General features: G+C 37.6%; 1 long non-coding RNA gene and 1 other non-coding gene across 2 annotated transcripts; both read right to left on the bottom strand.

The window, feature by feature from the left end:
* Positions 1-46,662: 46,662 nt before the first annotated feature.
* LOC139705379 (uncharacterized) lies at positions 46,663-174,437 on the bottom strand. Its single transcript, XR_011707249.1, has 3 exons — positions 174,209-174,437; positions 58,452-58,508; positions 46,663-46,746 (listed from the first exon to the last, which is right to left on the bottom strand). It is a non-coding gene; the product is annotated as an uncharacterized lncRNA (long non-coding RNA).
* Positions 174,438-256,497: 82,060 nt separating this feature from the next.
* On the bottom strand, positions 256,498-256,657 carry LOC114087510 (U1 spliceosomal RNA). The gene has a single exon (XR_003581843.2). It is a non-coding gene; the product is annotated as a U1 spliceosomal RNA (small nuclear RNA).
* Between the last annotated feature and the right edge of the window lie 22,107 nt (positions 256,658-278,764).

The following is a 278,764-nucleotide window of genomic DNA, read 5'->3' as shown; positions in this document are numbered from 1 at the left end:
TTTTTTGGAGGGTCGGGGTGGGAGGTCCATGTGCTGGTAATTCTTCATCTACCCCAGCCTATCAGATCCCCTTCTTTCCCTTCTAATCTACACCACAGGACACTGGTTCCCAGGTATCAGCTTGCTACCTTGCCCTTTGGTTTCCATCAAGAGATGAGAAGATGGAAGAAGAGGAAGATGAGACTGTTTCTTTTCCCCACTGATTTCCTGTTCTGGAACTATGGTCTGGCAATGGCTTTATCCCTTCACAACTGCAGCCCCTCCTTCAGAGCTTAAGCTCTCTCTGGGCTCTGGCAATACTGTTTCTTCCAACTGTCCCTTTAAACCTGGGGAGGATAGTGGCTTCCAAGATCACCAGTCTCTGAAGTTGTCATTGCATCAGTTCACTGTCACTCATTATGGTGCCCTTGACTGTGTCTGTACCTCTGTGCACAGTCGCTGATCTGTAGAGCTATGATTCCAGTTGCCCATAAGATGTCCCCAGAGCCCCACAAACTCAGTGTATCTAAACCCCAATCATTATGGTTGAATGCAAAATTGTTCTCTCTGCCTCTTCAGGTATGGTACCTTCACCCCTTAGTTTTACCTAAGTTAGTTATCCTTCCCCGTAGCCATCGTTTCTATTCAGATTCTTTCAGTTTCACTTAAATTTTGTCTTCCAACCTTCTCTCTTATTCTCCATTTCTAATTCTCTGTCCACACGGAAGGATCAGAGCATCTTTCACCTGGACCTTTGAAGTAGGCTCTTATCTAGTCTTCCTGTCTCTAGCCTCTCTAATCTTCAATTATTTCTCATACTTCTGCCATACTTAATCTCTAATATACTTCCTTGCTTGAAAAATTCTGCCAGCTCCCCAGAGCCACACATCTGGGTAAGACATTTCCTGCTGATACAGACTACCCGACTTCTATAGCCCCCATGTTCCAAATCTACTTGGGCTTGTCTGCTTCAGTGCCCTGGGCCTGCAGGAGGGCCCGGACTTCCCTGATTTTCCTCAGGCAATTTTTCCTGAATTGTTCTCATCTCCCTTCTCCCAGACCCGCATCTCTTTTTTGTTGTTGTTATTCAAGGCCCTACTGAAGCCGCTTCCTCTGTGCAGTTTTCTCTGACCTTCCCAATGAAATGAATCACTCAGTCCTTTCCACTCCCATGCTCCTTTGCTCTTTCCACCTACTGTGTCATTCCATCAGTTATGTAAGTGCTCTTTTTCCTTCTAGCCTGAGAGCTCTTTGAATCCAGGAAATGTTTTGAATCCTTGGTATTTAGCACACAGTTTGGCAGAGAAGAATTATCAGGGCATATTTATTTCAGTATTTCTCTTTATCCATGGGGGATACATTATAAGATGCCCAGTGGATGCTTGAGCACATAGATAGTACCAATTCCTGTATCTACTGTCTCCTTTTCTGCATACACATACCTATAATGAAGTTTAATTTATAAACCTGGCACAGTAAGAGATTAGCAACAACAATGAGTAATAAAATAGAAGAACTATAATATTATACTGTAGTAAGAGTTATGCGAATGTAGTCTCTCTCAAAATACATTGTGCTGTACTCACATGTCTAGTGATGATGTGAGATGATAGAGTACCTGCGTGAGGAGATGAAGTGAAATGAGTGACACAAGCACTGTGACAGTGTTAGGCTACTGTGTTGGGGTTAACTGAACACAGGCACTGTGATAGGGAAAAAGTCAATTTGATAATCCAGATGGCTACTCAGTGACTAATGAGAGGGTAGCCTATACAGCACAGATATGCAAGACCCACGATGATTTGCCTCCTAGGCAGGGTGGACTGAGATTGTAACACAGAGAACAATTTAAAATGTATGAATTGTTTCTTTCGGTAACTTTCTGTTTAACATTTCTACTTGCCCAGGGATGATTGAAATATAAAAACCATAGAAAAGGGGGAATGACTAATACATTAGAAATAGATAACCCTCACTCTCAAGCTTGCTCTCTAACAAAAATATCTTCTATGTTCTCAACTCTTCTTTTGGCCACACGCCTGCCCACTCTGGGTAGCTGGTGCTGTGATATGTTATCCACAGAACATATTGATGCCTGAAGGTTGGGTTCCTAATGTCTGTTACAACAGCTAATTTATCCAATAGCTGTTAGGTATAAAAGCATTCAAATTAAACAAACTGAAATAATCTTCCTGACTTGTTTTATTTTTTCCTTTTAGGAGTTAAGATAGGGGGATTTGTGAGGACACTGTTTATTGGCCCCAGAGACTGGCAAGCAAAAACCATCTCTGAGAGGACATCAGTGGGTAGGAACCTAAAACCCAAGCTTCATCTATGTGCAATCAAAAGGTGCAGAAGCCCTGGGGCCACTGGCCAATGTAGTGTCCCTTTCTCATCTGCCCATCTCCATCTGCTGGTGCTATTATCCCCCTTCAAGACTAACCAGGGGATGGCTGTAGGGTGGCTCATCTGTGAAGGGGAGAGAGAAGAGAGGAGTTAATACCTTTGTGATCAATATCTGCCTGGAGAGGGCCTTGCTCATCATACCCTGGCCAGAAGCATTACTGAAATATTTTGCTTTTGTTCCCAAATGGATTGGGAGTTGAACCAGACCAGGCCTCTGCTCCCCGAATTTCCAAAATTTAAAATACTCTGAGGTTGGAATCTGGCTTCAAAAGCAGGATTTCTTTTTCTGAGGATGATCAGATCAACTTATTTTCTACCTTCAACTCCAACCCTTCTCCTCGCACAACAAATAACAACCAACCAACTAACCAACAAACAAAATGAAACAAAGAAAGATGAGATGGCACCAAAGGAAAGGATTTGTTCTCTGGCCATCTGTGTGGGATTGACCCTGACCTGAAGTCACCTGTATACTCACTGCCCCGCTGCCAGTGTCACATGACCGCTGTGAAGAACAAGGTAATAGTTGAGGGCTGAGCCTGTGCAGGGATGAGGCGAATGAATGGCAAAGTGGAAATGAAGAGGGATGAGCGTGGTGTGCTTCTCATTTCTCTTAGTTGGTAAAAACTTTAAGCTGATTTTGATTTTCTGAAATGAAATTTGGTACCAAATTGCGAAGACATAGCATATACTTTAATGTGTTTCGAGCACAAAGTAGATTTACAGCCGCTGAGATAGTTTGTCAAATTCCTGACAACTTCCCAAACTCAAACGATGCAGTGTGCTGTTTCTGTCAGTGGGGGAATAGCTACCCCTCACCCTTTCTTCTTCCCAAGGGAGACTCCAGAGAGATTTCAAAACAAGAGGAGAAAGCAATGAAATTACATCCCAGACACACCATAAGTGGCGGCCATCTCATTCTACTGTCAGCTCTCAAGGCTGCTGGATTCCTGGGGATGAGACTGGGTAATGACCATGAAGTTAGATGTCACCAGTGTCCTGTGCTCTTCAAAATGGATTCTCCTCAGGCGCTGAGGAAATTCCAGAATGGGTTAAAGTGCAGAGCCTAGAAATTGTTAGAAGTGCAAAAGCATCAATCTTATTTTCATTGCAATATTAGATCTGAGTATCAGACAACCACAATGTGATCTAATCTATTCCTCAGACAAAGGACATCAAAAGACTGAGAAATAGCCCGATTTCTTCATCTTCTTTTAGATGGGGGATAAAGTTGCTGTGGGGTTAATGTGGGTATTGTTCAATTTTTCCTGTCATTTTAAGTAAAAATGCATTTTTTTTCATATGAGGCTGCATCAATTTGAGCATAAATATCCTTTTATTTTCATATTGCAAGCTAATTGCATAAATTTTGACTTTTAGGTTAAATCTTAATACATTGTATACAAAGGGTTTTTTTGTGATGGTAATCTGAGTATGTTGCTCTAAATGAATATTTGCTTCACCTTAAAAAAAAATTAGCCCTCATTCTTTCATTTATTTCTGCTGAATTAATAGCCTAGGATATGTCCACAAGATGGCAGTGTCACTGCATAGCTAAAGAATATTTGAACTTCTGGTAAGAAAAGCGGGCTAGTTTGCTTAAGCTATCCTGCAAAATCCAGAAGGTGGCAGATTTTAGCTATTTATGAAAAGACAAGTACAGTTAGAACAATGTCTCCTTTTTTTTAAAAAAAATATTTTTATTTATCTTTCCAGAAGGAGATTATGAGCTGAATAAAATTATCTGTGATATTTAAAATATTTGAAAATGTTTCACATTCTTAGAGCATGTAATACAAGCTGAAGGGCTAGCTAAGCGAACAGTGACACAAAATCAAGGTGAAATTGACCAGTAAATTGAGAACTCCATTACAGGAACAATTTCCCCGAGTTTGAGTCATAGTGTTTGAGTGATAACCTAAACCTGTCTAAACTTTGTGAAACATTTGAGGCAAAGATAGAAGGAGATAGCGAGGGATACTGGAGGTGGGGGGGGTGTGGGTGTCGCTGCTGTGTGGGCACTGATGTTTATATTTTTCCCACCAACTTCTCCGGTCTCTCAGAGGACTTTTGGCAGACCTGTGCTGTAGAGTTCAGTTCTTTTCAAGGTTACTGATTACCTGAAGGGATCCTGGTTTAAAAAATGAAAAATGACAGCTTGAATACAATAGTCCAATTTAGAGGGATCACGTACCCTGTGCAGCTTTGCTAAGCTATGGGGAGCATTTGCAAGAATATAAGACCACATCCATTTTGTGAAAGATGCTGCCGCAGTTTCAATTCCTCACCTCCAACCTTGGGTTAGTGTGTGCAAGCTTATTCTAAGGGAATACCTGGCTCTCAGTTGATTTTGGCCGCAGGCAGTGTGGATGGGGTTTGCCTTCTTTCCTCCTGCAAGAAATACTCATTCTTATGAGGGTGCCGGGGTGGCAGAATGACAGGACAGCCGGATGGCAGCCTGGAAGTCATTCTTCTGAGTGACAGCACTACGTGACTCTTGGCACTCCAATATGTCAGAGAATTGGTGCACAGACCGGCATCATTTATCTCATTTAAATATTCCAAAGAGAGTAGCCTCTGTATTCCAGTTAGATTCATTTTCTTCTTCCCTGTTCTGAAGTGACCTGGCAGCCTCTCTCAAATGGACGGGGTGGGAGCCAGAAAGGGAAAAGGATGGGAAGGAAAAAAATGGTAAGGAAATGCAGCAGGTGAGTGATATACAAGGTGAGAACAGAATTCAATATCCAGGACGAGGACACATATGTCTTGGACCCCAGATATATAGCTCAGAACTGATGGAGAAATGGGCAGGAAGAGAGATAATCTTTATCTCTGTTCCCAAGCCTTTAGAAATAGCTAAGGCTAAATCACCCTTAGAAGAAAGCAGGAAATGAAGACTGCTCTAAGTCACCCATGAGATTTCAGAGTGCAGGCCCCTGGCTGAGCTCATTTTTCCTTCTTCTTCTTTTTCTTTTCTTTTTTTCCCTCGGAGTCACACCCTGAGTTCAGGGTCAGCTGGTATATGGGAAACCTCAGTAAAAAGTATTGGGGTCTAGGCTAAGCGTTTGGATTTCGGCTTTAATTTAGGAAATATTGCTGGATTTTACTTGAACTTATCATCTGAAATCTTTGCAAAAGGCAAAAGGGGGAGGGAGGAATTGTGGCATTTGCCACAGCCTAATTTGTTTCTTGGAAAATCGTGTGAGAATGTTCATTGTCTTTTCTGACATTTCAAATGCCCACTCCTATATGTGAGAGTTTATTTACTTTGGGGCTACCTGTTTTTTTTTTTTTCTTTTTAAATTTTAAGTTAGTTATAACTGTGACTGGCTTTTAATAGTTTGCAATAATAATTTCAGGATGATGAAATCTAAAACTCGGAGCTTGAAAGAAAGTGACCCATTCTATAAAACATGATGTTCTGTGTTCTGTATTCAGTTACTGCATATTCCTCCATATGGTATTTGAAACTTCTTCCCCCACAAAGAGTCTGTGATCAAAGAAGTGGGAAAAAAAAAGGAACTCAAAAAGTTCTTTGGTAGTCACTAATTTGTGAAGTGTGAGGTCTTTTATCTGCAGTGGTCCTAGTAATACTCTGTGTCTCATCTAGCCAAATCAATCTATTGAAACTGATGTTCTGTGAGTTTCCTTGAATTGTCTGGAAAATACCTCACTTGCTCCATCAGTTGGTTTAGTTAGCCTGTGGTATTCACTAGCAAAATGCGGATATAAGGAATCCAATTGGGGTTATTTAGTTATCTTTGCAAATGCTCATTCCAAACTCTGCAATTGTCAGCAGAGAGGAAAATCCCAGTGAATTCCTTTCAGAGTTATGAATCTACAAAGAACCCACTTTTCTAACTGCTTTCATTCCTGGAGGATTCAGAACTTTCCCAGTGGCACTGAAGAACTTCAACTCATTAGCTGGTTCAGAGCTAGGGATTTCATCTTTGTGTGAGTATAGGCTGAAAGTACAGGGTACCTACACCAGTTACCTGTGCCATTGCTTGAGGACCCAGAAAAAAAGGGGCATCCTTCTCTATGTTGGAATTTGCCTTATGAGGTTGTGTTTTACTTCTTTCTCTAGGTAGTTCTGAGATGGGATTGAAAAGGATACATCAACAGATAGGGACCAGTTCACCACTTTCAAATGGGAAGAAAGGGGGTTCTAAATCATCTCTCTTTTCTCTTCACTTTCCCTCTTGATCATATGGGCAGAATGTTGTTTTCACTCCCTCACTGGGGGTACCTCATGGTTAAGGTAAATTTGGGAAGCATTTTGATGTGAACAATTTGTTATACCCACCATGAGGGATGGCTGTTTTATAATGAAGGACTAGAAAAGAGAAAGGGGGTGTTAATGTCACTATTGAGGCTCATTTTCTACACCATTTCCCTTCCAGTCTGTGGTAGATGTGTTGTTTTTCTGCCTCTCGAAGTTAGGTGTAGTCATATGATTTGCTTTGACCCAGGAAATACAAATGGAAGCAAGTACATGTCACTTTCTGGCATTGACTCAGGAGACTGAGGCAGGAGGATCTTCTTGGTACTTTAGCAAGGCCCTAAGTAACATATCAAGACCCCTTCTCAGAATTAAAAATTAAAAAGGGGTTGGGGATGTAACTCAGTGGTAAAGTGTTCCTGGGTTCAATCCCCAGAACCAAAAACCAACAAAAACCAACAAAACCTGATATGAATGGATCGACCCTCTTCTCCTGCCTAGGTCACTCTGGAGAAATTTTGTAGATGAAACTTTTGTCAACTTGAGTCTCTGAAGTGATCTCACTATGCAAAGCCTCCTCCCTCCCTTTCACATTGTGCATGCAGCTCCATGTTGAACATTTAGAAGAGATGAAGAATAAAATTTTGTTGTACCAAGCTACTGAGGTTTGGGGGTTATTTGATACTACTGCAAAACCAAGACTCTTCTGTTTTGCACATGGGAGTTGCATCTGATTTATTTGCTATAGGCAGCACAGTGCTTGCTTTACAGGGCCCTCCATCATGGGGTCTTCATTATTTCTTATTCTTACTTCTTTGTCTTTGAATAATGAAATGCTCTCAGTTCCTCTGACAAGGAGAGCTTTTATTGGCCTGTTCATACATGCTGTGTCTGCCTGGCACACCTTATTCTCCATCTTGTCCTACTGTCTCCTACTGATCACGTAGATGCTGGCTGAGACATGGCTATCACAGGAACATCTTCCTTGACTATTTGATCATCCTTTCTTTATGCTTTCAATCACCTTTATCAGGTAATTTAAATGCTGCATTGTAATTGCCTTTTCTGGTATCTCTTTCTCTCTCCTTGTGTGTATAAGATTTTCCTGTATTTTCACCTGGTGACTCTAGCGCACAACTAATAATAAACGCCACAGTTAGACATGAGTGATAGAACAGGGCACTAGGTGGATTGAATGGAATATGGATTTTTTTCATCTGTACCAAGCCTCTTTGTTCCTCTGGGTTTCTTTTCTGTATATTGGTCACAATGAGAGAGTATTGGTGGGAGAAAAACAGCAACCAGGACATCATTGATTCATGGCCTGATGCAGGTAGGTCACATCTTTGATCTTCCACCTGCAAATCTCTGCTCTGGGTCCTTTACTTAGGAGCTGAAGTGTTTCCTCTGCTGCGCCAGTTCCCCATTCCTCCAGGTTATGGCTTTCTTCCTGCATCCTGAATACTGATCCTTTACCCACAAGGGCCTCCTCCTATTGATTGTGTGTGTGTGTGTGTGTGTGTGTGTGTTTAGCATAGGTGATAGGGAGATAAGAGTGGATAGTAAAAGGGACCTGGAGTAGAAATACCTAACCTCTGTTCCTGAAATGGTACTGACCATTTAGGCCATATGAAACCTTAGGGATGGAAGGTATTTGCAACTAGTACCTCTGTTCTCTGAGCTTGACCTTCTGCCAACCAAGGAAGTTGTGCAGTGTATGAGGCCTATAGGATCCCACATGTCTTTCTTGTTTAAAAGACACTTCTTTGAGGTATGATGGATGTGTAAAAAGCTGTACATGTTTAATATATATAACTTGATGAGCCTGGGGATAAGCATACATTGATGAAAACTTATTCCTTATTCTTAATCTCTTTACCTATAGATGAGGAGTCAAGGATTAACTTCTTACGCTACCTTGACTTATTTGTAATAACATTGATGCCATTACTATTAAAAGAGTTAACGTTTTATAGATTGCTTATTATGACTTATGAACTTAGCTAGGGGCTTTAGGAATGCAATGTCATTTAATGCTTACAACGTATTGACATGAAGTCTGTGCTATTGCTCTTGGTATATGAGAAAGTGAGTCTCAGCATGGTAAAACAGCTTTCCAGGGTCACAAAACCAGTAATAGAGAAGAGACTTCAATCAATCAAAGTTCTTAGGTTCCCACCCTAGGCTATTGCTCCTTAAATTCTATATCCAAGAGAATAAATAGCTTCACAATACAAAACAAGTGACTAAGTGGCCGTGGCAGTGCATGCCTGTAATCCCAGCAACTCTGGAGGCTGAGGTAGGAGGATTGCAAAGTTGAGGCCAGTCTCAGCAACTTAGTGAGGCCCTTTAGTGAGATCTTGTCTCAAATAAAAAGGACTAGGCCTCAAGTGTAGTGGTAAAGCACACCTGTATTTAATCCCCAGTACGACCACACACACACACGCACAAAACAAAACCCCAAACAAGTGACTATATAATTTCAGATCAACTTAAATGGCCACCTCCACAACACAGTGCAAGAAAGATTACTTGTTTTGCCTGTTCTTAAAACCAGCCCTTGGCATTCCTTAAACCTGGAAGACAATCCCTGCCTTCAGAATTTTCCTCTTGGTATCATTTTGGGAGAAGAAAATTTCCCAGAAGATGATGATTCTAGCTGGCACAGAAGCAGCAAAGGGTCTTTAAATAGCATTGTGGTTCTTTGACATTATCATTCTGGGATGCTGAGACATAATGAAGTAAGGCAGGCATTGGGAGCCAAGGCCATTATGAATAAAATTCAGATTTTAAATTGCTACTTGTGGCAAAGTATTGCTTAGGTCTGGTTGAACCAGGTTGAATCTCTACAGTGATTATATTTACAGGTAATTACTTGGTCCCCTACTCCTTTTGCCTGTGTGGACACTGTAAGCTTTTTGAGTTAGTAGGCAGTAGGGCAATACATAAAAATGAAATATTGTTATTGCTCTCATTAAGAGAGACCCTGATTCTTTTAAGTCGGCTCTAACAAGAGCTTTTGGAAAAACAAGAGAAATTTTAGAATATCTGACTAATTTAGATTGAGCAATTAATGAAGTGACATAGCTAACAGTGCTGTTAGTATCACTCATTAGGGTGGCTGTGTGGGAGGCAGCCTTCGTCTTGGGAAGGAGGCCATTAGAATCAAGTGCACCGCGTATCTGCAAGTCAGCCCTAGCAATCAGGCTCCTGTCTTTGAGGCATACAGAGCTTGAAAAATCTACTTTTGGTGGTGTGTGGTGCTGTGCTGCTTTTTATTCTAGCAGAGGATGAAGTGGCTAGAGAAATAATGCCATTTTTAACAGTTCACGTTCAGAGCCAAGCTATGCTAAGAGGGCTGGTGCATGCCCTCTAGTCCTGTCTACATTGCTACCCTGGGCACAGGGTCTTGTGGTTTCAAGAGATCATTGCTGGACCTCCTCACCTGAGTGCTCTTGGCTGGGCCACTTGCTGGGTTTACTTGGTGGCAGCAATCACTGAACTTGGATACTCCCCTGATAGCTGAAGGACCAGTTAATATTAGACTAGAGTGACTATGTAAAGCTGACCAGGTCACAGAGTTGCTTTGATTGTACTTGACTATTTGATGCATGATAGGTTGCCTAAAGACAAGGGAAACAACCATTTCGATTTTTTTTTCTATCATAGTGGCAGGGAAAGGTAGCTGATGTGGTGGTAGTGCCACTAGAGTTGTTTTAGATAGGAGCCATCATTGATTGCATGAGCTCTGAAGCCAAGGGTTTGGGGCATCTTGGGCAGCAACTCAGGGGTGTGAAATGGCTCTAGGAGGAGAGCATTTTATTAGGGCTGGGAATGGGGGATGAGCCAATATCATCTAAAGAGAGCTGCTGGGTTGTCTAAGGACAGTGTCTGATGTTGTACAACAACCAATGTGTCTGAGTTGATCCAATTGTGGAATAAAGACTCTGAGTTCAAGGCCTGAACATGAGCCAGGTGAGGTCAAAAAATCTGATCATACATAATAAGGCTGCAGCTACCGTGACCAGCAGAAAAAGACTCTAGCTTCTAGGGAAGAGGGCTGGTGAAGCAAAGAGGGCTATGAAGTCCCCCTTAGCCCACTGTAGAGAGCAAGTGTCCCCAGACCTAGGCTGGGAAGTTGGTGTGGACTAGATTTGACAGAGGAAATTAATGAGGAAGGTCTGCATTATTGTCTGGGGTTTGACGGAACTGGTTTGAATTTGAGCTTTGCTACTCACTTGCCATTGACATTGGGCAAGTGATGTTTTTTGTGAATGTCAGAGTTCTTATCCATAAAATGGACCTAAGATTGTCCTTGTTGGGAAGATTGGAGATCACATAAGCATTATGGCTAGGGCCAACATGGGAAGTCCATTGTAGGACTGTACAATGGGGCTCCTGAACAACCAGAGCTCACTGTAAGAATTTCATATCTTGAGACTGTTGGATTTAAAAGAAATCTGTTGGCAGTGCAATGTGGGAACCCAGCAAGGGGTTCTCTTCAGAACTCAGGTCTGCAACCTATGCTCTTATCTGAAGCCATTCAGAGATGAAAATGTAGAGGTCATTGCTCTGCCTCTCAGCTTGGCCAATACAGGCACAGTAGCAGGAAAACTGGACCAGAAGGTAGATTCCAGAACTGTGAGCTGGAGAAAAGAAAGGTGGGCAGACAGGAGGACTGCTGCCCAGTTACTAGGAACAATCTTTCCATGCCCCCCAAAGCCTGTACCTTTCACTGGTGTCAGGGATTTTATATCCATCAAAATGCCCAGCAAATAGCTGCAAAATGAAGATGCCCAAAGTAACAACTGGATCTTTCACATTTCTAATGTCTTCAGGCAATGTGTCATAGCTAGGCATTCACATTTTTGAAATATAAAGGATTTATATAGAGGCAACTGGCCACATGTTCCAATTCCAGATACAAACTTTGTATTCCAGTTTCTACATAGTATCATCTGGGGTTCGACAGAACTGGTTTGAAATTGAGCCTTGCTACTCATCTGCTATTGACATTGGGTAAATGATTTTTTTTTTGTGAATGTCAGATTTCTTATCCATAAAATGTGCATAAGATTGTCTTGTTGGACAGATTGGAGATCACATAAGAAAAATGCCTGCCACAGACTTGCTGCTTAATAAATAGAGATGTCATATACATGCATGCCTCAAAAGCCTCATCAAAGAGCATTGGATTCCAGAAGCTTGGGAGGCTGAGGCAGGAGAATTGTAAGTTCAAGACCAGCCTCAGCAATTTAGCAAGGCCCTCAGCAATTTAATGAAACTCTGTCTCAAAATAAGAAATAAAAAAAGTCTGGGGATGCAGCTTGGTGTTTGAGTGCTTCTGGGTTCAATCCCTGGTACAAAAGTAAATAAATAAACAACAATGTTGGACTAAATCTGTAGTGAATTAAGGATATCACAAACAGTGATCAAAGGATTGCCTTCATTTTGGACTTTTTTGGGGTACTCAGGATTGAACTCAGGGGCACTTGACTACTGAGCCACCTCCCCAGCCCTATTTTGTGTTTTATTTAGAGACAGGATCTTACTGAGTTGCTTAGTGCCTCACTTTTGCTGAGGCTGGCTTTGAAGATGATATTGGCTCATCCCCCATTCCCAACCCTAATAAAATGCTCTCCTCCTAGAGCCAGTTCACACCCCTGAGTTGCTTGGGATTACAGGCATGCATCACCAAGCCCAGCTCATTTTTGACTTTTGCTATTGATCAAAAATTGCATAGCAATTCTGTTACATGTCTGCATTTATTTTTGAACATATTACATATATTAAATATCTTGCATTTATTTAACATATCTTGAATATGTATTGAATATATGCAGTAGTGATTCTCACCTCTCAGCTAGTCCTTTTACCCTCAGTTGGGGTCTCTGGTGTAAGGAGAACAGTGTAGGGATGGAACGAGAGAGTTCAAGTATCACTGACATGTACTGCATATGCTGGAAACACCAAGAGATACTATATCCCCAATTGTTTTCTTGTTAAGGAAAAAGTTCAGTAAATTGCATTTTGTTCAAGTTTATACTGACACAGAAGCCCGAAGGAGCCTATTCCAAAGGAAAGACACAACTTTCTTTGGTTCAATAACAGAAAGACTACCAGATATCCTTTACTATCCAGCTTAGAAAATCTTACAAAGGTTAATTTTCTAGTAATTGAGACTTTTATAATAGGAGAAAGATAACTGTAAGCCAATGGCTGCTCTGTGGAGAATAACTGCTTCTGATCACCACACCCTCTTACACTAAAGTGGGGCTCTTGTTTTGGGGGTGCAAGAAGCCTGGGAGGGGAGAAAGGCAGTGAGGGAATTCAGCTGACAACAAGAGCCAAGCAGTTAGCTCTGCCTGAATCAGTTGTCTTGGTCCTGGGGTTTCTCTGTAACAGGGATGATCTGTGCCTGAGAGGCACCCAGTTGGAACAAGAAGGAATAGAACTTGACAGGTAACCGTTAGTCAAATTCTCTCTTCTGAGTAACAACGCACATAGGTATGAAGAGTGAAGGCCATAAAGTTGAGTAGAAAAGTGGAAAGAGGTTTGATATCAATTACCTGCGGTAAGGAGCCCTGTGCATTTTGTCCAGCAGAACACCCAAGATGCACCTCTTCCTGATGGTCAGTTCTTGCTAAACTTACAAAGGGCTCAAAGTTCAATATAATTCTGTAGGAAAACTGAGGTTTTCTTTATTGAATTGGCATTAATTGCTTTTTAAATGTAAATTTTCAGCTGCAAGCCTTTTTTAAATTAAAAAAAAAAACTTCCAAGTATATCAGGGTAAATCAAAGACTAATTGGTGACCAAATTATAGGGTTTAAAGCTCACTCTCTCTCTTTATACCATAAATGAGTAAAAATAATTAGCAAATGTGAATATATGCTTTTTCTTTCATTAATATGAATCACATGGTGATAGTCAATTTTTAGCAAAATAAAAATTTCAAATTTGGACCCAGGGCTGCAATTCCATTATGTGGCAATTTATATTCAGCCAGTGCTTGGTGTTCATCTTTTGGTGTCAGACCGAGTCTGGTCTGATTCTTGGGATGGTAGCGTTAGAGGACAAGGTGAAAATGGAAGCCTTTTTGGGCTCTGTGGATAGGATTAAATGAAACCCTCTATAAATGAGTTTCTGGCATATCCAACAGGTTTCCAGTTTCCAGGGAGGCCTGCAGAAAGGTAGGGGGCTTGATCAGAGGTCCACAGGATATCTGGGTGGAACCTGGTGTGAGAAGCCGTCTGGATGCTATTTCCCTGCTTGGTGACAGTTTCAGCCCACTTCCTATCAGCCATAGCTATTTATATTCAGAGGCACAGATTCTGCAGCTGTAAAGAAAGTGCCTCTGAAATCAGAGTTTCTTCTCTCTTTTGCTGAAGGAAAATTTACAAAGTTGTTTTTGAAGATAATCCTCAAGAACAGGCAGAGTTTTTTCTCTAGGAGAGGCTCCACCGTGCCCTCCTCTCTTTCAGATATTACAGCCACGCATTGATTAACAGCAGTACATATTCTAAGAAATTCATTGCCAGGTGATTTCCGCATGGTGTGAACATCACAGGGTGGACTGATACAAAAGAAGATGATATGGGCCAGTCCCTCCATGAGGCCTCTTATCACAATCAAGAGTTGCAATAAACAAAGTCTGTGATGTTGCTGCTGACAACATGGCAAACTGCGTTACAGTAAACTTTTTCTTAACAAGTCAGAGTACATCTGAAAGAATGATAATTAGTATAGTATACTAGATACACAAATCAATAATAATTGTTTATTATCATAATAAGCATTATGTACTATGCACAATTTTATTTGCTACACTTGTACAAATGGAAACACAGGTTTGTTTGCACCAGTATCACCACAAACACCTGAGCAATGCTTTGTGCTGTGACCTTTCAACATCTATGACATTATTAGGTGATAGGAACCCCCCAACTTTTCACCACCATTATGATCTCATGGGAGCACCGTTGTACATGCAGTCTGTTGTCAACTAAGACAATGAAATGTCATTATGAGGCCCATGATTTTATTTCCTCTCCTCTCATTCTAAAACACCACATCCCTTTTACAATGAAACTATGATTTGGTTCCTCTTGACCTTACAGGAAAGGTGCTGAGCTCTTGGCTGAACAGAATCTACAGTGTTCGAGTTAGAATTATTCTGCAAGTCAAGTTATTAACTCTGGCTGGGAGAAGAGATCAGGGGGGTAAAATTAGCAGCATTGACTTTTAAGAGAGTTACATAGGTACAGAGGTGTCAGAAAAGGCCTTGTAACATGATGCAAAATCACCCATCAGGAGTGAAGAGAATTGGAATCTAGGCCAGGCTCTCAGGGGCTGGGGCAAGGGGGCAAGTTGGCAAGTCAACTTGCCTTTCTGGCTTTGGTCTTCTTTGTGAGGAGAAGGTGCTGTTCCTGATGACCTCTGGGGTCCCTTTCAGCCATGAAATTCTATGATTACTGCAAGGATCATTTTCCCTCTTCCTGTGAAACAGTTACAGCTCTGGGGTTGGAAAATGATCTAACGGTATTGCGACATGAATGAAAATGTGTATTTCTGACAGTTTTGCTGAGAACAGCCCAGTTTCTATCATAGAAAATCAACTCCTCCCCACACGCAAATGCAAACAGGGGCGGGGTGGTGTTCAAAATGAAGAATAATACCACCATTCTGTATTTTTACCTTTCATGATAAAACAGTAGTTTTAAGCATCGTAAAAATGTACTAGTTTGATAAATAGCACATTTAAAACCCGATTTAGCAAAAGGTTTTTACCTTTGTAATTTTAAAACTGTCACTTGAACTAAAAATATAGGCTAGCAAGTTGGCCTTTCATATTTAATATTTTCTTTTTTCCCCCCATTTTTTTTTTTACTTGCAGTTTGTGCTGTTCAGCTTTGATTAAAGAAGTGGCAGAAATGGATGAAGAGTGGCCAGGACATGGCCAGGACATGGCTAATTCATTATTGGGAAGATGGTGGATGTGAGATCTGAAATTTCTCACCAGCACCCCTTCTTGGTTTGACACATTGCCATCCACTTTATCTTTACAGAGTCGCCAAAATTACTGAAGGGTTGTTCTCTTGCTTGCACATAATCCCAAGGTATTCATGTTTGTTAAAAAAAAGTTTGGGATAGCCCTAGATTAATTGGTAATTATAGCAGGTCAGAAAGAATCTGGAACAAAAATAATAACCCTGGGTGTCCTGGGGTGTGAAATATTAAAACCTGGTAATTGAGATTAACAGAATGTTTACAGTATACTTTCTATTTTTTAGGTAAGAACCAAACAGTGACCTCGGGCAAGTTACTGTGTTTCTCTGAACTTTAATGACCAGATCAAATGAAAGAAATGGAAGTAGATGCAAGCAAATATTCCTGTGTGTTCTAAAAATCTGTATTTGTACCCTTTTCTTCTTTTTTTTTCAGGGTTTGTTCATGAAGGGCATTTTATAAATATTTGTTGGATTCCACCGAGTTAGCATCTGTTCAAAGAGACAGCAGAGCACAGAGGAAAGAACTCAGCCCTGGGCCTCGTTGGTGTGGGGACCTTGGGTAAATCACTCAAAGAGTTTCTTGGTTTGTAAATGGGGATTATAAGCCTCACCCCTATGATTCTTTTAAGGCTCAAATGAGATAAATGAAATAAAGCTCTCAAAAGACTTAAAAGACCGTATAAGTGGAAGGTATTAGTATAAAAAACCCTATTAAAGAATATCGATGGAAGCATCTCTATGCACACATGCCCTTCATTATTGAACTGTTTAGTAAGTTATTAGTTGTCATTAGCTTCTGATTCTGGACTGTTGTTCTATCATAAGAGTGTAATGGATATGTTCACAGCAAAAATGGGCCTGAATGCCTGAATGCTTGAGCTTATCTCCCAGAAATGTCTGCCTTCAAGTTCCGATGATTAGTGTCCTGTATTGGGGCATCTCAGGGTCATCAATGTGTTCATTCTGAGGTGAACATGTTTTTTGTAATTTCCTTCACAGATATTGAGTAAAACTCTGGGGGGAACATCTGCAGTGACCAAGGGGTGTTGAGATCAAAGGCAGGAGGCTTGCCTCTCTCCACCAGTCTACTTTGTGCACAGTCTATGAGAGGAGCATTGGGCCCTTCAGCTCATTTAATTTTTATCACCATCCCTATGAGCTGGATTTTATTATCCCATTTTAAATTGGAGGAAATCGACTCTAAAGTGTTAATTAAATAAAGTAACTGAGTTACTAAATGGTGGAGTTGGGATAAAGATCTTTCTCATTCTAAAGGCTATTTTTAGGACTTTCTGAGAAGCTTGCTATCTCCTTTGACAGATTCCTTTTCCCTCTCCATCATTTGATAGCTTCAAATGTTAAAACAAATCATATCTCAAAGTATTCTATGGAATCAGTATCAGGGGTATCACCTATACTCTTTAGACCAACTGAGTCAGATCTTGAACTTCAGCAATACCCCTGTGATCCATGGGCACATAAAAGTTTGAGGTTTACTCTCTAGAGCTCACAGAAAAATTCTTCCTTTTCATGATGGCTTTCTAAACACCTCTCCTGTGTGTTCTAGAAACACCATTGCCTGGGACACCTTTAGTTCCTTCCGTTCAAACACTTCTTAGAGACCCGAAAACTTCTGTGAAGTTTCCTTGACTAACTGAAGAGAAATAATACCTTCTTCCACCCCACCCCTCACACTTACACATTTCATTTCCCATCCTCTGCATTATAAAGAATGCCTGGATGCTTATGAGGCAATGAATTGTGAATCTTACTCTGTACAATTGCTTACCAGTCAGTCAATCAAAAGTCAGATGGAGAAACTCCATCTAGGTTTTCAAGTAGCAGAGTGACATAGAGAAAATGGTGAAATAACCTGAAATTGGGAGATTTATCTTGTGGTGTTCTGCACTGTGGTTAAAGAGGGTAAGAGAAGGAAGGCTTTGAAAGTCATTACAAATTATAGAAAATAGACTTTTTGGAAAGCCTTTATTGAGTTTCATTTGATGCATTGACTCTTAGGTTTAATGTGATATAAATTTATTTCCCTTATGAGTGAACCAAGTTTTGTCAAAATTAGTCAACTCCTCTGAGAGTTATTACGAATGAACACATAAACATGCAATTTATAGAACAATTAAGTTGAAACATGGTGCTCACTTTGTCCAGATAATAAGTGCATTTATAACAGCATTTGTGCCATTATTACTATGCTTATTAGCCATGCCAATCTTTTCTTTCAAGGGAAGGGTATAAATTTGCTTAATTTGCCCTTTTAGATGCATCCGTAATTGGTCATGTACAGCTCTTTCTCCTTTCTAAATGCTTACCATGGAATGAAAGACACTCTTTCTCTCAAGGAATTACCAAGTCCCCTCACCCAGAAAGTTCCTTCCAGCCACCAACACCAAAGACAGAAGACAGCAGCTATTTCAGAGGAGAAGGTCCCATTCTGCGACCTGCCCTCTGCCTTCTGATCTGTAACATGGCTTCTCATTGCTTCTTCTATCTTTTGACCACTTGTCTTAGCTAACAGGGAATTATTCTTTGACTCGTCCCATTGCTGATGATATGCAGTAAAGAACCTCAAAATCTCATGCCTCATAGAAATAATGAAAAGTCAATTATGGAAAGAAATTTCAGAACCACTTGGTTTGGGTGATTGGTTTAAATACCTCCAAATGTATGCAGACTAAACACCTTCTACAGCAACAAAAACACTGAAACCTGGGTGGCAAAAACAAACCAAAAACTCAACTAACATCTGCGGAGAGTCAAAGTCAAGGACTCCTGCTTTAATCTCTGACACGAATCCTTTGTAGTGCTGAATCATTCTATTAATTTCTTGTCACATTTTTTCCCTCCTTGAAGTGGCTTGGAATTGTTAGTCTCTTTGACTGTTCACCAAAGGAGATCTCTCCAGTATAATCCTGGAAGGGATTATCAAGTAAGCCTTTGGCATTTGAGGGACCAGGCACAGACTAAGAGAATTTCTCTTTCTGTTATTTTACTTAGAGACCCTTTGACTTTTCACTGGATAAGGAAATAGATTTTATGGCTAGTAAGGGAAAAGATTGCAAGGATAATACTTGATAATATTAGCAACATAGGTAATGTACCTATAGACTTCAGACAATAAAGAAACCTGAATTCAAAAGAAATCAGGAATTTTAATCATGTCTCTGGCCTCTAGGACATGTGAAACAAAAGCTTCAGGTTACCTTCTAATCAAGCACATGAATTAATGACTGTTGGAAAAGTCTTGCCCCGAGTGCTGTGGCTTCCCATGTGCTCCTGCCTGTTGTTGGTGTGTGTTATTTTCCTTCTTGCTCTAGGTATAGACAAGATAAGTGGCTAAATCACCTTCATTTTATTTATTTATTTTTGTGTAGCTTGTGTCAGTCTATCAATTCCTTACTTGCTGGATGATTAATGTGTAGGGAGATTCCTAATCTAATAGGGACAGAAGCTTTGCTGCCTCAGAAGCCACCTCCAGAGTTACCAGGTCTGAGAGTGAAGTTCTGCTTCAGCAGAACCTTGTTCCCAGAAAAATGGGAGAAGGTGCTGTGTTTGGGAGGCTCATTCATATTCATGACTGGGCAGATGGATATGCCATTCCTGTTGCAAGAATATCCACTATTTCTCGTACAATGGATTATCTTTTGTTTACACTGACTTAGATTGTGACTTTTGCTCTGAAAAAACCTTAAAAATCAGGGGAAAGATCAATCTACATGATCCAGAAGTTTCTCTGAAAATTGTTCTGCTACCTATGTCAAAACCAATCGTGTTGCTGTCAGAAAGTGAAGGAGCAGTATCACATTGTTATGTGGGGATCCCTCAAATGACTGCAGTGGAGATAGATAGGATTGGGCCCAAACCTCAATGAATAGGGGGTGGTACCTACAAGGAGGGACTCTGGAGTCTACAGATGGATAGTGAACTGGGTCATCAGCACAAAAGGAGGTGCAGAAAGGGATTGTATTGAAGTTTTCAATTGCTGATTCATCAACTGCCTTCAGTATCCCTGGTACCATGGTAGGTGAGGCCTTGGATTAGAGAAGTGCTGCTGGGCTGTGAAATGAGCCTTAGGATCCAAACTTCCCGAGAAACCATCCTGCTCTATTATTTTTCAGCACTGCCGCTTTGAATAGGAAAATGCTTCCTACTTAGCATCTTTTTTTTTCTTTCAGTCTCTAAAATTAGCATCAATTGTTATTTTCAAGATTTAGTGAGATCATATTATTTTCATTGCATTGTACATAAAAACTTTTAATCAGCGTTAGCTCTTTTACCTTTCCTCTATTTAGGGGTCATGGGGGCTGCTGAGAGAAGTAAGATGGGTTTGGGAACTTAAGAGGTTTGCATTCCAAAGGGGAAGAAAGACCGGCACATGACCAATTGTAGTACGGGTTGGAATGAAATAAGTGTGTTAATAAGACAAAGGTATAAAAGGATGTAGGAAAAGCTATGATTAATTCTATTGGGGAGTGGACTGGAAAGGTTTTTTTGGGGCAGGCAACAATAGAGCTGGTCCTGAAGGATTCAAGGCAGTTGTTCTTGATCCTGTGGATGAGAAAAACCCAGGAATATGCAGTCAGAGCCATCTACTTGAACAGGGTTAGTAGAGAGTGGAGGAACTGAGAATATTAAAAAACAGATGTGTAGAGACTCAGGAAGAAAAGCAAGGAAACTATGTCAGGGTAACTCTCAAGGGAAGGGCAAAGTCTAATTACCCAAATTGAAATCTGGCCTCCGTAGCAGACCTAAGACTTCTCTTGAACCCATAAAGACCTACTGTAGAAGCAGAGGCATTCTTGAAATAATTAGCTTTATATTTCAGCTCTTGTTTGGGAATTCTTGGTTTGTATCAGCCTTTTCCCAGGAAGCCAGAGAGGTATTTTGAGAATGGTTAGAAAATTGCCTGGATAGTAGCAGGGCAGGAAAATGTGAAATCAATAAATAATCAGGCTGAATTTTAATTGAATATATTACTAAGGCCGTGCTGACATGTACGTTTGAAAACTACTCACTAGAGAAAATCAGCGCTTTCCCTTTGCGATACTTTGGTTTCAGGAGATGAGACAAACAATGGCTTTTACCTCCTTTCCTTAGCAGATCTCATATTCTCTGTTTTCTTGCCTGAATAGGAGGCCAGTGTCAAAACAAGTTCCTATCTTTCTTCTTTTCTGCATAAAGGAGTAAGTATTTATTTTGAAAAATCTTATTTAAGCCTTAAATTCATATAGAAACAAAGAACAGAGATGAAGGAGGTATCATTTGATGTTATACCAACCAGTCCTTTGAGACAGAGCTATGGTTACTTTTGCAGAGGGGATTTGGCTCAGTAAACTCTTTGCTGTCACTGATTTTTGTGAAGTCTCAAGAGCCTGAGGTCATAAGATATGTATCCTAGATATGGGTCTGTTTTCATTTCATTTTTTTTTTTTTTGTAAACATTTTTTTTCTGTGTGTACTCCTGTGTAAGTATTTGGTAGCTTTTTCTGGAATTTTGAGCAAGTGTCTGGAGTGCAGGGGAGCTAACAAGAACTGCTTTGGCACAAACTGAGGCTCAGGAAGCAACCCCCATCCTCAGGGACCAGGATGGGAGGGTGGAAGGAACCAAAGTGAGAAAGGCCGGGGACTTGCCTTGAATATTTTCCTTCCAGGCATCTCATTCTGTATTCACTTTCATTCACGGTGTTTGTGGTGGGAAGGCTCCTGTCACCTTAACCTCTGCACAGACACTGTTGCTCAGTTGAAGAAACACACTGCCTCTGAACGAATTTGTTTCTACATGGGTTTAATTAGGCACCTACCAGGTGCCCAATTCTGTGCTTGATGCTGCCAGGATCATGTAGAAGATTTATGAGGCACAGCCTTTGACTTTAGAGGGAGCCAGCCTGCTATAGAAAGCTGGGAAATAAACTTTAGTGTATATGAGTCTCCTGCAGAGATTGTCAAACAGGAACATTTGATTCTGATTTCAGAGTTCCAGCACGAGACCCTTGAATCTGCATTTTAAGAGAGAAACCAGGTGAATATGGCTTAGGTGGCCCATGACTCAGAGTTTAAAAGACACTAAAGCAGTCTGGAGTTAACATTATTATTAGTGGGAAAGACTTGTTATTCTGAGACTCACTCTGTACTTACTTACGGAGTGATTTGGAGCAAGATATTTATATGTCTCAACCTTTGTTTATTCATTTATAAAATTATAACAATAATGTCTACCTTATAGGATTTTTTAAAGAATTAAATGAGACAAAAACTAGTACAGTTTCTGAAACATTCTAGAAATGCAATAAACAAGTTTCCTTAGCTTCCCCTTCAGTGATCTCATTGGGAAGATAACACAGGCTACTTAAGCTTTCAAGTTTTTTTTTTTTATTTGCCAAAATGATAATGATGTTTATAATCTATGTCACACACCTGACTCTTTGTATTGTCTAAATTGCTTTGTTAGTTTTCTGTTTATGTTTTTAACTGAAGGCTTTGGCAATGTGTAATTGGCTTACCCAACCCAGGAACTCTGAGATGTCACCTCAGGCCACCTGAAATTATAATTGCATGAAATGTAAGACAGAATTTGGATTTGGGGATGAAAGTCTTAAACCAAAGTTGGGAGAGGAAAAACTGCCCTGAAATCTTTAGAGGAGGTTTTTGGAAAGATTGAGAATGAACACTGGGTAAAAAGTAAATATAGGAGAAGACTAAAGACATAAACTCCATTTCAATGCATAGTTAGGGCAAAGACCTATTAATGAGAAATAAAACCACAGCTAAGAGGACTGCCTCCTTGGCACAGTTCAGGCTAGCTCCCACTGATTCTAGATCTAGATCTAGTCCTTAGCCTTACGGGTACTAGAGAGAAATCTGCTGGCTACCAGAATAAGCTATGAACAGTAGGCTCTGGGAACTACAAAAAGCTGTCATGCTCCAAGGGAGAGTTCATAACTTGGGGACAAAAGAGGTAGGACTCCAGGTGGTACAGATGGGGCTGGCTGTGGTATCAGAGAGGTAGAGAGAAGTAAGAGTTTCAAGAACTATCAAGGTTATGCTAATGACATTGAGTCAGAGATACATGCTGGGTGATCCTGACCATGAGAATGAATGAGAAGACTGGAGGTAATCCTCTTAGATCAAGAATAATGCCTAAAGCCAGGAGACCCAGTCAAGAGTGACTTGAATTTTCACTCTAGCTCTGGATTCTAACCCCTACTCCCTCTAAACACCAACCTCCACAGGGCATGCATGGCAAATGGGGCCTCTATTTATATGAATGTCCTAGATTCATAAGGGTGGGACTTTCAGTTAATCCAGAGCAATAGCTATTTGAATATTTCTTCATACAGCCTTTACTTAATAAATATTTTAAAAATAGAGAATCACAGAGTGTTAGTGAGGGAAGGGGCCTGGGGATCATCTAGCCCAATCTCCTTATTTTCCTTAAAAGGAAGCCAATTCCGAAAAAGTGTGTGACCTTGTAAAGGTCACAGAGCTGCTCAGTAGCAGAGCTGTGCCCGTAACCCAGACCTTCCATGCTGCTCAAGTCCTAGGCCCCGCTTTCTTGTGATGATTTATACTTGTCTGGATTTCCATTTATCTCCCTGGGAGTGCGGATTGATGTGCCTGCTCAGGCTGGACAGACCATTGCTCTGCACTTAAAATACAACAGATTTCCTTTGCTTTTGCTCTTCACATGCTAACCACGGAGTAGAAGATGGAACTGCCACTCACTGCTCACACCGATGACAATTTCATTAACTCTGTGTTGTTGGGCTTTAGCAATCCACTCATCTGATAATTGTGCTAAGCTCATTCTGGTGAAAAGTACATGAGGATTTTTGAGCAGTTCATAATGAGGAAGTCATTGTTCAAGTTTCAGCAAAATTAGCATTAGGTATTCATGAATACTTAAAAGCAGAGCAGAAACTAATGCAGTGGCCCTGGATGACGGTCTCCTGTTTACAGACTTACCTTTTGGAGGACACCTGAGACAGTCGTTTGGTTAGAGCTGTTTTTGAAGCAGCCTGGTTGTAAAAGATAAACATCTTTCACTTAGTGAGCTGCCATCATGAAATGTGGGCTGGAGGCAGCATTGACCACACAACTATGGGCAGGGTGGCACTATAGTAGACAATGGCCAAAGAGATTTCTCTTTGTTTTCCTCACCTTTCCTGCTCCACAATAACTATTTCTAGCTCTACATGGAGCTTGCTGTATAAAGAAAATTTTAACAGCATGAAAATGTTTTCATTCTATCAAGTTAGAGGAATACGTTTTTGGCATCATGGCCAGTAGATAAGGGGATGAAGTCAGGATTTTTCGGTTTAGATGGAAACCCCGGGGCAATGCAAATCTTTGTGCCAATAATCCAGTGTTGCATGTCACTTCGGTCTTAGCCATTTGAGCACATTAAAGCTATTTTCTTATTTAGTTTTCTTAGACTCAGACGGATGTCTAGATAACATCTCATTTCGAATAGATCAAACAGCCCTGATATGTATGGTATAATTTCTCCCTGTCTGTCCATAATGTCCACCCCTGTTGTAGTGTTAATTGATCTGCCAATAGTCAGTCACATCTCCCACCTGTGAAAATATGTGAAATGAAGGCTCTCGCCTAAGATGAACCATCTACATCCTTCTAATTTTCTTTTGGGTCTATTTTCTAGCCTTCAGTTTTAAGAAAGATAATAATAATAATCCCAGGAACAGATATGCTTTTTCTAACTTATTTAAAGTGCATTTGTATTTGTCAAGATATAAGCAACTGACCAACAAGGTTTATTTCTTGCTGACACTACAAAGATTGTCCCGGGCATCTGATCTCTCATCCTCACTCTGGGCAACAGTAGAGTATGGCCAGATCTTACAGAAGAGAGAAGGAGAAAGTGGCAAATTCATGCCATAGCTCCGCCAGCTTCCATTCAGAGGAGATACAGATTCCCTCTACTAACATTTTATTAGCTGAAGAAAGCCACATGGGCACATGAAATATTGATGATAATGAAAATAGAATCTGTTCATATATGTGCCTACAGAGAGAATAGGCGACAACATTTGTTTAGCAGCAATAACGACTATTAATAATTTTATTTCTGAATGTTCATAGTAGCTCTTTCCTGAGCATAGCTAGAGGGAATTACAGGTTTATTCTATGTCTTCTAAAACAATAATTTCCAAAGTTTTAGACTTCACAGGCTTTTTTTTTTAATTTGGAGGATATGTGGTTCTCATATGGTTGCATGTCATTTATTTTGTTAACTATCTGTCATCATCTTGTTAAAGAAAATTTAGAAATTATAGAATTGTGAAAATTCAGGAAGTGTGGGAAGTGTAGACCCTCAAACAAAGGTTAGTTCTTCAGTTCTATCTATGTTTATGCACAACTCCCAACATTGCTATTACTTTTTCTATGGCTTACTGGTAACTCTTGAGAACTTCTGAGAAGTTACAATGCTGGCTGACAATTAACATGAATCACATGTATAAGGTGATTCATCTATACACAGGAGTTGAAATAGTAAATAAAGAAATGAAGTGTATGATTGGATGCAAAGTTTTACTAATTTTGAAAATAGAAGCTAGCTTGGCAGGTTGAGAGATTAAAAATGAATTACTGTCTCAGAAAGCGAGTTGGAGAAGGACTGATTGAACAGGTCAAGTTATAATCCAGTAGGAAAGGAGGGGCAAGTGTCAACCTGGGATGTTGGAAGCCTCAGTTAAAAGCCTAGTTTGGGGACTTTTCAAAACTGTGTGTGGAGGAGACAACTTGGGAAGTAGCAGAAAAGTGAGGATTTGGAGGGATTAATGGCATATGCCTCTAATTCTTTCACTTAGTGAGCTGCCATCATGAAATGTGGCTGGAGGCGGCATTGACCACACATCCATGGGCAGGGTAGCGCTATAGTAGTACTGTGATATCCAAATGCTTGGACAAGTCACTTAACCTTTAGATGCCTGTGGTCCTTTGGAGCTTCTAAATCTGTAGATATTGACTTTTAGAGCATGGTGTCTGTAGGTAGAAAAGAAGTTTAGGATCATAGTGTTCTCTTGAATCCTGAACATGCCTATTCTGTGGGTTGGTGAAGGAGCCTGTAGAAAGATGGGTGTTTTACTTTGGGACAAAACAGAATTGGGTTATCTATTCAGTGTGAAAATATAGAAAGGAAAGGAGTTGAAAGTTGACTTATGGTGTCTTTTTTCAAACCAGAGATGTGATATTTGCACACGTCAGGAGAAAAATCATAGGTGTACCAAAGTTATCTGCTTCATCCCAAGAGAGGAAAAAGGAATCTATCAGGGTATCTAGTGTCATCCATTTTTGTAGTCTCCTCCCATCTCCCAAGAAAAATACTAACCAGTAAGGGACCATGATGAGAGCCCCCTTTGCCCCTGAAGATCTCTAAGTTTTTCAGAAAATATCATTTCAATCATTAGAATACATTGAAGTATGTTCATTAAAATCCAGCTCTATAGTGGAACAGAACTTAATTCTGGGAAATGTGTGTTGAATTAAAAAACTATTCTTTTGAAAAAATTACCTGTCACTCACAGACATAATGCATTTTATATAAAGGGATACTGTCATACAGAAATGCAAATTTATAATTATGAAAATGTATTGCAGAACATGTGGAGAAAACAGGTGTGAAAACATCTTTACCTTAAAAAAAAATGCAACAACAGTTTGTCCTTTATTTAGTATGGATTTTATTAGCCCTTCTGTTAAGTTACCAGGGTGACCCAGACTTTCTGGTACAGAGAGAAACCTGCACATGCAGGTGAAGCAGAAGTTTGCAAATACTACTTGAATGTACTAGTAGGAGCTCTGGACTTTGGTTTGGTTCTCTTTCCTGTGGGCTTTGAGACAGTTAGAGTCCCTAGAGGTCTCACTTTCTCATGCATATACTTGTAGGTTTAGATTGAATATAAATCGTGATTTAGATGACCTCTAAGTTCTGTTCTGCTTCTGTGATTTTATTAGTTTATAATTCTCCAAATGGAAATATAAAACAGTCCCTGACAAAACTGTACGAATTTCCAGAAGATTCAAGTAAACAATGGTTAGACTTTGTGGTAATCCTAAACGCTTTCACAATAGCCTGTACCTTTTCTGGCTTTTCTTTCCCATTCTGTTACCCTTTTTTTCCCTCTTTGGTTTAAATAAAAACTCCTTTTTAAAATTAAGCTTTCCTGTGTTGTCTGATTCATTCAGTGATGTTATAACCACAGCTTGAGATATGACATTTCCTTTCATTCTGGTGAAATTGTGATGTCACAAAACACGAATTGATGCATCCAACTGAATTAGGCAGAAGGAGCAAGATAATTACAAATAAGAACATTCCTATTTATACACATGTGTCTAGGTAATCAGCAGTGATGAGAAAGGAAATAGAAACAAGACACTGGGTAAAACTTTGCCAGGCTGTGGCTCTCAGCAAATGCATTTTTAGATACAGCATCCTGATTTAAAGATTGTAGTGAATGCTGGAACCTATCTGCGGAAAGAAGCAATAAGCATCACTTGTGTAGACTTATCACCGGGACTTTGGCTTTTGATCTCCAAATTCATTAACCTCAGAGGTACTAATGCTCCTTAATTTTGCTGTTATCTTTAGTTGCAAATCATAATGCTGATAGACAGCTTATCTCCAGAATCCATGAGATTCTGATCAGAGAATTCTGATTCATGGATGGTGGAACTATACCTCACAAAGAAAAAAAAAAGAACACATTTCCTTTCATATAGACTGTATTTTTTTTCCACAGAATGATAGACTGACATTAAGTAACGCATACCATTATTCCAGAAAATGTTAACAGTATTGCCACTTCTTAGAAAAGAGACAAAAGTGACATGGGTGTTTTTTTTTTTTTTTTTTGTTGTTTTGTTTTGTTTTTGATATGAACTCTTGATGACAATGCCAAGCATCCAATGTCCAGCATGGTCACTTACCAGATTAAAACATGAGCAGTCTGACATGTTGGTGAAGATCCCTTCAATTTTCACCATAGCAGAGATGATTGCTCCTTCAACTGATTGTTTGATGTGGCAATTTCTGGAGTTTTAGACAAGGATAAGCAATCTGAAGCTAGGATGAAGAAGATATATAGAATTGTGCTTTATGGTGCTTTATAGTCCTGCCACTGGGGAGACAGAGAAGGTTTTATTTAATTGATGTGCCAAATTAGTCATGCCCACGTCTACTGCTGTTTCTAGAATTCAACTATTCCTCTTAACTTCACTATTTCCTAATATAGCACAACTTTCCCTCTACTTTTGAGGAATGAGACATTGAATTAATATTTAATATCTCCTCTTTTCTTCTTTGTTCTTTACCTCTGATTATTTGACAATTACTAGCAATTTTGCCTTTCAAAATAATATTGGTATCTGCTATTTGATCTCTATGGCCAGCAAGTCATCCTGATACACAGAGACTGTGGCCGTCACCCCTGCAGTCTCCCTGCCTCCAGAATTTTCCTGATCCATCCCATTTGGCATATCACTGACAGGTTAATTTTGCTAAAGGATCATTTTATGTCATTTTTTTTGCTTAAAAATCTTCAATGGTTTTCAATTTTCTGCAGAATGAAGTTTCAAACTGTTGAAGCTGGCATTAGAAGTGCTCTAAAGTTTTCCACTTAGTCTTTCAATAGTTACCATACCAACACTAGACTCCAACCAGTCTGGAAACTAGAAAGTAAAAATTTTCTAAACATATACTCTAGTTTCTCATTCCATTGGCTCTTAAAAAATTTCTTAGATTTGTAAAACCATAACATGGTGAAAAACGTGATGTAGTCTTCAATGGGTGCTATGTTCATGTACCGTCTCATATTGCCGAAGTTCATATGATGAAATTCTAACCCTCTATTTGATGGCATTAGAAGGTGGGGTCTTTAGGAGGGGATTAGGTCATGGGGGTAGAAACTTCATGAATGACACTTGTGCCCTTAAAAGAAGAGACACAGAAAGATGGTCTGTCTCTCTTTGCTCTCTGTCATGCGAAGGTAAAAGGAGAAAGCAGCCATTGACAAATCAGGAAGCAGTCCTCGTGAGAAACCCACATGTTGGCACTTTGATTGGATATCCCAGTCTCCATAAGTGTAAGGAAAACATTTCTGTTGTTTGAGGTACCCATGATAGGAAGGTTTTTTTACAGCATCCTATAGTTCAGCCTCTCTCTATTGCAATAGTCTTGACCCTAACTTCAATAGTTTTATGCCATGTCTTCCTTAATATTTATAGCAAGCATCCAGTGAAATATTCTGTTTTTTTACCAGTATAAGAAATTTTTGTTTTATTACAGAGGCTAGAGAGTGTGGAATAAATAGCCTGAACTCGTCAATGGAGTAGTGACTGTGGAGATTGGGGCATTAGAGGTTCCTCTGGGTGACTTTCAGAGGGCTGTATGCAAATTTAGAAGACAGATGAGATCCTACAACAGAGAAAGAACTTCAGTTTAAAACTAAGAAAATCTGCAATAATAACAGTCACACTCTATCAATATTGATTTGTTCCTTGGAGAAATGTACCATACTAATGTAAGATATTAACAATAGGGGAGGGGTGTATTTGGGAATGGTTAGTACTGTTTTTGTAAATCAAAAACTTTTCTAGAATTTGAAAAATTATTAAGATATATAAGAGTAAGATAAGTAGGTGAGCCAGGATGTGAAATACAGAGTTGGTAAGATACAATTATAAATGAAGTGGTGCGAGAGGAGGGGAAATAAATTGTATAGCTGTTACATGTCAGAAAAATAACTACAAGGATTTCTTTAATACTATTTAGTCCAACTATTGATATGGAATGTGATTATGGACTTAGCCCAAGGAAAAAATTCTGAGTTTATACTTCCCCGTCTGAGAGAGCTGAGGATCCAGCAAGTGTGCAGGTTTCGGCCTGCTCCAGGGACTCAGCTTTGGGGGAATAAGGGTGGAGGGAGTCTACCAAAAGGCCTTGGTGACCTAGTCACTCCCTCTCAGCAGATGTGCTGCCATCTAAGGGGTTAATTATGCCTTAAAAAGGGATCCCCGAGTGGAGTGTGTGTCTGTTTGGGAGTTTTGAAGACTTACTGGATGAGTCTGAGGCTTCTTTGCAATTTCCTGAGTATCCAGTACCCAAGTCTGCCTGAAGCTTTCCTTCAGTTTGACTCAACTGTAGAGAGTTTTCTTCCTGGCCAAAGCCCCAAGAAGGCCATTATAAATCCTTTCTCTTCCCCTTTGAGATGGAAATCTTCTGCATACCCTGACTGTCTTCCTTAAGGATCTAGGAGTTCCTACTCGGAAATCCAACCAAGAAGAAGAGTGTCCCTATCTTTCAGTCTCTATGGGAAGGTAGGAACCTAACTTTGGTTAGCAATTAGCCAAACATGTTGACCTAATGACAAGACCAACCTTTCTGCTAATGTTATAACAAATGTCCAGTGAATTTTTTTGATTTGTATCAGGGAAGATCCTGAATGAGGCTAAGAGAGTGTGAAATAGCTTGACCTCATCAGTGGAGTATTGAGCATTGTGGAGTTGGGGACATTAGAGGTTCGCTGGGATGACTTTCAGAAGACCACATGTAAATTTAGAAAAAGTCATTTAAAATACTGAAACTCTTTAGAGTTTTGCTATCTTACTGTTGAATACATAGTGTTTATTTTAAACATGTATTTCTGTAACACATTTGGATAAGCATATTTATGGTCTCCTACTGAGCTATCTGATGAAATTGTTCTAGAACTCTGAATGGAAGTTCCAGTGAAAAGATGCAGGACATTCAGGTATAACTGAGTCTTTCAATTCATAGACATTTCTGATACTTCATTTCTAAACTTAGTAGTCAAGGGACAACCCAGCCGTAACTGTAATATGATTATTTCCTGTGTATTTCCTATAGCAATAATTTATGTCAAGGGGCACAAACTGACCCATGGGCCAAATCTTCCCCTGCTTATTTTGTTAAAAAAGTTTTATTGGCTCTCAGTCATGCTTATTCATTTACATATTATTTATGACTGTTTCACACCACTGGGGGAGAGGTGAACATTTGCAACAGAGATAGTATGGTATCAAAACTTTAAATATTTACTATATGGTATTTTATAGAAAAAATGTGCTATGATGACTTCTGATTGATATTGTCAGTCAGCCAAATTAGCATTAATACAATGTCTTCTTTCCAAGGGAAAAATGCACTTACTTATAAATCTATATAAGCCAATAAATATGCAGGCAGCAGCATACTATAGTAGTTAATAGTGTGGACTACAGAACCAGAGAAACTGCTGGTTTTAAACTTGACTTTACCATTCACTAGTTGGATGACAAATCACCTCACTAGTAATCTCTCTGTGCCTCAGTTTCTAGCAGCACAATTCACAATAGCTAAACTGTGGAGCCAACCTAGATGCCCTTCAGTGGATGAATGGATAAAAAGATGTGGCATGTATACACAATGGAATTTTACTCAGCATTAAAAGAGAATAAAATCATGGCATTTGCAGGTAAATAGACGGCGTTAGAGAAGATAATGCTAAATGAAGTTAGCCAATCCCCAAAACACAAATGCCAAATGTTTTCTCTGATATAAGGAGGCTGACTTATAGTAGGGTAGGGAGGGGGAGCCTGAGAGGAATAGATAAATTCTAGATAGGGAATAAGGGTGGGAGGGAAAGGGAGGGGGCAGGGGATTAGCAAGGATGGTGGAATGTGATGGATATCATTATCCAAAGTACATGTATGAAGACTAGAACTAGGTGTCAACATACTTTATATTCAAACAGAGATATGAAAAACTGTGGTATATATGTGTAATAAGAATTGTAATGCAAAAAGTATATGTATAAAGATATGAATTTGCGTGAACATACTTTATATACAAAAATATGAAAAATTGTGCTCTATATGTGTAATAAGAATTGTAATACATTCCACTGTCTTGTATTTAAAAAAAAATAAAATCAGTAAAATAAAAATGGAGTTAGACTGTTGAGTCCTTAGCATGATTAAATGAATTAGTAACACTGATGCTCAGAACACTGGCATTTAGTTGGCATCATACATTATTAACATTAGTTACTATTATTGATAGTTACTGTGATAAGATCTCTCTTTCATGAGGAGGGCAAGAACTAACTTGGTAATTATTTCATGAGCAACCCTGTTATCTGCAAGAACAAATGCTCAAAATATTGTGTTGGTAGATGCTTGCTTCTTGTCCATTTTTTTTTCATAACTGTCCTATGCCTTGGTGTTTTACTATTATGTGTACCATTTTAGCACAAACTTTCTCAATTTATTGATAAGTCATATCAGATACTATTTATAGAAAAGCTTGAAACATCTAAAGGAATGAATTACTAATGGTAGAATTTCATGCATAATAGTTAGCGATGGGGAATGACCCCATCCTTCTCTCAAGAATTACAATATATTCCTGAACTTTACATAGCTGTTCCAGTTCACCTGAGGCATTCTCAACCACTGCCTCTTCCTTTCGTCCAGTCTACTAACTCTCCTGGACTTGGAGTATAAAGGAGCTTTGAATTCAAGTTGAATTTCTGTGTTTTCAGCTGTAAAAGATGGATAAAGCTATTCTGCCTGTCTCATAGGAGTGTCTTATTGTCCATTATGAGTGACATCCAGTCTTTCCTGCAGCTGGGAGGCCCCATATGTCATGCTTCTGGTGATCTCTGATCTCAAATCTTATCTTCTTGTTTGGTTCCACATCCTCTTTTTTTACAGTGTCTCCTCAGTGCTAATCACATATGCAATAGAGTTTTGACCTCAGAGATTTTGCTTTTCCCCCAAATGTTTCCTTCTTTTGGGTCCCTGCTTAGTTGTAGATTCCCCCTGAAGGACTTCCTTTGACATTTATTTAAATCATTACCATTCATCATATCATAACCTCTTACCCTGCTTTGTTTTTCATCGCAGTGCTTGTCATTACTCTTCTTTATATTTATTTATTAAATATCTGCCTTTTCTCTAGAATTTTAAACACCATGGGATGAGATTTTGTCTAGTTTAGTCACTGTCCTGTATTCCTAGCCCTAAGAACTGACTGGCACATGGCAGGTATTCAATAGAAATGCTTTGAATAAATAAAAGGACATGAAGGTTTGCATATTAAGTTGTTTTGAAAACATCACAAAGTTGGGAGGCAATTTAAAAAATGAGACTGAAGCACTTCTACTTTTCTAGTTCTTGTCTCTGCATCTGCTAAAATGTCCCTCTAGCTTTCCCCACTAACCTCTTGGCCAGGCCCCCTTCTTTGGCGTGTGGCTTCCTTTCATCAACTCGTTCACCAGTTCACCAGCTTTCTATCTGATTTCCAATCTCATCTGAAATCTCATTGTATCCTGCTCCTTAATCTCCAGTGCCTCTCAATACTCTGTAACTCTATCACCCAGAGCACATCCATGCATCAGACAGCAGAGGTTTCCGGAGGTAGGGGACAGTGACACAATTCAGCAATGGATAAAAGATTTAAAAAGTCACAGAATTTTGTGAGCTAGTATTAATTTAGAAATTATCAAATAAACTCAAACTGCATGAATTCTGTAATGGGTTTGGAGAGCAGAGTCTCTGGCAAACATTAGAAAATATCGAACATAATGTGAAATGAGGTACTCCCTTCGGATAATTCTTCCAAATCATTTCTGACAAATATATTAAGACAAGGTTGGGAAGGAAACTCTACTGGGAAGAGATCCACATCCTCTTTTTTTCTGATTTTCCCTGATTAATGGTCCTTTCCCCCCTCCCTTTTTTGTTTGGAGAATTTGAGGCAGGAATAACTTCTATCACTCAGATTCTGGTCTCAGGGATTGTGTTGAGCCCCTTAATTTGAATTTTTCTGATCTTAAATTAAGACATTCAAAAGGATACTTTCATTGGAATTTAGGAAAATGAAGAGTCATGACAACGACACCACTAAAGTAACAGAGTAGAAACAAATTAATTGGACAAGTCTAAAGGACAGGTGGATAGACCAGTTGAGGCTTTTGCAGTCTGGTAAGAAGAACATAATAAGGCCAACTTCTTGCTTCCTATCACTGTGATTTTCAAGCATTTTGGGACAATAAATGCCATTATCTTACTTGGGGGGACAAGGGCCACTCTTCTATTTGGGAAGACAAATGCCACTATATAAATTTGCAGGTAGAGTATATGAGGAAGGAAGAATTTACATTAAGTGGAGAGAGAATCAAAAGCATGGTATTGGTCTGTGAACCATGAATGGTTGATTTTTAGATAACTAGGAACACCTCTTGAATTGTCTCCTGTGTCAGGTTCTAAAGAATGAGGTAGTCATCAGAAGTGAGTATACCTGGAGGGTCTGGAAGACCTGAAGACTCAACTCCTCTTTGAACTGGGCTTGGAAGAGTGATAATAAAATTCCAAGGCACGGGAGTGGCAGGTTGAGCGAGGTGAAGGGGTATTATAATTCAGTGCAGGGAGTATTGGGAGAACACATAGCATGAGAACACTGGAAACATTGGAAAATGTCAATGCTGTAACCTAGGAGCCAGGTGACCATGCCAAGAAGGGCAGAGACCACCACAGTGCTCCTTAGACCACACAGGTAAGCAGCCCATCTTGAAAGATCTTCAACAACTGGCTAGGAAAGATTTACTAGAGTTGTATATCCTCCTCCTCTGTCCCAGTGATAGGGGCAGACTTATTGCTTTGCTTTTATTCCCAGGACTCATTTACTTCTCCAGGTTTGTATTGGAGAAATGAGTGTTAGACAAAAAAGCTACTGAATTCATGAACAAGGTTGGAATTCTGTATCTTCAATCAGTCCTTGGCTTTGTCCAGTACCTTTTGGCTTCTGACACAAGGGCTGTCCCTAGCCCCAAGATTTGTTCCTTTGTGTCAAACCACTGCACTACTAATTCATATTATCCTTTTTGAATGCCAGGGAGTAGAACTCATTACAATCCCAATGCTATTTGCTCAAGTTTACACAGTAAGATACTGACCTCAACTTGTTCTGGTCTGACTACAAAACCCAAGACTTTAACCTCTACCCAATAGAGATCTTTGTGTGGCTATCAATAAAAACACTTAGTATAGGGTTTGGTCCATTGAAATGTTTAAGGAGATTCTTATTATGAAAATAAGATTTGCCCTCATGCTGAGAACCTTAAAAGCAGATTTTCAATAGCTTTCTAGAGAACAACCAAGTATGGAAGCTAAGAAATTGTCTTAGGTCAAGCAGATACTGTGTGGCCTGAATTCATTTTCTACAGTTAAAAGCAGATATTCTTCCAGGTCAGTAAGTCTAGAAACTAGAGATATTGGCAAAGCTGGCAGTGTGGGAAATAGATTTGAATTCAGTCAAGTTAAAAAAATATAATCTCTATCTTAATCTCTTAAACCCCCAGGATTTCTCCCAGCATCCTCCTACCACCCTTTGCCCTCCCATAAGCTCTTCATGACAGCTGGCTGCTCTCTCCTCCCAGCCTTCCTTTCTGCTAAGTCATCTTGTGTCCTCTATGACCACAAGCCTAAGGCCAGAGTCAGAGGGCAAGCATCATCTCTCCCACTCCAGGTTTTTGGGTAGAGTTTTTGCCATCAGCAGTCTCCTCTTGAATAACCAAGGTCAAAACTTACATAGGACGTGCTGGATTTTCAGAATCTGAATATACTTAGCCCCTTTCCCCGTGAGATAAACTGTGGAAGTTGTAAGGAAACTTGTTTTACCTCAGTGTCTCAGGGATATTGCAAAGTCAATAGAGCTGTAAAGACAATTACTTCCAAACAGTAGAGCTTCCTGAGTCCCTGTCTGTTGGGGTGGATGCGGGGAAGGGTGGCACTCAGGTAGGGCTGGATGCTGGGTCAGCTTCTGCCCTTCTCCATTCTTCCCGCTCTATCTAGAGGATTGTTCTGAATAAGCAAAAAGAGATGATTACATTCCCTCCCCTTGGACAGTACTAGTGGTTCCCCAGCCCCTCCAATTTTAGATTCCCTGGGTGTGCTCAGAGCAATTATAAGTAAAGAAAACACCCAGTGCTCCTGCACTAATGAATTACACAGTGCTCACCTAATTAATAAGGTAGCAGTGCCCTGTTGAATTAAAATTATAAGGTATCAGCCATTTCAACAATCCTTTCTTAAAAATTAGCAAGTGGAACTGAACCCAGGGAACACACAAGGGAGACACAACACACAACCGAGGGCAGGCGCACCAAGTCCTGACAGGGTGATGGAGGGCTTGGGTTAATGTTTCCAGCAGTGGCCTGAGAATCAATGACTCTGAGCCTTTCCAAAGATCACAGTCGTTTGGACAATCTGGAGCAAACCATTTAGGCATACTAAGTCTGGAGGAATCAATTTCGCCATTCCTGAAATAGTCCTATTAAATGCTGATAATTTTCCTTTTGGGGGTACTGAGAAAGACTCATGGCATGCCATGATACATCGAGTAGAAGAGAGATAGATAATTACGAGAAATGAGACTGTCTCCTTAAAATGCTTCCTCTCACCAGTTTTGGTGATTTTGAAAGGCAGCAAAAGGCAACGTGGCACACACTTATTGTTTTGTTGAGATGTGTTGGAAATAAGAATGAGATCATAGATTTCTTTTTTTCTTAAAGCATCCCATGGAAGTGTACCATTCCATAAAGGAGATTGTGAAGATAGTTGCAGAGATTTTGAAGATTGCTAATCCAGTTAATAATTTGGCAAAATCTACTGAGAGGATGCATGCCATGGAAGGCACAAACATTGACCTATTCAGAAGTCTAATTCTATTTCAATCTCTGCAAATGAAGGAAAAATGAGGTTCCGCTATTTTCAAAGTATGATGCAATTATTAAATAGCTACCAGATGGGGAAAGGCAATAAATGCATTTTTTAATCATTCTTACAGGTTACTTCCCTCACTTATTTTCTCTTTCAACTTCCCCTGCTGATCCACATCTGCTTTCCGATCCTTAGTCTCTTATCTGTGATTCCCCTTGGGAGTTATACTTCGTAGTTTATGTTGGATCTTAAGGATCTCTCATGGCGCACTGTCACCACAAGGAACCACTAACACATACTTTATTCATAACTGGACTTCCCAGGAGTGATCTAGAACACCAGATCACACACCCCACGCTAGGGATAGTACATGACAAAATTGATATTTGCTGAAATTGGGATTCCCAGAATCTTTGACCAGCTACATGCTTCCATCAGAGATTCAAAGATGACAGGTATGCTAACTGCAAAAAAATCATAGTTTGGTGAGTTAGGGCGGGATCAGTCAGAACCAACAAGGACTTCCTTCACCTGGCATTGGCAGGCCTACATTATAGGTAGGAAATAGGGTATTTGTCAAGTTTCAAAATATAGCAAGGACAGGCCCTAAGGAAAGCACATTAAGAAAATGATGGGAACTTGGAAGGAGATTGTCACACCAGGCCTGGAACAGAACTGGCCTAAGAGTTGAATTGTGTCTGGGAAAATTTAATATGCTGAAGTCCTAACTCCCAGTATCTACAAATTTGACCTTACTTGGAAATAGGGTTGTTGTAAATGTAATTAACTGAGCTGAGGTCATTAGGATGAACTCCAGTCCAATATAACTAATATCCTTATAAAAAGTGGAAATTTGGACTCAGATCTGCACATGGGGAGAATGCCAGGTGAATAGAAAGGCAGAGATCCAGGAGATACATATACCATCCAAGGAGCTCTAAAGACTGCCAGCAAACTAGCAGAAGCTAGAGGGGAAGCAGGGAGCAGATTCTTCCTCACAGCCCTTAGGACAAACCAACTCTGCCAGCACCTTGATCTCAGATGTTTAGCTTCCAGAACTGTGAAATAAGAAATTCCTGTTGTTGAGGCCACCTGGTCTTGGCACTTCGTCCCAATAGACCTAGAAACTGAAGATGGGTTACCTGCGCCAAGCTTCTGTAACTGGGACAATAAAGACCTCCTACTCCAGAGCTGTTTTGAGGGATAAAGTCAATTACTCGGTACAGTTCATAACAAATATTTGAAGCTTAATACATGTTGGCTGTTGTGATTGCATAATTACTATGCCTATCATTATATGTGTTTGAAGATTCCCTCCTATTCCCTCTTCTGTGGTTCTCAACACAGTCAGATTATTAAGTCCTAAAGTTGGTTGAAAACTAACTCCCTCAACTGTGCAGAATGATTCATAGGTTTATAAACCTAAGTTTTAATTTCAGAGCTGATTTAAGGAGAGCCGAGCCTGCCTTTGTACCACTGTAGAATGGCAGGCTTGTAATGCAGTGTAATACACATCCACTGGGAGATGGCATGAGAGTCGCCTCCCATAACTTAATCTTTAAAGCTACTTATGGAAGGCTTTTGTTGAAACAGACAGGGTTTCTGCAATTAAATTACCATACGTTAAAAAGGTTTCATTATGGTGTGATTCTATTATTAAAATCGGCAGCAAATAAGCAGTGTGGGCTGCTGGCTGCAAGCTGGCATTACTGAGACCAGCGTTCATTTTAATAGGTGAGGGAATATCAGCCTTCAAGAAGCTCTAAAATAACACGATCTCAAGAATATGCAATTGGTAAGTTGTTCTCCATTATTCATTTGAAGAGAAGGATATCCACTGAGAAGATCTATCTTGTTAATTCATGTGGCAGGCTATTGGCTGCTAGAAACTCCACTCTGATGTGGGAGAAGAGAGGCAGAAGTTGGGTCGTTCAAAGCTTTGGGATTAGCGAGGCTTTGATGTCCTCACGCTGGAATGATGGCTAGTCCAGATCTGTCGTCTCTATCAGCCTCTATCAGCCAGCCTCCCTATCTCAAATAAGGTGTTTATCTTCCAAAAAATTGCTCAGACTCCTGTGAAACCTAGCGAACCCAGACAAATGGAATGCCTTCTCGGGGGCTTGTCATAATTCTCAGCGTGCAACCTCTTATGGTTGCCAGGAGCTGTTTTTATGGACTTGGGGTTGCCAATTTGAGATTGGCTTAGAGATAAATACCCACCCAATTTTGAAGTATGATTTTCTGAAATCAGTGGCCTGACTTGACCAAATTGAGGTTTCTTTGAGTTTCTATTTTGAGGTTTTTGTCTACTACAACCCACACGAGAAAAAAAAAAAACCTCCCCAAACTTTTCAAATCTGGTTTATTTTGCACTTGCTATTTGAAGAAGTAGCTGTTGGGAATAATAACTGAAATAAAATTATATCAGACAAATGGTTGTTTCCAACCAATGTGCCGGAGGAAATAATCAATAGCTCTAGTGTTGGAAAATCAAATATGTTGACATTAATATTACTATGTTCTCTTCTTCTCACTAACATTTTAGATTGTGCCTCTAAAGCATTTATTGTTCAAGGTTAGCAATCTTATTTCAGATGTGTCTTAGTAATTCAGCATTTGTATTTTATAAGCTGCTAATTGTTGTGTTTGCATATGGTATATAATTTCATTTAGCATTTATGTTTGTTTGCATATGCATGTATTTCTTCTCAGTAATAGGAGGTCAGTGTATTTTAATGTATTAATCTGTTTCTATTTGCATATGTATATTTTTCTGTGCTCACTAATAGGCTGTCACTGCATTTTTATATATTTATAAATTTTATGGTGATGTTTGCTATTAGTTAAAATGTACACATTTTATTTTCTAAGTGAAATTTATTTTTATGTGTTTAATACATGAAAAAATTATTCATGAAACAACCAACCAAAAAGCTCTAGCAAATATTCCACTGAGCTACTTATATACTAGCCCACAGCCATTGGCAATGCTAGAATACTAGTCTCCACTATGAGATCCTTGCTTATCATGACTTGGTTACAGTCATTGTGGTCATAGGTTTTAGCATTTTCTTTAATCATGGCAATATTGACTTATATCCTTCTCACTATGCTTGGTGCAGTCTATGTCTGTGATATGTTTTTTTTTATTGGAAAAGATTCATAAACACAGATATTTTTGATCCAGTGGTGAGAGACTTTCAATTTAAATGAAAAATGTGTTTTATAGTTCAAGCACAGAAAATCTGGTTATAAAGTAAAATCTTGTGCTCTCTCCCCCTTTCCCAGTGCACTGCCCTGCCCCCTCCAACATCCTAGGTAGGTGGTTTTCCAGAGGTAAACACACCCTACCATTGCCCCACAACTTGAGGCAGGGACACTATCTGTAGTGGTGTTGACACCTGAGCAAAAGAACGGCTCCCTGATGGCACTGATGAAGACAAGACCTGAGACTCACACACCAACCAGTTCTGTTTCTATTAATAATTCCTCTGGCTCTTCTAGGTTCTTCTGGTAGTTGTCTGTATGACTCTGAATACAATGCTTCTTTATTCCAGCTCCTTGACTTTCTGATTTTATGCAGGTGTTTATTGCCATCCCCTGTGAAAGATGAGGAATATCACATACTTAACACCAGTCTGTGTCTTTCTGCCTTTTCGCTTCTACCAATTTCTTATTATTTTTAGATCTTCTAACGGCTGCCTATATGATTTCAAAAAATAACGTAGCCATCTATTTCTTGATATGTCAGATGTGAACAATGTCTATTGATTCCTTATTACATAAGATGATATTTGTGGTTTCTTTTCCCAACTTCTATCAGGGAGGCCATTGTTTTTACATTATGTAGTTATAACATTTAAGCTTTATGGGGTTGAAATTAGGAGTAGGGTTGTTTTATTTATTTATTTTTTTAAGTTCAGTGGATTTCTTTGAACTGGACTTTTAATCTCAGCACTGGGAATTTTTCTCCTGTTTTTATTTTCTAGAAATTATTTTTTATCTTTCATTTTTTTCTAGTTTTTTTTTTCCTTTGGAACTTTGGAGTGAAGCTTTTCACCTTTTTGTCATGTTCTGTGTTTTGGGAGATGGCCCTACTTTTTATCTTCCATTTCTTCCACTGTATTTTTCATAGTGAGGATTGATGATTTAATTTTAAGCTTTATCTTATTTTTTTTTGTAGCATCCTATTCTAATTTATGATGGGATTATTTTTTTCCAAACCTCTCTGAATTTGCTAGTTATATTTAAAGTTTATCTTGCATTTCCTAAATCATTTTTATATCCTTGGGGATATTTTTTCCATCTGGTTTATCTTTGTGCTTTTCTACATCTGGAGGCCCTCACTTGCCAGTATTGATGTCTTAGGTCCCAGGTAGTGTCATGTGCTTCCTCTGTCATTGTGTGGGTCTGCTTCCCCCAAGAGCTTGTTCTTTTAAAAGGGTAACTGAAAATTCAGTGTCTATGAGCCAGGCATGTCTGCCTGCACCTTCTCTAATGACCTGTTCAGCTCCTTCAGAGAGATGATCTCCTGTCCTACCTTACCCTGAACCCATGACTGGTAGCATCTTGGAGACAGGTGTGCTATACAGACTTTACTCTGCACAATGTAGCACAATTTTTTGGCACACAGTACTCAAAGTTAAGTCACCTCAAGGTTCTCTGGGAAAGATAGTTGCTCCCACTTCATTTAAGCTTCGTCCTGACTCTTCCTTTGTTCAGGCTGGACTTCAACATACTTCTATTTATTCCCATTTTTCAGAAATTAAGCAATGTCTCCTAACTAATGAAGACTGACCTTCTGTTTACAATGTACTTTGGGATTTATTTTCCTTTTGGGCAACAGTCCTGTTATTTCATTGTGATTCTTTTTGAGAAGGTGGGGGTAAAGGGGGATGAGGATAGTAGTGTGTGCTCAGGGTATCCTCAGAAATCCCCTGTGAGATAGATATACTGTCTGACCAGCTCAGGATGCACCTTTTGGGAATACAGGCTTTTCTATGGTTTTTTCTTTTTTTCCTTCAGAGGGGAGTAGCGTTGAAGCCCAGGTCTACTGAGAGGAATATACAGGTAAATGGATGGAGTTGGAGAATGTTATGCTAAGTGAAGTAAACCAATCCCAAAAACCAAAGGCTGAATGTTCTCTTTGATAAGTGGATACTGATCCATAATGGGGACAGGGGAGGCATGGGGAAAATGGAGGAACTTTGATTGGGCAAAGAGGAGGAAGGGTAGGGAAGGTACATGGGGGCAGGTAAGATGGTGGAATGAGATGGACATCATTGCCCTAGGTACATGTATACTGCATATGTTGTGGACACTATATCGTGTACAACCATAGAAATGTAAAGTTGTGTTGCAATTGTGTACAATGAATTAAAATGCATTCTGCTGTAATGTATACTAATTAAAATGAATAAGTTAATTTAAAAATAACAAACGTACTCTTTTGTTATGGAAGATTGAGAATACATAACACTCAAGAGAATAGTATGATGAGCCGAGTATAGTGGCATATGCTTATATTCTCAACAACTCAGGAGGCTAAGGCCAGCCTCATCAACTTAAGGAGGCTTTAAGAAATATAGTGAGACCTGTCTCAAAAATATAAAAAGGGCTGGGAATGTAACTTGGTAGTAAAATGCTCCTTGCTTCAATAACCAGTACCTACCCCCCAAAATAATAGTATGATGAATATCCATGTGGTCATTACCCAACTTCGACAAGGACCTCATGAGCAATCTCATATCTTCTTCAACTTTACTCATGTTTCCTTCATGGAATTACTTTGAAGAAAATCCTAGACATCAAACTGAAATAAAAACTAGCAGTACGGGAAGAGATTTTCAAGCCAGACTATGATGCTGTTTTTGTCATTGTTGTGTCTGCTTTTAGGTGAATGAGCTCAGCAGGCTGTTGAGGTCTGAACTGCTCCCGTGGCCTAGGTAGATCACACCAGTAATGTGGATAGCTGAGAATTGGTTTTTCCCATTTATAATTTTTTCTATGAAAGGTTAAGTTACTCAATTAACACTTATAAATACCAAGAAATGGTTAAGTAGGATATACTAGCTTTAAAAAGATTAGTGAAGCTGCTTCTTATTCTGTGGATGCAGAACGTTATTTGACTCTCATACTTTTCCCTTCTGGGTTTCTGAACTTTCTGTGGGAGGAGGATGGGAAAGCTCAGTCAGTGCTAGCTGAAGGTGTCTGAAGCAAGTGTGTTGGGATTCCAGTGAAAAACTAGGTGTGGCCCTATGTTTTGGTCAGCTTTTTCACTGCTGTGACTAAAAGACTCCACCACCACAATAGTTTATTTAGGAATAGTTTGTTTAGGGGCTCACAGTTTCAGAGATCTCAATCTACAGACAGCAGGCTCCATTCCTTGGGGCTCAAGGTGAGGCTGAACATCATGATGGAAGAGTATGGCAGAGGGAAGCAGCTCACATGATGATCAGAAAGTAGAGAGAGATTTCCTCTTGACAGATACAAATATATACTCCAAAGCCACATCCCTGATTTCCAGCTCCTCCAGGCACACCCTACCACTTCAGTTACCACTCAGTTAATCCCTATCAGGGGATTAATTCGCAGATTGGGTTAAGACTCTTTAAAATTCAATCATTTCTCCTCCAAACCTTCTTGCATCGTCTCACATGTGAGCTTTTGGGGGACACCACATCTAACCATAACATCCTGATAGACAATGTTCCTGAAGGCAACTGGCATTCCTACACCCTTCTTCTCTGGTCTAGAAAATATTTTATATCTAAAATTAAAAAGAGATCCATCCCACTGATATATATAGTGTCACACGTGTCTCCATGTTATCATATTTTCTGATAGCTTCAGCTTTCATGTCTATATTAATTACTCCCACAGAGCTCTCTTTTCAGGTCGTATTTGTTATCCAAATTGCAGGCTTTTGTCTAGGTATTGATAGCACCTACAACAGTACCTAGGACATAATAGTATGCAGATATTGATCCTGATAGATTTTTAGAGTCATTTCCAAATTGATATTATATCAAAATTGAAAGTGCATTTCACACTCCAAGCCATCCAACTTTGGCTTAACAGGTTGTTAGTAGCGCCCCTCTGCTCCTCAGCTGAGCGGAGAGGCTAACTGTGGACCCTTTCCTATCATTTCCTCAACAATCCCTTTTTGGGCCAAGACCTATGTTCACTTCTTTGGCCTTTTCTCTCATATGTGTGTTTTAATGTTTATTAACTTCATCACTGTCTAGATTATTTTCTCCAGTTTTTCTTCTTACATTCTCTCCAGGGATCAAGTATCTCAAAAATCCATGTTGAACCTCACTCCTCTTTCACACTTCCAGCCAATACCCTCAGAGATTCTTGGCTGCCTGTAGAAGGCAGTGTAAGTGTCTTTGCCATTGCAGGTCCTTCACCCAGGCTTCAGGCCATTTATTTCAACTTAATCACTGTCTGCTTTATCTTTGTTGTTTGCCATTCCACTGGAAAGAAGCCCCATAAGGGCAAATACATGTTCTACCATGTCAACTGATGTATCTATTCAGAATATCCAATGAGTGTTTGGGATATAGGAAGTATTGGATAAAAATATATTGAATAAATGAATGTTCCTTACTTCTTTCTGAAAATTTACACTGAGTCAGTGGGAATTATCTACAGTTTTCTCAATTACAAGACAGTATTTTCTACCCCCTCCTTTTGGCTTCTACTCTTCTCTCTCCTTGAAATAGTTCCCTTTTTCTGTGGCTTCCTTGAAGACCCATCTCAAAGTCTTTGTCCAGTGTCCTGCCTTTCCTGATTCTGGTCTAGAACAACCTTAACATCTGGGGGAGTGGGTGGGTCTCTGGACTTCATTTGGATGTTCTCAGAGCATTTACTACATCCTCTTGGGTTGTAGATATCTAGGTATTATCTTGACTTCCTATTACAAATTGCAAACTCCTGGAGAGAGGGAAGTGTGCCTTTCATATATTGGAAGCTGGATTCCTACATTTTTCTATCTTCCACAATTGTGGATACCTCCTGAGGATGTTTGAATCACTCTTTCTTGGTGTTTACTGGTAAATGAGAAGTTGAAATCTATAAATATTTCACCCTTTTCTTCTACACTTACTCTCCAAATCCCAGATATGTTCTTTATAATGTCAATCATTAGCTGGCCATCGAGTTTTCTTCTATTTTCTGTACATGATATATTTATGATGTGGTGAAACTTATCACTAGCGTCGGGATTTGCTGACCCAACACGATGTGTTTTTTTTTTTTTTTTTTGACTCAAACTCCTATAATTGACCCTGGGGTTTCTGTTCACTCATTATTAATCTGGATAGATACACTATACTGAAACCTAGTTCCAGCTCTGAGAAAAACACTGGAGCAGTTTCTGAATTGCATGTGCTTAATTTGAAATTGGATTAGTTTCTCTAACGTGTAAAATATGGGAATTAAGCAGCCAGCTCTGCCACTTGCTGGCACCATAGCCTTGGTCAAATTACTTACCCTCTTTCTGATTCAGCTTCCTCACCTATGAAGTGGGGGTAATAATACCTAATTTACAAGTATCGTGTGAGGGTTAGATGATTTAATGTAAATAAATTAATTAGAATAGTGTCTGTCATGTTAGAGGTAAGTGGACAATAAATGTTTGTGGCTATTATTGAGGGAAAGCCATTGGAATGAAGCTTATTTAGGGCCTTATTTAGTCCTTAACAATGACTTCATACCTCAGAGTTAGCTATGGCAGGAACCACCATGATCTTTGTCATTGGAGCCTTTCTCCCTTCACTGGCTTGGGAAAATCTTGAACATCTAACGTGGTCCAGCAGAACTTTATGATCTGGTCTTCATTTATATTTCTGACCAGCCATGTTGAATTCTCCAGCACCATAGTTTCTCTCATCTTAAGCTTTCATGCAAGCTATGAATACGTATTACATTTATCCAACCTTAACATCGTTTCTTCAAGAATATCTTTTCTGCTAATTACTTCTCTACCCTCTAATATTAGATGTATTTCCCATGAATTGCTGAAGCCCAGGAAGATATTAAAAAATGTTTAAAAATCAATGTAGCATGGACATAATCAATAAGATCTTTTGATAGCTATAGCAGTAACGTCTTGGTAACCTCTGGTGTCCTTCCTTTAGTTACTGGGTGGTGAGGCACTCTTGAGGTACAGAGAGGTGGAGGGAGCCAGACTGACGCGGAGCGCTCCCCTGTGAACTCCGAGCAGCTGTATGTGCCGGGTAGTATGGACTTAGTATACTGAATTAACAGGTGGCACAGTGGCAGTTTTTATCAGCTGAGATCCATCATCCTTCTATTGGGAAAGCACTTACCATAATTCTAATGGTCTATTTCCTTATACATATTTCCTGCCAAACATTAAGTTCTAATCATCACATCCTTTTAAAAATGGTCTTAGATTAAGTTCCCCTGAAAGTAGAGTCTAAGTCAAGAACTCAGACAGTGCAAGGAGTTTCTTGGAGAATTGATCTTAGGACACAGGAGTGAAGGAGTAGAGTGAGTGAGGGGGAAATGAAGAAAATCCCATATAGAGCTGGTTTTTCTAAGGCATTACTATAGGGAAGAGGGACTTAATTCTGATTCATCTCCTTGGTAGTGAGCAAAATTTCTCCCTGAATTGTCTTCTCTAGGAGAGGAGGTTGGGGTATGTCCCTTGGATTGAGGATTTCTGATGGAAATATGAACTCTCCTGCATTTTCAGAGTGTGTATTTGTGTGTATGTGTGTGCGTATGGGAAACCTTGAGCACAGAGGGGCTTGGCAGCATCAGAAAAGGTCCTGGGGCAGGAGGCAGAACAATGACCCACACATACATGAGGTGGGTTCACACTATGTACAACTGTCCACTAAGCTACCACTGAAGTCCCTTAGGAGGAAACTGACATGGGGCACAAGAGGTACCTTTATATGATACACTGGCACTGAGAACCTCAGCTTTCATTTAAAAAAATTAAAAATATCTTGCTAAGTTACATATTTTTCATGTTTGTCCCTAATTCTTTCTCAATAGCTTTCCTTTTATAGACTCAAAGATTTAGCAAATAAATATTGAGCACATAGGATATTTTAATGATAGGTTTTTTGATACAGAAATCGAAGACCCAGTCCCAGCCCTTCACAGAGCGTCAAAACTTTCAGGGCCTGACCCAATTTTCCTTAAGTGGCTTCCAAGCATTTTGCATTATGTTGAAGTTTGAAATTTTGACTTCGTAGAACAATGGGTGGGGATGGATGGAATCCAGGAGTTCTTCATTCTAGTTCTTGATCCTGGTCTTTCTTCCTCATTCAACCCCTAGCTTCCTCACATCTTAAATGGAAACCATGCCTCCTATATTTTCTTGCTTAAATCCTGTGTTGGATGGATAAAGGGAAGTAATGCTCACATGAACAGCACATTAAATAAGCTCAAAGTAGCACTGTCAACACATGCTGTTTGCAAATGTAAATCAACAGATGAGATGAGAAAACAACTGAAATGTATCGCCGCAAATCTCTCCCTGTTCTGGTTTTGAGATTTCAAGGGTAAGATTTATGAAGTGCACGTTGATCTAAGAAACAGGGATGTCCAGTTCAGTTTCACTGTGATACAAACCAGTCCCTTGCACCAGTGCCTTACCCAGGAGAAGAGAAGGGAGAGAGGGGACTCTTTATTGAGCACCTGTTGTATACTGGCATGAGTGAGTCACTCAATGTGAGTGATTTCAAGGCAAAGCTATATGCGGATGCATCTTGCCTTTGGTTCCTGACTCCCCTTAGGATCCCTTGGAGCTTCTGTGGGCTTCTTTTCCATTTGTCCTTTCTCACCCCTCAGGACTCTCTTGCTCTTCTCTCAACTGTGCTCAGGGGATGCAAGATTTCTCACCTCCTTTTCATTTCTATACCTTCTGCATCTCATGCCATAGCACCCAGTCTAAGGTATCTTAAAAGTGCCATCCCTGTTTAAAAATTAATAAAAATACTGATACTATGAGACATTCTGTTTTAGTTCCAATAGCAGTTCCAAGGCTAAGATTTCTGGGTACTTTAGCATTCAGTGAGAGAAAATTTTGGAGGACAAAGTGGACATTTTGGCACTTCTCAGGTGACACTGCTTGTAATACCTTTCTACAGGACTTACACTACTTACATCATGATGTCAGGCAACCTATGGCATCTTTTGACCCTATGGGGAAAGCAGAAACTTCCTTCATCATTATCAATTCTCATGTGTCTGACTGCAATAAGAAAATGACCTTTTCAGGTGTTAAAATGGGACATTAGCAAAAGTAAGAAGGGTACAGGAGAGAAAAGGTCAGCTGAAACCAACAACATTTTACTTATGAGTTCCCTGGATTAGTAGAGAAGGTCTCAATAATAGTACCCCCACCACACACACCACCCAACTCTGCTATTGGTTCTGAGTTTCCAGCCTACTAAGAGTCTTTGGTAAAAGGATGATAAGTGATAATTCTAACCTCAGATATTGGCAGTGCTTTGCAGTCTTAGATTCATTCATGTTGTTTGCAATAATGTTTTCTGTTTTTAAGAGGTTTGTAAAGCTGCATAATCCATTTCGGCTATTGTGATACACATTGCAATTGTCGTAATTATCATCACTGAAGTGCTATTTATCCTTATGTATAACACAGGTTCCCACCTTTCTTAAAAACCATTGTGAAGAGGTTGAGGCAACTGCAAACATGCTTCCTTTACTTTTTAAGATCGGGTGAAAACATTTTGCTGTTGAAAAGGTTCATTTTTAACACCTGAAACTATATTCAAGCAATTTGGTTTGGGTTTTAACAACAGTGTCAAACCATAAATTCGGCAGAATTTATATCCTTTTGTTTTCTAGAACTCTTTCAGTGGCTCAAACTCTGAGTTGAATTTCATAATTAATCTTTTTTCCCTAGACAAGGGCACATTTCTTAACACTGTGTTTTATGGTTTTATAATTGAGCATTTCTGACGAGGAACAGAACCTTAGGCAAAACACTGACAGCTCTTCTGAAATCTTTTATTTGACTTTCATATAAGGAAGCAGGTTCAGAATCTGTAAAGTCATAAAATCTGACACATTATTAGGTACAGAGTAGTTAACTAAACCTGTGATTGATTGATCCAAAATGATTAGAAAAGAAACTGTAATCAGGCTGGTTGAAATCTGCAGAACTCCCGTGGATTTGTAGACTTAGGATGGGAGAATCTCTTTACCATGGAAATTTATTTCAATAAACCTTAATACAGGCAACTGTGGCACATTTTTTCTTTTCTTCTTTCTAGCTTTAATTTTGTTTGGGCTTTATGGATATCAGTTGAGAACAATGTCCAGGTAAATATCTTTTCATTCCTTCCTAACTTGCCACGGGGACTATACCTTCACTTTCGAATTGCAACCATTAATTCCAGGTGTTTTTCACTTTGACCCATGCTCACTGCTTGGTTGTGTGTGTGTGTGTGTGTGTGTGTGTGTGTGAGAGAGAGAGAGAGAGAGAGAGAGAGAGAGAGAGAGAGAGAGAGGTGTGTGTGTGTGGATGTGGGTGACTGTGTAGGTGTGGTGCTGGGGATTGAACCCAGGGCCTCATACATGCTAGGCAAGAGCTCTAACACCCAGCTACATCATCAGCTCACCACCTGGTCTTAAAACAAATAGAATTCAACCTCTTATGGCAATTAAACTTGGAAAAGCAATAAAGCAGATTTTGAAAATAAAGCAGCATTTCCTAACATGTTTTCTTGAACACTTGCTTCCTTATATGTGTGGTAAATGCTATATCCGGTGCTACTCTGTGTGGCCTGTGATCTGATGCCAGTCCTCAAACTGTTTCCTGTCTGTGATGTGATATATACAAAACCTGAGGATAGGTGTTAGAGACTTGAATAGAAATTTAACATAATAATTTTACATCTGTTAAATCTTAAAATAAAAAATTGAGGACTTTGTTGTATTTTGTGTGCATGTGTTGTTTTTATTTCAGTTTTCTACTAAATTTTATTTATTTATTTATTTGGTACCAGGGATTAAACCCAGAGGCACTTAAACAAAATGACCCACATCCCAAGCCATATATATATATATATATATATATATATATATATATATACACACACACACACACAGGGTATCACTGAATTGCTTTAAACAGGGTTGCTTAGGGCCTTGCTGAGTTGCTGAGGCTGGCTTTGAACTTGCAATCCTCCTGCATCAGCCTCCTGAGCCACTAGGATTACAGGTGTGTGCCACTATGCCAGGCATGTTTATTATATTTTACTGAAACAATGCTCCTGGATGAATTGGGGGAAAAAATCCAATAGTGATCCTGCCTCATAGGTAGAAAAGTACTGATGTATTACTATTGTTCTTTAGAGATTCATAATACATGATATATAATAAACCAGAGACTCTAAGAACTTGCATAGGGAAGAGACCTATTTAACTGTGTGGTTTCAATTCCACCTAGGCCTCAGAAGTCTTTTTTTTTCCTTTTGGGTTAGCTCTATTAATAGTCTATGCAATTAATGATAATAAAATTAATATCATTTTAGGAAATTATGATAAGCAATATTTATATCACACTTTATGTTTCAAAATCATAACATACTATCTTATTAAAAAACCTATTCAAAATGGAGTCAGTAGGTAAACCAGGCATCTAACTTGATGCCATATTGCACATTAGAAATGTATGTTTTAACTATTAGGATATAAACAGCAGAATTACCTACTTATGTATCATTAAGGTGTTTTAGAGAGTTGATCCATTAAGGATGAGCTATTTTCATTTCAGATAAGGAATCAGAAATAAAAGTGATGTGAGGAGATGATTTTGATTATTTATTCATGTCAAAAATAGAAGTACCCTGAGGCCTCTTTCCATATATGTTGGAGCCACTGATCATGCTGTGAATTCTCATGATTCTCATGACTGTAGTTTCAGCTGTCCACAATTTGGGTAATATTTGGAAAACCTCAAAGTAGACTTTGGAGATTTGTTCTATACAAACAGGCCAAGCCACTGACATCCTGCATTAAATGCATATAAGAAATCCCTTTTGGACTCCAAGTGGGAAGTGCACTTTCTTAATAGGGGACTGTACTTTCTTCCTTGAATTCCACAGATTTGAACACAGTCAAACTGAAACTGCTGCAGAAAAACAAAACAAACAAACAAACAAAACAAAACAGAAAAAACAAACAAACCAACCAAACAAACAAAAAACAAACAGAAAATATAGTATATAGTTAGAATTTCATTTGTTGCACTTAAAAGTAAGATGCATGGGATAGCAGTGGATGTGGTATTTCCTGGGGGCCATAGTTTGGCAATTCACTCAAAAAGATGGCATTTCCTTGAGAAATTTTCTTGGTTCCTGGGTTTTAATGTAACCTTTCAGTGTTGGAAACTTTACAAATGAGCATGTGTTTGGATGCTGATCAGTGATATCAAAGCTCCCGACAACCCTGATGATTAAACTCAGATTGCTAAAAGCATAACAGTGAAGAGTACTTATTCTAGATGCAGTTTTCCTATCTTCAAATTAACTTCTTTTTTTTAATACTGAAAATTGATCCCATTGAGCTACATTCAGCATTGCATCCCTCTGATTTTTATTTTTTATTTTGAGAGAATCTAACTAAATTGCTGAGGGTCTTGCAAAGTTGCTGAGGCTGGCCTTGAACTTGAGATCCTCTTGCCTTAGCCTCCTGAGTCTCTGGGATTATAGGCATGTGCCACCATGACAGAATTAAATCTTAACTTCTCCATTAACTGTATAACATTGCATAAGTGACTTAGCCTCAGTACTATGGCAAAGATTGAATTAAATAATATATATAAAGTACTTAGAATGTTGTCTGGTGTGCAGTAACCAACCAATGATGGTTAGCTATTTAATTTACTTTGGTAGTTGCAATGTTAAATGAACTATACATTAATATTGGCTTGATTAGTTTTTCTCACCTGTGGACAGGCTACACAGGAAGCCAAATTATTAGCACCTGCCTGGCAATCATGGTGTTGGAAGAGGTACTTCTATCTTTATGCTTCATAGCACCAGTCTATGACTACATGATGCATCCTGTCAGGTTCATGCACGCAGCTGGCGAACAACCCCACAGTGGGTTATGGGCCAGAATTGCTGGCCCAAGAGATATTCTGCCTCTTTATGGTGATTCTGCATGCTTCTGTGTTAAAGTGTAATAATAAAAAAATTGTCCCCCTCTGTGTGCTGAGTTTACAGCATAGGTCTTAGAAGGCTACCTTATTTTCATGCTTACAGAGGTCATATTACAGTTGTTCCCAACTACACACATACCTCATATGAAATATGCATATATTCAGACTCAAAGAATATCTGTGAATTGAGTAGTGAAGATGAATAATTCTATTAGGAACCAACTGGTACTTACAGGAATCAGTCACTCAGTGTGAAGATTTGCAGAAACAGTCACAATTTCAGAAATGACATGAATTTTATTGACTATAATTATACTCTGAAGTTGCTTATCGAGTTGAAACCTTAGGATTTATCTAAAATATTAAGTATCTGCTTTATCGGTTTGGCCAAATTTCTTCAAGCTGATAGATTGAGCTTAAAGAAAATCATGCACACTGGGCATTATGTAGTACGTCTATAATCCCAGCCGCTCAGGAGACTGAGGCAGGAGGATCGTGAGTTCAAAGCCAGTCTCAGCAACTTTGTGGGGGCACTAAGCAACTCAGTGAGACCCTGTCTTTAAATAAAATATAATAAAGGGCTGAGGATGTGGCTCAGTGGTTGAGTGTCCCTTAGTTCAATCCCCAGTTTCAAAAAAAAGAAAAAAATCATGCCCATTTTACAAGGAATATCAGGATATTCCTGAAAATTTTTATTCTTTTGCCACATTGCAGCCAAAATTTGAGCCTTGTAGGCTTATGATGATATACCATCTTCTCTGAAGTTGCCCGAGTTAGATGCTGGGAGCCCTCAGCAATGACAGGAACCTATGGTGAGATTAGAGCTGTGCATGACATTTCTTACCCATGGTTCAGTCAGTTATGTACCAGTATTTTAATGATCTTGCTAAACACTGAAATATGGTTCCAGCTAAGTCTGCTCTTTTAATGGAGAAAGTGGTTCAAGCAGATTTTGGACTGCTTTTGTTTTACTGTTAAGAGTCAATGTCCACAGTTGGCTGCAATTTAGCAGAGAAAAATCAGGACATCCATTTGTGGATGGATAATGTTAAAACCGATTATTAAGAAGGGTGGATATTCTTATTCTTTATTATCTCCATTTAACACAGCAGATAGATTTTGTGCATCATTCATTTCCCCTGACTTTTAAGATCAGAGTATATAAAAATAAACTTTTAATTAGCAATCTAGTGAAAAAATAGACTCATATTCAGATCTTGCATTATGTATTTTTCCCTCACTTCTAAAGCCTTTTAAAAATAATCTCCATCATTTTAACTTGGCAATGAACCTCCAGCATCACACTCAAAATTAACTTATAGTTTTCATTAAGTGCAGTCTAGACTGTGTCTTTTCTCATTTCTAAAGCATAAGCAATTTGATTTGCTGCTTATCCCAAACTTTTTCCTAAAGACAAAAAGTGGAAGTTATGTACAACTGCTTTCAAACCTCCAATGAAGTAAGTACAGTGTTCAATAACTTCATCAAAGAAGGTCTAAATTTTATGGTGCAAATGGCAGGCTTCACAGGTCAGTGAGCTTTTTCAAATGGTACACAGGCTGCCTATATCAAATTTGTAGAAAAGAATTGATTTTGGTGGTTGGAATAAGGCCATTTTCATCTAGCTGCAAGCTTTCCAGAAATAATAGTGCTATATTAGAAGATAAATTATATATAGATTACTGTTTTTAAGTATTATTCAGAATGTTAACAACTAATATAATGGGCCTTCTATTGCAATCCTAAATAGCAAGTGTCAACCTGCTTTTTAAAGTTCCCCAGTAGCTCTCAGCAGTCATGTGGGTTCCAGGGAAAGCTGTGCTGTCTGGCTCACAGAAACATCATGTTTTATTCTTGCTCTTTGTTTTCTTCCTTGTAGGTATGCTGCACCTCTGTTATTGGCAGGACCTTTGATACCTGGCAAGTTGCACCACTGGGAGGTAGGAAGAAGTGTGTCTGCAAAATGCAAGTTCTTAGTGTGTTTTCCTTCCGTGTGAGCTATTAACTGGCAGAAAGATTGGTAGGTGCACAATGCATCCTCCTGAGCCTCCTCTAATTCACCATGTGCTCTTGTGATCTTTTACTCATGAACCACTTCTCAGAATGGGAGCTTTTCTAATTTTGCAGCCTTACCATTTCAAGAGGTCAGAAGGGCTGTGTGCAGCACACATGGGCAGCATATTTTTAAAGAGACCCTTTGCAGCTAGCTATATGTTTGCTGTAGTTAGGAACCGAATATATGATGTATACTGTTTCCATAAAAGTATAGAGTTGTGCAGAGAAATTCTCTCCCAGTTCCTTTAGTTTCCCTTCTGCACTGCTGTTGCCTTCCAGTATTTCTCTGTTTGTTCATACGTTTGTATTCTTAAGGAAGGCGGGAATTCCTATCATCTTTTCTCCCATTCCAGTGTCTAGCATAGCATCTGGAACATAGTAGATGGTTGGGTTTGTTAAGTCACTGCCATCCTACTTGGGGCCTAAAGACTAAAATCTGTTGAAATCCCACAAAATCTCAAATACAGAGTATTTGTATTTTGCTAATGTGAACATTGAATTAGAACCGAATCTATATGATGCTCAAGTGAAAGGAACTCAGAAATAGTGTTTATTTTCTTAAGAAAGTAAAGAAAAATGGTGCTGGGGATGCCAAGAAGAAAGACAGGCACACTTCTACCATGGACATGTCTCTGACTGCTGTTTCCCATTTGAAAGGTGGAAGTTGGATCTCAAGGATCCTTTTAATTGTAAAAGTTCAGGGCATCTTTGGCATAGATCATTATTTTATTTTGTTTTATTCTTTATGTTTTAAAGATCTTATGTTCTCATTGCAGTTCAGAATGCATGAAAAATATATAGATTCAATTCAGAAGGGCTTTTTTCTTTTTTAAAGAATTTAACCTTTATTTTATTTATTTGTTTTTAAATGGTGCTGAGAATTGAACCCGATATCTCACATGTGCAAGGCAAGTGCTCTAGCACTGAGCCACAACCCCAGCCCTTAGAAGGGTTTTTTTTCTAGCCACAAAGCTTATGATAGACCCTTAACTACAACCAGGACACTAAAGAGAATGTTTCCAAACCTCATTTGGGGTTTTCAATGCCTGAGTGATACTTGCAGCTGGCATATCAAATTATATATCTCATGTAACTTTAATATCTGAAGAGTATACTTTAAAATGTAAATGAAAAAGGATAATTAATTTTAATACAATCATCTCAAACTACCTTGCCTCCCACTATTAGAATGACCTCTCTAGATTTATAATGGTTTATTTCACTATTAAATAAAAACTATCTCTGCTTTAAAATATCTGGGCCTGTTATGCCCATTCAGGCGGTTGTTCAAATGTCCACTGTCAAGGACAGCATAACCAGATGGGTTGGTTTCAATTTAACCTGCACTCTAGTCTCAGTGGTTATTTTACCACTTAGAATAATAGCAGTTCTCAGATATTTAATATATTTCTCGGAGCTGAGGTGTTCAGGGTCATTCCAGACATGACAGTCCCTTATGAAAAAAAGAGGGGAGGGATCGGATTCTCTCTTCGCACCAGTCATACATAAAGGGCCTCCTTCCCATTGCTCACTCTCTCATGTTTGACTTCTGGTCCTTGGTCCTCCTCCCTGGGGGAGCATGCGTTCCTCTGCGAGTTCTTTGTCATGAAAACTCAGAGCTGAAAGGGACCTCAGAGTTCATCTGTACATTTCATAGATGAGAAGCCAAGGGCTGGAGAGGTCATGCAACCCACTTGAGGTCACACAGTTAATTAGGAGAGGGCTGGACCTGGACTCTGGGTCTTTTGACCTCTACTCCAGAGACTTTTCTATCAGGTGTGGAGAGGGGCAGTGGCAATGTAGGCATTAGAGACTCCATGTGGCATTTTAAAATAGCAAGACTTTCTTTTCAATTTTTTTCCTCTCTTGTTTTACAAAGATTTCTTTTCTTTTTCTTTGCTTTTTTTTTTTGTTAATTTCCCAGTCCTCCCATTTTCTTATATGGAAGATTAATCTGACATCTTCTGCAGAGAATTGACTGTTTCCCACAAAACAAAGAGTGGAAAGAAAGTAGTACAAGCATTGGAGGGTCTCAAGGGTCCTTAGTGCTCCAAGCTTCCGACAGCTCAGTAAACATCCCTGCCCTGATTGTCCAGGGAGTGGAAGAAGCAGGAGGAAGTTGCCTTTAGAGCACTAGGGACTGTAGGAGAAGCAGTGTTGCAGCGAGTGAGTGGCTAGTGTTCTTGGCGCTGTGATAGGTCTGTTTTTCCAGAAAGTACAAAAAAGCAAAATCATCATTCCTAAAGCTCAGAAGAGCCTGGCAGCCAACAACACTCATTCCTAAGGCTCTAAACAAATGCCAAAAGGCACTGTGTGTCACATCAGAGATCCCAGGAGACAAGCCAAGCATGTGTTTATGTTGCACACAGGTCTACAGGGAGGGTGCCTTCAGTCTCATGAAGGAAAGTTCTAGCTCTGATATCAATGAATATGTACCTGCTCGAAGGAGGCAGGAGGTATAAAGGGTGATACCAGGAGGACTTCAGCCTAGGTGTTGAGAGCCTGGTGCAGGAAGTTTCCAAAGATTAGAACAGACACACAGAGAGTCCTAAGTTACCCTTGCCTTTAACCTTGCCTCCTTTCCCTTTCTCCTGTTTCCTTTATGCTACCTTCCATACTCCTGAGCCTTAACTATCCTACAAACTTCAAAGCTGGCAAAAACATCTTTGGAGAACACTCTTCTGTCACTTTAGGAAGTGGGACTGTACCAATGGCTGAGCAACATTGCCATTTTGAGTTTCAGAGCAGTTAAAGATAAAAACTGCTACCTGAGCCAGACCACAAAGACATCTCCCCCTCTCATCTCCTTACCCTGTACAACAACAACTCGGCTTCTCTTCCACTCAGACAGCTCTCTGGTCTACAGAGGCTTTTGGATGCATGTTGGCTGAAGAAAGCCATTAATCTCTATTTGAGTCATTTAAACAATTTTCTTTTGACAGAGGGAGTAGTGGTCATAAATAAAAGGTTTTTATCTTTGACTTCTAGGATAGGCCTGGGAACGGCACATCTCCAGACACTAAATGGAGTATTGTGATAAGACTGAGTGGGAAAATGAGGAAGATATGAGGCTTGATTCAGGGTCAGGAGAAGATGCATGTGGAACTGGATTTGAATGGCTTGCAGAAAGTCAGGTCTTAAACCAATGTCAGCTAGCCTTGAGGTCAAGGACATGGTCCGCCCTACTGCCATGGCTGCCTAACACTTCTGACACCGGCCACCTTTCAGACCTGATCAATCAGCTACAGATTGGGAGTTCTCCATAAAATCCCTTAGGTTTGATAATTTGCTGTAGCAACTAGAAACCTCAAGAAATTTATAGTTACAGTTTTATTATAACAAAAGAATACAAATCAGAACCAGTCAAATGAACAGACACATAGGGCAGTATTTGGATTGGGAGGGTTCCAAACAGGAAGGTTCCATGTTCTTAGGGACATGTTACCTTACTGGCACAGATGTGTGACAATAGGAAACCCAGGAAATATTTCCAAGTCAGGAAACTTATCCTTGCTTCAGTATGTAGAGCTCTCACCAAGGCTTCATTTGGTAGGCATGATTTTGATTGAATTGTTGCTCACATGATTAAACTCAACCTCCGGTCCTTCTTTCCTACCTAGAGGTCAGGTTGATTTCACATGGCCCAAATCTCTAGGTCTAATCACAAGGTTGGTTTTTTAGCATGGCCAGGCTTCTCCCTAAACCTATCCACTGACTGGCCCCACTCTGCGTCATCCCTTTGTTATAAACTATCATGTGAGGTGTGAGAGACCCCTGGAATTAACAAAGTCACCCCTATTGCTGGGCAGTTCCAAGAGTCTGGAGGTTACTTCTAAAAAGCTGGACAAAGGCCAAATCTGTGTGGGTGTGGTTTGTTCTTCTCTAAGCATTTGGCAGTATGGGTTGAGATGTAAACCCTGTGTGAAGTCAGGCTGTGACAGGGCGTGACACTGGGAGGGAACCTGGCCACCTGCCATGATCTGGACCTGCATGTGTTGAACTGTGTGTCACCTAGAGCCCTGTGAGAGCTGTTACCTGAGTAGGAGTGAAGCTTTGAGTGCATTTGGTCAGCTTTGACACCCAAACAAGTTACTAATGGCTGTGAATCCATAGCCTTAAGTTTCTCTTTGCTGTTAACTCAAACCAGAATAATAAATGCTGGTGTCAGAGTAATAAATGCTGCTAAAACAAACTCATATTACTCAGTCCTTTCCAGTGCAGTCATGTGTGTGGTGGTGGCGGGGAGAGAGAGAGGGAGAGATTTTGAGTTGGAAAAATTGTCAGGTTACCTTCAAATAATTAGTATTTGCATTTTAATATTCTCGGAGGTCTACATTTGCTCACCAATACAATCTGACTTAGAGGACAGTCAGTAATCTTGTGCGGTTCTTCCATAAAAGCTGAAACAGTCAGTTTGTCTTTGAGGCTAATGCACAGCAAGAGGCTAAGCTGATTTGTGTTTTCTTAAATTCTCCAGGTGATAGGGACTGGGTAGCTTATTGGCCTTCAAAGGGCTTCTCTTCATGAGAAGCGAGTGCAAGGAATTAATATGCTACCCAGAATAGGGATAGACCAAGCGGAGGCTTCTCTAAGATCACCTGGAGCCAAGACAGGAGGCAGATGAGTAGCACAGAGGATAATGGGGTGAAAGTAGGGAAGGATTAATTCTGGGCATTTTGTATTCCTCTGTTACGTCTCAGGACTTTGAATCAGGGAGACTATAATACTAGATTACTAGTCCTTTGCTACAAGAAAACTGTTTTCAAACCATCTCCAGGGTGGGTTAATGCAAGGAATGTCATGCATGGATTCAGAAGACATGGTTTGAATGAGACTAACTTACTTATAGGCCGTGTTGTCCTTGGTGAGTCCACTGAACTTTCCACCTCTGTTTTCTCATCTGTAGAACGGGAATGAAAATGTCAATCTTAAAGGATTATTATTAGAATTTATAAAAAAGATGCATATAAAAATACCTGGCACACTGTATTTGACATATTGGGTGTTCAGCAGGCATGTCTTTCCCTAGCCTTTACCGTTTCTTTCCACCAAAGTGCTTCGTGATCTAAAACTTCTTGCTACTCAAAGGCTTTGGAGCGGCCACTTTGACACAGAATTCTGCATTGTCTAAGAGTCTTATTTGCCCTGCAAACCCAAATTCTCCTTAATTGCTTCCTTCCTACGGTTGCTCTGTGTAAGTTCTGTATAACTCAGTTTGAAGTTTAACCCTATTTGCCCTTTGTCAAGGGGACTGTGCTTGGGGGGTAAGCTGTTTCTGAAGAATTGTGCAATTTAGAAAAATTAAGTTTCAGGCCAGCCATGTGGCTCTGACAGCTTATACTGCTCAGTACTTAGCAATAATGGAGAAAATGCCAGTAAAAATGACAAAACGGCAGAGCCCTGACCCACCAGGTAATTGTATATTGAGTATGTCTTGGCTCAAACTAGGGATGATTTTGCTTAAATGAACTAAGGGCAAAACTGCCTGTTGTAAGTCATATAAAACAAGATCAGTGCCCTGGGTAATTAAAGATGCAAACCAGCAGCACAAGATTTTTGAAAATGGAAGGTGAATATTGCTAGCTTTAAAGAGGTGGGGAGAGGGTGTAAGGGCAGTCCATTTTCTATTTAATGAGTTGATTTAGGTATGTATACAGACACCAAAAAGAGACAGGCAGTCATTCAAATCCATCTCTATTTTTTTTCCTCGCATGTTAGAAGAAAGATTAGAGATATTGGTTGTCCAGATCCCATAACTGCTCTTATCATCCTGCAGATGCACAGAGAGGGGCAAATAAAGGAAAGAGTTTGAAGGAGATAAGTACAAAGCCACAGAGTGAATTTGTGCAGGAATGAGGATTAAAGCCGTTAAGTGCTTTAGTCACTTGATCCTGCTAATCTTTGTTCTCTAATGTGAAAAATTCATGGGCTTTAGGAAGAGACTACTGTAGGTTCTTATATGGAACAGGACTGACTGTCATTGTGTAATCCCCACATATTTGTACCCTATCTTTTCAGTGATCAGAAATAGGCGACTGGGGAAGGCAGGCAGAGAGATTAGCTCTCTATTTCTCAGCACATTGTGTTTTTGTGTTGCAGCATCTTTAATTACTGAAAAGTAATTCACTGAATAGCACCCTGGTGGCTTGAAAGAGTTAATGCAGTTTCCAGAAGTGTCTAACCTCCTCCTAGGGAGTAGCTTAAGTACAGAGAAAATCTGGCTCAATAAATACTAAACAACAAGAATCTACTGATAAGGGTCAAACTCCACAAAACAAAATTGAACCAATGGCCCATTTAATCCAGTACCTTCTCAATAAATCCTTTTTCACCATAAGGCACTATTTACCTGGTATTTTCCATGAATTGATGGCCATTCTTTCTCGATCCTTTGAGGTCAGGTCAATATCCATTTATATCCTACTCATTTCATCCACCATCTATCTGAACATTCATCCATCCATCAGTCTTATTGAGCACCTACTGTGCAAGGTTCTGTGATAAATAAGACAGTCTTTTTTTTTTTCTGTGAAGAACTCACTGGAAGAGGGAGATGGAATGAGATGGACATATATAACCTACTCTGAGAGGCCTGGAGAAATCTTCAGAAGCCCTCATGAAACATGATCCTCCAGATTGGGAACACTGCTCTCTTTGTGTGCTCCCACTTGGCTCTGCAGTTACCTAATCACATTGTGTTGTAATTTTCTTTTTATTGTCAATCTCCCCCTATATGCTGTGGACTTCTTGAGGGCAAGGTCTCGGTTTCATTCATCTTTTTGTTCCCAGTGTCTAGACCAGCCCCTGGCATTGAGAAGCTAATGGTAAATGTCTGTGGATGGATGAATGGGTGGGGATATATTATTTTGGCTGTGAACTTAGCTGTACAAGGCATAGTTTTGATCTATGCATATAACTCCGTGGTGCCTGGATAGTTTTAAAAGGTAATAGCTGGGGATGGCCATAGAATCTCAAGCTTTCCTATTTATGACTCAGGCAAAATGTGAAATTTGTGTGTATGGTATACAACTTCTTTCAGAATGAGAAATATAAGCTCACAGATACGCTATATATATATTGGCATCCTGGATTCCTCCCTTTACGTTATAAACTACATTAAATCCATCCCTATTTCATATTTATTTTGCCACCTTAATAGAGTTAAAATCTGTGTACTTTTCTTCATCCTCACTGTTACTACTTTAGTCCAAGCCACCATCGTTTTTCACTTGGTTTACAGCTCTGTTTCAGTCTTGCTAGATTCCAGTCTTCCTCCTTCTCCCAAATCTATTTTTCATATTGAAGCCAGGATATCTCCTTAAAGTGCATCTGGTTATGCATTCCCCTTACTTAGGACTCTCTGATGGCTCCTTCTTGCTCACAGCATTAAGTCTTAATGCATTAGCACAGGGTACAAAGTCTGCCATGTTCACATCTCTAGCGCCATCTTCCAAGGATTCTCTCTTGAATACCCTTCTCTGATACCCAGAATGCACCATACACTGTCTTGCCTCCTAACCTTCTGTTCTAGCTCCTTTCCTCTCTATATATACTCGACTAAGTTCCTCCAGCTAAAACATCTCTTCATTCAAAATTCCTTCCTGGAATGTCCACTCCTTCCTCCCCATTCCTAAAGCATACTCCACTGTGAGGAGGGTGTAGTTAAGTCTAAGCGGTTCTGTGAGGTAACTGGTGAGTCTAAAACTCAAATCCATGACAGGGTACCTGCAAAGCTGTCTTTCCTAGCACCTGTGAAGATGGCAGGGATCCCGAACTGGGAGTTGGAAAACCTAGTTAGAGATTATCCCAAGTTAGTTGACCTTGGGCCAGCTGTTGAACCTCTCTGAGCCTCAGTCTCTTCATCTGTAAAATGTGATAGCACATTCTCATATGTGTCAGGATAGTTGGGAGTTCAAAAAAATTGTGCATGAGAGAGTAATCTGAAAGCCACAAGTACTCTGCAAATGTGAGGAACCATCATTATCCCACAGTAATGTTATATGACCACAGGCTGAGTTTTTTTCCACCAAAAGTTATAGTCAATATGGTTCTAGAAGTGTCTGCTTTCAAGCACATAAAAAGGACTGCGCAGAAATATGGAGCAAATCCACAAGCCCATGATACACAGCTGCAAATGTTGGAGGCTCCCGGCTGTGACACAGAGCTAGCTGGCCATGAAAAGTAGTATCTTTTTAAGATGTAGCCTGGGATCTTCTCTTTTGCAGAATTGAATTGTTCAATTATATTACAGTAATCTGACTATGTGATCATTACTTTTAGTGACATTTGCCAAAGTTGGCTTTGTACTGTCTACAGGATGAATTGAATTTTGACAGCTACAATGAAATTTAACTTTCACTCCTTCATTACTATAATTTTTATTTATTTATTTCTTTTTGTGAAGCGTAAGGTTGCATTGCAATTTTATTCTCTTTCTGCCAGATAACATGAAACCTACCAATTCTGATGCTTTTCTCCTCTTAGAGCATTTTTGAATTATAAGAATATATTTTCTACATAGAACATTATATACTACCTATTGCAGAAAATCTATGTCATTCCTCCTCACCAGCTCACTCCCACAACACATACTCGGTTACACTGTAATGTGTTTGTACCAAAGAAAATTACTGACCTCATGATCTGAGCAACAAAATGTTCTCAAAATATATTGCCTCATCTGTTAGGTTTGATTAAACCATTTATCAGCAAAAAATAAAAATTGCTTTCCTTTGCTGAGAACATTTGGAGATTCAGGAGTACTTTGCTGGGCTGTTGTTATCTTTGTGGGGCTATTGATAGAACTGCATACTATCATTAGTTTGTAATAATATGGATGTGGGTTTAAATTAAGAGGAAGATTGTCTTATTTCTGATATTTGCACTGCTTTTCATAACTGGGCTTGATTCTGACTATATTAGACTATCTAGGAGCATTTAGTTGTTCTCTCTCTCTCTCTCTCTCTCTCTCTGTGTGTGTGTGTGTGTGTGTGTGTGTGTATTTCTTTTAGGTTCCATTTAGGAAGTCATATAATTACTCCTCCATCCATGATATATGTGCATTGAATTTTTTTTGACTCATGGGGATGAATTTATGGTATGTGCTATCTCACCTTGGTGACATATCTGGCTGAAATTAGGAATGTGGCCAGACATTAAGCAGCTGAGTTTTTCCTCATGTAATGCTCATTGATCCCCAGGGCCACTGAATTGCTATCTTCATCTTTTACCTTCATTCCCTACTCAATGGAGTCCGTGACTCCAATGAATGTGAATTAAATGGTTGCACAGTTTGACCTGCCCCGACTCTGAAGGGTTATGTGACTTCTCAGATGTGGTCAATTTTGATAAGTTTCCAGATGAAGTTACATTTGGCATGGGATGATTTTGAGAAAATTGTTATTCCATTCTCATTATACTTGCACTGCCAGAAAAATATATGAGACCCTTGCCATACTTATGTAGTCACAAATTGAATAAGCGTTGATTCTTTTTGAAGTTTCTGGAGAGGATTTTATAAAAGAGATTGGTAACATACATTATTCCCCTAATATTTATTGAGCAGCTATCCTGTGCTGGGCGCTGTGGTGTTTCCTGGAGTTGAGATCAGGAGCATAACCCCTTAAGGAGTTTAACAACTAAGTACTGCCAGAATTGCAAATAAACACTTACTAATTATAACTGCTTGTGTTGGTGAGCTTTTTGTCATTGTGAGAAAAATACCTGAAAACATCAACTTAAAAGGAGAAAAGGCTTATTTTGACTCACAGCTTCAGCAGTTTCAGCCTAAGGTCACTGGGCCCCATTATTTTGGGCCTGTGGCCAGGCAGAACATCATGGTGGAGAGCACATGGTGAGGCCAAGATGCTAACCTCATGGTGGCCAGGCAGCTAAGAGAAAGAGAGAGAAGAAGGGGCCAGGGGTCCCAATACACCCTTTCAGGGCACAGCCTCAATGACCTCCTTCACCCCATGCAACCCTATCTTAAAGTTTCCACTGTTTCTCAGTTGTACCCTCAACTTGGGACTGCCCTCAACTGGGGACTGAGCCTTCAACACAGGAGATTTGGGGGGGATGTTCAAATCACAATACTGCTGTAACTGAGTGTTTAAAGTATAGGAAGAGAACGGGTGTAGGAGAATCACAGTTTGCCTGGGGTGGAGGGAAAGTTTTCCTTGCGGGAATATAATTGGAATGGAGACTTCCAGGATGATGAGAAATTTAAAGCAAATTAATTATTTAAATAAATAGATAAATAAGAAAAAGAGTGCTCCAGAAGAAATACAATGTGCCCAGGTCTGGAAGTGAAATAGAGTGTGGTTGTTTAGTGGTGCTGGGTATTGAAGTTTGTGTGTGTGTGCGTGGGGGGGTGGGTTTTGCTGGAGGGACACTGTGCATGAGGTGGGACAGCAGGCCGGGTCAGCTAGATTATGAAGGGCTTTGGATGCCAAGCAAAGGAATTTAGCTTTTGTGCACTATTGGAGATTTTCATCAAGGTAGAGATTGTAACAAATGGCATTTGGAGGGTAGCAATTACATGTCTCCAACAGCCTAGCTGCAACCTCCCGAGTGACTATAAAAGCTCCATGTGCCCTTGAGAATATGTCAAATATAAGTGGAAAAGAGCTGAGATTACTGCTCAGGCAGTTATGAAGTGCTGAACGCATCTGAGAAGGGGCATACTGGATCAGATTTACATGTTCATTTTACTAATGAGAAAAAAGGCTCAGAGAGGTTAAGTGACTCCCCCACCCCCTAGGTTCAATCTCTAGTGATGTTTGAGGTTGACTAAATGCACTAGTGCTCTTTTCATCTCACTAAAAGGCTGCAAAGAAGACTAAAAGGGACAGGGCAGATAAGGATTTATAGCAGACAGAGAAGTGACAAGCTGAGTGCTGGGTGATTTCACAGGATGGAACGGGAGCAGTTGGGCAGATCTGGAGGGAAAATAAAGAACCCTTGAAGTACTAGAGAAAAACTTAAGGCAGAAATCTGGTAGGAGTCTTAAGACTCCTGGTTTTAAAGTCCTAAACTTTCTGGTTTAAAAGCTGTTGCCTAAGGGGAAGTTTTCTAGAGTGTTATAGAACAGTTCAAAGGAACTGGTCTTAGGACGGTAGCATTAAGCCTTAATGGACACTCACAGCTAATTTCTCCATCGTCTATCATGTTGAGTTTGATCTGAATGATCTAGTTGGGCAAGTGGGAACTCAGAGCCCTTATGGCAGAATTCAGTGGAACACAGTTCCCACTGGTCCTCTTAACCGTGGCATTTGTTTTTAGATATGCCAGAAGGTCCAAGGGCACTGACTCTGAGAATGGGGATGCTTTGGAAGGGTGCCGCAGTTCAGTGATTTTATTCCTACCCTGCACATTCCTTTGCCAGGGATCACTCATAAGTACTACTGCTTTAAAACACACAGGGGACATGGCCATCAAGAGGCAGCATTTCACAGACCAAACCACCTGGCCAAGGACAGCAACTCATTGCCCTGTGGATTTTACCTTAGACCTATCACACATGGGCTCCTCCATTCAGAGCTAGTCTTGACTCTCCGTAGTTCTCTGATATGATATCCATGAACCTATTATTCATTTGTTTAATGTTTTGACAAAGCTCGTCCTTTACCACCTTCTTATATCCTTGTCTAACACAGCTTGGCACATTCTGGAAACTTCTTTTTGTTCCTTAATACCCTGGAAGCCTCTAGTGAGCAAGAACTGGTGCATTGGTGATATGGCATATTACTCAATTTATGCCCCAAATAGTAAAACATTTCTCTCAAAGTTTCCTGAGACTTTCCCAGTGTTCTGCATATCAAGGCTATGGACACTAACATATGCTGGAAGCTCATCAAAGTGTTGCTTTGTTTTGGTGTTTGTACTAATATTTTCCTTCAACCAATTCCATTTTTTTTCCTGGTTTGCTAGGAGATTATGGAGATATGACATGATACTTGATTAAACTGCTTGGAGTACCTTAAATTGGTCTAAGGATAAATGAGACGATCCAAGTAGAAATGCTTTGTTTCATGTCTGCCACATGCCACATGCTACATGTCACAGAATAGTGACTCATTGGCAAGTTTCTTCATCATGACAAAAACGAAAGTCAAAACAAACCCCAAAGGCCTCCCCTGAATCATTAATGTTTACTTTTAAAATTTTGAAAGTGGAGAATATTTTCTCTCTCTCTTTCCCCTTGTTTACCTTTCTGGAAAACAATCTGGCTGTTGGCTGTTGAGTTCTGATTAAAGGTGAGGCATGCTTCCATATGCAGGGATGAGATATTAAAGAAAAAGATAACGCTTGAAACCACACTTTTAACATTCAATTTCAGTGCTGTCCAGAGTAACTATAAGACTGGGGAAAGGTGAGTAATAGATTTGACAGCTATACTCTAAAATGGACCTTATTAGTGAAATATAAATTATAACCAGGCATTTCCTATCAGCACCCTGTGCAGTTAATGATAAGCAGTCAATGAGATTTATATACCCTTAGCATTTTTATAATGAGTCTGTTGCTTTGATGACAGTTTACTGTCAAACATTATGCTTAGAAATTTATAGCATTTGATTCAAATGAATAGACAGTTTAGCTTCATTGCAATCTGTTCTGATTTTCCCTTTTCATAAGGCTCACACTTTCACTTTTTTCTCTCTTTACTTTTATTTATTTATTTTTCTTTCCTAGGCTAAGCTCTTAAGCCCTACTCTGGAAATGAAGTTTTGAAGTGGGTGCACATTGACCTGCAGAAAGTATGTGATAACTCCAAGGGAAGGAGTTCAATGGATTCCAAGAGTAGGTATGAGGAGTCTAAAGAGGAAAGATGTTCCACAAAAGTATCAAAAATTTACAGACGCACTGGGATGGTGTCTGGAGGGAAGTTATGAAATATAAAAGAGATTGGGTAGGATAACAGACAAATGGTGGTTCCATTCCAAGTTTTCTAATGAATCTCCCAGTTATCCCACTCCCTGCTCTAAACCCCAAAGACTTAAAATCAGCATACTACAGCAATGCAAGCATCAATGTTTATAGCAGCTCAATTCACAATAGCCAAGTATTGATCCAACCTAGGTGCCCTTCAACAAATGAATGGACAAAGAAAATTTGGTATATATACACAATGGGATTATTACTCAGCCATAAAGAAAAATGCAATTATGGCATTTGCCAGTAATTGGATGGAACTAGAGAATATCCTGCTAAGTGGAATGAGCCAATCTCGAAAACCCAAAGGCTGAATTGTTCTCTTTGATATGTAGATGCCAACCTAAACAGGGAGGGAAGGGAGAAGAAGAATAGAAGTTCATTAGATTAAACAAAAGGGAATGAAGGGAAGGGAGGGGGAAATGGGAATAGGAAAGACATTAGGATGAATCGGACATAATTTTCCTATGCTCATATATGAATACACGATCAATGTAACTCTGCGTTATGTACAAACATAAGAATGGGAACCTAATTGGAATGGGTTGTTCTCCATGTATGCATAATATGTCAAAACACACTGTACTATCATGTATATCTAAAAACAACAATTTTTTTTTTTAAAAGAGATTGGGTGGGAAGCAAGTCCTTTAACTTTGGGAGGAGCTACCCTTACATATTTGCATAGAGAACACAACATCTCATTCTCTTCTGGAAAGAGCCCCATGTGGGTTTCCACAATTGCCTACAGTCCTGAGGACAAGCTCTCCATTAGACAAGTGCCCAATAAAAGCTGCTGACAGATTGGCTGCAGCTGGAGAGGGCATGCAGAGGTGATTCCAAGGATCACTCAACAGAGCCCTGCTGCCCCTGTAGGGCTGTTTTGCTGCACAGTTCAAGTGCACGCAGCTGTTGGATCTGAAGGCTGCCTCTGCACAGCTGGGAGTGTGGCTTCCCTTCCCATATCAGGTGCTTGATTTTCAGGAAATAAGACTCTTGTTCAGAAAAATGTGGTGTCTCAGGTAGGCAGGCTTTGAAGGTAGGTGTTTTCCAAAGGTGGTAGTATTAGAGTGGTATTTATGCAACTTTATAAGTAATGCAAAGGGGCTAAAAGCATTCATATCTCATATCACTTATGCTCTCTGTTCCATTTCAGAACCTAACACCTGCCCTCCTTACCCAGGGCATGTCCACTGGCTCAGAAGGGAGAGCTGGATGGGCACCTGCATTTGAAGTCCAAGATGGCTGCCATCTGTTCCCCACCTGTTCTTGTTCTGATTTTGTCTCTATCACAATTCTAAAATGTTGGCCCTGCCAATATTTTTCTGAGTCTGGTCCTTTGGATTCAGTGCGGATAATCATCTTATTTTTATTTTTACTTATTTTTTGTGTACGGAGGATCGAACTCAGGGGCACTCGACCACTGAGCCACATCCCCAGCCCTATTTAGTATTTTATTTAGTGACAGGGTTTCACTGAGTTGCTTAGCATCTCACTTTGCCCAGGCTGGCTTTGAACTCACAATTCTCCTATCTCAGCTTCTCCAGTGGCTGGGATTACAGGTGTGTGCCACTACGCCTGGCAATCATCTTCTTTTTTGAGTCTCAAAATTTCCTGAAGAGCCCAGAGTCAACTTTCCCTTGGCTTCTTGTATGCTGTGCTGCTTATGATCAGAATTCCACTTGGATTAGGAGTCCAAACCTTGTCAATGACTGTTTCATTGTTTGTGAACTCCAGGGCCCCAGCAAGAACCTAGATGGACGCTTGGCTGTATGCCGCTTTAAAGATGACTTCTATTATGACAATAACTTTCCTATCAATTTAGGCCCAAATAAATGGCAGGCTCTGTGCTAATTATTTTACATATTACTTTCTAGTGCTTACTAGAGGCAATATTAAAATCCATATTTTGTTTATCCACATTGGTGAAAGCATGGATAAAAATCCAAAGTTCAGGATTATTTTTGGAATAGTAGAATCATAAGTGGAAAGTGAAATAATTCAGAGAAATAAAGAACTCTGATTTCTTATGCCACCATCCATCTCGGCCTCTTGTTTGGAGGTCTCAGCTGGCAAATTTATCTTCCTTTTTCATGAGGATACTATTTCATGTGATTATTCTTGCCTCCAAGCTGATTGATGACAAGTGTTAAATTTAAATAATGCCACAGTCAGGAAAGAAGTGGAGAGAAATCTGTGGAATTCTCTGAAGCCTGAGTCAGGCATACATAGCACAGATTAGATACGAAACCTGGGAGGGCTATCCTGCAGGAGCTACTATGTGGGTAGTTTTGGTGTATTCACAGGAAAAATTCCAATGTTGCTTCTGTTAGGAACAAAGACACTGACAGTGGAGGTCTCTAGCATACACTTAAATTATAGCACTGTGGTGAGAGCAGGGATTGAGGGGGAGTGGTTGTCACGGAGAATTATGAAAGCAAGTGAGTGCCATGGTGACAACATTGGTAGACATTAAAGGGTCTTAAAAGGGTCACGGACAGAAGGTAACATTTCTGCTGTGTGCCCCAGAAGTCATGTAGCTGGAGGCACACAGCCCCAGTGACTGCGGGATGCTGAGTAGAGGGCTCAGAACCAGCCAATGAGAGGCACATGCTTTGCCATTCAGAGCTTAGATGCAGGAGAGATGTGTGATCAAGTGGTTATTGCTCAGTCTGGGCTGGAAAATCCTTTCTAGCCAAGGACCAATATTTCTTTAATATAGCACAATATGTGCTTGAGGCTGTGTGTCAGTCTTTGGGGCTTTTGAAATACAATATTAGCAAAGTCACTGACATTTTATTCATAGAAGATGAAAAATAATGCATTGGTTATCAAATGCCTTTTCATAAGCATCATATTCATGTATTTCATATAGTCTTTCTCCAAGATTTAAAAAAGCAACTTGTCCTTAGAAACCAAGAGAGGGCATGTGGAATGGTTCTAAATGAAGATATTAATATTCACATTATAGCTAAACCTTGCTAATTTGCTCTAATGACTGGAAACCTATTGCAAATTACCAAATTAGTGAGTAAGCCAGCAACCAGGATTTCAGAAAACCCAAAGATGGCATCAGAAAATGAACCTTTCCCTTTAATTTCATCAGCACAATTGAATTTTAACCACCGAGAGTATTTGTAGTCTATATTTTGCCTATCTTGCAAATCTATGTGCATTTTAAAGAGTAGTGGTGAGGCTACTAAAATAAAATTCATTTTAATATATGGTTGTGATTAAGAAACATACATAGAGCAAAACAAAAACTTGGAAAAAAGACACTGAAGATTTGTCCAGAGGATTTTAATTTTTATTATGTTTTTATAATCATTGCCAGACATAACTGTGTTCATTTCTTCCTTTAGTTATCAACCAGAATATTGAAAATGCTTAATGAAATATTGCACAAAAGACTCATAAGCATTGGTGAATTCTCCCAACTGACCAGGCACCTTATTAGTGAAAGAAGTAATTTTCTAAAGCATGATTACATGAAAATGGACTGAGTGGGAGTTAGGTCAGAATCATAGCTTTGTTGGCAGTGACAGCTTAGATCTATAACCTATGACAGTGGAGGGGGTCCTGACTGGGTGGGGCCTGAGACCAGCCATGACATCACTAAGGGGTTGTGTTGTCTCATTCTTCATAAGCCGTTACTTTTATATCTAATTTTGCATTTTCAAATTTATATTCTTTTTTAATTGTATACATTTCTGCCCTTATAAAACTTGAGTCCACCCTGGATGTTGGAGCCAATTGTTTGGAGCTTTTGTTAGGAGAGTTAGTGGAGTGAGAAGAGAATGGACTGAGGGTAGAATCTAAAGACATAGATGTATAAAGAAGAAGAATACTCTTAAAATGGAAAAGAAATGAGCTTCAGGATCAGAGAGTTCTTGGAACGCAGAATCCTGTCTTTGTCTTCTTTTTCCTTCTTTCCTAGGCAGGGTTGCTCTGTCTTCTAGGAGGGGAGAGGATTTCTTCTTTCCCCACCTTCAGAGAACATCAGCGTTTCAGCTTCCTGGATGGAGATAGGATATGGGTTGAGAATTATCACACCGTGGTGATGAGAGCCCATGAATTTCAAAGGCAGCCCTGGATGAGAAGGGAAATGTGCATCCCAGTGTAGAGATGGAGCATGGGAATTTTGTCATCACAGGTAACATATTTCTATAACATATCTTGCCAACTAGGATTTAGCACATATTTCTCTAAGGTAATGTAGAAATGGGAAAGAGGCACGAATAACAATTATTTTTAAAGCACTTAATTTGAAGAAATTACGTGTCCATGGCTAATTTTAACTTTACCTACACTTTTAACTGCTTGGTACTTGACAATCGTATTGAGCCTCTATGTTCTTTGAAGAAGTAAGAAACATGAAAAATATTTTTCAAGGAAAATGTGTTGTTCTTTGTGTTAAAACTGAAATATAAAAGGAAGTAGAGCACCTCCCTCCCATTGTTTAAGAGGAACGCTAGGAGCTGTTTATTTATTTATTTATTTATTTATTTATTTATTTATTTATGTTAAAGCTTCAAGTACTCTGGAGTGTTGAGTTTGTCTGGCAGTACCTTATGTTTTCCCCTCCACTTTTGCGTCTTTGATAACTTTCTGGAGTTGTTTCCTTGGAGACTTGGTGGTAATGATCATAACAGGTACACTTGGTCTCTATCATTCTCTTACAAGGATGCTGTAGATGTGACTGGGTAAAAACTTCTTGTAATGAAATCCCATTCCAATTACTGCAGTGCAGAACTTAAAGTATCAGCAGAATACACTGGGAACACTTCAGCATCTTTTCTGTTTTTTGTTTTTCGTTTTCCACCCAGCTCAGATATTATTACTTTTTAAACTTTTGTCCGCAGGAATCCATCAATGTCCCTTTTCAAACCCTCTAAAACACTCTCCAAAGAGGATTCTCAGATAGGTAATTTTATCTTATCTGAGTTTTTGCGGAATTTTAGTTCAAATGTTATTGTATTTTTAAGAGCCCTCTAGATACCTATGAAAGATAGTCAAGTTGAGTTACAACACACGTGATCCAATGCACTCATTATCTGAAGGTATTCTTTAGGAAGAACAATCAGAGTAATCGCTCCTTTATTCAAAAGAGAGGCCACCTAAGCTCTTCTTAACACTTCCAAATGTTTGAAAACCAATGCCCTTAGCTGGTTATAATGACATTTTCACAGAAGATATTGAGTGTGTCTATAATATGTACTAACAAATAGAAGTGGTGAAATTCCCTGATGGAGCTGAGCACAGAATGTCAGTTCTGGGAATCCCTCTGGACCATGACAATTCGATTTTATTAATGCCTTAATTCTGTTAAGATGGTAAAAGGAGGGTTACCTTTGCCTTTCTTTTCTTTATTGAATTAAAATGTCCTGCTATGAAGCAACACTTGCAGAACAGTTACATATTTCAGGAAAGAAGTGACTAAAAGATGTTTCCAGAAAGGTTTGCTGAGACTGACCAGGTGCACTTTGTCATTTCATTATCCTCTGTACTCAGATGTGGAGGGGTTAGGTTCTTCCACCTCCTCCCTCTGTTTCTTCTTCTTTCCCTACCCCATTTCTAGGTGTGTTTTCAGGAAGAAGGCAATCTTGGCACTTCAATACTGTGTCGCCTCGTGGCAGTTATATTCCTTTGAAAGCCTTCTTTATTTGGCTTTTGTCTTTAACTTCCCTTTCTTAGGCTTTCCTATAAAGGAATGAAAGAATATTCCTAAAAACGTGGAAGGATAATTAACTTATCCTTATGATTTTTCTTGATCATCAAATTTCTTAACTCAAAATAATAACCCCAATAAAGGCAAATTTGAGCCAAGATAATGACAATCATTTTCTACATTTTGTCTTTTACACTGTGGACTTGATGATTAATGCTGTTACCCAGTGACTTCATGATGTAGAATTCCAGTGTATGCATTATGATTAAGAGAAATTCACCTAGTTGCTTATATGAATGCCATCTGCTTCTCAGCTAATTTGCCTACATAAAACCTGGAGAAACATTTAAAGCCATTTAAAATCAACCCATTCATGAATCAAAATGCATTGTTTGATCACCTACTATAAAGAAGATATGATGTTATCATTTTTAAGGGCACAGAGATTTGCTAAGTATTGGCCTGCTGCAAGCAGTTTATAACTGACATAATTATTAAAGACAAATACTCACATGAGGTAGTAAGAGGATGTCAAGTCTGACAGTACAAACTGCCAGAGGATGGCGAGCTCACTGTGGGCTGCTGCAGTCAGACAAGGCTTCCTGGGTTGTGCTTGATAAATGAGGTATGAATGAACTATAATAACTCTGAGGCACAGGTATGGGTAGGGCCTTCTATAAAGGAGTGATGAGAGAAAGAGAACTCTGCAGGCAGAGATATTGGCACAATTAAAACTACATCAGCAGAACATTGAGAAGGGTGTTGGACATGGGTGGGAAGGGCAGGGAAGAGGTTGGTCAACCTGGGGTGGTGGAAAATCACAGAAGAAAGGGGACACAGTATTGAAGTGCCAGTGAAAACAATCACACTAGGATTTTCAGCTGTGGTTTTAGCAAGTCAGAATAAATATGTTCTTGTACAAGTGGGAATTAACCCTGATGTCTTAGTAATTGATTCAAGTCTCAGTATCAAAGACTAGATGACTAAACAGTACTAGCTAATAGATTTTATTTTGTTCACCACGCTTTTGATGAGTGCAAATAAACATATTTTCTGTTTGAAATGTGTCTATGCATCAGCCATTGTTAATGGTTTTCAGTAGGATCTCTTTGTGTGTTTGTGGGGGGGGCATGGCTTTATAGATGAGCCCATATATGTACCTGTGCACCTGTAGTCTGTGTGTATACATGTATATGTATTTTAAAGGGGGTTGCTAAAAATCTTGGTGTATGGTATACAGCCCTTGATTTGCCATACCAGGGGAAGGATTTTTATTGATATGCATTTCTTCTTATTGTTCACAGATATTTTTGTTGATGAAAATGAATGAACCAGTGTGTTCATTTCTTACAAATATGCATGGTCTTTGATGACAACTGTAGGCTATAATAATTAACATATTCAAAGATTGCTTATGAAAACTATGAAGGTTTTCTTTTTTCTTTTTTTTTTTTTTTGGTTTTGTGGATAAACTCAGTGATCAGGTATCACTGAAAATCACTAGTTTTTCTAAGGCCAATACCAGGACCACACATTCCAGCAGTTCTGCAGTAATTGTTTCAAAAGGATTCTTAATTCATAGGTAGAACAACTACATCTCATTTTGCCTTTCACAATATACTACTGAATAAAACTATTTAAAAGTCATTTGTCTGGTGAGTTACTGAACATTTCATAACAAATCATCTTTTCTAGGAAATAATTCACTGTGAGACATGTTGATGACAGGTTCGGATTTTAGAAAATGGTAATTTATAGTATCAGCTCAGTTGTCTTGATGACCTTCACTAGACTGTACTAGTATTTTACTTATTCTTCCCTCTTCTTTGCCTTTCAACATACTGGAGGATAATTCATATCCTTGCTAACCTTTACAAATGCTTTCCCCAAAGGTTTTCCTTCATCAATATCAGTGAAAACTAACCCATTGTCATCTTCTTTTAAAAAGTAATTAGCCATGAGTAATTGCTCCATCCTGACATCTTTCCAACTGAATTGATTTTCTTTTTCTTTTATTTGAAGGTAGATCTATTAATTGTGGCTGTGTTAGAATGCGATCACCCTTTTATTTTCCCATTTCTTACTTTCTGCTTTTCTGTGAAGCCTCTGGATTACACTAAGCTTGTAGAGTTTAATGCCACATGAACATTTCCCTGGTTTTATTATACATTCTATTCCAAAGTAGAAGAATGGATTTTTCTATCCAGCTTTATTAGATTCGATTTTGGAATATTTTACTTAATGGGTTATTTTCATGGCCGTCTCTATGCAACATTTATATGGGAAATGTGTGTTACTTGATTAAAAATATCCCATGGGACATTTTCCCCCAGGATTTTTTTTTTTGACATTACCATTTGGCTGTGCAAAAGTTAAAAAAAAAAAAGAAAAAAACCTTTTTACTGGGCATGAGGTGGTCACCCTATAACAAACTCCAGACACTTGAATACAGTCTAATTGGAGAAGGGCCATAACAAAGGATGAAGGGAAAATAAACAGACCATGCCTGTATAATTCCTATTTCTAATGCCCAGATGGGATTTTGTCTATGTGCTCTATTAAGGAGCTACCCTGAAAAATTATTCAAAAAGCTTTGGCTGCTACAGGCTCTGAGGGTTTGGCTATGCCTTTGCTTGCTGGTCTCCATTAGTCACTGACTTGCTTCTGGGCACAATTCGAGGGATTAATTTTCTATCTACAAATCCCTGTGAGGTTAGGTCCCAGAAATCTTGGCAATAGTGTTTCTACTCACTCTAAAGGCAACTAAGATTCACGAGGGAAACTCCTTGATAGAATTATATATGATGAGAAGCCAGTGCTCCGTGCTTAAATAGGTAACCTTAATGTTGTGTGACTAGAATTTGGCAGTAAACAGGTATTTTATGTTCTGCCAAGATTTTACTATCAGATACACTCTCCTGTTAGCTATTTAATGAGACAAGGTCTTTTTTTCCCCCTTTTGCTATATTGTAACATTGCTTAGATTTATGTCTGATTCAAAAGCAGCTGTTCCCAGTTGCTTCCTGGTACTTAAAGTCTGAACTATGTCTAGTGTTAGCAATTTGAAAAGCCTTTATAGCTTGGATACTGATCTCATATGGTGCTGGTGGCTTGGTGAATACTCACGTAAGCAAACAGAAATGGAATTAGTACACAGTTCATTAGCAGAGTGTTGAAAGCCTGGGATAGACTCTGAATTTGAAACCGACTCAGCCACAAAACCACTTTCTTTCTTGGCAAAGGTAATCTCTCTCTGCTTCAATTTCCTGATTTAGAATATAGGGATTATACAATTTTCTAAACCTTGGCTTCTATGGTGAATGATAAAATTTAGTCATTGGAAGGGGCATTGCAAATAGAAATTACTCCAGAATGTGAAAAAAAAAAAATGAACACTAATTTAAACCACACCCACACACCCACCCACCCACCCACACACACACACACACACATGCTCGTCTCAATTAGCCACACTGATTTGCTTCTGGGCACAATTCAAGGAATCAATTTTTGTAAAAATTGTATTAATTTTTATATAGAAAGAAGGTCTACCTCTGTAGTGATTTGAAAATCTCAATTATAAAAATGCAACTCAATTTGGCCCTTTGTTATTTTAGTCATCTAGTTAAGTATGGTCCTCTTTTGTTGTACTAGCAAACTTTAAGAAATTGCAACAAAATGTGGATATAAGAAACCAATAAGCAACACAGGAAAAAAAAACAAGTTGGCAAACTGTACATTTTTTTGGATGTCTGTAGGCCAATAGCTTTTAACTTAGTACCTTCAGGTACAGAATAAAGAAAGAGAGGAGAAATAATGCTAAGTCTGATACTTTGCTTCTAGATCTAAAATATCATTCCCTAGCAAACTTGGTCCTAGGAGAAGGTCACCATCACCTAGCCTATGGTGAAACCTAGAGTTTGTCAAACTGCCCATATGTATTTACTGTGAATTGGTGGCACATGTCAGGGCAGGCACTGTGCTAGATAACCAAGCAGATGGGGTTCTTGTTCTCATGGATCTTGCATTCCTCAAGACAAACAAAGACCGTCAATGAAAACCAGATAATAACACAATGATCTAAAGCCTACCAAAGGTGCAAGTGAAGTACTGAGGTGGATAAGAGTGTGGGCACCGACTTCAGCTGGATGATGCAGGAAGTCTCTTCAGAGAAGTAGGCATCTAAGCTCCGGCTTAAAAAATGAGGAGGAGTCTTTATGTGAAAGTTACCAAAGAGGTGCTTCAGGCAGAGGGACTAGCAGGTGGAAAACTCTCAGGTGGGAACAAAGAGAGAGCCTGAGGCTCATGTGTGGACACAAAGAGAAAAGCAGGGAACAGTCCTGATGTGGAGGATTCTAGACTCCATCCCAAGACACTAGGAAGCTTCTGCAGCAATCAAGTTGAGGACTGACAGGATCTAATTTACCCTTCCAATTTGATGCTGTGTGGAAGATGTACTGAGGGTTCCCCCTTCGACTGAGCTTTTGGATGTGCTCATTTCTATCTTTTTTCTCTGCCACCTCTAGATCCCCGCTTTGGTCTCATCTTACCTTTTCTACTGCAATATTCCCTTGATGGGTCTCCTCATACTACCCTTTCTCTTTCAAATCCATTCTCCACACAGCTGCAGTTATGTTTGCACAATGCAAACCTGATATTCTTTCATTCCTATGTAGAGGCCTGAAGTGGCTTCCCATAGCTGGTGGGATAAATTCCACATCCTTCTCTTACTAAAGCTTGCACTGGCTTGGCCCCTGCCTGCCTCCCCAGTCTTGGCGAAGCTGGTTCTCTCTGCCTCTCTGGACTCTTCAAAGAATATTCCTTCCTATTTCCTCAATGTGTTGGTTGTTTCTCCATGCCTCAATGCCTTTTTGCATTCATTTTCCCATCACCCTGATAATCTATTCCCTATCCTCACAGCTCCCAGACTCTAGCTTGGTGGTTCTCAAATTTAATGTGCACCAGAATCAATCTTTCCATTTCTAATATGAGACAGTGATAAATATCTTTTGGGGGACATAATTTCCAAAATGTAGGAATAAAAAATAAATGTTTCTTAAACTCCATATTTTCTCCTTTTGCTCCACCAGGAAGTCTAGAATTTGGATTTTGTCATTGGGCAGTGGTGGTCCCAACTAAGCATATAATCCTGGAGACCTGGGCTCAAAGTAGAGAAATGACTGTGTGACATGTAAAAGACTGGTGCTGGGCTTAGTACTACTTATGCCTCTTACTAGTACCATTTCTTCATGCTTCAGAGAATGGGGATACTTACCAAGCCTAATTCATAGGGTTGTGAAGGTGAAAGAGTTAATACATATAAGTTCTATGAACAGTGCCTGGCATAGCACTTAGAGATGTTCACTTTCATTATATTTTTCTATTTTTGGTATGCAACTCATTCAAAGAATTTAAATGGCTGCAGACAGTGGGTTTAATTTTAATCTAATAAGTGGAGTAGAACATGGAGAGATTTGGGATTCTCCAGAAGGACAAAAATTACTGGATGTCAGGATGACTAAGGTCAGATCTGGGCATCTGACCTGTCTGTATGTACAACCCAGACAATTAGTTGTCCTAGATGAAGGCATCTGTCAATCATACAAACATAACTTAGAAAGGAGCATCCCCATTTGATCAATTCTAGTTGATAGAATTTATAAATACCAATGTGGAAGGGAAAAAGGACATAGAAATTACAAAAGAGGGAAAGACCAAATTGCTATGGATGGGGTCTTGAAACAGAAGGTAAAAATAAAAACCCTCCTTAAATACTCAAGAAAGCTGCTCTCAAATTCTTGGTGCAGTAATTGTGAAATTATTTTGTTAATTTTTGGTCCAAGACACACACACATTCATATTCTCTCTCTCTCTCTCTCTCTCTCTCTCTCTCTCTCTCTGTGTCTCTCTCCCTCCTTCCTTTCCTCCCTCTCTCTCTCTCCCCCTCCCTCTCTCTGTCTCTCTTTGGCACTGGAGATTGAATGCAGGGCCTTGTGTATTCTAGGCAAACACTCTACCACTGACCTATATCTCCAGACATTTTGGTTCAATTCTCAATGAATATTAGTATTTTATCCAATCTCCTATAGAGGCTTAAGGGTAATAAAAAATGCATCATAAAATTTTCACTTTTCAAAATTTTTATTTTTGTTTCTGGTAAGTTATTAATGCTTTGTTAAATATCCTATAAAGCTGTTAAGTACTAATTATTTGTTAAAGTTTTAAAGTTATAATTTTGGCTATAACAATGACTACTTCCCTGATTAGCTTTGGGGTTGCATTGCAAAGGGTTCAATTGGTAAACTTCATGAGGAAGTGACAAAGGATGATTAAAAAGAAATCTAAGGCTACTGCAGAGTGTGATTTGTTATCTTGTTTTGACAAGTGCAGTTTAACTTTAATTGTACGTGATAACAATCTGTAAGGGGAGTGGAAATGTACTGGGATTCGTTCTGTAAAGGTGATCCAAAACATCTCAAGACTGCATGCTGTTCTTAAGTCTGCTGAGAAATGAGGTGTGACATTGCCAAGTTTCCATGTGAAAATGATTATGTTTGTAGATTGAAAGAGAATGAACCTAAATTATTCTATTGTATATTCTGGTTGACTGACACACAGATCTGCCGAATTGAGGACGTGTGCTGCCAATAATTGAGTGTCTTCTAGTTTTCAATTTTCAGAAAACTACTTGATAATTCAAGGTATTCCCCCTCCCCAGCAAGAATCATTCACATGCCCTGTGTTCATTTATATTCTTCTGTTGTGGTTTGGTTGTAATCCAGGGTTTTCTGACTGATTAGCTATTCACAGCTTGTTTCAAACCAGTGCAAACTACAGCATTCTCTCGGTTTTTGTTTCTTTTTCATGTGCAATATTATAAGCTTTCCTAACTTCTCCTGGAAATGTGGTTATTATTGCATAAAAAAGTTTAGTTAATCCTTAAAAAAATGAAACTATCACCTCACAACAAGCCTACCATTGATGCCAAAGAAATTATCTGTCTCTCATCTAGTTCAGAAAAAAAAAAAAAGAAAAACTCAAAAAAGTGAAAACTAAATTCTTCATTAACTGTTTGATACCAAAATCATTTTAAATGTCTCTAATAGATTTATTTAATCTCAGGGCCTTTTTGTGTTTCTTGTCTTTAAACGAAATTGTGTGTGTGTATACACACATATACACCTATACATACATACATACATATACACACACATTTTTTCAAACTAAATCAGCTTAATTATTTTTACAATAACAAAATTTGCATATAAATTATTTATTAGAAAGAAGGATAACCCCAGAAAGCAATTGTATAGTTTTCTCCTTTTCCCTGTATTCTATTACTTTAAATTCAGTTGATACAATCTCTCTTTAAACTTCCCCAGGATTACTTTGCATTACTCCTTATTTGTTCCTTGAAAAGCTTCTGCAGATGAAAGGTTATTTACCATAGCCCTTGCACTCGCTAAAACTTAATAGGAAAAATACTTGTAAGCAGCACAGTGGTATCTGTCAGAGAGGCAATAATTTGGTTTCAAAAAGCTGTCTGATCCTTTTTCTTTTCCCCAGACTCTGCTACCTGATATGAAATTGCATATCAGTGACTTAAAGAGATTAAAAACAAACGCCTATGAGAACCCTTAACTCAGAGGTCCTCAGTCTTCTACTTTCTGAGGGGTTTCCTCTAGAAGTGGGGACCCCCATACACCACTAGTGGGGTTCTGGGGTAGGTCAGCAACTCTACAATTCTGGAAGGCAGAGCTTTGAACAGCTTCTCAGGTCATTTTGATACAACCTCATGGTGAGAAGAGGGTGTGGTTTCTCCTTCTATATTTGAAAATCATTATCCTGTTTTAGGTGGAGAAAATCATGTTGGCAAAAGCATTAAATTTAAATGTTTGAAGTGCATTTTTTTAAAGTTATTGAGTTCAAATAGCTTATTCCTGATAGCTACCCTTGTTGTCAAGGATGTGAACTAAGATTTTGGATTACAACAAGATGATTGGGAAGGGACTCTTTGCTTTATCAATCTTAAATAAGTAGTTCCTGATCCACATACTATGAAGATCATTGTTCAGAGAAAATGGGTACATAAAAGGCACCTCCAAGGAGTCTAACGAGACTCTGGTAGTTTTTGATGGTTTATAGGTACGTCCTGTACTTGGCCTGTGTGGTTTATGAATTGCTACCTTGGGGCCCTTTTGTTTCTAGATTTCCTAAGGCATCGAAGGTATAGAATGAGAATTTTCTAGTTTCTCTTTTTTTCTTAATTTTTGATTATTTGTGGCTCCATTGTTTCATACCTGTTCTCTCCACCCTGTCCAGGTATTCATGGCCTTCAATATTTTATAGCCTCCATATATGACCTCCAGCTTACCAGCCTGGCTTCCCCTGGCTTCCTGACATGCACATTGTTTTTTCGGCCAAATGCTCATCAATTGTGTGCTGAGGTTTTTGCTCTATTTCATGTATCCAGGCCCTTCCCTGTGTTCCTTTCCTTCCAAAATGGGCTTCAAGTATGCGCCATGTCAGTATATCCTGGGAGACTTCCCAATTCAGGCATCATCCCTCATCAAGGTGCCTTAGATGAAAACATGGAGGGTATCTTTGATTCCTTCTTTTTTTCATTTCTCCACCATTCATCAGTGACTCATGTCAATTCTACTAGCAAATATTTTTCTCATGTTCCAAAAATTTCTCACCATCTCCCCAGTGACCAACTTCATCCAAGGCATCACCTGGCCTGGATGGCCAGAGAAGCCAGCTCCTCTCTGTCTCTCTGCTTCCATCTGTGACACACATGGAACATCCTCCTTTCAGCAGCTATGATAACAATCCTGGTTTAACACCTTACAGAGGCTTCCAGTGGCTCTGGGCGATCTGATCCTGGGTACCTCTTTGGCTCCACCTCCTGCTCCTATTTCCTTGCTCCTTTTATTACTGTGCCTGGATCTTCTTTTATAGACCCTGAACAATTGGAGCTTATACTCAAGATTTAATATTTGTGGTTCCATTGTGTGGGAATCTACTTAGCCCCAAATCTCTGCTTTGAAAAATTCAGAAGTTGTAATGTCACCTCTGCAGAAAGGACTTCCTTAATCACCATGCCCAGCCACTCTGTATCCATCAGTCTGTCTTGTGTTGCTGAACTTCTTATTTACTTATTATTTATTTATTGTCTGGTTTCCTCCACATACGGAAGGATATTGTTTTGCTTTGTTAACCGCTCACTGGATCCCCAGTGCCTGCTCAAGGCTGGCCTATAGCTATTGATTGCTTGAAGGAAAGAATCTGGAATGCTCCCTCCTTCACGAATGCTCACAGCTTCTGGCACCAAGCCTAGATTTGTTCATTTTCTTTCCCTGTTAGATTTGAAGCTTTTCAAGGGCCTGAACTCTGCTCAACATTTTATCCCTCAGAAGACTTTTCATGAGGTAAACACTGGGTAAATATTTGCTGAATTCATTTATATTCTTCATTAAAGAAAATTGAGTGACAAACTTAAGTAGCACTCTATAGTATCCGAGGGATTTAGAAACAGCAACAGGCTCAAACAGTGACAACACAGTGTATTCATTCTCAGCTGTGGATTCTCACATCTGCTCTAGTTCTGGACTTCCCTATTCAAGAGTCTACTCTACACAACCTGCCAACAGTTGATTGGCTCAAAAGGAAATGAAGTAGGACTGGCAAGTAGATGAGCATAAGAAAAAACTCCTGTCCTCAAAGGTTTTAATTAGTACTTCCTCTGTGTCATGGATTCCTGACCGTACCTAGGAATGGGCATGGACTAGAGGTGCTAGGAAGCAAGATGGCAGCCTAGAAGCAGGTGAAGAAGAAGTGGGAGGAAAAGAAGATCCTGTGATGCTCAAAATTCAGCTTTCCAGTCAGTGAAAGGAGGACTTAGAGGAAGCTTGCTGCACGTCTGTAGTGGTATTGGTTACTGTGCTCCATATAGCAGATAAAGAAAAGACACTCTAAACCCTCTGTAATGTGTAAATTGCTTTTAGTCATTTTCCCCAGGAAAGCAAGCCAGTGTCATCCTGGAAGCTGTTAGGCTGCCAATCCTATTGTCAGGCAACCAGGACATTTGAATTCAGATTTGCTGAAATTCCATTTGTGGGTTTTCCACTACAAATCCCAAATATAGAAAGAGACCTCTGGCTAGAAAGCAAGTGAGCTTCACACATCAAATCTCTTTTCAAATATGTTTTAAACAGCTCTGCTCAAAGAATCCTGGAAACAAGTCACAAATTGAGGTATTCCACAAGGCTGGGGACAGGTGAGAGGGAGAGCAGGCAGTTATTTCAGAGGGAGTAAGAGTTGTGTGCTGTCATGGTAGAGTCTTTCTTTCATTTTTTTTTATCCATTCAACATATCTTTGTTGGAAGGCAGAATATCACAATGTGAAGAATTTATGCTTGGAGTCAGAAGGCTGGGTTCAAATCCTGTGGGTTACTTATTGTGATGACTAGTTTTATGTGTCACCTTGTCTAGGTCAAGTTATTCAATTTAACACCAGCTAGGTGTTATTGTGACGGCATTTGATGGATGTGGTTCACATCCACATTCAGCTGACTTTAAGTAAAGGAGATTATCCTCAATAATCTGGGTGGGCTGCTTCTAGGCATTTGAAAGGCCAAAAGAGCAAAACTGAGGTTTCCCTGAGGAAAAATAATTCCTTCATGGGCTGCAGCTGCCTGAGTGTTTCTTCCGCTATGAGTTTGCCCTAAAAATTTCAGTTTTGTCCACAATGTGAGCCGATTCCTTACACTCTCTTTCCCTCTCTCTCTGATTTTGTTTTATTTCTCTGATAGAATATTGGCTGATTAATAAATCTGTGAATTGAGGTGACCTTGGGAAAAATACCTCACCCTTCTTATGCCTCAGTTTCTTCATCTGGAAAATATGGATATCAATAATATCCATCAGTATCACAAACTGTGGTAAGGATGAAGTGAGTTAATGAATGTTTGGTCCTCGGGTGGGGAATGGCACATAGTAAGTGTTTTTCCTCATTATTAATCACCTATATATTGCTTATTGTATCTGCTGGAGAGAAATAAGAATAAAGATGAGATGCCTGACATTAAGCAGAATGCCATTTCTCAGAGGACTGTAAAGCATAATCACAAATAAATTTACCTAGAATGTGACCCTGGTACATTCTCATAATTAAGAAAAGGTTGGCCTCTAATGCTAATTAATGCTCATGAGAATAGATAATATTTCTCTGCTATCGGTACTGACAATTCCATTGTTCATTTTTTTTAAACATTCATCCTTTATTCATTTGCTATTTTACTTAACATTCATTGGGTGCCTGTTAGATATGCACAGTTAGATGCTGAGGACATAATATAAAATTAGAAGAGGTTCTTGTCACCTTGTAATATGTATTCTAGTAGAAACTGCAAATTACGCAAATTACAATAAAAGTGCAATATATTATCAAGTAGGGATATATTCTATGAAGAAAGATAAGGCCTGGCAAGAATTGTCAAGGACAGTCAGTGACGCTTGGGCTGAGACCTGAATCATAAGAAGCAGTAGCTTTACAAATACCTTGGAGAGGATCAGTGACTGTAGGTGGAGAGAATGTGAAGAGTCAGAACTCTTAGATCAGGATAAGCTTGACACATTGGAAGGAAAGGAAGAATCCCACCATTGCTGTAGAGTGAACAATGGGAAAAGCATCAAGAAATGGATAGGAAAGGAAGTGGAGTGCATATATTATAGGTCCTTCTAGGCCATGAGGAGAAGAAGGACAAGGAGGAAAAGGAGGAGGAGGAGGAGGAGGAGGAGGAGGAGGAGGAGGTGGAGGAGGAGGAGGAGGAGGGTGATAGGAATAAAGTCATCCCCTAGTGTTTGCACAGAATTGGTTCCAGAAATCCCCACAGATATCAAAATCTGAGAATGCTCAATCCCTTATATAAAGTGGTGTAGTATTTACAAATAACTTATACATATCAAATTGTCTCTACAGTATTTATAATGCCTAATATAATGTAAATGCTATGTAAATAGTTGTTATGGTTCAGGGAATGATGACAAAGCAAAAATGTCTGCACTTGTTTAGAACAGATACTATTATTTTCCTGAACATTTGGATCCATGGTTGGTTGAGTCCATGAATGCAGAATCTACACGTATGGAGGGCCAATTGTATTCTAATGCATTTTGTGTAAGAAATGCAGATGTTAATTGTAGATGCTGGATAGGTAAAGCATGTTCTGTGGTGGTGAGGGGCATTGGAGAGAAATGAAGATGGGGAAATTGCATCAGAGGCTACTGGAGAAGTACAGGTGAATGGGTGGAGTAAACACTGGCTTTCAGGTGCCTGAGATGGGGATATGAGAAGTGGATGAGAGTCACAATAGATTTGGGAGAGAGAGCTTTTGGATAAGGCCAAAATTAAGATGCAAGTGTTACTTTGACCTTGTTAAGCTTCTTAGTGTCCAAAGGCCTGAGTTCCTCAGCTGCCAGATATCCTCTCTACCTGCCTGTGAAGGCTTCCCAGCCTGGTAATTCCTGCATGGATTGGACCAGCTGATTACCACCCCTGAACCTCAACCCAACAGGCTCCACATCCCTGCCTGTGAAATCATTCAGCAAACATGTTACATCTTCTCGTGGGAGCCAAGGGGTCACTGTGCCTACTTGTTGCTACAAAAACCTGTCCTCCAAGTGGCCCTTCATGACCTGCATCTACCCTGGACTGTGGGTACATTTCACTAATATTCTGCCAATTTCCAAAGCTGGGAGGTGTGTTTGGCCATCTCATGCTATTTAAGACAACAGATCACTACCAATGAGGTGAACGAGAGACGTTCAGAATAACGTGTCCAAAACAGCATGGCCTAGCCACAAGCAAGGGCTTCCTGTCATTGTTAGTTATTTGTTCTTTGATAACAAACTGTTTTTTTTTTTTATAGGGCTGGAAGGTCCATACTATGAGTGATTAGATGAACACAGAAACTGAAAGCTAGGATTTTATGCAGCTAGAGATCAAAACACAGAGAGGGAATTTGTACAAAGGGGCGGGGGGAGAAAAAGGAGTTAGGGGCAGGGTGACTGCCCTGCAGGAAAAGGCAAAGGAGGGTTTTCTTTCACCAGCTTCTAGGCTATGGACCTGATATTCCCCTGAGGCACCAATATGCTGTGGATGGCTTGATCACAACAAAGGGCCTAATCCTCGCGATAGAAAAAGCCCAAATGAACAAAATATCCATGACACACCTGTGGCACAGCAAAAGGATTAATTCAGCCTAACTTAAACCCAGGGCCCTTCAGTGATGCAATTGCCACTATCAAGGCAATGCCACTAATGCTAGCAATGCTGAGCTGAGGCTCCCTGGAGGATCAAGAGTGCTGTTTTTCACCAGTGTCATTGATTGAGAAGGGGAGAAGTAGAGGAGGAGTGGTTTTGATGAAGGAAATTAAGAAGAGGATTTAGAGAGATAAAAACTGGCATTGTGAAACAAGGTGAGAAGGAATAAGTGGTCTTGAGAATTGATGGTGGAGAAATCACTTCCAGTTGAGGGAACAAAGACAGGCTCACATTATGGGAGGCGTGTGGACTGAGCCTCCAAGAGCTGAGAAGATTTTCATGACTAGTCGTGTTGGGATTATACGTGCTAACAGAAGAAAATGGTAAACAAGGCAGCATGGAGAGAATACCAGAATGCCAAGTGATTTGGCTAGACTGATTAGAAATAGGAACTAAGACTGTAAATGTATACTGGGATCATCCTAATCAAAGATCTTGGACATTAACTAGGTCCACATTGAGAGTTTATATTTTATTATAAAGGCATTAATTGTGTTGGACTTTACCAGAAGTGATTAGGGTTGTGTTTAAAAGATGAGTCTGCCAGCTCTGTACTGTCCATCTTAGAAAGGAGCTTGTGGGAGATGTGAGAACAAGTAGGAATCATCACAATTGTCTGTCATCAGAAATGATGGGTGTATCCCCAGGATGGAAATAGGAGTGGATTGAAAGACGTTGCAGGAAGAAAATAAAAATAAAAGCCCTTTGGATGGGTTTTGTTGGGTGAAGGAGAGAGAAAAGTTGCCTGTGGTTCAAGGTGGTGACATCTGGACAACGAGGAGATTGTGCAGACCCCAGTCAGTACGGAGAAGAGTTAAGTCTGAGTCAAAGAGGATGATTTTAATTCCGACATGTTGAGTTTGAGATGCTGTTGGGACTCTTCAAATGAGGTGGTTGGAAATAGTGACTACCCCATTGGAGAGAGATTGGGTTCCAGCCCTCTACTTACTGAGGGCAGCTAAGGAGGGGCAGAAGTGGTCCTGGAGAAGCAGGCTCAGGATGCTGTCCTCATATTACTTCCTTTTATTTAGTTTACTCCCTGCCATTCCAGAAAGTTACTGAGCACATTCTTCCATCAGAGCCCTGTGCTTGCTCTTCCTGGCTTAGGTCTTCCTTCCTCCAGAATGGATGCCTCTCACTTTATTCAGATATTTGCTCAAATGTTCCCTCATCCAGAGGCTTCCACTGATTACCGTATGTAGACAGGAAAGGGTTCCTCCTTCCTCCCTCTACCATTTTTATATCCTAACTCTGCTTTGAATATTATGTGATTATCTGTGTATGTCACTCCCCCCTTTAGGACATAAGCTCTGTGAGAGCAAGGACTTTGTTTTACTTACTGTTCTATGCATGTGTCTGGCACATAGTACACACAGTGCTGCTGTGTCTTAGATGCAGAGGGGAAGAAGGCAAAAAAAGGGAGAGAAGAAAATGGTGGGAATGAGGCCAGAGGCTTGGGCAGCATGATTTTTCCTGCCCATCTGTTCTCCTCTCTTCTGCAGGTGGCACCTTGGTTTCCCTCTGGGTAAGTACCCTGCCCACTGTCAGCATGGGGTTTAAATGATCATTAAGTCTGCTTCTGGCAACATGTGGCCTGTGATTCAGATATGACTAAAGTGTTGAGTTCAAGGTGAATGGTACAGCCATACACAACTGATCCACTTCCACCTGCTGACACCAGGCTGAAGGCAGCATAGCATAGTGATGAGGAATCCAGATCTGAGTCCAGATCTTCATGTTACCTCCGTAACATGAAGACTTGGGCAAGTTACCTCTTTCCTCTGTGTCTTGGTATATATAATATAGGATTTTTGTAAAGATCAGGGGAGTTAACACAGAGTAAACTCTTAGACCAGCATCAATCACAGAGTAAGAGCTATGCCATTTATTTTCATCTCATGAAGAAAAAGAAGTGTACTATTCAGTTGAATCGGAGGGCCAAGATATTATGGTTTTGGAGCTGTTGGGGGCCATCTTATCACCATGTGAAACCTGAAAATAAAGCCAGGTAGAGGAGAATTGGACGGAAAGATGGAGAAATACTGACTCTCAATAGTATCTCTTGATTTGCTGAAGTGAATTGGAGTTAGCTTATCAGTCAATTGTAATGAAAGGTTCATAATCGGTACCACAGCTAGTCATGTTTCCTTTCAATTCCTTGTGTCTGCCTTGCTTCCTTGCTTCCTTGATTCTGTGACTAAGTCTAATTTTCTTCTGTCAATATCTCACAATCCTGAAGCACTACCCAATCAACCTGGTTCTTTTCATCTTTTCTTTTGGTAATTGTTTTTGTTGTTCCCTGGACTCCTGTTTGCTCCCTACTCTGGTATTCTGGGCAGAAGAGACCTTGGGGCTTCCTTTTATACTCATTCTCAGAGCCCAGAGCGAGGTCACCCTCTTGCCTTTTGTCCTCAGCCTCACTCTCGTCCTCTTCTGTTTTGTTGCTTTTCACACAGAAAAAAAAAAACACACCTCCTCTCACATTATTTTCCCATCTCCTCACTTTACTTCAGAATGAGAAAGAAGGAAAAATGGAAAAGGAAGAAACAGGTGCCAACCACATCTCCAGCAGAGCCTTGCTGTCTCTAAATCCAGGTTCATATCCCTTCACTCACTCATTTCTTCCCCCAAACTCCCTGCCCTTCCAACTTCATCCCCCAATACCTCTGGGTGAGTGAGAGCTATTGGTGGCTATTTATCTTAGCTCTGATTGTTGAAGTTGTCTCCCATAATTGTATCCACTCACTTCCTAGCGCTGAGTTTTAAACCCCACAGATGCTCCATCTGGGCTTCTCAGATTAACTATACCTTCCTCTTCTCTGTATTCTTGAATGAACACACACAACCCTTGGAGTTGTGCAAGAGGAATCACTTCAGTAAAGCAAGAGAGGAGGCAAGGAATGAGGGTGTGGAACACTCTGGATGGAAAATAATGGAGAATTTCAACCAGACCTGGACTTGCAGGAGGACTGCCATTCCTGTGGGTGGTTCCATCCTCCACAGCTTGGCCCTGTGGCTAGACCAGCCTCTCATCTGTCCATTTCTGCCTCCACTTCCAGCCAAGCTTTTTCTGGCTCCACAGGCACACTAATCTCTCTTTCACCTCTCACCTTCACAGATGTTTTGCTCTATGTCCAGAAAACTCTGATTTCAGGTCTTTGTGCTGAGAGACTTCACTTGCCTCAGGCCTTGGTTAGCTCCTCTTGCCATTTGTGCTTGTAGCTCCCTCAACCTTCTCATCACAGCACACATCACACCTGATTACTATTATCCGTGTAACTGTCTTTCTCCACTGCTGGATCATGGGCTCCAGAAGGATGGGGAACACATCTACTATGCACTAATCACTGCAGTAGCCCCAGGACCTAGCACATTTCTTGGCTGTATTAGGTACTCAAAAAATGTTTGTTGAATGAATAAAGTTTGGAGTGAATCTTAAAATCCTCTCAGGGCAAGAAACAATAATTAGAGCTCTTTTCTCTTCCAGTGGAATTATAACTGCTAAAACTATGCTTAATTTCTATCACGCCACGTAAAACCTAGAAGAGTGAAACAAGTCCACTGATATATTTACGCATAGCCTGTCCGAACAGGAGCAATTAACATAGAGTCACCCCAAGTTAACACCCTCAGTAGAGATTCCTGCTTTGTGAAATAAAAGAACAGGTTGGTAATCCAGTTAAAACTAATATGTTATTTTTTCTCAACATAATAAAAGTTTCTTTTCCTCAAAAGGGAAACTACATTATCCAGAAAGTTACTCCAAATCTTGGCATCGCATTATGAGCAGGTGCAGACTCCTCTATTGGGCCTGAACAGACCCAGTGACCTGAGGCACCTGCATCTACAACCCATTACCTCTCTCTTGAGCTACCTAGTCTCAGCACATTCACTTTCTGTTGGAAAAGACTCTGCATTCTCTCTCCCTGACCTCTGCAGTCTTATTGGGAGGAGGCAGTAGGGGCAGAACTGAAAGTCTGTGTATCTAGAGGGGACAGGGAAGAAAGGTCCTTCATCATGACAGGTTGCACTGTATAAAAGTGATTTGTGTGTGCAGGCTAGCTTTCTTTCTAGTGTCTTTCTGACACTTGGGAGTTTACTTCATCATAGTTACTCATCTACCTTAGCCAAGAAATTACAAATGAAGCAGAAAGAAAATATGAGTAAGTGAGAGAGTTTCAGAGTTTGACAGGCAGAGGTAAAGTTAAAGCAACAATAACTGGTGCTTGTATAATAGTTTTCAGAATTGACATTTGAGGCTTATGGGGCTTTAGTTAATGAGGTATTTGAGCAGAGAAACAATAGTGTTCAAGTTAAGTTCAACTGAAGACTCAAAATACCTTTATACATTTTGGTTTTTATCTTGTTTTCTAGGGACAGAGTAAGAGAAATCTCTTCTTGGTGGCAGTGTCTATGACAACAAACTCATTTCATTTTCTTTAATGCACACGATAGACAACACTGAAGAACTTTTGATATCTTTTCTACATACATAATTAAGAAACTGAAGATTGCCTCCCACTCTTGAAATGATTTGAATCCACAGCAAGTTATCCCTGGATTGAAGGGCAAGAATGTGGGTGGGAATTGGACTCCATCAACTAAGTATTAAGACTAGAAAATAATCCTGTTGCCTTAATTGTTACTAATCAATTATCCTTTTTTTCATGTGGCTCAGTGATCTCTTTGATAATAGAAGTGATGAATTCAGGGGAATAAATTCCGAGAGAGGCAAGGGAGGAAGAGACTCTAAACTCACAAATATTTTGCAGTACTCGCCATATGTAGGGCATGACCTGGGCCACCGGAGGGAAGCAGAAGCATACAGAAGGCAATTCCTCCTCTCTCTGCAGGCTCCACACACCACACAGGTAGCTGTGCAACTATAACTCAAGGCAGGGTCTTGCCCTTATTGACTATCTTAAAGTTAATCTCAGTCTATGGATACCCAATCCCAGCAGGAAAATCTCAGGGGAAACCAATTTAGGAAAAGCCCATCTGGTGAGCCCATGCCTTTTACTGTTCAAGGGATAAGAGGTTAACTATTTTCAAGTTCCAAGAGCCAAAGTGTTTCTTTGTGACACTCTGGTTGCTGCATATAGAATTGTCTATATGACTTTTTCCTCTAACAAATTTCTCTAATCAAGATATTTTAGAATTCCTGGCTTTTTAAAATTTCTATTTTTTGTTCTGAGTTAATGGTTAAAAATATCCTTAATAATTTGGGTATTTTCTAGAACTTCTCTTTGGTCTGCATAGATGCTGCCTTTATAGATTTTATAGCAATAACTCCTGATTCCAAATGGTCACTGAAATTGGGTTGGTAGCTTTATAAAAATAGATATTTGTAAGCCAGTCCAGGTCTACCCAATAGAATCTGCAGGAGACTCAGGTATATGGGTATGTATGTGTTTGAAAAGTTTCTCAGACCATTTTGATAACTGGCTGGCTCAGGACTATGTTACACTACATTACAGAGTTTTTTTGATTGTAGTGTTTTAAAAAATAGAAATGTATGTGAAATAGTGTTCCTTTGGATCTGGTTAGATTATCCTGTGTTGAATAGAGGTTCATCACACTTCAACAGCAACATGATGTTAGGTGATTTGCTTCATCTGCAAAATGGAGTTCATTTTATTAATTAATGGAAAGGTTGGCTGTAGGAATCAATTGTTAAAAATGCATGGTAATCTATATATATATATATATATATATATATATATATATATATATATATATCCCATTCTAAATGTTTTTATTAAATATCAATCTCTTTTAGATGTAAAATACTCAGAATTTTCTGTAAATAATTTTTAAGGATAGGGACTATATTATCCATCATTTCTCATCTTATTGACATTTAGGATAGCACATAGCACATATTGACCTCTCAATAAAACAATTAGATTGATCTATTTAAAAATCCCCATATCTATTAAAAATATTCCACACTGTATGAGTACATATTGGACAGTGAAGGAAGTTAAAGAAAACAACTCAGTAGTTTGGTAACATGCTTCAGGTGTAGCTTTGGAAGGGGGCGTGGGTATGTGTACCCACTTAGCATGTCTGACTTTGTAAGGCAGAAATCTCAGCACACAGTAATCAGCCAGCAAAGTAAGGAGGCGAGATGCTACGGTATTAGAGAAAGCAATGAAGAGACAAACACTTAGGGAGCGTTTGTTTCAGTGCAAGGTCACTGTTCATTAATACTTGTACAGATAGCTTATTAACCACCCAGAAAATTCACTTCAAGTTTTCAAGCTACATAATACTCAAAATCACTACCTGAATACAGATTAGGAGATGTGGGATGGCTGCACAGGGAGCTAAAACAGGGTTGTAAACCACAAACTTCATTGGTTCCAAAAGTAGAGATTATCTCATGTATGACTTACCCTACCCTGCTCACCCTTGGCCCCAAGTATGTAATATTTCTCTTTCCAGTTCATTTTATCAAATTTTTGTAAGGATTTGGCCCTCTGAATAGCTGTATACGTACACCAGAAGGGCAAATTAGATGATGATCGTTGTCACTGTACAGTGGGAAATTTTGCCTCAGGTTCCCCATGAACAGTAACAACTGGGGGGTGGCAGGCCTTGCAGATCTCCTTTATGAGGCATCTGTCAATCTCTGTAGAACCCGGAGTGGCACCTTCTTGCACACTGTAGCGCTACATCAAATGAATGAATGAAAAGTTGTTTTAGGGTTTTTACTCAGTACAATTTAGTAACAATAACCAAATTTGCTTTACCTGGGAGCCTCCTTCTTAGTAATAGCTTTGTAAAAATTTCTATTTTCCAGTCCCATCTGATATACAGTGGAATTTAAGTTGTAGTAACCATAGCACATTCAAAGTTGAGGTGCTTGTATGTTTCTCCCATCAAAGGACTTTTCCTCAAAAGGTGCCATTTTAGTGCAAGGAGATGCTTGAGTGTTCACAAGGGAGAGGGGCGGGACCATTGTTTGACTTACTGTCTTCTGGTATTTTGCCTGCCTGCGTACTCTGAGACACCTCATTCCATCTGATCATTGAGAAAGCAAGACGCTGTCCACTGATGTGTGACTGCCCCTCCTGTGCTTTGGGTTGTGTTGGCAGTATCTGTTGGAATCAAGGACATGATCGATTCTGATCATTGTTCCTCTGACTCTACCCTGTGGCCTCTGTCCTTGCCCAGGTATCTCTTAGTCCATGACTTTCCCCACAGTCTATTATTCCCTGCTGGATCATGTGTGTTTCTGTATTCCTGGGTTGTGAGGAATCAGGGGTACTATCCCCCTCCCAGCCATTCCCACTTCTACCCCCATCCCAGAAGACATGTTGCTCTGAGCAACCCAAGGCTTCCTTAAGGAAACTTGAAAACTTACAGAGAATTGAAGAGCAACACCTATAAGGGATCATTCTATTAGACTCCTCAGAAGTTCAACTCTAAAATTAAGGATGATAGAAAATGAAGATATTCCTGATTCTTCTTTCTTATTTCTTCTTTTCTCCCCCATCTGTCCCCCAACTCAGCTCTTTCCCTTGACTTTTGGATGGGCTCATGGCTCCCTTTCAGTCTCTTCTCTCTTTCCTTGGAAGGTCCTCCTCTATCCTTTCACTTACTATAGGAATGGTGAAAGAGCCATAGGGAAGAAATCTGGCTTCCTGTTTTAGTTTGCCTGGACTCTTATAACTAAATACAGTAGCACCCTATTATTCATGGTGATATGTTCCAAGACCTCTAGAGGATGTCGGAGACTGCAGAGTACCAAATTCTACATAACTTTATATCCTGCAACATTGCCAAATAGTACCAGAGTAAATCTGCCCTTTCATCTTTTATGCCCCAGTGGCTCCTTTGAATCACTACTTTTGTGCCTTGGAGGTCATTATCGAGTAAAATAATGGTTATCAAACATGGCACTGTGATACCACAACTGTCAATCTGACTAGTGGGCAGGTAGTATATACAGCATGGATACACTGGACAAAAGGATGATTCAAGTCTTTGGTGGGACGGCTTGGAATGGTGCAAGGTTTTATCACACTGCTCAGGATGGTGTGTACCTTAACACAAATTATTCAATTTTTTAATATTTTGGGATCATAGTTGACTGCTAGTAACTGAAATCATAAAAAGTGAATAAGGATAAGGATAAGAAGAACAATTGTGTCACTAACTGAATAGATTTTACAATAGAATTTTATTGTCTTATAGTTCTGGTGGTCAGAAGTCTGAAATCAAGGTGTTGGTAGGGTTGGGTCCTTCTGAGGGTTGTGAGGGAGAATTTGTCCTAGGCTGTTCTTTATATCCTTTAGATGGCCATCTTTTCCTGTATTTTACATTGTCTTCCCTTTCCATGTGGCTATGTTCAAATTTCTTTTTCTTATAAGAACACAGGTCAAAGTGCATTAGGGTACACTTTAGTGACCTCATTTTGTTACCACTCAGTTATCAGTGATGAGTTCTGTTCCCTCAAATGTTGAAGTTTGAACATTAGAGAAGCATGCTGAGGCAAGCATGTAAAGCAAGTTTTATTTAAAACAGTACAGGCCCGGCAGCCTGCCGGCATGGTAGACATGTCACCCCAATTGGAGGAGGGGCAGAGCAGAGCCGCGGCCCGCTGCCCATGCCTGCAAGGTAGGCAGACCTGCGACCCACTGGCAGAACAGGCCCAGCGGCCTGCCGGCGTGGAAGACACATCACCTCAATTGGAGGAGGGGCAGAGCTGCCGCCCGTGCCTGCAAGGTAGACAACCCTGCGACCAACTGGGAGAACAGGCTCAGCGGCCCGCAGGCATGGTAGACACATCACCCCAATTGGAGGAAGGGCCCAGCTGGCGCCTGCAAGGTAGGCAGACTGCGCATCTCAGAGAAGGGGCCCAGTGGCCTGCCAGCCTAGTTGAAATATCACCCCAATTGGAGGAGGGGCACAGCCGCCGCCCGCGCCTGCAAGGAAGGCAGACCACGCCACCTGGAGAAGGGGCCCAGCGGCCTGCCGGCGTGATAGACAGATCACCCCAATTGGAGGAGGACCACAGCCGCCGCCCGCCCCTGCAAGGGAGACTTTGCAACTATACAAGAGCAATATAAATATATAGGGGGAAAAATTCAATAACACAACAGTTCACCAAGCAGAAAGAAACGCGAGCAGTATGAAAAGACAAGGAAAGAAAGGACCACAAGCAATGCAGGTCAACTCAACCTTAGAAGAGGTAATAGCTGCAGCAGATGGAATGTCAGATAAAGAATTCAGGATTTACATGCTTCAGATGATCTGGAGTCTCAAGGAAGACATTAGACAGCAAAATCAGACAATGAAAGAACACTTCAACAATGAAGTACATAAACAAATCCAAGAAGCAAAAGATCAACTATACAGGGAGATAGAGGTTATAAAAAACAAACAAACGGAAATCCTAGAAATGCACGAAGCGATAAACCAACGTAAAAACTCAAATGAGAATACTACCAGAAGAGTAGAACACTTAGAAGATAGAACAAAAGACAATGAAGACAAGTATTTCAACTTGAAAAGAACATAGACAGCTCAGTGAGACTCTTAAGAAACCATGAGCAGAACATCCAAGAAATATGGGATAACATAAAGAGACCAAACTTAGGAGTCATTGGGATACAGGAAGGTATAGAGGTCCAAACCAAAGGAATGAGCAATCTGTTCAACAAAATAATACGAGAAAACTTCCCAGACTTGAAGAATGACAAAGAATCCCAAATCCTAGAAGCCTACAGGACGCCGAACGTGCAAAATATTAAGAGATCCACACCTAGACACATTATAATGAAGATGTCCAACATACAGAATAAGGAGAGAATTTTAAAAGCTTCAAGAGAAAGGAAGCAGATTACATTTAGGGTTAAACCAATCAGGATAACAGCTGATCTTTCAACACAGACTCTGAAAGCTAGAAGATCCTGGAATAACATATTTCAAACACTGAAAGAAAATGGGTTCCAACCAAGAATTGTGTATCCAGCAAAATTAAGCTTCAGGATGGAAGATGAAATTAAAACCATCCACGATAAACAAAAGCTAAAAGAATTTGCAGCTAGAAAACCATCTCTTCAAAACATCCTCGCCAAAACATTACAGGAAGAGGAAATGGAAAATAACAATGAAAACCAACAGTGGGAGGTAGTACAGTAAAGGGAAAAAATAATCAAAGAGGAAAAACTAACCATGTTAAATAACATAAATAAACAAATATGGCTGGAAGAACAATCCATATCTCAATAATAACCCTAAATGTTAATGGCTTAAACTCACCAATTAAGAGACACAGGCTAGTAGAGTGGATCAAAAAAAAAAAAAAAAGATCCAACAATATGCTGCCTACAGGAGACGCATTTGATAGGAAAAGACATACATAGACTGAAGGTGAAAGGTTGGGGAAAATCATATCACTCATATGGACTTCGGAAACAAGCAGGAGTGTCCATACACATATCAAATAAAATAGATTTCAAGCCAAAGTTAATCAAAAGGGATAAAGAGGGACACTACATACTGCTCAAGGAAACCATACACCAACAAGACATAACACTCATAAATATATACGCTCCAAACAATGGTGCAGCTATGTTCATCAAACAAACTCTTCTCAAGTTCAAGAGTCTAATAGACCACCATACAATAATCATGGGAGACTTCAACACACCTCTCTCACCACTGGACAGATCTTCCAAACAAAAGTTGAATAAAGAAACTATAGAACTCAATAATACAATTAATAACCTAGACTTAATTGACATATATAGAATATACCACCCAACATCAAGCAGTTACACTTTTTTCTCAGCAGCACATAGATCCTTCTCAAAAATAGATCATATATTATGTCACAGGGCAACTCTTAGACATTATAAAGGAGTAGAGATAATACCATGCATCTTATCTGATCATAATGGAATGAAACTGGAAATCAACGATAAAAGAAGGAAGGAAAAATCATGCATCACTTGGAGAATGAACAATAGGTTACTGAATGATCAATGGGTTATAGAAGACATCAAGGAGGAAATTTAAAAATTCTTAGAGATAAATGAAAACACAGACACAACATATTGGAATCTATGGGACACAATGAAAGCAGTTCTAAGAGGTAAATTCATTGCCTGGAGTTCATTCCTTATAAAAAGGAAAAACCAACAAATAAATGATCTCACATTTCATCTCAAAATCCTAGAAAAAGAAGAGCAAAAACAACAGCAAAAGAAGTAGAAGGCAAGAAATATTTAAAAACAGAGCTGTAATTAATGAAATCGAAACAAAAGAAACAATTGAAAAAATTGACAAAACTAAAAGTTGGTTCATTGAAAAAATAAATAAGATCGACAGACCCTTAGCCATGCTAACGAAGAGAAGAAGAGAGAGAACTCAAATTACTAGCATACGGGATGAAAAAGGCAATATCACAACAGACACTTCAGAAATACAGAAGATAATTAGAAATTATTTTGAATCCTTATACTCCAATAAAATAGAAGATAGTGAAGGCATCGATAAATTTCTTAAGTCATATGATCTACCCAGATTGAGTCAGGAGGATATAGACAACCTAAACAGACCAATATCAATTGTGGAAATAAAAGAAGCCATCAAAAGACTACCAACTAAGAAAATCCCAGGACCGGATGGGTATACAGCAGAGTTTTACAAAACCTTTAAAGAAGAACTAATACCAATACTTTTCAAGCTATTCCAGGAAATAGAAAAAGAGGGAGAACTTCCAAATTCATTCTACGAGGCCAACATCACCCTGATTCCTAAACCAGACAAAGATACTTCAAAGAAAGAAAACTACAGACCAATATCTCTAATGAATCTAGATGCAAAAATCCTCAATAAAATTCTGGCGAATCGGATACAAAAACATATCAAAAAAATTGTGCACCATGATCAAGTAGGATTCATCCCTGGGATGCAAGGCTGGTTCAATATATGGAAATCAATAAATGTTATTCACCACATCAATAGACTTAAAGATAAGAACCATATGATCATCTTGATAGATGCAGAAAAATCATTCGACAAAATACAGCATCCCTTTATGTTCAAAACTCTAGAAAAACTAGGGATAACAGAAACATACATCAATATTGTAAAAGCTATCTATGCTAAGCCTCAGGCTAGCATCATTCTGAACAGAGAAAATTGAAGGCATTCCCTCTAAAATCTGGAACAAGACAGGGATGCCCTCTCTCACCACTTCTGTTCACATAGTTCTCGAAACACTGGCCAGAGCAATTAGACAGACGAAAGAAATTAAAGGCATAAAAATAGGAAAAGAAGAACTTAAATTATCACTATTTGTAGATGACATGATTCTATACATATCAGACCCCAAAGGGTCTACAAGGAAACTATTAGAGCTAATAAATGAATTCAGCAAAGTGGCAGGATATAAAATCAACACGCATAAATCAAAGGCATTCCTGTATAACAGCAACAAATCCTCTGAAATGGAAATGAGGACAACCACTCAATTCACAATATCCTCAAAAAAAAAAAATACTTGGGAATCAACCTAACAAAAGAGGTGAAAGACTTATACAATGAAAACTACAGAACCCTAAAGAGAGAAATAGAAGATCTTAGAAGATGGAAAAATATACCCTGTTCATGGATAGGCAGAACTAACATCATCAAAATGGCGATATTACCAAAAGTTCTCTATAGGTTTAATGCAATGCCAATCAAAATCCCAATGGCATTTCTTGTAGAAATAGATAAAGCAATCATGAAATTCATATGGAAAAATAAAAGACACAGAATAGCAAAAATAACTCTAAGCAGGAAGTGTGAATCAGGCGGTATAGCGATACCAGACTTCAAACTATACTACAGAGCAATAGTAACAAAAACAGCATGGTACTGGTACCAAATGGGTGGACCAATGGTACAGAATAGAGGACACAGAAACCAATCCACAATATTACAACTATCTTATATTTGATAAAGGGGCTAAAAGCATGCAATGGAGGAAGGATAGCATCTTCAACAAATGGTGCTGGGAAAACTGGAAATCCATATGCAACAAAATGAAACTGAATCCCTTTCTCTCGCCATGCACGAAAGTTAACTTAAAATATATCAAGGAGCTTGATATCAAATCAGAGACATGGCGTCTGATAGAAGAAAAAGTTGGCTACGATCTACATACTGTGGGGTCGGGCTCCAAATTCCTCAATAGGACACCCATAGCAAAAGAGTTAATAACTAGAATCTACAAATGGAACTTACTCAAACTAAAAAGTTTTTTTTTTTTTCTCAGCAAAAGAAACAATAAGAGAGTTAAATAGGGAGCCTACATCCTGGGAACAAATCTTTACTCCTCACACTTCAGAGAGAGCCCTAATATCCAGAGTATACAAAGAACTCAAAAAATTAAACAATAAGATAACAAATAACCCAATCAACAAATGGGCCAAGGACCTGAACAGACGCTTCTCAGAGGAGGACATACAATCAATCAACAAGTACATGAAAAAATGCTCACCATCTCTAGCAGTCAGAAAAATGCAAATCAAAACCACCCTAAGATACCATCTCACTCCAGTAAGATTGGCAGCCATTATGAAGTCAAAACAACAACAAGTGCTGGCAAGGATATGGGGAAAAGGGTACACTTGTACATTGCTGGTGGGACTGCAAATTGGTGCGGCCAATTTGGAAAGCAGTATGGAGATTTCTTGGAAAGCTGGGAATGGAACCACCATTTGACCCAGCTATTCCCCTTCTTGGTCTATTCCCTAAAGACCTAAAAAGAGCACACTACAGGGACACTGCTACATCGATGTTCATAGCAGCACAATTCACAATAGCAAGACTGTGGAACCAACCTAGATGCCCTTCAATAGACGAATGCATAAAAAAAATGTGGCATTTATACACAATGGAGTATTACTCTGCATTAAAAAATGACAAAATCATAGAATTTGCAGGGAAATGGATGGCATTAGAGCAGATTATGCTAAGTGAAGCTAGCCAATCCCTAAAAAACAAATGCCAAATGTCTTCTTTGATATAAGGAGAGTAACTAAGAACAGAGTAGGGAGGAAGAGCATGAGAAGAAGATTAACATTAAACAGGGATGAGAGGTGGGAGGGAAAGGGAGAGAGAAGGGAAATTGCATGGAAATGGAAGGAGACCCTCAGGGTTATACAAAATTACATACAAGAGGAAGTGAGGGGAAAGGGAAAAAAAATAAAAACAAGGGGGAGAAATGAATTACAGTAGATGGGGTAGAGAGAGAAGAGGGGAGGGGAGGGGAGGGGAGGGGAGGGGGGACAGTGGAGGATAGGAAAGGCAGCAGAATACAACAGACACTAGTATGGCAATATGTAAATCAGTGGATGTGTAACCGATGTGATTCTGCAATCCGTATATGGGGTAAAAATGGGAGTTCATAATCCACTTGAATCAAAATGTGAAATATGATATATCAAGAACTATGTAATGTTTGGAACAACCAACAATAAAAATAAAAAAAAATAAAAAGGAGTAGACTTTTTAAATAAATATAATAAGCATAGACTTCTCCTGGGATGAAGAAGGGGGACATGGCTGCTATCCTGGTATCCCAAGAAGCGAGGTGTTCTGCCTTTTTTATGTGTCCTAGGCTTCCTTTATTCTCCTGCCTTTTCCCCCCTTATCTTTCTCTTTCTTGTGTATGTGACTAGGCCCAGGAATGTTCAGGAATGCTCGGTGGGATGGCCCAAAAGTGGGAAACAGGTGGGCTGAAGGGGGAAGGGCAGGATGGAGTAGCCAAGGACACATTAACAACCTTATAGCTCCCTGTAGGAAGGGGCAATTCCTGGGACAGGTTACCTTGGCAACAGGTTGGAGCAGGGGCAGGTTCTTGATAAGAGTGGAGGAAGGGCTCTGAAGGAATTAACATTTCAATCCCTCAGGGCACAGTCTTCAACTTGTCCACTCACTCAAAATTGGCCTGACTCGATTTACCTATCTATACTGACTGTGGGTCTAATTCAGGCTTTAATTTTAACTTGATTACCCCTGTAAAGGCCCAATCTCCAAGAAAGGCCACATTCTGAGGTTCTAGAAGTAAGGACTTCAGTGTACAAACTTTTTCAGAGGTATATACACAATTCAATCTAAAGCAATTACCAAGAAGGGACAATATACCAGTAAGTATTTGAAATATTCCTGCTATCTCATAATGTTATATTTGCACATTAGGATGGAGTGAGAGTGCTGTCAATACTCTTTGGATGATTGACTTTGATGACTTTAAATGGAATTGGAAGTTTTCATCATTTTCTTACATTGCCTCTCTGGGGACATTCTAAGGAAATAACTCTATTGGTGAAGTTTTAGACTAGGATGTGATTGGAAGTGGCAGACCCTAGGCTCTATGAGATTCCATATCTTTTAAGAAGTGAGAAAAGGGGGCCAAGAGATGGATATGATGCTACATTTTCCCCCAGGAAGCCCTTGGCATCAGATGAGACCCTGCTGTATCTTGATATGAGAACTACAAGGAGAGTGTTTGAGCCAAAGAGGAGGCAGGAGTGAGAAGAGTTTATTGCAGAGATTTAGGCAAGTAATTTCTTTTGTGGGAGTCTGACGGTGATGATAATGAGAATGGTTGCTCCATTTACTGAGCAATCATGTGCCAGACAATTCAAGTACTTATTCATTTGCAATTCTGCAGAGGCAGTGTCTTATAGTGGTTGAGAACAAGGACTGGGAACTCCAGAATTGGCCCTGTCTGACTTTGAATCCTAGTTCTGACATTGATTCACTGGATTATTTTGAATAAAATTTATTTGTTCTATCTTGTTTTAGTTTTCTCATCTGCAAAATGGACTTGATAATAATAGTATCTATCTTCTAGGGTTATTGTAATAATAAAATGAATTCATGTATGGAAAGAGCTAGAAGAGAAAGAGTCACAAAATAAGCACCATACAAGTATTACTTACTAGTATTAAAAGTTTGAGATACTAGGTGTTGGGGAATCAAAGTTAACTGAGATATATACTTTGCCCTGAAGAAATTCACAATTCATAGAAGAAAATAAGTAACTGAATACATATTGTCCCTGACATATTAAGCATAATGAATAGGATGTGGTGGGATTTCATAAGAAGGCATTGCATTTACCTAACTCATGCTATGGACCTCAGAGAGGGCTTTTTGGAGGAGGTGGGGTCAGGTTTGGATTTTAAATGATAAATAAATCACTTAGGCCAGTGTTTTTCAAACTATAGCATGTGCCAGAATTACACATAGAACACATTAAAATATGTTACAATCTAATTTGTCTATGAGGGAAGGGGAATGTGCATTTGCATTTCTTTCCATACTGCTGTGGACTGCTCTAGATGAAGTGGCACTGACCTACGTGAAGAAGAGAACTAGGGTAGGGTTGTTCTGAGTAGGGAGTACAGGTAAGGATCTGCAAGGGGTCCAATATTGCTGATCTGTATAGAGTGAGGAGTGTTAGAAGGAAAGAGAAAACCACAGTCATGTACACAAGGCCATCAAAGGCCTTATTCTGTCTTGGGAGCCTAGACTTGGTGCTGGAGTCATGAGAGTGTTGGAGATTATGTAGGAGAGTAGCAGTATCAGATTTTCAACCTAGAAATAACACCCTACCAGTAGAAGGGAGAATGAACTTCAAGGGGAAAATTCAGAAAGTAGAAAGATTAGTCATTCTTACTGTAACTCAGTTAAGAAAGTATGAAGTCCCGTATTAGTCATTTTATGTTGTTTTAACAAAAAACCTGGGACTAGTAACTTTATAAAGAAAAAGTTTATTTAACTCATTGTTTTGGAGGTTGAAAGTCCACAATTGGGAGATCTATCTGTTCATCCTTGAATGAAAACCTCCCTGGCTATGCCACAACATGGTAGAAAAGGTAAAGGAGAAATAGTCACAGGCAGAAAGGATCAAGTGTGTGGGATGTCCTGGCTTTATAACAACCTTACCACCTTAGCACTAACTCACCTGAGAGACCACCCTTAATGCCTCCCAAGGACCATGCCCCTATGATGTAATTATTTTCTTTTATAAACCACTTTTTAAAGGTTCCACCACCTGAACACCATCATACAAGGACCAAGCTTCCAGCAACATAACATTTTGGGACACACACTCCAACCATTTCCAAACCACAGCAAGACCCAAACTAGGAGAAGAGGGGACAGAGACTAGACATATTAGGGAGACAGTTTGACCGCATTTTGAGGTCCAATTAGATATAAAAACTCAGTGATAAGGGGGAGTTAGTAATGGTTCCTGTGATTTGGATATGAGTTATTGGAATAGGGAAAGGGTAGTAGTAGAAGAAGAGAAGTTGATACATTCACTTTGGGGGTGTGTTAGGTTTGAAGTGCCCGACAGATATTTAAAAGGAGATGACTTATAGGATGAGCCATTATTCTTTATACACAGTGTGTTTAGTTTTCAACTAACAATGTAAGCAGGCATCACGTACACCCATTTGACAGTCAAGGAACTGAAATCCGCAGAGATTAAGTGGCATACTGAAGAAGCTCAAGGTCAATATTTGATATATATGATTCCAAATCCAAGCACCCCAAATGGTTCTAGTCACTTTCTCACAGATTGCTAAAGCAGCCAAGGGGCCACTGCCCTTCACTCAGAACATGAATTCTCTGCATTGGTCCTGATGTGTAACCTTGTACTTCATACCCTGAACATGAGCCACAGGCTATTAATGTTTAAAATAACATTAGTTCCTAGGATGGCTATCTGTCAGACCTGGGTTAGGGCTTACCTTTCAGCAAGGTTTTAAATACATTTGAAATGACCTTAATATCAAGTCAGAACTCACCAGAACATTGGAGAACTCTCTGCTTCGAGGGTTTATAATATGGCCAGAATTGGTAGATTTCTTTAAAAATTAAAACTTGTTAATGTTTTCTGCTTATAAATATAAGAATCTATATATTGAATGCTAAAAATGATTTAATACCAACTTTGGGTGTTTTTAGTTACAGAAGGGTAAACAGAACTCTAGTGTCTTCTGACCCAAACACAGTTTCAATTAAATAATCTACACATTGTATGGTAAAAACAATATAATTTCAATTTTGGATATTTTAAGATATACAAGAGTGAAGAGAAATCTAATAGCTTCTAACTCAAACACAGTTTCAAGCTAAAACAAGAAATTTTGTGGGCTATTAGTTCTTAATGGAAATTAGTGCCTTAGCTATCTTTTTATAAGTGTATAAATGCACTAAACCGGCAAGAGACAGAGATTTAAACCACAGCACAGTTATCTTCAGTCTGCATGCAGAACAGCTGTCTGTAATGAACACTCCACACATGGATCCTATAGAATGCTGAAAGCCATTGGGTATTCATCAATGAAACCTGAGGTCCTTGCCCTCTGCGGTGGGATACAAAACAGGGCCAGGAATCTGAGTCTAGTTTTGGCTGGAGCACTAACTAGGAGATTGGCATTAAGATCTGGATGTTTCTTTCTAATAAGAAATAGGAAAGAAGTGAGATTCAAAATAGACTGTTACAATGTTTTCTGCTTGAGGAAGTGAGGCGGTGAAATGCCTTCCCTGTAGACACAGATGTCCGTGGGTGAATTAAAAGACAGGAAAATGGAGAGTGGGAATGCCATCTTATCTGCAGCTTTAAGTGAGCAAAACCATAAATATAGGTTATTTGCTTCTAATGTAGGAGTTGAGGATTTTTTTTTTAGCAATACTGTGACAAAGTTTGAAATTTTTTTCATTTAGAAATTCTTATTTCAATTGTACAAAGTTATGTAGTACAGGGTGACCATTTGGTTTTGTTTAAAAGAATCTGAATTCTGTAGGCACAAAGACGACCTTAAAATTCCACCAACTGCTATTTCTGTGACCAGGAGCATTTTTTTAAAAACCTTTTCTAGATCTGCATTTTTTCAACTTATGAAATTCCAATAATACACCTACTTCAAAGTATTATTGTGTGCATTACATGTTTTTAAAGTGCTTAGCCTAACACCTGGTCCGGGACACACACACACATTCGGTGCCAGTGTTTACTATCATTCTTTCTATTTGAGCATATCTAGTAAAAGGCAGCTGGCCTGTCCTTCCAAGATACCTTGGTTCCTTTTGTTCTGCCTTCTTCTAGAAAATCACTGGTTGCCCCTGGGCTAGAGCCAGGAAATTCACTTCATGAACATTCTTCTCCACTCAGCCAACATCCTCTGATAAAAGCACAGTTCTTTTTCTTTCTCCCTTCTTTTCTAGTTGTATCTTGTGCCAGCTGGAGTGACAATGAACTTAGTCCAACCGGGCCATTTACCCTGCAACGTTGCCATTCTTTTGTCTAGCTCCATAAATCCTCCAACAGAAGAAGTGTGCATAGAAGCAATGCTTAACTGAGCTGTGCCACATCACTGCTAGGCTGTCATTCCTTTATAATCTTTTTGACCACTCCTTGCTCACCTTCTTGTCATTTATCTTTTTGTTTCTTATCTTTACAGAGTGCTCTCTTTTCTAGTCACCAGGACAACTTTGTCTTGCTGAAAGCTTTCACGATCTGTCTCTATCGTCTTAGCTGCAGATGTTGAACTCTTCATTAGCTGGTTTAAAAATTTTGTTGCTTATTCTGCACATTTCCATTACTGCACTAAGGTTGGTATGCTTGATTCTGCACTAAAAGTTGTAGATTGACAAATATTGAATATCTTTAAAAGTTAAATTGTTAAATAAATCAGAGGCTTCTACAGTGACCATTCTGGGGAAAAGGTACCTTTCTCATCACTGTGATTGATATTCTCACTGGCCACACCTGTAGTGTGTCACACAATGTGTTGTTTATGGCTTAAGGAAATGTTTAGGTACTGATTCAATGTTATTTTTTGTTCTTCCCTCTTTCAGGGTCAGAACCATATTATAAGGAATCCTAAAGCTTAGGCAATATATGGGACCTCTTTAAGAAAAAGAATTCAAAATAAATAAATAAATACTAAGTTAATATTTATCTAAAATGAAAAGAGAAATGTCAGCGAGTTCCAATTTTTTAAATTGGGCAAAATCACAAGCATTGATTTAGAAAAATAACATATCTCTTTATTAACTTATTCCTTGGTAATGTTTTTATTTACATTTTTGCTTACATGTCCCTTAACTGCCTCTTTATGGGAAAAAAAATCATGTAACTTTCTACATTTGTTTAGAGGAAAACTAAATTCATCCTTTCCCCTAGCACAATTGATGAAAATTTGTATCTTATCAACAGTTTAGAAAATTTCTTTTTGCCATACTTTTTGTTATTGGCAGTGTCGTGATAAGGCACAGTAGAATGCATAAAACATGTGGATCCACTCACAGAAATATTTACAGTTTATAGCACTGTTATAGGTTTTTCCCTATAAACTTAGGGATGCTGATAAATTTTATTTGGTACAATTCTCATTAAAAGAAAAAAATATATAAGATGCTTTGTAATGGCGTAGTCTGCATTCAATAAAATATCCCTGAGAAGAGAGAACTTACATTTTGACTAGGTATTAAACATACTCTCTGCTTACAATTTTATGTATCTGATGCTTGGAAGACTTTTTCAAAGAGTAGCTCTGCCTCCATACATTTCAATCTGTTTCTCACTCACTATTAAAATTCTTTATTGAGCCAGGCACTGTAGGCCACATTCATATGGTGACATTATCTGGTATATGAGACCTTTATACAATGAGGCTGGGGAGTTGACACAAAGGGCAGAAGGAATTTTCCTAAAAGTCATTCCTATATGAGGATGGTATATATAACAACTATACATGCAAATGATTTCATATTATTTAAATATATTCTGCAAAGTCCAAACAAATAAATCCTAAACTTGACTTAATCTTGGGTGGATGTGAAATTACCCACAGCCACCACAATGCTACTACCAATGAGGACACATGTAAGAGAAGGGAGTCAGAGTGAAGAGAGACAGGTCTTAACTGATTGCAGTTACAATAGCTTCTGAAATTTTCTAATAATTACAAATCATTGCTAGAGAGCCTCTTTTCTTGGTGACATGTTATTCATTCATCTTTTCAGAGTACATTATGATCATGTGATACATGTGTACGATGCATAACAATCTAATCAGAGTAATAAGAATTTTCATCTCTTCAAACAGTGATCATATTATGGGTTAGGAATTTTATATTCTTCTTCTGTAGTCATTTTGAAATATATCATAGATTGCTTGAACTTGGGTCCTCTTAAGGTCTTGGGAAGACCTAAGCAATTGAGGAGCCCTGAAGCTTAAGTTTTATTAATCTATGGTAAATACACATCTGTGCTGCCTCCCTACTTACCTGTTTGCCTCCTTACGTTCCTCTAACTCTTCATTTTTTCCTTCCTTTTTACTTTTCCCCCTCCTTCTTTTGTTCCATTGCAGAATAATTAAAAGCATAGTGATTAAAAGTGATTGCATGGATTTACATCTGTGTTTATCACCTTACCATGTGTGTCTTTGAGTGAGTTGCTTAACCTCTCTGAATTTGAATTACCTCTTACTGGTTCCATGAGTTACAAGCATTAAGATAATATGTGTAAATCATTTAACTGACACATATTGAGTGCCAAAGAAATGTTTGTTGCACCACATAGATACAAAAGAGAAGTCACTCTCCTTGGGGATGTAAGGTAAACATAAATAAAAAATTATTTTATAACTCTTCATAATTGGTAAATGCTCTCATATCAGGTAGTCCATGTTCCAGAAAGATAAAGTTGTGCAGATGTCAAATAAATGATTGAAGTTGCCCGATACTTTAGTAATTCAATACTAAAAAGTCATTGAATTAGGTGCTTAAAATGCTTGCATTGTATGGAATATGAATTGTATCTCAATAAAATTGTCACATATATATATGGGTGATATAGCCTTGGGCTAAATGTATAGAGGGTATACACAAAAGAACTTGGTGTCAAATCAAACACTGAAATCTAGGAGAAGAGGAAGAGAAGGAGATATATGTGTGAGGGATTAATACAAAGAAAGGAAGGGTATGGATGCTGGAAAATGTCTACTCACTTATACTAAAATAGCAATTTTCAAGCTATACCTTCTGGGAACACAATAAACTAGACCTTGGATTTAATCCACCAGAATTGACACGTGGATATCATTGTACTCTTCTCCTCTTCTCACAAAATTAAGTATAGAGATAAAATTTTCTCAACTTAGTTTTATCTCAGTCTAAAATTTTAAACAAATATTTAGGATCTGAATGGTGCTGTTTTGGTAAAAATGCTAGCATATAATGTAACCAAGGAATGCTCAGCAAATGAATATTCAACAGAAAATTCTGCAAGTAACTGTGGCAGACAACATTAGTTGGCTTGCACAATTGCCTTGATTTCCTTTGTTGTTACCCTCTATACTTCAGACAATAGAAGCTTAAATGTTCAAATTATCAACCTTTCTTGATAAAGTTTTATAAGTAGATTTGAGCTGAAGATTTTCTAGAAAAGATTTTGCTTTTCTGATGGGGCTCTACAGGGCTGGTAACATACTTTCTTCCCTTCATACTGTCTTGAATACAGATAGATTGCCTGTAATTTTCAGACCAAGAAGGAAGACCAAGAGAACTATGGAGACTCTGGCCCTGTCATCACAGATCCACAGAAACAGTGCTGTCAGCTGCAGGATTAGCACACACAAAAAAAATCAAATCTCTTGTTACTTATGTCCAGGAGCAGTGGAAGTATATAGTTTTGAAGAGATAACTTTTTATGCCACTTAAGAGTTTTCATTGAGGTACTAAACGGGAAGTCAGGGACTTTGAGTCTTTCTATCCAAATTATCTATGTGACCTTGGCTAAGTTACTTAACCTCCATTTTCTCATTTATAAGAAGTCCATTATACCAACCTATCTTATAGGATCATTGTGAGTTCTAGTAAATAAGTCTAAAGTGCTTCATAAATGCTTAATGATGATAATGATCATGCGAGCAGAACCACTTTTGTAGGACACAGAAATGATCTCCCCTGAAGGAAGTATCAACAAAATGTAGACAGGAAATAGTATTTCTTACAGGGAGAGAGTATGCATATTCCTAAGGAAAGGTGATCATTTAAGCTCTGCATATCTAATTGAAGACTAAATGGAGAAGATGATGGTGTCGTGATTGGGTTTATTCAGAATGTAATTGAAGATTCATCTGTTGAAGATGAGACTCATTTTATTCTCTCCTCAAATTGTATAGCACAGGAAGTCATGACCAGGGGAATGTTAGCTTATTCATTTCTGTAAAACAGCTCACCTTTTAGCCTCTTTTTCTAAATTTTGCTTACTTTTTTTTTATAAGATAGAGAAAAAGAATTGAGATATAAGTAGCTAGAGGTAGGACAAATGCATAAAAACCCCTATAATTTCAGAAAGTCTTCAAATTATGTTCTAAGTCAGCTTTAAAAAGTTATTATGGCTGCTGAGTGGCTGTTTTATTTTCAGTGTGAATTCTTGGGCATAGGACTATGATCATCCATCAGGAGCTTTGCCATGGAAATTCTGCAGAACACTGTTGAACCTTGTCCTCCTGCTGTGACGAGACTTGGATTAATTCGGGTAAAGATTTCAAATTTTCTAATTTCCTTTTGACCGGTTCACTTTTTCTTATTGTTAGATGTTTTCTTCTTCCCTTAAGTTTTCTTCTTTTTAATATTTTAAATCAAAGTTATATGTTTATTTGAATCCTCGGAATTGTTCTGCCCATACATGCATTTCAATATCTTTTTGGGCTGGATAGCTCAGTTGAATAGACGTGTGCCTAATGAAGCTGAGTATATGGTTTCGATCCTACTTAATGAACTAGCTAAATTTTCACAGAGAAAAATGCCCCTCATTACACAAAAGCTATGGTTTCAGTGTGCTCATATGTTCTGTTGATTCCCAAGTATGGGAGAGTTCCCTTCCATCGTGAGGAGACAACTGGAGGCAACCTATTCCATAGGAGGAAGGATTAGTACCTGCACACCACAGCTAGTTAATTAGAGAGTGAGTGTGAAAAGTTGAGTACTAGCAAGTCTTAGTAGCTTTGTATGAGACAGTCTCTTCATTTTTGACTTATTAGGCAAACTGGATTGATCTGAATCAATAGTTCTCTGGGACTCAAATTAATCCATGTCTCTAAAGAGAAAAATGCTTTCATGAGTTCATGTTTGAAAGAAGTTGCCTTCTGGTGTTTGCTCCCCCAACCCCACTTTGTTTGTTTGTTTTTCTTTTCTCCTTTAAACCTAGGCAAAGTTTTAAGGGACCTGGTAACCCTATTGTTGGAGTTCAATTCATTTCAGCTGGTTATCTCTACTTTTCTCTGGATTTAGGAAAGCATCTTTCTATTTTCTTTTAATTGACAATTGATGACTCTCCTTGAATTACTGGTGACTATTGGCTTTCTGGTCCATCAGAGTAGATCAGCTGGGAGTGGATGCAGACTCTCTTCATGGTCTCAGACATTCCGAAGGCAGACTCACAAAGTATATCATAGGCAGTTGTTTTCCAGTGCCAAAGGGTAACTTTCACTCACTTCAAATTGTTAAATACTAGCATTAAAGATGATTAGAATTTTATACAAGATATAGATTTATTATTCATATATCTTCAATGCACAGCTAGTTCTTTAGGTATATAAAGAAGCTTTAACTATCCAGATTGTTTTCCTTTTCTTCCTTAAAACGCAAATGAACAGACACATATGCACACATACCCACTCATACACACACTCATTCCTTTTCTTCTAACGTTTATTTTTTCCTTTAGGCTAGTTTATGATATGTAATTGGGAGCCAGTGTTGAAAAATAGTCAATATGTGACTTGTTATTTTTTCACCAAAATAGTTTTCTTATTTTTATGATTTCTTTAAAAAGTTAATGGTGGGGCTGGGGTTGTGGCTTAGCGGTTAAGTGCTTGCCTTGCACATGCGAGGTGCTGGGTTCAATCCTCAGCACCAAATAAAAATAAAAAAATAAAATAAAGGTATTATGTCCAACTACAAGTAAAAAAATTATTTAAAAAAAGTAATGGTAATGCACATTAGTACATTTCATCTTAACAATTCAGTGTACTTCTGTAAACTATTTAAACTTACTCTCTAATGAGTTTCTTATTCTAATGAATCTGATTTTTGTAACTCATTATGCGTCTTGAATGACATATTTAATACTTATCCTTTAAAAAGTCATTGGCAAGAATTGTAAGTATAAGCATTAAAGGACTTTCCTCACCTATTAGGAAAAAAACCTAAAAGGTTGGGGAAGAAATACATCAATTACAACAAAAAGAGAGCTGATAATGTCCTTTTGTAAGAAACACTTTTAAAAGATAATGAACATGAAAAATTAATTAGATTTCAAGTTGGAAGTGTCTTTCTCTACTTGATGAACTTGATAGTGCTGCTATTGCTACCTTAATGTATAAAAGGAAAAATGTCAAAATTAATAAGATAGTCAAGAATAAAGAGAGTGGAATGGTTATCTTTGAGGGGGCTGAGTACTCACTAGAAATAATAGCTAATTGGTATTAAGCTAACTTAGGAAAAGAATCATGCAACATTGTTTAAGACATCTTTGACTGGCATGGTTTCTAAAAACATTCCAGTTTGCAGAAATTTAAATGCATTATAATGGAAATTGGATATCTCTGGACTGAAAAATTAGTGTTTATGTCTGGCTACTAACTTGTAAACACATTGTTGAAAGATTTTTATTTGTCAAGAGGATGTGAGCCAGACATTTAGTGTTCTCATGCCTTTCATATTCCAATTCGTTCTTTCATAAAATTAAAAATAATTTTTGGAGTTCAAAAAAGATTTTCCAGGGGCAGATGTGTGAAGGGAACTAAACAAGAGTTTTTATTTTAACCTCCCACGCTCCCCTCCTCAGTGATTATTTGTAAACCATTTATCTCAGTGGTGATAAATAAAAACTGGAAACCTGTCATCTTTCAGTGTAATTAAAAAGTTTAAGAAAAATGTTTGATACCTAACTCAGAAGAACCTGGGCCAAATGGTCTCTCGATGCCCCTTCCTGCTTTCAGATAATTTTTTTTCAATAAATATTTAGCTTCCAGGTTGAGTACCCAAATGATCCAAGTGATGGCTATAGCTTTCAATAGCCCTACACTAGTATAGATTCATAATCTCTCTCTCTCTCTTTTTTTTATAGGGAGGGACCGGGGACTGAATCCAAGGGTACTTAACCACTGAGCCACATTCCCAACCCTATTTTGTATTTTATTCAGAGAATTGCTTAATGCCTTGCCTTTGTTGAGGCTGGCTTTGAACTCTCAGCCTCCTGAGCCACTGGAATTACAGGTGTGTGCCACCACACCTGGCTCATAATCTCTTATTATATGTCAAAACACCAATGAGTTGGTTGTATATTTATGATGTTTTCTGGACTGTGTTCTGGACAAAGGAGTTCATCTATATAAAAAGGGTACTGTGTCAAAACTAATTTTCAAATTGCTATGAAAGAGTGTTTAGAGAAGACAGCTTTGGTCTAGATGCAACAGACTTCCCTAGAACGAAGTGAAATGTTTGGTTGGATAGTAGGGTAATGACATCAGTGTCCTTCTGAATTCAGAGGATGCATTTTGTCTTATATAATCTAAAATATTAAAATTAGGTTTTTCCAAAAATTACTCAAACAAAACTGTTCTGTCTCAAAGGTGTACTTAATGCAGATGATCCATGAGAGCATGGTTTAAGTACTATTACTACTGACCCTCTCAGCCTGTGAACACTGCTCTTCAGTTTGTCAGTCAGGATGATGGTGACTGTATTTGTTCTTACTTTATTGCCAAACCAAGCAGAATCTGTGACTTATGCACTCTGGAGTTTCTCCTTGATTAAAATATAGATATATATATTTAGGCTGGTTTGATTCTACTTTTAGATACTGGCTTACTATTTATTTTTTTCTCATAAACTAAAGCATGCTTATATTTGTTCTACTAAAAGAACAGGATGCTCTATAAGGAAACATAATAACATAGTGTAAATAATTCAACCTTTATTCTTTTCCCATGTAACACAACCAAAGTTAGTGTTTGTAGCTGTCGAGTGGCTTTGTCCCACACACAGACATGTGGCCTGCCATCTGCCATCTATAATATAAACTTCCTAAGTTGCCTCTGGTCATCAGGCAGGAAGGAACAAAAATAGTCATCAAGGATCATGCCAGGTTGAGTTGAACCTTTCTTCTGTTTGCCTTCTGTTGAAAAAAACTTGTCAAGTGGTCACATATAGCTATAAGAGAGGCTTGGAAACATGGTTTAACCATGAGTGTGGCTAGAAGGAAGAAAGGATTTGGGGGCAGCAGGAATAGCATCCATTGCTTCTCAAAAACCACGATTAAGTCCAAAGTAAAAAAGCAAGAAATTGCCCTAAATTCTTCTACCTAAAAATAATACATGAACATTTTTCTGTACATCTTTTCCTGGACAGATACCGAGAAAATTGAAAATGGTTAAATAGATAAGTGAAAACTAATATTGAAATAATGCAATGATTCCATGCCTAGAAATTCCTTCAGTTTTATCTCAGTTAAATTTTATTTAAGCTCATTTAAATTTCAGAAGAAAAAGAAGCTGAGGTGATATTTAGGGGATCAATGCTGCTTCATTAATAGGAGTCAGTGATTCTTATGCCATCCCACTAATGGCATAAAGACTTTTATGAGATCATTGTCAGAAGAATTTTTAATTACATATTTCAACACAAATAATTGGATAGGAAATCTGCTAGAAAAGATGCTGTGATTAGAACTCTTCTTTTCTCTTTTCCTCCTTCCTTGTCCCTTCTCATTTTTGTTTCAAATTATTTTTCCTTGTCAGCGTTGTAGCGTTACATTTTATTCTGCAAACATAATTCCCTCTGCTGATCATTATGAGTTCTCTATTTAAATGGAAGTGTTGCTCGGTGCTAGTCCTTTTACCATGACTTTTCCATTACTAAGTTTACTTTTTAATTTATCACTTGGTTGGTTGGATTTTATTGTCCTGTAGTTTAGAAATTTTTATTTACTTTACTTTTTTTAGTAAGGGGATTGTAAGTTCTTCATCTCCGAGTTCTTTCGTATTTTGAGAATGTCAGCCTTTTGTCTTGGTACAGCACTTGACTTGCTGTACAGTTCAGGTTATGCATTCTTAGTATGTTATAGCCATTTTCCTGTTGTCTTCTGGAATGGATTATTGCTGTGGTAAAGCATGAAGCCAACCTTATTCTCCCCTCTGGGTACCATTTCTGCTCAGATACCTGAATGGGTACTTTTTTTTCCTCTTTAATTTGAAGTTCTATAATTTCAATTAGATGTGTCTTGCTTTTCATATTAATAGCCAATTAGTGTGTCTAGGTTCTATTCTAAGCACTTTATATATATTTAACCCCTAGTGCCATTTTATTGAGGTTGCAAGTAGTATGATTTGTGTTTATTTGATGAGTGAAGTGATTCACATAGAAGCAGCAGATCTTGGTGGTAAGTGGCAAGGCCAGGATTTAGATCCAAGTCTTATGACTCCAAAGTGTAGCCATAATTTCTGCATACTTCTGTATCTGTAGTATTATACAGTATCATTCTGATGACCTGTATAATGTTTTCAGATCAATCAGTGGTGTCTAGCATTTTTTTCTTCACCTAGAAATTTGCTTCTTTATTTATTACCATGAAATTTCCCTGAATTTTATATTTGAATCTTTTTCCAAATTTATACATGCTTAGTTCTCAGTATTAGGAATTGTCAAACGATAGCCCACAGACCAAATCTGTCCCACTACCATTTTTTCTTTTTGTATTGTGGATTAAATCTAGGGGCACTTAACCACTGAATCACATCTCCAGCCCTTTAAGTTGTTAAGGCTGACCTTGAACTCATGATTTTCCTGCCTCAGCCCCTAGAGCTGGGGGATTACAGGCATGCACTATTGTGCCTGGCCACCACCAGTTTTTATAACTGAAGTTTTGCCAGGTGCAGTGGCATACACTTATAATCCCAGAGCTCCAGAGGCTGAGACAGGAGGATTTCGAGTTCAAAGCCAGCCCAAGCAATGGCGAGGTGCTAAGCAACTCAGTGAGACCCTGTCTCAAAATAAAATACAAAAAATAGGGCTGGGGGATGCGATTCAGTGGTCAAGTGCCTTGAGTTCAATCCCTGATACCAAAAAAAAAAAAAAAAGAAGTTATAAGTGAAGTTTTATTGGAACATAGCCATACTAATTCATTTACATGTTGTCTATGGTTGCTTTCTGGTCACATGAGCAAAAGATGAGTATTGTGACAGAGACTCTGTGGCTTGCAAAGCTTAAAATATTCATAATCAGGTCCTTTACAGAAAATTGAAGACCCCCTGCTTTAAATGAATCATTCAAGTGTTAATCATATGCATTTTATTTTTGCCTCCTTCTAGTTTATCATGTTTTCTTCCATTTCATTCTGTCATGGCCATTTATCACTTAATTCAAACACTTATTTTGCATACATCGTGTTCTTATTAATTTTTAAATGATGCATGTCTTAACTCCTTCTGTGTTCAGTACTTTAATTTTTTTCCCTCCATCCTGCCAATCTGGGTTCTTTGTCTTTGTGTGCGATGGTCAATTTTTCTTTTAGCATTTTCTTCTTTTCCCTTTTTCTTTTTCTTTCATTTGATTATGGTGTGTTTATATAGTTCCCATGTCGTTCTTTTCTCTCCCACTCATTTTGACTCTAACCACATGTTTTATTTCTCCACAATCTCCTTCCCAGAATCACTTAGTCTCTCTTTTCAGTTACAATTTGATGTCTGAGTGCTGCTTTCCACATATTGTCTGCAGTCCAAGGACATGGGAGTTGAACAATGGAGAGCTCTCTCAAGACTAAATGCCTCCCTGAGTGAGCCCTGCATATTTTCCCCTTAGGTTTCATTAAATGTTTTGTACACAGCCACTCTCTGCCCAGATCAGGATGCAGCACACCCTGTGGGCTTCGGCAGTGTCTCCTACTTAGCACACCTGCTCTGGGATTCTGCTCTCTTTGACATGGCTGAGTTTAGAGTGGGATGCTGTATCTTCCACTGGCGCCTGCTCTCCATCAAGGAGCTTCTCCACCTAGAGGACATTCGTAGGACTCTTCTGAATGTTACCGACTCACTTGTCTTCAGAACAGCTTGGAGATGTGAGATTTAAGAGCCCATTATCTAATTTTTCAGGTAAGGCACCACAAACAATGCTTTCATGATCAAGCAGTGCTCTGAAATCTAACCATGAATTTTCATTATAACTGCAAGCAAATGGCTCTGACCTGTAATTTTGAATTCTCTCTTTGGTTTGCAAACAATTTCCTCTAGAGTGCATTGCTTTCTACTTCACAGCAATCGTGGATATAAACATGGATCTAAGAAAGATGAAGCAAAACAAAAGACCCTCTTTGAAATGTATATCTCATGTAGCCTTTAAGACAACTGCTTACCCTATTCCAACCCTTCAGGTCCTGGAGGAAATAAAGGAATGACTGCCTATCAAAAATTAACAAACACTGAAAAGTTTTGACAAGTTGACTATAATTACCACAGCTGTTCACTTCATTTTTTTTTTCCTTTAAATTGCTGTTAAGTAGTAATTATGAACTACCTGTTTTAGGAACGACACTTTTATGTGGCTGTTCTTTCTCTGCTCTATCCTGGAAAGAAGTGACTCTGTTAATAAATTCCACTGCCATCTCTCCCACTTGGGAACTAATGGCTGTCCAATTTGTTAGTATCAACAAGGAAACGAGTGAAACAAGAGCATGACCATTACCTTGCTCATTCCTAAAATTCTTACACATAACTATTTCCCAGGAGAAAGCTGGACAATGGAAGTGCTATTGTAAACAAAATCAATTTTCATTACCCAGTGCAGATGGGGGTCCTCTGATTAGTTATTCAAAGATGGCAGACATGTGGCCATTGTAATCTCCTTGTGTACACCCCTCAGCAATCCTGGTGTTCACTTCTGCCCATTCAGCCCAGAGACAGCTTTGGCATATCTCATGTGGTGCCCCAGAGAGCTACTGCCAGTCCCTAAGTGTCAGCACATGAGTTAAAGCTGATTTGATATCCTTGATCAGTTTAAATGACTAATTTTAAAAATCAGATTAGATGAAGTTAACAGGAAAGCCTCTTCTCTCTCTTAATTCTTAAAATCTTGTAGAATCTTGGAATGTCTAGTGTTCATCATTTTAAGAACACATTTTGATTGCTTCAGAAAAATCACAGTGCAATTGCTCCTAGAAAAGCAGAATCTGTATCTTTGAAGGTTCTCAGTCCAATGAGAGAGATGGCTGTGCATTTGAACATGCCATCAAGGCTGCATCCAAGGCATGTAGGATATCATCGAGGAGCCATCAATTCTGCCTGGGAGGTTTGGGATGGAGAAATCATACAGCTCCGGGTTCCCATGCTGGGTCCTGAAGCAGGTGTCAGTATTACCATTTGAATTGTGATTTAAAGATAACTGGAATATCTATTGTCTTCTCTTCTTAATACTACTAATTAAAATTCATCATCAAAACTAATAGCAAGAGAGCAGTTGAAGATAATTGTCTTTTGGGACTTGCTGCATCTATGAAATCTCAGAATCCTCCAGAGAACCTGCCTGAGCTACTGACACCTGTTGTCCTCACTCAGCAAAGCACAGATGCAGGGACCACTGTCTCAGCTCTGTCTAGTGGGTTTTTCATGTCTGCTTTCCAGTGGTTGACCAATGAAAGCAAGCAGAGACTTCATCAGGATAGCTCAGGGCCTTTCAAAAATGTTTGAGGACAATCTAAGATAAGAAATGTATTTTAACTTTCACAATATATGTAGAAATATATATAATATATATACAAGTAATTTAAAAATTAATGAAACTAATTATCCTATGTGTGATACATTCTTATCATTTCTATTTTTTAAAAATTTTTTAGTTGTAAATGGACCTTTATTTAATTTATTCATATGTGGGGCTGAGAATTGAATCCAGTGCTCTGCACATGCTAGGCAAGAGTCTCTACCACTGAGCCACAACCCCAGCCCTTAATAATTTTTTAAAAAAGTTTATTAGTTATGACCAAAAATAATTGATATTTTTAACCTGCTATTAGATGATCCAAAATTTGAATAACATTCATCTAGGAGATGTATGTTCATAGATAAAACTATTTATATTGTAACCAAAAATCAAGACTATGTAGGAAAGTAAATCCAGTGGAAAATATAAACCACAAGGCACCTTTCTAAACAAAAATAGAATTAATTTGGGAATTGTCATCTGGCATACCAGAAATTTTTGTGCTGCTCCTGAACAAGGACATCTTAAATTTGGTCATGTTTTTCTTTGTGTTTTTATCAAGTTCAGTGTCACATTTGGATATCCTAGCATGCATTTTGTGTAATTTCACCTCTGACTTCATTTTCTTTTCTTTTTTTTTTTTTGCTGGAGTTATGAGGTTGCTTTTTAAAAAATCCTATTGTATTATTTGTATTTTTTAAGGTGCAGTCACAGCTTTTGGATAAAGACACAAACAAATACATAAAGGAGATATTGCTGTTGCTGCTATCAGTGCAGATAAGTGAGCACTGAAAACCTCTGTATTCTGTATTGTGCTTTGAATTGCTTTGTCTGAATTACGCAGAATGCTCCTTGTTTCAGTGTGCTTGTACCATCATTCCATTGTGACTAGCTCAGGCTCATGCACTTGAAATTCTTTAGTTATAGTGTGAACAGAAAGACACAGAGCTTGGAAATACTTGCACCTGTCTCCCTTGCTAATGTTGCCGAGAGAAGGAGCTCCATGTTTCAACAGGTTCCTATAGAACACTATGTTCCAATTACTTTCTATTGTAATTCCCATGTTGTTAGGGTGGAGAGTTTCACAAGAACAAAAAAATCTCTGATGGAAATTTGATGCTTTTGTGCATGGAAAAAAAAAAAAACCCAGCATGCTAATTACTTCAGTGATGACATGTCAAGTGTATCCCTGAAAAGGGAATTTTGTGTTTTGGAACATGGACAATGCTGTGACTACCCAATGGAAGGGCAGATATTTGCCTACACGTAATTACCTATGGTAATTGTGTCCCAAGTGAAAACAGGCTTTATGAAGCCTAGTGGAATAATTACCAAAGCGAGAGAAAGCATGTTAACATCAAAATAGTGTCTCAGAATAATTGCAGGCAGGAACAGACACCAGCCTGTCTGGGAGTCTATAAGGCTTCTGTATTTCACCCGTGTTGGTTGTCAAACATGCCACGGATGTTTTCCAAATGAGCAGGTGCATGAAACCAAAACATTATATAGGCTAAGTTGGGTTTTACATTGCATGATTCTCATCATGTGTGTGCACATCTGTACCAGTTTCAAATTTCTAAGCAGACTTTGTGCTGTTTAAAATGTGAGCATGACAGACAATTTAACAACAAACACTGAATTCTGATGTTCAACACTGTGTTGATTGATGACTTAAGAATCTTTCAAAAATACATAAGGAAGTGATTCACAGATTTCCCAGCAGATTATTGACTTCTGGACCAAAACAGACAAATGTGATGCTTCATTAAGAATCAAAGGAAACCTGGTAAATTTATCTGTGCACCCTCTCATGCCACTGTTACTACTGTTATTATTGTGAATTTTCCTTGCAAAAAGTAGGAGGTAAAGTCTAATGAGCAGGAACAGAGGTGAGGGTTTACTGCTCTGAATTCTCTTTCTGCTCCTCTGTTAAAAGCCTCCTAGTCCTCTGTTAAGGTTTGCTGATCCTTTTTTAAAATAATTTAATTTTTAGTTGTAGATGGACACAATTCCTTATTTATTTATTTTTATGTGGTGCTGAGGATTTAACCCAGTGTCTAGTATCTCACACATTCGAGTCAAACACTCTACCACTGATCCACAATCCCAGCCCGAGGTTTGCTGATCTTGAAGCAGATTTCTCAGATTCTTTCTGTGTCTAGAAAGAAGTTACTAGAAAAAACTTAACATATTTGTTGACTACCTTCTTTGTGCTAGCCACTGTACTAATTCTTGGGATATAGCAACGAACAAACTAACCCTATCATGTCCTTCATTCAGCTTCAGAATCCAAGAGGGGTTGGCCATTAAATATGGACTTACAAAGGGGATTTGTGCTTCAAGAATTTATCATCCAGACTTTGTTCTCATCAACTCACAAGACAATGAAATGCACTGTTTCTGTTTTGTAAGTCGATATATTCTAGGGGGCTCGATTTCTGGTGAGTGGCATTTCAATTTCAAGACTTAAAGAAATGTTTTTAAGCAATGCTCGAATAGTCTTCCTGAAGAATCTGCAGGGAGCCCCCTCTAATGTATGCCACATATAAATTCATATTTTCTTTCCAAATTCCTTAGGAACTTTAGTCAGATTGGGTTTTTTCGATATCTGAAAAGAAAATGAGGGTTGGTTAATTAGAATTCCACATAAAACCCCCAAAGAGACCATGATGACAGTATTGTCTGCTTTTTGTTTCAGCCCAATGGCTGATGGTCAAATAAAGTTTCTTCTAAAAAGTTTCTCATATGTCCTGGATGGCTGGATGCCTTGCTTTTTTTTTTTTCCTGGAGAATACAACACTGTAGGAAGAGGAATAGACATTAAAATACCTGAGAAATGTCTGGCTGGATTATTGCATATAAAGGGGAAAGAAGGAGCATACATGTTTTTACAAAAGAATCATTTTCCTTTTAGCTAAGGATACAAAATGAGCTGATTTAATTTTAATGAGTTTTAATCTGTCATTGTCCATTCTTACACTTATATTTTCCAAATCAGCATTGCATTGTCTGTGTGTGAGCCTGGAATACTTTTCATATAGTTTTGGAGAGTTATTTTTCTGAAGGTCTCTTTTGTTTTGGAAACAGCCCTTTGCACTCTTTCACACATACAGTTACTTTTTAGGATATTCAATACAGCTTATGACTTTAACACCTACAGTTTTTAACCAGGAAGCTCAGGGTCTCAAAATAATATTTTCTAATTGGGCTGAAATTATGCAGCAATTTTGTGAATTATAGTACATTTTGTATATTAAGGACAGTTTCTTATATACATAGATACTTTAAAAATATGTGGTGCTATATAGAAATTAGTAGGATTTAAAACTCTTAATATTTTAATCCAATGTTAATTTTTTTGTGGTTCTCTGACTGCCAAACTTGTAAGACAGCCATTATATAATATCTTCTTTGTCTTTATGTTGCATATTTTTACCCATAGAGCTTATAAAATATGTTTTTATATAGTGTGTGTATTATGGACTTATAGTGAAAGAAAAAAAAATATATATATATATCTCACACATACCCAGGTGTTTATATAAAGTTTCTTTTTTATTATGCTTATTAAGAAAAAATAGTAATAGTGTTATAATAAGGAAGTTCAGTCTCATGAAATCTCAGATCCTCCTAAAATTGAAGCTCTAAGAAAAGTATTTTTTTCATGTGACCAACAATGTTGATAGTATTGACTAAGGAGGAACAATATATCAGTACTTGTTCTGAAGAATCTGGGCAATGTTTGATTTAGAGGTAGATGACAATAGTTTATTATAGAAATCAGAAGAGAGCAAATAAAGCCTTTTATTTATAGATGTTTAAGGCAGTTTTCATCATTTAAAAAACAATTATAGAGGAATAAAAATATTGTTGTGGGCAGGTCAAACTCTTGCATATTGATGGATGCTAGGTTTCTTTTTGGATTTTGTCATATAAAACTGTATACTTAAAATGGACAATAAAGTCAGAAGAAGTAGAAAGAGAAGGCAGCATGGAATGATGGAGCAGGACTATGAACTTTAAATTCTATCTTGAACTCTACTATCCAATAATTTTGTGAATAGAAGCCCCTTGGGCCTTTCTCCTCTGTAAATTTAAGAACAAATAAGTCCAAAGATAGCTTTCTTCAGGTTGTTTTATGCTCAATTCCCTTGCCCAGGGTCCCTCTGGCTATAGTTTCCCCTTTGATGGGGCACTAGAGGGCCGTTGAAGGTAGCATATTTAGAGGCAAGACTGTCTGTATTTCCAGGCTTTTTGGAAGTCCACCTAGATTTAGTTTGTCTATTCTTGGTCTTGGGAAGTAAGGCTCATTTTGTCCAAAAAGCAAACATATACAAAGATTTTTATCTAAGGTATGGAGTGACAATTAGGTCTTGCATAGGAGGCTTTGGAGCCTTTCTCAGCAGAAGTTAAATAATGCCAGGATAAGTACTTTCCATTACAGGTAAAATTGCCTAGTCCTGTTTCCCTGGACCACAGATAGTGGTGACGGCCCTGAAAACTTGCAATTTGGGGTCAAGGTTGGGACTGGTCTGAAAAAATATGTTTTGCCCTAGAAAGTCTGTGTAGAGTGACAGAGTGCCCCGGAGTGTATGTGTGTGTGTGTGTGTGTGTGTGTCTGTGTGTGTGTGTGTGTGTGTGAGAGAGAGAGAGAGAGAGAGAGAGAGAGAGGTGTGGATGTGTAAGAATGTGGGTGTGGGTGGGAAATTAGGGATTTTGTTGATTGTGGTCTCCTCTGAGAGCAAAATCTTGATTTACTTTTGAAAGTTATGGTTTTAGGAATTACTATAGGACGCAACTTGAAACTCATAAAAGAATTGAAATGGAAAAGATGTACAATAAAGGGATGAATTAATAAGTCAATGGTAGGATAAAGGAACAAAAAACCCCAGAAGTCTCCCAACTTCACCTTATAGATAAAGCCATCTCTGACCACATGAATATTTCTCAGAGATTGGTTGTACAATGCAGTTGCCTCTGAAATCAAAGACTATGTTAAATAAGTGCTAAAGAATGACTAAAGCAATATGGCTACTAGAACTTCAATAAATAAAAATGTGGTGAGTCTTTGAGATAAAATTTATTTTCTGCCTTATTTAGAAAACCAGCTTTCTCTGTTTTGTAGAAAAATGGGAATTAAACAATACAAAAATCTTTATACTTTTCTTCCTATTAATGAGCAGACTCCTCATCAGGACGGACTGCTGGTCCCCAAAGAGGATGCAGAACAGAAAATGCTTGCTGAATTTATTGTATGTAGATTAGAAAATAGTCACTCCAGGGATATGCATAATAACAGCCAAGTTCAAATTTGTTCTTGTTCTCTCTTGTTTTGCACCTGCTCCTCCCTGAGCAGGGACCCGGGGCCACAAGAGGAATTCTTTTGGGATCAGATGCAGAGTGAGAATCTGATGCTAGAAAAGGATCAAATTCTTAATGAGCCTTATCAAACTTATTTACAAGAAACATGAGCTGTGGATCTTGGGGACCTGGTGAAGAACTCCAAGTTGGCTCAAGGATGCATTTGTTCTGAGAAGTAACTCGCAGAATTCAGAGCATATTTTATTTCCAGAAAGTGTAGTGTGGGGTGATTAATGACCATATAAGTGGGCTCTTTATAGCATATGTGGTGTCAAAATTACCAGTTGGTGGGGGAACACCGTGCCTCTGGCTGCCCTGCCTTCTTTTGACCTAGAAGTTATTTTCATCCCTTAGTGGGGTTCTTAGTATCTAACTGCGAATATTTCCCTAATCTTTACTTATCTCTCTCATTATTAATTACTTCACCAAATCAAAATAACTGCTTTAATTGGCCAAGCTCTGCGTCAAGCCTCAGTGTTTTTAGGTTTATGGCAAACCTTACAAGGAGTGTGGGACTAACTAAAACAGTTCACTAAGCAACCTCTGAAAATATAATCCCTATAGCCCCCCTAGCCTGCTTAATGAGTGGAACACCCCCAGGTTTTCCTCAATGTGATTTAAAATTGTCCTGAATTCTCCAGGTACTTAATTCAATCCTTTCATTATTTTTCTTTTAACGTTAAAATTTTAGGATACTGCAAGCAAGCAAGAAAGAATAGTATAACAACTATCCACATGTCTTTTGCCTGCACCAAGCAATTGTTAACATTAATCAATATTTTTTACCATACTTTTGTTTACTTTTCCATCTATATAGAACTACATGTATTTTTGATGAACTACTTGAAAATAAATTACAGACATTAAGGTATTTCACTCATAAATATTTAGCACTGATCTCCTAAGAATAAAGATACTTCGTTATTAATCACCATTAGTAAGAATCATATGCCATTACTTAATATATAGCCAATTTTCCAACTTCCCTAGCTCTCTAAAATTGTCATTAATAGCCATCTTTTAAAATTCCAGGATCCAATCAAATTTCAGGTTGTGCATTTAGTGTTCTTTAATTTACAAAATTTCTCATCGCTTTTCTTTGTTTTCTATGTCAAAGTCTTTTCTCAAGAATCTGGGCCAGTTAACTTGAAGAATATTGTTAATTTGGGATTTGTCTGATTGTTTATTCATGATTAGAATCAAGTGTGACCTCTGTTTCACAGGAGCATTGCAAAGATGACTGGTATATAACTTATCATTTCTAACATTCCTCAGAAGAGCTTATTTCCAACCTAAGTCTTTGAGCTTCACTGCATGACTTGCTGAGGCCAGACGGGTGTTAGCAGGTATGTCATGAGCTGTTGGGCTTGTCCTTTTGAGCTTCTGCCATTTACATGAGAAAAAAATTCTTAGATCTCAGAAAATTGAATGATATATAGACCTGTCCTGAAATCAAACCCCAGCTTGTAGCCAAGTCTTGCCTAGATCAGCAGAACCCCCAGCCAGTCTGCAGATGTGTAAGCAAAAAGTAAGGATTTATTTGTCATATGCCACTGAGATTTTATGGTTAATTAAATATTAGACAAAAAGTAGTAAGTGAGACAAAGATCTTGTCTATTTCTTTTTTTTAAAAAAAATTGTGGTTAAAAACATATAACATGTGATCTACATTATTGTTGTTGTTGTTTAGTATGTGCTGGGGATCAAACACAGAGCTTCATCCTTGCTAACCCAGCACTCTATCCCTGGGCTATATCCCTAGCCACACCCTCTTAAACTTTGAAGTACACAGCACAGTATTGTTAATTATGCTCACATTGTTGTACAGCAGAACTCAAGAACTTTTTCATAGTGTGTAACTGACTCCTGATACCCATTGTACAGCAACTTGGTATTTTTCCCTTTCTCCTGGATTTTGGCAGTCACACTGTACCTTCTCCTTCCATGAACTTGACTACTTTAGATACTTTATGTAAGTGGGATCATGCAGTATTTGTCCTCCTGTGACTGGCTTATTTCACGTAGCAAAATGTCCTCAAGGTTCATCCATGTTGTGGCAGATGACAGAATTTCCTTCTTATTTTAAGACTAATATTACATTGTTTGTATGTATATACCATGTTTTCTTTATCCATTCATCCATCTGTGAGCATTTGGATTATTTTGACCTGTTGGCTATCATGAATAAGGCTTCAAGAAATATGGAATGCAGATCCTGTTTTCAGTTCTCGTGGATTAAAAACTTGACTTTGGATTGTTCTATTTTTTATTTTTTGAGAAATATGTTCTGGTTTCCACAATGGTTGTACTAATTTCATTCCCACCAATAGTTTGTGTAGGTTCCTTTTCTCCACATCCTCACCAGGACTTATCATTTGCCTTTTGATAAGAGATGTTCTAATAGGAGTAAAATGTTATTCATTGTGATTTTGAGTTGCATTTCCCTGGTGATTAATAATATTAAACTTCTTTTCATATACTCATTGGTCATTTGTGTATCTTCTTTGGAGGATTGCCTATTGAAATCCTTTGCTTATTTTCAAGTCAGCTTGTTTTTTGCTGTTGAGTTGGATGAGTTCTTTATTTATTTTGAATATTGATTCTGTATCAGATATATGGCTGGCAGATATTTTTCTCCCAATCCGTAGATTGCTTTTGCACCTGTTCATTGTTTTCTTTTTTGTGTACAGAAACGTTTTGGTTTATTGTAATTCCACATGTCTATTTTTAAATTTTATTCCTGTGCTTTTGGTATCACATATACGGAATCACTACCCACTCCAATGTCATGAAGCCGTTCCCCCTCTATTTTCTTCTAGGGGTTTTATAATTTCAGGTCTTGTATGAAAGTCTTTAATCTATTTTGTGTTGATTTTGTGTATTGTGTAAAATAAGGATTCACTTTTATGGTTTTGCAGGAGGATATTCAGTTTTCCCAACACCATGAGTTGAAGAGACTATCATGTTCACATTGTGTGTAATTGGCACCCTTGTTGAAGATAAGCTGAACACATATAGATTTATTTCTGAGTTTTCTTTTTTGTTTCATTGCTGTATGTCTGTCTTTATGCTAGTACCATACTGTACCATCAATTACTGTATCTTTGTAGTATGTTTTAAAGTTAGGAAGTATTATGATTTGGATATGAAGTGTCCCCCAAAAGTTCCTGTATTAATGTAGGGGATGTTCAGAGATGAAATGATTCAATTTTGAGTGCTATAACCTAATTAGTCCATTCTAGTTTCAATGGGTTGACTGAGTGTAACTGCGGGCAGGTGGGGCATGATTGGAGGAAGTAGGTCACTGGGAGTGTGCCTGGGAAGGGGACATCTTCCTTGTGGACCCTTAACTCTCTCTCTGCTTCTTGATCCCACCATGAGCTAAGCAGCCTTCCTCTACCACGCCCTTCAGTCCTGACATGCTGGCTCACCTTAGGCCCAGAGCAATGGAGTTGAAAACTTTTCCTCTAAAATCAGGAATAAGGCAGTTCATTCTGCTTTCCCCCAAGAAAGAAAGATTATACTACACATGCACACAAACATACACACACACACACATCCACCCACACACTCTAGAGAAGAGAAAGAACCTCTGTCAAGAACATGAAATTACCTGGGATTAGAGTCTCCATTTTATTTCTTGTTATAAGATGGAGAAGGAGATCTGTGTAGCTGTCCTAATTCTTTTAGAATGATTTTGAGTATTTTTGCTCTCTCTCTGACCTAAAATCTTATTTTGGTCTACTTAACAAAAGGAGGAGTTAATGCTTAAAGACAACATAAGAAGTTCAAGAATAGAGTATTGGATAATATGGTATATACATAGATTTGAATACTACCCAGACATTAAAAAGAATGCTGTAGATAAGCATTTAATAATACAGAAGAATGTCTGTATTATATTAAATTGGGTTATTTAAGAATATATATTGTATAAGAAGAAATTTATGTGCACATACAATGAAGCTTTATTATAAAAGATTAAGTCATCTTTTAATCTATTAATCAGGATCATATGTAGTCAAAATTATGAGTAGAAGTACTTTAATTCATCCATAAATAATAATACACATAATTTTATATATATGCAAGCTACTCAGTAATTCATTCTTACACAATCTGAAATTTGAGAGCCTTTGGATTAAAAGAAAGGATTATATGTGGATATTTGGGAATATGAACCATTCTTTCTTTAAAATGACTACCAGATATCTAGAAATCAATTGGAGATAGTTGGATCAAGAATTGTAAAATGTTCCTGCTTATCTTCAAGCCCTTTTCCTCTCTTTGAATTATTAAGCCTCTAAACATTAATTCAATTAAATAGAACACTTTGCTGTTCCGAGAATTTAATGAAGTAGGGAGATTTATCTTATGGAAGGCAATAAATAGGTTCTAAAATCCGTGCACAAGTTAAATGCTTAAATGCATGAATGATTCAATTCATAGTATACTGTTGTGTGTGTGTGCACTAAGCTTTATAAAGAAATGTACTAAAATTATCATAATTAATCATTATTAAGGAGTAGTCTGTTTGGAGTCATTTTTATGTACTTTGTAGATTTTTAATAGTATTTTCTACATTGGAATGCTTATTACTATGATAATTATTTTGTTATATATATGAATGTATGTGTATATTATATATTTTTTAAAGACTTTGATTCTTCCTTAAAAAAAACAAAAACAAAAGAAACACTAAAGTGAATCTAGGCAATAAAAGGCCTTTGGATAAAAACAAATTTCTCCTTGGTCCCCTAAAGAAGATTCATGAAAAACATATGTTTTAATCAGATTTTTTTATTGCTATGACTAAAGGATCTGATCAGAACAATTTTAGAGGAGGAAAAGTTTATTTGGGGACTCATGGTGTCAGAGGTCTCAATCCATAGACAGCAGGCTTCATTCCTTGAGGCTCGAAGTGAGGCAGTACATCATGGCAGAAGAGTGTGGTGGAGGGAAGCTGCTCTGATAATGATTAGGCATCAGAGAGAGAGAGACTGCACTCACCAGATACAAAATATATACCTCAAAGCCACTCTCTTAATGTTCACCTCCTCCAGCTACACCTTACCTACCTAAATCACCACCCAGTTAATCCCATCAGGGGATTAGTTCACTGATTAGATTAAGACTATCACAATCAGATCATTTCTCCCTCTGAACCTTCTTACATTGTCTCATGTGTGAGCTTTTAGGGGACACCTCACATTCAAACCATAACAACATGTACTATAGCCTGGCTGCTTTGAGTAAAGGCAGGATAATCCTAGATGAAGACCCTATTCCGGGTCCTCAGTGATAACTCTCCTCACTTGGGGCAGTACTTGAAGACAGATTATGGGAAAACGGGCAAAAGGAATAAACTACTCCAAATTAAATACTATTTCTCCCCAAACTGCCTTGCACAATTGTACTAATAATTCCAAAAATGGTTTTGTTTTATCCTCTCCAGACTGAATATATTACCTTCATTATTATAGAATTGGAACCCTCTGAACTTATATCAGAGTTCCATGAGTGTCAAAATGCAATATAATTTTTTTTTGTAAATTTTTTTAAACATAATTTTCTGATATTTCCAAAATTAAGTTTTCCCACCAAGTTAATTTTAAACTGGTGGTTTTTAAATGAAGACCCCATTTCTGGTCCAAATAGTAGCTTTTCTCTTCACTTTGAAGATTCCACTTCTTTTTCTACTCTGGTCTTATAATTAAAATTTTTTAACATATATTCAAAACATACACATGAGTATAAAATAATATGATAGATTAATAAAATAACAGTTTAAAAACAGTGTTGAAATTTCTATTTGTAAGTGGTAAATAAATCATAATTTAGATTCAATTAGAACATGGATTAGATTAAGAATTATTGATTAAAAACAATTGATAATACTTCTTGTGCACCATTTTGTACCTGATCTTATGTTAGATGCTTTTCCTCTTACTTAATCCTCTTGTTAATTCTGTGTAGTAGGTAACTTTCCTTATCTCCTTTTCATAGATGAAAAAACTTAGGTTTAGAGAGCATCTTGGTTTGGTCTTGATGCCATAAAAATACCTTAGGTAATTTATAAATGACAGACATTTATTATTCATAATTCTGAGGCTTCAAAGTTCAAGATCAAGTCAATAATAGGTTTGGCATCTGGTAAAGTCCTCCTCTGCTTCAAATATGGTTCTTTTCACTTTGTTCGTACGTGGCAGACATGGAAGTCAGCTCTCTTCCATCTCTTTTCAGGGGCATTAATTCCATTCAAGAACATAGGGACTCGTGACCTTATTATCTGCTAAAGGGAGGTAATAAGGGTTAAAGTTCCAATATGTGAATTTGGGATGGGACACCAATATGAGACCAAAGCAGAAAGTGTAAGCAACTTGGCCAAGGCCATTCAGCTGATGAATATTATGGCCTAGATTCTGAACTTCATAATTTTTATGTTAATTCTGGAGATGGAATCTTCCATAATTTTTTTAATAGAACAAAGATGCGAGGAGACCCCAGCTATTGGCATTTGGGGATTTATTTTAATGAAGAGGTCAAACACCAAGAGATGCTAAATATGAAATTAAGAAAATGCTAGGATGGCTGCAGAAGAGACAAGGCCCAGAAAATGAAGCCAAAGATCCAGAAGGATAAATAGGAAAGCAACAAGTCAGTGGTTTAAGGCTGGACAGAGTATGAAGGGGAGGTCATGGAATGTTTAGGAAACAGGGGAGGTGAGGGAACAGCCATTGTGTTATTTAAAGAGGAAAATCAGGAGGAGCCATGTGAAACCTGAACTTGTGGTTAGGAGAGAATTTATTCATAGAAATAAAGGTTTAAATCTCATGCTTGATGTCAATCTAGTTTACAGTTTTAGGTAATGTAAACCAAGGGTGATAAATTCAAAACAGATGGCAAGAAACAAGGTTTACAGACAGCAAATCACCAATGTCTGTGGAATTGACATCCTGCAGGGACAGCTCTCACTTCCAGGGGGCTTCGTGACCCTCGAAGGTGATTTACATGTGACAGTCATGGGCAGAAAGCACCTGCTAACAAAGTTTCCAGTAAGAATCTGTTGACTCATTTGGCATGATTTTCTGATTATATTTTGGGAGAAGCACAATAACCTCCTGATAGGAACATTGTGGCAAGGACTTAAAACACAGATGTAGTGTGATAGTCTAATGGCAAACCCCTTTCCTCAAATTTTCTACCCAAATGTTTGCTTCTGCTTTAGAAACCTATTTAAAAGTGTTTGGGCAAGCACCGTTGAGTGGACTGCGTTGGTACCCACTGTTTGACTGAAATAGGTATTGGATGGAAATCAGATTTGAAATTTTCTCTTCCCCTTACCACTCCCATCAAAATGTTAAGGCAACTGTTCGTGCTACCAGATTTAAAGATGGTTTTGATGGTGGCACACAGCATGATGACACTTGGATAGACAAAAGACAGAACTCTGTGTTACTTACAGCTCCCAAGGAGAGAAAGCTGCAGGGTTTGCACATGGGAACAGGGCATCAGTACATTGGAAATGTAGAAGGTGGTTTGTGTCTGGCAAAGAGGGTTGGGGTAGCAAGTTAAACAGGCTTCCTGGAGACTGGCTAATTTCAACAATTCCTTTTTGCAGTGCAGATGCTGTCTCTAGTTATTTGCTAACTGGCCTGAGGAGATAGGGGTGTTGCCTAGGACCTGTGAGAGTGGAGATGTGACAAGCCAAGTGGTGGGAGTTAGGGTTTACAAATAACTTGCAAGGAGGATCGAGAGTTCTTTTCTGTGATTTCAACAATGAGTCAAGAGAGCATTTGTGAAATATTAAATGACACTGTTAGGACTGCCGAAGTATCAGAGCTTGAACCTGAAGGAACCTGTTTCTGCCTTTGAATTCTACATATGTGTGGAGGTGTTAAGACCCCTTATAATAAGGAAGATATTTATATTCTCTTAAGGGATTCCAAACTTTCCTCAACTGCTCTATTTTCATCAGGAACCCCTTATTCTTCCAAAATCATCTTTGCATTGTTCACCTATCCCTCATCCTGTAACCTCTTGCCTCCTCTTCCCTAATTTATTTCTGCCTTCCATTCCTACAACTGCCATCTTAGTGCAGTGCAGTGCTATATTAGCACATAATTATTTTAATAGCCTCTTTAAGCCTCTTTTCCCTCCTATAGTCAGCAAATTAAGGCCTGCAAGCCAAATCAAAGCTATTGTCTGTGTTTATAAATAAATAAATATTTATTTATTTAGGTACTGGGGCTTAAACCCAGGGGCACTTTTAAAAGCCTCTGAGACAAGTTCTCGCTGAATTTATTAAGGCCTCACTAAATTGCTGAGGCTGGCTTGCTGACTTTGAACTCGTGATCCTCCTGCCTCAGTCTCCCAAGCTGCTGGGATTACAGGTGTGCACCACCTCACCCAGCCTATAAATAAAATTTTATTTGAACATGGTCACGCCCTTGTTTATGCATTGTCTATGGCTGTGATCGCACTACAAGGGTTAAAGGGAATAGTTGCAATAGAGTCTGTGGCCTGCAAAACCTGAAGTATATACTGTCCCTACAGAAAAAGTTTGTCAACAGCAGTGTTTTATATATGATACAAAATATCTGTTCAAAACCCAGATTATGTCAATCTAGGAGGTAATGGATGGAAGGAAAGAAATGAGAGTCATTGAGTACTTCTTATAGCTCTGGACTGGACACTGCACATAAATAAAACCCAGGTCTATAGGAATAAGCAGTGCAGTTTCTTATGTTGGTTTTTGAAACCGAATATAAGATAATTTTACTCATAATTTCTTTTAACAAAATCTTGTTCTCTTAGATGTAAAATATTTAATCTCAGTCAGTTCAATTTTACTATCTCTTCTTTTCTTGAGGTTTTATTTGTCCTCTGGATGAGAATCAGTATGCAGTACCAAGATTATGTGTAGGCTGTGCTGCATCTCATCAATATCATCAACTTCACTCCCTCTAGGTCATTTTCACTTACCCAGGAGGTCTTGCTACCTTGGGTCTTGTTCCTATTCTGAAGGCCCCTTTTGGCATGCTTGTCTTTGTATCTTTTCTGTCGTTCTGGGGTTTACAGAAAATGTACTCTATCTCCTATTGGGGATTTAACGTGTGGGAGGCCTCATCTGCTTCACAGTCCCTATAGGTACATGCAGCATTCTACTGCTTCTTGGTTACACTGAGCCAGGGAATATAGTGAAACCACAGAGATATACAGTCTACCCTTCTTGTGAACCTATACTTGTTACTAAGATATGTTCTAACTACATCTTCTATTTTTTATTTATTTATTTTTCAGGTAAAGGATGCTACATGAACTGTTAACTCTTAATTTTCTCTTCCAGGTAAGTTTTTTCAAAACGTTCTGCCATAGTACACAGCTCAGAGGTGATTATTTGTGCTATAGCATAGTTAGTAAGTAATTTATTTTCATTATAGAAGCAGTGGAAGGAAAGGGAAAAGATTAAATGCAGAAATGATCAATTTCCACCTTTGACCTCATCATTTAAAATCAAAAAGTGTGTTTCCTTATTCTGAACTGTGTAAGGCATTTGGATTAATTTATAGATTTATTTGATTGATTTGTCAGGAAAAAAAATGGCCATATGCCACAGGCTGGATACTGGATTGGAAGGTAAGGTTCAATCCAAGGGACACATCATTTAATTTTAAAATCAAACTTTGTATTGCAGATATCAGCAAAACATTTTTCACATCTAACCTGTGTAAGGATTGTACTAAATGCTATGGAGATACAAACATATTTGAGACAAGGTACATGCAATTGATTAAAAAATATAGTAAGTGTTTACTAATCACATAAATAGAAACTACTGATAGATTTACTTAATATAGTATTTAACAGGCCAGTAGAGTGAGAGCTTTCTATTTTCTGTGAAAGAGCTGGTGGGAATTAGCCTCTGCTGATATGACATCTACTACTTCATTCCCATGCCTGATCAGCCATAAACAATTTCATTTCATCTAAAATACTATTTGAACAGTGATCTGAGATGGTAAAAAATGTAAAGAATATTTTTAACTTGTAGTGAGTTTTACTTTGATTAGTTATTAAGCTAAGACAATTTCCCATAAGTTGTTTTAGAGATGAGAAAATTAGTTATGGGTGAGCTTAGTCCATTAATTATTTTATGTACCTGCAGACCTCTAGGGAATTCCGTGGCTTCACAACATGGCCCTAGAGTGTTAAATTTTTGCATTTGATTCTCTGCATTTGCTGAAGATGAGTAAAATTGGATGACTCCCTGTTGACTATGCATCTGAGGCAGCTACTGTGTGTTATTTCCCTAGAGAGAAAGAATTCTATAACATCCTGATTTTAGTCAAATTATGCCTCTTTCTCCCCAAAGATTTTCACATGCAAGTGGATTAGATAAACTGTAGGAGTTCATAGTGAGAAACCTCTGGGAACAGATAAATATCCCTATATTGCTTTAAAGATTATTTTTAATTATGGAATATTTCAACCATTGAGAAAATCATAGAAAATAATATAATAAAAACCATTGACCCCGAACCTATATTTAATAGACATTAACATTATGTCATATTATTTTGCATCAGATTTCTTAGTCTTTCTGTCCTTTTAAAGAAATAAAATAATTATTCATCCAGTTAATGCTTCTCCTTTGCGTCACATCCTCCTCTCTGTCTCCAGAAATAGTTTCTATTCTGAAGTTGGTTGACCCATGTCACTTCCACGAATGCTTAAACTTTTGCTTGCTGTGTAGACATCAAGAAATGACTACCACTAAATAGGGAAGAGAGGGGGGAGGGAAAAAGAGGGAGAAGGGGAGTTGCATGGAACATGGAAGGAGAACCTCATTGTTATATGGAATACATATATGATGTTGTAATGAGAAAAAGAAAAAAAAGTGTGTCACATTAGATTGGATAGAGAGAAAGGATGGGAGAGGAGGGGAGGAGTAGGGAGGATAGGAAGGGCAGCAGAATAGAATAGACAATATGATTGATGTATGTACATTCCATGTATGTATTATATGTCAAATTACATTCTTCTGTCATGTATGACTAAAAAATAAATAAAAATTTAAAAAAAGAAATGAAAAAATAATGTTATTTATGGTTTATAAATGACATCAAAATTTGTCTGTATGTTACATTTCACAGTCAGCATTGTTTTTGAGACTGAAGCATTTTGATGCATGTAAATCTAATATACTCACTTTAACTATTATATAATATTTGAATCAATCATGGTCTATTTCAACTCTTTTTGTTAGTTCTCATCACTGGGATTTCTTTTGTACATGCACGTGTTTCTTTGGAGTGAACACATAAAAGGGGATTTGCTGTGTCTTGATTTAGCATAGCCTCCACTGCTGAAAGTCAGCTAATCTGTGATGGCACAAAGAAGTTTTTGCACACATAAGAATCCAAAGAATGTGTGCATGTCAATGGGTATATGTCAACTTGACTAGGTCACAGGATTCCCAGATAGCTAGTAAACATTATTTTGGGTGTGTCCCTGAGGATGAATCTGAAAGATATTAACATTTGATTAGGTGAACTAAATAAAGCAGATGGCCCTCCCACTGTGGGTGGGCCTCATCCAAGCCTGAACAGAACAAAAAGATGGAGGAAGGGAGGATTTGCTGATTCTCTGCCTGACTGCTTGAGTTGGGGCATGTCTTCTCTTTTCCTCTGAGCTTCTGATTTCCATGCCTTCATACTGGGGCTGGAATTTATACCATTGGCTCTCCAGCTCTCAGGCATTCAAATTATACCACTGGCTTTCCTAACTCTCCGGCTTGTAAATGGCAGATCATGAGACTTCTAAACTTCCTCATAGCCACATGAGCCAATACTTTCCAATATCCCCCTCTTTATCTCTTTCTCATTCTCTTCTAAAATATATACTCTATGCCTTTGTTTTTCTGGAGAATCATGAGTAATACAGGGTGGTTCTACACAGTGAGGTTTTAACCATGCTCCCATCTTCATCAGTGCTTTTCACAGTCTGGGTGCAGCTAAGAAGTGGAAAGACAACATGAAGGAGACAAATTCACCCTTCTAAAAACTCTAGGTTAGAATTGGTATTAACCACATCTAGGCTTTCCAGAGGGATAACTGATTCATTATTTATGCTTGCTCTTTGGGCAATTATCCTTGCTTTGGGAACCCTCCAGAGTAGAGGTTGTCTTTAACCCCTCACTTTCAGGTCAACTTTCATACGCTGGCCTGAATTATTATGGATGACAAAACTGCCCTAGGTTTCTTCCTACGGTCTAAGGCAGAGTCTGTGTCATCACAAGTAAATTGTGCTGTTCCTGGATTAATACTTAAAACCAGATGGAGAATCATACCAAAACTTAAGAAAAAAAAATCAACCTTGTTTCTTAAAATGCACCCTGATGGTTTATGGGCTTTATTCAAGCTACTTAGATCAGGATCATAGGTGCATAGGCATGGCTAAGGTTAATACTGCAGGTTGGCCTTATCCCACTACCTAGAGTCCTGTTGATATTACCTTAATTAAACATTGTATGAGACAAATTGACAGATTTGGTCTCAGCCTCCATTGGTATGATTTATCATAGAGACTGATTAGTTGGGATAGTCCTAGAAAAATTTACCAGAAGAAGAGATGATGTGAAAAAGAGAGTAAGTATTATTGGAAGATAGTTCTCTATCAACCTCTGATATTTCTGCCCAACTTGCAATCAGAGGTAGTAATAACCATCCTTCTGGCCTATCTCTGTCATGCCCACCTTTCCTGATGATCATGGCTATCTTTCAGGAGAAAAGTGCAGTCATGCTTAGTGTCTATTATACAATAATCTGATTCCCTAAACTCAGGGTTCCACTCCTATAATTCAATCAACTATGTCTGCTGGTATTAACTTGTCCTCCCCAAATCTCCCTGTGGAAACTGGAGCTTAGGGAACTGGAACAAGAAAATGCTGATACTCTGGACACTGTTATTGCTGTGAGTAATAAAGACCTTTGCCTCTGACCCAGGAGTTTTATGTCTTCTGTCAGCATTCATGATAATGTAGCAGGCTAACTTGTTAGCTTTCAAGTAGGGTAAAATGTCAGATCCTTCAAAGTTCTTGCCACTGATAAAATAAAGATAACACAACTTGGGTGATCTTGGGAAAAGAGGCTAACCACTTCTGTTACTTTATATATTTCATGAGTACAGGGATTTGGGCTATACTGTTAGGGCTTTGAGAGTCTAAAAAGACATTCCATATTGTAATCCATAGTTGAAGACATGGAAGGCATTTTAAATACAGTCTCTAACTTAGCTAGTGATTTAAGGAAAATCTGCATTTGGTATGGCCTCTATTTCAACAGACAGCAAATCAAAACAGTTCTGACCATTGGGATTGTCTGAGACGTATTAAGGCAGTATGAATCTGCATTTCATTGTTTACCAAAGAACCAGAGAGATCAGAAACTGAGCAAAGGGCACTGACTCAAGGCACTTAACTCAGGACTCCTTGTTTGTTGTGAATATCAAATCAGTTGTCTTTTTCATTGGGTGAAGATGTTAACACTGGCAAACTTGGTTGTTAACAATACTTTTCCATGTGGGATTCTATAAGGCTTGACTAGAGGGTAGAGGGCAGGGAGAGTCCCAAGCAAAATGAGGCCGGGGAGATCTGTTTATTACAGGGTCCTGAGGCAAGGCTGTGACTGAGGCATTGGCTCTTTGCTCCTAAATAGTTCTCTAACTGAGATGCCATTCCTCATATACATGACAGGAGGTGATGGGTCAAACTTTGGGAGGACTTGATTGACAGGGCAGAGGCCCAAGCCAGGAGGGAAGACAAGGGGGAGGACAATGAAAGACACTAGGGAGGAAAGCTGCAGCTCAGGCAGAGGCAGCCCAGAGTGGAAGGAGCTTGCTCTCGCCCTCCTTTCCCTAATCTCTACATTCAAGCTATGTTCCTCAGGGCCTGTGGGTCACCTTTGCTCATTTACTGCTCCTTTTCTGGAACACTGAGCAGCACTGGCTTGACTGGGTAAACAGATACCTTTTCTATCTCTAAGGCCAATGAAGGAGGAGACTCCTGTCCTTCCTGGTCACGCAGATAGAGGGTTTTACAAGGGCATGTCCAGCTGTCTTTCAAGCCAGAACACTGCATGCATATTTTTTAACATTGTTAAGAAGGTGCTCAATCCTCACAAACTCTGTGAAGCTCTTAAATATTCTTGAAATGCTGCTGCTACTTTTTCATGCAGCATTTTATCCTCCTATGAAGTGCATTTTCCTCTGCATTTTTCAGGCCTACAATTCTCTAACTTAAAAAAAAATAAAATAAAAAAGTAAGTTCAGCTACCAAGGGAATTTGCTTTTCTCATTAAGACCCTGAACCACAGGAGTGTCTGATTAAATTAACCACAAGGTCCAGAGCGCGAGCAGTGCTCTGTTTAATCTTCAATTTTCTTATCCATACAGGAGTGATGCAAACACTTTTCTCCCTCCCCATTATTCTGGGTTCCCTTGGCACAGGGACACTTCCTTGTTGCTGGCTCTGAAAAGACCTGTGTCTCACAGACAGTAGTCAGGGTAGATCAGTGTTATATATATTTGAGGATATTTGTTGCCTATAAAATAAGTTAGGAGAGGGAGGAACAATATATCCCAGGTAGAAGAGCATATTTCCTATTTTCACAATCACATTTTCTCAGAAATAAAGTGTATCCAAATATTCAATACTTGAAAAAGGACCATCATCTCTGCTTTTTCTCTTCCCTTCCCACCTGATAGGTGTTTTCCCTTACCTATTTTATCTTTTCATTTTAGTTCTGCACTTCACCTTGTCCTCCCCTCTTATCTGCTTCTCTCTGAATTTATTAATCAGGTCATCCATCTTTACTGTGTAGGCAGAGCCGTCACCACAAATCCTGCAGCTTCTCAGAATGACTATAAAGTAAACCTCTTTCAGAAGCCCCAGAATGGTGACTGGTTGCATAAAGTAGATTATGCCTGTCTGGAGTTCTCTGGAAAATTGTTGTATTCCACTTATTACCTGTCTTCAAAATGAAAATATCAAGATAGTTTATCTTTGAAATGCCCCCTCTCCAGACTATGAGGTGGAAAACGTAATAGTATCATGAATTCAGTTTAAAACAACAATCTATTTATTCAAGATACTTCCTCTTCGATGCTGTTCATCAGAAATGCTCTTAATGAAGCTGTACCTTTTAGTATTTTTTTTTATGAACTAATTTACTGAGGCCCAAAGTAATTTAATGAGCCAAAAGAATGCTTGATGTTGGAGAGACAGGGAGGAAAGAAGAAAGGGGAAGGAGTGAGGGAGACAGAGAGACAATGACTTTTTAATGAAGTTATAATCTCTAAGTCTGCTTGAAGATGAAAGCATTTCAGAAATGTGACTTGCTCTTTTGTTTCTGTCTTTGTGTTTTACAAATGTGTACCACCTGAGAGACTGAGTCATCCATTTCTTTGAGGATACCACTTCATGCCCTGTATGACTAAGACTTAAAGACAGAGAGATTTAAGGCCAATCTCTTATTTTTTTCTTCTCAGATGAGTAGTCAGAATTGCAAGAAAAGTCAAGTGCATTTCTTACCACTGGCGCTGGTGTATAGCAGTGGTTCTTATCTGAGGAAGATTTCCCCTCAGTTCCTCCGGGGGATACTTTGCAATGTCTAGCGACATCTTGGGATGTCACAACTGTGTGTAGGGGACTGCCACTGGCATCTTCTGGGCACAGAAAGAGATACCACTAATACCTCTCTCTAATAAACTTGGTGTTTTTTTTTTTTTTCTGTTTCTGGTCACAATTTTTGAACAACTAGAAAAGATTGGAACCAAAAAAATTCCATCAAAATTCAGTCTCTTTGGGCATTTTTAAGCAAAAATAAAAAATAATATAGGCAATAACCATCTCTTCCCATTGTCTCCTGACCTTGTAGAATGAGAATCCTCAGGAGAAGAGCCTGGCTATTTATATTTTCTCCAAATTCTACAAGAGATTTTATTTTAGTAAGCCCCGTGTTTTGAATTTAGTGCTACTCAGTGACTACTTGTCATTGCTGATGATTATTTTTGTGATTGCCCAACTCATCTGCTCTTGGGTCAAATTGAACCCCAACCCATATTGACATTTGTTAGAATTTTAAAATATTTATTTTCCCAGTTGTTATAAGTAGATATTTTAGATATGACTGTGAAAAAATCTGAAAAAGTATAAAGCTGTTTCTACAGAAATACAGCACAAGTTTTCATAATAGAATTTTAAAATTTTGATATTCAAAGATAAAATTAGGGTGTGTAAAATGTACTTAATAAATAGAAATAAAAGCAAGATACTGATATATGTTTTTTACTATTTGTCACTTCAATATACATATAATTTTTGATAATTTGAGCTTTAGAACTCAACCTTTTGTTTAGAGGGTCTTTTGAAAACTTAGTCTGGAGACAAAACTCTCTACCCTAATTCATGAATCCTACAACAAAGACTGGAGGCTTTGAGCCCCAGGACTCATCAAGACCATGAATCTCATTCAGTGTCTAAATTTTTCTCATTCAGTGTTTAAATTTTTTGAAAAAAAAAAAAATCTGTTGCTAATACTTAAAACTCTAGTGATTTCACTTAAAAACTTGGAATTCTGATTTATGTTTAACTTGCATATCCCCAGTGCAGCAGTTTCAGCTTAGTAACCTTGTCTAAATCCTGAAGCCATGTAAATTTGTCAACATGCTCTGCAACCATGGCTTTCCAAGTTTGGCCCAAAGCCAATGGAGTTAGGAGTTAGCATTGTTTCAGAATTTGTTAGAAATGTAAATTCTAGGTTGTCACCCTGGACTTATTGAATCAGAAACTCTAGAAATTTGGCTTAGCAAACTGATTTCTTAAACCTCCTCTGTGATTTGGGGACACACACTAAATCTTGAGAACCACCGCTGTACAACGTCACAGTCAAATGGTCAATGGCCTCCTTTCTGAGCTTGTCTAGTGTCAGTAAACTCCATCTCGTGTCTAATTGTTTTAGAGTTTGCTTTTGGTTAGAGCCACATTTTATTTTTCTTTTCCCTTTCATCATTGATGGCTTTTCTTTCTCAACTCTTTTTGCACTTGAGATAACTAAGAAAAACAATATCCTTGTGATTCTTAGGTTTTCACCTAATAGCAGCCATTTGTGAAGAGAGTCCTCCTGCCCCCAAACACTTTTGCCCTTTTTTGAGGCCATCCTTAACTGCTCTTTGTTGAGTTTATCCTTAAAAAACTCTCCATTTCTCCTCTTTCAAAACTAGGCAGTTATAAGCAGCCCTGGAAAGAATGCAAATTTGTGCTTTTATTTTGACATTTCTTCTGACATTGATTAGATGATTTCTGATCTGTTTATTGTTTTGTGCAAGAGTGTGAAAACTTCTAGAGATTATTCTCCATTGGTGTTTCCTTGCTGAGGGAAAATTCATCATGTAAGAACTAGCTGTTACACTATGAAACCAAGATTCTTGTGAGATTTGTAAATTAAATTTTCTTTCCAACTTTTGTTTAATATATTCAGTGTCACCTTGTAAGGCAACTGAGATAATTTTGTGTACCCTATCAATTTGTTTCTTCTTTGACATCTGTGTTTGTTTATATAGCTTTCAGAAGTGGAGAATTCTGTCACCAATTAATGTTGATGGCTTTGAGTTAGAGAGAAGAGAGTATGCTTACAAATGAAAGTTTTTGTTTCTAAGTTGTGTTTTATCGTAGCTGAGTGTTTTCCAAGAAATAGTCACTGACTTTATTGAATACTTCAGCTGGATGATGGAATCACAGGCTTTCAGAGTGCTAGTGCTTGAATATAATTTTATTTGTAAAAAAAATTCCTCTGCTTTTGAAGAGTGGGGCAATTGAAATACATTAAAGGAATATCTTCAAGTAATTGACTAAGAGTATGTTTTCTTGTGAAGGTGAACCACTGAGGTAAGGACATTTTAAAAGAAATTGTCCATCAAAGTAGGAGTTGCTGATTTCTGATTTTCCCAATTGGTTGAAGAATCACCTATGGAGTGTGTTCAAAATATTTTAGTAGCTATGTGATAGGGATAAGAAGAATGAATGAGGCCTGGGGCTGTAGATCAGTGGCAGAGTGCTTGCCTAGAATGCATGAGGCACTGGGTTTGATCCTCAGCACCATATAAAAATAAACAAATAAAATAAAGGCATGTGTCCATCTACGACTACAAAAAAAAAATTAATAAAAAAAAGAAAAATGAATGTATTTTTCTCATAGTTGTAGATGGACAGCATGCCTTTATTTTTTTTTTATTTTTGTATGTGGAGCTAAGGATTGAACCCAATGCCTCACACATGCTAAGCAAGTGCTCTGCCACTGAGCCCCAGCCCCAGCCCAAGAATGAATGTATTTTATACCTCTTTCCAGGTGGTTTTTAATATGTAGCTGGGTTTGGGAGCCTTTGTGAAAATCACATATTGTTTCCTCTATGAAGATTCAGAAGAGTAAAATTTTCAGCCTATGGAATCTGGAAATAATATTAGGTTTCTCCAAAGCATCTGCTACCTTTTGAATTTATAAATCTTATAACTATTTTTGGACATTATAAATTTTATAACTATTTTTCCTTTTTGATTTGACTATTATTAATCTCAGATACAGTATTCATCCCATTGACTTTTGCATAGAATTGGATTTGCTAGACTATATTTTAAGCTTTTTTTTTTAAAGCCCTCTGGCTTTACTTTTGCATTTCTCTCATCTTTTTCTTTTTCTTTTCTTTTTTTTTAACTCTGATGTCTGTTTTCATTTAATTTTGATATTATAGTATTGTTTTATTTTTTAGTACCAAGGATTGAACCCAGGGCTGCTTAACTACTGAGCCACATACCCAGCCACCACCACCCCCGACTCCACTATCTTTTATTTATTTGAGACAGGGTCTTGCTAAATTGCTGAGGCAGTCCTTGAACTTGCCATTCTCCTGCCTCAGCCACCCCGGCCACTGGGATTATAGGCATGTGCAAGCATGCTGGGCTAATGATCTTGTAGTATTTTACATAATAAATCTCTTTTGGTCTTAAGAATGATATAAACAAATATAATTATTATAGCCAAAAGACTATCAATCATTAGTAGGCTATTTTAGGGAATATTACTTAGTAATCTTGAAGTGACTGCTACTTTACTTTTTTCCATATATAGAATTATTATTCTATAACAGTAAACTAAGGAAAGAGAACCATGTTTGCAGGGTGTCTTGAATTATGTTTTATATTGCCCTTTATGGGTTTTACACTGTACATTACAGTTTAAAGACTCTGAAAAGACCTGCAGTAAAGACAGTTAAAAAACTTTAACCCAACATTTCCCAAACTTTTTAAAACTAAGCAATCCCTCTCTCCTCCCAGAACATATTGAACATTTCCAGAACAATATTTTATTTGGAAAATCGTATATTATTACTATGTTTGCAAATGTTGAACATCAATATCAATGAAAACACTAAGTTGAATGAACAGAAATTATTGGTCACCTTTGGTAGAAACAAACTGAGTCAAGTGAGTAAACTTCTAGAAAAGTGTGTCAGTCCGTTAGCACTTGTGAAGAAACATACACAGTAAGGAGAAGAAAATGATTACAGCATATTTATGATCTTGCTGTTGTTGAAGGAAAAGCACCCAAAGTCCCAATCTGAAGCACAAGCAAGTTAAGCTGAGACACTAACTTATCTCTACTATGGGCTCATCTTCTGGGTGCTCACGCAATATCACAAGATGTTATGTAAATGAGGTAAATGGCTATGTTCTCCTATGTCCAGCAGACATTTCTCAGGGAGAAATCTGAGTGTGTTTCTGTGTTGGACAGAGGTTAAATCCTTGGGGAAAATTTAATTTAATATGAAAGAGTTGAACTCTCTCTGAGGTCATGAGAGTTCTAGGTTTTGCAGCAGCTTATTATTCCTGACCATTTTGGTTAGAGTGTGAATAAATTGTTTCCTACCTATATTCCCAGGAAAAACAGAAAAAAAAAATATTCTAGGGAAATTCTGCTCTAGTGAAGGAAATTTTTCATGTGACATCTTATTAGTCACTTAGTCATTTCCAATCAGAGTCTCCTTTAAATCATATTAAACATTACCTTACCTCTAAATAAATAAAAGGTTGAAAGGACTGGGGAAAGCCCAATATAATACAATTCATTTTGCAAACAGCTAATGTATAAAGCTATAATCCAAATTAGTCATGAAAATAAACATTGAATCCAGTGCCTAAGCCATTCAGGGTAGACTTATCAAGAGATAGACATGAAATTGGATCATCCAGTACCATCTGTTCACAGGAAACTATTCATTGTAAGAAGGTACCTTACTCTATTGTGTGGAGATGCCATACTTCATATTGATGGGAAAGTGTCCAGTCAATGCAAATTCTGTGACCCAGAGAAGTAAGTGGGCTGAAACAGTTTGGGTAATCATTCGCAAGGTAATTTAAACTCCTGACATCTCGAGAAGGCCAAGTTCATGATTTCTTTCATCATTAAGTTAATCATTTGATCCCATTCTCCTCTCCTGGGAAGATTTATTAACTGGGAATCTTCTCTGTCAGTCTCTCTTTTCTAATCAAGAAAATCCACCTTGTTTGATATCTCTTTGTCGGCTTAGTTCGGTTTAAATTAAATTTCTGGTTAAAACCCTATCCAAGTGGTATTCTTCTATATAAAAGAAAAATCGTTCACTAAAAATAGGTTTTCTAAGAAACATTGGTTACCCTATTATCCTACTGAAGCTATTAGTAGTAATATGTAAGACTTGCCTATATATATATGATTTTTATATGCAACTGGCCTACATATAGTAGCTAAGGAAAGAGGAAAATTGAAGACTTTAATTTACAGATTAAAAATTTGTCCATGGTGTTAGGTCTTAGCAGTGTGATATTATTCTTCCCTATCTGTTGCATAATTAGAAAAGAAGCAGGAGCTGTGAAGATAAGGAATGTGAGGTAAGGTTGGTGTCATGGAGAGAGCAATGGCTTGGCAATCTGAAGAACCAATTTCTAATGCTAATAGTAAGAAACAACATTACTTTGATGTCTTCAACAGTCTCAGGCTTGCTATATCTCAAGTCATTTAATCTTCATAATGTCCTTTCAAATGGTATTAGTATCCCTAATTTGTAGGAAACCGAGGCCTAGAAAGGTTCAGTAACTTTGTTAAAACCACACAGTAGTAAGTGATGGGACTATAATTCAGATTCAGAATGCTGCTTTGACTCAAACTCTCTGCTCTTATTGTTCTTATTTCCTTTCTTTGCAGATTCCTGAATTTAAGAAATGAACTAAAATAACCCTTTAGTAGAATGATGGTTCCATTAATCAGAGTAAGCTAAGTTGTAATGGAAGTGACAGGCACTCCTAAATAGCAATATTTCAAATAACAAAGACATTTATTTATACCCTACAGTTGCAACATGGATCAGCTGAGATTTTTCACTCCATGTCTCCATAGTCCTTCTCAGGAACTCAGATGGATGGGCTAAATGTCTCTTCCAACTCAATGGGAGCTAGTAGGAAGAACAAGTATTGTGGTCCATAGTGTGGACTCACTATGGACCAGGTGATAGGTTGCATGTCACTTCTATTCCCAGCCCTATGAGGACTACCAGTCACTTGGCCTACCCATCACAGGGAAAGCAAGAGCACAATTTTACCAAGAGCCTCTCCTTACCAAGGAGAGAAGAAGAAGGTGGGTGAAACAATTGAATGGTAACCCAGTGGTAGTGCTGGGTGGGGGTGGTGGGGGTTGATTTCCTTTATTCAGTATGATGTCAACTTTCCTCTTTACTGTTTTCAGTTTCCTCTCCATCCGTTATTGGACTTTCAGCTTAAACTCTATGTAACTTGGTTTCCCAGCATGGATTATCCTATTCTCTTCCCTGCCTCTAGCTAGTTGAGTGTTGATAGATTAATTCCTTGACCTCTCCAGGCCTAACTTTATCAATCATAAAATAAGGAGTTGGATTAGGAAAACTTCAAGAGACCTGCCAAATGAAACATTATGTGACTTAATGAGAAGGCAAAATAATCCTTCTCCTTTGATTATCTTGTACTGGCCAGGCAGGTAACATAGGCTATGTGGCTGGGGAGACATAATCCAGTAATGGAGAGATAAGCAGCTGAGGGACACTGGTGCTGAGCTAGGAGAGATATTAAGGATGAACTGCTGAGGACGAATTTAGGCTCCAATCCAATAATTCAAAGGCAGGTAAGAAATGGTGAGGAAACGATCAAATCTAGGATCCCCTGATTTTAATTTTTTAAAATTTATTGGTCATTTAGTGATTACTTGAGGTAAACCAATATGTGTGTGTATGAAATTATAAATAGAAAAATAATTATGTATGTGAAATTTATCTACATACACCTACACATACATACATACACACACACAAGGGAAAACATTTAATTACTAACTTGGAAGTTCAAGTTCCAAGACTCTTTTTAAAGATATCAGTGAAATACATCTAGGGCTTATGTTTTATACTCTACACAGTATGATTTTGATTGTTACATATAAATGTCTTTTTACCAAGTGGCAAGGTAATCAAACTACAGAATACGTTTTTCCAAAGCTTAATAACTTCCTATCAGTCGAATTAAAAAACAGTAGAAATAAGTGATAGCAATTGTCTTGGTACGACATGTGTCCAAGAATTCAAACTATTCTCATTGCTCTAATCTTCATTTTTAACTCCTATATCCTTCAGAAAGCACACTGATTCATGCATTTGGGTATACGGATTTAGCAAGGCAAGGAAAGGCCAGACAAAATGTACAGGTCTGACGTGCCACAGTCAGGGAGAGCTCTTAAGATAAAGGCAAGATTATCGGTAATAAAAGCATAGTGGAATACAGACTTTACATCTTGTAAAATGCCTATTGACATAAGTAAAGTTTCCACTTGCAAATGTATGAAGAATATGGCAGAAAGTAAAGCTCACCTGAAGAAATCAAAGGTAAGAAATGGAGAGTGATTCCTGATCAGCTTGCTAACAGCCATACCTAGGTCCAGATCCATGCTAAGACATGAAGCTATTTTATACTTCTGGAATTTTCCATTACATGAGGCAATAATTTTCGTATTGTTTAGGATGTAATTCACTGTATTTCTTCCATTTGCATTGGAAAAATGGCTGACTTGTGCATGGGATGTGGATTACAAGATTGAGGTTCAGAGACATCTTGATAGGAGGCAGCTTGAGCAAGGCATCTAGGTAGAAAATTCTAGAATTTTTTCAAGCTAGAGTGTGCATCAAATGGAAAAATGGGAGGTGGATCTGGAGAGGGAGGGAGTGCTTTGAATTTCCTAAGGAATGTGAATTTTATTCTATAGAAAATGAAGAACAGCAGAAAGTTTTGAGCAGGGCAGTGAAATGTATGAGATGTGCTTTCTGATGTTTCCTGGTACATGAAGCAGGATTTAGAAAGGGAAGATATAGTTTATTTTAAAAGAGAAAACATGCTAATCAATAATCAGTCACTTTGTAGTGAATAGGAAATCTGATTATATAGGGGATGGGATAGGCAGGAGGAGAAAGCGAGGAATGATTTTGAGATTTTAAGTTTTTCTACTGCTAGTGAAATGGTAGGCACTCATTTAATGCATGTGAAAGGCTGGTTAGATAGAGCAAGGGAAGAGTTCTATAGGCAGAATATTAAACATACAGGAAGGGAATATGTTGATGCTGAAAGAATACGATGAATCCCTTAATATTGACAGTGTAAAAGAAGGCATAGTCCTAATCAGTCCCTAGGATTCAAACTCAAATGACTGTCTGCATGCCTGAAATCTAATTGGTGAAAGACAATTCTCTTTTCTAAAAAACTGATAAGTTTATTTTTATTTACTTGGGCAGTGCTGGGTATCAAACCCAGGGCCTTGCCATACCAGGAAAGTGGTCTACCACTGAGCTGCATCCCTAAGCCTGATAAGTTTATTTTGAAAGAAACTCCTTCTAGCCCTGTGAAAAGGTCAGCCAGGCAACCTGCAGGGGCAAGCCCAGGCAGCAGGAGATAGTTCTCAGGGCTGATGGCTATTATTCCACCATCACACAAAATTTCAGCAGGCTGTTTGTCTTTTTTTCCCCCTGTCCAGTCTCCATCTTTCCACATGATGCCTCTTCATTTCCTAGGCATACACATTGCCTTCTGTTTCTACAGGTTTTCTAAAGTACAACCCAGTCCCTCCTACCCCTAAACCCTCAGTCCCATATGTTCCACTGTACCATTATGACTAAATCTGCCTTCCTTAGGAGCTACTGATTTTTCAAAATTACTATTTTTTTCTCCTCCAATTTTTTTGTACTTTACTTGCAGACATAAAGGGGGGGGGGAATTTAAAGAGGGACTGATTGTAGCCTGGTATTGGGAGGAAAAAAAAAAAAAATATATATATATATATATATATATATATATATATATATATATAAAATATCCATTTGGTAAGGCTGCAGCACATAATTATTTAATCAAACACTAATCTAGGTGTTACCATGGGATATTTTGTAGATGTGGTTACCATTTACAATCAGCTTGCTTTAAGTAAAGGAGATTACCATAGATAATGTGGGTAGGCCTCGTGTAATCAGTTGGAAGTCCTTAAGAGCAAAAACTCAGGTTTCCTAGAAGAGGAAGAAATCCTGCTTCAAGATTGTAAACTCAGCTCCTGATGAAGAGTTTCCAGGCTGCCGGCATGCTCAACAGATTTAGAGCTTGCCAGTTCCCACGTGCATAAGCTAATCACTTCATATCAATCTACCTACCTACCTAACAATCAATCATCTGTTTTTCTACCTGTTTATCTATGTATATATCTATCATCTATCTCTTATTGGCTCTGTGTTTCTAGAGACTCCTGACTGACCTAAGCTCTTTCAAGTTTACCATTGGTAGTGTGATTGGCTGACTCCTAAATTTAAGCTAAGATTAAGCACCATTTATGAAAAAGTAATAAACATTTTCAAGAGAAACTTAAGTTTGCCTTCATGTGAAGCTCCAAGGGTGATGCTCCATATTCCCATCTATTTATACTATTTTTTATAACTAAAAGTAGGGCATCTATTGATGGAGTTACCGTAGATCTAATCAAGAGCTGAAAGTGTCAGAAGCCATTGGTTATCACTTAAATATAAGGAGAAACTTTCTAGGCCAAAACCAAAACATTGTGAAACTTGGAACTATGGATTGGGATGAGATCTCAGTTATCACTCAGCCCATCTTTCTTATTTCAAAGATAATAAAATAGAGGTCTAGGGAAAACTAAGCATGCTATGCAAAGCTATATTCACTGGGAGAATAACCTATCTTCTTGAACTTATTTTTTTACTGGAAGATATTTCAGTATTTTTCTTTATTGCTAAATGTTTTTGTTTGTTTGTTTCAGCCTGTACAATATTCCATCATATGCATGGGCCAGAATAGTTTAACTGAATATCTATTTGGTGCATTTAAGTTACATTCATGCTTTCATTTTTGTAAACTCTATGCTAAATATTCTTATACAAAAGTATCTGTACAAATGATTATCATTCTTGAGGATCATTTTGAAGAAAAGAGGTTTCTGGATCAAAAGATTCAGATTATGAAGGTTTTCATTGCAGTTGCCAAATTGTCCTCTTGGGGGAGTCTCACCAACGTCCAGAATTTGCTGATGGATGAATGTACCTATCCTTCCCACTTTCACATACCTGGATATTTTCATAAACAAACACAATATGAATGGAACCTTGTTTTAATTACTAGCGAAATTGAACTCCCCACCCCACATTTTATTTGTCAATTATTTTTTTCTTTATGCAATTTTAATATGCTCTCCCCACCTTTTAATTGTAGTTTATATTTTATTGGTTTGTAGAAGTTTTTACAAAACATAAAACAGAGTACACAGACTTTCTCAGTAAACTGTTTTACAATTATTGATATTGTCATTGTTTGTTTTGTTGTGGTTGTTGATATTCTGGAGTCTGCTACTAGGTGCTGTCTCCTCCTTAAGAGGAAACTACAAAGTTGACTCTGCCTGGGGTCCCATAACACATGTTAGGATGATCAGAAGGTAAAATGTCTCTATATTTCTTTGGGAAAAAATGCACCAAAGCAAATCCCAATTATGCTGTTGATTTTTAAATCTTTTATCTGCATCCTTTAGCCAGACTCTATTCTCCCTGGAATAAAGTAAATTGTGGTTTCTGCTTCAGGCAAATGTTTAATGGCATGCAAACCACTCCACCTCTTTAGTTTTCTCTCTAACTAGGTACTGGGATTCTTTCGTTTCTTGGAAATTATGTGAAATTGACCTCAGAGAATACATAAATTGCAAAGTGCCTCCTTTTTTTATATAACATTTTACATTATTCCTATTTTTCTCCCTCTAGAAAGTGTGAAATTATGTATCTTAAAATGGAATCTGTGTAGCAGTTTTTTATCTTTTTAAATATTTAGCAGTACACACTGTTTACTTTTTATGTTTCATTCTTGAATATTGTGTTTTATAGAAGACTATCAGAGAGTTTTCTTTTTCATTTTTTATAGTAGGACTCAAACTCTTGTGGGCTTGTGGCTGAATTTAGATTCTTCCCCTAGGGCAGGAGTAATGTTTATGATTGGCCATTTTATCATGTGGCTTTCACTAAGGGAAGGTGGGAGATGACTCAGATATTTGGAACAGTCATTGAAAGTGACAACTGAAAATTACGTATCAGACCCTTTTGTAGGTTTGGTCATGGAAAGTATTATTCCTCAAATGAATGAATATATGTAACTTGCTTAACATAGCTCCTGATATATGGTCAGAATGTCACAAAGATGGTAGTTATCTTTTGTATCAGGGTTCTCCAAAGAAACAGAACCATTAGGATTCTGTACATGTATGTGTACACATGAGATTTAAGGAACTGGGAATTGAATGCAGCAGTTATGGAGGGACATGTTTGAAATTTGTCAGGTGGGCCAGCAGTCTAGATTCTCAGATAAGAATTCATGTGGCAGTATTGAGTCTGAAATCTCTAGAGTATGACTCAGGTTTGAAACAGGTAGGATTTCTATATTTCTGTCCCATGGAAGATTCCTTTTACCCTAGCAAATCTCAGGTTTTGCTCTCCATGCCTTCAGTTGATTAGGTGAAACCATTCAATTTATAAAGGGACAGTTTTTTTTTTACCTAAAATCAACTGACTTTAGAGGTTAGTTACATATACAAAATATCTTCACAGCAATATTTAGCATAAAGTTGAATCAAATACCCAGCATCATAGCCCAACTAAGTTTATTCTTATAATTAGTCACCACACCTTCCTTTTACACTCCTTCTTTCCTGCATGTAAAAGGGAACAGGTCTTGTGGGATGTGTGGGCACACACGTATAATCCCAGTGGCTTGGGAGGCTGAGCCAGGAGGATTGCAAGTTCAAAGCCAGCCTCAGAAACTTAGTGAGGACCTAAGCAATTTAGTGAGACCTGATCTCAAAATAAATAGATTAGATAGATAGATAGATAGATAGATAGATAGATACTGGGCTGGGGATGTTGCTCAATGGTTATGCATCCCTAGACTCAATCCTTGATACCAAAATGGAAAAAAAGAATTCTTCCTCAGCTCAGTTTTATGAACTCACTGAATCCATTTAGTAAACACAGCAAGAAGCAAAAGCAGAAATTTCACAAGCAGGATACAGTGATACAGTACAGTGGGTTTTTTTTTTTGTTTGTTTGTTTGTCTTTTTTTTTCTCCTGTGCTGGGAATTGAACTTAGGGTCTGATGCATGCTAGGCAAGCACTCTACTATCGAGCTACACCCATATCCCTACAGTGCAGTTTTGAATAAGAGAAAGAAAAGAAGGTTTTGTGATCATTTGGAAAGTAAGGAAGACAGAAGGAGAGATGAAAACACCACAAAGATATAGCTTCTGTCTTCCTAGGTCGGCCTAATTCTGCTGGCTATGACTTCACAGTTGTAATGACAGTGATAGGTTGGAGGACAACAGAGAAGGGATGAGTTCCCTGAACATAGTTCCCTGCTACAAAGTGGGGGTCTTATAGGCTGGGTGACGTAAGGCCCATGGTGATTCTCTGGGAGTATCCTCCATAGGTCCCAAGAAATGCCCAGATCCTTCTTCAGGGTAGCACTGTAGACCTTGACCAGGGTCCTTGCTGAGTTCAAATTGAGAATGGGCATTGGAGAAGCAGTCTCTAGGAGCAGGAAGAGAATGGGTTTGAATGAAGCAGAAGAGTTCCTCGTGTGTTGGTGGTAAAGTTGCTTAACCTTTCAGCTGCACTAAGTATTTAGACATGTAGGAGGATAATAATATCAACCCCCAACCTATTAAATAGGGCAAATGAGTTAAAAACTATGATAAGATTTTAAATCTACGTCAATCAGCAAATTCAAAGCACAGCACTATAATTAGAAACTCATGATTACCCGTAAAATATCCTTGTGGGCAAAATTAACGCATATTGAAAAATTTTGGCACTTATAATAATCTCAGATATAGCCTAGTTCAAATGAGTTGATTTCTTTATTCTGAGCCCGGTGGGCAAACTATGTATAAGGTAGACTCACTTTAGAGATGAAATTTTCTGCTGTTTGGTGCCAATCTTTGTAAGTTCATGGCCAACAACTACAATTAGAAAATTTAAATCAGTGACTTGGAGAGGTCTCCAAGGTGCCACTTGTTTAATGGAGAACATGAAAGACTGCTCTTCTAGGGGATTGATGTGGCTAGTGGCTTTATTAGATTATGTCACTTTCCTATATACTTTTGTAAGGCCAGTTTACATATCATAAGCTTATTAATGTATAGTCAAGTTCACTGTTGTATTAGATTAGAAGGAATACATCCAATAGCTGCTTTTCAAGAAGGGTTCTCTTAGGATTTAAATCTGGGTAGGCAATGTATTTGCTAAAAACTTGACTTACAGTCTTTTGAAATATCTCTTTTTTAATGCTTATTCATTTTGAGCAACACAAAACAAATGCACAGTAATTCCCTTCTTTTAAATGGGATTTTTCAGTTCAAGAATCCAGAACCTCTCCCATATTGGAGTGTACAAACAGTGGTACAAATGACTTAAATGCTGCCTGGGTTATTTACGTAAGAGGCAATGATATAGCATGGTTATAATGAGGATAATGAATTTTGGAACCTGGGAAGTTAGCTACATAAGTCAGATATGGAAGACAGAATGCTGAATCTTTGCATTGTTAGTATGGTATTTGTTTAATGTGATTTTTTAGAAAAAGGTATCAGAAAAGCTTTCCCTATAAGCAGCCATACAACCTCCAGGAGGCAGTTAAGAGAAATGTAATGGGAGTATTTGATGTAGTATAGGTTACGTCTTTGGCAATGATCCAATTTTTTTCCAGTCTTTACTCACTAGGGAGTAAAATTATTGCCTCATAAAACAAGAGAAATGTCCAGTTATTTCTTAAGTAGTATCCTATTAAGTTTGCCACTGTCACCAGTTCCTTCCACAACATTAAAATCTTTGCAGCCTTGTGACAAGGAGGATGTTACATACCCACGTTTAGTGATCCAAAGACAATTATTTTGAAAAACATATATTTCCTTGAAAGACCCAATTTTGAAAGAACTAATACTCAGAATGATGTTCCAATGAATCACCAGATTCAGAACAGCATTTTTCTTTTAAAACCTTTTGCCTATGTCAAAAATATCAGCCAAAGTATAAAAAAGTGAGCCTTAATGTTGAAGAAAATTTATGATTGAGTCAGTTTGATTACAGAAATGCATTACAATGTTTCACCATAAAATTACTGAATTAAAGTTCAATTTATTTGGAAAATCTAGATAGATTTCCCCAATTTCCTTCTGAACATTGCCATTGTGTAGAATATTCCTTTAGGCCATCATGAGAGTTATAGTTCCCTTTCTACTTGGTTGGCAGATAAAATTCTGTTATTATGCACAACAAAGTCTGGTGAATTGAGTGAATTCAATGAGTTGAATTTATTTGAGGGGATGTGATGGTTTCTACAGAAGAGAAGGTCAAAGGTCATTTAGACCTGGTTCCCTTTTGTTTTGGTTATTTATTGTCAAGAACTGTCTAGGAATTTAGTTTGAACTTGACCAAAGATGGTGTAAGATTCCCAAAGACATAATCTAGTCCCCTTGGCTCCTAGGTCAAGTCTCTAATAACCAAACCCTTTGCATTCATTTCTAATTGTTTCTTAACTGGGATTCTTGAATTCAGCTACATTGGCTCTGGAATTTGTATAACCACATTGGTGCTCTTGTTGGCCAAGCTGTACAGATAGAGTTTGGTTAAAGTGCAAGCAACAGTCTTTTAGGTGGGTTCCTCCAAGTGCTGATCCTGAGAGCAAGACTGTGAGAAAGTGAAACAGGGAAAAGAGAAAAGCAGTTAAATATTTGTTAAAAAGTAAGTTAATTCTGAAGGCAAATGGGACTCAGTTTATTGAGGATCCCTAAGAAACCAAGAATAGTCTGAAAATTGTCCCCTGGAAGTACAGAACTGTTCCTTATTAGTGGGAGATTTCCCCACAAGGGAGCTAACTAACCCATAGTACTGAGTTGCAGCTGTGATCCACTAAGGAAATTTCCATCAGTCCAGAGAAAGGCCTCTCCCTGGAAAGCAGCAACAAGAAAGGGTATTTCCAGATAAAAGGACATAAGGGAAGTTTCCTTGAGTGTGCCTGCACAGCTGGCCAGTAGTCTCTTCCCAGGAATAGATCGGCTTCTACTTTGAGACTGAGGTAATGGAAAAGAAGATATTTCTTTTGTTATTTTTGAAAACCTTTTTATGGAATTAATTTTGCATTTCTTGGAAGCAACACAAATCATTCAAATAATGTTAAGAGGCAGCTATGCTTGGGATTGTGTGCCAATGAGTGGCTACAATATGGAAATAAATGGATACTTTGGTATTATTAATACATTCAAGACATTACTTTGTCATAGAAAAGGCCACTATGTAAATGTTTCTCTAAAAATCCAGGAAATTTCTCTCAAACAAATGCTTTTGCTTTCACAAAAGAAACCAACAGTTCTAAACAAAGGAATCAGAGTCAATAGAGGAGAATAAGATTTTAATCATTCTGCTTGAATCAGATATGTAATCATTCAGCCTGTGATGAATATTCATTAATAATCGATCAATAAGCTATTTTCCTATCTCTTAAACTAGAATTGGAACACAAAAATGAAGAAAAGCACACATTTTCTAGCTCTTCAGAAGAATAATGACCACTGCCAAGATGCTCAACTATCTTCAAAAATAATATATTTCTGCAGAATAGTTTCATATACTCTTTCTTTAAGGATTTCCCCACCCTCCATCACCAGTATCTGGGATCTCAAAGAAAACCAGAATGAGGCACTATGCAAAAAAAAAAAATTATATATATATATATATCTTTCCCCTTAACATTGGTTACATGAAGCAAAATAATATTATAGCATTGGCATGGCCCTACAGTGGAGTACCTGAGGACTTCTTTCATGGAGTCCATGAAGAAGATCCAGACTTACTTCTGGATTCTCCTAAAGAATATAATGCCTACATTTCCATGCTTGTGTGTGTGTGTATGCATGAGCAGAGCTTTAGATTTGTGTGTGCCAATCTGAGCATCTCAGTTTTTTTTTTCCAGTTAGTTCTTCTTCTCTAGCACATCTTACAAACTGAATGTGGTGATGGAATGTAGTCCTTTTGATTTTTGATAGTTGTAAATAGGTAATCTAAATAATTTGATTCACATAAAGTTTGGGGCTTTTTAATTTTGTAATTTAAATATTTGGTTGGGCTGTTAGCATAACTTAAATAAATCAGGTAGCTAATATACTTCCCTGTTTTCTCTATGCTGCACAGATGTAATATTAGAGAGAGAGGATTGCTCAGGCATTCAAACAGATTTTCTTCTTTTATTTTTTTTCTTCTTGTTAATTCAGGCCACTTAAAGGAATATATGTACATGCATATATATGCATACATATAATTATATATTGAACTTAATTTTTTTTTTGTAGAATCTCTCTCAAATGTAATCAATATTCTAGGGTACTCAAATCTTAAGAGGTTTATCCTTTGTTTCTTTTGAGATTCTATAGTAAATATTTACTACTTTTCTCCTTTACTTTTCCTTATGTTTCTCTCAGAAAAACTTTAAAAATCATCTTTTTTGTTATTTTGATATTTATTCATTTATACACGTATGAGGTGTTCTATGTACTTTAGTTTTTGTTAAATAAAAAACAATCTTTTCTTTCAACTTGTGAAAATGAAAACAGGGAATTCCTTGGCAGCAATATTGCCCAAATAGTCTTTATATAACTGCTTTTCTACTTGTTTTCAGTATTATCAGGACTGGTATCCACAGGGCTTAGTAAATTTTGAACTTTATAATTTAAATCCAATCTTTTTACTCAGGACCAATTTCTCTGTTGTTTGGATTACTGGTTTTGGAAGCTGGGAGAGAAAAATGTACTTAAAATTAGGACTCTTTCAGCTGGGAGTGTTGGTTTTATATATGCTCTCTCTCAGCCTTCCCTAATGATTTTTTAGCAGAAGGGTTTGAAAGCAGGTGAAAAGACTGAAGTGGCTTTTACTTGTGTGGTTTTGGGGAAAGAGCCTTCCAAACCCAAATCACTTTCCTTTTTTCCTCAAAATGTGAATTTGGTGCTGATGAAAGGGGTCATGCAGATAACTGTCAGCTTGGTGAAGTGTTTTCTGGGAAATGAATACATGGCATATGGATAAAAAAAAATATCCCTCTTACCTTGTGATATACCTCTGATTTTAACGATTCCCACTTCATAGACCAAAGGAATAGTTTTCTATGAGTGACTGTAGTTTCTTGAATACCTCAGCCAGAACTCTGAGAAAACAGGGGCAGCACTTCAAAAGCTGGTTGAAAGGGGTTGCTGAACTTAGGGAACTGGACACCCTTGGGCTTTTATGTATGTGAATAAAGGATTTCCATTAAAATACATGCTAAGCATATATAAAAATACGAGTGTGTGTGTGTGTGTGTGTATTCTTGCTATTTTTAAAAATTAACTTTGAATAAGTAGTCGAATATCTTTAAGAACTTTGACTTAAAGCATTTTCATGTTCATAGCACAGTCTGAAAATCTTGTTGACTTTAAACTAGAAAGAAGATGACAAAATAGTTAAGAGTTCTTACCGTCCCACTATGAACGTGCTTGTGGATAAGTCGATCAGAGTATCCAGAATCAAGGTCCCTAAGGTTTCCAATGGTGTTGCCAATCCCCGTATATTTATATTTCTTTCTGTGTGTTCTTTTGCTTTCTTTACTGACAAAGGAACTTTAACTCCCAAACTGTTCATTATCTTCTTCTGTTGGGATTTGTATGACACCTAATTATTGTTTCTGTAAACAAAGGGACATTCACCTCTGGGACATGAAATCTCTGGGACATATTTTCAACATATTGTATTCCATGTCTGAGTCTGTGGCTGTTCCTCTTTGAAAGATATTTGTTGCTGTAGGGGTGGGTCTAAATCACTGAAGGGAATGAGAGATGGCCAAAGTTGTGGCTTGGAATATAAAGAAACATTTAAAACAGTGATTTCCTGTTTAAAATGATTTCTGGCTAGTAGTTTCTCCAAAATTCTCATTAAAATTGCTATCCTGACATTTGGAAAGGCGAAATCCACAGTCCCATTAAGAACTAAGACTCACATTTGCCAAAACCTTGGGGGAAAATTCTATTAATGGCCAAACTAATACAATGCTATTGAAAATCATATGGCTGAAGTGGTTAAGAATATAGAAAGACTTATTCCCAAACCTGGTCCTGTCCTTGTCTTTGTGTGACTTGGTGGTTTATCTGACCTTTTGGTGTCTGGATTTGCTTGCCTTTAAAATGGAGGTCATGGTAGACTCTCCTTAACAAGGTTGTTGGGAGGTTTAAATGGATGAATACCTGCACTTGAACTCTTTTGAACAATGTTCAGAGCCCTCAAAGTGCAGAAGATGTTACTATTATTATTCCATGGCCTGACTGTACCTTGTCTGCATGACATTAGGTGGAAATATTTTTTATCCTCACTCACTCTCTGGTCATTCAGTCAAGAAGGACTTACTGACAAGAACACTGAGAAGCCATTTGTGTACCACATTGTGTTTTGAAGCAGTCACTGATGTTACCTTCTCCCAAATGTGTACAACTCAGCAAAGCACTTTTTTGGCATAAGACAAAATGCAGCTCTCTTGACAGCATTGATTTCTCCTGGCTTAGGCTCAACGGGATTCTTATGAATGTCTTTATTCCTATTATCGCTTCATTACACAGACATGCTTTATAATATCATAATCAAGCTGTGATGAAGTCTTCATTTTACCTGTGGGGAACTAAAGTTCAGAATGCGAAGTGAACTAGTAGCGCGATTGAGAAAGGAACTGAATAGAGTTCAGAGGTCCCTTCAATATGGTGACCTTCAACAAATGTCTATCTTTACACTTTCTCTCTTCCTGTTATTTTTGGTGACTTTCAATATAATTGAGTTGAACATCTGTTAGAGGAGTCTGTAATGCATCCATCAAACATCAACCAATCCATCTATTTATCAACTATCATCTCACTATACTGTTGTTGCAGTTTTTAAAGGAATGCAATAAAGGAAAATATCTACTTATGCAAGAGATGTAAGTTATGAAGAAAAGAGACAACTCATTAAGAAATTCAAATTCTACTTCTGTGTTTTGACTGTTTTGAGCTTGACTTGGGTCCAAACACCTGTGCTCTTATTTGTATCTCCTTAACATTAATATGCACATACGTTTTTATTTATTCCCTTGATATAAAATACATGCTGTCAATAAGGTGCAGCTTAGTAAAAAGGTTAACATTAAGGTAGAAATAGTTCTGATGCTCAGGTTTTTCATATACATAAATTTATTCTTATGATCTTTTATTGATCTGTCCTATCTTATTTACGAGTGAATTTCTAATAAAGGTTTTTCTTTTTTGTTATTTTGGCTTGCTTCCCGAAACCATTATCTCAATAGAATAAAGTTTGTTTTAGACAACAGATTTGTTAGTTCTCTCATGCATGTGAGCCCCCAAAAAAGTCTAGGTCACAATTTGTGTAAAAATTAGACTAAACCAGACATCAGCAAAGGTAAAGTATTGAATAAGTCGGCTGTGCCTAGTCATCGATGGTTAACTCAGCACTGTCCCTGCCCCTCTTCTGGGCTGGCTTCTGATTGCAGGGGTTGAAAGCCTGTGAACTGTGTTTTTTCACGATCCCTTGTCAAAAGGATTCTAGCTTAGATTTGCCCATAAGAGGCATCAATGCAGGAGTTCAAAAAGTGAGAAAGAGGCGGAAAACATCCTACCACTCTTAAGTTAGTAGAGGGAGGGTGGCAGGATTCAGAAAATGCCTCTGGGCATTTCCCTGTGAAGTACTTACCTGATTGCTGCAGGCAGCTGCTATTCTTGCTAGCAGTTTCTCAAGTGCCAGGCAGTTTCCTGACTCTGAAGCCTATCAACAAGTCTGAGAACTAGAAGCAGATTTCCCAGACCCCACTCTTTCATCCTTTTTATCACACACTTTCCTGTATTAAATCTTGACTTGCTTGAGAAACTTAAATTACCTTTGTCTTTGCTGACTTTACTCTCACTGCTACACTAATATTAACCAAGATTAATTCACTTTGAACTTTGTCAAGACAGCTCAACTGTCTGGCTTCTCATTCTTTAAAAAAAAAAAAAAAAAAAAAAAAAAAAAAAAAATATATATATATATATATATATATATATAATGGGCCTATCTATCTATCTATTTATTTATTTATATGAAGTGCTGAGATTCAACCCAGTGCCCCACATATGCTAGGCAAGTGCTCTACCACTGAGCTACAACTCCAGCCCCTCTGGCTTCTCATTCATAGAATGCAAACTTATAATTGTAGATGTTCTATGGAGTATTGATTCTCACCAGAATGTGCTCTAGAAAGATGTTTCCTGGGAAGTAAGACATAGGGAATAGTTTTATACTGGTGAATAACTATCTAGATATGCTTCTGTAAGAGTCATTTGTCCTATTCAGTCTCAAAAAAAAAATACTGATGCCACATTTAAAGGTTTTATTTTACATCAAAAATCTAAAGTGTTGGACTGTCTTTAGAAGTCAGAAGATCTGACAATGCTGATCTTGTATTCTTCCACACCAGCAGTTGGCTGGAGCCAAGCCATAGCTCCAGCATTTTCATCCTGTCCTCCCGCCTTCTCAGGCTGTGTCATCTGTCATGTACCACCAAACAGGTGCATTTCCATTTTTACGGTAAAGAAAAATTGTTTTGAATGCATGCTTCTATCAAAAGAGTTAAAACTAAAGAGGAAGAAGTAAGGCAATGTATTTTGTTAAGAATAAGAAAGGAAACTGTTCTGTGCAGAATTATTTCTACAAACTTATTTGGCAATTGCTCATTCCCTTCACTCATTTATTTCATTTGTCTGTCTCCTGGAAGTGAGGATATGAGGTCTGGTCTCATCTCTACTGCTGGTTTTTCATCTTATTTGGGTCACAAAGCCTTTGAAGAATATCATAAAAAATACTGGACATTTCCCCAGCAAAAAAACAAAACAAAACAAAAAAAAAACTGCAAGAACACAAACATATAGTATTCTGATCACAGGTTTCTTTGAAGTCTTGCATGTAACTAAGTTTAATAAGATCCTTGGCTCTAGAGTAGCGCTTCTTGCTAAAAGGCAGATCCAGATTCAATAAGTCTGACAAGTGCCTGAGATTCTGCATTTCTAATAAGCTCTCAGGTGATGTCCATATTGAGGGTCTGGGGTCCATACTTTGAATAGCACTGTTCCAGTGATTCTTAAATTTTTTGTGAACATTAAAATATTATGGATACATCTAAAAAAAGAAGAAGAAGAAGGCCAATGCCCAGGCAGTAGTATTTTTAAATATCTCCCACCTGAGGTGTTTGGGAACATCTGCTGTACATCAGTGGTCATTTACTGTAATAAGCAGAGACAGGTGGAAAATGCTGTTAGAAGGGCCTAGGTATCAGGTGCATGTTCAATTGTTGATAAGTGGTGCCAACTAAGGAGGCAGAATATTGCCAATAACTAACTACTTTATTTCTCTCAAGACTGACTAATTATGTTTTGTGCAGTGAAAAGAGTAGCAGTAACTCAATGCCCAAGAGAAATTTCGTAATGACCTGCCATCCTTGGAATCACACTGATTGCATAGCACTCTTGAGTTCATCTACTGGCCATTTCCACAAGCATGCCAGGAACTGGGGAAAGAGAAGAGAGTTGGATAGAAATGAATTTCCTGGTCATTGTTTATCATTTTCTCATAATGTAGCCTTGTCCCAAGTCACAAAAGTTGCCATGGTAGTATTCTTGTCAAATGAAAACTGAGTTTGAAACAATGCCTATGGCCAGTTGTTGGGGTGGATGTTTTCTTTCTTAGGCAGTCCATTATAGTTTAGGAAAAAAATATTATGACTCTAACACAAAAGACATGTGTCCGTGACACTGCTTGATCTGGCTTCAAAGACAGAATTGAAAGCTGAACTTCAATTGGTGTCGGATCAGTGGAAAGAACTTCTTCACAAATGATATCATAGCCTGGGTCATTAATGTTCCTCTACCTTCACCTTACATGGCAAACTCCATGTGCATGCCCCTAATTAGTGAAGCTTGAACAGAGGAGACTTCTGATGCCGAATGTGTGGAAATTTTCCAAAGAAGCATTTCCATTTTAAAGAGATCTTAAAACATTACCTGAATCACTTCCCCCTTTAAAAATTCTATTCCTGCAGGGGAAAAGGTAATTATATGCATTTAGATATGGTTGACTTTTGTTAAAAAAAATCCTTAGTTGACACTGCCTAATCATAAGGAATTATTTCATAATTATGAAATAATAATAGTCCTAAAACTCTAAGGTTCAAAGAAACCCTTCAGTAAAATTTATCTCCTGATGCTTATATATACTTATACTAAATGAGGTCTTAAAATAAATTTTGCAATGATTTTTTTCCTGTTAATTTCACAATTAAACTTCTCGATAATGCACCATCAAGTCATTAGTCAGCCATCGTCTTTTGTTCTGTAACTTCTGAACATCTGGTAAAAATGGACATGACATTTAAAACACATCTCAAAAATCTTTTCGAATATTGCTCTTTTCCATCTGACTCACACTTCAGAGAGGAGGAAGCCGGAGATGGAATCCCTCTGAACAATAACAAACTGGACTTCTGGGTGACAAGTTGGTGAGGCCTGGAGGAGCCAGCAGCTGCCAACCATCCCCTTTCCCTGTGAGGTCATCATCTCTAATACACACCATTTTCTTCACACAATAGGCTTGCACCTGTCATTCAGCTGGGAATGACAAAGAAAATATTTTTTCTGCTTCTATCCATTCTGTTTTCTTATGATTTTCTCTTTTATTCAGCCCCAGAGAACAGATGTTCTGCATCCACTAAGGTCGGTTTTACATTGTTTTGGCTTTCAAGGAGTGTTTTAAACATTCCTGCTGATGATTTAGCATAAATTGTTCTTGTAATTAGCGTGGTTAATGAACTCCCCACCTATCTTTTAGTAGGCAATTATGAAGCTGGTGTATATTATTAGCAGGTACTGTATAAAGATGAGAGGAGGGCTGGTGATTATGGATTCTGTCCTCATGTCTCTAAGACCAAATCCCAAACGGTTTAATCATCATCAATGTCAACCTTTGCCATATCTTCATTCTACATGCCATATATTATAATGCTGCATTTACATTCCATCTTGACTTTGATATTTGCTCCTTCAGAATAGAGGTGCCCTGATTAGACAAGGCGACTGGCAGTTGAAAAAGATGTTTTTAAAATATGCATGTACCATGAACAATTTCCTACTAGAAGTTCTCCTTATCTTTTACTAAGTTTACCAAAGACTTTTCTGTTTTATTTTGTTAGAAATGGCTATGACTAGACAAGACAGTGTAAGGCAAAAAAATGACAATTACCAACATCTCCTTTTTGTATGTGGTCCATTTGTTTTCGGGCAGGGAAAAGGAGACAAGAAAGAAGGGGTCTCTTCATGAAGAATATGAAATTACTGAGTATTTTGAATGTATAAACACACTGTGTGTGTATTTACTTACAATTATTGTCATCCTCTTTCTACACTTCTTTGGTCATTTTATGTCAACTAATGGTTAATAATATTGGGCAGCCATAGATATCAGGATTTTTTTTTTTCTGAGCCAACCATTCAACCATTGATTTTCAAATATTTATTATTTATCTACTATTTGTAAGTCACTGTAATAGGAGAGTTGGGGGGATAAAGAAAGTTTCAAGGCATATAAATTAACAGAATTGTTAACTAAGCTCAAACTAGAAGCATTTTTGCATAGCGTTTACAAAAGAGTAGGTACCTTTTCTAGGCACAGGCATTTGATCTCTAGTGGGATTGATAGGGAAAACAAAAAAAATGTATTCAGTTTCTGCTCTTCTAGTTTATCATAATTATAATTAGGAAAATTAGATCACATTATATAAAAAACTTAAGAGCCAGACTTAAGAATATAATTAAGATATAACACTAATACGAGAATAGTTTAAAGGCATTGGGTGATTTCTTGACTAATGATGCTACACATTTAATATTATGGGTTCCAGGGAGGAAGTACTTACTGCATGCTGGAATGCTCTTGGAAAATTTTAGTAAAAAAAATAATTACTGGTCCTTATGCCTCACCTTATCTTAACTCCATATAATATAATGCTAAGAATATTAACATATACATATTCTGGTTCAGCATTCTGAATATAAGACATCATAGTTTTTTTGATTGTCAAAAAAGGGGACATTAGGTATTAGAATCTTCTCAAATACCAAATTTAATTATTTTAAGAGGCCAATGATATTGGAAAACTGTTCATATTAAAGTTAGAAAATTGGGTGTGTTATACAGGGTTCCTGATTGCAAACAATAGAAACTGACCCTGTTCAATTTACCAAAAAAGAAATAAAGTCCTCAAGCCAAAACAGAACAAATAGAAGCCAAGGGAACCTGGGCTACCAAGGAGCTGGGAACTTAGATCTCTGAGCTTGGAGCCATTTCTGCTAAGCACTCATCGCTTCTATTCCAGGCATCTTGATTGTTCTGCCACTGCTGTGGGAACTTTGTGAGACCCCCTTTCCTTGCATTCTTTCTTCAAGTTTTAGGGACTAGGAAAGAAACTTGTGATTGATTGATTCTGTGTTGTGGGCATGCACCTACCAAAGAGCTGACAGGAGATCAACACTCTTCTGCTTCCTTGACAATTAGTGCATGAAGAAGTTGATAACTTCCATTGGCAACAATGAGAGGCAATGGCTGATGAGAATTTGTATAGGTTCTCCAAAGGGTATGGTTATTTATGGTGCATTTATAAGTATAAAATTTCTTTTGACTCCACTATGTTTGACAAAGTTGGAGAATTGACGCCTTCTCCCAAGGGACACACAAAAGCAAATTCCCCCCCACCCCCCACCCCATTTAGAGATGGCCTTTAAATGCTGGTGAGCAAAACGTGACAAGTCTGCTGCATGTGGATTGGAACATGTCCCTTGTTGCCCTGCTGTGTGGCTTGTGGGAACCACTTTTCTGAGCCTCATTCTCTATATTAAAATGGATAAGTCATGATATTATGAAGATTCAATGAAGTGATAAGTGTAGAAATGATTTGAAAACTAGAAAGTGCTACAAAAATGTAGAAATAGTGGTTAACCAAGACAGATAGTTCTCTAATCTAATCTTAGGAATCCATAAACTTACATTCACAGACCTGAAAATGGTATCTCAAACTGACCATTTCAGAACCATATTATGTGGTTCGCTCTCAGCTGTCTCTGAACATGAGATACTAGAGCAATTCTCCCAGGTTTGTGGATTCTATTAATTGATTTTGTAGGCTGAGTGAAAGAATGGATTATCCCTTCACCTTTGCCAATTATTAAATAGAAGGCAGTTGGAGAAGTGTCACCACTATCTCAGTGCAGCCCGTGGGGTAAATATTTGAAACTGGATTCAGAATGTAAATAAATTGAGTCATTTCAGGACGTGCTGACCTATTTCAACCACTGCTCCCGGAAGATGGAATCTCCACAGGAGCATCCTCGGAACACTTCTCTTGGTGTATTCTCCTGAGATTATACTAGTTATCTCCATGAAAATTCTTCACTGTGCCTTTTGTTCTCCGAGTCATATTTTTATTTGGCATGGGTGATGGGAAGAAAATGGGAACATACTATGTTACCACTTTTATTTATTCTTTGGACTGACATGGTTATTTTCTTTTGCAGTAGGTTTATATTTTGTACTATAGGAGTCTTTTTATGAAGGAGATGCCTTATATGAGGGTCTGCCAGAGCAGATCTACTTTAAATGACAGCTTCAGAATGGCCTTTTCTGTGTCAAGCAACTTGGCACAAAGCTGGCTATTGAATGACATAGTCATATCCATCAGCTTCCCAAGGACGAGATGAGTGGCCTTCAGTCCACTAATGCCTACTTAATTTTTTTTATATTGTCTCCTTATAGTGGCCACGTGATTGTTCTCTTTGGAGGGTCCTCACATATGATGAAATACAACCCATTACTGTCTATCCAAGGCTGGCGATGCTTCTCCAGTGACTTTTGTCCCTAATACAAAGATGAAGAGACAGTGAGCTCCCCCTTTGTAGAGACCTGAAAAGCTCTGGGAACTGGCAGTTTCCCAATTTTGATTTTTATTCTAATTACATAGTGAAAACAATTCACAGAATTTAGTGTCTAATTTGAGATATTTTAATCTTAGTTTCATCCATTAATTTGTCAAGACCATATTGAGAGAGAAATTTGAAAGTAAGTTCTCCCTGTCAGGAAAACCATTTCAAAGCCTCAAAGAAAAATCTATCTTAATCATATATTCAATTTTCCCAAAGCACCTGAACAAAGAAGACCCATAACACATGCATGAGTCTGAACAATCATTCTTTTTCTGATAACAACAAGTCAAACTGGGTGCAATCTCAATCCCCAGAGCCAATTAGTAATTTCCATATCCCACAGCAACTATTTATGCAATGCTAATAAATTCAAACCATGAAGTCTCAGTTTACCCATCTATAAGATGAAAATTGGGGACTACTTAATCTTTAAAATTCCTCTCAGATTTTTTATTTCCTCTGCATTTTCCTTTCAAATTGTTTTGTTGAAGATAATACTAGGGAGTAAAAACAATGCTATCATTATTATTTATGTAGAATAGTTTTGCTAACCTTAATATCATAAGTTACTACTCAAAGTATAGAGTTCCTTATTCTATGACTTTTAAATTAAAACTTACAGACCTTAGCTCATGCATAGAGTGAAACACAATAAACTGGAATAATGTGCATATACATTGGGTAAAATAATCAAACTTCTCTGGAATTCTGAAGTCTTTATCTTTACTTTCCCTCTCCTCCCCAAAACCATACATGTACATTCTGTGTATCAATACTATCTAAGGCAAATGTATGTAGTATGTATATGTAGTAGATGCTCTGTATATACTGAGAGAGGGAAATGTTGAGTGAATATTCAAACCACATATTTCCATACTAGCAGATGGTCTTTGATAGTCAAATAAGAGCCAACAGAGCAATGCAGCTCTTGTGATAACAAAGCATTATCAACTGTATCATATATAGCCTTTTTATTCATGGATAAAATATATGACATTGTGACAGCATAGTTCTTCTCTGCCATTACCATTGGTCTTCACTAGCACCATCAAAGGGTATATTTTAAAATTGGAAAGACATGAATTGTGTGAGCTTGATATCTGCATTTTTATAACTTCTGCCCCTTCTTCCACCACTGTCAAAACCTATTTAAGTCTCTATGCTCTTACTTTTCAAAGCAGCAGCTTGTGATGTGATGTAGGAGCTGAGGTGTGAGAGATGGTCTGTATTAGCGGATAAGCTTGCGTTCTTACATAGAAACGGGTCATGTATTGGTAGGAAATCCTGCTTGCTGTGGAATCCAAGCAGAGTTGGAGGGCAGAGGACAAAAATCAAAACAGAAGCTTCTGTTGTTTTTCTTTTCCTCCTGTCATTTTAGAAAATTTCTTTTATCACTTTGATCATGCTACTTTGTGGAGTTGTTTGGGCAAATCCCCACCGTTAGACAGGCCCACTGACTTCCACCTAATAGGGTCATATTTATGTGGCTGGAAGGGCTGCTGACTGGCTTCATTCCCCAGGAAGTAACTCTTGGCTAGTTCTGGCAGGGACATTATAAGCTCACAGGCTTTATCAAATCTGTGAAACCAAGTGTGATTTACAGCTAGAGTTGGGGCAAAGAAACATACAGCAGTTGGATTCTAAAATCAGAAACTTCTTCCCTGACGAGGTAGAGGGAATGTGAGTCAGAAGCCAACAAATAAGACCGATTTCAGCTTATCTTGAAAATTTCCAGACTTATTCATAAATTTGACAGGAGTGCTATCAGAGAGAAACACTTTGAAATGATAAAAAGTAAACACTCAACGTGAGACCCAGAGATGTGGATATCTTTCAGATGGCTGAGCTTGGAGTAGAGAGCCACAGTGACAATAGAATATGATGCTGCATCCTCTCTTTTTATGTTCTATTAAACTGCCTCTGGAAATATGGATGGGGTGGGAATTATTCAGTCAGAAATGTACTTTGAAATTTTAAAATGAAAATAGGGAAGAAGGGAGGATGGACTAGGCAGTAATGAGGATTTCCCCCCTATTTTTATACATAGAAAAGTGTCAGGAGAACAAATTGACATGAGTTCTATTTTGATTACTTTTCTGAGTAGTAAATGATGAAATAGGAGGGATTGCTTTTCTCTTTGGCAATTGATGATAAGGGAGTGTCACCTGCTCTAGCAACAAAATCAAGTAGGGATGGGTGGAAGATAGCAAAATTTTGCGTGATTATCCTATTTGATAGTTTGACAGTATTATGTAGAAATTGTTTAAATCACCTTGGGAGAGAATTTTTAAATCTCCAGAGGAAATGATAGGTTCATCTTAATTTTAAGCAACTCTAAGCTTTATTATTTTTCACTCTCCAGGAGTCCCATAGTTTTGAAAAAATACGTCTACCAAAAAAAGCATTAAGAATTCATTCATATATATGTATACACACACGTATAAATATCATTATTTGTTGATAGAGCTCCTACCCAGCTTGTAACAAGATAACCAGCACTGCCATGCTGAATTAAAATAATCCCAGCCTAAAGCAAAGCAATGTGTACCTGCTAACCTGTGCTGTCTTATCAAGAGTAAATATGAGTGTGCATATGTTTGTATGTTTGTGTGATTTTGAAATGCCAACTATAACTGGCAGAGCATCTTCAATGCCTTCAAGAATATCTAAGTGACTTAAAATCCATGCTATAAACCATTGAATAAGAATAAGGAATATGTATTTCAAAGTAGTCCTAAGCCAAATATTTAAAAAAATATTGAGTGTATAACTATGGCATAAAACAATTTTGCAGAGTTCTATGGGAGAAAACCTTCTTTCTTTCTTTTTTTTTTTTTTTTTAGTGAGGGATAGTCCCTGTCATGAAGGAGGCAGGGCAAAGACAAATGTAGTCTTTCAGCAGGAATGCATAGACAGTTCAGACAAAAATAAGAACAAAGTGGGTCATTCTGTATAGAACAATAAAAAAGATATTCTGTACCCCATGATCAAATATTGGTTGGTTATGAAGTGTTAAATGAAACACTTGATACAAGGAGAGGTGGGCTTAGTTGTTATTGCTGAAGCTCATGTCTACTCAATGGTCTGCATGTGGTCTCTCTGGTATCAAGAGAATGTGAGGGTGTTGGGGTGGGGTGGACCTAGGCGTGGCACCAGACTTTGTTGCTACATTTGGCCTGACAGCCAACACATCTCCAAAACTGACTTTCCTCCCATGGCATGGTTTTGAGGGTGAGATGGCAAAGCTTTTTTCTTACTGACATTTTAATTTTCACTTCTCCCAAGGAATCCTGCCATATTTTTAAGTAGGTGCAACACATAGTACTTAATTTATGCATTTAAGTAAGCAGATCTGACAAAACAATAAAAACTGCATAAGGTTTATGTGGGCAAATTGCCACTTCTTGAACTTTGGAATTTGCATGCACAGTAAGTTGGGAGTTTGCTAATTAAGTCTATGCACATGCCCAGAAATAGACTAAAAAATATTGTTTCTGTCACTGAGAATGTGTTTACAATACGCCAAACGAAATGCACCTTCAGATGATATATCCAGGTCAAAAACAACTATGTATCATAATATTTTTAGCTTCTTGGTCTCACCTTTCTTCATTATTTGGCACAATTGTCCTGAGAACATTCTCTTTTGGTGGTTGTCAGCTGTGTAGGATAACAAAGTAGAATACTTGCTCTAACCCATGCTATCCCCTTTGGGGAAAACTGGCAAACAGCATACTCCTTGCAGATAAACATTAGATGCTTGCCCCTTTGGATAAAAATGGAATCACAGAACCTTGGAGAAGGAAATATAATATTTGGGGGTAAGCTACTAAAACAAAAACACACAAATGCAGGGATTTAGTCATGGAGAAAATTATTTCAGAACGGGAAAAAGCCACAGCTCAGGACAATCATTTGGAAACCCAGGTTCCTTCAGTCTTGTGGCTCCATCATTCTCTGGGCTATTTTCCATATCTGTATAGTTGATGCTGGGTCACTGTTAAGTCCAGATGCCATCCAGTGGAAAAGGCAGAGAGAGGCAAGGACAGACAGTTTCACTTTTAAGGCAGTGCAGCAGTTGGCCACACTGTGTTCACTCCCATCGGACAGAACTCAGTCAATTGGTGGAGAGGTCCAATAGCATAGGCTGCCAGAAATCCAAAAATATGATTCTACCTCTCACTCTGACTAACTGGCAAATCCACAGAAATGGGTATTATGGACTTAATAAAAGACTGATAAAATTTTATCTGTAATTTAAGAAATATGAAACAGCTTTCTCTTGATCTATGAATTGGGTGAATTAATGTGACTTTCACATAGCTTAGTTATAGTTCATAGGTTCGTTTTAGTGTCCATTTATTTTGAAAAAAAAATAAGAGGCACACTATAAAGTTTGTCCTTGTAACTAATGAATCTGAATTATCTTAATGACTGTAAAAGAGAATGCATTGATTAGTTCAATGAATGCTATGTATTGAACACCTCCTGTGAGCCTATCATTGTGATTACCACAAAGGAAGATACATGGCTGAGCAATTTCATAGGTCTCAAAAGTCAATGTAGGCAAAGTTGTTTGGTCCAGATGTTCCAAGACATTATAAAATTGGGGGATTTTATATCCCAGTGAAGGACTTTCACTCCAATCCTGTGTTAGTCAGCTTTTTGTCACTGTAACAAAATAAATGAGAAAAGAAAAACAAAAGAGGAAAGATTTATTTTGGCCATGGTTTCAGAAGTTACAGTTCATGGTTGGCCGGTTCCACTGGTTTGGGTCTGAGATGGGACAGAATATTATGGCAGAAGGACATGGCAGAAGAAAACTGCTCAGCTCATGGCATGGGAAAGAAAAGTGGGAGATAGAGAGAAGGAGGGAGAGAAAAAGGTGCTGGGGACAAGATGTAGTCTCTAAGAGCATGTCCCCAAGGATACAATACCTACAACTAGGTCCCATCTCTTATAGTTTCTACCACTTCCAAATAACGTCACCAAATCATGAACCCATCAATGGATTAATCCACTGTTGAGGCCAGAGCCCTCACATCCAATCATTTCCCAAGAGCCCCTCTGAACACTGCTGTTTTGGGGACCAGTCCTTAAGCACATGAACCTTTGGGGACTACTCCAGATCTAAACCATAACATATTCTTTTGTATTACCATGAGATGTGGCATTACTAAATTTTCCATTTTTGAGATATGCTGAGAGCCACGGCTGAGTCTGTATGGCCCCTGGCATTTTGCCAACAGTATTGATTGACAGGCGCCTCTGCCTGTCCGCCTCTGCCGCAACTTTTGAGTTCTCGCACTATTTTGGAGTTCTCGTGGGGATTTCCGGGGATTCCCCGAGAGTTCCCATTGGTTGGGGAAGTGCAGGAGGAGGGATTTCCGGGAGAGATAGTTCCGGCTGGGGGTTCCGGGACAAGCCTCGTGGCGCATTCGGGAGGATTCCCCGGGAGCTGTGTGAAGTGTTTTGCTGCAGTTTAAAAATAAAGTTTGTTCCTGCTTCAGTGGCTCGTGATTTGTGCCCAGCCAGACTGCGGCAGATATATATATATATATATATATATATATATATATATATATATATATAGAGAGAGAGAGAGAGAGAGAGAGAGAGAGAGAGAGAGAATGAAAAATTGATAGAGACCTCCCAGTTCCCTAGTTAGTCTAAGAATGTTTGGTGATCACTTGTGATGCATCTTCTAAGGGTTTAGTGAAACAGTGGGGAGAAGATAGTTCCTGTCTTCATGAAGCTTATGTTCTATATCAATGATTCCCAATAGTTGAGCCCTGGTCCATTTATACTTGTTACATTCCTCATTCAGCAGCTGTTACAACTGTAAATATGGAGGCTTCCAAACTTTTTGGCATTAAATTGAAGGCCTCATCTCAAACCCTGTTCAAAAGCATGCTAATTCAGTGTGAAAAAGAAGCAGAGACTCTAACTATAGGAAACAATCTGGGGTCCATGAAATGATTCTGATTCAGAGATTTTAAAGTGGATCTCAGAGTCTTTTTTTCTCCAGAAACTTCCTGTATGATTTTAATGAACAGTCAATTTGGAGAACTACACTTTTTGCACACAATCTGTTTCTGTTCCAACATTTTTAAAACCCATTTCTTGTCATGTATGCTTAGTGGTTGGTCTACTAGTTTATGTTTTTGTTTTAAAGCAGTTTTATTTAACACAAGCATAAAATGCATTTTTCTTCAAAATGATTCTATAAGATAAAAGTTATAGTCTTCTAATCCAACAGAGCAATTACATTTTTTTGAGTGCACTATATATATCTACTAGGTTTTATTGAAGATAACTTGAGGTCTTGCCTGGTGGATTGTGACTATGAGAACTGTTACTAGATCTCCCTTCCATGTTTCTCAGTCTGACTCTATCCATAGGTTTAACTCTCAAGTGAATTTCAATATTTAGAGCATTTGATCTTTATATTAAATAGGTAGAGTCTTTAGTTATCTACCACAACCTAGACTTGATTTTGAGTTTGTTTAAAAGTACTTTTAACTTTCCACTATATGCAAAATACAGTCCAAAACATGCATTTTTGCATATTCTTTTAAAAAGAGGGACTCAAATTAATCTCATCACTATGTTTAACATGCACCTGAAAGAAAGAGCACCATGCATTCATCAATCATGTGAAGCCCTTCTTATAGCCAGAGAGCTGATCAATTTTAAGACATTCACTTGTTTCTCTGTGCACGGAGAGTATGAACTTTTCATTGCATTTTAATTCATGTTTTTCCCCTTTTATTGTCACATTACCTGTCAAATATGAACTTTGTATCCAAAGGTTCTTTTTCCTTATATAGCAATGTGAATGTTTTGTTAGCTATTTTCCTTTCCTTTCACATTCTTTCCCTCATCCCAAAATTGTATAAAAATGGCATTTTGTCTTCCTTTGTTTTAGAAAGGATTCAGTGTTACACTGAGGGAAAATGAGTCTTCTTCCTGAAGACTGTTTTAGAAACCATTGAAAATATATAGAATCTATTTGCTTGACTTTAAATCACCCAAATTTGAACATCATTCTGATGTTAAAGCTGTCCCCAAGGTCTGATGACATTTGATCTGCCTAACAGCGATGGTGCTCAGTTGAGGTTGTACTTTCTATATGGTTTCAAAGTTAGAAGCTCAGAAAATCCATTAAAGCCAGAGTTAGAACAGAAATAAAGGTGATGACATAGCCATTTGAGGTGACAAAGGTGCCCTTCTTCAGAGGGTTTCAAGAAAGTGCATAATGAGGACAATTTTGGTGCCATGCCTCTGTGGTACTCCCAGCTGCCTAACTCAGATCTCCGGAGCAGCCCCAGGATGAAATACATGGTGACCTGATTAAAACCTCACAACGCTCCCTCTGACCCTCCTCCGTCCCGAGTCTCAACACCTCTCTTTAATGCTGCCCTCATTTCGTGGGTCTGATTGAGCCCTGCTAATAGAAGGACTAAGTTTCATGATGCCATTCCGAAAGGATGCTGAGCGGCATCAAGAACTAATTTCTCCGCAGAGCAGAACACAGAATGAGAAAAAAGTATTCCTTGCCATTGCCACATAATGAAGAGGGATTGTAGCTACTTGTAGCCTCACAGAAAAAGTTACCTGTTAACTTCTATTAGAAGTCATTAAGCTCTTTCCCCTTGGCTCCCAGCCTCCTTGACAGCTTTAGCTGAGCAAGATCTCCAGCCATTCCCATAAACCAACGTGCTCCATCAGGCCCGGAGTTTAGACTGTTCTATGCTAAGCACAGGGAAATTGTCTATTCTATTTCTTATTCCAGACAGCCAGTATCATCTGTCTTTGGGGGTTACTGTTGGTAGTCTTGTCACTCAGACTCAGCAACAGGCATGAAGGCTCCTTTGATTATCTTTCTTTTCCTTAACAGACACTATTCTGTTACCTCATTTGCCTGCTAAAAACCCATAGAGGTTTCTGTCTTGTTAAATGTAATTTTGTTGCAATTACTGTCAAATATTGAATTAAAAGTGGTTAGCTCATTAACAGCTCCCCCCAACAATCGATTAAAAAGTTTTATTTTTCATATGAAGATGGCTGGCATTTACATATGAACTCCTTTCTCATCTTTAGAATCTAATCATAGTCACTTGGAAATGCTCATTTTTAACTTGGTCCTTCCTGGGGCATGGAAGGGGCACACAGTGGGAACAGATGGCCATAGCGTGAAAACCACCGCTGAGGCAGAGGCTGGGTCTGGAAGAACCAGCTGAAGGCGTGGGGTACAATATCAAAGGCAGGTGCTGTCTCTAGCTACAGAGGAGACCATCAGGATGTAACAGGGTGCAGCTTCCTGATGTGGCGATCAGAACTGGGCTCTGAGGAATACAGGAGCAGATGACACTTGAAAGTACAAGGCAGGTGGGCAGTGGCACTGAGCACAACACAAATCAGAAAAAGACTAGTTAATGCTGGAGGCCTGGGGTGAGCCTTCAGGTAGAAAATGGCCAAATTACAGCAGGACTGTCTTGGAAGGAGATGGAGCAGTAAACTAGGCAAAAGCATCATATATAATAACAAAATAACAATAAAAACATGGTCTTCTAATCCATGCTCACCATGGCATCCAGAACAATCTTTTAAAAATGTTAAGTGGATCATACTATTGTGTTGTTCCAACTTTTCAGTGACTTCCTAAACCAGTGCTTATTAATCTTAAATACACAAAGGGATTGCCCAGAGATCTTGTCAAAATGCAGCTTCTGGGGCAAGATCTGAATTTTTTGCATTACAGTGAGCTTCCGGGCAATGTCCAGACCACATTTTGAGTAGCATGAATTTTTGAGTCTGATCAAAACTATTTGGCTTCACCTCACCTGGTTCCCAGCTTTGCCTGTCCACATTCCAGCTACTCTCATCTCTTTCCCACCTCATAAATCTTGTGATTTCTGCTTGTTGTACCCAGAGGCATTCTCACATCCTGTCTCTTTCTCTGGTGCAAATATCACCTCCTCAGAGTGGCTTCTCTGACTACCTTATTCAGAGTCTCTTGTTCCTGATTATTTTTTTTATTAAAGTACTTTTAATAAAGTATTATTTCAACTTCTATCATAGCTATCCTTTACTCAATCAATACCCATTTATTCCATTTTTTAAAATATATGTCCGTGATTAGATATAAACTTTAAAGTATATGTCCCTGGTTAGGAAGACAGCAACTATTGTTGATATATTTTCCACTCTACCATTTATTAAATCTTACCTATGAACTAGACACTGTTCCACATACTTTATACTTATCCTGTTTATTCCTAGCATCAATTGTGAAAGTTACATCTTTTAGCACTAGTTTATAGGCAGATTAATAGACATCCTTTAAAAGCATCAGTGAATCCAAGCATTAGAGCAAAATAGAGATACAGAAAATGAATCTTGCATGTGTTACCTCTGACTCTTTGCCTAAGTTTTATCCCCTGAAGGCAGATGTTCCAACTGTGATTATCACTACCATCTACATGTTCCCTGTAGGTACACTGCCCAAATAACGATAACCCTTTCTGTTCTTGATCCTTCCTTGTACATCGGAGCTAGGCTTATATCAAAGCCAATTGCTAAATACTAAGGCAGAACAAAAAGAAATTCAGAAAAAAAATTAACTAGAGTGATTGCCATTACCAAAACTACCACCCATTGCTGGCCATTGTGTTTCAACTATGGGCCACATGCTTCAAAAATAAGACCAGTCAAAATGACTAAGAAGAAATTTCGAATCCCAGGGCTAAGATTACATACCTTGGCTAGACATGTGTTCCACTGAAGGACCTCTACCATTGGTAAACAGGGGCAGGAATCCTCTGGCCAGGCTTATTTTCCCCCTTTCTGTAAATAAGATTTCTGGTGAGAGTACATTTTGACGGTATTTGGCATCTGAGGTCCGTGCACAGCTTTTCCATGCAAGACAGGGCATTTGTCCCTGTAGCTTTATCAGGGAGGGCAGGCCAGAGTTGAGACCAAAGCGTTCAGTTTCCATTGCCCTGGATGATCCTGAAAGGGGGCATATGAGGTCACTTACATAATTCTGTGTAGAAGTAAACATTTCATTTCTTATTGCGTAAGGAAGAAAGGAAAAGGAGGAGAGTCAGAGTTCTGACTCTGGAGCCTCTTCAAATGCTGGCTTAGCTGCTGGCCCTCCTGGAAGGCAGAAGTGCACTGGGGCCTGCCATGTGCTTGTTATTTTTGATGGATTGCAGTCTAGCTGCAGGGCAGGAAGCTCAAACCCCCAGGGTCACGTTGTTGTAGCTTGCAAAGATGTTGAGGCTGAAACATTTTATTGTAGCTAGGCCCGATGAGAGTTTCAGGTACTGTCTTCAGGATCCCTTACTCTTCCTTCTTTGTGTTTCCCCTAGATATAAAAGAATCACTCCAAATTGCATTCCTCTCCCACACCCTTCCACATATACACTCAAGCTGAATATGAAAATTGGTCTGTAATTGTTGGATATAAGCTTGACTAGCTTTGAATTAACAGCTAAAGCTGTATTCATTAATCTGAACAGGGAAGAGCAAGCAGACTGTCACAACACGGCTCAGTTCAGTAGTCATGCAGAGCAGGTGAGAGAACAGGGAGGCACTTTGAAAGTGCAGCAGCCGATCTCCATCAGTCCCATCAACCAGTGATGAAGAGGGGAAGGCAGCCAGCCACAATATTGCCACGAGATGGATGGCATCCCTCAAAGTCCACCATCCCAGGGGCATCCCAGTGATGATCGATGGTTATCCACAGCAATTAAACTTCAGGGCTTTAAAATGTCAATCTGGAATGGAATGCTCTCTCATAAATGTGTTGTTTAACATTTATCAAACAAGTGGACAGAGTGGAGCTGGGGAGATGTGGAGACATTCTTTGGGGAAAGAAGAAAAGTTAGAGCTTGGGGAATGGGAAAACCATGTCAATAAAATGTGATTCACTTCTACGTGTTCTCTTCATCATTGAAATAAACTGGAGCAGAACCTTTTTGCAGAGACTCCAAAATGCTGCTTAAGTGTTGAGATTCAGTGGGGTATGGTGAAAAGAATGGATAATACAGGTTTGGGAGGAGCAGTTTTAAGCCATTGCTTTTCTACTTAGGATGATGTACCTTGGAGAAATCAGAACCCTACCTTCCTAAATAGGAAAGGCAGGTGGGAATGATGAGTTTAACCTCCAGTGTGTGTTAGGACCTCCTGGGAGCTTTAAAACATACCAATGGCTGGCACTCACCTATACATATTCTGATCCAGTAAGTTCAAAATAGGATCAGGCATGCATATAGTTGTAACATATATAGTCAAGATTGAAAGCCAGCAAATGAGATAATTTCTAAGTGTCTTCCACTCTAAATTTTCATGTTTTTTTTTCTTATGGAGATATTCCTAAAATAGAAGACACTGAATTAATAAGAAAAACTTTCCACCAGAACACATGGTATTGATGGATGATGATACAATGGTCAATATTTTTTTCTGCCACCATTTTGTATTTATTTAATTCTACATTGGAATAACTTTTGCAATTTTTATCAAATTCAGAGTTGGTCAGGTTTACTGGGACAAAGCATAGTGAGGACCATGACTCTGAAGTGTCACATGGATATCACCCTCTAAGAATGGTAGTTGGAGAATAGTTCTTTGAACAAAAAATTGCTGATAGAATTATCAATCCTCCATGCTCTATTTCTGCATTCGCTCCTGTTTATCTCTCTGTTCTGATTAGTTAGGTGGTGGCTTAATATTTTCAAATATTAACGGATGATTTGAAGTTTCTTCTGTGTTTCCTTCCTCACCCTCCTTCCTATATTCAAGCAGGCAATTGGCTTCGTAATTGGCACTTTGGGGCAAGGATAGAAAAAAAGAAAAAGGCATACACAAGTTTGAGTCCCTTAAACCTGGTTCCTTTAAGGAGAATGAAAGTGAGTGAAGAATAGAATGAAGAGAAATTAAGGGCAAATGAGAACACAGACTTTGGTGGGCCCAGGTGATGGGAGTTTGGGCTTGCTTTATACAAAGAGTGATGGGGAGTGACAGGGAAGGAGCACAATCTAAAAGAGATGTGTGAAACCTAAGGGAAACAATGATTAAATGCCTTTTCTAGACAGAGAACCCCACTGTAGAAAATCCCAGAGAAGGACGGCTATAAGGCCTAAGAACACATGGCATAGGTAGCTTGTCAGATATTCCCATGTACCTAAGCAACAGCAAGAATCTTCAAACCCAGAGGAGTCTCTGGGGCAAGATTGTCTCAATAGCAATTGTGCAAGTTGATGGCAGAAGCCCCAGGCCAGGATATGCTTATAAAGATGAGTGACATAAGACTGGATTGTCCATACCTTTCCCTGATACGAGGTAAACTCCAAGGAACAAATGAACTGCAATTGCATGGTGGAATATAAATTAAATCATCCATTAAATATCATTGAGATATGATATTACGATATTATTTCATTCGGATAAGAGTAAAAGATAAAAATACACATACATATAATCCCTTCTGATTGGTGCAGCTGTCAGAAGTCTATGGAGTAATAAAATGGATTCCCATTTAGAACAAGTGTTCACTCTGCACAGAGAATTCTGTTGCTTTAAATGAAAACAGGTAGAGAAGCAGGCTGGTAAGAGATAATTCCATTTGCAAGAGAAGAATTCTAATCTATTTGCATGCCAAAGTGTGTAGTACTTTTCACTTTATTGTCACTCCATTAATCTAATTTCAAAAGGGAAGATTCAGGCTGAAAACAAGTTATTCACATTTCAAACAAACTCCATAAGCATAATGAGTGAGCAAAGCATTCAACTGTTAGACTTTGTTGCTTCTTCACCAGCTGGAGACAAGTGCAGGGAAGGTCATGCTATTTAATCTTACATAAGAATAGATGCACATAGATGCGGTTAGAGAAGGAATTATTTTGAGAAATGACAAATAGTAGATCTTTTTCCGTATTGGGTATTTATGTACAATTGGGGATAAGCTGAGCAGCTCAATGGAAACTATTTCCATCTTGTTTTAGTCTGCAGAATGACTGACTGAACAAAAAATTCCACCGTAAATCATGAGAAATAGCTAGAGTCTCATAGACCAAACACCACTCTACTACCAACTCAGGAGCTTGGAGCTTGGAGCGACTAGAAATACTTCCACCCCAGGAATTTCCAGGACATCTGGTAAGTCAACAACATTATCACAAACATTATGGCCAACAATGTGAGGTTTTTTTTTGCAACAATGTATTCATTTCCCAAATGTTCCAGCTGAGAAAGCCACACAGAACATTCCGCCATCTAGCAGATGGCTAATGGGGAAGCCAATATTTTCTGTGGAAACCAAAGTTTCTTCTAACGTTAGACATTTTCAGCAGAGTGAACAAATAAGCATTTGTTTTTGTATTTCATTCTCTCACACTCAGAAAGGGAATGTATTACAGACTATTAAGTTTTAAAAGTGCATAAGAAAAATGGTTCTTTCCTTGAGATTACAGAGGTTGTTAGAAACGTTTGGAAGTGGTGAGAACATTTACTGCTTCCTCATGTGGTATAAGACAGAGTTGGGAGAAATTGTTAAACTCTATTTATTATTACTGTTTTTATTATGATCATTGATTTGTGGGGGAAATTATTTACTATAGTTTTTTTCTATGAAATCAAGTTATTTGATTTTAGTCAGTTATTCTGCAGACAAAAACAAGATGAAAATAAGTATCATTGGACTGCTTATCTTATCTATAACTGTGCATGGATACCTGTTAACTCATGGGATGTGGAGATATCAATGTGCTGTAGGGACAGATGAGGCAAGGCACCGAAGATAGCAAGAAACAGTTTTATTTGGCCGCAGCCAGGTTCAGAGGGCCCATCTTTTGCTGTAATCAATCAATACCCTGAATCCTGAGTTCAGGTAGTTTCAGAATTTTATACCCAGCATGTTAGGGGAGGGGCTCAGAAGTTCACTTCTGTAGAAGTTCACATAAAAGCAGTTTTTCTTTCACTGTTCTGGGCAGGTTAATCCTTCAAAGTTAACAACTGAGAAGGGGAGAGCTTCTTCTCCCCTTTCTTCCCTCCTCCTGCCAGGTGTGACCATGGAGCCCAATTGGTAACTTCTCTTATTTTAGAAATGTAGTCATCTCTGTGAAGCCCCAGCTCAAGGCCAAAGGCCTTGTTTACACATTTCCACAAACTACTATACTGGATACATGTCTGTGAAAAACTAGTAAGGGGGTGTCCAGCACCTGGAGTGCCAATTTCTTCCAGGCTAGTAACCAAGTAAAATAGGGCAACATGAAAATTTGAAGTTTATCTACACTGAACTCTTTTGTAGAGACTCTTTTGCTGACAGTCCTAAAATCAGCCATGGTGAATATTTCTGGAGAAGCCCAGTTAAGACTTTTCTCTGGAGAAAGGGGGTGCTGCTTCAAATGGACCTTGATTTCATAGAAAATGTGACAAAATATACAAGGCTGAGTTGCCACATCTATTTTAGGGAAGAGTGGGAGAAAATGAGAAGCAAAGGATAAAACATGTTATATGATTAACATTGAGTCAATACATCTAGTTTCACAGACTTCACCTTCCTGTGCCAGGAAAGCAGGAGAGTTTACCTAAAAATATTTTATCTTCACTTATTATTACTGTGGTTTGGATCTTACCTTTCCCCCAAAGGCCCAGGTGTTGAAGATCTGGTCCCCCTGCCCGTGGTGGCACTATTGGGAGGTAGTATTACCTTTAAGAGGTGGGGCCTAGAGGGAGGTGTTAGGTCCTTGAAGGGGATTGTGGGACCCTGGTCCTTTCCCCTCTCTCTTTTCACATCCCAGCTGTCATGAGGTGAACAACTTTCCTCCACCCTGTGCTCCTGCCATGATATTCTGCCTTGCCACAGGCCCAAAGCAACAGGGGCAAGTGACCATGGACTAAAACCTCTGAAATTGTGAGCCAGAACAAAACTTTTCTCTGCACAGGTTGACTTATCTCGGGTATTTTGTCCAGGTGATGGAAAGCTAACATTATTATTAAGCATTCAAGTAAATGTATAGAGAAATATGCTTTAGCAAATACTTTAAAGAGTGGGAACTTGTTATGAATGTATGTTTCAGTTCACTTATTTGTTTTGTTGTTTAAGGAGTTTGAAGGACCAAGATGAAATTTCCATTTTTCTGGGAATAATGGAAAATGCATATTTTTATGTCTCTGCTCTCTGACTAAAACCCTTTTTCAAACAACTAATTTGATGCTGCCATGCAAAAACTTTGGCATGTAAAATTACACTTATTTTTACAACAGGCTCCAGAACTATGCAACAACATATTTATGTTGTTTCAAGTCACCTAGTTTGTGGTGCTTTGCTACAGCTGCCTTAGAAAAATAATATACTAGGTGATTCTGATATGCTGATCTTAAAACTGTACTCTTGTCACTTCCCTATATTCTAACTTTTAACACCTCTTGGGGTAATTATGATATTTGTTAAATGCTTAAATCTAAGCTTGGTACATAGAAGTACCAAGTCCTATATCTATTCCATGCAATTTATGTTTTCCTCAAAGCATTATTTAATGCCTTCATGTAAACATAATAAGTAGTGTTTAAATTTAAAAAGCTACTTATTGCTAAAAGCAGTGTTATGGGTTTATGTGTATGTATGACTTGATATGATTTTTACATGGAACGGATATGAAAGCAAATTCTTAATAATATAATTGGCATATGAATCCTATAGTTTCTATGACTGAGATTGAGATTAAGATCAGTAGTGCAGTAGTAATTCATTTTAGAAAAAACATTGCATCTTAAAGGCCTAAGCATGTGCATGAATCTTCAAAACTTTAGTCACTGGATCTTCTGTCATACAATGGGGGCATACAAGAGAGCACCTACAATGCAGATCACTGGGAAGGAGTTTTGTCAACTGAGTATCCTTAGTTATCAGTGTATTTTCAGCAGTAACACAACATGCTCTTTGGTTTATGGATGGACAACATAGTGAATATGTGATTCAAATAAATGAAAACTGGAATACAAAATCTCATTGAATTAATAGTATGAATAGACACCAATAATGTGTGTTAACTGTCTGCCAGGTACTCTACTAAATGATTTACCTGTTTACTTCATTTAATTCACATGAAAACCCATAAAGTTGATAGCAATTTACCTCCATTTTTACCAAGAGGAGAGCTGAGGCTCAGAAGAATTGAGAACCATGTTGTAGAATACACAACTGTGGTCAGTGGCAAAGCTTACATTTATATACAGGTAATCTGATCACAGTGCCTATGCTCCCAAACTCTTTAAAAAGCTAATATTTTATTCTGAAAGACTGCATTCACAAAGTATTATTTATGTACATATATAATATAAACATATACATACATGTTTATATATGATATAAACACCAGTCTTCAACAAACAGACAGAAGGTTGCAGGACTCTAGAAGCTTCCTGTGCTGCCCCTATGATCACATACCTTCTGACAGCACCTCCTTACCTACAGGCAGACCTTCTGATAATCGTGGTGACCAATCCTTGTTCATCTATAGCTTTATCATCTATGTTTCTAGCTATTAACGATGCATATTCTCTCTCTCTCTCTCTCTCTCTCTCTCTCTCTCTCTCTCTCTCCCCACCCCACCCCACCCCACCTTTACCTTGCATTCACTGCCTCTTGCAGTCGAGGCTCTGATCTCATTTCCCATCCTTTTCCTACTTGAACCTGGTCCTATGATTTATACTTGATTTTTACAACCCCAATATACTATATGCGTGACTTCTTCTTTCATATTTGTTTCAGTGAACTCCTTCCTCTCAGCCTCCTGTACTCAAATTCAACTTTTCTTTGCAGCCACCTACATAGGGGTGCTTTTCTGATGGGTTTTCTTTAGCTCCATCTCCCCTGAACTGCTATAGTCCTTGTATCTATTCTACTCATATTTCAATCAGCACACGTTCTCCAGGCACCCATCTAGTGCTTTCCTCAAAGCACTATTTAATGCCTTAATATCAAAAGTCTTAAAAACTGTTTGCTACTATTATTAATATTTTGTTCTTTATGAATTTCTCTTTTCAATGAAAATCTACCAAACACATGTTGTGGCAGATGTAAATTCTCTATATGGTTAGCTCTCTCTGATCAATAGGTTCTGTATCTGCAGATTCAACCAACTACAGATCAAAATATATTGCATTGGACCAGAGTGCAGTGACATGCATCTGTAGTTCCCCGCTACTGAGTGACTGAGGCAAGAAGATGGCTTAAGCCTAAGAGTATGAGATTAGCCTGAACAATATAGTGAGACCCTGGTTTAAAAAAATACTATATTCAAAACTTGCATCTGCATAAATGCTTATAGATTTTTTTTCTTGCCTAAATAATACAGTATAACAATTATTCACATAGCATTTTCATTGTATTAGGTATTAAAGTGGATAAGTTGTATGCAAATACTAGACCATCTTATATAAAGGGCTTGAGCATTTGTGGACTCTGGTATTCACACAGGTCCTATAAACAAACCCCCATGGATCCTGAGAGACAGGACTGTATGCATCAGGAAGAAAAATATACAAAGTCCCTTCCCTCATGGAAATTACATTCTAGAGTACAAAGACAAATAATAAACAAGTAAACAAAGTAGTGAGATAATTTCAGATTATTATAAAACTATAAACACTATCAAGGGAACAAAGCAGGGGTAGGGGTGGTGAGAAAAGGGGGATATCCTGAGATGTTCTCTTCCATCTGGTTTAATGAATTTTCAGTCAGAACAGCTAGTGCAAGGGCCCTGGGACAGAAACAAGCTTGGCATGGAACGGGTGAGGAAACAGTGGGAGGACAACAGGATACAGAAGTGGTATTGACTGATCACATGGGGTTGTTTAGGACCTGGTAATGAGCTTTGATTTTTTTTTTCTAGATGCAGTGGGATACCATTGCAGAGTTTAAAGAATGGGAAGAATGTACTTTCATGTTCTTATAAGTTCTTCCCTTACTTTGTCTTTTAACTTTTAATGTACATGTCTTTCCCTCTAACTAGAAGTTTGATGTTTAGTGTTGCTTCTCTGTTGATGCTGCTAATGGTGTTGAAAATCCTGTGTGGATGCCCTTTCAATGCTGTAATTATACTAACTCTTTATTTCAGTTTTAGAATGTCGAACTTTTCTGAGACCGTGAGTATACTCAAAAATTCATCAATTCGATAAAGTTTCAATTGGACAACTGAAGTAGCTTTATGCGGTTATTACACTGTCAACAAACATGACCTGCCTTGCTAGCAACACGAGAAGTGCCAAAACACTTGTTAGTTGTTCAAAATCTAAAGTGTGCCTTCTTTACGATTAGGGGTAACTTGATGAGACTTGAATGCCAGCTGACCTTTCGTGCACTTCTCAAAGCAAGACATACAGAGCTAGGAAGAAGAACCGAGATTTCTGATAAAAACTGACAGACAGAGCCATTGCCTTTCCAGTTAAATTTCCTAGGGACTTTCTGCATTTCATCTCCACACGGTATGTGCTTCTGAGAATTTTAAACAAGCAAAGCAACTGTCAAGAAGTGAAAATGAACCCTAACCAAATTTATCAACTTACACAAAACTGAGACATAAATGTAGAAGGTTGGGTGGGGGAGAGCTATTAATAATAAAGAGGTGTTTTTTTTTTTTTTTGACAGCTAAGAGCATGCATTTAACTCTGAACATTTTATGTAGTTAATACTTAGATTGCTCTTTATTATCCAAATAAGCAACAGTGTGCTTCAGAAGTTGGAAGAATGATGTGTGAATCTTTGAATGAGGCAGGCCAGGAGCAAGGCATGTGGCTTTTGCCCCCAGGCAGGATTTTTTGGGACCCAAGGTGTGTGGGTGTAGGGGGCATTGGTGCTAGTGAGTCAGGATTGGTTATTAGATAGGGGCCCAGGCACCACTGGCTCTGAGAGAAGTACTGATGCTCTGATCACACTCCATTACTCCTCCATGTTACTAATGAGCCAGACTTCCAAAAGTGAACGTTCCCTTTAAGTATGCAATTTTATATTCACCAGAATGACTTACAAATGGGTTGTACTTAAATCGTGCAACCGTCCAAGTGCCAATCACTTGACCTTCAGACTAGAGTTGTTTATGACTCACTGCTCCAAGAACAGTGTGAAAAACATGGGTCAGAAGATGCTTTATAATAATTCTACTTAAAAATGTTCCCCTAGAGATGGAGGCTTAGGCGGAGACGGTAGTATTCAAGTTGCCTGGGACCTACTCTTCAATGCTAAAATCAGCAGACATCCTCCAGCACTGAGCTAGTTGCTAGGAATATAATGGTGAGCAGGACAGAAAGGGGTGCTGTGTTTATGGAGCATTCAGACATGGTAAATAGGAAATGCACACAGTCAGGGCTGACAGGAGAAAATTCAGGCAAGTTGTATTTAAGGATCATGGAGGAAACCAGCAAGAGACTGAGATTATAAAGCAAGGAAGTAATCAAACAAACATAGTGTTTGACCTAATTTAGGCAATAAAAGAAAGTCTTGATGTAGACGTGACCTTTTTGTTGAGATGTGAAATAAGAGGTGTTAGTCATGAGAATATTGGGGTGGAAAGGTGAACAGCACAACTGGGGGTAAGAAAGACTGAGGTATGTTCTAAATACCAGAGATATACTGAGCAAGTAGACCTTGCAGGGGAGAAGGCATGGACAATGTGAGATGGACCAAGGGACTCCATAGTCATGGGAAGATGTGTGAATTTATGCTAAATGCACTTCTCAGCTACTGAAAGTTTTTAAGTAGGGGAAGATATGCTCAGACTAGGATCTTAGAAAGCGTATTTCCTCTGCATTTCTAAAAATACTCAGCGTATTGATATGATTTGGAGTCTTGACAAAATCAAAACTCTTCTAAGATTTCAAATTCTCTTCTTCTCATATTACTCAATCTAATATTTATTGAGTATTTACTATATTTTCTATGTAGTAACTATGGACTCATAAAGAATACATAAGCTTACTGGTTTTGGGGGGGCCTACCACACAAAACCAGAAATCTTTGTATTTATGACCCATGTTCTTTTAACCTGGAGTTCAGAGATTCTAGGTGTTCAATGGGGAAGCAATTTTTTGACTCTGAGAGTCATGAGAATTTCCTTAAAGAATTCTCCATCTCCAGGATTCTAGATTGGCAGCATATTTTAATATTTAAGCAGTTTAGAGGCCTGGCTACAAAAGTCCCATGTAACAATTGTGGTGGTTATTATGTATCTTATATGTGTGTGTGTGTGTATGGGCCCCTGCACATGTGTGTTTGAAGCTCAGCTCATTTCATTAAGGGTCAGCCCTGGCACTATAGCTTGATCAACTTATAACAGTCTTTTCACCTGTGAGTGCTTTACTTCACCAATAATGTTCAGATATGCTGTGATCATCTGTGACATATGTTATGTCATTATGGGCAGCAGGGAGAGACAGGATAATTCAAACTTTCCATGTTAAAAATTATATAACAGTAAAGAGTTAAACTACTGGCAGATTTCAAGAGGAATCTGGGAGGATCATAGGTCTTCCTCAAGGGATTTTTCTTGTTATTTTTGATGACTTAAAAAATCTCTTTCCTTTACGTCAACTAGAAACTCACTTTCTAGAATGCTAACGGATGGGCTTCCTGCTATCATAGAGTAAAACATATGTGCCTTAGGCATAAAGACTGATTCTCACCCTGGCTCTTATCTTGGTGAAACAGTCTGCTGACAGTATCACCCTTTGTCTAACCTGGCTTTGAGCTGCTGCAGTCGACATTAAAACCAGAAAAAGAGAGAGGGCACCAGAGATCCTTTGGCTGCCACAGGCATAAGCCGCTATCTTCACCCTGCAAAAAATTGCCTGATTCCTTTTCTTGATAAAACTAGACATGGGTTTAAAAACATCACTTAAAAACATAAACCTCAAATACCCAAGTCCTTACTTCTCTTCCTTTATCATTCACTAGAGCCTTTGAGAATTGGAAGGGGGTGGGTAACTGCTTGTAATGAAATGCACTTAAAGAGAGGGAGATGTTAGATTCCATTTTTGAGGCATGGTTGATAGAAGCATTATCTCTGGAGGGCTTATTCAATCAAGAGCCTGAGCTACTGAAGCAAGCAGAGATTAAGCGATGAAGAAAGGGTTTCATCAAGGCACCAAAGTACACTCTGCAGGCGAAGCCTTCCACTGGCTTTCCTGTGCTCTGGCTCTCCTAGAACACATACTTCCAGATGGACGACCTCAGGTGACAATTCCCTGAGTGGCCTCAAAGCTTGGTCTTATGCAAAGCCTTCATGTTCTCTGCCTTGCTCACCCAATCTATTTTCTCAGCATTGTTCTACCTGAGTTCTCCACTCATGCCCAGTGTTATATCCATCCCAAATGTTCCATTGACCTGAAGACTCTCTTCCACTTACCTCTTCCACTTGCCTCTGTTCCTGATACTCTTATCACCTTCAATGACCCAAGTCAATTGTCATCTTCTTCATAGCCCTTTTCAGATCATTACCACTTATTTTCTGCTCCTAGATATTTGGTTTCCATTCCCTTGTTTTAACATTCCCACATTCCTTTCTGCATTCTGGTTGTGTTTCTATACCCGCTCCTCTTCACACTTTAAGTTTCTGGAAGAAAATGAACCATTTTCAGTGCTATGTCTTTTTCAGAAACTAGAACATCCAAAGAACATTTATTGAATCATCCTAGTAAGTGCTAGAGAAAAATAGAGAAGACATTCATAATCTCTGTTCTCATGGAGTTTATATTCTGGTAGGAGACAAAAATAAATAGGACACATAGGCAAACAAAAGGTTTTGAGATAAGAGAGTCTCTAGGAGAAAGGAAATTTCATTAAATAAAGTTTAGGAGCAGGAGTCTTTGTAGTGGTGGCCAAGGGAATAGAAAGTGGCTAGAGGGGCAGGCCCAAAGAACATTCTGGGGAGTAACATCAAGAAAATCTTGAGGCAGGATAAAGCTTGGTGTTTGCAAGGTGAGAAATCATTTTTGTGGGAAGGAGAGGAAAGGCAGGAGTTGGAGCTGGAGAGATAGGCAGGTGCCAGGTGATCAGGACAAGAAGCTGGGACTCTATTTCAACTGCAGTGGGAAGCCCTTGGGGAAGCTATCATGTGATTCATGTTTTTCAAAGGTAATGTCGGTATTTGTTGCATTAAACTATCTCTTCAAAAGACTAAGGCTTATTTACTGTGGTTGATTTTTAATGATCTTACTTCATGTGAAATATCTGCAGAGTTCAAGGACTCATAGAGTAAAACAAGCAGACTATTAAAAAAACAGAAGAATACTTTTATGTTTATTATCTCATCTGGTTTAGTTTTAATTGTCTCAGTTCTACTAATATATGAAACAGGTTTTGCTAAGCTATCTTCAAGTATAAATAGAACATTGGAGAATGGGGGCTATAGGAGTTTATGTGAGTATGGTACTCCTTTTACTGAATTCATAGAACATATGTTTTAAAATACAATAGCATAATAACTTGTCCTTGTAGTTAAAATCTCCTCCCTTTACTTTGTTTCTTGCTTCATCCAGGGTTACTCCTCATAAATGGAAAAAAATTGTTTTATTGTTCTAAGCAGGAGTCTGCTCATACCTGGAAATAATTAATTTAACGTTTTCAGATTTCTTTGTAGTCTCAGAGACCTTTGCTGATCTTTCTTCCACTAACAATAAATAAGTGAAGTGGCACTTATTATTTAAAGCAGATGAAAAGAATGGACAAGAAATGTGATAGGAATAACAACTTTTAGATGTAAAAATTAAGGAGAGTCAAAAGAACAGACTTTATGCTTAAAGAGATTCAAATATTACTTTTAGAAAAAAATTCTGGTAATAATGCAGCAAGCTTATATTGAAGGCCACATATTTGTAGATGAAAAGGCTGAAAATAGTTCACACAATGAAACCTAATTCTAAGACAAACTGACATAAACCAAATGCTCATGATAGATCCACCTACATGTCATAAATAGAACGGGATCTTCAACAGTGGGAGTCTAGTCCATCTCTAATTTTATTCTATCATATTGGTATACATCCTGATTAGTTTGGAGATAAAATAAATCTTTCAATTAACTTAAACATAACCACTCCAGGATGTGTTTCTAGGTTCTCTGGGAGAAACGGTTTAACAAGTATGATTAGTGGCAACATTTATCATGAAATTGGCTTGCTAAAATTTCTAAAATTTTTGAAAATAATTTTTGTGGTGATAATCACTGAAAGAGGTGAAATTATTAGATGTATTAGTAGCCTTTAAGCATTTTATGAAGTAACCCAGTAAAACTGACTTTTACCCAAGCCCACTGTACCCACTTTATTGGCAACATTTCATCTGTGGGTTGTTGTTGAGACATTTTTACTGTTTACCAGATGGGGTAAGATTTTTACATAACTTAAAACATCTGCTCTCATTGCAGTCCAATATGATCATCTATTTATATTTTTTGAATTTTATTATTCATTTTCTTGAAAATGCTTTCAGAAGGACAAGTTTACATGGTATTTGCCAAAGACATTTAACTTTTCCCTACTTTTTTCTTATTTATCTTCTATTGGCATAAGCCATATTGTGAGTCATAAATGTAGTGAAATATTTAGATATATCTCCTTTTTATGAAATACTTGATTTCACAAATTAACTGTTGTTAATATCACCTCTGCTTTCATATATACACCTGCATATAATCATTTCAGCATAAATATAAAACACAGAAAAAAGATTTTAGATTGTGCCAAGGGTCTGACAGACATTAAAGACTTCATAAAATATTCTGAGACTAATGCTTATCCTTAAAGAACAGAAGAAAAAAGTAAGTGAAATAGAAAAAGAAAGAAGATCATTTACTGGGATACTGAACAAGTTAATAATAAAACACACTTTTGTGTAATTTACAAAGCACTTTTTCAAGTAACTATCAAAATCCAATATAGATGTTACTATTGTCTCATTATGTAAATGAGAAAACAAAAGCCTAAGGACAACTCACCCAAGGTCAGTGGTAAAACCACTGGAACTCAGACCACAGTCTCTGCCTCTTCCCATTTCATCACAATCAAGTTTGAAATACTGAATTCTTGGAGACCTAAATGGAGGCACAGAGGTTCATGATTGTGAGAGGTGAGGATGATGACTCTCCTTATGTTTAAGAGTGGCACAGAGTGTTCAGGGCTGAAGCTCCTCGTGGGTCATAACGTCTTGTAAGTGTAGTGTATGGGTTGTATCCTCCTAGAGGCATGCCTGGTCCTAACCCACTATCTTTGAGTGTGACTTTATTTGGAAATAATCTCTGCAAATGCAATTAAGTTAAAGACCTTTAGATGAAATCATCCTGAATTTAGATTGAGCTCTGAATCCAAAGTCAAGTATCTTTATACGAAGTAAAAATAAAGAAGACAAACAAACAGTAGCCACATAAAGATGGAACTACGGGCCAAGGAACACCAAGCATTAGTCAGAGACACCAGAAAACAGGAGAAAAACATGGAATATATTCTCCCTCAGAACCTCCAGAGGCAATCAACCAAGCCAACTCAACACCTTGGTTTTGATTTTGTACTTCTGGTGTCTAGGGCTGTGAGAGAATAATTTACTGTTTTTTAAGTCACCAAATTTGTGCTAATTTTTTAGTGACAGCCTAGGAAACTAATATAGCTGGACTCTCTTTAGAAACCATGAAAAGAATAATATACCAAAACCAGAATGTGAAGTACATTTGTTTGATATAGAAAACAGGAAAAAAATGGCAAGATAGCCAAAAAATACTGATTGAAAAAGATTAAGAAGCAAAACTATTAGTGGAAGCCAACAAGTCTTTTCTGATGCTCCTATTGGCCTGTTTTCTTTCCCCTGAAATATAAAAAGTGTGAATGTGATTCAGGAGATTAGCAGCCTAGGACATCTGCTAATTAATTATGTGACGCTGGGAAAGTTGATGAGCCCCACAGAATCTCCTGGATGAAGCTGGTACACTTCCAGTTTGACTGTGCACTTCTTTGCCTGAAGGCCAGTTGGCTTAGCACCACTATTTACCCTGGAGTAAAGACAGTTTGATGGAATGAAGGTTTTGAAACCAAAGCTTGTGGGTGCAAATCTTACCTCTGCCCCTTAGTAGATGTGAAATCAGAAGCAGGCTGCTAAATCTCAGCCTGGTTTCCATTCTGTTAAGATCATTACACATTCTCTAGAAGACACTGAGTGGGTTAAATGGAATAATATATGTAAAATACATTTTTTTTGCAGGTAGTTGGTTCTCATAAATGCTTTTTCTTCCTCCATTAAACTAACTTTTGCCTCAGTTCCTTCAGTCAATCCCAGAGTCTTTCCTAATTATGGACATGCAGCTCTCTCAATCTCTTTTTAAAAATTTCCATTTTTGAAAATTTTCATCCTCTGTGAGCTTTCTGGCTCTGTCGTTTTCATATCACTGAATGACTAGAGGATATGTATTATGTTTCCTTTCATTAATTTTAAGAAAACAATAGGTTGACTATGTGTATATTCTTTCAAGCTATATACTGGAGAACACTTCATATATATCCCAATTTGAAAATCTGTGGACTAATATTCTAACATTGACTCACTAGAAACCATACCCTGACATTGTCTGGCAAATAGGAATGACAGTTTATCTATGACTTGGGGGAAAAGCTTTATAAATGAGAAAACTTTTTGTGTATACCTATAATGCACCCCAAAAATCACACATTTGCATAAAAATTTGGCCTGACTAAAAGTAATACTATATGAAAAAATCAGGGGCCCATAAATAATAATAAAACACCCTTAAAATCTAGATGAACTCTACTATTCAGTCTCATTGGTATTTTCCAGTTAAAAGAAACAAATTCCAGCAGCCGATGAATTTGGAAATAAATCTCTAACTCATTGCTTATCCTCTAAGGGTAGTCAGATATGTCACTGAGCAGCACTTAGGAAAATCCCCACTTTTCTCTTCTCTGTTTCCACCACACACTTGAAATTGCTCTGGAGAATTCTCTGCAGCTCACAGACTTCAATTTCTGAACCCAGAGTAATTCCTCCTTTCTCTATCTACTCTGTTCCTTCACAATTCATATTGACCTGTCCTATCCAGCTGCATAAACCTCCTTCTGTTCAAAAGCTATAGGGAGGTGGGAGCAGGGTGACATATGCTTGTAATCTCAGAGTCTCTGGAGCCTGAGGCAGAAGAATCACAAGTTCAAAGCCAGACTCAGAAACTTAGTGAGACCCAAAGCCACTTATTGAGACCCAGTCCCAAAATAAAAGATAAAAGACTAAGGATATGGCTCAGTGGTGAAGCACCCCTGAGTTCAATCCTTGGTACCAAACCAAGAAAGCTGCAGGGAGGAAAGGGTTAGCTTAGGCAAGGTCAGAATTCCCTTCCTTGGACTATGGGAGAGGTTGTGAATGTTCATGAAAAGATTAATTTTTAGTTCTGTCACAATATTAATAACTTTATGATTATAAATTTATAACTTCAGATATATTATTACATATCATATTTTCTCTTTAAAACATCCTGTAAGAATCTTATAATACATCATTATATTTCAGAGACTGAGTCTCCAAAGAGGTTCCTAACTTGTCTAAGAGAAGCATAGAGGGAGACCTTGAACCCAGGGGTGAATAGCCACTGAGCCATATCCTCAGTCCTTTTCATTTTTTAATTTTAAGACAGGGTCTTACTAAGTTGCTTAGGTCCTTGGTAACTTGCTGAGGCTGGATTTGAACTTGTGACCCTCCTGCCTCTGCTTTCTAAGCCTCTGGGATTACAGGTGTGTGCCACTGTGCCAGACTTTGGCTCATGGTCTCGATTCAGTCTACAACCAATAGACTCAGTTGTTTTGGGCTGTGTCAATTAGGACATGGTAAAACATAAGTGATCACTTCACGGTCAATAAGCAGACAGAGAAAAAAGGGCAGGAGTCTCGCTGCCGTTTCAAGGGCTAATCCCCACTGATTTAAAGATCTCCCAATAAGTCCCCAGTTCTTAAAGGTTCCACAACCTCCCAACATCATCACCCTAGGGACCAAGTCTTTAACACATGGGCCTTGGGGGGAAATTCAAGATCCAAACAGTAGCATTGGGTTTTTTCATTTCTAGTCCTAAGATTTTTCCCCTGTCTCTCTGCTCTATGTATGTATGTACGTATCTATCTATCTATCTATCTATCTATCTATCTATCTATCATCTCTCTCTCTCTCTCTCTCTCTCTCTCTCTCTCTCTCTCTCTCTCTCTCTCTCTCTGTCACTCAACTGTCCATCACTGCTTCACTGTACCCTTTGAAATGATGTTGTAACTCTTGGTCTGAGAATAGAATCCAGGAGGCAATAGTCAGGGATGGTTGGTATCTCTCCAACCACATAGTGGTGTGTGATATGAGCTGTTCCTTGTAGTCTACCAGCACTGAAGCTGTCAGTATTTTCTAAAAGGTCATAACAACCAAAGAGAAACTGTCAGATGGGAGGGCCAAAAGGGGAGAAATATGGCAATGAGACAATTTTATGGGATGGATATACTATAAAACTTTACTATCACTTATTCCTAATTCTACCTTGCCCAAGTATGTGTCTGACTCAAATGTAATGCAATAAAAATAAAATGAAATAATTAATTCCCCAGTCCACAAGTGGAAATCAAAAGCCAGTGGAGAGGGAGCTTTCCAAGTATAGAAATATCATTGAAAATATGAATAAATCATAACAGAGTTTTGCTATTAATTAACCATTCCATCCAAAGACCTCTCTCGGGTGGAAAGAGAAGAGTTTTTAAAAGCCTTCTTAAAACCTTCTTGAAAGTTCACCAGGGTCATATTCTTATTCTGTGCTCATTATAATCCTCATCTCAGTTATCCTACTGAAAATTATTTTCAAAACACATGCTTTGTTAAAAATGAATTAAGTAGAAACATAAGATCTCTCTTCCTAGATAGACATCACCAAACTTTCCCTGAGCAGGGCCAAATAGTAAATGCTTTAGGTTTGAGAGCCATATGGTGTCTTTCACAACTATTTAACTCTACATTGGCAATTCCAAAGCAGCAATGGACATAAATGAATGATGTGACTCTGCTCTAAACGTCATTTACAAAAATAGGCAGTGGGATGGATTTGGCTCACTGACTGTGGTTTGTGGATCCCTTTTCTAAATCAAACCCCAGACGTGTGATTTTGCTGAATTTAAAAGCAAGAGAAAGATCTGTGTATGTGGCTGGACATAGCGACATTAATCTATCTCTATTTCATTAATCTATGTAATACTGTCAGCTCAATTCTCTTTCCATGTGATTTCAGAAATCTTTTTATCCTTCTATAGCTAAGAAACAAAGTTTCAGTTCTCATGAAGGGTCAGTCTGCTTTGTAGGGGAATGAAAGCAATTGCAATGGGAAAAACAAATATTCTCCCTTATCAAACTTTTAAGATAGAAAAGTGGAGAAATAAAAACTTCATTAGCAGCCAGAACTGAGCCTGAGATGCTCATTGATTTTGAAAGCACCAAATAGGCGAAAAAAAAAAAAAAATGAATACATCAATCTTTCAGAATCGATGCATCTCTCTGCAAATAAAGCTAACTTTCAATTTCAACCCCTTTCTCTCCTCATCCACCAAAGAGACACCAGAAACCAGCCCTCCCTGAGTTAAACTGCAGTATAGTGCCGAGCAAAGATTCTTGGTATATAAATTCCCAGCAAAATGGCAACCACACTGCAAACTGTAGAAAATGTAACATAAGCTCCACCGAGAAGCCCACTAAATGGATGGGAGGCAAACAGCTGCAAGCTGTCTCTTTCAGCACCTGACCTCCTGAGATGCTTAACAAAATAGCCTATAAAGTATTACTCTCTCATCAGTGCCAACAGGCATTTGTGGAGAGATAAATAAAGCTATTTTCCAAAATGGGAAATATTCTGGTGTGCTTGTATTGAAATGACAGTTTCTTTATGGGATAGAAGATGGGCAGGAACACGCCAGCCAGGTAGTTGCCCCTGTGCCTACCACCAGTAGAAGGTCTATAATGAGATTCCAAATTAGATTGCTGAACCTCAAAGACAAGGTGCTTCACATCTGTGAGATGTTCAGCTTGACTTTATAATGAGTTCACCGAGCAGAATGAACCACACTTGAAATCAAATACTTTGCATGCAGGATGAAATAAGTGGGGATCAATCATAGTCAGGGAAGTGGCAATCGCTCTGAATGTAATGATACACTGAGCTAGAGGGGAAAAAAAAAAGTGTGAGTGTAAAATGGAGTGGGTGAAAGAACCAGTTTGTGGATAACACAAATGGGAACTTTTGTGCTGGGACTGAGCTGCGTGTGTTAGCTTGTAGAGATGATACCTTTTGTAGGATGGAGAGAAAGATGAAAGGTACATGCTGCCTACCCACGCACATCAACCCCACTCAGGATGCAGCTATGAACACTGCCATCTTAGGAAACATTTTCTGAATACATTCTTCTTGCAGGCTTTCAGCTGGTGACAGCGGTTGGAAACCAAACAAATCAGTCTTGGTAACAAGGTTGTTTTGCTTTGCACACAGCTTAGATACTAGATGAAGTCAGGTTAGCCCACCGGTGGCATGACTGAGTGTCAACAAATTCCTGAGACAAATCTTTGAGTCACTTTCTTCCCCACAAGTGGCCGAAGTGCTGCAAAGAATGCAGAGGCTCCCAGATGCCAGGGCTTCTCACTGCACAGGCAACTCACTCCAAGAATCCCTGAGGTGAGTGTCGACACAAAGCTCTGCAGGCTGGCATGGCCACCACGCCAATAACCTGGGGCCTTTGATCCCAGCCACACTGCCATGATTAGTGTACCTGTCAGGGCCAGGGTCCTCCCAAGGTAAGGGTCGGCTGCTGGAAATAATCAGGGATGCCTCAGGTGTGACCCTTTCTCAGAACCAATATCGTTACCTGTTTCGATGTCTAGTGGGGAAATGTCACTGGAGGCCTCATTAACAGCAGACAGTACAGAGAGTCATAGTATAACTTCTGGCCTTTCTGCAGGATTTGAAGCTTATATTACAGAAGGAAGAAAAAGAACAGATGTCATGACTTGTCTTTTCCTTTTTTCATCCTGAAACTGTCACTCATGGGTTCCAAACAGAATAAAAAGAGCCAAAAGGAAGCCCAATGAGTGGCCTGGCTGGGTAGGTCATGCTAGTTTGTTGCAGTCATTGTTTTTACTGGAAAAGACAGTGACCCAGGGTTCTTCTCCCTGCCTTTTCTTTTAAAGATTCTCTTTTGACTGACACAGCCATTTGGCTGTCAAGCCCCATCCAGATCCCAGTAGATATCTGCCTGGGTCAATACTGGACATGGCCCTGCTGCTGGCCTCAGGCTGCCTTCTGGAGTCTTCTGGAAGGCTTTCTGGAAAGTCACAGGGAAGCAAGCGAGTGTGTTTCATCCTCTCTGTCCCTCACTGTGTCCACTAATGAAAGCTTTCTGCTTTGAGGGGAGAAAGAGGCTGTCCCGGCTGGTGCTCTCTTGTTCCCTGGTAAGATTACAGGACTGGAGGGGAGGTACATTTTGGATAGCAGTCTCTGGCTGCTGCTATAGTTCCTTTTCTACCTCACCCTGCAATTTAAGCTGTGTTCCCAGCTTGGCAAGGGAGTAGAACAGGAGTGATAAGATGAAAGATTCGGGGTGGAGCAAAGTTGGGGCTTGCTGTGTAAACAGAGTTAAACAATGCTATTGGGTGGGAGGCACCTACAGGAAATGGTACTTTCAAAACTACCTCATCGAATAACTTGCTCTGCAGAATCTCCCAACACTGTTATTCTAGGGAAACATTAAGGAAATAGAATGGCCATTGCTGTTTATTAAATATATATGCAGAGGTAGTATATATTATATGTATATGCAGAGATATGTATACCATAGTTATGACACACGGAACGCAACAGTAACCTTTGCTCTTGAGGAGACAAGGAGACCATGGTCTGTCATTAAGATGAGCACAAATCAATCCATCCAGAGCGTTCAAGGGCATACCATTATAAGAGGTGCTATTGTTCTGCTATTTGTCTCCTCTTTCTTTTAAATGTATTTCTCTCCAATCCATTGAATTTTTTCCCCTTATTCCTTGGCTCTCTTAGGAAAAATTCTATGTACTTTTCTAAGTTCACTCTCATTTTGCTATTCTGGTCCATGTCCTCATTCCTAGGGGAAAGACATGGCTAGAATTCTTGTGTGTATGACTGATAAAGCCTTTAGAAAAAGAGATAATGAGGCAGAGACCAACAGAGACTCAAAGAATCTCCCGCATAGATATAACACAACAACTATGTCATCTCAGAAGAAGTCCTGCCATTAATATGCCAGGCATGGGAGTCCTTGTCTGAGTGGTCAGGCAGGTGGTCAGCATTAACTGAAGGCCTACAGTGCTGCAGACAACTGTCCCAGTCACAGTAGGGAATTACATAGGAACAAGCCTTTCTAATAAAAATAAGAGGAACAGATCAGAAAGTACTGAAAATACACAGTAAAATTTAGAGACATCTGTAATACAGTACATTGCTACCTCAGCTCTGAGGAGGTTGCTACAGTGACCGAAACAACCAGAGTCTGCAGAGGATAGTCTGCCTCGTAGGGAAGCAGATCTTGAATATCTGGACAAATTTATATCTAGTAGAAAAGAGACTAAACTAGATGTTCAGTGGGCTGGAGTAGTGAGGGAGAAAGCTACAGGAAGAACCTCATTGCTCCTGGATTTTCTTGCCCCAGCTACTCTGGGACCCCTTCCAATACATGTTCCATCTTAGCTTGGTATGGACATTTTGGCAAAGTAAGCCCCTTTTCTGTGAATGCCAGAAAACTTGAAGCTTTAGGAAACAAAGATTGCCTTCATCTAAGCACAGGTGCATCACTGTGTCTTCTGTCTTATGAAGTGACATCTAAATGAAGAATCTTACTTCCCTTATCTTACATGCCAGTAAGATCATAGCAATATGCTAGCACTTTCTCTGGCCCTTCCAAATTTGCTAGGCAGTTCAAATGTCGTTTGGCAGCTAATAAATAAATAGGCAATGAAGTCTTTCAAAGCTACTGTTTTGGATATTTCCTCAATTGTGAGTTTTGTTCTATGCTTGCTATACTTTTCTTGGCTCTGTGGTCGTGCTGTAATCTGTGCTTCTGTCCCTTGTGTCTTTGGGAAACTTCTGGACTCCTTTAGAGTATTAGACAGTAACAACTAACTCTACTTCCATGCTTGGTTTCCATGTTTCCAGCATAGGAGGGAGGGGGTAGCATCATCATTGGCTGGGTTCTTTCCTTGACTTCCTTTCCTGCACCCATGCTCTCTTGCCTACCCCCTATACATCATCAAAGGAGGTCTGTTAGCTTTCTATTGATGTGACTAAATCCTTGAGGAAAACAATCAACTTAATGGGAAAAAAGCTTCATTTTGGCTCATGCATTCAGAGGTTTTGGTCCTTTGTTGATTGACTCCATTGCTTTGGAGCCTATGGCAAAGCAGAACATCATGGCAGGGAGCACGTGGTGGAGCAAAGTTGCTTATCTCATGGTGGCTGGGAAGCAGAGAGAGAGACAGAGAGAAGGAGAGAGAGAAAGTTGTTTGAGTTTCAATATCCCCTCCAAGGGCACTCCCCCAAAGACCTAACCTCCTCTCATTAGATCCCACCTACTACAGGTTTCACCACTTTCCAGTACCACCAGAGGCTGGCCACCAAGCCTTTAGCACATGTGCTTCTGGGGTACATCTAAGAAGCAAACCATAATATGAGATTCTGCTATGGATGTTCCAGTTCTTGTACTGATTAAGGAAAGAATACTGCTGAAATAATTTCCGAGAAAGGAGGAAATAATTTTTACAAAACTAAAATACTGATAGAATAGAAGGTTTCAAATCTAGGGGAGTTCATTATCTTTCCATTACTCCAGTATTCTTCAACTTGGAGTGATTTTGCCCCTTTTCATAAGAGACAGTTGGTATTATCTAGGGGAATTTTTGGTCGCCATAACTGTATTGGGGAAAAGCAGAAGTTTGCTATCTGTACTTGTCAGTAGAGGTCAAGAAAATCCCCAAATGTTGTTCAATGCATTTGTCAGGATTTATCAAATGTTGATCATACCACAGATGAGAAACTCTGAACTACCTTAACCATAACAAAGCCCAGTTGTTCACATTTAGTATTCCAGTTCACCTAGGGAAAAAGAGTGTGTTTTCCATAGCTAGAAAAATGGCTGTATTCTTTCTTTAGAACATATTTTTTGTACTTGGCTCCTCCCCTTACTCAATTTCTAAGAAATGACATGTATACCAAAGATCAGCAAACTTTTTCTGTGCCAGAGAGTAATTGTTTCAGGTGTTTTGGGGCTAAGATGTGAAATTAAAGATGTTTATATAACAAGAGAGAAAACTCCTGTCACATCCCTTAAGTTTGCCTGAAATGCACAGTTCCTCCAGGGAGCTGTGGTTCTATGGAAGCATTCTCTGGAGAAAGTGCATCTGGCTCAAAAAGGTGGGGCTTTCAAAATTGACTCCTGGACTGATTCCAATACTCCATGTTAACAGTGAAACCCTTAATACTCATGGGGTGAGGAGCCCAGGACAAAAAGGCTCAGCTGCCTGATGGAGAAGCAAATGCTAAGTGTGGAGCATGGGGCACAGTGTGGACACCCTCCTTGGTCTTCACATGGCTCATTGTGCCAGACTGCTCAAGTGGTGCCTACAGGCTCTAGAGAAATGGGAGAATTTGGCTTGTGGGCTATAGTTTGTCAACCTCCAATCTCTCCCATCCAGATTATGTATTTTGCCATCTTCCATTTTTCTCTGAGAGGATATTTCATTTCAATCTGAAGAGAATTTCCAAATATTTTTGGAGTTTTTTTTTAGCAATAATGGAATTTAACTTAAACATGGAGGAAGATCACATTTAAGGTTTATTTTCTCTAAATGGAATCAGCCTTGTTCAGCGGCACCATAAGAATAAAGCTTTGAGTTTCTAGCCCTTGAGGGGCACTTTGAATCATTAAAAGGCATCTGCATCCAATAATCTACTACTTTACAAAATACCTGGAGACTATCAGGCAGAAACTGTTCTCCATTCCCTAAACCTGTAAGTTAACAGAGGAATATATTGGTCTGGTTTTATTGGTAGAAAGGGCACAAAAATTAGACTAAGAAAGCTAAAGATATTTTTAAATAAAAAAATAAAGAATTATTAGAAAAATGCCAAGAACCATCACTTTCTCCATTCTTGCTGAAAGAGCTACACCCTCTTCTATTCTCCTTCTTTCCAGTGGGTCCTTCCACCTATGTTCTTGGTACTCATCTATTTTTGTAATCTCCACAGAAATAAGCTTTTTAACAGTCTCTCCTTGGTATCTGTCAAAATTCTCCATAAGCACCATTCTACATGGTGAAAATTTTAGAAGCATTCTCATTGTACATATTAGGAAATAACACATAGAGCTTGGTAACACATTTACAATATAACACAATGGTGAGGTCCTAGAGAATGCAGGAAGAAAAAAATCTATTCACTTGTTTATTTTCTTCTCATCCTCAAATTTGAGTTCTCCAGGTTTATGTCCTCCATACTTTACCTTCTTATTCTATGTGATTCACATAGAAGGAGCATGTTTACTGGGAAAGATAGTGGTACAGTGTTGGATATGTTGGCTTTGAGATGCCTGTGCTAGTTCTGTCTCATAAAGAAATGGATGATAAGAGTCCATCTAGGTGAATTCATTGCCTCCTATGACTTAAGAGTGTATGAATTAAGAATCCAAATCTATACCGGAATTCTGACTTTTCTTCAAAATTCCATACTCTTAATATCCAGTTTTTATTGGAAAGCTCTTGCTGCATGCCCTGTAGGTATCTCAAAACCAACATATCTAACACATCCAACAGCTCACTCATTACCTTTCAGGTAAGTACTTTCTCTTTGTACTTACAGGGCTTACTTTGACCAACATGTCAGTTGTGCTAGGACTGAGAAATCTCCATTATTTCTGTGCTAACATTCACTCACTCCATGATCTAATTCCTGAGACCATTCCACGCTCCTTATTCAATACACAAATGTGCACCAAGATTCTGTTTCCTTAGTATTTCATTCTTTGTGTCCCCCTGCTTTACTATCAACACCTTAGACAGGTTTTTATCATCTTTTATCATGATTATTGTTATAATATACCAGTTGGCCTCCCTGCTGAAAGTATTAACCCTCTTCTCAATATTGGAGTTAGAGGGACCTGTCAAAAATGTAACCAAAATCATGTTATTTTTCCATGTAAACTTTTTTCTGGGGTTCTCATAACCCTTGAAAATAAAATAGAAACTATTCCACATTCTGGTCCTATATAACTGGCAGGCATTATTTATCCTCTGGACTTATCACCACATTTCTTTAGCACTATTTGCCATGGATGTGCACTTACAAATATTTAATGTCATACCAAAACTTCCCTAAATTTATGATACTATTTTTTACTGCCATTTATAGTTTAGGAAACTGAGGCACAAAGCCTTTAGGAAACTGTCCAAGATCAAACAGCTGGGAACTATATATTTGGAGTGTGAACGTGGATGGTTTGATTTCAGAACACAGAATATTCTTTGCCCCTCTTCCCCACTACCAGGAGAAAGAAAATGCTTAGGAGCACATGTATCCCCTCCTTTTCTTTTTTGGGCCACAGTTGCACAAAATTGGTTTAGTGTTAGTTTTACGATACATGTAATATTGTCATGAATGGATAAATTATTATTTTTAATAATATAATAAATACTCTAAAATGCTGTCTAATGTACAATTTAAGCCCTTGACAATATTCTGAACCTAAAAATATGATCCATCCACTTTATTTTCTTTCTTTTAGTTCCCTGAAGTAACCATCATTTTGAATTTACTTTTAAAAACAGTCTTATTGCTATCATATGTCTCCCTAAAACATATATATTTCTATTTTAGATGCATTTTACTTCAAAAAAGCTATCACAATTTATGTAATATTTTGGGACATATTGTGAAGATTGATCTTTATTACCATAGTCTGATCATTACAAAGCAAACAATTGTGCAAATATTACTACATTTTGTTGATCTATTCTTCCATGAATGAGCTTTGGATTGTAGCCAGGACTCAGTCACTTGTGAACAGTGCTACTGTGTACATGTTTCCTATGCATGTGCACACAAATATCCTTGGAACAGAGTTCTTCATATTCTTCATCCTTAAGCGATATCACTTTCTCTCTGGTGACATTAGGGTCATTCAGTCATTCAAAAAATATCTATTGAGTACCTACTGTGTGGCCAAAACTGCTATAGGTATTAAAAAAAACAGACACAACAATTTACTCTCATAAAGCTACTGGATGAGATGGATAAAACACAAGTAAGAAAATAAATACAAAAGTAAATAGCAGTTTGTCATCCATCCATCACTTAGCAGTTAATACTATAGCAATTCTAAAGTACTTGCATCTGAGGTTTGATTTCTCCAAATCTTTGCTCATATTGTTCATTGTACATGAAATTTCTTTTGATTCCTCATTTTTCTAGCTAACTTTAATTTATTTTTGTCTTTGGAGATTCAGTTTAGATATCACCTGCCTTGTGAAGCTTTATGTGATACCTCTGACCAGGGTAAAGTCACCTTCTTTGCACTCACATAGCTCCTTATCATGCCTTTATCATATTTCTTCCACTTTCTCCCTCCTCTAATCAAATCTTAGCTCTATAACCAGGGTGATAAAAGGTTTTCAATAGATGATTATTAAAAAAAACTAAAATGATTCTCAAAATTCTGGGATTGAATCTTCTGTAGGAATCTGACCTTAGGATTTTTGGGTAAGAAAGAATTTCAGCTCTGTGTAGGAGGATTATTGGAGGTAGAGATTATGATGAGAGAGTGCCTTTACTCGTGAAAAGCAGATGCAGTCTGGCTATGCTTTTATTCAAAGGAATAAGACAGGCTTCTCATTAATCTACACAAGATACATATTGATTAAAGATGGTCATTAGTACCTATTTCTTTTATATAAGAGATCAAATGGATTCAGAAAAGAAATTTTAATCAAGTGGTTTGGAAAACAGTGTGATTTGCTGGAAAGAGCAGTGCCCTAGAAATCACCTAGAAGACCTGGGTGGTGTTTGTAGAGGACAATGAGCACATGAAATAGTGAAAAGAACAATCTGCAGTGTGGGTCGTGACTGAAGGATAGGAGTATAGATGCCCTACAGCCACCCCTTTCATTCACAAGAGATTTTTCTCACTAAGGGAAAAAAAATGCTTCCCAATTTAAACTTTCTATCTATCTATCTATTTATTTATTTTAATCACTTTTATTTTTTAAATACATGACAGTGGAATGCATCACAATTCTTATTACACATATAGAACACAATTTTTCATATCTCTGGTTGTATATAAAGTATGTTCACACCAATTCATGTCTTCATACATGTACGTTGGATAATGATGTCCAATCACATTTTGCCATCATTGCTAACCCCTTTCCCCCAATTTAAACTTTCACTTGCCCCAAAGTTAAGAAAAACTGATATTGCATATCATTTGATCTCTGATCATAACTGAAGATACAAGGCTGTATTTCTTATGCCTATGTTTTTCTTTCTTTCTTTCTTTCTCTTTCTTTCTTTCTTTCTCTTTCTTTCGCGTGGTTCTGGGGATTGAACCCAGGACCTTGTGCATACTAGGCAAGCACTTTACCAATTGAGCTATATCCGTAGCCTCCTTCTTTACCTTAATAATAATTTTATATGAAGAAAAAGAACTCCCCACTCCTTACTCCACAGTAAAGAATACATCAAAGAAGACCACACTGATTTTCAAACTAAGTAATAGGAATTGGAGAGTCTTTTGAGAACTGGAGAAAGAGATGGTTTCCCAGGGACAGGAAGATGAGGAAAAGAGAAGAAAGATGAGGAAGAATCTGCAGAGAAGGGAAGTCAGAATGCAAATGATGGGCTGGGGATTGAAAAACTTCTAGGTGGTGTGAGACTAAAAATTTGACCTGAAACTCATGCCTTGTGTGTGAAGTTCTTAAAATAAAGAATAGGTTTGGTACCTAGTGTACAGAAGGGAAGAAAGAAAAGCTGGTGGGTTGGGAGGGTGCTCAAAAAGCAAGATGAGGGAGAGTCCAGAGTCCATGGAAACAAGAAACTAGAGAGTGTTAGATGAAGAGGAAGCTAAGTACTCTTCACTCCTCAGACTTCCTGCTGATGCTGGGTTGGATAGGAACGCAGCTATTTTATTTGCACATTCAAGGAAAAGGTGACTCAGGATGATAAGAGTCCTTGAAGAAGTTCAGATGGTAGATATTTGGATTACTAAGAATTGCTTAGAATTTTAATAGGTATTTGTAAGTAAATATGCTTAATGAATTGGGTGTTGTAAAGAATGATAAATAAAACCAGGACATTTCAATGTGGTCCTAAAATGCATGAATATATAGGTTTAGGGTTATCAGTATCACACAGATTTCTTTCTCTTCCAAAAAAAAAAAAAAAAAAAAAAGGAAAGAAAAGAAAAAAGAAAGGAACTTTTTTTGCCTTTGATTATTTTAGACACATATTTAAAAATATTAGAATTCAGAAGAGGTGACCAGAAAGGATCAATTTAATCAAATAGCAAGCACAATGGAATTTGCATTCTTTTCTCAAGAATACCCATCATTTGGATGCTGGAAATAGAGCATCCAAACAAAAGAAAAATATCTACTGTACTTTCACATTTGTATGTTAGGATAAGTTTGGGCACAACTCCCAAATAACAATTGTTTAATTAGTGTAGTGGTTGATTTTTATTTCACGGAAATGAAGGCAGGGCTAATCAGCCAGAATCTTGGATGGTGCTCCCACAGTCACTGGAGAGTCATTCTTTGTGTCTTCTTGCCTCATCAGCAATGCATGTCCCTTCCTCTGTGATCCAAGATGGCTGCTTCCGAGCCAACTGCCATATTCTCATTTGAGAGTGTGCGAAGAAGAAATGATTTGAAAAGTGGAATAAGTGTCCACTTAAGAAATATCCTGGAAGGTTTTTTTTGTTTTGTTTTTTTTTTTTTTTTTTTTTGTACTTTTGACTTATGCTTACATTCCATTTGACAGAATGTAGGCTGGGAAATGTTGCTTTATCTGGGTAGCCTTGTGCCCAGTTTAGAAATCAGGGGTTGGGGAAAACCTATAATTTCTGTCACCAATTTCCATATAGCCTTAACTCTGGAGCTATATACCTGAGTAGAGATGGCATTGAAAAGGAACAATCAAATGGCAGGCATAACTGACAGATCTTTAGGAACTGGATACCTTTCACTGAGTGATTTTAAAATAGTCACCAACAGATGTTAATTACCGTTTTGTTTTGGACAGGACAGGAGAGGGAAGGGCAGTGAGGGAGAGGGAGAAGAAGGAGAAAGAGGGTAAGAGTTTTTGGTGACTTCTCTATTAAGGAATATTTAAAGAGCAAGGCATACTTTCTCTAAAATATTGATTTTTCATTTTAAGTTAGAGCCAAATATCAATATTGGTAAAATTGGTAGTTCCCAGAACTGATGAGAATTCACAGAGCTTAACAAAATGAATGCATGGCTTGATCTTACTCCAACATATTTACAAGGAAAAGAGAGTATTGATCAACTCACTTTAGGACACCATCTGTAAATTACTATTGTTTGAAATAGCCTTATTGCCAATAAGTTTGTGTGTGCTGTATTTTGTTCATTATAGGGGAATTTGGACTTTGTATTATTTTGTTTATTGTAAGGGAATTTCTCAAAACTTTGCTGGTTTTGAGAAATAGCCTAATATTGGTGTGTCAGGAGGATATGTTTTAATATGTAATGTATGTGTTCTGAGTTCTTAGTGGTGGAATCATATAGTTCAATCTATAAAAGTACAATGTCTTTGCCTCAGTTATACTCTTAGGAATATTAAAAGTATTATTATATATTACTTTTTTAATGACAAAGGAAGAGAATGTCATGATAAAATGTCATCTTATAGTTTTTTCTTGATTACCAAAAGATAATCAAGAAAATAGGAAATGGTTTCTTGGGTATCTTTATCTTTGTTCTTCCTCTGAGTCACTTTAAATCCAGGTTTTATTGTTTAGAATCACAATTCACACACACACACACACACAAATAACCTGCAGATACAGCAGTGTCTAAAAGCATTCATGTTTTAATTGCTTTATATATAACATTTAGTAATTACTAAGTTGACATCCTTCATTTATTTAAATTTATCCAGCTCTAATGAAAGCTGCCCACATAATTTTCTATTGTGGGTGACAATTGTGCAGTTATATCATGACTCCACTTGCTTTGGAATAGCCTCAAAGAAACCGAGACAAGGCTCTATATATTTTAAAACTGCAGACTATAGATACTGTTTCTGTATCTATTTCAAAGTAAAAAAGAATAGGATTTCCCTTATTAAGTTAAATTCTGGAGGAAAGAATTAACAGAAAATCTATAATAATGGTTATAAGTGTTAGTGTCTATGGATATTTTCCTCTTTATTTAGTCGGTTTTACAGAATAGTAAAAGTTAGGTTCAGATAATAAATTCTAGGTATCTAAGTACTTAAAAGAATAGTTCAGGAAAATGCAAAACAAGAGTTCAACATCTCATAGCTCTTTTCCAGACACAGAGAATGCAATTTAAAGGAATCAGTTAACATTTGACTCAAGTTCAAAATATATTAGTAATAATATTTTATAGTTCATTCATGAAATTTATATAATTAGTAGCACAAGTGCCAAATGAATGCTAACGGTATGAATATGTGAAAATTGTGAGTTTTTGTGGTCAGAAAGATTGAGGAAGCCATGAAAAAAGGGACATTCTGCTGTATTGTGATGAACAGATAAACCAGATACAGGTTACTAGAGAAGGTAGAGAGGAGCATTTCTGAAGGATGTGATGAAGGAGCAAGAGCTTGTTAGTGGGAGTTAGTAAGATGTATTCTGATGTCATGACAAGTAGAGCATTCATCTCAGGGAGTGGTAAGAATGGGAGTGATTAATTTGGTTGGCATGTGATCGATTTTAAACTTGACCAATTAGCCATCTATTCGATCTAGAAATATAACAACAGTGGAGTTTGGGAGGATTAAACCTCAAATCCTACATGAGATGGTAATAGGCTAAAGTAGCAGACTGTAAGAACACAGTGTCTTTCAAACTTGCTAAAGTTTGAAAACTTCACCTGGGCCAATTGTCAAACATGTAGTGCCTGGAATAGCACCTGGAACACAGTAAGTTCTCAAGAAATGTGCGTTGAACTGAATTTTTTGCCCATCATGAATCTGTCCAAGTCCATGTGTTATTTGTTCATAGTTTATAAACAATCATCATCACAGACATTATATTTTAATAGGAAAGGCCAGAAGACTACTAAATCTGTCAAGATTGAAAGACAGATGAGACAGATGAGATTCAAAGCTATAGAAGGGGTTGGGGTTGTGGCTCAGTGGTAGAGTGCTTGCCTAGCATGCGTGAGGCCCTGGGTTCGATCCTCAGCACCACATAAAAAAATAAAATATATTATGTCCACCTATAACTAAAAAAAGCTATAGAAATTAATTCATCCATCCATTTATTCACTCCTACGGAATACCTACCACGTGCTACCTATGAGGACCAGAATGCAGAGGTAAATAAGACATGAGGTCTCTGACCTCATGGAACTTACATTTTTATAGATAGAAGATAAATATCTTCTATCCCTCTCTAGAATAGAACTTCAAAAACCCATGGAGCTTTTTAGGAGTATTTTTGTTATGATAATGAGGTGACTAATGGTGGGCCAGGAGATAGCTTTAGGATGGGGACTAGTGACAAGAGATCCTACCAGGTGATTAAGGGATTGGAACTCTGGGTCAGTCCAATCTTCAGGGAAAGATGGGGAGCGGGAAATTTCAGTCGTGCAGCCAATGACTTAATTAATTTTGCTTATATAATGAAAGGCTAATAAAAACTCTGTACATTAAGGCTTGGTGGAAGACAGTGGGCACAGTGATACACAAGGTAATGGCCCCCAATTCCACGTGGGAAGGGTATGAAAGCCCTATACTCTCTCACGGGCCTCACCTCTCTGTGTGTCCTTTATAATAAAATTATCATCACAGGCATAGGACTTTCCTGAGTTCTGGAGTTCTGGTAAATTATGGAAACCAACAGAGGTGTGGAGATCCTTGACTTTATGGGCAGTTGTTCCGTTGTGAAGGTGGTTTGGGGAATCCCCAAGTATGACTGTCATCTGAAGTAAATGCAGTCTTGTGTAAAAAATGAGTCCTTAACATGTTGGGGTCTGTGATAATTACAGGTAATTAGAAACAGAATTGAGTTGGATTGCAGTATACTCAATCGAGGCTAGAAATATATCATATATACATATGATGCTCTTAAGTGTTAGGTGTGATATATTTTAAAAATAGGTTTTGAATGATAGAGATGAGGTTTAATAATTTTGGTAGAAGCTTACTTGATTCCCTCTTAAAAATATTATTAAAAGACCAATTATTACACCTTTTGTTATTCATCCTTCGGGTTGCTTTAAAGAGAGAAGAAGAGGAATAGCATGGATGGTGAAAGGAGATCCTTATCACTATACAAAATACATGTATGAAGATGTGAAAAAAATAGAGAGAAGAGGAGAAGAGAAAAGAGAAGGCTGATAATATTTGGATGGATAGAGATGAATGGTAAGAAAAAAATAGATCTGAATCTCAGTTTATATTCTACAGCTATTTTCTCTCATGGGTCACCCAAATAGGGTAGGCTTTCTGTTGCTTTGAAATAATAAGGAGGATCTCATTTTTTGATGCTATTGTTATTACTAATCACACCATCACTGATATTCATTCCTTGCTTGGTAGTTTGTTAAGGTCTTTCATATGTTATCTCGTGGGTCCTCAAGTAACATTTTGAGGTGAATTATTATTTTTTTGCACTTTAACAAATAAAGACAAACTGAATCGAAGAAGTTAAGAGATTTACCCACGGTTTTAATAGCTAGAGACAGGAGAGATTCAATCTCATGAACTTTAACAAGAGGTCCCTGCTCACTACACTAAACCAAAGTATCCCTTTAAAATTCAGAACATCACTTTTTTTTTTTTATTGTTATTTGTGATGATTAATTTTAGGCAATTTTGACTGGATTAAGAGATCCCTAGCTAGATTACAAAGCATTATTTCTGTATTTGTTTGTGGGATGTTTCCAGTGGATCAAGTATGGAAGTTGATAATTAAGAAGATTCTCTCTCATCCACAGTGGGTGAGCACCAACCAATTGCCTAAGGGCCCAGATAGAGGAAGAAAGTAGAGGAAAGGTGATTTCTCCCACCCCTCTTGATCCCTCTTCTTCTGGAGCTGAGATAGTACTCATCTTCTTCTGCCCTTGGACTTCAGACCTTTCAGGTTCTCTGGCCTTAGAATTCTAGGACTTGGCTGGCTCTGCACCCTCCTAGTCTCAGGCCTTTGGATTCAGACTGAGATTTACTTCAGTATTCCTGGTTCTCAGGTCTTTGGTCTTGGACTGAGTCATACCAGTGGCTTCCCTGGTTCTCCAATTTGTAGCTCATCAACTGTGGGATACACGCACACACACACACACACACACACACACACACACACACACACACGCACATATATACATACGTATACTACTGGTTCTGTTTTCCAGACTAATACTGTTTGGTTTGTTTTTCTCATCCTCATTTTCTTGAATTGTAATAAAATTCCAAGTCATCATTAGATGGAATGATTACTAGATCCTAAGGGAGGATGGGGATAAAATCTGTAATTCAACCCCATTAGGAGTGTCCTATTTCTCACTGACCACTTAAGTCCACCCCAACTATTCAGGTCCAAAATAAAAAGAAGTCTGTGGAAAAAGGAATGAATCAGGATTTTTTGTTTCAACAGTGGAAGTCATTTTATCAGACATATGTGCCCCCAAACAATGCCTGTAATCTGTAGGTTGGGGTTGAGAACTGGACAGAGACTTAAATGAATGAATTCTCTCAAAAGTAACTTTCTTTCTTTGTGAAATGTCCTTCAGTAAACATCTAAGTAAATATTAGTGCATTGAACCCATGAGTTTTCGTTAGGCATTTTGAGACTGTGTGGGATTTTGCTGAGTTTCAGGGTTCAGTAGGCTTCTCTGTTGGCCAACATTGTGAACAGCTCCTCTTTGGAACAAGGTAGAAGACACCTATAGTGTCCTCAGCCATTTTAATTGAAAGTCATAACAATTTTCCTTTGATTAATATCACATTTAAAAATATCTTGGTGAGGAATTTTTCTTACCTTCCAATTCTTTGCTGCTGAGGTGAGGAACTTGAAAATGGTTTTCTTACAGTAGAAACTCACTTAGCATTAAACATACACAGGAAAGCAAATTTACTACGATTCTTTAGAAATAAACATAGAAGCAAATGAAATGTGCTAATGTGCTCCCAATTAGCACATTCATTAAGGACTATTTTGAATGCAGTAATGAACTTTTTGCTTCTGATTGAAGATGGAACTCACAATGATAAATTAGTGAGTATATCTGCTGAAAGTTTCCAAATTATAGGGCTGAATGAATACTACTAATAAAATCATTCACCACCCACATGAGAATGATAAATATGAATCTAAAAAAAACTGAAAAAATATCCTTCACATAAATGTAGGCCCTTCTTTGAGGAAATGCCAGGTAAAAATTAATCTTGAACGTGAGTGTGACTCCTGGTTGATGTGTCTAACCAGGAGTGGAGTTTGAGGCATTACTTTTCCTGGGTACAGACAAAGGTGACTCCCATTAAACATAGACTGAAAGGAGAGAATCTAATTTAGAGTTTGTCAGGTGCTGCTTAACACTGCAGGAATCACTAAGTTTAGGTCTGTTAACCAGCAAGGGAGGGAGCTGACTAGGAGAAACAACTTCTATGCATATCATAGTAGAAGTGAAACCCTAGGGACTGCTTCTGCTAAGTTCAACTCTGATACAGGTAATAGAGAATGCAGCATGAAAATAAAAGTAGGTGATGATGATGATGATGGTTATTAGGAATAGTTTCATTTGTTGAGCTCTTAATCAGACAATGTTTTATATATATATTGCTTTATATATATGTTATATATAATATATACATAATATATATTATATATATTATGTACTTTTACAACCACGTGCAATTATTACTATTCTTTTTCTTCTATATATATATTGCTTTACATATATGTTTTATATATATAATATATATACATAATATATGTTATGTATATTATGTACTTTTACAACCATGTGCAATTATTACTATTCTTTTTCTTCTATATATATTGCTTTATATGTATGTTTTATATATATAATATATATACATAATATATATTATATATATATTATGTACTTTTACAACCATGTGCAATTATTACTATTCTTTTTCTTCAGAGGAGGAATAAGAAAACACAGATGCTGTTCTTTGTTTGTTTATATTTTCGCAGTCATTGAGGCTCTCTCTATCCTTCCCATAAGATCCCTTTGGCTTGGAAGGCCGTCAATCTGTGTGTATGTTTATTGGCTAATTAAGAAGAGATACCTGCCATGACTATCTAATACCCAACTTTAACAATACAGCAACTTTACTTTGGTTTATTTTTTTTAAATCATTTTATAGTTGTGTTTTTATTTCTCCTACTCAGAGTTCTTCAAAGCTAGAGAATGCTTTCTGTTTCTTTTGAATCCTCCCCAGACTTTCTAGTATAGTGCTCTACATAGAATAGAAATCCAATAAATTTTGTTGTTCAGGGAGATGAGAATCTATCATGTTTTTAAATACTTCTGAAAAAATGAGATTTCTCTGCCTCCCTTGGTAACACATCCTCAGGTTTATCAACATTACCTGTCAGGAAATTGCCCTTGCTTCTTATCTGAAGAGTTGGTGCCATTTACTCTCTTCACTGAGTCTTTCAAATGTTCTTTGTGATAGCCCTTCATACACAAGGAAGTTTTATGTCCTCCTTCAGTGGTTCCTCAAAGCAACATAATGGGCCTTCCAGCTATCATTATAGATTAATTTTTTTTAGAAAATGAATGTTTTCCATTTAATTGTGTTCAAAAGAATTAACATCAGAGGAAACATAAGCAATGAAACAAAATCAAAACTAAATTATTATTTTACTTCTTTTGTATTGCTCAAAGAAGAGACATGACATATGTATATTCTCAAAAATGGTTGCAGTGATTGTTTCTGAAGGTAGTGACTTGACTGAAAGCTCTAGGAGCTTGGATTTTTTTGGAAGTACACTCATTGCTTTTTCTTTCTTTCTTTTTATTTAGAAATTATATTTTAGTTTTGTTCAAATAACTTTTGATTAAAGGAATAGGGAAGGGAATATAAATCTGAAAGATACCAGACTACTTCAAGCCAAAAAGGTTGAGCTTTTAATTTCAGTCTAGATATGTTTTTTCCCTGTGCATACAGAAGTTATGTTTATAAAGCTAGATTTTCTCATGGTAGTACACAGAAGTATCCATGCTTATAATAGATATATTTCAGCATTTTCCCTGAGCAGACCCAGTCCTTAATCCCTGTTTTAAAGTGTTCCTTTTAGTGTCACATTGCAAAATTAATCTTTCCATTTGCACCAGTCCACACCATTTAATACTGCTTGACTCCACATAAAGCACCGTGACATGAGCTTTAAATAAAAGCTGGATAGGGCTAAGTTGTGTGCATATTGTATTTGGGATTAAGAAACTAAATTCGACAGGTAATGGAGTTGGATTTGACTGTTCCATGATGTTAAACTGTGAGGTGTCATGTCAATCATGCGTCCCGGAAATAGAAGCTGTAAAAGGAAAGTGAGATGTATTTCAGATGCCTAATCTCACAAGCAAAAGGTTAGCTCCTCAAGGCAGGGTAGTGTGCAGACTGCTACTCTTCATCTCTCTGTAGGGGACTCTAGGAGTTGTACAAATAGGCTTATTTGCTTGAGGATTAGCTAGGTTTCCTAGGAGATGTGATAAAGAAACCTCTGCAACAAATGGCCAGTTCCTCATGTTAAATAAAAGGAAAACAAAACTTTAAAGCAGTGAGAGAATGAATGTGGAGGCAGTTAGAGAGAGTTTCCTGAATATTTTGTAGATAAAGCATGTCATTTACAGAGTGTTTCCTGCATATTTCAAAGATAAAACATGTCAGCTATACAAGAGAAATAGGTCTTACAATATTTCTTGCTAAGGGAGTTACCAATAATACGAAACACTCACTCTTATCCTTGATGACCAGGAAGTTTTCAACTCAATTTTACATTCAAACACAATAACTCTATTAGTCTAATTCTTTGATTAATTTTATTCTGTCTTAGTACTGAATTTAATGTTTTCCTATCTATTTTAACTGTCTTAGCTTTTAATCATAATTCTTCCTTTGAAGAAGGTAAAATGTAATTAATATATGACAAATAAGATGTCCCATACAAATAAAGATTATCTGTCTATCCATCTAGTCTGAAGGATGACACTGAGAGTGCTTGGAACTGAATTGCTGAAGTGTGTGATTATGCATTTAGTCCAGAGCCTCAACTTGATGTGCAGTGCTTTTACTGTGCAATCCCCATTAGTGCTGATTGTCCAATTTAGTGTTTCATTAATGAGCCATAGACCACTTGTAAATTTCTGACTTACAGAATCAACCACATTTAAAGTTTTATTCTCCTGGAAATGTCTTCACCTGACAAGCTGATAATAAATTGCATTCTTTCATTCTATTAACCCTTCTGCCATATCAATTTGGGCTATGGACAGTTGGAATTCTCTTTTCTTAAAAATATCTAACATTTGTAGCAATAGTAATTCTAAGAGAAAACTATCATATGATGCTTACTGTAGGATAATGATGAGATGATGATGATGATGAAGATGAAGATGATGATTACTGTATGAGTATTATTTGGATGATGCTTGAGTTTCAGAATTTTCACTGATGGTTTACAATGTGTTAGGTATACTGTTGCAAGTGTTGATCATGCCTAACTCATTAATCCACTTGTGATGCTGCTATCCTTAGTGTCCCCATTTCATTGATGGGGGCAACTAAGAGATGTTAGATAACTCCCCAGGGTTCAGATATTATAAGTACAGGAGTTGGAAATTTGAACTAGGAAAGTTCAAATTTCAAAGTTCAAATTTAAGGTTGCCTTCTAAAGTCCAATCTTTCAGAATAAGTATTATATTTATCCCCAGGAAGTGAAAAAGGGCTTTTCAAAGAAACAAATGAATTTGCCTACAATATCCAAAGCAGTTTCACAACAGCTAATATTTACATGAAAGAATTTTCCTTTTGCTTTCTCTTGAGAACTCTTACCATCTGTCTCCACAATTGTTCCCTTAGCTCTAAGGTGGCATTCTATAAACTATGTCTTATATTCAGAAAACTGACAATTTGAAGATAAGCATTGACCAACTTTAAAACAAAATATTTAAAAATTTTGACACTGAAAAGGATAGTGTGGTCAATTGGGTTAATACACTTTGAAAGCAATAAATGATGAATATGCAAATATCACTGGCAGTTGCGATCAATCAAGTAAATAGAATGAATAAAAATATATAAAAATATTGGTAAGACATTTGAGAATTTGACTTTGATAAATGAAAAGACACAGAATTATTTTCTGCCTGAAGCCAGAAGAAAAAGTAATTATATCTGAAATGTGCCTTTGCCCAATTGTGCCAGTCAAAATCATGCTCTTCAAAGTCTGTGTCTTCAGAGAAGTTTTTCTCATTCCCTAAGTCCTCTACAGCACATTGTGCTTCTCTGACATTTTCTCTATGACAGCACCTTGTATATTAGCTTTCTGTGTATTGCTCTCACATACTATTTTGCAAATTTTCTGTGGGCAGAAGATTTTTAAACTTTTGTACATGTTTATAGGCCATCAACAAGTATGCGCTGATTAAGTGACTGACAGTGTCAGGTGGTCCCCTGTGACTTTTCTCTCTCTGAATTGGGTCAATAATACATTGGGGAGCCCATCTGTAAATCAGATTTATTCCGTGAGTTGTAATAAGTGAATAGATCCTAAAATTATCAGAGAAAATTAAAATGAAAAAGCAATTACATATGGACAGCCTAATAAAGAGAGCTGCCTCACCTTGCAAGTCAAGTTGAATGAACAAGTTTTCAGCAGAGCACCAGAACCTTCCATTGCAAAATGCAATATCTTCTGGACAAATTAAAGATTTTTCTTATTTATATTACCAGAAAACAACTAACTTAAAATATAATAAGTTCCACACCATCTATGAACTTAGAATTATCACATTATGAGAAATGAAGGAAAAGTCAGTCTTTTTTAATGGTACATACTATAATGAGAACTGAGGGGTGAGACCACAACAGAAATTACCCTTAAATTATTCAAAAGTAAGGGAGACATTATTTAGAGAAAAAAATACACGGCTAGAAGGGGAAACTCTTTTTAAAACTTCGAATATAATAGAATTTATATATCCTATATCACCACCCAGCTTTCTTTATTTTTGATTCTTGATTTAACAAAAATACCTTTAGTTTGCTAAATTGCCTTTCCACATTCTTTGACACTATTTGCAGATGCCTGGATGTTAGGCTTAATTACTTCAGTTCTACTTTAGGTTTATATCCTATTGATCAATACTCTGTAGGTTAATATCTGATTAATCAATAATTATCTTCTAAGAATTGGTTGTGTGAATCAATTAGCACAATCTGTTTATTCCCAAGTGATAATCCCATTTTAGACCAACTCTTTTGCCACAGTTCTTGCCCAGTGAAATGCATCATTTTCTTCCAAATAGCTCAAACTCAAAATATATGCACAGACTCTCTCCAAACTTTGTCTTTTAAGTATAACATGGAGTGTAGATGTATCCTAGGCTCATGTTTTCCTCCCTCCTTCCTACTTTCCTTCCTCCCATCCTTTGTCTTCTCCATCTCTTTCCCTTCCCCTCCCTCTCTCTTCACCTCTTCCTCCTTTTTCTTCTTCTTCTCTTTTCCTTTTTTTTTTTTTTTTGGTATTGGGGTTTGAAATCAGGGGTGCTTTATTACTAAACCACATCCCCAGTCCTTTTTAATTTTTAAAAATTTGACATAGGGTCTTGCTAAGTTGCTTAGGGTCATGTTAAGGTTGAGTCTGGCCTTGAAAATTTGGGTCCTCCTGCCTCAGCCTCCTGAGTCACTGGGATTACAGGTGTGTGCCACTCTAGCTATATGTTTGTCTTTCTTTCTGAACTATTTTAATCACTACCAATCACAATGTTTGATTTAAAAAATAAGAGTACCACATAAAATTCTTGGTTGCATTTGGTCACAGCTGAGTAGCCAGTGCTTGATGAATGGATTTAACAAAGGCAGAACAAAAGGTGAACAGCCTCTGAAGCTATCAGAAAAGTCAGAGAAAGTCAAGAAAAATCATTTAAATATATCTTTAAAAAAGGTCATAGTTTTTCACAACGAGTGAGAAGTGAGTTCCACCAAAAATGTAAGAATTGTTAAAGGTTACCCTTGCACTTCTATATTGTAGTAGACATGTTAAATGGCATAATATTGAAGTGATTAAAATTTATATTGGTTATGGAGATTTGCATAGAAAACATACTTTTTTCTGGAGTGGAAAATTCTTTGGGAGTAAGTATGATGCCAGAGAAAATGTGTAACTTCGAGAAATGTACATTTCTTCAGTAAGGTGAAAGGATCGGGATAGAAAATGTCTTTTAAAGTGACTTTTGCATTTTCATCCATATGTTGTGGGAGGAAAAGGGAAAAAAACAGCACTTAAATTTTCTTGTCCCGTTCATTAATCATATTAGCAATGTTTAGGGAAAACACAGGACAAAGCAAAACTCAGTTCCAATTGACCCAGTGCAGCACTTAGGGTTTCTAGACCACAGGGTAAGACTAACATATTGTAAATAATTTCCAGCACAGGGAAAAAAAAAAAAACCTGTAAAATTCTTCCAAATTTAATGTTTTAACACTTGAGTTCATTTTAAGGAACATAAACTTGCATGTTTAAATGAGAGAACAAGAAGAAATTTTTAAAATTTTTCTTAATATATTGTGTAGGTAATGGAACATTATCAAATTATTAAGAAATTAGAAATAGTTACCTAAAAGAAAATGTGTATTGCATTTATGCTGAGGATTATTATTTACTCAACTGAATCATGGCTTTAGTTATCAGCTGTGTCTGGCTCACTACCAAATCTGCATCTCTAATCTGGTTTTCCTTTCAAGAGTCAGATTCAAATTCCAACTATTACTACCTAATTTTTAACTGCTATTTCTCTTGTCTCAAGCATACTCATTATCTATCTGACATTCCAAACTGATGTCCTTCCCTAATGTTCCATTGCTAGAAGTGATCAAGCCTTGGTCTGCATTCCCTAGGTGTGCAACCTTGAAGTTCTCTTTGACTGACGAGCTATCTTCAGATCCATCTCACAAATCAGTCACTAAGTCCTTTAGGTCTCCCTGCAAATTTCTCTTTGCTCCATTTCTCTTTCTACTCAGACTACTACCTTCTTCTGAGTTATTATAAAAGCTTCTAAACCTATTTTCCTGAATCTAGTCTTTCTTGCCCTTGTCTACTCTTTCACTGCCCTCAATTAAATCTTACTGAAACATTATAGTCATGAAAAATTTCTTTTACTCAAAAGCATTCAGAGGTTTTGCCTTGCAACTGGTATTAAGCTGAATTGTTTCTCTACTGTTTCTATACAGAGAGTGGACAAATACTAATTGAATATTAATTTTTGCCATTTCTTACTTGGGATATAAAAGCAGTACAGAACATATACTTATGATTTCAGGGGAGTAAAGTCTAGTTCAGGAAATTTAGAAAATAAACATAAAAGAAAATTGTATGAAAAATATAAGGGCCAAGTAAAAGATTCAAATGAAAATTATGATATGATTTGAAGGAGAACTAAATGCAAACCATTTGCTCCATTAATATTCTTCCTATCCAAAAATAGACTCTCTGTTTTTTTACTTATATATAATTATTGACTATCTCATATTACATGTTTTATAAAACATGCTTAATTTGAATTACAATGATATGTAAGGTCATGCTCAATAAACAAATTGTGAATTGAATTAAAAAGCAAAACATTTATTCAATAATGATAGTATCTAATTATAATAATATACAATTATAAAAATATTCACTCATGACAACTGCTATAAGGTTTCATTCGACCAAAAAAACCCAGATAATCATACAATAATGATGAATAATGCATAGCACAATTATTAAGATTTTTAAGAGTATATTTGCACTTTTCTCATATCAAATATCAAGATATTTAATAACAGCTAAATGAATGTTTGGGGAACATTTTGAGAAGAGGGTGTAATATCATGATTAAGAACATGGACTTTACACTCAAAGCGCCTCCCAGATACTGTGTCTGTTTTTCCTTGGGGAAATCTAAACAATAGCTTGCTCATTATGTAAAATTCATATAATAATCATGTATTAGTATATTTTATATATGTAATATACACAAAATATAATGTATTTTCATATTTCCTTAGATAATCTCTAAGGATATATACAAATGAAAAAGAAAGCAGATAAGAGTAAAATGAAAACAGGTGATATATGTGGTGTTATAATTTAATCCACAGTTATTAAACATGGAAATTAATGATTAGGAGCAAAATTAGGAAATTCAATGAAAAGAACAGTCTTTAAGTTCTAAAAATGTTTTTCAGTTATTGAGTCATGTTATTAGAAGATTATTACTCTAGTGGGTGGATCCTAATTTTCCATGCATTCCATTCACTTCATAGTTATTTATTCATGCATGTTCAGGTATAATTGTGTAAAATATCTGAACAGTGCTTGCCTTCAAGGAGCTTGTTGTTAAGCAAATAATTATTAGAGAACACTTTTGATTAATGTATAAGGAGAAATGCCAGGTGCTATAAAAATATATATGAAGGGGACCTTTGTAGTTTGATGGGGATCAGAGAAAGGTTCCCAGAGGAAGTAAAATTTAAGTCAAAAACAAAGTATAAGAGGCATTTATTAGGTAGTTGGAGATAGTTGTCCTCAACAGGAGATGCAGAGTGCCTTAGAAGAGAGACTTGGAGCCCCAGGGATTTCCAACTCTGTAGTTCCAGAATGGGAAGAAGTAGAAAGTTATGTGAGGGAGGTGGGAGGTTGCATTAGGGGCGAAATGGTCAAGGCCTTGACATCCAAGTATTGATATTGGGCTTTGTTCTAAGAACAACTAGAAGATGTCAAGGGATTTTAAGCAGAAGGAAGACTAGACCTTTGTCTGAGTTCAGTGTTTACTAAATGAATGAATGAATTACTGTGTTACTTTGGATAAGCATATACACTTGAGTTTTCTTATCTTTAAAATGAAGGTAATGATAATGAGAGTTCTAAGAGAAAATGGGATAATTAGTGAAAACATGTCTAAATGGAAAAAGTTGAGGGGGGGGGGGAGGGGGAGAGGGAAAGTACTATCCATAAAACCTGGTCCATGGCCTCAAAGTATTTAAAATTCATCTGTAAAACTGACACCCTATGGGAGGGCTTATAAGGTCAGGGATGAGAAGAAGAATATAAAAAGTTGTGAATGACAGATAAGAATACAGGAATTAAATTATTCCATTTATGGAAATTGAGACAGAACATTTTTGTCTTACTGCTTCAAAAGATTTTTAGATTTCTGTTGCAAAGAGAGAACAAAAGATGATGTCAAAAGAATAAATAATTTTATTACTTGACTTTTTTTTGGTAATGGGTACTTCTTAATATATAAACCAGAAACTCTGTACAGAGTGACTATGACAGGCTTATTGAAGAGCCTGCTTAGAAAAATTTCTTCCTTGATCATTAACTTTATGTCTAGATTTTAAATCAGAAAATCATGGGGCCATAAGGAAGAGCAATGAAAATATATTTACTTTAGGTCTCTGACCTGCATTAAAGATAGCACCTAATTGTTTTGGTCAGATGGGATTCCCTGTCCAGTTATAAAAAAATACCCTGAGCAGAACCTGTTTTATTGGAATGATTTTGGGGATGAACTGCCAAGTCAGAAGAAAGCCCTAAGCCAAAATTCTGGGTGATTTTAGAGAAGTCCTTGCATTATAGAAGCAAGAAAGATCCCAAGAGAATAAAGTCAAAGGTCATGCTGATATGTTGACTTATCCTGAAAAACCTATAATGGATTTGACTGGAACAATCCTAAATCAAGCACCCATTATGCAACTGGCACTATTCCAAACAAACCTTCCAGGTGTTGGAAGACTGGTCATTTTCTTCAGAGAGGAAAATTGATTTCCTACCTAGGACCAACTTTATGGGGAGCAAGCTATTTGCTTTATTTATGGGCTGAACTCAGTTCCCTGCTGTAATAATTCAAATTCTGTAGGTACAGACCTCCTACTTATTTAGATATTGACTGGAAAGAGAGTCAGCTGAGGGCTGGCCCTGCTGCTAATTGTAGGGGGTTTGGATTTATGCTAATGAATGGGGTCAAAGCTTTCAAGGATTTGCTTTCATTATCAAGGCCTAAGGAGACTTCCCAAGACTCTGGGTTGTGGTTCATAAAAAGAGCAGGAGTCCATATGCTCCATGCTGAAGGCTATTTGTTAGGTTCAAAAGAAAACTAAATAAAGCAAAACTTAATGGAAAAGTTTAGTTTCTTAAAACAAAATTTTGTATCTGAATAAACAGAAAATGAAGAAGGAATGTTGAGCAACTCAGGAAGCATATTCATGAGGAGGTAAGACCATGATGTTATCTTGGAAGTCAAAAGTTCCCATTAAACCTCAACTAAAATGCAAATTGTGTACATTTTTAAATTATTAGCAATTGAGTTACATAGTACAAATAGTAGCTGAATTTAAGAAAGCAAAATCGCAAAGAGTTTTGACGCTTTTCTAAAGTAAAGAACGTATTTAAGACTTTGATCATTCTTGGAGCGTATACGTTCTCTTAACTGATAATGGAGAGCCAAAGACCTATGTATAAATCAATTTTCAATAAGGACAGACATGCTGCTGAACTAAACAAAATTATGGAGAAATTCACATGGAAATAAATTGTAGAATTTTAGAGAAACTGGACATGATATTCACATGTCACATGAACTATAGAGCCCTTCAGAGATGTAAATGATAAATATAGATTGCAGTATTTCTTTTTTAAAGACAAACTGACTCTAAAATATTTGAATGAGTTTTTAATTATATAAACAAGACCAAAATTTTTATCAGTCTGGTTATTAATTACTATAAACCTATTCTTATTTTTTTTTCTGCTTAAAAAACTTTATTCATCAGAATATTTAAGATCCATTCTCTTCCATATAAAATGGGAACTAATGCCTTTAAATTTGTTGACATGTTTGCAAAATACATACATATTTTCTGGCCTCCAAAATTTGGGGTTTACTACTAATACATTTAACTTACTTTCATTTTTTTCATGCATTCTTTTGAAGGCTGTGATATTTTCTTCTAACTCTGTCTTTTATAAATTCAGACCTAATTAGCATATGGGACTGCATTAAAATTATCTTACTCTTTTTTTTGTTTTTCTAATTCTAACCATCATTCTCAAATATTCAATTAGCAATCTCCTTCATTTTAGGAGGTGGCATTTCACTGCCTTCAGATTGACCGATAATCTTCAACCATCTGTTGAAGGCAACAGAAGGCCTTTGCTGTATACATGAATGTTGAGCCTGAGTGCTGTATGTTTGTCTAAAGGTTTCTTTAAGAACCTTTTAAAAATCTAGCAGGTCTACAGAAATGCGTGGTGGCAGTTTATCCAGTGAGCAATTGTTGAGCGTTTACTGAATTTACTGTTAATATGCTGACGAAGGAGTCATCACAAGAATTTTTCTTAAGGGACTGGATTTCACATTTCTCTGTTAAGAGTAGTGAGTGAAAAGAATATAAATAGGCATCACTTCTGCCTCTGGGGATTTTAGCACATTAGACAGGAAATGACACACACACCTAGCTCCTCAAAATATAGAGGCATAGTGGAATTCTTTTAAAGCTACAAGTGAATTCTGGGCAGTGTTCTCTATTTTCATACTTTATGCCTCATATATCCAAAAGAAATGAATTTGGTATGTCAAAGAGATAGCTACACTCCCATATTCACTACAAAACTTCTCACAATAGCCAAGGTATGAAATCAAGCTAAGTGTTTATCAATGCATAAATAATTTTTTTTAAAAAAGCGACAGAATACTAGTCACCCTTCAAAAAGAATGAAATATTGTTCTATGCCACAATATGAATGATATTGAAGGACATTGTGTTAAGTGAAATAAACCAAACACAGAAAGATAACTACAGAAAGATAAGTGAAATCTAAAAATGTTAAACTCAGAAGCAGAGAGTAGAATGGTGATTATCAGGCATTGCTGGGGATAGAGAAAGGCATGGACAGATGTTGGTAAAAGGTTAAATAGTTTAAATTAGGATTAAGAAGTTCTGGAAATCTGTTATACAATATGTATATAACTGACTATAACTGAAAATAATGTATTTTTACATTCTTGAAAATTGCTGAGATTAGATCTTAAATGCTCTTACTAGAAAAAACAATAAATATGAGGTGATAGATCTATTCATTTGATTCAATCATTTCATAGTATATACATATATCAAATAATCATGTTGTACACCATAAAAACACACAATTGTTATTTGTCAAGTATACCTTAATAAATCTTGGTAGACAGTACCCCTCATTTTATGGTGCTTGGAAAAAGTGGGCTATGAGCTACATAATCATTCATTTAAAAGGTGGTGAGCAAGGAAGTTATGCTAAGTTCTAGTGATACAAGAGTATTTACCCTTAAAGGACTTATATTCTAAAGAAGAAAGTCAAATTATAATTTATAAGACAATGTGGTAAATGTTATAATAACATGAAAAACCCACTCTGTAGAAATGTAGTACATTTGAGCAGAACTTTACAAAGCAAGTTCATCAAACATTTTCTTCATCTACTCAGTGAAGGTGAATGTTTTTTATATGACTATATAGTTACAGGTAAGGAGTAGTTCCATTTACAAATGAAGAAACTGAAGTTGTGGGGAATGCAATACTCAAACCACTCAAGGGTGGTTATTCTGTATGCTTGTATCTGATACAACAGAAACTACTCAAAAGCAATATTTTAATCTTTTCGATTCTAAGAAGAACATATTATACAATACCACGGAAGTCAACAACCACAGGTCAAACCACAGTTCAAATCCAGCCCAATGACTACTTTTGTAAATAAAGTTTTATTGGAATATGGTCAAGCACATTGGTTTATAGTTGTCTGTGGCTTCTTTCCTGTTACCAGGGCAGAGACTGAGATATATGTAACAGAGACCATATGACCTGCAAAGTGTATAATATTTACTATTTAACTGTTTAAGAAAATGTTTGATGACACTTTCTTAAAGAATTAGGTAGTAAAGTAGATCCCTGAATCATCTAATCTTTCCATTTTTATTTTTGTGAACAACCTTCATACTGTTTTCCATAATGGCTGTACTAGTTTACATTCAGGTCAGAAGCATTTTATATCCCTCTTTTTCTGTTCTCTGAGCCCTAAAAATGAGTGATTGAAATTATTGGGTGGAATTTGGGTTTGAAAATATGAGTAAAACATTTGTAGCAATAATTTAAAAGTCTCTAACTTGGAACATTATAAAATGTTGACTGAAAATGATACCTATTATACTGGGAAGGATAACTGAATGTGGAATGCTAAAGGTTTAACAACCAAGGAGGTATATATAGAAATGTAAAAATGTATAGCATATTTTTTTGTATTAATTTCTAATCCAGGTATAATGAGTAGCTACTACTTCACAGATTGCCTTAGAATCTTTCCACCATTTGTAGCCTCCTCTCTTGACTTCCATATACTTTACTTTCTAACAGCTCACATTGGAAATTCTCTTTGGAGGACTTTCCTCAAAATACTAAAGACCTCCTACTCTCACTTTTTTTTGACCCGGGGGGAGGTACCGGGAATTGAATCCAGGGATGCTTCACCATTGACCTACATCCTTGCCCAGCTCTATTTTATTTTATTTTTTTGAAACAGGTTCTGAGTTGCTGAAGTTTGCCTGAAACTTGAATTCCTCCTGCTCCAGCTCTGGAGTTGCTAGGATTAAAGGTGTGAACCACCATGCCCAGAAAATCTAGAGCTTTTTTTTTTTGCTAGCACTTATGAGGTTGGAAATGCCTAGGAGTTTACATGCCCCTTAATGTGGCCCCTATCAAAGGGCAGTTACCAGGAGTATTGAAACCCAGCTGCTTTATCACAAGTACAGACAAAGCTAAGGTATGATTTACCCTTTAGAGCTCCCCTGTGGGCTCAGTTTGAGCCTGGTATGTTGCCTAAAACTCACAGCTTGGCTTGGCTTCTTGGCATTTCTTTCCTGTCCCATGTCCACATTCTCTTACCATTCCTCTAAGAAACCTTTCCTTGATACATTTGCACACATATCCTTGTATCAGAGACTGTTCTGAGAAACTAAGACATCAGTGAATATTCAGTTAAAGAAATATTTCTACTTGGTCCTTCTCTTTCTTCCTTTCCCCCCCTCCTTTCCTTTCTTCCCACTCTCTTCCTTCCTCACTCTAACTTTCTTTCCTTCATTGATGTTTTCTGGGCCACACAGCACTCATGACCTACACAATTTGGGGTTGCAGTGGTCTTTCAGCACCTTAGCAGCAGGAAAGGTTTCACTGCAGCTGTTTCTTTGGCAGGAAGAGTGCAGCTTCTATGTTGAGTTCAACCTGAAAAGTGCTTCCCTACTGGGTAGAAGCCATGAATTGCATAACACTCCCTGTTTCCTACTATTAAATATCTACTTTGGCTGAGTAGCATCTCTGGTTTAAATTTTTTTTCCCCACTAAGTATATATTTTTCTTGGCATATAAGCCACATACAGAAAAACACACAAATTATAAAAGTACAGTTCCATGAATATTGCAAGATAAACAGACCTGTGTAACTACTGCCAGGTCAACAAATAGAACATTTCCAGAATCTAGAATCAGCATGCTGCATCTTCCTGGCTATTACATGCCCTTAACGGTAACTGCTATTCTGACTGCCATCAATGTTAGGTAGTGAAGAACTAATGTCACCCAAAAAGAGGTCTGAAAAGCTACTTACCTAGCTTTTCTCTGGGGCCTTTGATAATTTGTCTGGGAGCAGGGGTGTGGCTTGCCCTTGGATTTTGGCCATCAGACAGTCAGAAAATGTGATTACTGCGAGGTTTAGAGACAGTTTTGATTTCTGGAGACTAAAGGAATCAAACCAAACCTGCAGGAGTAGCTGAGATTAAAGGTCAACCATATAGACCGTATATGTCTTGTCCTAATAAATACTCTAAAAAAAGCTCTCTGGCTGGCCACATGCCATACATTCTGATGCATCTATTCTAGGACAGCAAAGAGTTCCTGTGGATATGGAGGCTTCTCATTCCCTTCCAGATTCCTCCCTATGTTACTCTTCCTTTGCCTGTTCTAATTTGTGCCCCTTCTTTTAATAAAAATATAAACATGTGCTCTTTCTTGAGTTCTGTGAGTCCTAGCAAATTGCAAAATCTGAGGTTAGCTGTGGAGACTCATGAATTTGCAGCTAACTGGTCCAAAGTTAGGGTATCCCTGGTTCCCCTGAAATTGTGGCTGATGACTAAAGAGAGAGCTGTCTTGTGGGAACTCTTTCCTCTACCAGCCCAGTTTCCCTAACTCATTGAAGCTATAGATTTATTTTTTGAACTTTATTTAAATGGGATCATACAGCATGTCCACTTTGATTTTCTGACTTAAAAACAATACTCTATATTATATTTAGCAGTAATAGCTTCTGTATTCTGTACACAGATTCCATTATATGAGTGTACCTCGCTCTATTTATTTATTTTACATTGATAGGTATTTGGATTGTTTTCAGTTTGTGATTTGGAAAAAAAGCAATTCTTCTCTGAACATTCTCATATCTGTGTTTTGGTGCACATAAAGATTCTTTATCTTGTTTGTAAAAGAAATGCAAATATGAGATCAGTATAGATTAGTCCAGCTTCAGTTTATCTTGTACGATATTTTCCAAAGAGATTTTGTCCATTTCCATTTCCACCAGCAGAGCATGAGAATTCTAGTTGTTTCCCATTCTTGTCATCCATGTTGATCCTTAGTATTGTCTGTCTTTTAAATTTTAGCCACTACAATGTGTGTCAGTACACTCAAAATTATATCAAAGAAAACAAAATAGTGCCATTTGTTCAAGTGTATTGTTTTAAAGAAAATGTGCAGGTTGTGGCAATGAAATGGATATATTGCCTGAGAAAGGTAGGGTGGCATCCCAGAAAGCTCCAACAAATGCTCATTCCCTTGGAAATTCTCCAAGGAACTGGGTTTGCAAATCAGAGATTATAGTCTCATCCAGGTTACAAAACTGACCAAACGTGAGGATGCTAATTATAGATATCAAAGCTCATGCTTTTTTTTTTTGCAAGATGCAATATCACATATTTAATTTCTTTAATAGATGATTATACAGATTTTTCTATTTCCTCTTATTGGAATTTTTGAAAAGCTTTGGTCAGTCTTGTCTTTGTCTCTTGGCATTTCTGGTATTATTTTTTAAAAAAACAAATCTTAGTAATAGTGACTAAAAATGTTAGAGCTGCAGGATATTATTTTTCTCCATAGAGTATTTAATTTCCATTAAAATTAAATAGCTATTATAATAGGGACTGTAGTGATCTGAGGCAAGGTTTCAGCCTTTGTGAGAGCTTGTCTATTTCCTATGCACCTTTTCTCCCAGGCCCAGTTATTGCATGCTTAATTTAAAGTGGGGTAGTTACGGTGGCATCTTATAATTGGTGGGCTCTGATCTCTAATTTTTATTTGCCTGCCACCAGGAGACTCCTGAGAAAGCTCTGGTTTAAGTTTTCAGCTTCCAAAGCTGGTTTTATCTGCTTAGTTTAGTGGTACTAGTTAGTCAGTACTAGCATGATCAGAGAGGAAAAGAATGAAAGTGAGGACTTCTCTGAGGCCATCTTTTTTCTAAGGCCTTAGTTCCTCCATCCTGATTGTTTTAAGAACTTTGGACTTAACTTCCCCCCATTACAAGAGAAAAGCTAAAACCCTGAGCCATTGCTTTCTGCTTAGAAGCCTTATCTGTGCCTCTGAGAAATCTAGGAGAAAGAGTGGCAAAGAAATTGGGCTCAGCTCAGTCTATTTTCCCTTCTTTTTGGGATCACAGCACCTTTTCTTTTTGTCTTTTCATTGATTCTCTTAAAGTGGTTTTTGTTGTTGTTTTGTATTTTATTCAGCATTTATAGTTGATATCACCAGAAGAATTGACGAGACACACTCTAATCTGTCTTGTGAGAAATGGAAATCCTGTCCTGAATATTTTTCAGATTAACTGTTTCATTTACTCTGAAGGGCAATCTAGTATTTTTATTCAAAATTAGTTGCTCTACTTAACACAGCACTTATTGTTTTTAGTCTCTCTTCTTTAAACCACAGAATCTCCACTTAAGAATCTTGAATATTTCTTTTGCTCTAAAATAGGCAAGAAATACCTTCATTTTATTAAGCATGTGACACTTTTTGACTTTTGTGTGTGTGTGTGTGTGTGTGTGTGTGTGTGTGTCCTTTTCTGTTCTTGATTAGGATGTAAGATTTCTTTCAGGGTAGGATGTAAATCATATACTTGGCCTTAGTGAAAGTGTGACTTTTCACTGAAACTAGTTCTTGAGTTATAACTAGTTATCTTAGATACACTAAGATTTGTCCTTGTAACTTGTATACATATGTTGAAGGGCTATTCATTCTTTTTAACTTCTGGTTTGTCTCTATTTGAAATATTGACTATAATTAAGCCTTTGCATTAACATTTTTCTTTACAGATATACATTTTGCTTTTGTTTTTGTTTTGAGCATTATTAGTTTGCTCTGAACTAGCTAATGCAAGAAAAGGTAAATAATTTAAAAGACATAAAATAAAGTGAACAGTAACTCTCTTGCTGTTGTGCCATAGACCTGATTCTTACCCAGGGAAATATTCATCCTTGTTTTCTGGTGTACCCTTCTAGAAAACACAAATATCTGAACTAATTAAAGTGATACTGGTTTTAATATGAAATATGTTGTTCATTGCTTTTTTCTTTTCTTTTTATTTTTACACTTAATTAACATGAGTTTGTGAGTGTTGCTGTGTTTAACTACTATAACATAATATTCCATTGTTTATATACACTGGACTTTTAAACCAGCCTTTAATTGAGTGTTTATGTTTTTCCTAATATTTTATTATAAATACTGCAACAAGTATTCTTCAATGTGCACCTTTTTGAACATCTGAAAGGACATCTATGAAATAAATTCCTGTGTTGCTGGTCAAATGTAATATGTCTTTATTCATTTTTATTCCTGTGGAACAATTACTAATTTCTAAGAGTTAAATGGCTTAATAAATTTGCTAAATTTCTGAGTGTCTTAAAGTTTACATCAATTTTTATTTTATAAATGTGTAATCAGCAAGTTTAAAACTTTTAATGAATCACTTGTTACTCAATATACTTTTTGCTCAATCTTAAAATACTGCAGTAAAAATGGCTGCAGAAAAAAACAACTATATAACATGATTTTATTTTTTAACAAAACGGTCTTAACTTTTATTGTATTTTAAGTTGAAATTAATTGTGTAGGCTAGTCATATATAACAAGGCAACCCTGATATCTTCTAATATATTCTCTAACAATCCAATATTTTCCAGATCTGGTTCCAATAACTGCAACTATATAATTTTGATCCAAATAAAGTTTTATTAGGTAGGAATTGGAGAAAATAATTAGATAGTGATTGGAAACATGGCTGAAAAGAAAATGGCTGAGCAGATCTGTATTCCTCACCAAAAATTGGGGACAATTTATTTCCAAGCTCTGTGGTAGACAGAAATCCAATCAAGAAATGCACCCTTGTTTAGAACCCTGTGATAGACTTTTAGCTTTCAATTGTACAGAAGCCTGCAGACAAATGACTGCCTTTTTAAAAATGGTGTTAAAATGCTATGGTTCTCTAGGTAGTAGAGAGACTCCCAAGGGAAAAGAGCAAGAATTGGATTGGCTAAGTGCTACCCAGAATTTACTGCAGGGATTTCTCTGTCACAGGGAATTCCCATCTCTTCTCTTGAATTATCATGACAGTCACTCTGTTCCTGTGTATTCTCAGTCACACAGTGACTTTCATTATTATTTTCATTTGTATTTTCCTTAATCAGGCAAATAATATCTTGTCTATTGTGTGGCAATTCTGCCAGACACTGCCAATAAAGTTGTGTATGGTATAGTATAGAAGAAGACACTTGATGTCCTCAGAAGGATCCCTTTGGAAGGAAGTTGGGAAGTTAAACAAATAAATACAGTACTATATGATAATAGCAATGGATGAAGAATTTGAGAGTGCTATAGGAATATAGACGAGCCTTCAGGGGCTAAGTGGACACTTACCAGAGAAACAAAGGGAAAATCTCATTAGTAAAATAAAAAGTTGCATGAAGAGGAGAGTCTTATGAAATTCTAACCTTATCTCTGCCCTGACTGCATACAAGGGCCTGCACAGCTTGAAATTTCCACAGAATTTTTTTTTTCTATCACGCCTGCTACCAGATGTGCACTGATTGAAAAATGACCACAATTATTCACTCTTCCCAGTATCTCTGCCCTCTGCAATATGGTTTTGTAGCCTTTCCCATTGGGAGATGAAATCTTTTCCCTCTATTTCCCAAATCAGGGTTAATCTTTTGTCTTGATTTGGCAACACATTGTGGTAGAGCAAAAGATGTGCCAGTTAAAAGCCCATCTTCCATTTTCTTGGAAACCCTGCTTGCACCATGAGATCAAGCCTGAGCTAGCCTCCGGAGAATGAGATACCAGGTGCAGCAGCGCCAAGTCAGTCCAGCTGTCCTAGCCAAGGCCCTAGGCATGTGAGCAAGCCCTGCAGAGATAAGGCAGTCCAGAATAGCTAGGCCCCAGACTTATGGGATATAATAAATGGTTATTGTGTTAAGATACTAAGTTTTGGGGCTGGGCATGTGGCTCAAGTGGTAGCGTGCTCGCCTGGCATGCATGCGGCCCGGGTTCGATCCTCAACACCACATACAAACAAAGATGTTGTGTCCGCCGAAAACTTAAAAATAAATATTAAAAAATTCTCTCTCTCTCTCTCTCTCTCTCTCTCTCACTCATTCTTAAAAAAAAGATACTAAGTTTTGAAGTGATTTGTTATACAATCATTGTTAACATCAGAGGATGTTTGCAAGAATAAATAAAATATTGCACACAAAATATTCTACCAGGGTCTACCACACAGGAAACAGTGAAAATGATTATTTTCTCATATGTTTCCTTAAGTATCCTCTAATCTATAGGTTCCCTCTTCCACCTACGTACACATTCCACCTCTCTTTCTTCTATTTTTCAGAACAAACTTGATTGTCTTTCTAGCAGAGATTCCCATAATCTGTTATTTTGCTGATTGCATACCTATGGCACTGATGACATGTTTTTTTTTTTGCACCATCTATTTCCTATTAAGTGGTGATGAAAATTATTATTTTTGAAGATTAATTTAAGGTCTGAGAGTTAGTTTTATTCTTTTGACTTGAATTTGCACAAAAATGCCTGTGAAATATATTCTATTCTATGGTCTATTCAGTGGCTTAAGCTCATGATGAATGTTCTGAAATAACACGACCCACTGGGTGCAGGGTTGCACTGGTCACTCGCTTTTGTTCATGTCTAGAGTTTGCCACCATTACCAACTATCCCTATCCCCAAGATAGGCTTGACAATGCCAAGGTAGCTGGCTGTGAATGTAAGTTTCTTATAAGTGTGACAAATCCTCAGAAACTCATAGTTTCTTCTTCTTGATTAGTTAAGCCATGCTTTGACAGCACTGCCATGGGTTCACCTAAATTCTATATAAATTCAATATATTGCAGTTTTATATAGTTGACTAATCTGAAATATTGGAAGACAGGAAGAGGGGCCAGTTCCTACCAAGTCTGGAGTAATAACAGGAATCTGGCTGTCTTCTAGGGGAAGCACCACCATTTTGCTATTTGCAGCTCCTTAAAGCTCTTTCAGATAATTTATGGATAATATCTGCTACAATCTTCAGGTTGGGCTTTCTTAATAGTCTAGATGACTTTTCCTTTGGATCCAGTTACCTTAACCCATGTTGCTATTTTTCTATATATATAAGGGAATAACAATTAATCTTTTCTATTTCAAGTTTTGTGCTAGAACAATCTTTAGAGTTCTACCAGAAAACTTATTTTTAAGTAGGTATAATAGTAATAGTAGTATAATAATAAATTGTTAATTTATCAAATCCTCACTAAGTGATTACTATATAATACATGTTGTATAATGTCTTAGTTTAGGCTGGGAGCAAGCCTTGAGATATGAGATAAAGATTTGAATACAAGTGGTATATTTCACTTGGAGCTTCATCCAACGGGAAAATCTGGGAAAAGAAATAAAACCTGAACTTTGTAATTACTTTATATAAAGGTTGAGGAGACTGAAGCACTTATGTGCAATTCCTGAGCCATTGCCTAACGGCTGCTGTAGAAGGCAGGCAGATGTTGATTTTGCAAGGGCAAAGTGCTTTTTCAAGATTTTTGGAGAAAGTGTCCTAAGCACAAAATATAGGTACTGGCATTTGGAATCTATAAGCTATGAGATAATGAGTAGAGCACCAATAGCATCTGCTGGAACTAAACACTTTACATATATTATCTCATTTAATCCTGACATTTCTACGAGGAAGGGGTTGTTATGTCTGTATAAAGCGAAAAACTGAGGTTCACATTAGTTGTGCCATTTTCTCAAGGTTATATACTAGTGAGGGACAGAGTCACAATTCAGATCAGCACTTTGATCAGTATCTATGGATCCAGGGTGAGTAGTGATTCCCCAAATGTCACGCAATTGCCATTTAGCAGAACTAGCTATGACCCAGGATCCTTGACATGCAGCCTAGCGGTCTTCCCATGGACCTGTGTGATTATTCTCATTCCCTACACACCACCTATCTTACCTTGGTGCCTTAGGAATTTGATCCTTTGAGTCAAATTCTTCTCACACATCCCTCTTGACGGCATGCAATGCTATTACTTTGTTTTGACGTGCCAGACATCATCAAAGGAAGGTCTGCAAGCCTCTTACAACTTGTCAGGCGCTGGTTTCCAAACCCAGTATTCTTCTGGGGATATCCCTTCTGACTAAAGACGCTTTATTGTCTTTATTGATAACCCCTCTGCTTTGAAACTGCTATCACATCTACAGCAGCGTCTTTTTATACATCGTTCCCTCTTCTTGAACCTGTGTCTTTCTCTGGTAACCTAGCTGGCTTCTATGACATCTTATCATCTTAAGTGCCATTTCCTCAGGAATGCCTCCACTGACCTTCCTGACTACATAAAATTGAAGCACCAAGTAGCTCTCCAGCACAGCACTAGTTGTAGTTACAATTTATATTTTTGTTTCTCTGAGGAGTCCATTAAAGGTCTGATCAGGAGAGAGAGACCATGTCTGGTTTTGTTTACTATTGTGGATACAATAGTAAACTCGCTTAAAAGATAAAAGGTGTTCTGTAAATATTGCTGAATAAAAGGAAGAATGAAGGCATTTCATTCACAAAGCACCCAGGCCACAGAGTACTCTCAGTGTTTGTACTTCATCTACTAGGAAATAGCTTAGTACCTTTGGCTCTTGCTTCTGTACAAACTTAATTCTGCCACAGTCTATGCTTAACACTAAACAAACAAACAAAACAAAAAACCGGACATGTACCACTCAGCCTTTTCCAGGGACTACATCCCTCTATTCCTACCAGTGTTCCTCCATTTCACAGTTGTGCCTCAGAATCTGTGGTAGATTGGTTCCAGGAACCCCTTGGAGAGCAAAATCTATGGATGCTCAAATCTCTTATGTAAAACAGCAGTATAGTATTTGTACACTCTCCCATACAGATTAAACCATCACTAGATTATGTGTAATACCCATTACAATGTAAAAGCTATGTAAATTGTTATATTATATTGTTGAGGGAATAATGACAAGAAAAACAAGTCTGTACATATTCAATACAGACACATTTTTTTCCCTGAATATTTTCTGTTTGTGTAGAGTTGAACTCATGGATGCAGAACCCACAGATACGGAGGGCTAACTGTACCCCCATATTAGCCTGGGATGAATTGAGCTAAAAGAACAAACCCAGGTCAATCTGTAAAAATTTTAAAAATAGACTCTCTGTCTAGTGAAGTTGCTTTGTTCATAATAATAGAGGCATATGCACGAGAAAAGGGCATTATCATACCATACACGTCAATTAGCAGTACAACCTCTAATCTCTGCTTTTTGAAATGTTCATACTGAGACTTGAGGACTCAAAGGTACCCTCTAGTATGCACCCACTCTCCTGCACCCACTGCTTGAAATTTGTCTTAGGAAAAGTCAGCTGAGCCTATTTATGCCACTTACACTTGCATGTCTTAAGTTATCATTATGTAGCCCTTGAAATATGTGCTCAAAAAGAAAGAATGATGTTTTCATAAATATGAAGTTGAATGCTTCGAATAGACTCAATATTTTTTTTATAAAAAAAATTGTTGAATTAGTTATGAACAAGACAATTACAAAAGAGAAAGAACCATAAATACCTAGATGGATTCCAACCATCACAAATCTTCTTAGGAAACAGATAGCAGGAATGATGCATTTTGATAAAGCTTGTGCAAAAATCATGAGACAAAATTCCATTTAGGAGATGCATAGTTCATTTTCTTTTCACGTGTAAAATGGGAATAGTAAAACCCCACAGAGAGTTTTGAAGATCAGCTGTCGTAATTCTTGTGAAGTGTCTTGCCCAGGCCTGGCTCATAGCAAGTGATTTGTCTATTTTCCCTCATGTTGCGGGTGGAAACACTTTGTAAATGCTGGTATGTAAATGTCAATTGTTCCAAGGGGCCAGAGAGGAAGCTGCCAGGAAGGCAGCCAGAATTGAAGAGCCTGGAAATGAATCCAAAGAGAGAAATTGATCAAGGGTCATTTTCAACTGTTGTCTAACATCAGGACTGAAACTACACAAAGGAAGAAGCCATGTAAGGCCCAGGCCTGCAGAAACTTGCTTTTTAAATTTAATTTAGGGGCTGAGTTCAGAACTGAGTTGATGGAAGATGAACTGGATCAGGTTCACCAGAAGGAGCAAATCCTTTGGGCCCTGCTGGGTAGGTTGTGGGCAAAGGCTGTGGCCATGACAGTCTTTATTTGGAAGACAAAGTGCAGTTTGCCGCCCTGGGTAAAAAAAAAAAAAAGCAGGGGAGACGGCTAGTGATGCATCAAATGAAATAACTCTCTACAACCACAAGAGGAAAACTTTTAAAAAATGAAGAGTTTGAAAGTAATTTTAACAAATTCCTGTGGGTCAAGGACTCACTCCCCAGCACAGATTGCTGACTGGAGAGGTTTCACTTTCTGCAAACTACTTATTTCCAGAATCTCAATGGGGAACAGATCCTATCCTTTCTTCCTGCTAAGAGCATTTAAGCACTCAGCAGAAGCAGAACGTTCTGGCATGAGCTTCACAAAGTGTAACCTCTGGAGAATGGCAGGCAGGCTGCGTGGGGGACTGAGTACTTTTCGCATAGTACGTATTACGCAACATCAACCATTTTCAACCGCCAACAGTGCCATCTCTGAGGACAATACAGATCATACAGATTGTGGGCAGAACAATGACACTTTGATGGTTGTGCCTGGCTTCCTGGTGCAGTGAAGAAGTTAAACCCTGCAAATGCATAAATATGAACAAGTCAGCTGACTGACTGACTGCTGTGCATGACAAGAGGAGAACTGGGAGAAGAAATAACTTTAGAATAACTTCTTTGAAAAATTTCTTTTGTATCTGATTGACTTAGACATTACTTGAGGACTTTTAAAATGCAATCAGAATTACATTAGAAAGTAATGAGAAATACCAAATACACTATCTGAAAGAAAATACACTCAACCAAATTCTTGTTCTTTATCATCTATATATCATCTATATAAATATAAATTTTTCTCTTTCTTTAAATGCTATCATTTCTGCCTCAACAATGAATGTCTTGGCTATACTCTGAGACTTTCTGTTTTACTTATCCATGGAGAGTGAGCTTCTGATGTGGCACCCAACACACACTGGTTCCTTAAATAAATTAAAAAAAAAAAAAAAAAAAAAAAAAAACAGGGAACAGAAAAACAAAATCAAAGTCATCCTAAAAGAAAAAAAAAATCTTCAATGAACATGAGAGTTACATGCAAAATCTATATGAGTAAATCAGTTTAGAATCCACTTCATTGGGAACACTGATCCTTTGTCAATTTACGTGCTTTGAGAATCTCTTCTCCAAATCTATGTCTTACAGAACCAATTGCTTGCAGACATATTGGTGTAAGTTAATTTGGTTCTTCATTTGGCACCCAAAGAATCTTTAATCCTTACTTATAATGAAGGATAGTGGCAGAGACCTAAGTTCTGTCACCTGCTGTTAAGGCCATGCAGTTCAAAGTCAGGAGCAGAGAGATGTCCTTATACCCATATCTTTTAAACATCAGATCTGAAGTTAAGGCAAGGCTTTTGAGTAGATGGAATGTTTTTGGCATCTTTTCCTTTCATCTTTTTTGCACGTTGTTTGCCCAGATTCCTATTACTTTCATTTCTTTGTATAGTCCCTCTTTCACATTCCAAAGTTATTACGCCTCCTCACTTTTTCCTCTCCCAACCCTCCACAAATAGTAGAGAGAACTTCAATCAACTTAGATGTGTTTGCATATTTAGGCCCTTAACATAGAAAAGATGGATTAGTAGAACTTCAAACCATGAAATTATTATTATTTTCATTAATAAATTAATTCAAACAAACATTTAAGTGCTCAAATCACGTTTATTCAAATATTTACCTTTCTTCCTCAAATTCTGAAAATACAGACTTTCTAAAATCTCCGTAGTTTCTTTCCCACGATGGTGATTTCCAAGAGCAAGGGAACTGAATGCCTGGGGATGGGAGGACCCGCATGGGCAGCCATTTTCACTTGTGAATCACTTTTGTGTCCAATGCTCAGTTTGGGATTATTTTCAAACAGTGTTTCTAGAAGAAAATTGTCTACCTATGAATCTAAAATTAAAGTAGTCAGATTTTTAAAGTGTTAGGACACAGGGAAGGGCAGAAATAGGTAGTAAGAAATGTACTGGTGATTCACAGTAGAGTGCCCAAGACTGAGGAGAAGGGCCTTCACATAGCCAAAGGGAAGAGAAAGGTGGTGACATCTTATGGGAAAGATTATAAAGCACAGCTCAGAACTGTAATTTAAAAACTAAATCTGACTCATTTAACAGAAGCCAATTGTATATGTGTGCGTGTGTGTGTGTGTATGTGTTGGGAAGGGGAGGGAGGAGCAAGTGTGTCACTTTTGTTTTCTATTCTCTGGGGCTTGGTTAAACCTTTCCCTGTGAGAAATAGTCAGCACTTTTCATAGTGTGGTCTAGGGAGCCCTGGATATTCCTGAGACTACTTCTGAGACTATTTTAGAGGGTCCATGAGGTCTAAACTATTTTTATAATAATAATCTCATTTAGTATTACGTGTGTTGAAATGAGAACTAATGGTACAAAAGCAATGAGAGAGGAAATTGATAGTGTCTTAGCGCAGATTAAGGTGGTGGCACCAGATGATACTAGGTGTTATGCTCTTCACAGTCACATATTTTCAGTTAAAAACAAAACTTCCAGTTTTATTTAAGAATATCCTTGAAGAAGCAGAAAAATAAATTATCAGTTTGATTAAATCTCAACCCTTGTGTATGCTTTTTTAATATCCTGCATGGCAGAATGGCTTGCTTGCATAAAGTACTTCTGTATACCGAAGGACAATGGTTGTCTCCAGAGAAAGTACTTGTACAATGGTTTAAGTTACGAGCTGAACTAGTCGTCTTTTTTTTTTTTTCATGAAGCAATTTTTACTCAAAACTTTGAATTACTAGCAGATAAATTATGATTATTCAGACTTGTATTGGCTGACATTTTATCAAAACTGAGTGAAATGTGCCTGTCTCTTGAAGGAAAACAATTGACAGCATATGTTGCTAGTGACAAAAAGGAGCTGTCACGCAAGAATGAGAATTTTGGAAAATGCGTTTCTAATATGGTGAGTTTTTTCCAGTACTTAAGACTTTCCCACGAGATGTAGTAATAATAATGGATGCTCTTTTTGATTCAGTACAATGAATTCATTCAAGATTTTCCAGATGACTAATATATGGTATTAGAAAGTCACACATTGGTAAAGGTTCTATTCAAATTGCAAGGGAGAACAATGGATTTTTAACATAACAGTATAAAAAGTTCACGGATACAATTTCAGACTCCATGTTATAACTAACCTTTAAGAAACAACCACTTGTTGAGTTTCAGTTGTGAAGTCTCAAGATGAAAGGATGAGATAAGAAGCTGTTTGAGCACAGTCTTGCTTTCTGATCAAAGTGTATGAAACAGACCTCCCCTGGTCTCAGGGAAGTTGGGGAAGGCATTAACTAGTGCTGCTCACATCTGGGCAGTCTGTAATTTTTTATTTCACCCCTACTCTCTTTTCCTGGGGCAGCTTCTGAAGGTCTAAAGTTGGGAATCTCTTGTATGTCAAGACAGTATTTCTTCTTCTCAAGTCATAAAAATCATCAAGAGATACCAGAAGGTGTGAAGAAGCGAGGAGCCCTTGAAATCAGTGGCCATTGGGAGAAGACTATATGGCGAAGGAGTTCCTGACCGACTAATTCTTCTGGGGATGAGACACACAGCTTTTTTTTCTCTAGGTTATAATGTCACTGGAGCAAACAAGTGTTTTGTCTACTATTTAAATTTATGGCATGGGGATGAGGTCTAATATTTATAAATGCCAATTTTCTATGTATTTGAAAGCTTTCTTTGCAATATATCTGTTAGACTAAATTTTAATTAAAATTTACATACCTCTAATAGTAAGCTGATTTATATATTTTTATTTATATATGACAGCAGAATGCATTACAATTCTTATTACACATATAGAGGGTTGGTTTTATGTTTTTAGCACTTCATTTCCAGCATCAGAATTTAATTTGGATTGTTTGACAGTTTACTTTCCAACTAGGAAACATTAAGAGAGAAAATAATATATGAATCAGTATAGTAACATTATGTATGAAGAAACATCATGAAGAAAACTTGGAAGAGTTAGGTTTAAACAATTCCCTAATTTGTAGCTGATTTTAAGGTTCCCAATTCCCAGATGCTAAAAGCATCAAGGACTTTCTGTGATACAGTTCCAACATCTTCATTCAAGTCTAACATCCTCACTCAAACGTAAGTACCCATTGTAGTCTTGGGCCTAATGTAAACACTTTTGGATTGTCCACTCACAGTTGTTCATGCTTTTCAAACTGTCATGCAATTGAAAGTGCTATTGAAATGATCCCTCCTCTAAATACTCTGAATCTTAGATTGTTCTTCTGGAACTAACAATAATCTTAGATTGTACTTCTGGAACTAACTATAAATAACCAAATGACACCCAATGGATTTGAAAATATCTCCAATAGCCACCAAAGCTTCATGTTGAAAAATTGTAGTTAATGTTTCCTATTCAAGAGGGAAAACCAAAACAATTCCTTTTGGCAGATTTTGCTTTAGCTCATCAATGGCAGAATGTCTTTGCCAAAGAAATATGCAAATCTGTGTTTGATTAAATAAGATGAAAACTTTATTGCTGAGATATAGCTTTTTTTTTTTCTGTTTCTAACTTTATTCATTTCATACTCAGTCAACCAAACCTAACCAAGACTCCCTGACTTTCAATAGGACTGTAACCCTCTGAAGCAGCTTCCCAGTGCTGGCTGTGATCTTATGAGTCTAAGATGGTATGAACGGGTGAAACTTCTGTCATACTCAGGTATGTGGGTGAAGGTGGAGGAAGGGCTTGGGCGTGGATAAGCACCAGGGAAGAGTTCTTCATAACAAACTAGAAAAATCCAGCCTGTCAAAACTGCATGTGTTCCTGATTTATCACCATGATTACACCAAGGTTTTGCTTTACAGTGTCCTGGATTTTAAATTGAAAGTCAAATATTATTTGCCACAAGAAGCATGAATTGAATGGCTGGAAAACTACTAGCAAGGCCCAGCATGCTGAATCATTATCTGTATGATAATGAGCCCAGGCAGTTGGTGGGTCACTGGGCTCAGATGCTGAATGGTTGGAGTAGACTGTATGGCTCAGAGTACTGCAAAGTCCACAGATTCTAGGTTGGTTCAAATGGTGTGATAGCTAAACCCAGGGATTTCTTTACTTTTTGTGAATAGCAGCACTATTTTAACTTCTCTACTTGTATGCAAACTGTGTGCAAACATAATGTAAAATAAAATAGTGCAGCTGAAGAGAAATAAAGTCTGCATTAGGAAGCAGCACATGAAGAACATACACTAATATTTACTGTGTACTTAACCCGTGATAGGTATTTTATATATTTTCTTAGCTAATACAATAGCTTTTATTATCCATATTTTGCAATTGAGGAAACGCAGACATTGAGAAATTAAGCAACTCACAGAATTTCAAACATTTGCAGCAAGGTTAGGAAATAAAATTAACTTTCACAGAGTCTCCACTCTGTGGCTCCACATTATGTTCTCTGCCTTGGACACACGGTTGTGATATTGTAAGAAGTGAGCATTCAGATCATATTTTAAAGGGGAAGCAACTGAGTCTCAGATGGTAAAAGAATTGGCACAAGGTAAGAGAAGACATTCAGTGACAGAATTCAGCTTTTAAAACACAACTTTGCCTGAAAGCAAAGCTCATGGTTCTTCTACTCTCTTGTTCAGGTGGATGATTTGGGAAACTGAAGGGTGAACTGATTTTCAGAGTGGAACGTACACCTTCAAAGCTGTCCTGGGGAATCTCTGTTTCCCTTCATCAATTTACCCATTGCTAGATCCTTTGTGGCCTTTCCCTTAGGACTGCCTCACCTGTCCTATCAGGATTTGATGGGATGCAGAACTTTACCTTAACCCATGCAGCAATGGGGCAGATTGCAACATCAACTGTACTAGTTTCCCTCAGGTCACCTTGGGAGGCAGCCTGAAGCACTGTTCTGCACTCTTGGCTCACTGCTCAACCATGCTGAATCCCTTTTGGCTACCCACAAACTAAGAAGATTTCAATACTCATTATTAACTGACCTGGGGTTCAAAAAGCGTTTACGGCCACATGACCAATGCTGGAGAGATGGGCTGTGTGCTTGCCCTGGTTTCATGGAAGCCATTAATTAGAAGGGGTTTGTTGTGAGTCATTTGCCGTGGTGTGCCTTGCAGGAAGCCACGTGGGAATGTGGCACATGATCCCATATTCTCTCATTTTGGTAGCGCTGAGATTTGTCCTGGTTCTAAAAGCTGTAGCAGCATACTTGTGTATGTTGCTGCTTTAAATTCATCAGTTCCCCCCCCCCCCGCCAGGAGTCTTTTAAAAATGTATTTAAGGACAGGTACAAAGCTCCAGTAAAAAGAAGTAATGAAAAAGATGAATGTTATCTTTGGCTGTCTGTTTACCGTGTTTTTAACAAAACAGCTTCAGTAACCAAGGACTCAGAACTTCCTCTATTAGCTTCTTAAAGAGTAGAATAGGAAGCAGAAAACCCCATAGGACAGATTCAGAAAACCCTATGTTCAACATGGGTTTCCGCACTTCCTGGCTTGGCTGACTTTGAATAACTTAATAACTCCCCTGAAAGTCTATTCCTTTATCTGCAAAGAAATATCCTTATCTCCATCTCAAAGGTTAAGAATTAACAGAACACATCAAATGTGGCAATAGCTAGCAAAAGACTTATATTAACAGCTTGATGAAATCTTCTCTTGTTTCTTTTATGAAATCTTTCCTTGTTAGCTGTGCGATCCTAGGCAAGTTATTTAACCTTTCTGAGTTTCATATTCCTCTTCTATAAGACTGAAGACAGTACTTACTATATACAATAGCTGTGTGGATTCTATGACATGACATAGTAAAGCACCTGGCTGGCATTGTTGGCTGGCACTGCTTCATGGCAGGTTTTATTATTACAAAGCCTTTCCAGGTTCAAGTGGAAAGAGCTCAGGTATTACTAAAGTAACCATGTAATCCTTGTTGCTCTGGACAGAAGTTATTTATACCAGGTTCTAGCAAAATCACTAGTAGCACATTCTTTACTCTCAAAAGGTTCCAAATGAATTCTGTGGTCACTCTGAATACAAGTGATATGTGGGCAGCAGGCTGGCCTGGTGAGGACAGGATGTAATTCCAGTTCCTTTCTTCCTATAAGTAATGTTTGTCTCATTCTTCCAATGGGGCAGTTCATTATAACTAGTTAGCTATTATTAGGTTACTGTTTATTATTTTTAAGCAGATAAGTATCTGCAAATCAGAAAATACATGAGCAGAGTTTTGGGGTGAGGTAGTTGCTTATTTCTTTGCTCATTTTCTGCTTAGTAGCATCCATTTTTCAAGAGTACAGTTTTTATTGTCCCCTGTGACCATCGCAAGTTACCGCCTAGGTTGGCTCCTAGTGGTGACCCTTTAAGTGGCTGCCTGCACACCTTCCTGCACATAATGGTGCCTCTCACTCCCAGCAAGCACACCTTCTCTTAATTGTACTGCTGGAATCTTGCTGCTACACCAGAGAACTTTTGGATAGGAAAAACAGTGGTGGCTAATTTATTCCTTATGAGCTCAACCAGCTCTGCTATCTTCACTTTGGATGCATACCACAGGTACAGGAAAATCTGGGTCCTTGTTTTGGGGGGAAGGTATAGGGTAGAGAGAATTATCTTCCTGAATCTTCCCTTGACACTGTCTCCCTGACTGATGTCTCCAAATCTATCATATCTCATGTCTTCTTCATTTATGGAGAAGCAAACAAGAAGCACTGTTAGTTTTCTCTGCCTTTGGGAGCTACCAAATCTTGAACAGGACCCAAAGGGCAAATCTTTGTAGAGCTAGACGCAACAGGAGTGGTGGTATTTCCACAAACCCTGACTCTCCTCTTTTTCTTTTCAATCAACTTCTTCCTCAGGAGAGGAAAGAGAAATCAAGTGTCTTGGGACCAACTTTTATTTACAATGGTTGTTGTCTCACTCTTACCTATTCAGTCCATCCTAGTTTGAATGGATTAACTAGGTGGTAATTGCATGTGGGGCAAGGCTGGAGAAGGTGATTTAGCCTTTCATCCAGTTCTTTTGGTCATCTTTTCTAGCAGCCACTGTGTGGAGCTAGTGGGGGAAGAAATAGGTATTCCGTTATTTCATGTGATTACCTTGAGTATCTTTACTCAGATTACTGTGATATAGGTAAGTGGTCCTTTCTTGAATTCCCTCCAGCACAGTAGACATCAGGAATATATAGTTTTACATATATATAGTTTTACATATATATACATACATATATATATATATATATATATATATATATATATATATATATATACACACACACACTGAGACTTAGGTCTAAAAATGTCCCTCAGAAAGGTTTTTTTTTTTGTTGTTGTTGTTTTTTGTTTTTGGTACTGGGGATTGAATTCAGGGACACTGTACCACTGAACTATACCACCATCCCTTTTTATTTTTTGAGACAGGGTCTTATTAAGTTGCTGAGGCTGGCCTCAAATTTGAGATCCTCCTGGGTCAACCCCCAGAGGTACTGGGATTGCAGGCATATGCCACCATGTCCAGTGAAAAGTTAATGTTTTGAAAACATTATGTAGGAATATTCAGAGTTGAAATGATTAGATTATGAGAGCTGTAGCCTCATTTTAAGACAATGGACTCATCCACATTTGTGGTTGGAGGATAGAATTGTCCTGGAAATAAGTCAATATTTCCATCTCCATTGCCTCCAAATTCTGATAGATTTCCTGAGCCTTATCTTCTAGATCATTCATTTGGTCTATGCTTTTACTCAGTCTTCTTGTTTGGTTTTCATATCAGATGTTAAATGTTATAGAATTATTTCTGACTCTCTGGTTCTAAGCTTTTTAGAGCCTCCCATTTTTATTGTTGCTTTAATGAATGTTCTTTCTTCAGTTTTTCTTTTTTTTTTCTGTTTCCTGAATTGCCTTTTTTCCCTCCAAACAATTCTTATTAATCTTGGTACTTCTCTTTCATGCAGTTGATTTTCCTCAACTATCTGGTACTCATTGTTTGTCCATTCATACTATGATCAGTGTGGGGAGCTAGCAAGTGTTTCTTCTGCAACTGTGTTGATTGGTTTCCCATAAGGCCCTATTATATTTTGGATATGAGGTGTCTCTCTAAAATTCCTGTTATTGCAGGACTATTCAGAAATAAAATGATTGGATTATGAGAACTGTGAGCTATTCAGTCCATCCTAGCCCGAATGGATTAACTAGGTGGTAATTGCATGTGGGTCAAGGCTGCAGAAGGTGAGTTTCTGGGAGTTAGCCCCAGAAGGGTTCCCTATGGGCCCTTCCTCCTCACTTTCTCTCCTTCCTTCCTGGATGCCATGAGGGTAGCAGCTTCCCTCTACAATGCTCTTCCCCCAAGATGTGCTATTTTACCTTGGGCCCAGAGCAATGGTGTGGGTCATCTATGGACTGGGACCTCTGAAACCATGAGCCCCAATTAAACTTCTCCTCCTCTAAGTTGTTCTTGTTGGGTATTTTGGTCACAGCAATACAAAAGATGACTAAAACAACTCGATAAGGACCATTTTTTTTTTGTCCCGGGTACTCCACCTGATGGATTTGACTTTTTTAAAAAAATGAAACTGAGACAAATATTATTTTAATTTTTGTTAGGTCCGAATTAATATTACTCTGTCTCATCTCATGTCACTTTGTTCCTTCCACATCTGCTAACTAGGAAGTCATGGAAGAGTCTGAATCTTTGAGATCCAAACTCTGAAATATCACAGATACTTAGAAAAGCCCTTTTGTGTAAGCACCACAAAATGGAGTTTGTACTTACCTCATCACATGCTCATACTCAACTTTCATGCATTTTTTACGTCTAGCATAAAACTTGTCATGATGGAGTGAAATTCAATCCTATATAAAATAATACTAATTAAGATTGATGAAGTAAACACTATTTTTTATTTATTTTTCAAATCTCAGATTTTTTTTTGTATTAACATTTAAACACTTCTCTTGGATTTGCTTTCGCCTAGTATTGGAATCAATTTAAACACCCAATCCACAGTGTGACCACAGAATAGGCCAATATCTGATATTACAGCAAATACATATGAAATATGTCCTTAGTGAAGAAGCTTATTTACATTTAAAAAGAACTGGATCCATTTATACTTTGACTATAGCGTCAATGCCAGCTGAGCAGAACTCACTGTCTGTCATCCCCAACCTTTTCCCCTCTTTTGCATTTACTGAAGTCCTTAAATATCAGTAGCACACTGAAAGTTCTCACATAAATGCACCAAATGAAATCCCATCTTTAGCTTCAGCCCTCCCAACCCATTTCCCCCCATGTTCAAATAACATCGAGGGGCTAATTTTCAGTAAATTGTCAAAAGGAAAGGTGACAGTCCATTTAGCAGTCAGCTAGTTGCTAATTAGTACTCAACTAAAATGCATCAAAATTTGAGCACTCCCAATTGAACACTTTCAAAGATAAGCATTCTACTAATTTAACTCTGCTGTGGGTTGAGTCCTGATTGAGTTCTTTCACAGAAGGACAAGCCATGTTCCAGTGCTTTCCATCATTGATTTTTTTTTTAACCCAAAGCTAAAATGCCTACCTAAGCATGTCATGTTTTTTTGTTTGTTTTTCAATTAATGCTGTGTGGGGTTTAACCTATGAGAGTGTAAGGTCATTACACTCATGACACAGGAATTTAAAAAGACTGTCTTGTACCTTTTCACACCTTCATAGTTAAAGTAAGACATGTTGGGGAGGTAGGGGAAGATATAAATATGAGAAATACATAAATGTTCTAATAAGTGGATTACAAATGTGGCAATTTGTCATGAATAAGCTAAACTTGGCTTGATCTTTCCTTTCAGATGCTGGAACTGGATCTGTCATGAGAATGATGCACAGCACTCTTCAGAACTTGATCAGAACTTGAAGCCATTTTATTCCAATGAGTTGAAGTAGTACTTTCCCCAGAATTGAATCCACACAAAAGAAAAAAAAAAAAGACATAAAGGGGGTAGCATTTTTAAGCACTTACCATGAAACACTTTTCATATGAGTTATATATAGTCACAACCTTGACCCAGAGGTGATGGTTCACCTGGAAGCCTGGATTTGCATCCTATTTTCTGCTCCCAAACCCCATGCTCTTTCTACCTGGAACACTGAACTTTCCAATTCTTATTGAGATGAAACTCAAAAGCGCTAATGGCGTCTTGGAAGAAAATAGAGTTGTCCTATTAAAAAAAGAAAGAAAAAAGAAAATAGGTCAAAATATCTTCTAGAATCACTGAATTGTTACTGTTGAAAGGTTTTGAGAAAGGTATGAAGGGGTAAGGTCTGAAGTAGCTTTAATGAGGCTAAAGTGACTGTAAATTTCATATGCCATAAAAACGGTATCTGAGCTGAGAACCGTACATCTTGCTTCCAGTTGTAGTTCTTTTATGCCACAGTTCCCGTGTCAACATGGTGGGTGAAGCTGAGAAGGCCGGGATTTTTGGAGAGTTAACAAAACCAAGGGTATGTTAGGAAAGTGAGATGAAGTTTCTTAAGCACCTTCCAGTTACTAGAATAGGTCCTTGGGGAAGGAAGATGTCAAATATTTAAGAGCAAAGTCTTTGTAGACCAAGAAAAGAACCAAACTTTATAACTTGGTCAATTTCCTATTTCCTGATTTTGACTCTGTTGCTTTGGGATAGAGAAGAAAAGAAAATAGGATCTTGGAAGAAATGGAATTTAAATAATATGAGCTCACAGTTTCCCTTTCCTAGATTCTACTCTCTCTCTCTCATAAAAAATTTCTCTAGATCCAATAATCAGGAAATCTAGATTCTACAGAGCTCTGTAGATATTGAATAAACTCCTTTACTTCTTTGTGGTTATGCTTTTCATCTATTTAATAAATGATCTCAACTCTATCTCTCTATTCAGTTATAAACTGTTGTGATTTTGCAATTCTTATTTCTTATTAGAATATTCTACTACAGAGGACAATGTAGGACCTAGTCCACAGTTGACACTCAATGAAAAAAACAGGTAAATGACTAACAATCTTTTTTATGAGATTTGATTACCTTTTGTGAATTTCCATCTGCAGGTCTAACGTAGTGCATAACATAGAGAAGGTTCAGATAATTGTTGATTAACTCCTGACTCCAAATAGCTTCTGTATAGTTTTCATAAATATCTATGGGTATCATTAACATAATGAATCTTCCTTTTACATGACCTTGACCATTTAGGCCCCTAGTCTATCATGACTCTCAGTTTTACCACTAGGTAGGTATCTAAAAGAAATACATGTCCCTTTGCCTCAAAAGAGATGTATAAAAATGCTCATAGCCGATTACTCATAGTAGTTCCTATTTAAATCTCATTAACAATAGAATGGATAAATTGTGGTATAGTCATATAATATAACATGACAGCCAAGAGATGAGCAAACTACAATTACAAAGACAAGACCACCATCACTTCGGTGTTGAATGATAGAAAACAGATACCAGAAAATCCATGGTGCTTGATTCCATTTATATAAAGATCAGAAAGAAGTACAACCAAGGATAGAATTTATAAATGTTTGCTTACATGAAACATCCTCAAAGCAAAGTAAGAAAAGGATTGTCACAAGTGAGGCTAATGTTCAGGGGAGAGTAGGCAGTTTTGAGGGACGGAACTGCTGAGGCCTTCTGAAGTCCTGGCAATGTTGTTTTATGATGTGGACTGAGTTGGAGAGGAGTTTGCCATTATCTATACCTTTCTGTAATGTATGTAAGATTTCAGAATGAAAATTTCTTTTTCTTTTGCTTTTTCAGTCAATTTTTGTAAAATTCCAGGCCCCTGAGTAGCATACATGGTAGCTGCCTAATAAGCATTCCATCTCCTTCTTTTTCCCCTGATTAGCTCTGCACACCTAATCTGAAAAAGCAATGAATAATCTTAGTGTGAATGCCCAACTCAGACATCCATTCCTGGAAGAAAAGGTGCCTTGAGCATTAGCAGATTGCACAGGCAAAAGGTGTTCATTCTTGCCTCATCTGATTGCCTCTTACGCCAGCATCAGAGTTGTCACACGGGTGACTCTGCGTTTCAGAGCCAGTGAGCACCCTGACGCTTCGTAATTACTGAAACACATGTGCTAAGTCACTTTTTGCTAAGCCACGATGAGAATTCTCAGTGCTCAATCGCCCTCAAAATTTCTCATCTCTTCCCTGGGGTGCGGTGCTTTGGTTTAGCAGCTGCACATGGGGAATGCATTTAAATCATTTAAGGTCTGGAGTTCACTATCTCCTAAAAGCAGTCTCTTTTCTTTTGGCACTCCTCAGGCACACCTGGATTTTTTTTTTTTTTAATACTTCAAAGTGAGGAATATCCTTCCAAGTGAGGAAACCTTTGGAAATACATTAACTCTTTGCATGCACAAGTGTATTTCCTGGTGCTTTCTGTCTGCCTCTTCCTGGACTGTTAATCACTTCTTGGCAGTAGCTCTTTTAAGTCATTAGTTATCCATTTCACATTTTAGCAGCAAAAGCAGTAATACAGTAAGTCCGGTGTGTGATGAGCTAAAGGTCAAAAGAAGTAGTGGTGAAAAGTGCACGAAAAAGTTAAGGCTAATTTTACTTTTAGATAACGCATCCTCTGTGTTACAGCACAGGCCCTCCCCTTGCATTCCCTAGTTACTGAATTGCTTGTACAGGTGGCTGAGCTTTTTGTAAAACAATTAGAATAATGCCTTAGGTTGTAAATTTTCTTAGAATACCATCACATTGAAAAACTTAACTCTGGGTTATAGATGAGAAATATCAGAGCCTTTTCTAAAAGCTAGTTTTTTTTGTTGGTTTGTTTATCAAGAGGTGAGAGAGAATCATTGATGGTATTTGTGGCTGCAGCAGAAAGGAGATATTTTGATGCCCCAAACAAATGTCATAATTTAATCATACCAAAGCCTAAATTCTATGGTTAATTCTAGACCTTCCCATTACCTTTGCTGCGCTGGAAATACAAGAGATCCATTTCAGTTAGCTTAAAATTAAAACAGGAATTTGGGAAAACGGAAGGGGTTTTCGAACAACAGAGACACAAGATTGAATCAGGTTTAGGCTTTTATATTTTATGTCCCCCCCCAAAAAAAAATATTGTATAGATGTGAAGAATAAGCTTCATGTGTATTTTTCCATGTTAGGAGTGAATGACTTTTCATTGAAATGTATTTTGATAAGTATCTGTCAAGCACCCACTGTTGGTCAGGTACACATTGTTATTTTTTAGGGACTTGTAAAATGGGTGGATGAGTCTTAGTCACTGCCTTGCATCATTAATTACTGTGCCTTAAGTACCTAGGAGCTCTGAGATTGTGCAGTACCAGACACTGCAGGCTTGCCGGGTATTTGGATGGAGACTGTCAGAAAACACAGAGGAGGCTGGACTCTCCCCAAAGTGAATCTGCAGGCTTAGTTCCCAGGTTAGACAGAGATCTCATTCATCTCTGGTGACGCTGTTGGGGATAATTTGCTAGTCACTGAGACCCCCCTCCTCTATATTTTTCCCACAGAACCATCTGCAGCTGGTGAAAAATGACCCACTACAGCTGGTGAACATTTCCTACCTCTTTTCCTCTGACTTCACACAGCTGTGACAGACGGTGTCCCAGCAGGGTCTGCTCAGCTCAGCTGCCAACCGGGAGCGCCATCATGATGTTCCTGACTTCAGATCTGGCGCATGGATTCTGTTTGTTCTAGCCAGGCCTCACTCACCCTCAGGAGCTGCACACCATTAGAAGTTGGCCACAAACGTTGTTGACTAAAGGACTGTAGAATCTTTTATCATTAATGTCATAAGTCTAGAAAAGGCATGAGGGATCACCCAAGTCAACGCCTTTGTATTTTAGACAGAGGGACTTTCTCAGGTGCAGAAATTCAAGGTTATATATTCCTCAGTGAAGAATTAAGACTAGGGCCCAGGTCCCTGGTCATGATCTTCCATTCCAGGTCATTCTTCACTTTGTTAAGTGTTTTCCTGAATTCATGTGGAACATGCTAAGGAAAAAAGTATCCACTTTTTGGAAACTTTTGGCTTCCTACTCCAGTCTGAGTTAAATGTTTATGCTGGCTACTCTCGTTGACCTTTGGTCTAAGTTTTTAAGAATGTTCTTAGGCTTCTTTAGATATGCATGCCGATTTATGTTGTGTTTCTGAGCAGAATATTCCAGAATAAGTACCAGAGACCACAAGAAGTAATAGTAAACGTTTGGGATTTAGGAACTATTTTGCCTGAAATGGAATTTCAGTTTATTATTTAGTGGTATTATGATCTTTTCCTATCTTTAAAGGAGTAATGATTTAAACTTGGATGAAGTCCAGTTTATCATATCACTATTTTAGTGGTTTTGTGAGAAATATTCGCATAACCCAAGGTCACAAAAGTTTTCTTTTTTGTTTTATTTCGAAAGTTTAAAAATTTTAGCTCTTCTTGTGTTTATGTAGGTTATCCTTTTGGAGTTAAAATATGTGTAAGGACTAAGGTTTTTTTTTTTCCCCCCTACAGATATATAGGTATGTAAGTGCCATTTGTTGAAAAGAATATTTTTTTATTTACTGAATTGCCTTGACACTTTTAAAAAAATCTGTTGGCCATAAATGTATTTATTTATGTTTCATTCTCTACTTATATGAATGCCACATTTGCCATATTGCAGCTGGTGAAAAATGACCCACTGTGGTAAAAAGTTTTGAAAGTAAATAAAGTAAGTGTTTTAGTCTTATTCAAGAGTTTATGGGATTCCACCACTTGGGTCCCCTTCTTCCTCCGGGAGAAGTCTTTTCTGCTGTCCTTTAATAAACTTCTAATTTCTACTCTGACCGTGCCTCGGCGTGCTTCTTTGGTGTTATTCTTCAACATTGGGGAAGCAAGAACTCGTCACCGGTCAACAGCGGTAACATATTGGAGGTTCCACCGAGATTCTACACCGAGGTAAGTGCACGCACCCCATGTCTGTTTGAGGTGCATCTTTCTCTCTCTTTCTTTCTGGAGGGTAAGGTGGGCACCCGACGGCTACTTAAACGCAATTAGTGCAGCCGCCACTCTTCAAGACTCGGGTGAGAGGTTTCCCGGCCTAGGCAGCTCTCAATCACCTGTTCAATACAGAGCAGGCATGTTGGGTTCTGCCAAAGCCGCTTCCAACTTTTCTGTCTGGGCCTGGAGAGCAATTGGCGTGAGTACACAGTGTCCCGAATCCCGATCTGCCTCGGATGCGTGGAGGTGGAGGAAGGAGTTTGGAACAACTGCGGAATTCCGGTCTGGGCTACACTCAGACATTCCTAAGGTTCCTTTCTCTTGAGCCCCCTCCCGACAGCCGTCAGGGGTATCTAGGGTGATCAGTGGAGGAATGGCACTGAGGGAAATCCCCAATCACATTTGCCTCCGTATGGGCCATGCAACACTCCCAACCTCGCATCCATTCCTCCTGGATGCTCCCCTTCCTTCGCAGGTCAGAAATGTTAGCAATTCAGGTTGTAGGACTGAGAGAAAGGCATGGGATAATTAGCAAAATCTGCCCAGGTTCCCTAAGATGCATAGGTAACTTTAACTAGTCTGTTTTATTGCCCCAATGTTTAAAATGTGTTGTGTTCCCTAAGCTGCTAGTGAGGCATTTTTAGAATCACCTCCTCTGGTAATCTGCTACCTTACAACCAGTAGATATCCCTTAACACTTAGGCGGCTCCTTCAGTCTACAGAGCAAAGGCAATGAAAGAGCACACGATTCTCTTTTGCAATGGGTTTTTAGTGGCCGGGAGGATAAGCAGTAATGCCCTTAAGTCTGAATCCTCCCAGGGTCTCTGGCACAGGGCAAACTGAGACCCTAGCACTTTGCTAAAGGGGACCAGAAACCCCTTGGCAAAGCAAGGTGAGAGACGGGTTTTCTGGACCCTTTAGGAAGCTCAAGCTTAGGGAGACGTCCCTAATGAGAACAGTTTTCTCTGGCGCGGCGTGGGCGCCTGAGTCCTGTTCTTCTCACTCAGACGGGACCTTCTCTCTCTCCAATACGCCAGGTGCACCACTAGCCTGCGTATTGAAAAATTGGGATAAATTTGAACCTCAGACGCTCAAGAAAAAGCGCCTCATTTTCTTGGCCTGGCCTCAATACAAACTCTCTGATGGAGAAACCTGGCCACCAGAGGGAAATATCAATTTTAATACAATTTTACAGTTTGATAAAATTTACAAAAAAGGAAATGGTGTGAGGTGCTGTATGTTCAGATTTTCTTTGCTCTAAGGGAAAATCCTAAATTATGCCAACAGTCTAAAGTAGACTTAGCTATGATATCTGCCATGAAGAGAAAAAATCTTGGGGACTCACTGAGGAAAAAGAATCAAGAGAAAAATTTGGGCCGATCAAAGTACATACCCCCTTCCCCCTTCAAGACCTAAGGCAGATAAAAACTGACTCTACTGGAAAGTTAGGAGATATGCAAGATTGCCTGGGATTGGATCTATCCAAAGGAGCTAATCCTGTAAGTAAAAAGGGAAACTGAGGATTCCCAGCAGCTGCCAGAGCCATTTTCGCTTTGGGGAATTTCCTCATCCTTCCCTGCACTGTAAGGATTGCTCCATCTCTGTCCACTTAAAAAGAAGGGACACTGAATGCAGTAAAGTCAGTCACACTGAGACCCTTGATTTTACACCTATAGTTGCCCCTCTGTGAAAACATCTGGTCCACTCATGGGGAAATCTATGGTGCCACTGATAGGAGTCATAATTAAATGGAAGTTAAAAACCTGGAGAGATTTTTCTCTTATCTGGTCTCTCTATTTTAAAGGTTATTATAGATTGTTTCTTGGGGATGATCTTGGCTAAATGTGTGTCTAAAAGATGATTTTTTATTGTAACAATCTGGTATCTAAATGAGTTTGAAGCATTGCATAATCTTGCAGTTAAAAGTTGCGGTTAGGTAATTGTTTAGTTTGTGATTTCAGATAATTCATGCCAGAGAACTTAAATACTTAGGATAGAAAATTAAAAGAATTCTACTTCTAAGTTGGCAAGTAACTCCCAATCATTTAGTTTTATTTTGAACTGGGTAGCCTGAGAAGATTTCACTAGGTGTACCAGTGCATTAACTTGGGCAAGGATAGTAAATTATGATATGGTATCTGTTCCCCTCAGTGTGTAAGATTTAGGAAAAAATGTTGAATTGGAACGTTGGTCTGGCTTATTGAAATAACATTGAATAGCAACAGTCTTAAATTTTTAAAGCTTAATTTTGGATATACATGGTAGTGTGTGGTTCTCTCTTTAAGATTTTTTTTCAGGGGATTTAATGTAACTTAATACTACTTTAGGAACTTCAGAACAAAGGAAGTGACTTAATGATCCTAAAGAAATTTCTTCTGATGGTAGAGATCCTATTTTCAGTTTTGTGTGAGCAAGTTTTTCTAGTGTAGGAAAATGTAAAGGTATGAAATTTTGTAAATTGTATCTTAAACTTGTATCATAATTTTCAACATCCAAACCTGAAAATTGTGACTTATGGTTAAAATGCCTTAGGCATGAGGTTTCTGCTCAGAATTCCAGTTTTCCCAGTTCCTTCCAGACCTCAGCCAGGACTTAAGTTGATATGCAAATAGAAGAAGCCTGGAGCAATCAGTAGGAGACAGATCTGAGGCCCAAGAAAAAAAAAGAGTAAAGGTGTCTTTTTATGGGCACTCAAACTAGATTAAACCAAAGAGTAAGTTGTATGGCATTTACTAATTACTGGCCGGTCAATTTTTTCTAGGACTTTTACTTTTTTCTTAGATTCTGTATTTTTTTTGAGCTCGTGATTTTGATCCTACAGACAAGTTAATGTTTTTCTGATAAGTTCTATTTTTGATCAACTGGAGTTTTTTTTTTTTAAACATTGCAATGAGATTTCACCTGAGAAAGCTACAAGGCCTTTACTATTGTGTTGTGTTACACTTGTGTTACGTGTTGTATGTTGGTATGTCTGTGTGTATGTCCATATATCGTGCAGGGATATGACAATTGACAGATGAGGAGCGCTCATGAAAAATTTTTAAAAAATGGATCCAAATATCTTTGATTCACGTGATTCAAATGGTTCAATTTAAATTGGGTAAACAGATGAAAGTAAAGATGTCTTTAAAATTAAGCTTATAAGTTTTTCTAGATGTTCAAAAAGGCCCTAATAAAATGTTAAATCTGCTTAAATTCAAAAATTTACAAGTATTGTTTCAAAATGTGAACAGAAGGAGGTTAACAGATAAAAAAGAGAAACTAGAAGGTTCTAGATATGGATTTAATAGAGGGAAAATGTGTTTCTGGATAAGAGTCTATATGATTAAGAGGGTTTAAGTAAATGATATAAAAAAGGTCTGTGTAAGTTGCTTATAAGTGTAAGTTTTTGAGCAAGTAATCTTAAAGAAATTAAACAGCTGGTTAAACAAGTACTGTTTTTAGAGAATTGTGCCATGTTATTTCTTTAAAAAGCTAAACTTGATTAATATAAAAACATCAATGTAATTGTGGTGTTAATGTGTCCATATCTTCCAGGTATACAAGTCTATTAGGTAGAAGCTTTAGAAAGAGCATTATATCAAGCTGGTGTTCTAAAATTGTATGGTAATTTTAGATTTAAAAAGAAAAACATGTTGATTTATTTATATCATTTGTGTTCTATAACTGGACTTGTTATCCATAAGATATGTAAAGTTCTATGTTACTTTTTACACTGAGATACAATTTAAATGTATTTTTAAGTTAATGAGAGCCTAATCTGTGTGAAGGTTTTATTGCAAAACACAAAAGTACATTACTACTTTTCTACAAAAGGTTAAAAGCTTTCAGCTTTTCTTTAATTCATGTTTTAGGTGTGATATTATATTGTGTTAGCTAATATTCATGTGAACTTGAGCAACAATTTATGTAGGCTTTGTAAAATGATGTTTAAAAAGCAAAGATCAGTTTCAGAACTACAGTACTTAAGATTTATGAAGAGCCCTGCCTTACTTGAGATAAGGCTCTGTCCCATCTCACTACATGTGAAAGTGACTATGAAAGAAGTAGGCCAGATTTCAGTACAGTTAAAGTTGTGTCCAAAAGTAGTTTTTTGCCAAGATTACTAGGATCTCAAACAGGGAATTATGATGTATAACCCTGCCAGAATTCAAGGTAGCTATTATATAAGCTAAATATGTTTTTACCCTAGTTAGTTTTGTTTTGTAGTTTGCTTATAGATGGTTTAAGGATTGCCTGTTAATGTTTTAAAGAGGTACTGCTTTAAGAACACAACCTGGGTCAACATAAGATAAGGAGTTATCACCTACAGGATAGAGAGATAGACATTAAAGCCCAGTGCTCTTAATATAAGGCTGTTAACTTATTTGCTGGATGTTTAAGATTAAGTTTTAAAATTAAAAATTTGGCTCTTGCCCTCTGAGTCAGTCCGAATCAGGGAATAGGGGACTTCTCCAAAGGGCTGTGCAACTCTAGGCCACATAACCTCCTGAGCAGGGAGATTAATGAGACCAGTGGAGGACAGAAAGCCAATCAGTGCATTTGCTGTGAAGAGGAGGGTCATCAGAAAAGGGAGACATCCCTGATGCTTCCAAGGGAAGCCACATGGTCAAGCAAGGCCTGGACCCATCCTAGCGCAATGGCACTAGCAGAACTGAGAAGCTGCTGTGAAGTTCCCCGAGGACACCCAGGGAAGCTCAGCTGACTGTTAACAATAGATAGAAACAAAAGTCAGTTTGACTTGCTTCATCTTAAACACTTAGCAAAGACACAGCTATTCCTGGGCATTTTAAATGATAATAATAGTTATACCATAAATAAAGTAAACTGGAGGCTGAAAAAGAGATTCTCAGACAGGAATGCCTGATAACTATCAAAAGGAACTGCCAGAGTAGTTTTTAGTTTAAGGCCTTTATTTCTATCATACACAGGTAGGCTTAGTGTTTGCAAGTATGGTTATCCAGCCCTAACTAACAGAATTAAAGATTTCTCTATTAGACACAGAGGTCATACTAGTAAAAGGATTTTACAAGACCAGATGACATTAAATTATTAAACTGTATCTTAAGGAAAAGGACATCTGTAACCCTAAAAGTTAATTGTTGTGTTTACATCCCTGACATTTCTCGCAATGTGACAAATATCCTTAAAGATTTACATGCTCAGATAGAAGCCATGTCCTCAGCAACTTTGTCATGGAAACAATATCTTAGCTCCTAGTTCTTGGTACTTCCTGGTGGAAAACATTGTTAGTCTTTGTCTTGGCCATTATACTCATTGGCATATTCCTGTGCTGTGGCATTTATTGCTGCATCAATATGGTTCCAGTACTAATGAATTCTTGTTTCTCTTATAGACCATCCATCACTCAAATGGCCCTCCAGACTATTACTTCTCAATCAGACTTCTATCATGGACCACTCGATAGACCCGATTTTTAAGGGGGACTCCAAACTGCTTGCCCCACATCATCCCTTTTCAGCCTGAAGAAGCCAGAAAGATCTTCTTCGTCCCCCTTCCTTACAGCAGTAAGGAGTTCCCAACTTAGAGGGGGGAATGAAGCCAGATTTAAAGTTAGGTAGTCAGTGTAGTTAGATAAATCGGGTCTAATATCGAGTGAAATCTAAAATGGAGACCATGTGGAGAATGACTCAGGGAAAACACAGGACAACTCATGGAATGTTAATGAAGTCCCAAAAAGGCCCTAGGCCAAAGTCCACCTCAAAGAAATGTTAATGAACAGCCCCCAGCAAAAAGGTGCTGACTCAGAAGTCCTTCCTGACCAGATTACTTCTTTGGCCCACCTGTGTCCCACCCCTGGGGCCTTCCCACCTACATTCCATCACTGAAAGAACTATAAAAAGGGGAGACAGCATCCCTTCCACGGATTCCACCTCTTGGGTCCCCTTCTTCCTCCAGGAGAAGTCTTTTCTGCTGTCCTTTAATAAACTTCTAATTTCTACTCTGAAAAAAAAAAAAAAAGAGTTTATGATTGTTTGGGTTATTTTAGGTCATTTCCCTTTTTGTATAAAATTTAAAATTTCTTATCAATTTACATTCGATCTATGTATCCAACTTGTGAATGAACATATTAATCTTCTGAACCATGGAATCTCTCTCATTTTATTTTGATCTTCTTTAATTTTCATTTATAGTGTTTTGTAGTTTTGGGTGCCCAGTTCTTGCATATTTCTGTTAAACTTATCCCTAATTATTTTTAATGCTATTCAATGGAGTTTTTTTTTAAGTTTATTTCTAATTTATCACTTATCATATGTAAAACTTAAGCTGATTTTTGCTATGTAGAACCTGTATCCCAAGACCACTTATTAGTTTTAGTAGGTTTTATTTTGTAGATTCCTTTAGGTTTTCTTTTAAGATGACCATGTCCTCTATACAGTTTTATTTCATTCTTTCCAATCTTTATGCATTTTATTAATTTTTCTGAACTTATTGAGTTGGCTAGGGATTTTGGTGCAATATTACCAAGAAGTAGGGAAGAATAGACATCTTGTGTGCCCCTGATCTTGGCTAATAATCACTGACCCTTACACATTTGAACATAATATTAGCTGCAGATATTCATAAATATCTTTGAACAAGTGTAGAAACTTTTCTCCTATTCCTAGTTTTCAGAGTTTTTTAATCATAACTTGTGTCAAAGGCCAACAACATCAAATGGTTTTCCTCCTTTATACTATTTATGTAGTGAAATATATTGATTGATTTTTAAATGTTAAACCAACCTAGCCATTCCTGGAATGACTCACTCTTGGGGATACATACACACTCACACACACACACACACACACACACACATATATATATGTATGTATGTGTATATATATATATATATATACACATATATATATACACACATATATATGTATGTGTGTATATATATATACATACATATATATGTATGTGTGTATATATATACATACATATATATACACATATATATTAGTTAATATATTTTTATATATTGTATTTGATTTGTTAAATTTTGTTCAAATTTTTGCATTCATTTTTCAGAATGGATGTTGATTTACAGTTACATTTTCTTGTGATGTTTTTGTCTAATTTTGTTATCTGAGTGGTCCTTGAATTTGTAAGACTAAGATCTAAAGGGATTTGGGAATTAATCTTTCCTCCATTATTTTCTGAAAACATGTGCATAGAATTAGTATGATTTTTTAAAAATGTGTTATAGAATCCACCAGTGGAGCCATTCAGTCCTGGAGATACCTCTGTGGGAAGATTTTTAAATTAAAAATTCAATCTTTGATTGATATAGAGGATTCAGCTCTTCCTATTTTTTGAGTTAAATTTGGTACTTTCTGATTATAAGGGAATTGTTCATTTTATATAGAACATTAAATGTAAATAGTCCCTGTTTATCTTAGGGGATCTGTTCCAAGACCCTCAGCAGATGCCTTAAACTATGGATCAAACCAAATCCTATATGTAATAAGACTTTTCATATATATATATATATATATATATATATATACACACACACACATATATGTGTATATATATATGAGTATATATATGTGTTTATATATATATATATATATATATATATATATATATATATTAAAGTTTAATTTATAAATTAGACACAGTATGAAATTAACAATAATTCTACTACTAATAAAATAGTTTTAACAATATACTATAATAAAAGATTATGAATGCAGTCCCTATTACCATAAATTATGCAGTCAAGTTTCTCACATTTGATGAAATTGCAGGGGTCAGCACATCCTGAGTGCTATGGATAAGCCTTGCCCTGGGAAAACCACCTTCATGATCATAGTATCTCCCCTGCCAGGTAAGTATATATTTTTTTAATGAATTACTGAAACCTGGATATTTTCAGCAAATGACCTAATTTGGATTTGAATCTAATTGTTTTTTTGATCTCTTTTAGTACTTCACAGTATAATGACTTTAAAGAGTGGAAATAGTTAAACTTTGCTCTTTACAAGTGATTTCTGGATAAACTAATTAGTTATCACCTAGCAGAGATGTTAATTTTGGTGTTCTGTCATTGAATGAGCTAACTAGAATTGAAGAAAAGAATTTCAGTTGTTTGTGGAATTGCAGAAAACATTAAGAGGTTGGCTGCAAGATATGCAAGAGAGTAGGCTGTCTCTGTATAATGGTAGCTGGACCCCTGTCCGCATCTCCATCTTAGGCTACTTCCCTCACTCAAATGGCTCAGCTGGGTCATCTGAATTCAGTGAAGAATGCCATTTAGGTGTTGGGACTTCTTTTCTAGAACATGGTATGTTGATATTTGAAGAGAGTTTCTCCTAGGATTAAGCCTCAATCCCCTAGAATTAAGGTTAAGATTTTTGGAGTATATAATTATGGGTATTACACAACACACTAAAATATCTCTACTTCATGGAACGCATGCTACTGCCTGTGTGATGATGGTGAAGATCCTTGACTTCCCTGAGCTTCAGTTTTCTCTTTCATTAAATGGGATAATACTGTTATTTAAAAGTTTCTGATCTAGTGTACATATTGGTGGTACACTCATCAAAATTCCTCTTGTATTGTAGAAATTCAACTTTAATTTCCATATGCTATGTTTTTATAGTTACCTGTGTTCTCTCTCTAGGTCAGTCTTCAGTGGTACCTTCACCATAGTAGATACAGAAGTGAGCTGCATAGATGCAGATGTTTGAGTACACTAGATAATAGTGTTTCCAGAAACCACTGGACAACTGACAGTGTAGGAAGGTGTCAGGGGTCAAAGCAGGGGGTCTGGAGTCAGCTTTGGAAACGCCTCTGTGATTTACTATTTCTGTGACCTTGCAGAATTTATTTACTCTCTCTGTGCTGCAGATACCTTATCTTTAAATTGAGGATGATATGACTATCTTCCTTATTAGGTTGTTAGAGGGATTAAGTAAATTTCATAGGCCGTAAAGTGGCTATGTCAGCACTAGGCACATTGTAAGACGATGCAATTGTTAAGAGATGATGATAATGATATCATCTCTATTGTCTGAACTATAGTTTTTTTTATTTTTTCCCGTAACTATTTCAATGTTGAAAGTTGGTTTTCTTTTCAACAAACTACGTATGTGAGAAAGGAATAAGAGAAACCTGAGTGGTGTTTTATAGAAATCCTTGACTCTGTTGGCAGGCAAGACTTAAGAATGAAAAAAGGAAGTGACATGACTAGCAGACTGGACAGGTCTGTGCTAACCGTGGGAGAGCATAGCCACCAGCAACGAGTACAGAAATAGGATTGGGTAAAGCTGCTATATTTGAGACAGCTTTACTACTAGTCAAGAAACCCTACCAAGAGGAGAGATCAATGGTCTTTCTTTGCTGGACCTCTTACTACCTCCAAAGAACTGAGAAATGAGGTAAAATGGCTTATAGGCTTTTCTTCATCCCAGAGGAGTTGAGTTTCTTACTCAGCCTGAAGGTCTTGGGCCTCATTCAGTGACTGGCCTTGAGACCCAAGAGAAAACCCAAGTCAACAATGCCTGTGAATATAAGCAGCCCCAGTGGAGGTGTCTACAGCACAGCCAAGGGCCCTCACAGAGTAGGTGCTCTAATGAGCCTTACAGAGCCACAAATCCTCTCTGTGACTTGGAGGGAAGTCAGAAACCTACGTGGGAATTAATGAACCAAGACAAACCTCACAGTGGCAGGCTTAAGTCAGAGGCCAGGGCACAGAAACCAGCCGCAGAATTCTGGGAATAAAAAATTTATGGTAATCCTTGGTGAATAGAAATTGAAGCAGAGAATGTTAGAAGTTATCTAACCTAAGTTGTCAACAATCCACGGTTGCTCAAATTGTGCTCAAATTGGGTGTTCACACTGACTCAGATCTTAGTCTGAAGATACAGTGCTATGTCACTGCAAATTGCCTTCAAATCTTATTTTCTTTTAGATTTGGAAGCAAATGTAAAAATCCTACCTACAGTTGTTCATATTGTTTAGTGGAGATTTTCATTCCTTTTCCTTTTGTTGGATAGGAGCTAAATTAAATATCTGTAGGAAAATATTTTTCAAAAATCTACAAGTTAGGCTTTCATGGAGAGGAAACTTGATTACTTAGAAGGACCATCTGCAGTGGGCTTACTTCCATTTGGAAAAAAAAAAAGTATTCAAGATATGTTTTGTATGAGATGAGAATAGATGTGGTAGGAAAAGCAGCAGCCTATTGTGTAGAATAATTTTCTGCTTTATCCTTGTTATTGCCTTATCCTTGTTACTCAAGTTTTATCAGAAAACTGAGGATGAAGTGTCGTATCAAGATTTCTCTGGCAGTGCTGTGGGCAGAATAGGTGGGGCAGCTGATGTTGCAGCCATTCATGTGGCACTTGGTATGGCTACTCTTTCAGGTTGGTCCTGCCTTCTGAGCATATTGGAGTGAAGAAAGGTGTATTCACTTATGGTGCTGCCAATAGACAGGATCTATGGCTGCCCTTGGCTCTATTCACCCTTCCCTTGGGTAGAATTGCCAGGCTATTTTATCTGAAATACTGTGAAGAAGAGCCCACATACTCATTAGAATGAACCAGAGCACACGGGCAAAAATCATTTAAAATAGGGACCCTCTTTTCCACTGCAGACTCAAATAGAAATTTAATAACTATAAAATGTTACTGTCATTTTACAGTCACAGAAGGAAAAATAATTTTCAGATATCTTGTCCTTGGCTTATTTATTTTTATTAGTTTAATTGGTGCATTGTAACTACGCATTAGTGGGTTTCATTATGCTATATTTTTACATGCACGTAATACAATTTGATCAATATAATTTTCTATTCATTTCCTTTCACTTCTCCATCCTCCTGATCTTCTTTATCTATTTAGCTGGTCTCTAGAAGGAAAGATTTAAAAATATATAATACTGCTAAGCTGATCAAATATTTGGAGCAAAAATTAGTTTCTTTTTGGAGATAGGGTATTGCTGTATTTTCCAGGCTGAGCTTGAACTCACAATTCCCCCAACCTCATCCTCCCTTGTAGCCAAGATTTCAGGCATATGTCACTGAGTCCACTAAATATTGTTATCAATGTTAGTCACTATACCAAAAATTAATTTCAAGGGAATTAAATAATCACTGCCATTAGCTTAAATGCTTACTTGGTGTCCTGTGCATATTTTTTAATATTTACAACAACTTTTAGAAGTAGGTATTATCCCAACTTAAGAATAAAGACAAACTGTGTCTCAGAATAGGAGTTGGCCTGACTCAGTGAATAAGGAGCAGGTCTAGGATTCCACTCAGACCATCTTAGTGAAGAACAAATATAGAATGCGCCATATTGGCCTTCCCCTATTGAACCATAGAAAAGGATGAAATTAAGTTATCAAATAGCACTCTTGTGATAGGAAAGAATTTTTGTAGGCATAAAGTCACTGAAAAACCAAAGAATAAAATACAATATAAAATCAAATACAACATAGAAATATCTAAAATATGTATTTCCAAATTTAAAGCAAATTTGGCAACAGAAAAAAAAATTTGGAATATACATGGCAGTCAAAAGATTATGAGCCTTAAAATATTCTAAACTCTGAAAACCAAGAGTAAAAATCTTATTAGAAAACTGGAAAGAAAAGACATTTTAGATAAAAAGCAAATGGAAAATAAGTATGAAAATATATTCAAACACCATGAGTAGCAATTTTTCACTTTCTAGATTGGCAACGATTTGAGGACAGAATACTGTTCAATAGGAGTTTTCATGTACTGCTCCTAGGCTTGTAAATATTTTTAAAAGCTTTTCTGGAAAGTGGTTTAGCAATGGCTATCAAGAGTACAAAGGAGCGTAAATGTTTTGAATAGTTGATGCCACTTCTGGGGATATTTTTCCTATGAAAAGAAGATTATGTACTAGGTGATGGGATATCAGGTAGAACTATATTTTAGTACAAAATCCATTTATTTATATTTGTCATGTGTAAAAGGCTAAATTATTTTAATCAATCCAACTCTCAGTTTCCTCATTTATAAATTGCAAATGATACTATTACTTGTTATGCTTGAATTCGGGACCCCCAAAAGACCACCAGAGACCAAGATCGATGTAAGCACAAAGAGGTGTTTATTGTGAGCTAGCTCTGTCCTCCACGTGCACACAGCAACTGGGGACTCTGAGAGGCCCCCAGCCCAGGGTTTGTAGCAGTTTTATACACTCTTTGGGGGAAGGCAGGGACTTCACATACATCATAGCATCTCTTAGCAAATCATCACACACCGCGGGAAAATCATAAAACAACTCTAAAACATTCTAAACACATTCACTGGCAGGAACAAGTCGGGTAAGGGTGATTGGTTAGTACAAGAAGGTGATTCCTTTGAACTGATTGGTTTAAGCCATGAGGGGTGTATATGCTGAACTACATGGTTTCCCAACATGTTATCAACCACCATAAACTACTGGGAGGGTCATCTGGCATCCCAGGTATTTTCCCTGTCTCATGCTGATTGGTGGTTGCTAGCGGGTTGCTATGGATCCTCACCTAGCCTGACTGAGTCAGGGACACCTGGCACACAGGTCTCTCCTGTTATTTGTAGATAAACAACTCAGCAGGGTGAGTATGTGCCTAGGAGTGCTCTGTGGGTCTTTCCAAGGACAAGGGTCACACCCCCTTCCTTAGACAGGCTTTGCTCTGAGGTAGAGGCTGGTTTCTCAACTGATTGGCAAAGTTTCTGTGAGGATTATGTGCATAATGCACTTTAAAGAGTTAGCCTGTGTATAGCAATTATAAATTTAAGTGACTTTTTTTTCATATTGTTGCTGTTGTTTTCATTATAGTTTTATTGGTAAGAGTAAAATTAGTGGAAACAAACACTTTCAAAGAAAAATTTATAACCTGAGTAAATCTTCAAAATATATTCTAAAGTAAAAAAAAAAAAAGCAGCTATATGTTTGATTGCAATTTTTTAGGGCTCATGAAAGGAAATATACCAAAATGATAACATTGGTAACCACTGGATATTTATTTATATATATTTTTGCTTCTTTGTTCTTTTCTCAAATTTTTAGGTTTTCTTAAACAGAAAAATTTATTTCCCATTCTAAAAATCCCTAAGTACTTTTAATGGGACATTAAGGTGAAAGACCAGCCCTTACCATAATATTCTAGGGAGGAACAAAGGAACTAAGGGTCTAAAACCAAGGGAGTGGCAATTTTGATGAGGTATGCTGTAAAGTCAGTTTCCTCTGTATTTCAGAAGTGAGAGAGTATGAAATTTAGATCTCTAGAAAGTGATTCTTAACGAGAAAGATATCAGAGTTTTAGTGCATTTTATATGTTCAATGAACTATTGAAGTAAGCCAAAGGGAAAGGAAATTTATTTTTTAAACTAAGTTCCAAAACTTTAGATATCTTGATAGATTATCAGTAGTGAAAAAAATGTTTAGATTCTTCTATGTGTGTGTATATATATATATATATATATATATATATATATATATATATATATCTTGTCCAGTAAACTAGAAGGTAAGTACTTCAAGATAAGTGGGAAATTCATACTGGAATTATTTTCAGCTGTGAATATTATGTGAATAATATAGTATAAAGTATATTCCTGTTCTTTTCTTATTTATACTTCTTTGTGTGAGACTGTCCCCTGATTTATCCAAATATGTCCATTGCCTCAGGAAGGATCTAGTCAGGAATGTTAGAGCTTGAAAAAAAGATAAAAAATTTACTATTTAAATTTTGGCTATAAATGAAGTGATCGAGCCTGGGGTGAGAAAATATGCCAGGATTTACTGAAAAGAGACTTTTCTGAAATCCAAAAATTTGTTCTTTCCACATTCAGAGTCAATCCTAGGAGACTGGGATCACAGAATTTTCTTTAAACTATAGTGTAAAAAGGATCAAGAATGTAACTAAAGCAAATGTAATAAGAGTAAGGATGAAGAAGAAAGACATACACTATAGGAAGACTGACTAGAATGAGATGCATCCGAGTCCCTATTTATTGGTCTCAGCCACAAAACTATGCAAATCTGACCAAAGTCTCAGACTATTCAGTTCTTTGCATCCATGATGTCCCAGGAACCACAGAAGAGCAAGAGAAGAGGGGAAGGAAAGTCTATTTAAATGTCTATAAAAGGACTCCAAACCCCCAAGGTCTGTACTTGGTTTACAGGAGACCTGGGATTCCTACATGCCTGCATCCCATGGTGAAGTTGGGGGAGGAATTAAGAGGACCAGGGATTCAAGAGACAGTCTAGGTGTTAGAATAAACAGGCTAGAAAGTTTATTTCACAGCCAGTGGCATTGTGTGTGGCTATGGGCCTCAATAGCAGGCTCAGCAAACAATTTACAAAAACCAGGTGGGTTTACCTGGGCTACTAGTAGGGCAGAGCAGCCTGGGCTCATACCATATCTAGACAGTGGTAGACATCAGTGCAGGCTTCATAGGAGTAAAAGTAGACCAACCCTATTATAAAGGAGACTAGTTAAGACCCAAGTCAGAGACCTGTCACTATGAGGAGTCACAATTTTCCCCATACCATGTGAGGAATAAAGAGTAGAGGAAGAATAAAACCAGATGAAAAAGGGTAAACCAGCTCTTACAGGGACTTTGAATTTCAAATTGGCAGATAATTACCCATTGGATCAGTGGTTTTCAGTTTTTTTTTTCCACATTGCAATCACCTGGGACACTGAAAATTCCTTAAGTCCAAGACCAATTAACTTCTGGAGGTGGGATTCTGGCATTCATGTTTTTAAGAGTTCTTCACATGATTAAAAACTGCAGTACGATCTCAGTTCCACTGCAATGAAGACAAAGAAACTTGAAGGAGACTTTTAAATTGGGCATTAACTTTAATTGGCCAGTTTAGTTTATTTTTCCTCCATTGCTTAAATTCTTAGATATTCCAACCCAGGATAAAATTACTTAGAGAAATGCTTTAAACAAATTTATATCTGAAATCACATATTTTCAGCCTTGCTCTACTTAACAACATATGCTTACCACTTGCCAGGCTTTAGTCTTAGTGTTTTGCATGTATTTTTATTTAATATTCAGTGTTGATTTAGAAGGTAAGCACTATTAATAGTCCTACTTTATATTAGAAAGATGCAAAGGGTGCATTAATCCATTTTGTGCTACTATAACAGAATATCTGAGTGTAATGGTCAATTTGAATTGTCATCTTGATTGGATTAAGAGATACCAGAGATTAAAAGACTTCTGGGTATGTCAATGGGGGTGTGCTAGGAATGATTGGCATGTGGGAGACCAAACTGAAGGGGAGACCCCCCCCCCATAGGTGGGCAGCACCATCTAATGGGTAGCTTGGATGGAATAAAAGTTGGAAGGACAAGGAAGCAACAACAGCTGGATTCCTCTTGAATGAGTTCTTGATTGCTGCTGTGCTCATCTAAGGATTTTGAACTCTCGCTTCTTCACTCTTCCAAAGAGGACTGTGCCAGTGATTCTCCAGGGAGTTTCTAGAAGCCTTCGGTCTTGGAGGAGGGTAGCAGGGTTGATCCCTCTTGTTCTGGTACTTCAGCCTCTGGCACTGTACAGCTACTGGTTCTCCCAGCTCTCCAGCATGCAGACAGCCATTGGGGACTTTCCAGTTTCTGGTGGCTTTAAGACAATCTAATAAATCCCCTTTTTATAATCATACTTCCTGCTGATTCTGAAATAGGGTAATTTATAAAGAGCAGACCTGTACATCTTACAGATTTGGGGGCTGTCAAGTCCATGCCTGCATCTATCAAGGGTTTCTTTCTGTTTCATCCCATGGAAGAAGGCAGAAGGGCAAGAGAACATGTAAGTGAGAAAGTGAGGGTGAGAGAAAGGAAGGGGCAAAGTTCATCTTTTCGTGAGGATCTAGACTAAAATGACTAAACCACCCCCATGACAGTGGCATTCATCCATTCATCAGGGCAGAGTCCTTGTGACTTAATCATGTAGTGAAGGCCTACTCCTCAACACTGTTTAATTGAGGTTTAAGTAGCCAATATGTGAACTTTTGGGGACACATTCAAACTATAGCCAAGAGGTTAAGTAACATTCTGGTTCACCTAGAGCAAGTGTTCCCCACAGAAGCAGGTTATCTCTGAAGCCCCTTTCCCACCTCTCCAACTGCTACATGGGATCTGTCAGACATTGCTATTTCTTTCCTGAGGTTCCTACTACACAATGAAATAAGGTTTACCTTCAATTTTAAAAATTAAATTGAAATTTTCAAATGTTGTATGAGTATTTGAAAATCACAGTGTTTATTTCAATAATCTGTACTTGCTTATATTAACATCTATTAAAAGTTTGTCAAGGTTCTTGAAAGAAGTCTTTCATGTCTTATCTCAGTCATCATTTTTGGTTTTCTCTCCTTTTAGAATATCCCCTATCTGCTGATTTGGATATGGTTTGAATGTGTCCCCCAATGTCTTATGTGTTGGAAACTTGGTCCTCTGTGTGCCTACGTTAAGAGCAGAGGGGACTTTAGATGAGGCCTACTGAGAGGTCATTAGGTCATCACAAGCATGCCCCTGAAAAGCATTAAGGTAGTTTTTATGGGACCCTGAATTAGTTCTTGTGAGAAGGTTGTTATAAAAAGAATAACCTGAACCTCCACTCTTGCTCTGGTTTCCAGTTTCATCATGCCATCTCTTCATTTTGTAAAGCATTTCTACTATGATGACATTTACCCTTAAGCCCTCACCAAAGACTAAACCTATTGGGCTGATGTTGGACTTTCAGCCTCTCAAATGTGAGCTAAGTACACTTCTTTCTTCATAAATACCCAATTTCAGTTATTTTGTTCTAGTAACAAAATGGACTAGTTTACTAATCTTAGACTTTTGAGTTTCCCTTAAACAGGATAAACAGTTCAAATATTACCACCTTCTTGAAACCTTTTCTGATGCTTCAAAGAGCTGTTATGTTTTATGTGTTAATTTTCATTGCATGGGTCCTCTTTCTTAATCACATTCACATACCAGCTCATATTATATCACCGTACTTACTTATTTTAACATCTCTCTCTGTCCTTCTGCTGCATTCTTCTAATACATGTTCCTTTAGGCAAGAAGTGTCTTATTTATCTCTGTATCTCTTGAATTATTAACACATTGTCTTGTTCTGTTCCTGCTCAAAACCATACATTTTAATAGAATTTCATGCAAATGTCCATGACTCAAATCTAACACACATGGGAAAATGGCTTCATCAAAAACCAATAAATACTAAAAATATAAAATAGTTTCAGATGGAACATATTGAAAGTCAACTTCAAACTAAAGAGCATAAGTGTAAGATGAATTAGCTAAAATACTTCTATTTTCATTTATAGAATAGCTTGAGGTTTCTGCAGTTATTTAAAAATTGTATAACCTCTCAAATTAGCATACTTAGGACTATTTGTTTTGTGCTGCCATATGTGAAAAGATGATTTTAGTTGAAGTTTCTCATCCTTCCATATTCTCATGACATATTCTTTTTGTATTTAAGAGGCAGCATTGTAGAATTTTACAGGTGGACAATAAATTTAAAAGATTTAGTGGTAATGAGAAGATTTTTGTTTTTCAAAAAAAAAAAGAGGGTTATATCTTTAACTTAACTGACATTTTAATTGATTTGGCCATAGATTTGTTTGTCTATGAAAATGTTGTTTCAGTTTTTCTTAGGATTTATAAATACCCTGCTTCTCAAATTGCAGGATGTCCTTATTCCCTTTGATTCTATATTTTCTGGATGTTTGTTGCCTTAAAGAAGTATCAAGGAAAAATGTGATTTTCCTTTTCTTTACCTGTGACCTTTTAAACTAATGCTAAAAAGATATCAGATTTAATATAATTTCTCTGTCTGGTGTGCTTTTTAAATAGATAAAACGATATTGAAGTGATTGACACTGAATTGGCTGATAAAGAATACATTTCAAATTTAATATCTGATGGGTACCTGGTAAAAAGATAGATTCCAGTTTGCCCATTAGCCTAAAGTTCAAAAATTTTATTGTGCCTTATAGTACAAGCCAAGAGCAAATTGTTTCAAATTCTACAAATCTCCACATCACTCTACACATTTTTAATCTTCCTCTAAATTCTCCATGTACTATTGATGTGTCTTTCAGAGATAGCTATGCTAAAAAAAAAAGTTTAAGAAATACTTTTGAACTCTATGAAGAGGGCAAGCGCTCAATGGTATATTTTGAATTCTGGTTCAATTACTTTGTGATGCGAGATATTCTTTATTCACAAATGAGTACTGCTGGTTGAAGGTAGAGGTCAGCTGTTTATATACTAACATGTGGCAATTATGATGAAACAAATTCATTCTGAAATTCTGTTGTAACTATGGTGACCAGAAATAAATGAATTCTGTTAGAAATACAAAAAGTCACCCCAGCAGGATAGAGTAAATATTATCTCTTATTGATTTATGAAGGTTCCAGATGACGAAAAGTGGTTAATATATTTCTGTCATGAAACACATTTGTTAGGGCTTCTTCTTCTTGATAGAGACATTGTCTATTGAAATGATGTTAGCTGGATATCATTAACTTTCCTGTCTTTTTTCCAGTACTTTTCCCCTTATAATGATAAGAAACTATCAGCCTTTCTACCATCTTCTATATTCTGTTTAGGGGTGAGAAGAAGGGTGTTTGATTTAAGGATTATTTCTGATTACTTTTGGCTAAAATAATGACTCAACCAAAGATTGTTAGTATAAAAAGGTTGCACATTTCTTCTGAGGGAGAATTTGTTTTTGATATTTTATTTCACTTTCATTTGGACAAAAAATATAATTCACTTGGTTTCAGATGGCTTGTGCTTATAGTGGAATTTGATGGAATAAAAAAATTAAACTTTCAGTAATTTGGTCTTTAAGTAGACTAATTTAAAATTTCATTTGAATAAAAAAATGTGAAGCTAAAATGAATAGCATTATGTAGCAAGATTTGGATTTTTGTGTCCCAGATAATTGTGGGAAGGTGTCAGTGTGGCTCTGGGGGTAAAATGCCCACATAGTGTACTTACTTATGTCCTTTCTCTAACATCAGCTCAATATTTTGCATCTTGGTTAAAAGTAAAAGGTCATTATGAATTTTTTCCTCCATAATATTGATAATAGTCATAAGAACACACTATCTACAAACCAGGATGAATAAGATTAGGCATACACTAGGCATTGGTCTTGGGGATCTTTATATATCTAATTTCATCATATATATTTCTCCTCAATCTCAGTGGAAATGCTGTTGGTTTGAATGAGGAAATACTTTTCTTCTAAGATCAAAGTGCTCAGTCCCAGAAAGAAAGTGGAAAAGTGTACAAGAAGTTTTGGACTGTAAGATCCTTAACTAATTTCCATTCTTGTGTTCTCTTAACCTCTAGCATCCCTGAATTGTTAAATTTCCGGTGGGCTATATATAATAACAGTTTGGGGTCTGTTTAGGTCGTATTTGCTCAGTGTTATTTCTGACTAATTCTGTCTTGTTATGCTAGATATGGGAATTCCTTAAATGAACTACAATCAACTCAAGCTCTTGCCTAAAAAAGCAAGTAATAGAAATATAAACCTGTCCTACTCTGATCTATATGCAGCTCTTCTATAAAGTACCCATGTTTTACCAGGGTTTCAGTCTACTGAGTCAAATGCCATTGTGATCTGATCTTTTCTGCCTTCAGTTCTAAGCACCATGGAGCGCCAAGGTTTTATAGGCATTTTTTATTACATTCCACAGCATTCCCATGCCAGGCTGACATTCTGCTTTGAATCACAACATATAAGAATTGAAAGGGATTACAGAGATCACCTAGTCTAAGCTGTTCATTTTTTCAGATAAGAAATGGAGACCCAGAAGGGTGAAGTGAATTGCCCAGGGTCACACAGTTCATTAACAGCACAGCTGGAATAAGACCCATGGTCTCCAAACTCTTAATCCAGGACTCTTTCTATAACACCTCTCAGCCTTATCCATTTCTCTTATGTTCAGAGGAAGACACAGGCAGCTCTTCCTTAGCATATCAAGCCACAGACAGAAGACAGGATCACCTTTTTCTTACTCAGTGTTCCATCCATTACTGCCCATTACACATCCACTTAGTTCTAAAGGGAAAAAAAAATCGCCTGAACATTCGGCTTTTATATTCATTATCTACTCTGTGCCTGTTAGTTGCTTCGTTTTTTTGGTAATGCTTTTACTGATTAACTTGGTCTTTGCAATATAAAATGGTGAAATGCATTATCCTGGGTAAATGTGATGTTATTAATGTGTTTTATTCTAGTTATGGGTCATTATTTCCGATAGATGTAATCGTCCCAGCATTGAGACCTAGCAGGTGGTCTCACTAGAAGTTATAACAGTTTTCTTAATGGTCTGGTAAGAATGTCATTTGCAGGGCAGCAAGGGCAGAGAGAAATTGGTCCCAGAGCTAGCTTGCTTCTGCACTCATTCCCAAGCTTGAGCAAGCAAAAGTAAATACATATTTTCTTACTGATCAGTTGGGCATTTTTTCCTGAGTATTCATTTTCAGTAATTGTGATGAGGAGCCATGTATATTTATTTCTTATTTACAGCCTGCCCCCCAATAATACTACTAATGACCCTGTAATACTTTGCTTTTCTAATTCTTAGAGGAAACAGGCCTTATTGCCTCCTGAGAGGAACCAACATCCATTCAAGCAATGAGATATGATTAAACCCAGTTGGCTAGGCAAAACTCAGAGACCACTGTGAACCAGAAATCAAGAGACAAATTTGCCATTAAAAGTAGCTCATTCTTGTGAGAACGTATGATATCAATGTGATGGGAGAAATAGAAATCATGTATTCAAATGTTCATACTTTAATACACATAAGAGGCGTGCACACCAGCCATGATGTATATTTTGATTGTCCTTCCAAATTTTTCTTTGCAACAGAGCATAACTGATGTTGAATGATTTGATATATAATTTCAAACATTAATAACCTGAGGAAATAAACTACCTATTTTTAGAAAAGTGTCTTCCAATATTAATAATATTGCTTGCATATATTCTAATGCTTGGACTATTTAAAGCATGTTTGCACTCAGGTAAGAAAGAGGAAGAGGGATATGAAGGGGAAGAAGAGAGAGGGAAAGAGAGAGCAGGGTGGAGAAAGAGAAAGATTGATGGCCCATGGGTGTATGTTCTCAGCCATGGTTAATTTAATTAGTACAGCTGCTATAAAGTACCAGGTTAATAATTTACATACTTCACTGGCTCTTCATTGCCATTGTCATATTTCATCAATTCTAAGATGAGTGTGTCATCACCTACCCCCATAATTTAACTTCTCTGAAATCAGAGCATCTTCTAGCTAACAGTGTAACAGTATTTGAAACAGTTTTGCCATGGTTGTCATAGTTTGTGTATTCTTGAACTTAGAGGTATAACTGGAAAAGTGCAATCCATTGATATCTCAACCCACCATTTTAAGGACTCTTTGAGAAAGGAATATGAGGTTGTTAGCCTGAAAACCTTCCAAGAAATCTTGAAGAATGTATATGAGTAGCTTGAAAGAAAATCCTAGAGACAATAGCAAAGGGTTCTCTTAAAAGATGTTGAATAGTATGCTCTTGTCTGATTAAAAAAGAAGAAAAAAGAATCCTAGTCCAGAAGAGTCAACTTCTGAATACAAAGAAGTTTTGCAAGTACCTTAACCAATTTATCTCATTTATACTTTCCTCTTTAATGTATGAATAAGAGTACCACATGACAAAAAGCTATGTCTAAATGAGTTTTTAAATGCTCTTTCAATAAGTTGAGAATGAAAATCTCCAAAGATAGGAAAGTGTCATTTAATTGGCAATGTTTTTCTTTCTTTATGGTAAATAGTAGTATGTCTTGCAATCAATGGCATTTTAAATTCAGTGAAATATGGCATTTAGTCATCAGATCATAGAACTACATATATCTAAAGCCAAGAGAGATGTAGAGAACAAGTCAAACTTATCCATTTTTATATTTGAAAAACTAAGGAAAAATTTAAAGAGTAGCCCATGATTGCCCAGCTCCTCCAATGTATGTCAGTGAAAGTCAGGTGTATTAGAGGTCATCACTAACTATTGGGAACTAGATTTGTTTAGTTTTACTGAGATACTATCTTCTTTGACAACATGGTGAGGTTAATTATTTCTTCTTAATATATCAGAATTGTGTTATTTCATGAAGTAAAGTTATAAAGTATCCTTCATCTTACGGAACTTCCCAGGAGGTATAAAAATATGTCTTTTTGATCAATACATCGAAAGGTGTTTGAGGTGTTGGTGACTCCTAATATTTCAGAAATTATGATTTCTGGGAGAAAAAGTGATAACATTCATTTAAATTTTGACAATCGTGCTAAATAGCAGGGGGGAACACTGTTATCTAATATTTATTAATTTTATTATGAAGAGTATCATAATATGTTGTTTTTAATTTTTCTAGTGCATCAGAATTCCTCATCCAGAAATATTACAGTTCTCAGAAAAATCATATATTTCCCTTCTAATAGACATTTTTTTAATCAAGCCAATACACTGTATAGAGTTTCAAAATCAAAACATATGAAAGGCTTATCGTGAAAGGGATTCTCTTCTGCTTTCTCTTGAGCTCCAGTTACATTCCCTTGAGCAAACACTGAACTATTCCAGCCATTTCCCTTGCCATTTCTAAATGACATATATCAACCAAATAGACTAAGATATGATTTCTTTCTTGTACAGCTGTATATTTCTTAAACAGCTTTACTGAGGTATAATTGACCTACAATAAATTTTATAAATTTCAGGTGCTCAATCCCATAAGTTTTGGCAGGGGCACTGATTTGTAAAGTCATCATCAAGATGACGCTCATATTATCCCCTTTAAAAGTTTCTCTCTGCCCTTTGCCATTTCACACTCTCCCAGCTCCCTACAGCTCCCCCACTGCACCCAGGCAATAAGTGATTTGTTTTCCTGTCCCTGTAGAATTGTTGGCATTTCCTTGAATTTTATATAAATGGAACCATATAGTGGCTACTGTGGAAATGAAAATTAAGATGGGTGCAGTTTGGTCAAGAGAAAAGTGCAAAATTTTTCAGGGATTGCATTTGAAAGCCTGCAGTTACCCCACAAGTGCCTCAATCTTTAATTTTTAGATGAAGAATGCTGTCTGGAGAGAGCAAGTTTGCCAGTCTACACACTGAAAGTTTCCAACCACAGGCTTCTGATTTGTTTTAAAAGATACATTGATTGACTACTAACCCCCTTCTGAGAGTCCCCTGGAAACTAATCATGTATAACTTAATGTATAGACAGATTCTCTGAACCAATCTAAATTTGTTCAAAACAACAAGGATAACTAAAAGTGAAAATAAAAGAATTTTCCAAACAATTCTCATCCCCTTGTCCCATTTTCCCTTTTAAAATCCAAAACAACCTTATCCTTGACATTCAGGATACTTGATGGGCTTATAATTGAACCTGTGTCTGCTGACTTGTAAGTCTGTTCTGTTCTTGAGTAAAAATGGTCTTTGCTTTTATTTTAGCTTAATTTATGATTTCTTGGTTTATACCAACTCCCCCAATTTCTGCTTTCTTTCAAATTGTATAATTATTTTGAGGTTTATCCCTGTTTTTGAACATATCAATAAAAAATTGATTCTTTTTTATTGCCAAGTAGTATTTCATAGAAGGGAAACACTATCTAATCCATTTACCTGTGTATGCTAATCTATTTACCTGTGGAGGAACATTTGGATTGTTTTAATTTTCACTTATTTCTAATAAAGAGTTCAACATCTGTGTACAAATCTTTCTAATGAAATATCTTAAGAGTAGAGCAATTTGGTCATATGGTAGTGGTATATTTACCTTAAAAAAAAAAACTGCTAAGCTATTTATCTAAGTGGTTATACTGTTGCATATTCCCACTCCAGTGCATGAGAGTTTCAGTAAGCCCATATCCTTACCAACACTGGAAAGGATCAGTCTTCTAAAAATATTAAACATTCTAATAGGCGTATAAATAGAGTCATGGATTTAGTTTCCCTTTATCTAATGACTTATGATATTAAGCAGAGCCAATACTATGATGAAGTGAGTGAGACTTACCTTTGGCACAAAATTTAAGGGAATACCAACAAATTCAGCAATCAAGATAAATTATATTTTAATGTAATATTGAAAACATAAAAATTACTGAAAAATACCCACAATGAACAAAACATAAAATTTTATGTTGAGTTATCCTATTTAAAACAAAAAGTTCCAACCACATGGCTTAGTACTGCATTGATGTGAGGAATCTTATTATTTATCTATTTACCCTCTACACATTCTTTGTTTGTATTATCTACTCAAATCTTTTGCTCTTGAACTAGAAAACTAGTTCTTTATTAGGTACATGATTGACGTTTTTTTTTTGCCCAGTCTGTTTTTTAATTTTTTTTTCTCTCTCTTAACCGTGCCTTTCAAAATAAGGACTTTCTTAATTTTAGTGAAGTTAAATTGTACATTTTATTGTCTTTTTAATTTTATGAATTGTGCTTTTGGCCTTGTTGCAAAGAAAGATTTGCCAAATGTCTCAGCAATTTTATACTTTTTAAACAGAAGGTTTTATAGCTTTAGGATTTCCAATTAGATTTGTGATCAAAAACCAATGTTTATGAGTAACCAATTGTTCCATTACCATTTGTTGAAGAGCCTATCCTTTGTTAACTGCTCTTGAAAATTCGTTCTCTTTTACAAAATTTTGTTATTCTATATTTAAAAAATGTTTTGGCTATTTAATTTCCTTTACTTTTCCATATGAATTTTACAATCAGCTTATCAATTCCTACAGAAAAGTCTGCACAGTTTTGACTGAGCCTGTATTGAATCTAGAAACTAACTTGGGAAGAATAATATCTTAACAATAATGAATCTTTTGATCCATGAACATGGTTTATCTCTCCATTTACATAGATGTTTTTAAATTACTCTCAGCAATGTCTCCTAGTGTTCAGCATACAGGTCTTTAACATATTTTTTTGCCAGATTTATCCCTGTATATTTAGTACTGTCTGATGATATTGTATATGGTATTTTTCATAACTTCAATTTCTGATTGTTGCTATAGAAATGTGATTAACTCACATATTTTGATCTTGTATCCTGTAATCTCAGTAAATTTACTAAGTTTTATATCTTTTTAATAGAGTCAATGGTGATACTGTCTTCAGATAAACAATTTAGTTCTTCATGTCTATTATGAATTTTAATTTTTTTTCTTTTACTCTTTGTCCTGGCTGGTACTTCTAGTAAAATACTGAACAAAAGTGAGAGTGAAAATTCTTGTTTTTTTTAATGTTCCTAGGTGGAGATTATTCATGTTTTCCTCATTAAATGTGATGTTAATTGTGTGAGTTTTTTTTTTTTTTGGGTGGCGGGTGGGAGGGCGAATTTCATTTTTCCTTTCTGTTTCTGGTTTACTAAGAGTATTTTATCAGAAAGGTATGCAGGATTTTTGTCGAATCCTGTTTTATTTTTTGTATTTATTCAGATGATTGTATAGTTTTATTTTTGTAAAAATAAAACATTGTAATATGGTCAATTACATTGATTAATTTTAGAATATTCAATTGATCTTCCATTTCTGGGAAAAAAAATTCTCTTCATTGTTGTATATTATCATTTCCAAATATTGTAGTATTAGATTTTCTAAAATTTAAAATCTAATTTAAAGACTGATCTACTTTCATGAGAGTTGTAGGCCTGTAGTTTTGTTGTTTTTATTGTTCTTATTTTTGTCTTTTAATCTCTTTGCCCAATTTTAGTCCCAGAATATTCTGACCTCGTAGAGTGAAGTGGAGATTGTTCCCTCTTTCTTTATTTTCCTGAAAGAGTTTATGTAAAATTGCTATTATTTATTCCTTAAATATTTGATAGAATTCACAGGTGAGGTCATATGAGCCTGGAGTTTTCTGTGTAGAATTTGTTTTTTACTATAAATTCAATTTTAAGAAAAAAGATAAAGGCTTTTTAGATTATTTCTCATTGAGTGAGCTTCTGTAGTTTGTTTTTCAAGTAGTTTTTACCTTTCATATAGATTGTCAAAATTATTGCCACATATTTGTTCATAATATTTCATTATTTTAAGTATTTAGAATACGTATAGCATTGCCATTTCACTCAATAAATTTCACTGTTACCCATTGTTTTCTTGGAATTATATAGTTTATGAATGTTTAGGGATTATTTAAATATCATTTTATTGCTGCCTTCTAATTGAATTCCATTGCTGTTAAATACATATGTGATTTGTATACTTTTCAGGTTGTTTAGATTTTTTTTTTGGATCAGCAGGTAGTATGCTTGATAAATATTCTATATATATTAAATAAATGCTTATTTTACTGTTGTTGGTATGTTATTAAGTCACATATGTTAGATGAAATTAAGTAAAGATACTCATTTTTGGCATTCTTTATATTCACTTATTCTCTGCCTACTTGTACTCTCAATTATTGAGAGAATGGTGTTGAAATCTCTGATCATACCTGAGGAATCCAGGCTGTTTCTGTCCTATAGTTCTGTCATTTTTTACATAAGATAACCCATCCTAAGGCTTGGATTTGGAGAACTCGGTGCATTCTTAAAACTCTTGGACTAAAAATGGCATGTATGGTTGATAATTGTTGGCCAGAAAACATAACTCTGACCTTAATACAAGGGAAGCTGAGATATACAGTGGAAGGAGGAGAAAATGAGATATTTCTAAGAAAAATCATGTTTTTCACAATAAGTTTTACCAAAAATTATGGATGGAAATGGTCCCAGATCTATTATGCTTTAGTAGATAGAACAGACTGTTTAAACTTCTCCCATGCTGTAAATTTTTAGATTTGTCCTATGTCACACAACTCACAGCTTGGCTATACCAGTGGTTTGTCTATTTTGAAATATAAATGAGACTAATGTCTTTCAAATGACCTCTGGAATGGAAGAGGATCATTCTGTCGCAAGAAACGATATGATATAGTAATTAATTTTTTTGTGCCATTATGTGCCAGTTTTTTAACTGTAGTATGTAACTACTTTTGATCTTTGCAGAACTCTATTTTTATACCAATTTCTAAGATGAGGACACTGAAGTATAGAAATGGGAGTAATGTATACATGGAAAATAGGTATGAAATGGGCAGAGCAGTTCTTTGGATCCAGGTGCTGAATCCAAAACATGCCCAGGTCTATTCCCCAGGTGTTCTATGTTACTACTAAAATGTATTTCCCTTCAAACTCTGGCAGGCAGATTTACAATTAAAAAAAGATGAAAACAGGTTATGAGTTAAAATTGCATTTAATTTATATTGATAAATTAATGCAGTAATGAACAACTCTGGTATCCTAAAAATAGTCATATAGAAATTAGTATAAACTTATGTTTCAAGTAGAAACATGTTAAGATAGCTAGCTGCAATTCATTTGAGGATAATCATGAAGAAAAAGGATTATTCTGTTTATGTATGGTCCACTGTGAGATTGTGTATAATGTTTGCATACCACCATGATTGAAACCTATTATCTCTCTTTCTCATATAGGTTTATTTTTGTATAAATTATGATATATAGACTATATATGGTTACAGATATAGAGATGTGTACACACACACACACACACACACACACACTTTCCATGCTCAGATGATTCTTGGGTTCTTCAATCCCCAAACTGCTATGGGGGGAAAGAGAATATCTCCCTGAGATATTGGCATCTAGAATGATTGAGAACTGATTCTTCCAACCTCCAGAGCAGGGTATTTGCCAAGAGTAACTGGCACTCTCTTCCCATTCACAATCATAGAGTGCTCTACCTGTGAAGTATGGTTATTATGTTTCTGTCATGAAGGTGAAAGACCCATAACTCCAAAAGCCTCAGGCATGAGAGAGTTACTAAGATCTTTCATATAAGCGACGGAAACATAATTATCACTCTTCAAAGGTGAGGTTGAATTTATTTTTATTTCTTTGCAAAAGAAGTGAGTAAAGAGAGTGAAATAATAAGAGACACAAATTAACCTTGCCAACATGAATGAAAAAAATCAGCAGGGAGGAATTAGGTGCTGCTCTAAATTGAACTGAAATCTCTTTTCAATGTTTGGTAGCTTTTGCTTAACTTTTGTTTTCACTTTTAAACAATGAACTCTCCAAGCTTCTGTGTACTTGAAAAGTTAAATACAGTAAGATAGCTTTTATAGCATTGTAGGCCATGTCAGAACAAGGAAATGCTAAAGATTATAGGAAAAATGATCTGTCATTTTGTACATTTTAGTTTCATTTTTAAACTTTATATCACATCACATATATCATTTTGATGTATTTCAATTCCTTTTTTTCCTTCTGATTTGACATTTTGCTCTCCTCTTTTCTTCCTAGCCTGTTTAGATGTTTCTCTCCTGTTTCTGTTGTATGCAATTAACACTTGAGCTGAGCTGTGTATTGTACTGTGCAGTTTTTATAGCCATGAATAGAATGAGAATCTGTGTCTGCTCTTTCAAGCTCTGAGAGTTTACACTTGATTTTAAAGCTTGACAATCACCTTTCAGCAATTCTGTTTTCTAAAGGTAGTTCCAGACAAATATCAAGTCTAGAATAAAATCTACAGTATATGTCACGTAGATTGTAAGGCAATTAAAAGTGATCTTAGGAATATTTTCTTTAAGAAATTACCAAAATTATTTCATTAATGGGATATTCATGGTCTTTTTAAAAGAGTTCTTTGCTGTGACAGATGTGTAAAATGATACAAGACTTATATTGCATTTACCTATCATAATATCTATTTCCACTTTCAATCTCTATCTTATCTCTACACTATTGCCGTCTTTATCTTCTGAAAATGTGCTGGTACATAATGCCCTTCGTTGTGAATTCAAACCAGTTCAATGACTTCAATGGTATTAAAAAAAATCAAGTAAAAAGAATTTGTCTCTCTTTACAACCTACCTAGAACTGACATTTTCAAAGGGCTGAAGTTCAAGTCCAAATTAATGAAGCTGTGAAGGAAGAGGCATACATTGTAGCCACAGGGTATGTTCTCTGTTATTGAATAATGCTTATTTAATCCAATTTTGGGTCATGGTCATATTTTCTGTAATGTTTGGTTGCTTCTCTGTCATTAGTAAATAAGGTAAAAGACAATCACTCAAGTGCATATGTTTTTATGATGTTGTTATTTTTCAAAGAAAATAAATTGAATCCAAGAAATTAGAACTCCTAAAGACTTCAAAGCTTTAGGTAGAAAACAAGTAGGAAGTTAAGGTGTAGCTTGTAAGACTGAACTGGTGATTAACAGGAGTCAAGCATGTTGTACAACTGTCCCTCCGTATCCATAAGGAATTGTTTCCAAATTCTGCAGGTGCTCAAGTCCTTTATATGTAATGATATAGTATTTGCGTATAATCTAGGTACATTCATCCCATATGTTTCAAATCATTTCTAGATTATCCATAATACCTAATTAAATGTAAATGCTGCAAATAGCCATCATATTGTATTTTTTTTTTTTAGAGAACAATGATAGGAAAGAAAGTCTGTATATGTCAGCACAGATAAGATTTTTTTCCCAAAATATTTTCCACATACAGTTGGTTGATTTTGTCAATCTAGAACCTATAAGATATGGAGTGACAACTGTATTTTGTTTTTTGTTGATTGTCCAGACATCAATGGCACTTTTAAGGAGATGCATCTGCTTAGTAGCCTGCTTTTCACAAAGAAATACCACAGCACATATCCATCATATGTGGATTTACCTAAATGAATTAATTGGCTAATGCATAACATGAATTGCTCCTCATTGTGTTACATTGTTTTTACTTCCTCCTCTGTCCCTCTCCAGACCCTACAATTACTATAATGCTGTCTAACTGCTTCTGTAACCCCTCATTTATGCTTTGAGTTTGATTCATGTTTTCTTTTCTCCCAGCCAAGTCTTGACTATTCTC

This window comes from Marmota flaviventris, chromosome 4, assembly GCF_047511675.1.
Source record: "Marmota flaviventris isolate mMarFla1 chromosome 4, mMarFla1.hap1, whole genome shotgun sequence".
In the NCBI taxonomy this organism is placed as follows: Eukaryota; Metazoa; Chordata; class Mammalia; order Rodentia; family Sciuridae; genus Marmota; species Marmota flaviventris.
Note: the sequence above shows the minus strand (reverse complement) of the source record. Positions and strands in the feature narration are given on the sequence as shown.